The 272,732-nt window shown below is 51.3% G+C and overlaps 4 protein-coding genes and 3 long non-coding RNA genes across 24 annotated transcripts; 4 read left to right on the top strand and 3 right to left on the bottom strand.

Moving 5' to 3' along the window:
* Positions 1–16,599: 16,599 nt before the first annotated feature.
* LOC137225484 (uncharacterized) lies at positions 16,600–40,703 on the bottom strand. Its single transcript, XR_010943865.1, has 4 exons — positions 40,564–40,703; positions 25,193–25,411; positions 20,184–24,262; positions 16,600–19,309 (listed from the first exon to the last, which is right to left on the bottom strand). It is a non-coding gene; the product is annotated as an uncharacterized lncRNA (long non-coding RNA).
* ZBTB21 (zinc finger and BTB domain containing 21) lies at positions 39,631–58,592 on the top strand. 6 transcript variants are annotated; one of them, XM_067739553.1, is made up of 4 exons: positions 40,068–40,472; positions 41,191–41,280; positions 42,712–42,909; positions 51,278–58,592. In XM_067739553.1, exon 4 carries the CDS (start codon positions 51,290–51,292, stop codon positions 54,461–54,463), a length of 3,174 nt encoding a protein of 1,057 aa, XP_067595654.1. In that variant the 5' UTR covers positions 40,068–40,472; positions 41,191–41,280; positions 42,712–42,909; positions 51,278–51,289; the 3' UTR covers positions 54,464–58,592. The 6 variants fall into 6 exon arrangements, with proteins under 6 accessions (XP_067595650.1, XP_067595656.1, XP_067595654.1 ...); XM_067739550.1 differs by lacking the exon at positions 40,068–40,472 and adding an exon at positions 40,592–40,732; XM_067739549.1 differs by lacking the exons at positions 40,068–40,472; positions 41,191–41,280 and adding an exon at positions 39,631–39,777.
* Positions 58,593–97,359: 38,767 nt separating this feature from the next.
* On the bottom strand, positions 97,360–98,892 carry LOC137224598 (uncharacterized). Its single transcript, XR_010943397.1, has 2 exons — positions 98,552–98,892; positions 97,360–98,420 (listed from the first exon to the last, which is right to left on the bottom strand). It is a non-coding gene; the product is annotated as an uncharacterized lncRNA (long non-coding RNA).
* Positions 98,893–99,997: 1,105 nt separating this feature from the next.
* C2CD2 (C2 calcium dependent domain containing 2) lies at positions 99,998–164,151 on the top strand. Of its 7 annotated transcripts, none has more exons than XM_067739542.1 (14): positions 99,998–100,132; positions 119,962–120,060; positions 128,039–128,158; positions 131,181–131,285; positions 136,354–136,476; positions 139,567–139,687; positions 141,440–141,548; positions 143,618–143,682; positions 145,371–145,495; positions 145,982–146,156; positions 146,975–147,088; positions 149,512–149,639; positions 151,269–151,596; positions 159,861–164,151. In XM_067739542.1, exons 1-14 carry the CDS (start codon positions 100,121–100,123, stop codon positions 160,508–160,510), a joined length of 2,274 nt encoding a protein of 757 aa, XP_067595643.1. In that variant the 5' UTR covers positions 99,998–100,120; the 3' UTR covers positions 160,511–164,151. The 7 variants fall into 7 exon arrangements, with proteins under 7 accessions (XP_067595643.1, XP_067595642.1, XP_067595647.1 ...); XM_067739541.1 differs by lacking the exon at positions 99,998–100,132 and adding an exon at positions 103,916–104,570; XM_067739546.1 differs by lacking the exons at positions 99,998–100,132; positions 159,861–164,151 and adding exons at positions 103,916–104,570; positions 153,336–154,959.
* Positions 155,986–159,926, bottom strand: LOC137225482 (uncharacterized). 5 transcript variants are annotated; one of them, XR_010943863.1, is made up of 4 exons: positions 159,790–159,926; positions 158,523–159,155; positions 157,036–157,699; positions 155,986–156,778 (listed from the first exon to the last, which is right to left on the bottom strand). It is a non-coding gene; the product is annotated as an uncharacterized lncRNA (long non-coding RNA). The 5 variants fall into 5 exon arrangements; XR_010943861.1 differs by having other exon boundaries at positions 155,986–156,630; XR_010943862.1 differs by having other exon boundaries at positions 155,986–156,265.
* A 5,812-nt stretch (positions 164,152–169,963) lies between the features above and the next one.
* On the top strand, positions 169,964–229,374 carry PRDM15 (PR/SET domain 15). 3 transcript variants are annotated; one of them, XM_067739540.1, is made up of 24 exons: positions 169,964–170,060; positions 184,843–184,888; positions 185,420–185,513; positions 186,976–187,129; positions 189,392–189,644; positions 195,965–196,066; positions 197,342–197,566; positions 199,042–199,162; positions 200,559–200,743; positions 200,863–200,957; positions 201,267–201,354; positions 206,269–206,436; positions 208,583–208,680; positions 210,989–211,120; positions 211,714–211,848; positions 212,577–212,740; positions 213,631–213,710; positions 213,965–214,084; positions 216,475–216,606; positions 218,170–218,253; positions 218,626–218,801; positions 223,461–223,541; positions 225,312–225,521; positions 226,335–229,374. In XM_067739540.1, the coding sequence occupies exons 2-24, from the start codon at positions 184,852–184,854 to the stop codon at positions 226,803–226,805; spliced, it is 3,405 nt and encodes a 1,134-aa protein (XP_067595641.1). In that variant the 5' UTR covers positions 169,964–170,060; positions 184,843–184,851; the 3' UTR covers positions 226,806–229,374. The 3 variants fall into 3 exon arrangements, with proteins under 3 accessions (XP_067595641.1, XP_067595640.1, XP_067595639.1); XM_067739539.1 differs by having other exon boundaries at positions 169,993–170,056; XM_067739538.1 differs by having other exon boundaries at positions 170,021–170,060; positions 200,562–200,743.
* Positions 229,375–247,130: 17,756 nt separating this feature from the next.
* Positions 247,131–272,087, top strand: RIPK4 (receptor interacting serine/threonine kinase 4). Its single transcript, XM_067739537.1, has 8 exons — positions 247,131–247,361; positions 256,333–256,624; positions 262,160–262,308; positions 263,876–263,925; positions 265,423–265,581; positions 266,347–266,450; positions 267,668–267,929; positions 269,646–272,087. The coding sequence occupies exons 1-8, from the start codon at positions 247,180–247,182 to the stop codon at positions 270,803–270,805; spliced, it is 2,358 nt and encodes a 785-aa protein (XP_067595638.1). The 5' UTR covers positions 247,131–247,179; the 3' UTR covers positions 270,806–272,087.
* Positions 272,088–272,732: the final 645 nt, after the last annotated feature.

Genomic DNA, 272,732 nt, shown 5'->3' with positions numbered 1-272,732 from the left:
GAGCTCCCGCAGGATGGGGGCAGCCACCACCACCCTGTGTGCTTGTACAGCTCCGTCCCCTGGCCCTCACCTCCTCCCAGCCCAGCGCCTCATGTGCCAGAAAGTATCGGCTGGAACCAGTAAGAGCAGTAAAGCATCGGGGGTGGAGGGTCCTCCACTCGGTGGTCCGCAGCTGGGCTCTAAGTCTGCCGCAGCTGAAGCCAGTGAGCTCACACCTGGCTTCCCTCTGGGCATGGCGGTGATGACGTAACTCTGGAGCGAGGCGACTTCGTCTCCAAGACACAGGGCACGCTACTCAGAAAATAAAGTGCCGAGGTGATGACATCAGAATCTTAAATTCCTTTTGGCCACAATAAAATTCTGAAGGTCTAGAAGTTACAGCTCGCTATATGCTTTACTTAACACCTCCTAACTTCTGACATGCACAGTGGGTACCTTCCCTTATACATAAGAAATGGCGAGCATGTCTCCCCCAGTGCACAGCCCATCCTGCTGCAAGGGCACACTGGATTCAGCACAGTGAAGTCATCAGGTTCCCCAACAGACGTGGAAACCAACGGCTCCCCAGATGTTTGGACTAGAGACGCTGAAACTCAATTTTGGTTTCCCAAAATTCCTCCCCCCACTTCCCCCCAGCACAGCCTCTGTTAAACCAGACTCTTTGTTTCCACTGAGACAGTTTTTGAGTAAATACTGCATCAGAGATTCCATCCTGCTTCAACGAAACATGAAATAGTCAGTTTCCAATTTCTAAATCCTGCCTTATTGTTTTAAACACAAATTTCAAAAGCCGTGATCCCCTGGCCCTGTCCTGCACCAGAGTCTGCTGAAATGGCCCGGCTTTTTCTTCTGCACTTTGGGGCCCAGAGAGAGGACGAGTCACAGATGATGATCCTTGTCCTAAAATGAAGCTGAATGGAGGAAGCAGAGGTTTCTCCCTGAGTCACACGTCCCGTCTCTGGAGGGCAGATAGGGCTTGTGCTGAGTAGAGACCAGCCTTGGTTCAGCGGAACCAGCAGGAAACTCCCAAGGCTCCCAGACCCGCTGCGTGGCCGGTCTCTGCGCCGTTTAGGCAAAGGTGGACACGGAGACCGTCGTGGTCGTGTAGGAATAAAACAGTCCGCTCACCTACTAAAGTCACCTGACAGGTCTGGCGACTGCGATAACAAAGCCACGTCTGGACCCTCTGGGACGCTAGGGCAGGGATGGGCAGAATTCCCTAAATACAGTCAAGGTCTGCACAGAAAGCAAACACTTCCAACGCTACTTGCTGTCTTCCGGCTTATTTATCCATTACCTTCCCTCCCCCACTCGTGGAAAGGGCCACTTCTGATCCTCATGGAAACCAGGGGCTCCTGTATTCATTCACTCACAGCTGCTGGAGGTGACTCTCGCCCACCTGCTTACTCCGCCCTGAGTGTCCATGGCCACACGTTGAGCAGACAACCTCCCCCATGCGTGCCTCCCTTTGGCGGTGTTCCGGGAGAGATAGGGGCTATCTTAGCCCAGATCACATGCAGAAATGCAGAACCACAGGGGGAAAGTCTGCGTTCAAACAAATCGTTATTGTACTTGTGCTACCATTTCTGCCAGGGATTCCAGGAATAGAAGGAATTGTGTGTATTTGAATCCCATTTTCAGCACCGACAAAGCAGATTTGAATTCTCCGTCCTTCCACCTGTTCGGGTCTGTGCTCCTACGAGGTGCCCAAGGTTCATCCTGCACCCTGACAGACACCGGCACTCATCAGTGGACGCCAGGGACCACGGGGACTTTACCAAGGTAGGAGTAGGGGGCGGGCGAGGTTTGGGGAGGGGAAGGGTGGTGAAAACAAGGGCGCTTGGGATCTGTGGGTCTTGAAAGTCTTAAGGTGGGAAAATTCATAGCAATGCCACACACTCACACACACACGCAGACACACATCATTTAGGTGTTAATCTTCCTCGTGAGATTTAGCTTCAGGGTCTAAGTGCAGTTGGCATGTGACTGATTGGCCAGTCCCAGGGCCTAGAGGACTGAGGGGTCAAGGCTGAATTTCTACCTCCGGGGCATTACCTTCCCTCCTTCCACAGCCCCCTCCCACTGCCCCTGCCCACCCAGACCCCAGGGGGGCCTGTGCACCCACAAGCCATGAAACAGGCACGGTCAAGACCTCAGAGGGCCCAGGGAAGCCTGGAGATTGCCCTATGTGGAAAGGAGAGGGGTCTGTGCCCTCCTGCCCCGTGGTCACCAGCTGACGAGACAGAGACCAGAACTGAGCAGAGCAGAACCAGAGGCACCAGGTGGGGCTGAGGCTGGGGACAGTGGCTCACAAGGGCAATGAACAACAGAGGCTGAGCCAGAGAAAGGCTGGGCTCAGACGCCTTCACACAAATTCCAGGCCTCGTAACCAAGAGGAGCCCCGTAGAGTCAGAAAGAGGGAATGAGAAAATAGCACCATTTTATGCAACAGATTGTCAACTTGTGCAATCAGCGTCTTTCCTCTTCTTCCCACCAAGAAGGGGCCCAGGTTGCAAATATAAATAGGTACTGTCTTAGTCAGCTCAGGCTACTAAAACAAAACACCGGAGACCGGGCAGCTAATAAAAAACAGACGTTCATTTCTCACAGTTCTGGAGGCTGGAAGTCCAAGACCCAGGCACCAGAGGACTCTGTGTCTGGTGAGGTCTCTCTTCCTGGTTCATAGATGGTGGCTTCTTACTAGGGCCTCACATGGTAGAAGGAGCAGGGAGCTCTCTGGGGTCCATTTTATAAGGGCACCAATCCCATTCATGAGGGCTCCACCCTCATGACCTAATCAACTCGCAAAGGCCCCACCTCCTAACACCATCACATCAGGCATTAAGATGTTGACACATGAATTTGGGGGGTGGGGACACAAACATTCAGACCACAGCAGGTACCCAGAATCCGTGTGATGATGGAATTTGGGAGGTCCAGCTTCTTCATGGACACCTCCAATGCAGGGGACTGTCAGATCTTGGAAAAGCCTATTCTGGGGATCAAAGCCACAGCACAGGGGGTATCTGAGGTGAGCCGAAGCTGGAATCAGATGCCCAGAAGAACCTCCCCCCAAGATGAGGCAGGCTGGGTGGGGAGGGCAGTGGAACAGGATATGAGAGATGGGCCGGAGTACCTGCCTAGAGGAATGAGTTAAATGGGTCTTATATGTCTGAGCTTTTAACCAAATGGCAGTGGGGTCCCAAAGCTACACGTGGCCTTTGTCAGCCATCTGACAAATGATGCCCTTCGTTCTTAGGGACAGGACAAGAGCTCATAGATAAAACTATGGGGCCGCAGGGCACCTACACTCCCGTGCACGCACAACTGTCCCAAGAAGAGCCACTGTCACCAACAGAGCCTGAGCCGGGCCTTAAGGTCAAAGGTCTGATGGGGCCCAGCTTCACTGTCTACCACCCGGTTGGCTACAGCTAACTATTCTGAGTCTCTGCTTCCTTGTGGGTAAAATGAGGATGAGACTAAGGCCTGGCCCCCAAGTCCTCATCAGGATCAAGAGAGCACGTCCCTAACAAACGGGTAAACAGATGCTCTGAAATATTACGTCGCTTTTTAGAACCTGTCGTCCCCTGGCCCTACTGCCACCCCACGCAGGCCACCTGGGACTCCTTGTGGGGGGAGCTCCTGCCTCATCCTCAGGCAACACAGATGGCTGTGAGGGGCTGGCAGGGACCCACCTGCCACTGCCAGGGCCGGCCGGGCGAGGCTGCACCAGTGAACAACTACAGCAGCAGAACTGAACTAGCGCCATCCAGCTGCTACGCTTCCTTCTACGAGCATTAGAAGGAAGGTTGACGAGGACTAGAGTCTCTGCCCATCCTTGGCTCTGGTGTGGGTCACAGCAAAGCATCTACCTTCTTGATTCACCCTTGCTGTCAATTAAAAAACCTCTGAGGCCCATCACAATGGCTTCCCAGCCGCGGGCTCAAGAGTACGGGATGCTTGCAGGCACCTGCCACCTGACATTTGAAGCTCCCGCCGTGTTTTTTTTTTTTGCTGTCATATCATTTATCTAGTATTATATTTTTATATCAATCTTTGATTTTCTTTGTATGTTACATACTTTTTTCTCATTAAGATGAGAAAGCGGTTATAATTGTGATCTCATTATAAATTCTGTAGATGAGTTTTTTATTGGGTCTATCTTTTTTTTTTAACATCTTTATTGGGGTATAATTGCTTTACAATGGTGTGTTAATTTCTGCTTTATAACAAAGTGAATCAGTGTTTTTATCTGTTTCAGATCTCACCGTGCAGGAGAGACCAGCTGGGTGTAATTGAGGGAAAAGTTGTGTTTGCGACGGGAAGATCAGAGCTGACCTCCGGTTCAGGCCCAGTGCACCCGATGGTTCCTCCACGGTGTGATTCCAGACTGGTTAGGAAGGTCACCTCGCCCCAAATACACTCTGCTGGGCTGAACCCCTCCTTCCCCTCATGCTTAATCAGAGTAGGATGGCAGCTGGCAGCTACGCATCGATTTTGTAGGACAAATTAATTTAGAAGCAAGTTTCTAAATGTCAGAAAAACCTAACTCCAGGTGTTTTGTTATTATCCAAAGATCACGATGAATAAATTGGACTCGTTGCAACGGAATGAAACGTATCACAGAGCATTACTCTTAGAATAATATTTTCTCTTTCTAAAACATAAACGTGCCCTTATTTGTTTTTCAATTAAATGGACATAACACACCCTTATCAATGTTCCAAGTAAATGAACATAATTGACCATAGTACATAAGAACTTTCATTAACGCCTGAATTTCACTTCCCTCCTAACAAACCCCAGGACGAGGATCGGCGTGCAAATAGCTGTTTGGGTGGTGGCAGGAAGCACAGCGGGTGAGGGAGGTCGGGGACCTGAGAGAGCTGGTCCCTCTGGGGCTGCGCGGAGAAACCAGGCAGAACACACGGCAGAACTGTCCCAATGAGGAAAGCGAGAGCCGAGGCTTTTCTCCAACTTCCATCCCTGTTGCTTGGGGGTCGCTCCCGGACCTCGCCTCCCCGTCCTTCAGCCCGTCCCATGAGCAGGGCAGACTCGCACCTGAGGCCAGAGAACGTCACGGATGCTGTTCCCACGGAGCAGCTGGGGCTTTTTCTGGGGGAGGGGACCCTGCAAAGTGGCTGGGGTGCCGACAGCTTCCAGCTGGAGGGACAATCCTTGGTTCTGTCCTCTGCAAACTGTAGCACTCTCGTTTGTGTGGGAGCTTGAAGAATCTGGGCGCTTCCTCCTGCCGTCTTGTCGATCGCATCCCCCTCTTCCCACCCGCATGCCGGCTCTGCTGGCTGTACCTGTGTCCACGGCGGAGGCCCGGTCCCAGCCCCACAGCTCGTCTCTTTGCACCTGCTTCCTCCTTAAAGGATCCCACAACCCATGGTTGTTCATGCCGGAGACGGGGTCACCGTGACCCTCCCCCGCCCTCATCCCCCACTCTCCATCAGCCTCCGGTCCAGGGAAAATTGACCTCCTGAGTCCTCTTCTCGTCCGGCTCTGCTCCCCCTGTTGTCACTCTGACCCGGACTACTACCTTCCCTCCACTCCGGATGTGAGTGGCCACTTCCAACGTCCACTGCCCTGTGGTCCACGCCGCACACGGCCGCTCCAGGCACCAAACTCTCTGTCCTCCAGCCTGGGGTCCAGGTGCTCCAGAGTAAGTCCCCAAGTGAATAAGCGAATGACTAAAGGACTGCTGTCCCTTTCAAACATGTCTGGGATCCACCACCTGCCCCCCACACACGACCCTTCGGTGCCTCACAAGTTTCAACTCTTGGCCTAAACGTCACTTACAGATGCTTCGTCTGGCTCTGAGGCCAGAGGAGCTCCAGTTATAACAAGCTGGACTTTCTCATCATACCCCTTATCACAACGGAATTCAAGATTTGTAGAATTTCAGGCAATTCCCAGCAGTCCAGTGGTTAGGACTCCAGCTCTCACTGCCGAGGGCCGGTGCTTCACCCCTGGTCGGGGAACTAAGTTCCCACAAGCTGAGCGGCATGACCCCCCCCCCAAAAAAAAATTGTAACATTTCACATTTGGTAATCATCTGTCTTCTCCCCAAGACTGGAAACTCCCTGGAGGCCAAAATAACTGCAGACTCCCAGCCCTAGTGCCAAGGAGGTAGGCAACGCCATATCTGGTGAATGGTACAAGGGTGTCAAACTGGATTTCAGGTCGATGTGGCTAGTCCTCTGAGCCAGGGGCTGCGTCCAGCGCTCATGAGACTGGAGTGTTCAAATCAGCTGAGAACCCAGAGCTTCCATCAAGTGGAAACAAGAACCGAGATCGTCAGCTCCGAAGCAAGAAGGGACAGGAGTCCGCTGGGGGATGTGGGGGCTAGAGCTCTAAGGCAGCCGGACCTGAAAGCTTGGTTCCTGTTCTGTCACCCACGGGCCGGGGAGGGAGGCTTGGCCTAGACATCAGCTTAGGACAGGGATGGCAAAGCTGAGCCTTAGCTGAGGAAATGGGCTCCTTATCCAGCCCGCGAGCACACTCCCAGCCAGAAACGCAGGTAACAAATTCCAGAGGGCCAGGCGAGTCCCCAGCGACTAGAGCTGTGATGTCCCAGGAAGGCGTGGGGCAACCCAGAGTCTCAGGATGGGGCCCGGATCGTCATGCTCAGCACAGGTGAGGGCAAGTCTGAGAATCCCCTCCGAAGAGGTGGTGAGGCCACCCCAGTCCAAGCTGGACAGGGGTCAAGTTTGGGTCCCCTGGCCCAAGCTCCAATCTGGCCAGGGTTGGGCAAGAGTGACGTCCCTGCAAGAACTGGGAAACTCCTGGATGAGCTTTAACAGGAGAGTCAGAGAAGAAGCCGTGGAGAAACGGACCTGAGCCCGTTCCTACTGGGGAAGGCCTGCGTCCACCACAACCAGTAACTTGTAGGATCTCTGACAACTCCCTGTTTGGTTCAGCGTGCCTGTTTCCCTGCCTCGGCCGGTAGTAGAGCTCGTGTATCAGCTTCCTGTGGCTGCTATGACAACGACCACAAACGGTGTTTAGAACAGCACAGATGTATGACCTTCACGATCTGGAGGTCAGAAGTTTAAAAACAAGGTATCGGTGGGGCTGCATTCCTTCCAGAACTGGAGGAGAAACTTCATGTCCTTGCCCTTTCCAGCTTCTGGGGTCCACGTGCATCTTTGGCTTGACCCCTCCTCCCATCTGTGCCAGCCGCACAGCATCTTCTCTCCTCCCTGATCTCTGCTCGGTCACATCTTCTCTGACCGCCCCACCCCCCGCCTCCCTCTGTCCCTTGTTAAGGCCCTTGTGATCACACGTAGGACCCACCTGGATGATCCAGAATATTCTTCCCCTCTGAAGATTCTTAACTGAATCACACACGCCAAGTCCCCTTTGCCGTGTAAGGAATATATTCACGGGTTCTGAGGATTGGGACGCGGGCCCCCGTGCCCTTGTCCTCAAGAGAGCAGGAGAGAGAAAGCAACGGGAAGCTTGCACCCAGCTCCCATATTGGAGAATGAGAGGAGGCGTGGCGGGCAAACCCAAGGGGAACCGAGTCATCACAGCCAGCGCAGCGCCTCCAGGAGGGGGAAGCCCAGACCTGAGCGAAGGAAGGGGAAGGTAGGAGGGAGCCGTGCAGAACTGAGAAACGGCACTGCGGGTTAGCCAGCAGGCAGCCTGGGTTTTCCACCTTGGATAGAGGCAGGATTCCGGAGACACACTCTTCAAGGTCATCTCATCCTACTGGCCGTCATCTCTCCAAATGTTGCTGTGAAACGAGTAGTATCTCATTTGAGGAAGACTTCAGAATCCCACCAGCTTGTGGAGCTATCACGCCCGTTCCCATCCTCTGAGATCCAGACCACATGGCTCCAAATGGAAAGAATGAGACCCACGCCAAGAATCGCAGCGATTGACAAAGCTTCACGCCAGCTCAAGACGCAACTTGTTGGCATGTAGATTCGTGTTCCTAACCAACCTTGACGCCAAAATGTTGCATCTGCTTCTACTCCTGTCGTTCATTTATTCATTCGGTTGTGCAATACCCAAGTCCCTGGCGGCAGCTCTGCTCACAGACCTTTGATCTGCTCCCGGTGAGTCGGGCCTCTTTTCCCACCACTTGCACGAGGAAGAGCTGTTGTAATTGGGCATCGTGGCTGAATGTCTGGAGACCAAATGACAGCACGAGAATTTAACAGGTAAGGTCAACGTACTGTTCCGTTGGCAGATCCAAGAAGTAGGAGGGCTCCTGGCCAGTCCACAGCTGTCCACAGAAGTAGTAGGTGACACCCGGACAGTCCACAGCTGCTGACCCACTTTTGTTTCTTTTTTTCCTTTCTCTTGTAATAGCTTTATTGCGATACAATTCATATGCCATAGAATTCGCCCATTTAGAGTGTAAAATTCAAGCATTTTTAGTATATGCACAGGGTTGTGCAATCATCACCAAAGTCCTTTTTAGAATACTTTTCATCACCCTAAGAAGAAACCCATCAGCTATCACCTCCCCAATTCTCCCCCCTCCCCCCTCCCCCTCCAGCCCTAGGCAACAACTCATCTAATTTCTGTGCCTGTGGATTTGCTTATTCCGGACATTTCATATAAACAGGATAAGACAAAATGTGGCCTCTTGTGCCTGGCTTTTTTGACTTAGCAGAATGTTTTCAAGTTGCAGCCATGCTGTTGCAGGCATTGGTTCTTTGTTCTTTTTCATGGCTGAATAATACTCCACTGTATGGCTAGAGCACCCTTGTTTCCCGAGTCGTCTGTCGATGAGCACGTGGGTTGTTTCCACCTCTGGCTGTTGTGAAGAAGGCTGCAGCCCCCGCTTGTTGAGATCTACTTGCTCACAGAAGAATTGTGTTTGTTGGCAGCAGCAAGGGCACCTTTGTCCCACCAGCTCTAGGCTGGTGACTTTGGGGCCCCTTCTCTGTCTCCCTAGGCAGGAGCCATGAGGACCCCCCCCAGTTCCCTGTGAAGCACCCCAAGGCTTTCAGTCATCTCTTGGAATTCATGGCCGGCACTGCCTTGCTTTACTGTATGGCCTGAGGATGTGCAGAGCCCACGTTCTGCCGCTTGATGGTGTTACATCCTGTTTAAGGATTTTCAGCAGGTCCCCTCTTCCTGGGGGGCCTAACCGTGACCTCTGGGGCTCCTGGGGTGAGACCATTCGGCCCACTCGCTGTCACCTCCAGCCCAGCGGCCCACAGGAAGCTCGGGAGAGGACGGTGGCGTCCACAGGGCCATGGCCGTCTCACCTAAACCACAGTCGTTAGGCTCCGGTCGCCTCGTGCCCTGGACTTCGGCTATGCATGAGTGCTAGCAGCTGTAAATCAGGAATCGGTTTTCATTACCTTGATTAAGACATCATGACGTATGTTGCTGTCCACACCCAAACACTATCATTATAATATTCTTGGAGCAAAACCTGTCCCTGCAGAGTAATGTAAACTGCTCACTGCACTTTCTTCACCTGGATCAAATCCCACTGAAATCGACATATTACTTCCTCTGTTCTCACTGGGAAATTGGAGGGAATCTTACCGAAAGCCCTTGGCCCACTGGGAATAAAACACTGGCAGACGAAAGGGGAGAAGCAGCTCACTGTGTGCAAATTACCGACACACCCCCGTGCATTCATGCACGCACGTGCACACACATGCACACACACGTGCGGTGTTGACTCGTCTGTCTGGGCCCCCAAAGGTCCCCTCAGGTTACGAAGAAAGGAAGGGAAAGTGGGCAGTGGGTCCTGAGGACCATTCACTGAGCTGACCCGACCAGGGCACGGCTACATGGAGGGTGTTTCAGCCCCACGGACAGAACCATGCGGGGAGGACACCAAAGTCAAAGTAGCCAGAGGTTTGGAACTGGGGGAAGAGAGGTTCTGGTGATTAGAGAACACCCTGGAAGGAAAGAGTGGAAAAAACAGGGGTAATTGAAAGGAACCAGCAACTTCGCCTAAACAGGAGGACAGATTAGGGGGAAGGCCCTGAAAGTTCAGGAAATGTGAAATGTCCATGGGGAAAAAAAGGCCGTGGAGGGAGAAATCTGAAGACACCTGCTACAGCATCTCCAGTGGGTGAGAGGCAGGTGGGGAAATTAACGTGAAATGAAGAGACCCGGAGAGAGAAAATAGGGAGAATCCTTAGAAGAAAAAATTAAGTGCTGTGAGGAGCCTGGAGAATCTGTGAAAACACTGAGACCAGGGGAGGGAGTAGGAGGCGGGCTGGAGACCTCACTCTCCAGGGCCGTCTGCTTTCCACCCGGAAGCGGCATCTATGCTGCACTCCACGTGGCCACGCAGCTGCTCTCACACTTGGTCTTCACAGTAAACCTGTAGAGGGGGACTCCTGACATCCCCAGGTGGAGGTGAGAGGACCAAGCTTGCACGCAGAACCCAGATCAGCCCAGGTCTCCTGGCTGCACACCTCAGTCCACAGACGGGGCCCTGGAGGGGAAGGCTTGGTGAACTGACAGCAGGGAAGCTGCCTCAATGCCCACCTGCCCCCAACTGTGCCCTGTACCACTGCCCAGCCGGGTCCGCAGCCCGCAGTGAAGATCGGTCTGGTGTGTAGCCTAGCATCAGCCTTCCGGAAAGCTCCCAGGGTGAGTCTGATCACTGCCGAGATGAGGCTGGACGCTGCTGCTAGGGCAAGGGAGGTTCCATCCTCCTTCTAAAGGCGGCCCGGCAGGCCAGTCACCAGCTATTCACAATTGTAAAAATGTTTAAAGTCTGCAGACCGTGCCATCTGGTCATTCGCGGGACGCTACGTTTTAAAATGAGCTTCAAACCAAAGGCCAAGCAGGGAGGGTCCGCAGCCAGGAGCGAGGATGGGGCTGGGTGAGGGCGGCGGACCTCAAGCCACCCTCCTGGAGGGGCAGGTTCAAGGTGAGCCACTCCCACGAAGGCACAGCACCTGCCTATCAGGTTAGGCCAGTCCTGGGAAGCCCAGACAGCCAGAGAGCATCTCGCCTGGATCAGCTGGGACATGCTGCGGGAGCTAACTTATTATGGGGTGGATGGGACAGCCGGAGATGGAGTCAGCCCCCCAGGGCTGAGCCTCAACTGGGCAGAGACCCCCCGAAAGAAAGCCTGAGGCCAAGGACTACCTCCTAGGCCCTCACCTTTTAAACCCTTGCCCCTGGGGCGTGGCTAGATGAGAGCAGCCTCTGGATTAAGTCAGCCTCCAGGCGCTCACAGCATCTGGAAGAAATCTAACCCCTTAGACACGGGGAAGGAGAGTGTCTTCGCGTATGAAAAGCCCAGCTGCGCCTGGTCTGGTTGCTATTTTGAAATTAGTCATCCCATTCAACCACAGATACCTTCCATCAATCAGCTGCAGTTACTGAGTGCCCAGTGGGCTCTGGTCCTGCCCTTAATTGTGGCCTAGTAGCCACTCTACTTATAGCTGGGCCAGAGTCCCTTTGTTGCCCCGGGGTGAGCCCCTGCACCTTGGCCACAGGGAACTTGGCCCCCTGTGCTGACCTTCTGGGATGCCTTTGGGGTCTCTTCCACACCCCACACCACCACCCCAGCTTGCACCTGCCTAGGGGACAGGCAGTGGGCACCGAGGGCTCTGGAGCTGGGCCACTCCCAGGACTGGTCTGACCCAGGTCTCACCCTTCCTTCCTCCAACTTATTTTTCCAAACTGCAAAGCTCCAACCGACTTCCAAAGTCACTCATTTTACAGAGAAAACACATGGAAATGCTAACATGGATTCAGATCGAGTGAAAGCCAAGAAAAGAAAACAAAGGAAAGGAAAAAGCTCTTCACGGCTTCACCAGCGGCAGCTCTGCGTACTCCCTGCTTCATGGCGCATCTGCCCCGGTTCCAAAGGGCTTCCTCTGGGGGGCGAGTGGGGCTTCAGAGTTGCTGACGCACCAGTTTCCTGGGGCTTCCATCTCCATTGTGGACCGAAAGAAAAGTGGTAAATGTGGGAACCAGGAGGACACCCCACTTTCCTGAGTTTACCAGCCCTGTTTAACTCAAGGATTCTCAGGCCCCCGCGGGGTAGCAGAAAAGAAGGCGGAATTTCTAGTCACCAAATGTATGTTCACGTACTTTTTTAATGTCTTTGTACCCAGGAGTCTTCATTTGATCTCGGTCCATGGAAAATGTTAGGATTCAGTTCAGTTGAATATAGCAAAGACCTGACAACAGTGTCTTAAATGCACAAAGGTTTAATACTCTTCCGTAAAAGAAGTCTGAAAGCAAACATTCCAGGGCAGATACGGCAGCTTCATGAAGTCAACAGACCCCTGTGCTGCTTCTGTTTTTCTGTCCTGCCACACGTGGCTTCCCTTGCCAGAGCCAACTCATGGAACAAGATGGCTGCTGGACCTCCAGCCGTGGCATCCACGTTCCACGGAGTGGAAAGAAAGAAGCAGGGGGATGTGAGAGAAGTGCCTCTTCCCTTTGGAGGAGACTTACCAGAATTCCCACTTTTCTATGGACAGCTCTTTGGCAGAATATCACATGAGGGCCTGGAGGCTGGAAAAGGCTGGAAAAGGCAGTCCTTTAGCTAAGCACATTGCCACCTCAAATAACATCACTTAGAAGGAAGGGGAGGGAGGGTGGATGTGGGGGTGGGTACCAGCAATCTCTCACAGATGCCTGTTACCCTGCTGAAAAGATGTAAATGTGATGGTCACTGCCGGTCTCTCCTTTACGTCCATAGTAAACATGTGAAGAGGATCAAAGTTGCAGATGATGCTGGCATCATTTTCCTAGGTGTATAAGGAGGTTGATAAAAGCTAGAGCAGACGGAGAGAGGCGTGGCAAGATTTAACCTACATTTTTTTTTTTTTTGCATTGATGGAGTTTCTGCATCCATGGCCCCATCTGTTGACTAATCGGTAGTGACCAGGTGTTTATCAGCAGTTACTTTGTGCAGGTGACCCTGGGCTTGGAGCTTGCAGCATTGGTGGGAGTCTTAACTTAAGTCAGACACTTCAGACTGTCCTCCCCACCCCATCCATCAGCTGCGGCTGCCGCAGCAGAATACTGCAGACTGGGTGACTTCAACAGGAGGAGTTCATTCTCTCATGCTTCTGGAGGCTGGAAATCCCAGAACAAGGTACCAGCAGGGTTGGTTCCTCTGAGGCCTCTCTCCTCGGCTTGTAGATATCATCATCTCCCCGTATCCTCACACCGTTCTCCCTCTACATGTCTGTGTCCTAATCTCCTCTTCTTATAAGGACACGAGTCAGATTGGATTAGGGCCCACCCTGATGACCTCATTTCAACTTAATCACCTCTTTAAATACCTTATTTCCAGTAAGGTCACATTCTGAGATACTGGGGATAAAGACTTTCAACACATGAATTTTCAGGGGACGCAATTCAGCCCATAACACCCCTCAAAGCAGGACTCCAGTCACCATTCTCTATTTAAGACCCTGCTAATAATTTAGTGGACCTACACGTCAGTATTTCCTCAGGTTATTTCTCCTACTCATCTGTGTTTCACCAGAGCAGAGAGACATTAATATCTATTGCAGATGATTGGTTCCTGGAAGCTCTAAGGAGCAGAGCTTCAATGCCTCAAAAGGTGATTGTGTTCCACAACCAGGCTTTTGGCGTTTCTGGAAAAACAAATGGACTAATTTTAGGGACGCTGTCGTTTTCCTAGGTGAGTGCAGGAGCTCTCATTTTGGACCATTTATCCTGAAATAAGTACTAATCTTCCGTTCCTTGAGGCCTCTCAGATCATCCAGAGCCCTGGGTCTGCTGCATTTCTTTTTTTTTTTTTTTTTTTTTTTTTTTTTGCCGTACGCGGGCCTCTCACTGTTGTGGCCTCTCCCGTTGCAGAGCACAGGCTCCGGACGCGCAGGCTCAGCGGCCATGGCTCACGGGCCCAGCCGCTCCGCGGCATGTGGGATATTCCCGGACCGGGGCACGAACCCGCGTCCCCTGCATCGGCAGGCGGACTCTCTACCACTGCGCCACCAGGGAAGCCCAGGTCTGCTGCATTTTGACGGCATCTTGACCATTTGTTTGTTTGTTTGTTTGTTTGTTTGCTTTTAATGCAAAGCCAGTCCCGTAGGTGGACTCCAAGTTTACAGGGATAGGAACACAGCTCACCTGTGCAGGCCCAGGAGACCTGAAATCGAAGGTGGGCAACAGAATCACGCCACCGTTTATGCGTTGCAAATGCTGGGAAGGAAATGGATGGCAGCCGTATTGCAGGCTGAGGGAGAACATCCCACACTCCACGACTTTGGGGCCAGGTGGTACCACCACCGGTGTCTGCAAAGACAAGCAGAGCTGGGAAAGGGAAAGCCAAGAGCAGGAGCAGGTCGGCCCAGTCCTGGACCCCAGCACTGTGGCCTCCGCCACCAAGTTCACCTTCCCATGAGAGGCCCAGCTTTAACCTGACGCTGATGTTTCATCGCAGGATGGAAGAGGACTTTTCCCAGCAGTCTGGAGTCAGGCAGTGGCTCTCTGCAGCCTTTCCTACCCTTGGAGAGAGAGCCCTAGAGTCAAAAGTCTGAGTTCTGGTTCTGAAGCTGTCCCCGGGCTGGACTGCTTGACTCCCACCTAAAAGGTGAGCAGCTGGACCTAGAGACCCCCAGGCCCCTGTCCGTCTCCGGAGTCCTACGACTTTTTCTTGGGAACCAAGAGGAACTGATTTGAGAACCATCCTCGCGGATGCAACTGTGTCTTTCTAATCCAGGAGTCCAAAGCCGCCATGTTCCTCAGGGCCCTGTCCCTGCCCTGCCCACGGGGAAGGGCGAGACACGCAGGGCCCTGTCCCTGCCCTGCCCATGGGGAAGGGCGAGACACGCGCTCTACACAGGTTGAGCCAGACTCAGCTTACCTTCCGTCTTCCTCCGCCATCTGCAAACCGCTCTTTATTAAGTGTGAGCTATGATGGAAGTACAGCTGACCCTCTGCCTCTGCAGATGCGGAACCCACGGATTCCGACGGCCAACTGTAAGGGACTTGAGCAACCTCGGCTTTGGGTATCAAAGGGAAGTCCAGGACCGAATCCCCTGAGGATACCCAGGGATGCCTGTATTAGAAGCAAACTCATTTCTTTCCTCTTCTTAAAATAGATATACATTGATATATGCTTTTTAAAAAAAATCTTCCTTTGTCTCACCTAGAAAGAGACAAAGTCATATGTGTGTCCTGCACTTTCTGGTTGATTAAAGAACAGCTTGACCCGATAAATGGAAATTTTAAGGCGCTTACAGGGCCTGGAAAGAAATGCAGAAGCCAATTTGAGCACAGAATAAAAATACCATCTGGGTTCTGGTGACAATGAGTAACACTGTTGGCTCTTCTGAGCTCAGACAATTATTATATGAAAAAGAAATTTTTTAAGCCTGCACAGTTAAAATGGTAAAAGATGTTTCACGGTGAAAAAAAGAGACAAAATTAATGCCCGTAGTCGTGCATCGCACACCCTGGTACCCAGGGCGTTCATCACGTCTGGAAGCATGTGGAGGATGGAGAATGTCGTTAGGGACATCTTCAACCTGGATGAGTATGAGGTGATGTCACCGTGTGTTTGGAGTTCATGGTCGCTCCTGGATGAGTATGAGATGATGTCACCGTGTGTTTGGAGTTCATGGTCGCTCCGTACACCCAGGAACTGATGACACGAGGGTGGGGTGGAGACGGGGAGGAGGTTGATGAGCTAGGATCATGGGGACGCTTTCTCGAAATACTTGGACTCTTGACCGAAACCCACACGAGTCAATGGGGGATGGCCTCTTCTCCTAGTCTTGCCAGGAGACTGTTCCGTCCCTGAGTCAGGACCAGACATCACTCCCCCATTCGGCATCTCAGCCTGCCTGTCAGACACTCACCTGCCTCTGGTTCTGGGACTCTGGCCTCCCCTAGTCCCCATCCAGCCATGGAAAGACAAAGATTTCTCTCTTCAGGGCTAAAAGCCATCTCCGCGGCTGTGGGCGAAGGGGAGATGTCCCTCCTGCTGTTAGGGAGCAGAGACGGGTGTTGAAGGAGGGATGCTCAGGGCTCCGAGTTCCCCGATGCAACCAGGAAGCCGCCAACGTTTCTGCCGATGTGGTTACAACGATCACAGCTCACACTGATTGAACCTCTATATGTGCCAAGCACGGTCCTAAGTGCTTTCTCGGGTATTGTTTCATTTAAAACTAATCACCCAGCAGTTAGACTCTTTCCCATATGTCAAACCACAGAACCCTTGACCTTCACATGCTGTCTGGACACCACGCTGCTTCCTCTGTTCCCCAGCCCCGCTCAACACACACACACACACACACACACACACTCTTGCTGTCCTAATTCCTTGCCTGCATTCTTGAACCAACTTTAATCAGGCTGTCACCTCTACTACTCCCCCCAAGCAAATCTCAAGGTCGCCGGTGATGTCACTGTCGCTCAATGCAGAGCTCAATCCTCGATCGGCCTCTTTCTTTTTTTTTAATTAAAAGAATTTTATATACAATTTTTAAAGGTTACTTTCCACTTAGAGTTACTAAAAAACATTGGCTCTATTCCCCATGTTGTACGCTACATCCTTGATCCTGTCTTACACTCCAAATTTGTCCCTCCCCTCCCCCCATATTGCCCCTCCCCCTCCGCCCCACTCGTTTGTTCTCTACCTCTGTAAGTCTGCTTCTTTTTTGTTATATTCACCAGTTTGTTGAATTTTTTAGAGTCGACATGTAAGTGATAACATACAGTATTTGTCTTTCTCTTTCTGATTTATTTCACTTAGCATAATGCCCTCCAAGTCTATCCATGTTGCTACAAATGGCAAATTTTCATCCTTTTTTATGGCTGAGTAGTATTCCATCTTCTTTATCCACTCATCTGTCAATGGACATTTAGGTTGCTTCCATATCTTGGCAATTATAAATAATGTTATGAACGTCAAGGTGCATGTATTTTTCGAATTAGTGTTTTGGGGTTTTGGGGGTTTTTTTTTCGGATATATACTCAGGAGTGGAATTGCTGGGTCATATGATAGTTCTATTTTCAGTTTTTGAGGAACCTCCATACTGTTTTCCAGTTGGCCTCTTTCTTGACTCTGCAAGCAGCATTGGACACTGTGGATCACTCCCACCTTCTAGAACACTTCTGTTTACCTACCTCTCCTGGCCTATGTGATGCTTTTGTGTGGATTTTAAAAAGCCACTGCTCAGGGCAGATGCAACTCCATGGGCATCCAGCCCACGAGCAGAGTGAAGGTGGCCCCCTTCACCTGGAGCCTTTATGCAGTGCACAGACTGCACAACTGTACAGGGCACTTCTGCAGGACTACAGGCTGAGGGTGGGCCATCTGATAGCAAGACGTCAGAGGCACAGAACAGGGAACTCAAGCAGACCCCAGAAAAGGTAGGTGGGGGTAGGAAAAGGTTTCTGGAAGAAAGGCAGAATGGAGAAGGAGAGGGCATGTCTTCCGGTGGGAGAAGAGCTTCCCAGTGAACTCTCACTGAGCATCTGACCCGGTGCTTACGTGAGGGCATATTCTGGAGTAAGCCTCGTGATACATGTAACTTACTCTCACACGATTCAGCTCCATATCTATGTATGTATGTAAAGGGGGAGAGCAAAGGCTCAAGCAAACGGGGTCAAAGGTAGATGGACATTCTTTGTACTCTTCCCATACTTGCAATTTTCTGTCAATTTCAAGTGATTTCCAGCTAAGGTGCTCTTTTAAAAAGAGATCCGAAGTTGCCAGGGGCTGGGGAGGAGAGAGGGGTGAACAGGGAGAGCTCAGAGCATTTGCAGGGTGGTGACACTACTCAGTACAATACTGTTAGGGCGGATGCATGTCCTCCCACACGTGTCCTCACCCATGGAATGTACAACACTGAGGGACCCCTAACGTAAACCATGAACTTCGGATGATAATGATGTGTCAATACAGGCTCATCGGTGGTGACAAATGTACTATCTGGTGGAGGGTGGCAGGAATGGAGGAGGCTGTGCCTGTGTGGGGAAAGGGGGTATATGGGAAATCTCTCAATATCGCTGTGAGCTTAAAACCATTCCAGAAAAATCTCTTAGTTATTTATTTATTTTTAATTTATTTATTTATTTTTGGCCACGCCACGTGGCTCGTGGGACCTTAGTTCCCTGACCAGGGATTGAACCCGAGCCCTCATCAATGAAGGCGCGGAGCCCTAACCGCTGGGTCACCAGGGAATTCCCCAAATGTCTTTAAATTTTTTTTAAAAAGTAGCAGCGGCTGAACCCATAGGACACCCAGTTGACAACCTGGAGAGGCCACCTTCATGCAACCCCGGATGGACCGTGGCCCAGGACCGTGTGCTCTCAAGGGCCTGCAGCAGCAGATCAGCTTCTCAGAGGCCCAGGTCTCCCCTGCAAACTCTCCATCTCGGGCCTCCCCCAGCATGGGGCCCTCGGGGTGAGGCCGTGGGCTGTGGAGGGGCTGTGTGGACAGGAACCCAGGAACGCCCACGTAGGCGGGAACTGTGCGCAAGGAACAGTGGCCAGACGCCGCGTATCACTGTATTCACATCCAGGAAAGGCACCACTGCCTTGGGTCCCCACGTGCAGGCGTCTGGAGGAAGCTGGTCCAGAGGCCACAGCTGAGGTCTGGAGGCCGGGCTGAGACCTGCCACTTCTGCCCGGACTCGACTTGCTCAAGCCCTCAGACAGAGGCGGACGACCAGCCCCAGGACAGCATCTCCTGACCTGACCCAGGAGGACAGCCTGGCTGCACCTCCCAAGGAAAAATCCCAAAGGTGGCAGGAACGGGGTCTGGGCCAGTACAGGAGGGCAGGCCCACAACCTGAGCTCTACCGAGAACAGGCCCGAGGCTCCCAGGCTGACCTTCAGCGCCCGCTGCTTGGCCCGCTCGTAAGCCGTGCCGGGGAACCAAGGGATGGGCATCTCTTCCCACGTGCGGCCAGCCTGGGGCAGACAGAAGCCAGTGGACGAAGGCTTGGAGGAGGAAGACAGAACCCCGCCCAGCACAGTCACCACCATGTCTCTTTCCCCATTCTCAGGTTGAGGGTTGAACGTGGGCTCCCAACAGATGCAGTTTCCAGCTAATGTTTCCCTGCACGGTATATAAACATCGTAGCATTGGTTTTGACTCTTCGGTGCAAAAGTATTCGCCCAAACGAGTGATCTCACCGTTCACATTCCTGTGCATAGAAATATCCAAAGGAGACAAGCCTCCCGAAGCAACGCTTGCCAAAGACATCCTCTCCTAACATCCTTGTTGATGGAAAAATTAAGTGTCTGTACTGAAGGTTCAGCAGAGTCGGAGGAAGAATCCTTGTGTGACGGACGCCAGCACAGTCCCAGAAAACCTTCCTACGTCTTCTGTTTAAACAGATCGGGGGCTCATGCCCCAAACCTAAAACCCAGAAACGAAAAGAGTCAGGAAAGATTGCTCTGAAACTCTGTCTTCCTCTAGGCTTCTCAGGGGAGTAGAGTACAGGGCAAGAAAGTTTTCCCTTCTGCCCTTCTAGGTTCTTTGGCTGGTCTGATCATTAAATCCACATAAGAGAGATTCACGGGAGAAACAAGCAAAGAAAATGACTTACGTATGGGCAGCCAGGTAATTGAAGCTTGTATAACGTCTTGAGCTAAGGAAAGGGGTGGGGTCTGGGGACACGAAGGGGAGGAGGGGCCTCCACAAGGAAGGCAGAGGAGATGTTCGGAAAACAAAGGTTGCCCTGTTATGCAGGTAAGTTTCTCAGGTAAAAAGGCATCCCTGGTGAGCGCTCTCTTCCTGGTACCTTCCCCCTCTGCAACGTAAGCAGGCAGAGGGGGAGTATAGAAATTTTCCTGAATCTGCTGGGGGTTTGATTGCATTTAGCCCAAAATAATCACGAGAAAGTGGCATATTTTGGGGCGGCAAAACGTGCCCCCCTTCAACGGTACGATTTCAAAAGACGTCAGGACCCTGTGAACTTGAGTCTTCACACTTTTGAAGGAGAGCTTGTTTGGCATTCTCTGTTTTTCTCTTTAAGATGGATTTTATCGAGGTAAAATGTACAAATGATAAAATTTACTCACTTAGTGATATATATCTATATCAAACCATTATGTTGTACACCTGAAACTAATACAATGTTATATATCAATTATATCTCAATAAAAGCGTTCATCACTTGCAGGTGTACAGCTCTTCTCCGTCAACATATAGAGCTTTCCCATCACCCCAAGAAGTTCCCTCCTGTCCCTTCCCTGTCAATCACCTCCCCGCCTCAGCACTCCTGACTTACGTTCCTGTATTTTTGCCTTTTCCAGAATGTCGCATAAATAGAACCATACAGTACGTAGCTTTTAGTGTCTGGCTTCTTTCACGTAGCACAATGCTTTTGAGGTCGTCATGTTCCTGTCTCGGTAACCGTTTACTGCTGAGGAGGGAGTGTTCCGTTGTATGGAGGTGACACTACTGCTTTATCAAGTGCCAGGTGATGGCCATGTGGGTTGTTTCCAGTTTAGGTGATAAAGTTGCTAGATGTTTTCTCCTCTCGTGGGTAAACACCTGGGAGTGACACAGATGGCTCACGGGGGACAGCATATGTTTAACTGCAGAAGAAGCTGCCGACCTGTCTTCCAAAGGGGCTGGAACACTGCACATTCCCACCCGCTGTGTGTGAGTCCCACAGCCCCACAGCCTTGCTGACACCTGATACTGCGGGCCTTTAAAATGTTACCCATTCCAATAGGTGTGTAGGGCATCTCATTATGATGTTAAGGTTCGTTTCCCTAATGACTAATGATGTTGAGCAGCTCTTCACGTGTTCATTTGGGGTCTGTGTCTCTTGTCTGGAGTCCGCTCAGCCCATTTTTAGAAACGGAAGCTGCATTTTCTTATTCCGGCTGCTAATGAGTGGTGGGGTGGGAGGCATCTGAACCTGTCAGTTCTAATCATTTTCCTTCATGTCACCTTTAGGATGCCCTGAGCATCCCTGAGGTTCTGTAGGACACATGCAGCCAATCTGGGAAGGCTCCTCGGGGTAAAGATCCCAGTACCTGGGCACATGGGTCATTTGTGAGCACATGAAGTCCTCTCATGGACGCTGTAGGGATGGTTCAGTAAAGTGCCTCTCCAATTCTGTGTTCACATGCTCTCCTGAGTGGGAAAGAAAGTGTGGACCATGCAGCTGTTGCGTTTAGAATCCCCTGGACCTGTAGCCTGCCTGGTGCTGGGCCCTCAGGGGTGGCCGATTTCAGCTGGTCTGAACCAAGTTCTTCTGGCAGTGAAGGTCACAGGAGCCCTGTAGCAAGGCCACCTTAAGGCTCTAGACGGGAAGGGCGTGGCTGGACCTCTGGAACCGCATACACATATGCTAAGAAGGGGTTAGTCACCTGTCAATGGTGCTTTTGAAACCCATTCTGGAGGCACGAGCCCTACCATGGTCTGGGTGGGCAGCTTTCCAGAGCACGCAGAAGTCCAGGAGATGCACTTTGAACGCACGAATCAGCAGCTCATGGGAAATGTGACTTTTTTAAATGGAGAGCGACTGCGTGAAGTCGTGTGCATGCTGGGAACTCAAGGTAGGTTTCCTTGCGTGGTAGATACAGGCCTTCACCTGACAATGTCAGCGGATGCACCCACTTGGGTTTGAGGAAAGATGCAGTCGGAGGACCAGAGAACCAAGCCGGGGCCTGCAAAAGGGGTGCAGCGGAGCGGGCTGGCAACCAGGCAGGTGGATTTAGGGCTACTGACATCTCATGGGTGCGGGGCCAGGGATTCTGCTCAACCTTCTACAGTTCACAGGATGGCTCCCGCGCCCAGGAATGATTCAACAGCCCCCAGCACTTCCTGATTCACGTCCGTCAGGCATCCAGCCAGCCTGTGATAGATGTGTCCAGTGCACCGGCCCGTCATTGACACCTGTGGTACTCCAGGCCATTGCCATGCTTATGAATTGCCATGTTGTCATTAACTATCATTAATTCCATTGTATTTTCATCCTCATCAGAGAAAAAAGCAACAACGGAAAACGCAAAGGTAAGTGAAGAGGGCGTGAGTGGCATATATGCCTGATCGTTTGTACACAGGTGGGAATGAAGCGGAGTGTCTGTTGATGGCGCACAGTTACGGCCGCGCATCCGTCCTGCACAGACGTCGCGTCCAAGGTCTGAGAAACCCACGTGTCATTCTCTTCAATGGTGAGGCTTCTCTATTCGCATTCTCGCATTGTTCATTTTAACTGGGAGGTTTACAAGACCTTAACTCATTTTCAAAACATAAAACTAAATGAAAAACTAGATGAGTCATATGTGATGGTTAATTTTATGTGTTAACTTGCCTAGGCTGCTGTATCCAGATTTTGGTCAAACATGATTTTAGATGTTTCTGTGAAGGTAATTTTTTAGGCGAGATTCATATTGAATCGGTAGACTTTGACTAAAACAGGTTGCCCTCTGTATTGGGGGGGGTGGTCTCATCCAATCAGCTGAAGACAAAACAGGCCGGCGTCCCCCAAAGAAGAAGGAATTCTGCCAAAAACGGACTTTGCGCTCAAACTGCAACTCTTCCCTGAGTCCCCAGTCTGCCCGCCCACCCTACAGATTTTGGATTTACCAGCCCCCATAACTGTGTAAAATAATTCCTTAAAATAAATATTTCCCTCTCTCTCAATATACAACAGATATATAGATACGCAGACACACACACACACACCCTGTTACCCTGCTGATTATTGGTGACGCTTCTGTGGGGAACCCTAACACACTACATTTATTATTTTTCTTGTAAAACGGCACTTGTTTGAGATTTTTAAACGGCTGACACTTCATTATTCACATGACGTTGGCTATTCTTCCCTTCACAAAGGTTTTTTTTCCTTTTTTTCAGGATATCGAATATATTTCCCTGTGCTGTACAGTAGGTCCTTGTTGTTTATCTGTTTTTTATATAGTAGTTTGGGTCTGCTAATCCCAAACTCCTAATTTATCCCTCCTCCTACCCTTCCCCTTTGGCAACCATAACTTTGTTTTCTATGTCTGTTTCTGTTTCATAGGTAAGTTCACTTCTGTCATATTTTAGATTCCACGTATAAGTGGGGTATCATATGATATTTGTGTCTCTCTGACTTACTTGTATGATAATCTCTATGTCCATCCACGTTGCTGCAAATGGCATTATTTCATTCTTTTTTATGGCTAACATTTCATTGTGTGTTTGTGTGTGTGTGTGTGTGTATATATACACACACACACACACACACACACACATATATATATATATATATATATATATATATATATATATATACCACATCTTCTTTATCCATTCATCTGTCAATGGACATTTAGGTTGCTTCCATGTCTTGGCTACTGTAAATAGCTCTGCTATGAACACTGGGGTGCGTGTATCTTTTCAAATTAGAGTTTTCTGTGGATATACGCCCAGCGGTGAGATTGCTGGATCATATGGTGACTCTATTTTTAGTTTTTTGAGGAACCGCCATACTGTTCTCCACCGTGGCTGCACCACTTCACGTTCCCACCAACGGTGCACAAGGGCTCCCTTCTCTCCACGCCCTCTCTGGCATTTATTACTTGTAGACTTTTTGCTGATGGCCTTTCTGACCGGTGTGAGGTGGTACCTCATTGTACTTTTGATTTGCGTTTCTCTAACGATTAGTGATACTGAGCATCTTTTCATGTGCCTCTTGGCCGTCTGTATGACTCCTTTGGAGAAATGTCTATTTAGGTCTTCTGCCCATTTTTCAATTGGGTTTTGTTTTTTTTAAAATTATTGAGTTCTATGAGCTGTTTGTATGTTTTGGAAATTAAGCCCTTGATGGTCGCATCGTTTGCAAATATTTTCTCCCAGTCTGTAGGCTGTCGTTTCATTTTGTTTACAGTTTCCTTTGCTGTGCAAAACCTGTAAGTTTCCCTTCACGAAGATTCTGAATTCCACCAATACCTGGGTCACCGTGCGCATGCGTAGCTTGTATAATCACAGTGGTGAGTATGTCTGAAGAACAATGTTGAAAGTGGCTGTCCTGTCCGCCCATGGCAGGGGTCCATAGGCACGGAGACTGCCAGATCCAGCTGCCCGCAAGACACAGACAGAAGCTCAGATCACGTGTGTCTCCCTCCTGGGTACAGGGAGAAGGGAGTGGGAAACCAGCTCGGTTCGGAATGGAAAATGGGACGTTTAGAGGAGAAGGAAGCTCAGGACAAGTTGAAGCTGGAAAAAGCTGGACCAGAGTTAGAGGAACTGTGCAGTGAGACACAGGGGAAAGGGCTCCCCGCTGCTTGAAGCTGACCAGCAATTCCCAGCAGATGATGGTGCTGAGGACCAGGGCCTCCTATCCCGTGTTACGTTTCATAGACGCTAGAATGCAAAGGAATGCAATAAATATTCATTGAATGAACAAATGAATGAGTAAATCCCATAAAGTCAAAATATAAGACGTTTCTGTGCACACACGGGTGGGTTAATTCCTGTACTCTCCCCAGCTATTAACGAAACCTCACATAGGAGCAGCCAGCACCTGCTCTAACACATACTTCAGTGGTTGCCCAATGCTCATTTGTGAAATCCATTTTTAAAAATCTGCTATTTCAAGTGTCTGGAGTGAAAATAGTGTCCCCATCATTTTTAAAAGTTTCCACAAAAGGCAGTGTGGTGGGGTGAACCGTGTCCCCCTAAAGATATGCTGAAGTCCTGACCCCAATATCCGTGACTGTGGCCTTCTTTGGAAACAGGGTCTTTGCAGATGTCATCAAGTTAAAATGTGGTCGTTGTGGATGAGCTGGTCTGTAATCTAATGACTGGGGTCATAAGGAGAGAGAGAGATAAAGACACAGAGGACACACAGGGAGGCCATGTGACAACGGGGCAGAGATTGGAGTGCTGTGTCTACAAGCCAAGGAGGGCCATGGAGTGCGGCACCCACAGAAGCTGGGAGAGGCGGGAAGGACCCTCCCGTAGAGTCCGCAGAGGAAGCATGGCCCTGCTGACTCCTTGATTTGGGACTTGTGGCCCGCAGAACTGTGAGAGGACAAAGTTCTCTTGTTTAAGCCACACGGTCTGTGATGTATAGAATGAGTACACGTAAAATGGCACAGAACAAGGCTATGCCCTAAGAGCCAGTACTAGCAGTGAGCTGAACAGGAAACAAATTCTGAAACAAGTAACTCATACTCTTAGAGGTTTACATCATGCTGGGCACCTGTCCACTGTCTAACACTTGAGACTCACTAACTCAACCCTTCAACAACCTAGGGGGAGACCAAGGCACAGAGAGGTTAAGTAACTCACTCAAGGTCACACAGCTCATCCCTGGCAGGGTGGGGATGTGACTCAGTTTGGACCCAGAGCCTCCTTCTTCAGCACTAAGTGGTCCAGCATGTGGGCCTCTTCTGTCGCCGCAGCTGAGCCTCTGGATCTGGAAGCACGCTCTCTGCAGCACCGTGGTCTCCATACGAAGCTCCAGGGTTATTCCCAGTGAGACACTTTGCGGGCAGCACAACGCCTAGACTTGAAAGTGAGTCGGCCGTGTCAGGAGAGACGTGAGTGCCTTCACCGGGCAACTCTTCAGTGAAGAGCTACTAGGTGCCGTCACCACCAGAACCGTCAAAAACTCTGGGTCAGACCTGACCGCACACATTCAGCCCTTCCCCTCCGCCTCGCGCCCCAGCCCCGCCCTCCCACCTTCAGCTCCGCCTCCACCCAACAGCCCCCTACTCCGTCCCATCCCTGCTCCAGGCCTCCTGCTCTCAGCTGCCTTGTGCATGTTACCAGGCCCCACCCCTACATCTCTGACTGCGCGACCCAGCCCGACCTGGCCCTGCCCACCGCCATTAGAGCTTATGACTATCTCCCAAGTCCCATCTGCTCCCCCCACGTCAGTCCAATTGTGCCACCCCCAACCGCTGGCTGCATCTTCCTTTCCACCCTCATCCCCCACTCCTCCTCCTTGATCTTCATGCCTCATCTGGTCTCCAAGATCATGACGCTCCTCTCCGTGCCAGGCAGGATGCTAAACCCTGGGGCCGCAAGCAGAGAGAAAAGGTGCGGGGACAGGTGAGAAGGTATCTGCGAGTGCCTCTAAGTGATAAGTGCTGGGCCCCGAATGCACCTGAATCCCAATGGAACAGCGAGGAAAAACTACTTAGCCCTGTGCAGAGGTCAAGGAGGGCTCCCCAGAGGAGGTGACACCAGGTTGAGGCTGGGAGGATGGCAAGGAGCTGGCTAAGCATGAGGTGGGAGAAGGACATTGCAGCGAGGAGGAGGGAGAAGATGTGTGAGCTCCCTGAGCTGAAGTTAGCTCTACCTGATGGCATCTTGGCCCGCCTGCAAGCTTCAAAGGGCTGGAGAGACAGGCTGAGCTGCAACAGCCCAGCCTCGTGTGCCTTGCTAAGGTCCAGAGATGGCAGGACATCCCTAACTGCCACTGTTGAGTTGCACCCCGCTTTAGGTTCTATTCATACATAGAACATACGTTCCTGGTTCTCTTGCCAGATGCTTCCTCACCTCCTCTGGACCCAGAGAGACAAATAGCTTGGGGCCGCTCTGCTGGGGGCAGCCTCTCAGAGTTCTTGTGGGGTCACTGCCATTGGGACTGTGATCTTAGGCCCGCTGTGGACGTCCCACACAGTGCTGGGCATGTGTGAATGCGTGGGACCCAGCTTGGGGGTGGGGAGGCGGAGGACACAGGGACCCGTTGCCTGGCAACAACACCCCGCCCTCCCCCAGCCCAGCCAGACCTGGTGGTACCTACTGTGCCATAACTTTCCTCCCACCACCTGCAGGGTGACTGCACTTTGTCATCGTAATCCGTCCTGTGTATGATGCTGGTGTGGAGGCTTCACCCTGCCCTGTCCCTGGAGCCCCTTCCCCGCAATGGCTGATGACCCTGGAGGGACTTCTCCATCCCTGGATGAACCAGCTCCCAATCCCAGGGCGCTAGAGCCTGACTCCCGCCTGCTTATCCCCAAGGCCCTAAATCCACCTGCCTGGTTGCCAGCCCGCTCCGCTGCACCCCTTTTGCAGGCCCTGGCTTGGTTCTCTGGTCCTCCGACTGCATCTTTCCTCAAACCCAAGTGGGTGCATCCGCTGACATTGTCAGGTGAAGGCCTGTATCTACCACGCAAAGAAACCTACCTTGAGTTCCCAGCATGCACACGACTTCACGCAGTCGCTCTCCGTTTTAAAGTCACATTTCCCATGAGCTGCTGATTCGTGCGTTCAAAGTGCATCTCCTGGACTTCTGCGTGCTCTGGGAAGCTGCCCACCCAGACCATGGCAGGGCTCGTGCCTCCAGAATGGGTTTCAAAAGCACCATTGACAGGTGACTAACCCCTTCTTAGCATATGTGTAATACAGTTGAATCCCTTCCCATCCGAGACAAAAGCTACTTACTGGATACACTCTGCCACGTTTGGGAGTGTTAGTTAATTAATCTGGGATAGATTAATGCAGCCAGAGCAAAGATTTAACAGGCAGGGGTGCCAGGCTGTGGGGCAGTGGCCAGGGTAGAGCTAATAGCATGCACGAGGGCATGAGAAGGAAGTGGAAAAGGGGGAGCAGCGGTCTGGACTGGGCCCTGGGGAACACTTCCCTCCCTCTCCACCCGGCAAACCCAGGGAGTCACAGTGCCCTAGAATCACCCCGCTGGACGTTTTCATCAGTGACCATGCCTGCTGTCTTATTTCAGGCCCTTTCCATTTCCCATCGCAAACATTGCAGAAGACCCACAGCTCCCAGGCTCTTCCCTCTCCTCCCCTCCAGTCCTCTGCAGAACACCCAGGCTCACCAGCTGGACATGTCTCTCCCGATGGTAACATCTCTCACTCTGTCCTTGTCACCCAAGGGAAGGCATGGGCTCACAGAGCCCGCACCTGTCCATGCTCAGCCTCAGCCTCGTGGGCACCAGCTGGGCCCACGTTAGTGCAGTGTGGACTCCGTGAGGGCAGGAGCTTTGCTTTTCCTATTGATCTGTCCTAAGGGCTAGAAGAGTGCCCAGCATGAAGTAGGTGCAGAAGAAAGCAAGAGAGAAAGAAAGAAAGAAAGAAAGAAAGAAAGAAAGAAAGAAAGAAAGAAAGAAAGAAAGAAAGAAAGAAAGAAAGAAAGAAAGAAAGAAAGAAAGAAAGAAAGAAAGAAAGAAAGAAAGAAAGAAAGAAAGAAAGAAAGGAAAGAAAGAAAGGAAGGAAGGAAGAAAGAAAAAGAAAGAAAAGAAAGAAAAGAAAGAAAGAAAAGAAAGAAAAAGAAAAGAAAGAAAGAGAAAGAAAGAAAGATAAAGAAAGAAAGAAAGAAAAGAAAGAAAGAAAGAGAAAGAAAGAAAGAAAGAAAGAAAAAGACAGAAAGAAAGAAAGGGAGAGAGAGAGAGGGAGGGAGGGATGGAGGAAGAAAGAAGACAAGTAAGTGACCGTTGCGTTTGGTCCCGTGGAGGTCACCGCTGACCTTGGCAAGTCATGGAGACTCAGGAAGACTGGAGTGAACTGAGGAACACTCAGGGGGAGGGGTGTGAACAGAAATGGGGACACAGACACCTTCCAAGTGTCCTGATCATGCTGTATTTCATGTTGATGACCTCATGCACGCCATTGGCAAGTTGAGCTCCTTCAAGACGGGGCCTGAGCCTTGTGCATCTCTGCACCCCACCAGCAGCACAAGCACCCCCGCCCTTTGGCCCATGCTCAGTAAACTTACTCACTGAACACCTGGATAAAGCTGTTGGTGAGGGCTTCCCTGGTGGCACAGTGGTTCAGAATCCGCCTGCCAATGCAGGGGACACGGGTTCGAGCCCTGGTCTGGGAAGATCCCACATGCTGCAGAGCAACTAAGCCCGTGCACCACAACTCCTGAGCCTGTGCTCTAGAGCCCGCGAGCCACAACTCCTGAGCCCGTGCGCCACAACTACTGACGCCCGCGCACCTAGAACCTGTGCTCCGTAACAAGAGAAGCCACTGCAATGAGAAGCCTGCGCACCGCAAAGAAGAGTAGCCCCTGCTCGCTGCAACTAAAAAGAAAGCCCGCATGCAGCAATGAAGACCCAACGCAGCCAAAAATAAATAAATAAAAAATAAATAAAAGCTGTTGGTGAGAAACGTCACTTTTGCTCATAACCCATCAGCCATAACTGATGCCCCCTAATGGCAGGGGGCAGGACATGTAATTATCATGAGTGCCCTGGGGTGGTCGGAAGGAGACTCAGAGAGAAGCCCAGAAAGTCTCTGCTGCTCTGTAAAAGGGAACCCCATTCCATCCACTGTCAATGGAGCCCCCCTGGGGCCGGCGCCCACCTGCCTCGCGTCTTCACGCTGAGAGACAAGCGTGCTGAGGAAGACGTGGGCTCTGCCCTTGCAGAGCTCTGAACCTCAGCCTGGTGACAGGCATGTAAACCCACATTTCTTCACGAGAGGAGTGTCCCAGGCCCCCAGGTGTTGCTTGTTGGGAGGGCCAGAGAAGCAACACCCAAAGGTGGCCTTCGCCCTGAAAGTTAATTTAGAATTTCCTGATTGTCAATGAATGTTTATTTCCCCTGTCATTACAACTCCGTGGTCAAGTTTATAATTGCTATAATTCAGTAACAAATTTCACCACCAAAAATAATTTTGAGCTGGTGTGCATCAGGGTTACCTTGGGAAAGCATCAGAGGAGCAAAGCATCCCAGTGCCACGGATCAGACCCGCCCCACCTGCCATGGGTCGCTTCACACTCCAAGCTGTACCGCAGGAGCCAGGCACCGCCGCGGTGCTGACCTTCTCTTCAGATCCTGCACCCGGCGTCCCTAACAGGGCTTCGCTCAGAGCACATCCGGGAACTTCCCCCCTCGCCCAAACTTAATACGTCTTTACTTAGCAACATCTCCTAAGGTCCTACTTTTAAAATATTATAGATTTGTATGGAATTTCCTCGCATTTTTCTGTACGTGCCAATTTATAGGTTTCCCTGGCTTTTGTATTGCCATTATTATTTGCAAATGGGAATACGTGCAATTTTGAGCACATTACTTCTATCAATTTATTATGACACCTGTCGTATCACATGAGGGATTCTGTCTTTATTTCGTGACTTTTTTTTAATATGCGTCAGTGTTTTCTTTTTTTAATTTATTTTTTATGGAAGTATAGTTGATTTATAATGTGTAAGTTTCTGGTGTACAGCAAAGTGATTCAGTTATACATACATATATATATTCTTTTTCATATTCTTTTCCATTATGGTTTGTCCCAGGATATTGAATATAGCGCCCTGTGCTCTACAGTGGGACCTTGTTGTTTATCCATTCTGTGTATAATAGTTTGCATCTGCTAATCCCAAATTCCCACTCCACCCCTCCCTCACCCCACCTCCTCCTTGTCTGTTCTCTATGTCTGTGAGTCTGTTTCTGTTTCGTAGATAAGTTCATTTGTGTCGTATTTTGCGACACTGCAGTGGCTTCTCTTGTTGTGGAGCACGGGCTCTAGGCACGCGGGCTTCAGTAGTTGAGGCGCACGGGGCTTAGTTGCTCTGTGACATGTGGGATCTTCCTGGACCAGGGATCAAGCCCGTGTCCCCTGCCTTGGCAGGCGGATTCTTAACCACTGCACCACCAGGGAAGTCCCCGTGCATCATTGTTTTGTTGTTGTTTGTTTGTTTTTTGCGTTACGCGGGCTTCTCACTGCTGTGGCCTCTCCCATTGCGGAGCACAGGCTCCGGACACGCAGGCTCAGCAGCCACAGCTCACGGGCCCAGCCGCTCCACGGCATGTGGGATCTTCCCGGACCGGGGCACAAACCCGCGTCCCCTGCATCGGCAGGCGGCCTCTCAACCACTGCGCCACCAGGGAAGCCCCATCATTGTTTTTAAATCTTATATTCAGGATCACCCCAGGCTGATTCTGTTTCACCCCATGCATCTTGCTCGTCATTCTCACCATCTCCTCCAGGAACACTTTTATCTGCACTTATTCTAGATCTAGTTATTTTTCCCTGGAATAGCTTTAAGGAGTTCTTTAAGGAAGGAGTAGAAATGACAACAATAATACCTAATTCTCATTGAATGCTTACTGTATGCTAGGCAGCGCTAAGGGACCTTTATTGTCTCATTTAATCCTCACACGTGTCTCATTTAATCCTCATACATGACCCGCAGAGGTGTGGATTGCCAACGCTCCCGTCTGAAGGATGAGGACTGCAGGTTGCTGAGGTTACGTACTAATAACTTGCCCAGGGCCACCCAGTTATTCAGTGGAAGAGCTGGCATTTGAACCCAGGACTGATCAATGCCACCACCACACTCTCAGCACCGCCTACTCTGCCTCTTGGTGCCCTCCTTAATAAAAAGAAAAAACATCAACTCCCTGCATTTCTTGCAGTTGTGTCTGAGCCAGACCAGCCATGCCTATTAAAATCACCGCAGCTCAAGTTTTCTTTCACTGTGATCAGTGACAGTAGGTTCATCGTTCCTAATTGCAGAATTAAACCCTAGTTTCTCAGCGGCGGGAAGCTTCTTCATTTATTGTGCGGTTGACACCAAGTTGCAGACTTGCAGGCCTGTCAGTTTCAGTAACATCTCCACAACAGCTCAGCTATGCTTGGTGACATTTTGTTTTTATAATATGTCCAATGAGGCATCAATGGTATAATTTTTGCTTATTATCTCTTTACCGTTTTATACAGATTGGACCCTGCTAAAAACATTACCTGAGCAATTCTCTCCTGAAAGTTAGCTTAGACCTGCTAAAACAACTGATGGCTTATAGTATACTATAGTATGATTGTCTTGGTGGTCGCTTAGAGTTTTTGGTACCTGAGCTCAAAATAGGCCACTGACTCTAGCAGGCACTAAAAGGCAATGAAAACAGTGAGGTCCCCTTTCTTGCAGCACTGGGAGGGGATTTTAGTTTTAATTCAGAATTCTGATGAGCTAACTTCAAGCCCAGGAGAAAGATCAGAGCACTTAATTTTAGAATAATTATTACACTGCTGATGATAACAGTGGTGAGAGTATCTCAGTAAGCACGCCATCAGGACGAAATCAATCACTCCAGTCCATTGAGTGCAAGGGGAGGACTAAACTTGAAACGGAAATCAGATTTCAGAGGGATGCCCAAACGTTTTTTCACGCTTACCTCCCTATCACATACTCTGAATACTTTATTTTTTTAATTTAGTCGATTTTTATAAGTCAAAACTTCTTGGGAATGTTGCCAAGCATCCTCTGAGAATCCTAGACGTATCATAGCCAGCGATACATCAAGTGAATTAAATACGCAGGCTTGGTAAAACCTCAGATGACATCACTGTGGTTTTCGGTCATGGGTCAGCCTCAACTATCAACGTTCGAAGTGTTGAGACATTGGCAATGATTTGCCAACCTTGTTAAGAAAGCAAGCAAGCATAAAGGGACAGGGTATCTATTTTCAGAAGTAGTCATTTCACAGAGAACCAGACAGGGTACCAAATCAATAGAGTCACGTACTGAGGGCGGGATTCTGTCTAATGGAGGAAGCAGATCAAATCATTTGACCCAGTTTTTACGAGTGCTTCGTAAGCAAACTCCAAGTTCTATAATGTTTTATCAAGTCCAGCTCTATAGTTGCTATTTTAATATTAATTGGGGGGGAACTATTAAAGACGCTTAAATGTGTCAAATGTATAGCATAAAACATGACAAACATCAAAAGGCATTTGGAGGTGATTAAGTACAGTAAGTACTTTTAAAATCAAATTTAAATGCACGTTTGTATTTCTTTTTTCAGTAGGGTGACTCACGTTCTGGACCAGGGTCAATGACGCTGACTCTTACTAAAAGAAAAGGGGCAAAGCTTTAAAGTCTCCAAGATTTTTTTTAAAAAGGAAAAAAGAAAGAAACAAAAAACAGTGGCATCTCTGATCTTTTAAAAATGGCTTCAGGGTCAGGGCTTCCCTGGTGGCGCAGTGGTTGAGAGTCCGCCTGCCGATGCAGGGGACGTGGGTTCGTGCCCCAGTCCGGGAGGATCCCACATGCCGCGGAGCGGCTGGGCCCGCTAGCCATGGCCGCTGAGCCTGCGCGTCCGGAGCCTGTGCTCCGCAACGGGAGAGACCGCAACAGTGAGAGGCCCGCGTACCTTAAAAAAAAAAAAAAAAAAAAAAACATAAAAAAAAAATGGCTTCAGGGTCAGATCAATTTAGTCAGCGTTTTTAGCCCTCTGTTCACTCTGTGCACGGAAACACACAAAGCTGGAGGTCCAAATGGGACAAAGTTAGCCATTTGTGAATGTCCTGGTGAGAGACACCCCCATTCCGCTCGTAGGTACCCAGAACAAACTGCTGTTTGGGAAGGGCCGCCCCACCAATACCCTTTGCTGAGTTCGTTTTTCTCCCACAATCTGGTGTCTTGGTCTAGAGATCCAGAATGCCTGTCAGCTCCCTCGTGCCTGCCCTGGACCCGGCACAGCCTGTGTCAGGGATGAAGCTGGAACGCCTTGCTTCGTGGCCATTTACGGGAAGCGGGTGGCTGATTGATTCCAGAGCTCTCATTGTGGCACAGAGAGGACAGAGGCTGGCAGGGCCACCTCCTGCCTCAGGCCCGCCCTGCATCTGGGTCCCCGGGAGAGGCGGAACCGCCTGCCTCGGGCTCCACAGCTCTGAGCACACACGGGTCTCACAGCGTTTACACCTGGACTGACAGTTCACATCTATTTCCCCAGAGAGGATGCCAGCTCCTTGAGGGCAGGGACCACCTGGTATTCATCTTTGCAGCCCAAGAGCCTGGGGCACGGCGGGCACGTAAATCATAATACTGAAGGCGGGGAGGGTGAAAAGGAGAGATGGCCGAGGGGTGGATCTGATCCGCTTCCCCACACACCTCACGCTTCACAGAAAAAGTAGCTCATCAAGCACAGGCCGTGGGCTGCAGGTCCCTCAGCTTCCTGCTTCCTTCCAGGTCTCCCGGCTGCACACGCCTTTCTCCCTGCCCCGACCACCTAACCTCAGCTCTGGGCCCTGGGTTACCCCTCCCCGTTAGAAGAGAAAGAAGATAAGGGCCGACCAGTTAACCGTGCTTCCACAGATCTGAAATATTTTCGGAGCGGCTTATCTGCAGGTCTCAGCCTTTGCTGTCTGCCCTGGTCTGACCTCTATTGCTCCACGGCCTGGCTTTTACGAGCCTCGCCTTCCTGGGGCGTAGACGGCAGTGGTCATTCTAAAGCGCAGGGGAGCCGTGTGGGTCTGATCACGATTGAGGGAAGACATTTGTGCAGCAGCGGCCGCCATTTTTCACCCTGCTCCACGGCCTGGGGACATAGATCCATCTTCCTTTACCAAAGGAATCCCACGGTGCAGCTATTAAAAGAACTGCATTCCTCCCCATCTTTCATGAGAGCAGCTTATGGAAGGGCACACAAGAAAACCCATCTAAATCCATGTTCTTTTTTTTTTTTCTTGCGGTACGCGGGCCTCTCACTGCTGTGGCCTCTCCCGTTGCAGAGCACAGGCTCTGGACGCGCAGGCTCAGCGGTCATGGCTCACGGGCCCAGCCGCTCCGCGGCATGTGGGATCCTCCCGGACCGGGGCACGAACCCGTGTCCCCTGCATCGACAGGCGGACTCTCAACCACTGTGCCACCAGGGAAGCCCTAAATCCATGTTCTTGTTGCACGGTTCATAATCAAATACCCAGAATTACAACTGCTATTGAAAACACACACACACACACACACACACACACACACACAGAGTCCTCTCCCAATCTTGCCGAAGGCAAAAGGGCTGCTAGGAACTGGCGTTGAGGTGCTGACGTGATTCAGTTACTATCGGTGGCAACTGTCAGCCGAATTGGAGGACCTGGAGGTGTCTAGGTGTTTAAGGACCAGGGTGGTGGGAAGAGAGAGGAGGGGTGAGCAGGTCCTGCCTCTGAAGAAAAGAGCACGGCGGGCTGAAGCTTCTACTCGGGGGGTTCTTCAGTTCAGTACCCTCCCCTTTCTTACCATGATGTGCAAAGACCAGGCTTCTCAACAGTGAGGACACAGTGGAATTGACACTCAACCCAGCCCAGCCTCAACCATGCTCAGGAGAGAGCTGGGGCCCACCCAGTCCTGAGGCTCGCTGGCATCTCACATGGCAGACACCATGAGGGCGGTTGTCATGATCCATTCACAGAGAATCGAACGCTTCACCACTTCTCATTGCCTCCTTTTTCCTACATCATCATGTGCTTTTCAAAGACCTTCCCCCACGGCTGACATGGAAACAGGAACACTGTGTTCACGTGTCGTAGGTCAAATAGTAGCCTCCAAAAACATCTGGTCCCAATCTCTGGAACCTGTGATGTGACCTTATTATGGAAAAGGGGTCTTTGCAGATGTGATTAAGTTAAAGGTCTTGAGATTGGAAGATGATCCCTGATTACCTGGGTGAGGCCTAAATGCCGTCCCAAGTGTCCTTAGAAGAGAAAGGCCACAAGACAAGGAATGCCAGCAGCCACCCAAAGGTCAGAGGCCACCAAGAGATTCTCCCCTGTATCCTCCTGAGGGAGCGCGGTCCCGCTGGTACCTTGACTTCAGCCCAGTGATACTGACTTCAGATTTCTGACCTCCAGAACCATGAAAGAATAAATTTCTGCTGTTTTAAGTCATGCAGATTGGGATAATTTGTTAAAGAAACCACGGACAATGAATCCACCTCTCTCTACCTTAACCTGACTGTTTAAAGGGACAACCCCTCAGCTTAACAGGTTGGGCAAATTTGGACGTCTAGACACAAGTTCAAAATGAAACAGAGAATCACAGCCAGTTAAAACTTCGCACTTCCAGGGAATTCCCTGGCGGTCCAGTGGTTAGGACTCTGCGTTTCCACTGCCGAGGGTGCAGGTTCAATCCCTGGTCAGGGGTCTAGATCCCGTAAGCCACATGGCCCAAAATAATAATAATAAATAAATAAAAACTTCCCACTTCCAAATATGTAGAGGCTTATGTTTTTAAACCCCAATTTACAAAAGGGCTGTTTGGTACAAGATATACAAACAAGTCGAGTTATGGTATTACTGACACAGACTCAGACATCACTGTGATAGTCTCTGAGGGAAAACTGGCCATTGAGGGCAGATGGCCCAGGACACAGTGCTAGCGACAGGCCCAAAGCTCTGGGACTCACAGGTTCACAGGCACAGTCTCTGCACCAAGAGCCCACAAGTGAAGCAGCTGACCTGCTAGCAGCCGGTAACCGATGAATAATGTCACAGCAAAGCCACCGCAGCACAGGGGCAGGAGGCCTGGGGCTGAAGCTTGGAGGAGAAACGGGATCTGCCAGCAGGCTGAATAGGAAAAGGGCATCTGGGCAGTGCCGGTCCCAGCCATGCGTGGCTGGAGCAGTTGGTGCAGGGGGGACGCCCAGAGCCATCCCCACTCCACTTTGTAGGTCGTGCCAGCACTGAGGCCGCAGACAACATCCAATTTGCACTTAGAGAGATAAATCGGACTAAAAACGTTCTGGGTTGGCACGGAAAGGCGCAAACCCGAAGCAGGAACGTGGCTGAGTGGCTACAATGACTGGCCAGAGGCCCTGGAGCCAGGGAGCGGCAGCAGAAGGGCAGGTGAGGACAGATCAGGGGTGTTTAGAGGTAGATTGATAAGACTGAGTGACGGCTGAATGCAGACACTGAGAGAGAAGAGTCTAAAATTACCATCAGCCTTCTGGCTGGGGTGACAGGGCAGTCCCACTAAGTAGGACAGGGATAGGGGAGGAAGAAAAGGTTCAAGGGACGACAGAAAGAACTTAGGAAGTTGTGCTATGTGAGTGCAGAGCTGTAGGTTATCCAAACGGTGATATCTAACAAGGAGCTGTCCAGATAAATGATGTGAACCGTGTCTAAATAAATCTACATGTACATGGAGCTAGAAATCCTGCCGGGATGCATCCGTGTGTGGAGGACACACAATAAAAATATGAACTCAAGGTCAGGCACCACGCTGGGCACCGGGCAGGCAGAGGGGAACAGGAAGCCCACTGAGGGGGAGAGGCTGCTGTCAGGCAAATCCAATAACAAGTGCACACGTGTATAACAAGCTACACAAGCTGCTATGGGAGCACAGAGGGGGGCCCCAAATGCAATGAGGCTGAGTGATAACAGGGGAGGGGGCTGGGGGAGTCCTGGAGGAAGGAACGAGAACCAGCAAGATAAAATTATCAAGGGGAGACTGAGTGTGCACAGGGCAGGGGGAGGAAGAGCTCAGGGGAGAGGACAACGGACAAGGACACTCAGAGGTGAGAGGCAGAGTGTGACTTGTTCAGAGAGGACGTGTGTCCACGTGGGTGCCGGGGGACGCGGGATTAGAGGCGGGCTGTCACCAGTTTGGTCAGTCACATTACGAAATTTGAATGTCATCCTTAAAGCAATAGAGAGCCATCAGCAACTTAAGCAAGGGAGTGGCATGACACCTTTGGCTTTTTAAGAGGATCACTTGAACTGCAGCACGAGGGTGGATTGAACGGGAACATCCTGGAGGCTGGGGAGCAGTTAGGAAGTTGGGGACTGGCCCGTGGTTACATTATCAGAGGTACAGCCAGGAGGTGGATGGCCCCGATTTGGTGACGGGCCGAATACTGGTGATGAGGGAGGGGCTCTGGCTCAGGCAGCTGGGCTCACGTCCCAGGGATGGACAGGACTGCATGGGGTGAGTGAAACAGGAGGGCCACGGTCAGAACGTCAGGAGACCCAAACTGTGAGGACGGTCTGGGCAGAGGAGCTGACACAGGAGGCTGAGAACCAAAGGTCAGATAACGGGTAGAAAATCCAGGGGAGGGAATTCCCTGGAAGTCCAGTGGTTAGGACTCTGCGCTCTCACTGCCGAGGGTGCAGGTTCAATCCCTGGTCGGGGAACTAAGGTCCCGCAAGCCGTGTGCTGCGAGGCCAAAAAAGAAAAAAAGAAAAGAAAATCCAGGGGAACGAAGCATCACTGAAACAAGCAGGTTTGAAGGAGGAATTGGTAGGGTCACAAACCAAAGAGCCAACTGAACAAACTGCTGGATTTAGCAGTCAGGTCTCTTTTAGTGAAATGGCCTGATCACATGGCTTAAAGAGGAGACACCAGCGTGTATCTTCCTGAGGCAGCGGGAAGGGATGCAGGCAGAAGGCGATGGCTTTTGGCATACGGTACAGTACACTGAAAACTAGAAAACCCAGCTTCTAGCTCTGGTTACACAGCTGGTACGCGTTTTCTCACCCGTAACGTGGGGACAACTACGTGTGCTCGCCCAGCCTAACCACAGGGGACCCTAAAACTCAAGGCCCTTTGAAAGACTTATAATCACTGTTCTTTTAGTTCAAAGCCACTTTTTGCTCCACCACCATTCAGTTCAAAATACAAAGACACTTTTTCAAGCGTTTAAAGAGTTGCAGAAGAAAACTTTTAGGTGCAAGATTCTTCCTTTGAGACTGAGTCCTCTTAAAATTAGTGGAACGAAAACAACTGACAATAGAGCTGTTCATTTTGCAACACGTTTTTAATTTTAATCAACCTAATGCGAGATTATTTCTTGCACATGTTCCTCAGACGTTTCATAAATTTTTTTTTACCTAGGGTCGTATGTATAAACTCAACTTTAAAAAATTAAATTTATCTGAAAACTGACATTTGGAAAATATTAAACAACATGGATTTAAAAGCCAGCAATTTAAGCATTGGTCCTAAAAATGATCACTTTAAAAGGCAGTCTCGGGAATTCCCTAGCGGTCCAGTGGTTAGGACTCAGCGCTTCCACTGCAGGGGGCACCGGTTCCATCCCCGGTCGGGAGACTAAGATCCTGCATGCACCCCGGCCAAAAAACAAAACAACATGCGGTCTCCTCTCCATTCCAATCTGATGTGTTTTGTTTACCTTGCCTAACAGAACCTTTCTGTAGAGTTAGTGTGTACAGTTTGGCATTTCTGTTACACCAATTTTCTGGTTTTGAATGAGAGGGAAGTGAGTTTTCTAAATAATGGTCTTGTAATACTCATGCAAGAAAACGACAGTCTAGGAGACAGCAATTGAGAATTGATATTAGAGGAAGTAAGTTAGTTGCCCAGCGATCGCTTAAGCCAATGCCTATTAAAAATGAAGGTTTTGTCTGTGAACACGCAGCTGACAAGTGGATGCCACGCGAGGCTGAAGAGCAGAGCTGCCACCCCCATCTGCTCAGGCGGGGTGAACCTGGAGGCCCGTTCACCCCAAGTCAGCACCGAGCGGTCCCCAGCGATCAGAACGTCCAGCTGGGAGGAAGCGTTAGCGCCCAGGTTGGTTCTCAGCAGGTCGGACGCCCCGTCGAGAGGCGTCCGCGCCGCCGAGATGCACCTGGACCCGCGCACCAAGGGGCTGCCGTCGGAAAACAGTCCTCCGAGGGCCGAGCGGAGGCGCCGCCGCAGCGCACCGGGCCAGGAAGGGGCACCACCCGGGGAGCCCACCGGCGCGTGTCCCCGCGGCGCCAAACCCACCGGGACCGCCAGGCAGAGCGCGGTCCGCGCCTCCGCGATACGCGTCCCTCCAGCCGCCGCCGCCGCCTCCCATCAGGGCGGCCCACGGGGGAGGCGCGCCCCGCCTCAAGCGGGGGGAGGACGCCGGCGCGTGCGGCTCAGGAGGAGGAACACCGGGCGGAAGGCGCGCGCGGGAGGACGCGGCGGCGGTAGCACGCGGCGGCGGTAGCGGCCAGCCGCCTGCCATCGGGCCCGCCCCGCCCGGCCCCCCGCGCCGCGCACCTCCCTCGCCCCGCCCCCCGGCGCCTGGCGGCCAATCACAGGGCCGCGCACGTGACGAGCGCTGCCTGCGATGACCTCATCCCTGGTGTGGGATGACGTCAAATTCAAGATGGATGGAATCACAGCGGCAGCGGCGGCTGCGGCGCGCGCGAGCCGAGTGTGAGCGGGAAGGGGCCTGGCGTCTGCCTCGGGGCTGAAGACCGGTGAGTAACTGTCAGGCCCCTGGCCCTAGGAGAACTGCGGGGCCCGTGGGAGGCCACAGCCTCCCCGCAAAACGCGGCCTTTCCTGACGTAACTCTGAGGTGATTTCTCTCCTCCTTTTTCTCTCCGCCGGCGGGTTGCGGGCTCGGAGCGCTTCTGCGCGTGCGCCGGGCCCGGCTCTCACCGAGCATGCCCCGGGCTCCCACGTAGCCCGTTGTGCCTTCACACTGCGCATGCTCCTTGCCCGCACTTGGCCTCGCCCTCGCCACTGCGCACGCTCCGTCCCTCACTGGGCTTCCCTCGCCGGGCCCGGCGCCCTTGCGCCGGGCGGTTGGGGCGCCTTCCGGCCGCGGGCGCGTGCTCCATCCCGGGCAGGCGTGGAGGCCGGCTGGTGTCTGCCGGGGCGCGCGGGCGTACGCGGAAGCTGCGGGGCCGGGGGACCCCCGCACCTGCCGCGGCCCGCGCCCCCGCCCCACCGGCCCTCGAGCCCCGCCTAGCGGCCGCCGGCGCATCCAACCATTGACCCGAGTGGACTGCTTGCCCCGCCTCGCCTCGCCTCCTGGCCGGCCCCCCGCAGACCCCCGGGAGGACCGGTCTCCCCGACTCTCCAGCGCTGGCCCCGAGCGTCTCTGCTGGAATGCGGAGCGCCTCCCCCGCCTCTCGGGAAAGCCCCCGTCTGAAACCTGCGGCCGGAGGCGTAGGTTGCCGACCGGCCGCGCTGGAGACCCCCGCCCAGAGACCTCCGCGGGCCGGACTCCCCGAGATCTTTTCTCGCCCAGACCGCTTACCTGGCGCGCGTTCACTGGCCCCCGTACGGGAGAGCATGGCTGTGACCGCGGGAGCGCCCCTCGGTCCCGGCCCTCCACCCGGGTTGCTGCGCGCTCCGACCGCAGCGCCGCGCGGTTCTGGAGGACGCCGCTTCGGCAGCACCGTTCAGAGGGGTGACCGTAGAGACAGGTTCTCCAGCGGGGCGGCCTGGCAGTGGGAGGTGGGGGAAGCGGTGGCCGGAGCCCGCGCGGTGCACAGCGCCCTGGGGGTCTTGGGGCGGGAGCCACCAGCCCCGCTCACGCCCGGCATCTGAGGGCGCCAGGTATTACGCAGCATCCAGGGCTGCTGACAGCGGTGACCCTGCGCCATCCATGGGGAGCCTGCGTGGTGGTCTGATTCCTTGTTCGGAAGAAAGTGGGTTAATCCGTGTCAGAAAGGCTTCTCGTTGGCAGTTACTTTTGAAAACTTTTACCCGCTGGTGCTTGGAGTAAATCCTTCATCCACCTTAATGACTAATAGTCATGACGTTTAAATATGAGTACCAGTAAATATCAATGGTAAAAAGAAAGTAGACATGGGGGGCATTGGTTCACTTCAAAATAACGTTGCATCTAATTTATTCTTCCTTTTTACACTGTTCGGTGTAGAATGTGCTTCATTCTCCGGAAATAAAAGTTGCAAAGGATATGACCCCTGCCCTTGAGGAACCTGACCGTGTTCATGGCAGGGCGTGTTAGGTGTGTAACAGGAGAGGAGCCAGGGTATTGAGAGGGTCTCTGGGTGAGGGGAGACGACCAGAGGGACCAAAGCCAGCGGGGGTGAGGAGAGCAGACGCCAGAGCTGACCACGAGCAAGGCTTGACGGGCGGTGGGCACTGGCTAGAAAGGAAAGAGAAGAGGTTTCCAGTTTGGGAGACCTGCTGGCTGGCAGCACACCGAACTAAACAGGAAATACGTGGGGACCGGCAGATGTGGGAGGGTAGGGTCCTAGGTACCATTCCTGGACAAGAGGGCTGTCCTGTGATGGACGAGTCCCGAGAAGCCTCAGCAGGGATACAGAGTTGGAAGTCATAGGCCGGTAGCAATTAAGGCCACAGGCACTCACGCACAAAGCGAAGACCACGGCCATGCGCCGCTATCTGTGCCGGATGCTGGAGCAGCAGAGATGCGCCAGCCCAGGCCTCGAGCCTTGGTAATGGTTTCCCTCTTTAGGCACCTGCTGGGGCTGCACTAAGCATTAGGAACACACAGCTGACAACAGGGCTTCTTCCTTTTAAGGACTCTCATGAGAGGGTAGATATAAAGGCCGATCATTCAAAATAGATGTGTTATTGCAGAGGGGACGAAGTACTGTGGTAGCTTAGATGGCTGAGCTACTGGCCAGGAGCACATCACTAGAGCTTTGTAGAGATGGTGACGTTTGAGCTGGATCTTTCTGTAGAGGTTAGCCAAGTAAAGGAAAGGTAAGAAAGACAGTCGGTGGGAATTGGGTGTGCAAGTTTGTAGGGTAGATGCTCACCCTCATGCTGTCCAGTAAGGGTGGAGAGACGAACTGTGATCAGAATATGAAGACTCTTGCATGCCAGTCTGTAGAGTGTGCATTTTATCTAGGGAGGAATAGAGAAGTCAATATAGTATTCTAAAGGGCACCGGTGGGACCAGCTCTGCTTTAGGAAAACAAAAGGCACAGTCTCCACTCCTGCATCTAATCAGAGTGTCAGAGTACAGAAAAATCAACAGATATTTATTGTTGTGTGAGACACCACGTTGGGCATTGTGAAGAGTGTCAAAAGACATTAAATAGATTCCTAGTCCTTAAATAGCTTTTACATTTCTGCTGGGGAGACAGACAACTTACAGTATTCGGCACTGAATAAACACTGCGTAAATGGCGTCCCTCTGTAATGCTGCAGTTGAAAGGCGTTTGCTCGTTACAAACTGCAGTGGTCGAGGAAGGTGTGTATATTAGTTAGCTAGGGCTGCCGTAACAGAGCACCACAGACTGGGGGCCCTGAACACCAGCAATGTATTTCCCACAATTCTGGAGCCTAGAAGGCCAAGATGAAGGCTCTGGCAGGCTTGATTTCTCCCGAGCCCTCAGCTTGTGGACGGTCATCTTCTCTGTCTTCACATGGTTTCTCTCTGTGTCCTTCTCTCCACCTCTTACAGGAACACCAGTCACGTTGGATTAGGGCCCACCCTTAAGGCCTCATTACAACCTACGGTCTCTTAGAAGACCCTGTCTCCACATACGCTTACATTCTGAGGTGCTGGGGGTTAGGACTTCGACCTAGGAATCGCAGGGGACAGTCCAGCCCACGACCGAAGGCTTAATGGAGGAAATGGCCTTGAGCTGAGCTTTGAAGGGTGAGTAACGTTCAGCTGAGTGGGGGCGGGGGCGGGGGGTCTGGGACATTGCAGATTGGGTGACAGGAGAAGCAAGACCTGCGGGTGGTGTCTCAGAGACAAAGTATCTGAAGCAGGAAGTTATCACGAGGCGATAACTAAAGGAAAGAAAATTTAAAAAGTAGTTTGAAACCAGATTTACAGAGCCTTGAAGTCCATGTTTTTAAAGTTTTTCATTTTAACCTAATGGAGAACCATCGTTTTTATCATTTTATTTCTTTTTAGTCAGGTCTTAGGTCTCAGCTAAACTGTCACATCGAGGCATTTCCCGACCATCCCCTCCAAACTCTGGTTCCCCACCCCCTGTCATAGCTTCCTATTTATTTCCATTGTAGCTCTCAGCACAGTCAAAAGTTATCTTTTTTTACTTGTTTCCCTGTTCATTGTCTGATTTACCCACTGGAAAGCGGGGGCCCTGTCTGTTCTGGGCGACGTTGTATTTCCCCTGTGTCTAACCGTACCTTGCCTGTAATAGGAGCTCGGTAAAGAAGCTGAGTTCATAATGGTAATACCTAATGTGTGCGTCCAGCGGACGATCAGAGTTTTGCTTTCGGAAGCTCAGTCAAGGTGGATTTGGAGGCCATGATAGGAAGGACGAGTACCACTTGGAAATCTATTAGTCAGGGTCCTTTAGTGACAAGAGCAGAAACTGCCAGGTCAGCTTGAATAGAAGAAGAAATTGAAAGGTAGAGAGAGGGCTGCTCTTGACATTGAAGGAAAGACAAAGAATTCGCCGGGAAGGACGAAGACCAAGGTAACTGCAGGAGCCCGTGTAGCGGGCACTGCAGGCTGCACTCCCAGGCCAGGGCTGAGATAAATCAGCTCCGCTAGTTGCTGCCTTTGTTGTTCTCAGCCCATATTCCAAAGGAGAAAGTTTCTAATGGGCTGGGCATTGGTTGTGTGCCCAGTCCTGAGCGAGGGGAGCACAGCGCCTCAGACTCCTCGGGACGGGGGTGCTCCAGCGGGAGGGGCACAACAGGAGGCTGCTCTGTTAACCGGGGTGCGTTCTGCTGGGTGAGGCGGCGCGCACACCCTAAGACCAAATCAGACCTCCTCGGGGGACACAAAACCTGTGGTGAGATGGGGTCCAAGGGGGTGACATCGCTGCTCTTGAAGGGTCAGATCAGCGAGGCTGGCTTTGAAAGCCCAGGCGCTTTCGAGGATGTCTGGACATCTGCATTGTCTCCAAGTGAGCCACGATGAGATGGAAACTCAGAGCTGACTGCCTGCCACCATCTCATAGTAAAATCAAACGGACAGAGTCAGGCCAGACCCAGAGGTGAGGGTTTGGGAGTGAGCGGGGGTGTGTTTATATTCCGAAGCCAAATGCAGATGCTGTTTTTCTAACTACGGGTTTGCTTTGTGTTACATGCACTCCTTCTTTCTCCCAGTGTCATGGTTAGGGCTATATAAGTGATCTCCAGCATTCCAAAGGCTTGTGTGCCCGGAGTTCAGTTTCACGTTAATGTTTTGGATTAAAGAGAGATTTTCCTATAGAACTGGAGTAAGGGTTTTGTGGGCTGGTCTTGGAGCAAGTTTGATTTACAGTGTACCTTAGCTCTGATACCAGCCTGAGTGTTCGTCTCCAAAACTCGAAAGCTGCTGTGAGGTTATTTGGTCCCTTCTCATCTCCCCTTCTGCGCCCACTGTTCACCTCCTGATGTCCTTTTATCCGAGTGTCTAGCTCTGGTTTGCTTCTGTTTATATCCCTGGAATGTTCTATAGTCCAGAACTGCCTACTTTCCTCCATCTCCTTAAAAATTGTAACTTCCTACAGTTGGTATAAAGAGGGAATTATTTGCACTGAATTACGTTATATTAAGATATGAATCCCCTGCCCCTCTTAGCACTCAGTACCTGAGGACTTTGAGGCGGTGGTATGAAATAGTTTTCTGGAATCCAGTTGTGAAGTGCGCCATAGCCATTCTAGGGAATTGGAACCTCATTCAGGCCAGAGGCTTCTGGAGTTTTTAAGCCCTGGCACTATTAGATGCATGTTTCTGGAAAGTATTTACGGTAGAATGGTGAAGAGTGGAACCTGTAGTATTGATATCATTACAATTGTCTGGTAAGCAATGAGTCCCCCATCTTCCCGCAGGTCCCCACCGTTCACTCATCGACCCTCCCACCCCTCGGCCAAATTAACTGCTTCCTGTAAAGTCTTCTCGGCACTTTTTGTATGCTTCGTTATGTTTAGTCTCACATGTCTGTCCTACCGTGGAAACGTTCAGGAAAGGAGGAAGAGAAGTAGAGTGCCCGCGTGCAGACGGGAAACACCACGTGCACCAGGAGCTCGCACACATACGGCGCCTTTTGTTCTTCGTAAGAATCCTGCGCGGTGGGCAGTGTTAGCCCCATTGAACAGGTTGAGGAGACGTGTGCTCAGGTTGAGTGATCTTTACGAGGTTACATACTTAATAGGTGGCAAAGCCAGGATTTGAGACAAGTAGACTCATTTGACAGTCTTTCCCGTGGAGCTGCAGTGACGGCCATGAATTGTTAACTGTATAAAGATTCTCTCATTTGAAATATCAGGAAACAACATGAAATAGAAACAATTTAGGCAGAGTTTGGGGAGATACTTGTGTGCAGGGACCCAAGTGGAAGGCAAGCCCGGCCCGCTTCAGGAGCTGGTTTCCCCGGGGGTTTCCTCCCAGCCTCTTGTATGGTAGAGGGACCTTTTCGTCCATGTTTCACCCACTTTTCTTGTAAGAGCACCAAGGTTTCCACCGTGACTGAGTGGTGGCGGGAGCTTGGGCGCTGGAGGCTCATGCAGACGAGCAGTGGGCAGGAGGGGCCAGGGATGCAGCGACAGCGCACATGTCCACGTCAGAGCCTTCAGACCTGGGATGCTCTGTCCTCCGTGAGTCAGAGGTCCTGAGTGTCCACGAGAGATTGGAGTTTGATGACCCAGCAGATTTATGGAGGAGAAGGTACCTCCAGCACGAAAGCTGGCCTCCCCTGAGGCTGCAGAGCAGACAGGCACGCGGCTTTGAGTGTTCAGCCTGCACATCCACCAGCTACAAAGGGTTTTCTGGATTATGTCATGACACGCAGCAGTCATGATTCTCACCCCCGTTTTTGCCTCCGTTCTTAGTGTAGCATTTTATATTTTTAATGAAGTTGTGAAGCTCAATCAATATACCTACTGTGTCATTAAAACACAGAAGTCCAAAATGTTAATTGTTTGCAGCTAGACCAGGAAAGGGGCCATTGTTAAGCTTTGATGATTGAATTAAAAGGTAAAAGCAAGGGCCTCTGCGTGAAGGAGAGGAGTCTGCACTGTGTGCTCCTGTCACCCCAGACACCGAGAGCCCTTGTCCTGGGCTCCTGAAGAGGATGGGAGAGGACACTGTCCTCCGATGACCCTTGGGGGGCCTTAATTTTGCTCCGGGGGCCTCATGCCTCCACCCCCTCCCCAGCCTCATGACCCGCCCTCCCCTACGTGTGTCTTTTGCTCCAGCCAGGCACTTGGCCTTGGCGCTGTACTGAACACACTGCTCCTGTCCTTGAAGTGTCCTTCACCCTTCCTTCCTGACGCCCATATTTTCTGAGTCCTGCCTGTTCAGGACACTTCTTTTGTAGAATCCCTTCCCTGACCTTCCTCTCACCTGGACCCAGTGCCATCACCTGTACTCCACCTGTACCTCTGCGCCCTGCCGCCAGGTGCTTGGCACACCGGAGTGTGTGGTGGTTTGACTTCCCCGTTCCCACGCAAGGCCAGGAGCTGGAAGGCAGGACCATGCTTGTCAGGCTGCCACCCTCCCTGTCTGGCCAGTTCTAGCACATACTAGACCGGTGCCCAACCATGAGAAGTGTGTAACGTGATGACCAAGAGTCCAGGCTCTGGGGCCCGACTCCCAGCCCCACAATTAACTGACTGGGCGACCTTAGGCACACTACCTGATCTCTCGATGCCTCGGTTTCCTAATTTGTAAAACAGGGATGATGGCAGTACCTAGCTCAGATGTTTATGTGGGAATTAAAAGGTACGGTATGCAGGTGAAGAGCATGGCCTCCAGAGCCAGGTCACCTGGTGTGAATTCTGCTGTGCTCCTGACTGTCTGTGCAAACCTGAGCCTCAGGCACATAGCCTTTACCCTGTGTGCCTCAGTTTTCTCAACTGTAAAATGGGGATAATGATGGTACTACCTCCTAGGGTTGGTGTAAATATTGAGTTAAAGCCTGAAAACTGTTCACAGGGCTGCGTGGCAGAGCAAGCGCTCAGATGTCAGCTGCTGTTCGTGCCCGATCAGTGTCTCGGGAATGGTATGGAAAAATCAGTACCTGGAGCTGTTCTGCACTGTTATCAGGAATTTGGACATGCTTAGCCACTTCGCAAGCAGGCGCTCTCGATGATGACTATAAATTAAGGCTCGAGGCGAATGAATGGTTTTAAATTCCAAATACTTTTCAGGGACGGAGACCATTCCTCTTACAACTCAACTCTCAGTGACTTATTTTTCCCTAATTTCCTGTTTCATTCAAAAAGTATGGAAGCCTGTGGTTTAGGGATTAGAAGCAGTTACTTAGAACAAAAATAGAGGTCACGATAATTTGAAGGAAGAAAAAGAAGGAAACTTTTCCCAACAATGAACAGTGAGAAAATGCGGGTTTCTTGGCCTGTAGGAATAGGGAGCGGATGATATGTGCATTAGCGTTGCTTCGTGTCCAGGGATGTAGAAAATCTCACTTGGTTTAGTCCTCACACAGTCGCTTGGTTTCTTAGTTGGGGTTCCCCCAAAAGCAGACCCTGAGACAAGGATTCAAGTGTAGATGTTTATTTGGGAAGTGATCCCAGGAAGCATAAGAAAGGTTGCAGGGAGGGCTTCCCTGGTGGCGCACTGGTTGAGAGTCCGCGTGCCGATGCAGGGGACGTGGCTTCGTGACCCGGTCCGGGAGGATCCAACATGCCGTGGAGCGGCTGGGCCTGTGAGCCATGGCCGCTGAGCCTGCGCGTCCGGAGCCTGTGCTCCGCAACGGGAGAGGCCACAGCAGTGAGTGGCCCGCGTACCGCAAAAAAAAAAAAAAAAAAAAAAAAGGTTGCAGGGGAAGTGAAGCAGGAAAGGATGCCCGTGAAGGGTACATTAATTACCAGGTTCCTGCTCACATTTAGAATATCTAAACTGAATTCCTGAAAAAAGTCTGAACCAATTTTTCAAGCTTCATCTCAAGTAAGGACATCCTTCCAGTTCTGGCAGAAACCTTGGAGACACCCTTACCTCCTCACCTTTACCCTCTGCAGTCAGTCCGTTAGAAATCCTAATGACTGTCTTTACCTCCACCGCTGCCCCGCTGGTCCAGGCACTGTCCTGTCTCACCTGCATCAATGCGGTGGACTCCTAGCTGACTTCCCAGCTTACACCCTCTCCCATGGTCCATTCTTTGCAACAAAGCCAGAGGAATCTTTCTGAAACAAAATTCAGGTTGTTGTCATTCCTCTTCTCAGAATCTTCCAACAGCTGCCCTGGTAAAAAGTGCAGTCCCTCCGGTGGTCCCCCCAGCCCTGCACAGTGTCTCCCCAAGCTCCTTCAGTGTCATCATCCACGGCTGCTTCAGCTCTGCTCCAGCCCTGCTGTTACCTCATCTCTTCCCTATGCCTATATGCTCTTCCCTCAGTGATCCTTATGGCTCATCCTTGCGTCCTTCAAGCCTTCTGAAATGTCACTTTGTTGAGTGAGTGAATAGGTGAATGACGTGAAGTTCTGGTAAAATTTGTAGTATGTTATAGGTGCTGAATAAATGGTAGCGATTATGGTTTTCTTTCCTGATTCTCACAGTAACATCATTATCCCTGCTTTACAGTGGGGAAGACTGAGGCTCAGAGAGGTTGATTAGCTTAGAGCACTGACCTTCAAACTGTCTTAACTCTGACCCACAGGTAATCTAGAGATGATTTAAAGTATATGGGAGGATGTGCGTAGGTTATATGCAGATACTACACCATTTTATATAAGGGACTTGAGCATCTGTGGATTTTGGTATCCGCAGGCTTCCTGGAACCCATTCCCTGCAGATACTGAGGGACCACTGTACATCTCACCCCAGTGCCGGCTTACATGTGTGGAAATATATGCGTATAACTTGTGAAAGTTTCACGAGATCGTAGTCAGCCTTACTACATTTGAGACATTTGGACTTTTCTACTCTGCCCTAGTCATTTTTTTCAGTTGTTCACTTCAGACCACTAAATTGATTTTAAGAAACCCTTTTGAAAAGCACTTGTCCAAGCCTTTGATTCTGCATCTGCTGTTTTTCCCTGTGGCAGCATCTGAACTAGCTGTCTCAAAAATTAATTGCACTAAAAATAGTGTTCACAACACGGCTGAGTTATGAGGGTGGCATTATAAGCTTATTTTTTTCTCTGCTGACCTCTGTAAATGATGACAGGGGTTTCTTTGCACATAAATAGATGTGTGATTACAAAGACAGTATAGTAGGATTAAGGGAGAAATTTAAATGGCTAATCAAAAAAAAGGAAGGGACAATCTCCTTCTCAAGCACTCACCATGGAGGTGAAGCGATGCCAGGCAAGAATGAACCGCAGCTCGGTACAAGCTGACCAAGGCAGTTGTCTGTGGACGGGCTCCAGGCGTTGTCTCTGGAAGCAAAGTCACGTCTCCAGGTCAGTCAAATGGAGTCAGTACCTCAACAGGAGCCAGATCAGTGGTGGGAAGACCGGGGATCACGCTTGGTCACTCCAGGTGGTGGCCTGGGAAACTCTTCCCTGCAGATTCTCCTGAAGAGCGCAGAGGCTAGTTGACCAGCAAAGCCTGGTCCTGTGAAGCCCGAGGAGAACCTGCAAACGTGCGGGTACCTTGTTTGGTGTATCTCTAGCTCACCCTCTAGGGAATGATAAAACTGTCCAAATAGTCTTAGTTACTCTGAATCCATTTTATATTAAAAAATAAATGTCATAACTATTTTAAAGAACAAGATGGCATTATAAAACCGAGCCAGAGACGAGACATTACCGTAGCAGCAGCCTGAGGGAAGTGTCAGATTTGGAGAGTCAGGTGTCCTCTCTGTGTGAAATGGCTTCATCTTCGTCAGAGGTTAATCTGGACCCTTTTATGCTGAATTAAATATCTATTAACCCTGCAGTTTCTGAAAATTAATTGCACATTTGTCAAGTCCTTACTAGGTATGACATACAGGCTCATGTAATTTTCGCAGCAACCCTAAAGGAGGGCACAGTTGTTAACCGTCTCACGTGAGGGACCTGCTAATCTGAGATGCTAGTGGACCACAAGGGAGGATCTCAACCCCAGCCTCTTGGCAGACACCCACCCCCGCCACCAGCCCCCCACTAGGCCTTTAGATCTCACCTTTAGAGTTGAAGGGAGTTTCAGTGAAATCTCAAGTCAAAGCCCTTAGTTTAGAATTAGTATAATTAAGTCTAGATCCAGGCTAAAGCTTCTACTGTGCTGTTGTTGAAAGTGTAATTTGGTAAGGAAATAGTGTTCGGATTGCAAGGTGTTTAGCATAAGAAAGAAAACAAACTTCTTTATTCTTTAATATTTCTAACCTTTGCTAAACACTTTGATGCAATCGTAATTAGCAAATGATTTTCCTCTTTCCAAATTCTTACCTATTTTTTAAATTTTTTTTTTTTTTTTTGCGGTACGTGGGCCTCTCACTGCTGTGGCCTCTCCCGTTGCAGAGCACAGGCTCCGGACGCGCAGGCTCAGCGGCCATGGCTCACGGGCCCAGCCGCTCCGCGGCACGTGGGATCTTCCCGGACCGGGGCACGAACCCGTGTCCCCTGCATTGGCAGGCGGACTCCCAACCACTGCGCCACCAGGGAAGGCCTCTTACCTATTTTTGAGACCTCTACTTTACAGCCTATTGTTAATTCACATTGTGTTTAATCATATTCAGTAATAAAACTGCTTTCCTTTCAGAATTACGGACTTTATGGGGTTCGGTACTTCATACTTACTCTCTGAGCCAATGAAGAATAGAATTAAGCCTCAAACGGATGTGGGCCGTAAATATGGATAATAAACCTTGTTTTCAAATATTGCTTCTCTGCGCACCTGCCAAGTTCTCGCTGCCTCTTTGCTGGTGTGGAAATGCCCGTTACAGACCGTAGTGCTTAACATCCTTCAGTGTTAATGACTGATGACCTACCTAAGCCATGCCACTTGTTTCTGTATATTTTCCTTGTTACTTAAGTAAGGTTATTCATCCAGAAACCTCGTGTTGGGCCACAGTCTGCTAGGCACTGGCACCTGTGAGAAGACAGCTGGCGTTCCCGGCCCTCGAGCAGCCCTCGTCTGGGGAGCTTCTGCCACCCTGCTCACGCGACTGCACGTTTGTCTTTCAGGTGAGCCCGAGCATGGAGGGGCTGCTGCACTACATCAACCCAGCCCACGCCATCTCTCTCCTGAGCGCCCTCAACGAGGAGCGCCTCAGAGGGCAGCTGTGCGACGTGCTCCTGATCGTGGGGGACCAGAAGTTCCGCGCGCATAAGAACGTCCTGGCCGCCAGCAGCGAGTACTTCCAGAGCTTGTTCACGAGTCAGGAGAACGGGTCACAGACTGTGTTCCAGCTGGACTTTTGTGAGCCAGATGCTTTCGACAACGTGCTGAACTACATCTATTCTTCGTCTTTATTTGTGGAGAAAGGCAGCCTTGCTGCTGTGCAGGAGCTAGGCTACAGCCTGGGCATCTCTTTTCTGACCAACATCGCTTCTAAGACGCCCCAGGCCCCCTTTCCAACGTGTCCCAACAGAAAGAAGCCCTTCACGGAAGACGATGAGAACAGTTCTCAGAAGAGAAGCGTCATCGTTTGTCAAAGTAGAAACGAGGCCCAGGGGAAAACCGTGAGTCAGAATCCAGCCGACCTCAGCCACCCTCCTCGGCCCTCCCCCGGCATCGCCGTCCAGGCCAACGCCAGTAAGGCCCCCGGTCCCAAGCCCACGGAGCCAGCGCACCACGTGGCAGCAGCTGAGAAGAGTCGGCCGAAAGATGGCCCCGCGGGCCTCGCGAGGCCCCCCGAGCTCGCCGGGCCATCGGAGGAGCCGAGCCGAGGCGGCCTGGCCAAGCGGGGCGCGGCACCGCCTCCGAAGCCCCCGCAGGACCGGGGGGCCGCGGACGAGAGGCCGGGCGCCAGCACTCCGCTCCCCCGAGGCGTGGCCGTGGAGCTGGCACTGCGGAGCCCGCGGCCGCCCGTGCTGTCTCTGCGCGGCGCCCCGGAGACGCCCTTCCTGCTGAAGGAGGCGGGCCGGGGCGGCGGGCCGGGCGAGGACAGGAACCTGCTCTACTACTCCAGGCTGGGGCTGGTGATCCCGGCCGGGGGGCCGGTGCCCGGGGGCCAGGGCGTGGACAGGAGCGGCCCGCTCGTCAAGAGCCTCCTCCGCCGCTCGCTGTCAATGGACAGCCAGGTCCCCGTCTTCGCGCCCGCCGCCGACCTGCAGCCCCCGCAGGGCTCCTGCTCGGGCTCGGGCGACGCGGCGGGGAACTCGCTTGGCGCCTTCTCTCAGGGGCCATCCTCCAGGGACGCGAGCGAGGCGGCGGCCCCCGACGCCCGGTCCCCGGCCCCCCAGCCGCACCGCCTCCGGTCCTTCAGCGCGTCTCAGCCGGCGGAGCGGCCGGGGGCAGCCCCCGGGCCCGAGGTGCGGGTCAAGGCCGAGCCGCGCAGTCCCCCGGAGCCCGGCGACATCATCCGTGTCACAGTGGGGGACGGTGCGGCCACCACGAGGGACCTGGTCCCGCAGGCGGACGACGACCGGCAAGACGCAAGCCGACTCCCGGCCAAGAGGCGGTTCCAGGCGGACAGGAGGCTGCCGGCCAAGCAGCCGAAGGCCGAGGGCCGGGGCTCGCCGGGCGCGGGAGACCCCCGTGCGGAGCGTTCGAGCCCGCCTCTTCTCGAGGCCGACTTCCCGGGTTCTGACTTGAGCAAGGACGAATTCGGCGAGCTGGAGGGTGCGAGACCAAACAAAAAATTTAAATGCAAACACTGCCTTAAGATCTTTAGATCCACGGCCGGCCTTCACCGGCACGTGAACATGTACCACAACCCCGAGAAGCCCTACGCCTGCGACATCTGTCACAAGCGCTTTCACACCAACTTCAAAGTGTGGACGCACTGCCAGACGCAGCACGGCATCGTGAAGAACCCGTCCCCGGCCGCCAGCTCGCACGCCGTTTTGGACGAGAAATTCCAGAGGAAGCTGATCGACATCGTGAGGGAGCGGGAGATTAAGAAGGCCCTGATCCTGAAGCTGCGGCGCGGCCGGCCCGGCTTCCAGGGCCCCGGCGGCTCCCCCGTGCAAGCCATCAAGAGGAGCCTGCGGTCCCGGGCCAAGGGCGCGTACGTGTGCACGGCCTGCGGGAAGGCCTACCGCTTCCTCTCCCAGCTCAAGCAGCACGTGAAGATGCACCCGGGAGAGAAGGCCCTCGGGGCCGGCAGGGCCACCAGGCCCAGGGAGCGCGCGGCGCCCGGGGGCCCGGCGGGCGGCGGCTCAGAGCTCTACCTGTGCCGCCTCTGTAACGCCAAGCTCTCTTCTCTTCTAGAGCAGGGGAGCCACGAGCGCCTGTGCCGCACGGCCACCGTGTGCCCCTACTGCAGCCTCAGGTTCTTCTCGCCCGAGCTCAAGCGCGAACACGAGGGCAAGTGCGAGTACCGCAAGCTGACCTGCCTGGAGTGCATGCGCACCTTCAAGTCGGCCTTCAGTATCTGGCGGCACCAGGTGGAGGTGCACAACCAGAACAGCATGGCCCCGGCCGCAGGCGCCTCCCCGCCCCGGCCCGACCTCAACGGTGAGGCCAGCGGCCCGACCCGGCCACAGGCCCTGCCCGAACCCGGCCGGGCCGACGCCGCCACAGCTGCCGCCGCCGCCGCCGCCGCCACCGCCGCCGCCGAAGACGACCCCGCGGGCGGCCGCGGCCCCGAGCCCGTGAACTTCGACCCGGAAGACGCGCCCTGCCTCCCCGAAGACCTCAGTCTCTCCAGGCCGCTGAAGGTCCAGGTCAAAGAGGAGCCGGCGGAGGGGGCCGAGGAGGAGGCGCCCGAGCCCGGCGCGGCCCCCAAGGACCTGTGGCCATGCGAGAAGTGCGGCAAGACCTTCCCGGCGCCCAAGCAGCTGGAGCGGCACCAGGAGCTGCTGTGCTCCGTGAAGCCCTTCATCTGCCACGTCTGCAACAAGGCTTTCCGCACCAACTTCCGGCTCTGGAGTCACTTCCAGTCCCACATGGCTCAGGCCGCCGAGGACCCGGCGCACAGGGAGCCCGAGGTGGGCCCGGGCCCCACTGGCTCCCCATCGCCGCCCCCTCTGCCCCCGCCGCTGCCCAAGATCCAGCCCCTGGAGCCCGACAGCCCCACGGGCTTGCCCGAGAACCCGGCTCCCAGCGCCGACAAGCTCTTCGCGGCTCGGGAGTCAGACACGCTCTTCTACCACGCGCCACCCCTCTCGGCGATCACGTTTAAAAGACAGTTTATGTGCAAGCTCTGCCATAGGACATTCAAGACGGCGTTCAGTCTCTGGAGCCACGAGCAAACCCACAGCTAAAAGGCCGCCCGCCTCGCTCTTGGGAGACCGGAGCCCCTCGCCGGATTTCAGCCTGTGCCGTGAGCTGTGTCATAAGGAACAAAACATCTTTCCGAAAGGAGTAATAAAGGTTGCGAACTGTCATGCTTGAATATAAGTTTGAGGGAAACTGATGTTAATCAGCAATGTCCTTACTCAACCTAGAAAAACTCCAAAACACCTTGTGCTTCTGGACCTACGGTCATAGGATGGCTTGACTTCGTTACTGTTGAAATTTGTTTTTGGTCGTGTGCATGGTTCCTCATTCCATGGTATCAGTATAATCTTTTACTTGAGGTGGTTTGGGTTTTTTTTGTTTTTACTGATTTGCAATTAGTGAAACACTGTTCAAGTATTTCTTCTTTTGATTCTCTTAAGACGCCTAAGTTCTGGTTAAATCTCAGCCGTGTTTGTAAGTCCAAAACGTATCGGATCGAAGTGGAGTAGTTTGCAGTATTAAGATCTTAGAATACTTCAGCAATAAAAAATGATAAACCTCAACTTTAATAAGTTATCCTGACACTTGATAAAAATAAATATTTGGTATTTTGTGGTCATTGAGAACTTTTTTTGTATGAAAATTGTGAGATATAAATCAGCAATAGTAACACTTAGATTTTTATAAAATAACAAACACTTGCTCTTGGGTCATTTCATATAATTAGTGATGGAAGACTTGGGAAATGAAAACATTAAGATTTCTGGAAGCCCGCCACGCCGGTTTCCAAAGCTTCGGTAGTGGCGGGCGTGGTAATCAAACGCGCTCCGTCACGGCTCTGAATTCAGACCAGCATCGAGGGGCTGCGCGTGCTTGCTTTCCTCTGGTTTGCGCTGTCACAAATGGAAAGTCTCAGTGTATTGGGGACAGAGAACAAAGATAGCATATGGCACAAATTTCGAATTTAACAACATTAGTGTAACAAGGTCAGGACATATATTTACATAGATCCCAAGCCTCCGGAGTGAGTACAGCTGCTCTAAATCCCAAATTACCGTTTACTCTCAGACACTTGAAGCAGAGGGAGAAGCCACACTGCAGTCTCCACATGCTTTTCAAGAACAATATATACAATAATCAGCTTTCCTGCCTCTCTGTCTTGTGATTTCTGGTAGAATTTTTTGGAGTTGATGGTGGTAAGATGTCCACAGTGAGACCATTCTGCTTTAAGTCACTGCTTAATATTCCATAAATATATATTAAAGTACTATCAAGGGTCCAAACTTAGTGTTTGCTACTTATTTTGGCCCATAGGGCTTGGGCTTCTTTTCTTTTTTATTGTTTTGTGTAAGTTGTAATTCAAAGCCTTTCGGTGGGTGTAATCCAAAGTTCAGTGGGGCGTTTCAGAAGGAAAAGTTTCTTTCATTGGCAGGGGTGGGGAGGCGAGCTGTATAAAAGTAGAAATATTGTTGAAACCCCTAAGTTCTTTCAAGGTAATGATGGGTTAAGCCTCCAGGTTTATTAATTTTTTTGCAAGCTGTTCTTTCAGATAAGAAAGTCAACTACTGTGACTAAGGAGTAATCTGCTGAGTGCCTAAATTGGTGCTCTAGCAGCAGAGAAGTCTACTCACCAGTCTCGTAACCCTCATTCCATACCGACGGTAGGAAGGGGATTCTTATTTTTTATTGAAACACAAGCATTTTTATAAAATTTTAACTGACTTTGTACATTGTAGAAATTACATACGAAAGTTTGCCTTTTATTCTTTCATTTGGAAACTATCAAAAGTCCCCAACTATGGTTACTTCCTATTTTTGTTCTTAAATTTGATGGAGAAAGTAAAGTCAAATCAAGTTGCAGTTATTGATTATTGCCATCTTTGTGTTGTCTTGAAGAAATCTATGCATTTTAAAGACAAAACGAAAACGTGATTTTATGTGATGGATTACTGTTCTTTGAATTCACTGCCTGTATAATGTGGTATTTCTTACTCTGAACGTCCTGGTAGCTATCACTTCAAAACAAGCCGGTTTCCTTCAGAGTGATCGTTACTTATGGCTGTGGAAGGATGGGTTGGTAATTCCACGATACATGGGATCCTGGCGTTGTAAATTCAGGATCCCAGGACTTGAACCTTTATGCTACATTTTTGAAGATTTTTTAACAACGTTAATGAATAAAAAATATTTTTGATCTAAATATAGGCTCCGCATATCTGTTAGATTTTAAAAATTGCCAGTGTTTGGTCTTGTTCACATTTTTGTCTAGGCAAGGAGCATAAGATTTCAAAGAAAATTTTGAACCAAAAACATTTGTAATGCAGTTCTGGTTTTTCTATTACTTTTTATACTGTACCTTAAAAGCATCAGGCTGAAAGAGTTTATTTTGGTGGTCAAAAAATAGGCTTCCACTCGTTTAACTATTTTAAATGTTAAGATGTAAAATAATGAAAGACACATAAATTGCTTTATTCAGTAAAGTTTTGTTTAAGAATGTTTATCTCAGCCAGTAGGCAAATACTGGGTATAAGACAAGTTGGCCTTTTCTTGCTGAAACACGTTAGCTAGTAAAGATATTCTCGAAGATGTTTTTTTCTGATTGTAATTAATTTTTGAGAATGTAAAAAGCTCTTTATTCCTTGTAAGTATTCAGGATGCCTGCTTTTTTATGCAGTTGTGGAAAGAATGTCAGATGTTTTAATATATTCTTTGTTAATCGGAAAACTTGTTATTGAATCGTTTTCTTCATTTGGGGGAGGGAGGAACACCACAGAAAGAGTGTTTTTATCCAAGTAAGCAATGGAGGTAACAAATCGTGTGCATTTTTTACAGGTAAAATATCTAAAGAGTAATAGAATATTCACCTTTAAAACTAGTTGTGGTTAGTATGCGTTTATAATTTTGTCAAAATATACAGCTGACAGTTCTACAGTGATGTTGTCTGCATTCGTAAGGAGGTGGATGTGGCTCCTGGTTTTCTGTTTGGGAACAGATCATCATGGCCTTCTCTTTAAAAATATGCCCCAGCACTTAATCTCCGTGATAGTCTGATCCACACACAGCACCGATTGGTGCTGAGAGTAGAAACTGAGACAAGAATAAAATGTGCCCTTTGGTGGAGAAAAGAGGTGTAATCAGGCCAGCCGGACGGTCGGATGAGGGAGGGACAGGAATGGACTGATCCAAGTCGGCCTTTGTTCCCTCAAACTGTGTGTGTGTGTGTGTGTGTGTGTGTGTGTGTGTAGGGATGTGTGTGTGTGTAGGGATGTGTGTGTGTACAGCCAAAATCTGGAACTTTAGGAAGTAAAGTTATTTTCATTTTCTTACTGCAAAACTAATGTCATTCGTAACAGGTTTCTTTATAAGTTGCACTAATTAATATTGGAATGTTACGAGTCAGTTTATCAATTTCTGATGTGTCTGATTTTTTTTGCAATAATTGTGAAAAGCATTATTGATTTAAATAATGCTAGCACATATTCTTTAATAAGTTCTTTAACACTGGCTTTTTTTTTTAAGTTTTACAAGTAGGTTTTTCTCTTGTGGCTTTAGCACTTTAAGGAGCTTGACGTTCGCATAGTTTTTGGTGTGCCCACTCAGCGCTTCCCGGCTGTGTGCACTAGGGTGCCCCGTTGCCACGTGACCGGGGAGAAAACTCACTGTCCGTGTTTAGATTCTGGAAGAGAAAAAATGAGTCAATGTCAGGTTTTTAAAAAATTCCATTTAGAGACAGTCGTTTGGGAACCAAAGTATTTTACTGTAAGTCTTTAAAACAGTTGAGTTCAGTGCTCTTTAGTCATTTATTAGTGCTGTCCAGATTTTCCGCAAAGTTATACTTGGTTAATACTAATTCTCAAAAGGTGATAATTTCTTATCGACATTAATCCAAGGCAGTTTCAAAATTTTCGTTGGATGAATGCTTATTGCTAAAAGAAAAACACACGTGGCCGCTTTATAACTGTGCGTATTTCGTTGTCATTACGCCTCAGCAAAGAAATCATTGTTCAATTTTATTTAGGAATAAGCGTTTTTGGACTGAAAACTCATAGTAAAATAGGACTTCTACCTAATGTTAAGCCATTGCTTATTTGTATCCAATTATCTGTTTACTTTGCTTAAATCTTGACTAAGGTTGATTGGAGTCAATAAATTTGTACTGTATTTTGTTTTGAATCATGGTCTCATTGGGATGTTTTGGACTTGAATTATATAATGAATAGAGTTTAAATTTATGAACATTTAATTTATGAGATAAAGCCCTCCTCTTTGGGTGGTACGAATAGCCCCTTGAATCGTGAGAGAGATTTAATTCCCCTACCGCTCCAGGTGGCTTGTAGAATGAAATTTGCACTGAAGCTTAAATTACTTGGACACCACAAATACATGATAATTAAAACCCCATCAGGGACTTCCCTGGTGGTCCAGTGGTTAAGACTCCGCACTTCCCCTGCAGGGGGCGAGGCGTGGGTTCGATCCCTGGTGGGGAAACTAAGATCCCACATGCCATGTGGCGAGGCCAAATAAAAAAAAACCATAAGTGGCAATCTTTATCCACCTTTTTTTTTTTTTTTACTGTTCAGATGAGTAGTTTTTAAGCTGATTGTAGGGTAAATGCATGAAAGGAATGTGTTTAGCACCCTGCGTTGACATTTCAGCATAGCAATCAATAAACTAGTTTTGTTTCATGTTTTTAGGGTTTCCACGCAGCAGCATCTTTTATCATTCTAATCTAGCTCTTCCAAAACACCAAGACCTGTTCACTCCTTTGCTGTTAGCTTTCCCTGCAAGTGAAGAGCTGGGGTGACCAAAGCCGAGTCTGTCCATCTGGGCTTGCCCTCGCCTCTTCCCGTGGTTTTGTTTTTCCCGCCTGATATCCCAAACTAGCCTCTCCTGGGAGTCTCTGGTTAAAAGTTTCTTGAACACACTGCACCAGGAATAAGTGGTTTAATCTTTATTTTAATCTGCTTTAGCCCTGCTATTCAATTTGCCACCAAATTTTGTTTTGTTTAAAAAACTTAGGTTTGCCTTTTGTTCTTAGTAATCACGGCTTTTTGAGGTTGGGGTTGTGGCACTCCTGTTGCATCCTCGGTCTTAGGCACACACCCAAGACAGCAAACGCTTGTGGTGACAAAACCATGTCTCCAACATGGAATACTTCCCCAGCCAGAGGCCAGATCTTGGCTCTGTGAACCGTGGAAGTTGAGTGGCAGGTATTCCTCCTACACGGCATTTGTCTGGGGAAAATGTTCCCCATGTTGTCACAGAAGCACTTTAAAAATAAAGCCTGATGTAGCCCTGCTGTAGCGTGAACTTGGCTGTCGTGATCGGCCATCAGCCCCTACCCACTGCATTAGGGTGCCTGGGTCCGTTTGTTGACCTCACAGTAATGCAAACTGCTTTTCAGCCAGCTGTATCTCTTAGGTCCCACTTACTGCGGTTGGCATCATTTCTTCCAGAAAATACTTCCTTCCCCTATCCACCCACTCCTCACTCCAGCCCAAAGAACTCGTCCTCCTAAGTGTTCCCATAAGACCCTGACATGGTCCTGCCATTACCCTTGCCACCTCCGTCTAACCCTGTATGGTTTATGCCACGAGACTGGGAGGGGCCCGAGGGCAGGGGCTGTTATTATCCATCCTCATCTCCAGGGCCAGGCAAGGGAAGGGATCTATGAAGTATTTGATACATAAATGCAGCAACAAAATCCTGTCTGAGATGAAAGACAACCAGACTGATGATTTTCAGCTAATATTAGGAGACTTCCTGAATACTTCTGCATATATTTCCCAGAATATTTTGATTCAGCTACTTAATAAGAGACCCAGAGTGTATTTTAATTTTTCCATGGTTCTCAGTAAGCCCAAGGAGGAGTGGAAATGTTCAATTAGCAGGTCTTAGGTTAACGAGCCCCTTGAACTGTGCAGACGCATCACCCTTGTGCTGCTCTCGCAGTTCTGAGTGTGTGGCCCATCACGGCTAAAGTGCCCGTTAGGTCACGCCGGTGTGGCCAGTTGCCTGGTAAGTTCATCAGTAAACCTAGGAGTAGCAGTAGCTAATCGATAGCTCTTCCTGGTGATGTAGGAATAACTGATGCAGGTGCTCTCACTGCATGTGAAGCAGGCACACGTGTGTCTGAGAGTTTGTAAAATAGCAACAGGCTCGTTTTCCTCCCATATTATTTTTATTTTTTTTATTTATTTATTTATTTTGCGGTACGCGGGCCTCTCACTGCTGTGGCCTCTCCCGTTGCGGAGCACAGGCTCCGGACGCGCAGGCTCAGCGGCCATGGCTCACGGGCCCAGCCGCTCCGCAGCATGTGGGATCTTCCCGGACCGGGGCACGAACCCGTGTCCCCTGCATCGGCAGGCGGACTCCCGACCACTGCGCCACCAGGGAAGCCCTCCCATATTATTTTTGACTTTCCCTTCCTGTCCCCTGCTCCCCCGCCCCCTTCTCAGATACCCCAGTCCTCTCTGGTCTCCCTCACTCTGGAATATTCCTCAGTCTGTCTTTGACTTTTATGGCCTTGATCATTTTGAAGATTGTGGACCAGTCATCCTGTAGATTCCCTCAACTGGAGTTTGTCTGGTGTTTTCTCATGATGAGACCATGTCATGCATTTTTGTACCGGAATGTCACAGAGGCCGTGTTCTTTCCATGTCAGCCTATGGGTGGCGTGCGACGCCTGTTTGTCCTGTTACTGGTGGTGTTAATTTTAATCATTCGACTGAGATCTTTTCTACCAGGTTTCTTCATGTTTTTCCCCTTTGTTGTTAATATTTTTCAGGGAGACGTTCTGAGACTGTGTAACATCCCATTATTCATCTCAGTTTCACCCACTAACTTTAGCCATCTGTTGATGTTTCTGTGTCTTGCCTGAATTATTTTTAAAATTGTTTCCAAAGGGAGATTTTCTCAAACGTTCATTCTTTCTTCATTTATCTGTGGGCTTTCTACTGCAAGACATTAATTTGTTCATTTACTTGTTTATGTCTTGTGGATTCATGGATTCCTGTTCTATTCAATGGGTTATAATCAGTTGCCGCCATTTTTGTTTTCATTTTCATGCTCAGATTATCCTAGATTTAGCCAGTGGGAGCGTTACACTAGCTTCTCTGACCTTTGGCATGCCCCCTTCATTCCTTGAGTATCTTCTCACTTCCTGACACATCAAGGTGTTCCAGACCCATCTCATTCCTTCTCTGCCGGAGCCTGGGGAGTCTGATTCCTTTTAGTGGAGAATGGTGTTTGAAGACCGGGATCTGGGCGTTAAGCATGCTGATTCTAACTACCGTGTGGAGGCTCCCAGGCCCTTCTGCGGACAGGCTTAAAGGGGAGAAACACACACACACATCTGAATTTATCTGGGAATCCTGTAGACCTACTGACATATTCAGAAATCTATGAGTTCACATCCGTAGCTTCAATTCCAATCCAATACCACATGATGTATTCTTTGCTGCCTCTCTCCAGGTTTGCATCTCTCCTCTGTGACGGTGAGAAACTCAGCTCCCATTACCTCAGTTTCCCTGCCATGTAACCAATCTCCAGCCCCCCTTGGGCCTGCTTTCCACACTCAGGCTGACTGCCGTCCACGTGGGGATCTACCTTATGGCTTTTAACAGAGGAGAGAAGGATGGAGGGAAGGAAAGGAGGGAGGAAGGAGGGAGGGAGGGAGGGAGGACTATAATTGTTTCTTTTTCCTTTCAGTTCTATCAGTTTTTATATCATGTAGTTTAACACTATGATATTAGGTGCATAAATGTACAAGGTTGATTAATTGACCCCTTTAACATTTTTAAAATGACCTTCTTTATCTACTGTGAAACCTTCTTTATCTACTGTGAAACCTACTGTTTGTATTAATATAACTACTCCAGCTTTCTTTTGACTAATTTGAGCGTGGTATTCTTTTTTCCGTCCTTCTACTTGTAACCTATTTGTGTCATTATATTTAAAGCATATTTCCTGTAGGCATGTATTTGGGTACTGATTTTTTAAATCCAATCTGGCATCCGCTGTCTTTTAATCAGGGTATTTAGATCATTTACATTTAAGGTGATTACTGATCTGGTTGCATTTAAATCGACCATCTTATTATTCATTTTCTAATTATTTCACCTATTCTGTGTTCCCTGTTTTCTTTTTTTGGATTAACTGAGTTTTTATGATTTCGTTAATGATTTTTTAATTACCTTACCTTATGGGTGATATAAGAATTGACAGTATATGCTTCTCAGTCTTTGTGCTTGGTTGTCATACATTTCATGTCTGTGTATGTCATTAGCCCCACAATACATTGTCATTATTTTGCTTTAAATAGTCAATTAAATTTTTAAAGGAATTTAATTAGTAAGAAACAAAGTCTTTATATTTGCCCATATAAGTTTCCATGCCTTGAGCCCTTCATTTCACCTGCAGATCCAAGTTTCCATATGGTATCATTGTCCTTCTGCCTGAAGGACATTAACATTAATATTTCTTGTAGAAAAGGTCTACTGGTACTAAATTATTTCAGCTTGTCTAGAAAAATCTTTATTTTGCCAATTTTGTTTATTTTTTATTGAAATATATTTGATTTACAATATTGTGTTTCTTTCAGGTGTACAGCAAAGTGATTCTGTTATACATATATATGTATATATTCTTTTTTTAAAATTCTTTTCCATTATAGGTTTTATTTTGCCAATTTTGAAAGATTGTTTTGCTGGGTATAGAATTCTAGAATGGATAGGGTTTCTTTTCCCATTTTAAAGATATTGCTTCGCTGTTTCTACCTTGAATTATTTCCAGTGAGAAATCTGCTTTCCTTATCTTTGTTCTCATATACATAATATACCAATTTTGCTTTTAAGTTTTTCTCTGTTACCAAATTTTTTTGTGTGTGAGAAGAGTGGCATTGTTTTACATTAAGTTCTTTTTACATAAATTTACATCACATTTTTTTTATTCAAACAGAAAGTCACAAAAATTATAATCATCCTCATCAGTTCACTCAGTCCCATGTAATTAATTTTTTTTCATCTTGATCATTTGTTAGCAATTTTATGAATGCATCAGTTTTCCATTACAGTTCTGAAAAGGCTTATTCATTCAGTTCAGCAGTATAGTCAGTTACTAGAAACCTGTACTTGTCAGAGTCTTTTCCATGAATTCCTTGAAGATGAAACCCTTTTATAGAAACATTTTTGCAAAAGCATCAGAGTACACCCAGAACTGTCTGTAAATGACAAAAGACTTAAAAATGACCACGGTTAAAGATTTGAAGAAAGTTCATAATAATGCAATTGACAAGGAAATTTAGTTATTTCTGAGATATACATTTTAAAGTAATAACTAGAATTATGACTTATAACGTTATACCAGAACACATAAGATTTTTAGGAATTTCATGTAACGTCTGAAACATTTATATTAACATATTTCCATACAAATACCCCAAAGAAAGTTTAGTATTAGTTTTTCTAGTGTTTTTTCTAATTTTTGAATTTTATTTTATTTTTTTATACAGCAGGTTCTTATTAGTCATCAATTTTATGTATAAAACACATCATCATACATATCAGTGTATACATGTTAATCCCAATCACCAATTCAGCACACCACCATCCCCACCCCACCCCCCGCGGCTTTCCCCCCTTGGTGTCCATACGTTTGTTCTCATCTGTGTCTCAACTTCTGCCCTGCGAACCGGTTCATCTGTACCATTTTTCTAGGTTCCACATACATTCGTTAATAACGATATTTGTTTTTCACTTTCTGACTTACTTCACTCTGTATGACAGTCTCTAGATCCATCCACGTCTCAACAAGTGACTCAATTTCTTTCCTTTTTATGGCTAAGATTCCATTGTATATATGTACAACATCTTCTTTATCCATTCGTCTGTCGATGGGCATTTAGGTTGCTTCCATGACCTGGCTATTGTAAAGAGTGCTGCAATGAACATTGGGGTGCATGTGTCTTTTTGAATTATGGTTTTCTCTGGGTATATACCCAGTAGTGGGATTGCTGGATCATATGGTAATTCTATTTTTAGTTTTTTAAGGAACCTCCATACTGTTCTACATAGTGGCTGTATCAATTTACATTCCCACCAACACTGCAACAGGGTTCCCTTTTCTCCACACCCTCTCCAGCATTTGTTGTTTGTAGATATTCTGATGATGCCCATTCTAAGTGATGTGAGGTGATACCTCACTGTAGTTTTGATTTGCATTTCTCTAATAATTAGTGATGTTGAGCATCCTTTCATGTGCTTCTTGGCCATCTGTATGTCTTCTTTGGAGAAATGTCTATTTAGGTCTTCTGCCCATTTTTGCATTGGGTTGTTTCTTTCTTTAATATTGAGCTGCATGAGCTGTTTATATATTTTGGAGATTAATCCTTTGTCCGTTGATTCGTTTGCAAATATTTTCTCCCATTCTGAGGGTTGTCTTTTCGTCTTGTTTACAGTTTCTTTTGCTGTGCAAAAGCTTTGTAGTTTCGTTAGGTCCCATTTGTTTATTTTTTGGTTTTATTTCCATTTCTCTAGGAGGTGGGTCAAAAAGGATCTTGCTGTGATTTATGTCATAGAGTGTTCTGCCTATGTTTTCCTCTAAGAGTTTGATAGTTTCTGGTCTTACATTTAGGTCTTTAATCCATTTTGAGCTTATTTTTGTGTATGGTGTTAGGGAGTGTTCTAATCTCATACTTTTACATGTACCAGTTTTCCCAGCACCATTTATTGAAGAGGCTGTCCTTTCTCCACTGTACATTCCTGCCTCCTTTATCAAAGATAAGGTGACCATATGTGCGTGGGTTTATCCCTGGGCTTTCTATCCTGTTCCATTGATCTATCTTTCTGTTTTTGTGCCAGTACCATACTGTCTTGATTACTGTAGCTTTGTAGTGTAGTCTGAAGTCAGGGAGCCTGATTCCTCTAGCTCCGTTTTTCGTTCTCAAGATTGCTTCGGCTATTCAGGGTCTTTTGTGTTTCCATACAAATTGTGAAATTCTTTGCTCTAGTTCTGTGAAAAATGCCATTGGTAGTTTGATAGGGATTGCACTGAATCTGTAGATTGCTTTGGGTAGTAGAGTCATTTTCACAATGTTGATTCTTCCAATCCGATAATATGGTATATCTCTCCATCTATTTGTATCATCTTTAATTTCTTTCATCAGTGTCTTATAATTTTCTGCATACAGGTCTTTTGTCTCCTTAGGTAGGTTTATTCCTAGATATTTTACTCTTTTTGTTGCAGTGGTAAATGGGAGTGCTTTCTTGATTTCACTTTCAGATTTTTCATCATTAGTGTATAGGAATGCAAGAGATTTCTGTGCATTAATTTTGTATCCTGCTACTTTACCAAATTCATTCATTAGCTCTAATAGTTTTCTGGTAGCATCTTTAGGATTCTCTATGTATAATATCATGTCATCTGCAAACAGTGACAGCTTTACTTCTTCTTTTCCGATTTGGATTCCTTTTATTTCCTTTTCTTCTCTGATTGCTGTGGCTCAAACTTCCAAAACTATGTTGAATAAGAGTGGTGCGAGTGGGCAACCTTGTCTTGTTCCTGATCTTAGTGGAAATGCTTTCAGTTTTTCACCATGCTTTCAGTTTTTCACCCACACCATTGGCTGTGGGTTTGTCATATATGGCCTTTATTATGTTGAGGAAAGTTCCCTCTATGCCTACTTTCTGCAGGGTTTTTATCATAAATGGGTGTTGAATTTTGTCGAAAGCTTTCTCTGCATCTATTGAGATGATCATATGGTTTTTCTCCTTCAATTTGTTAATATGGTGTATCACGTTGATCGATTTGCATATATTGAATAATCCTTGCATTCCTGGAATAAACCCCACTTGATCATAATGTATGATCCTTTTAATGTGCTGTTGGATTCTGTTTGCTAGTATTTTGTTGGGGATTTTTGCATCTATGTTCATCAGTGATATTGGCCTGTAGTTTTCTTTCTTTGTGACATCCTTGTCTGGTTTTGGTATCAGGGTGATGGTGGCCTCGTAGAATGAGTTTGGGAGTGTTCCTCCCTCTGCTATATTTTGCAAGAGTTTGAGAAGGATAGGTGTTAGCTCTTCTCTAAATGTTTGATAGAATTTGCCTGTGAAGCCATCTGGTTCTGGGCTTTTGTTTGTTGGAAGATTTTTAATCACAGTTTCGATTTCAGTGCTTGTGATTGGTCTGTTAATATTTTCTGTTTCTTCCTGATTCAGTCTTGGCACGGTGTGCATTTCTAAGAATTTGTCCATTTCTTCCAGGTTGTCCATTTTATTGGCATAGAGTTGCTTGTAGTAATCTCTCATGATCTTTTATATTTCTGCAATGTCAGTTGTTACTTCTCCTTTTTCGTTTCTAATTCTGTTGGTCTGAGTCTTCTCCCTTTTTTTCTTGATGAGTCTGGCTAATGGTTTATCAATTTTATTTATCTTCTCAAAGAACCAGCTTTCAGTTTTATTGATCTTTGCTATTGTTTCCTTCATTTCTTTTTCATTTATTTCTGATCTGATCTTTATGATTTCTTCCCTTCTGCTAACTTTGGAGTTTTTTTGTTCTTCTTTCTCTAATTGCTTTAGGTGCAAGTTTAGGTTGTTTATTCGAGATGTTTCCTGTTTCTTAAGGTAGGATTGTATTGCTATAAACTTCCCTCTTAGAACTGCTTTTGCTGCATCCCATAGGTTTTGGGTCGTCGTGTCGTCATTGTCATTTGTTTCTAGGTATTTTTTGATTTCCTCTTTGACGTCTTCAGTGATCACTTCGTTATTAAGTAGTGTATTGTTTAGCCTCCATGTGTTTGTATTTTTACAGATCTTTTCCTGTAATTGGTATCTAGTCTCATAGCGTTGTGGTCAGAAAAGATACTTGGTACAATTTCAATTTTCTTAAATTTACCAAGCCTTGATTTGTGACCCAAGATATGATCTATCCTGGAGAATGTTCCATGAACACTTGAGAAAAATGTTTATTCTGTTGTTTTTGGATGGAATGTCCTATAAATATCAATTAAGTCCATCTTGTTTAATATATCATTTAAAGCTTGTGTTTCCTTACTTATTTTCATTTTGGATGATCTGTCCATTGGTGAAAGTGGGGTGTTAAAGTCCCCTACTATGTATGTGTTACTGTCGATTTCCCCTTTTATGGCTGTTACTATTTGCCTTATGTATTGAGGTGCTCCTATGTTGGGTACATAAATATTTACAATTGTTTTATCTTCTTCTTGGATCGATCCCTTGATCATTATGTAGTGTCCTTCTTTGTCTCCTCTAATAGTCTTTATTTTAAAGTCTATTTTGTCTGATATGAGAATTGCTACTCCAGCTTTCTTTTGGTTTCCATTTGCATGGAATATCTTTTTCCATCCCCTTACTTTCTGTCTGTATGTGTCTCTAGGTCTGAAGCGGTTCTCTTGTAGACAGCATATATACGGGTCTTGTTTTTGTATCCATTCAGCCAGTCTGTGTCTCTTGGTGGGAGCATTTAATCCATTTACATTTAAGGTAATTATCAATATTTATGTTCCTATTCCCATTTTCTTAATTGTTTTGGGTTTGTTATTGTAGGTCTTTTCCTTCTCTTGTGTTTCTTGCCTAGAGAAGTTCCTTTAGCATTTGTTGTAAAGCTGGTTTTGTGGTGCTGAACTCTCTCAGCTTTTGCTTGTCTGTAAAGGTTTTAATTTCTCCATCAAATCTGAATGAGATCCTTGATGGGTAGCGTAATCTTGGTTGTAGGTTTCTCTCCTTCATCACTTTAAATATGTCCTGCCAGTCCCTTCTGGCTTGCAGAGTTTCTGCTGAAAGATCAGCTGTTAACCTTATGGGGACTCCCTTGTGTGTTATTTTTCCCTTGCTGCTTTTAATATGTTTTCTTTGTATTTAATTTTTGACAGTTTGATTAATATGTGTCTTGGCGTGTTTCTCCTTGGATTTATCCTGTATGGGACTCTCTATTCTGGACTTGATTAAGCATTTCCTTTCCCATAGTAGGGAAGTTTTAAACTATAATCTCTTCAAATATTTTCTCAGTCCCTTTCGTTTTCTCTTCTTCTTCTGGTACCCCTATAAAATGAATGTTGGTGTGTTTAATGTTGTCCCAGAGGTCTCTGAGACTGTCCTCAGTTATTTTCATTCTTTTTTCTTTATTCTGCTCTGTAGTAGTTATTTACACTATTTTATCTTCCAGGTCACTTATCTGTTCTTCTGCCTCAGTTATTCTGCTATTGATCCCATCTAGAGTATTTTTCATTTCATTTATTGTGTTGTTCATCATTGCTTGTTTCATCTTTAGTTCTTCTAGGTCCTCGTTAACTGATTCTTGCATCTTCTCTATTGTATTTCCAAGATTTTGGATCATCTTTACTATCATTACTCTGAATTCTTTTTCAGGTAGGCTGCCTATTTCCTCTTCATTTGTTAGGTCTGGTGGGTTTTTATCTTGCTCCTTCATCTGCTGTGTGTTTTTCTGTCTTCTCATTTTGCTTATCTTACTGTGTTTGGGGTCTCCTTTTTGCAGGCTGCATGTTCGTAGTTCCCGTTGTTTTTGGTGTCTGTCCGCAGTGGCTAAAGGTGGTTCAGTGGGTTGTGTAGGCTTCCTGGTCGAGGGGACTAGTGCCTGTGTTCTGGTGGATGAGGCTGGATCTTGTCTTTCTGGTGGGCAGGTCCATGTCTGGTGGTGTGTTTTGGGGTGTCTGTGGACTTACTATGATTTTAGGCAGCCTCTCTGCTAATGGGTGGAGTTGTGTTCCTGTCTTGCTAGTTCTTTGGCATAGGGTGTCCAGCACTGTAGCTTGCTGGTTGTTGAGTGAAGCTGGGTGCTGGTGTTGAGATGGAGATCTCTGGGAGATTTTCGCCATTTGATATTATGTGCAGCTGGGAGGTCTCTTGTGGACCAGCGTCCTGAAGTTGGCTCTCCCACCTCAGAGGCACAGCACTGACTCCTGGCTGCAGCAGCAAGAGCCTTTCATCCACACGGCTCAGAATAAAAGGGAGAAAAGGAAGGAAGGAAGGAAGGAAGGAAGGAAGGAAGGGAGGGAGGGAGGGAGGGAGGAGATAAAAATAAAATAAAATTATTAAAATAAAAAATAATTATTAAGAAAGAAAATTTTTTTAAAGAAAAAAAACAAAAACGGACAGATAGAACCCTAGGACAAATGCTGGAAGCAAAGGTATACAGACAAAATCTCACACAGAAGTATACACATACACACTCACAAAAATAGGAAAAGGGGAAAAAATAATAAATCTTGCTCTCGAAGTCCACCTCCTCAATTTGGGATGATTCATTGTCTATTCAGGTATTCCACAGATGCAGGATACATCAGGTTGATTGTGGAGCTTTAATCCGCTGCTCCTGAGGCTGCTGGGAGAGATTTCCCTTTCTCTTCTTTGTTCGCACAGCTCCCAGGGGCTCAGCTTTGGATTTGGCCCTGCCTCTGCGGGTAGGTCGCCGGAGGGCGTCTGTTCTTCGCTCAGACAGGACGGGGTTAAAGGAGCAGCTGATTAGGGGACTCTGGCTCACTCAGGCCGAGGGGAGGGAGCGGCACGGAGTGCGGGGCGAGCCTGCGGCGGCAGAGGCCGGCATGACGTTGCAGCCTGAGGCGCACCGTGCGTTCTCCGGAGGAGTTGTCCCTGGATCCCGGGACCCTGGCGGTGGCGGGCTGCAAGGCTCCCGTAAGGGAGGTGTGGATAGTGACCTGTGCTCGCACACAGGCTTCTTGGGGGCGGCAGCAGCAGCCTTAGCAACTCATGCCCGGCTCTGGGGTCCGCGCTTTTAGCCGTGGCTCGCGCCCGTCTCTGGAGCTCCTTTAAGCAGCGCTCTTAATCCCCTCTCCTCGTGCACCAGGAAACAAAGAGGGAAAAAAAAGTCTCTTGCCTCTTCGGCAGGTCCAGATTTTTCCCAGACTCCATCCCGGCCAGCCATGGCTCACTAGCCCCCTACAGGCTGTGCTCACGCCGCCAACCCCAGTCCTCTCCCTGCGCTCTGACCAAAGCCCGAGCCTCAACTCCAGGCCCGCCCGCCCCGGCGGGTGAGCAGACAAGCCTCTCGGGCTGGTGAGTACTGGTCGGCACCGATCCTCTGTGCAGGAATCTCTCCGCTTTGCCCTCCGCACCCCTGTGGCTGCGCTCTCCTCCGCGGCTCCGAAGCTTCCCCCCTTCGCCACCCGCGGTTTCCGCCCACGAAGGGGCGCCTAGTGTGTGGAAACCTTTCCTCCTTCACGGCTCCCTCCCACTGGTGCAGGTCCCGTCCCTATTCTTTTGTCTCTGTTTATTCTTTTTTCTTTTGCCCTACCCAGGTACGTGGGGGGTTTCTTGCCTTTTGGGAGGTCTGAGGTCTTCTGCCAGCGTTCAGTAGGTGTTCTGTAGGAGTTGTTCCACGTGTAGATGTATTTCTGGTGTATCTGTGGGGAGGAAGGTGATCTCCGCGTCTTATTCTTCTGCCATCTTCCCCCCTCTGTCCTATCCAACTCTTAAGAAAACAAAGAGAAGACTAATTTCATTCTTTTACATGTAGCTGTCCAGTTTTCCCAGCACCACTTATTGAAGAGACTGTCTTTTCTCCATTATATATCCTTGCCTCCTTTGCCATAGATTAGTTGACCATAGGTGTGTGGGTTTATCTCTGGGCTTTCTATCCTGTTCCATTGATCTATGTCTCTGTTTTTGTGCCAGTACCATACTGTCTTGATTACTGTCGCTTTGTAGTATAGTCTGAAGTCAGGGAATCTGATTCCTCCACCTCTGTGTTTTTCCTTCAAGACCACTTTAGATATTCGGGGTCTTTTGTGTCTCCATACAAATTTTAAGATTTTTTTGCTCTAGTTCTGTAAAAAATGCCATTGGTAATTTGATATGGATTGCATTGAATCTGTAGATTGCTTTGGGTAGTATAGTCATTTTCACAATATTCATTCTTCCAATCCAAGAACATGGTATCTGTTGGTATCATCTTTAATTTCTTTCATCAGTGTCTTATAGTTTTTTGCATACAGGTCTTTTGTCTCCCCAGGTAGGTTTATTCCTAGGTATTTTATTCTTTTTGTTGCAGTGGTAAATGGGAGTGTTTCCTTAATTTCTCTTTCAGATTTTTCATCATTAGCATATAGGAATGCAAGAGATCCTATACGTATAGCGTATAGGAATGCAAGTGGTGAGAGCGGACATCCTTGTCTTGTTCCTGATCTTAGAAGAAACGCTTTCAGTTTTTCACCATTGATAATGATGTTTGCTGTGGGTTTGTTGTATATGGCCTTTATTATGTTGAGGTAGGCTCCCTCTGTGCCCACTTTCTGGAGAGTTTTTATCATAAATGGGTGTTGAATTTTGTCAAAAGCTTTTTCTGCATCTATTGAGATGATCACATGGTTTTTATTCTTCAGTTTGTTAATATGGTGTACCACATTGATTTGCATATATTGAAGAATCCTTGCATCCTGGGATAAATCCCACTTGATCGTGGTGTATGATCCTTTTAATGTGTTGTTGGATTCTGTTTGCTAGTATTTTGTTGAGGATTTTTGCATCTATATTCATCAGGATATTGGTCTGTAATTTTCTTTTTCTGTAGTATCTTTGTCTGGTTTTGGGATCAGGGTGATGGTGGCCTCATAGAATGAGTTTGGGAGTGTTCCTTCCTCTGCGATTTTTTGGAACAGTTTGAGAAGGATGGATGTTAACTCTTCTCTAAATGTTTGATAGAATTCAAAAGCCACCTGGTCCTGGACTTTTGTTTATTGGAAGATTTTTAATCACAGTTTCAATTTCATTGCTTGTGATTGGTCTGTTCATATTTTCTATTTCTTCCTGGTTCAGTCTTGGAAGGTTATACCTTTCTAATAATTTGTCCTTTTCTTCCAGGTTGTCCATTTTGTTGGCAGAGTTGCTTGTAGTAGTCTCTTAGGAGGCTTTGTATTTCTGCGGTGTCCATTCTAACTTCTCCTTTTTCATTTCTAATCCTATTGATTTGAGTCTTCTTCCTTTTTTTCTTGGTGAGTCTGGTTAATGGTTTATCATTTTTGTTTATCTTCTCAAAGAACCAGCTTTTGGTTTTGTTGATCTTTGCTATTGTTTTCTTTGTTTCTATTTCATTTATTTCTGCTCTGATCTTTATGATTTCATTCCTTCTGCTAACTTTGGGTTTTGTTTGTTCTTCCTTCTCTGGTTCCTTTAGGTGTCAGGTTAGATTGTTTACTGGAGATTTTTCTTGTTTCTTGAGGTAAGCTCGTATAGCTATAAACTTCCCTCTTACAACTGCTTTTGCTGCATCCCGTAGGTTTTGGATCGTCGTGTTTTCATTATCATTTGTCTCTAGGTATTTCTTGATTTCCTCTTTGATTTCTTCAGTGATCTCTTGGTTATTTAGTAACATTTTGTTTAGCTTCCATGTGTTTGTGAGGTTTTTTCCGGTTTCTTTTTCCCTGTAATTCATTTCTAATCTCATAGCGTTGTGGTCAGAAAAGATTCTTGATATGATTTCAATTTTCTTAAATTTACGGAGGCTTGATTTGTGACTGAAGATGTGATCTATCCTGGAGAATGTTCCGTGTGCACTTGAGAAGAAAGTGTAATCTGCTGTTTTTGGATGGAATGTCCTATAAATATCAATTAAATCTATGTGGTCTATTGTGTCATTTAAAGCATGTGTTTCCTTAGTAATTTTATGTTTGGCTGATCTGTCCATTGGTGTCAGTGAGGTGTTAAAGTCCCCCACTATTATTGTGTTACAGTCAATTTCCTCTTTTATAGCTGTTAACAGTTGCCTTTTGTATTGAGGTGCTCCTCTGTTGGGTGCATATATATTTATAATTGTTATATCTTCTTCTTGGATTCATCCCTTGATCATTATGTAGTGTCCTTCCTTGTGTCTTGTAACATTCTTTATTTTAAAGTCTATTTTATCTGATATGAGTATTGCTACTCCAGCTTTCTTTTGATTTCCATTTGCATGGAATATCTTTTTCCATCCCCTCACTTTCAGTCTGTATGTGTCCCTAGGTCTGAAGTGGGTCTCTTGTAGACAGCATATATATGGGTCTTGTTTTTGTATCCATTCAGCAAGCCTGTGTCTTTTGGTTGGAGCATTTAATCCATTCATGTTTAAGTTAATTATCGATATGTATGTTCCTATGACCATTTTCTTAATTGTTTTGGGTTTGTTTTTATAGGTCCTTTTCTTCTCTTGTGTTTCCCACTTAGAGAAGTTCCTTTAGCATTTGTTGTAGAGCTGGTTTGGTGGTGCTGAATTCTCTTAGCTTTTGCTTGTCTGTAAACTTTTGATTTCTCCATCGAATCTGAATGAGATCCTTGTCCGGCAGAGTAATCTTGGTTGTAGGTTCTTCCCTTTCATCACTTTAAGTATATCATGCCACTCCCTTCTGCCTTGTAGTGAGAAATCAGCTGTTAACCTTATGGGAGTTCTCTTGTATGTTATTTGTCATTTGTCATTTTTCCCTTGCTGCCTTCAATAATTTTTCTTTGTCTTTAATTTTTGTCAATTTGATTACTATGTGTTTCGGCATGTTTCTCCTTGGGTTTATCCTGTATGGGGCTCGTGGCGCTTCCTGGACTTGGGTGGCTATTTCCTTTCCCAGGTTAGGGAAGTTTTCGACTATAATCTCTTCAAATATTTTCTCTGGTCCTTTCTCTCTTTTCCTCCTGGGACCCCTATAATGCGAATGTTGTTGCATTTAATGCTGTCCCAGAGGTCTCTTAGGCTGTCTTCATTTCTTTGCATTCTTTTTTCTTTATTCTGTTCCGCAGCAGTGAATTCCACCATTCTGTCTTCCAGGTCACTTATCCATTCTTCTGCCTCAGTTATTCTGCTATTGATTCCTTCTAGTGTAGTTTTCATTTCAGTTATTGTATTGTTCATCTCTGTTTGTTTATTCTTTAATTCTTCTAGGTCTTTGTTAAACATTTCTTGCATCTTCTCGATCTTTGCCTCCATTCTTTTTCCAAGGTCCTGGATCATCTTCACTATCATTATTCTGAATTCTTTTTCTGGAGGTTGCCTATCTTCACTTCATTTAGTTGTTTTTCTGGGGTTTTATCTTGTTCCTTCATCTGGTACATAGCCCTCTGCCTTTTCATCTTGTCTGTGTTTCTGTGAATGTGGTTTTTGTTCCACAGGCTGCAGGATTGTAGTTCTTCTTGCTTCTGCTGTCTGCCCTCTGGTGGATGAGGCTATCTAAGAGGCTTGTGTAAGTTTCCTGATGGGAGGGACTGGTGGTGGGTAGAGCTGGCTGTTGCTATGGTGGGCAGAGCTCAGTAAAACTTTAATCTGCTTGACTGTTGATGGGTGGGGCTGTGTTCCCTCCCCAGTTGGTTGTTTGGCCTGAGGCAACCCAACACTGGAGCCTACCTGGGCTCTTTGGTGGGGCTAATGACAGACTCTGGGAGGGCTCACGCCAAGGAGTACTTCCCAGAACTTCTGCTGCCAGTGTCCTTGTCCCCACAGTGAGCCACAGCCACCCCCCGCCTCTGCAGGAGACCCTCCAACACTAGCAGGTAGGTCTGGTTTAATCTCCCCTGGGGTCACTGCTCCTTCCCCTGGGTCCCGATGCACACACTACTTTGTGTGTGCCCTCCAAGAGTGGAGTCTCTGTTTCTCCCAGTCCTGTCGAAGTCCTGCAATCAATTCCCACTAGGCTTCAAAGTCTGATTCTCTAGGAATTCCTCCTCCCGTTGCTGGCCCCCCCCAGGTTCGCAAGCCTGACGTGGGACTCAGAATCTTCACTCCAGTGGGTGGACTTCTGTGGTATAAGTGTTCGCCAGTCTGTGAGTCAGCCACCCAGCAGTTATGGGTTTTGATTTTACTGTGATTGCGCCCCTCCTACCGTCTCATTGTGGCTTCTCCTTTGTCTTTGGATGTGGGGTATCTTTTTCAGTGAGTTCCAGTGTCCTCCTGTCGATGGTTGTCCAGCAGCTAGTTGTGATTCTGGTGTTCTCACAAGAGGGAGTGAGAGCACGTCCTTCTACTCCACCATCTTGGTTCCTCTTCTCTTTGTTACCAATTTTATGCAATCTGATTATGACACACCATGGTGTACTTTTATCGTGTGTGTGTGTGTGTGTGTGTGTGTGTGTGTGTGTGTGTGTGTGTGTGTATGCCCATGCACACTTGGGCTTGTTTAATTTCTTAGGTGTTTGAGTTTATAGTTCTTATCAGATTTGGAAAATTTTCAGCCGTTATTTCTTTAAATATTTTTTCCTTTCCTGCCCTCTCTCCTCTCTCCTTCCACAGCTCCAATTACACATTTATTAGACCACTTGAAATTGTTCCAGAGTTCACTGTTGCTTTATTAAAATTTTCCTTTTTGTTCTTTCTGTTTCATTTTGGATGGTTTCTATTGCTGTGCTTCTAGTTTACTAATCTTTTTTTTCTGCAGTGTCTAATCTGCCATTAACCATCTGGTGTAGTTTTCATCTCTAGAAATTTGATTTGGATCTTATCTTGTACGTCTCTACTTAACATTTTCAATCTTTCCTCCAGCTTCTTGAACATATGGAATACAGTTATAACAACTTTTTAATGTCCTTGTGTACTAATTCTATCATCTGTTCCATTTCTGGTTTGGTTTCAATTTACTTCTTTTTCTTCTCATTCTGGGTAACAGTTTTCTGCCTCTTGGCATATCTGGTAATTTTTTGTTGGATGGAAGACATTGTGAATTTTACCTTGTTGGGTGCTGGGTATTTTTGTATTCCTATAAATATGCTAGAACTTTGTTTGGGGGACACAATTAGCTTACTTGGAAACAGCTCTATCCATTTAGGTTTTGTTTTTAAACCATGTTAGGTGGGATCCAAGTGGCATTTAATCTAGGGCTAATTTTGCTCCACTGCTGAGGCAGATACACCCCTTCTACCCAATGTCCCATGAATTATTTAAAGCAGCATGAGTTCTGGGATTGTCCCCTCTAATATGTTTGGGTGGCTCTTTTCTGGCATCAGAAGTTTCCTCACGTGTGTTGATCTGTATGCACTGAAGAGTCAAGTGGCCTCTCTGGGCAGCCTTCTCCTCTCTGGTCGTCTCCCCTTGAGCCCCAGCCACCATGTCTTCCCTGGACTCGTGGCCCCAGCTCCTCAGTCAGAGAGACGCTGCTTTGCCTCATGTTTTTCTCATCCCTCAGTGGTCACTGTTCTTCGTTGCCTGATGATCAATGTTTGGAAAATCGTTCTTTCATATATTTTGTCTGGAATTCAGTTGTTTCAAGCAGGATGGTAAATGCAGTCCTGTTACTCCATCTTGCTCAGAAGGGGAACTGAGACTAGTTATTTTATTATTAATAGCTTAGCTAACATGTCCTAAAGTGTCTAGCACTGTGTGTCTGAGAAATTCTTCCAAATTCTAAGCAGCTCATAAATGAAATTTTCTCCAACTTGACCGAAAAATCACATATACATCTCACTAAATCCAAACTAAACTTGTCCCCTCCTCAGCTTACCTTTCAGTCAGGTCTCAAAAAGCCTATGTTCACCTCAACACCAACTATTGCAAAAGAAATGATGGCGGAGGGGTTGTCAGGATGGAAACAGACCGACCTCTCTCTTGTGATCAGTATGTGCCTGGTCGCACTTTTATACAATTTGCCACAGTAAGGTAGTTTACGAGGTGGCCTGCACCAGTGAGGGGCCCTGGAGCCAAGCTTCATCAGCCGCACGGTAAATCTGCCTCTGTTTTGTTCATTTATAGTGAAAAACCGAGGTCACAACCCATTATGTGAATTTCCTAACCTGGTAATGGGTCACAGCCCACGGTTAGACGCTTTGTCCTGCCCAGGTCAGCAGATAACTGGGTGGCAAGGTGTCCTCTATAGGAGGAGGCCAGGGGACCTGGAACTTGCTGGCTGAGGGAAGAGCCGTCCCTTTTAATCCTCAGTGTTTCTGGTGGCAGAGGTGATAAGTAATTAAAATGGCAAGCACGCCAGACCTATTCTTCTCCCTCATGTGAAAAACACATCCGGATGACACCTTAATTTGTTCCCCTCGAAACAGAAATTTGGCGTGTAAGGAAGCAGAGATTTGGTTCTAATGGTCTCAGTGATGAAAAGTAGGTGTTCACAGGCATTCAAGTTGGGTCTCCAAGTTCAGTTCAAAGAGCTTATCAAGAAACCATTTCTGGGACCTCCCTGACGGTCCAGTGGTTAAATCACACGCTTCCACTGCAGGGGACGCAGGTTCGATCCCTGGTCGGGGAATGGAGAACTAAGATCCCACATGCCACGTGGTGTGCCCACCCCCCCTCAAAAAAAGAACCTGTTTCTGTTCACAAAATCAAAGACCAAAGATGGATTACTGAATAGTTTGTAACATTTGATGTTATTTTTGTCTGTTTTTTAGCAACGTAAAAGAACTTAAAGTACAAAATAGCCTTGAATAGCCCTCTCATTTAAAATAAAATCATTTTCATCAAGCGCTGTTGGGTCTCTAAGAAGAGTTGAGCTCTGTTTCTAGCCACCTACACACCCATAGAATGTTAGAAACACCCAGGGAACTTTTCCTGATTTGTTGCACTGAATAGTTGGAAATGGCTGTAGCTAGCCACTAAGGAAAGGTTTGCACAATTCACGAGCCGAAGCTCTTTCCCTGCAAACTTACTTTGATTGGTCCAAAGGGTTACAGTTGAAAGAGTTACCAGAGCTCTGGAACAGTCTTACAATGTATACAACTTGGAAATTTTTTTTTGAAATAACCATATTTCCAGTGTCAATACTAGGAATATAGTCTGTTCCCAATAAGTGATTTTTTTAATACATTGAAGACAGGGACACATTATAACTTTTGTTGACCCTAGACACTTCAGGAGAACCTTTCTTCCATAGAAACATATAGATTAAAAATTATATTTTATATTTGAAATATAATATTTTCATTAAAAAAGAAGAATATAACTGGCTGAAGTGAGTTAAAACATTTTCTTCAGCGCTAAAACCTCATTTTTTTCCTTCTGCTTTTCAAAGAAATTAAAAAATTTTTGTGGTCCCCATAAAAACACTTTTGTGGTCCCCTAAAAGTACCATGGACTCTAAACCCTGTGCCTAGTGGATAAATCGACCCCGATTACAGGAAGAGCAAGGCCAGCAACATGCGAGCTGCTGAGAGGCCGGATTCCCCAGAGAGAGACGGAACTTGGGCTTCCAGACTTTCTGTTAGAGAAGTTATGATGCAGTGGGTGATCACCTCCCAACTTTATGTTTACTTTTTAGCCTGATACCTGAGATCAGGAATTCTTACTGGGTTTTTTTTTTTTTAATTCTTTTAAAAAATAATTCTGAAACACTTTTATTTCTGATGCGTGATGAATTGGATGCTCTGAGATTTCCTGCCGGGAAGCACTTGGATTCTTGATAGTACGCACTTTCTGATGAATTACCAGACCCGTAAGAAATAGGGGGATTTTCCAAGCCCCCTCTCCAGCTCACCCCCAAGAAGGAAAAAATCTCGTGAGCTGGAGAGAGCTGGCTTGCCTGAGGGTGGGCGCCCCTGGCATCACTCTCGGGGATGCTGAGCCTTGGGCAGTGACAAGGTGGGGGAGCTGGGACTGTGGGGCGGGGCAGCCGGGCTGTGCCGAAAAGTGTGACCGCAGCCAGCCTGCCCTCCTTAGGAAGTGTGCAAGGGCCAGAGCGTCTCCCTGTGCCTCAGCTGTTTATACAAACAATACGGTTTATGCTGAATACCTGGTGTCCTTCGGAGAGTCTGGAATTTTGGTATGCCAGGCGGAAGGTGCCACATGACCAGCTCCCAGTAGAACAACTGGCACCAAGCCACTAATGAGCACCCCTGGTAGGTGTGACGTGTGCTGTGCTGTCACGCTCAGGGCTGAAGGAACATGGCTCCACCAGGAAGCTTGCTCCTGCTTCCGCTGGGTCTCACCTCATGCACGTTTCCCCTCTGCTGCATTTGCTTTGTATCCTTTCACTGCGGTGTATCATGTCCATGCGTCCTGTGAGTCCTAGCAAGCCACCCAACCTGGGGGTGGTCTTGGGGCCCCCAATACGCAGTTTCAAATCCATGTCACCCAAGGCTCACAATTGAATCAGACAATAGTCCCCTCTGTTTGGAAGCACCCCAAATATAGTTGCTTATGATTCCAGCAGATCAAGCCAAGGGCTCACAGTGAACACGGGAGGAGGCAGGCCCCCTGGGTGAGATTTGGCAGTGACAACCAGCAACAGAATTAGATCACCGGAAGCTGCCAGTGTTACACTGTCATAGGGCAGGTACACAATAGATACTTATGAAACATTTTAAAGTTATAAAGTGAAATAATAAAGATGACAAGTAACTGGACAGTATAGGGACTGATCAGGTATATTTGAGAAAGAAACAAATGGCACGTCTAGAGAAAAAATAATAATTTGAAATTAAAAAAAAAACACCTCAATGAATGGTGCTGTGGACTGAATATTTGTGTCCCCGATGCCTTACATAAGAATGTGTAATGATGTTTGGAGGTGGCGCCCCTAGAAGGTGACTAGGTCATGGGGGTGGAGCCCTCATGAATGGGATTAGTGCCCTTGTAAAAGGCCCTAGAGAGCTCTCTCAGCCCTTCTGCCGGGTGAGGACACAGTGAGAAGACGCCATCTGTGGACCAGGAAAAGAGCCCTCACCAGGCACCGAATCTGCTGGTGCCTTGATCTTGGACTTCCAGCCTAAGTAAATTTCTGTTGTTTGTAAGCCACCCAGTCTGTGGTTTTCTGTTATAGCAGATCAAATGGACTAAGGCAACTGGGTCAAAGAACAGATTTCATATGGCCAAAGAGAATTAATGAACTAGCAGATACATCAGAAGAAAATTACACAGAATCTACAGAATGGCCATTATCAAAATGTCTACAAATTATAAGTGCTGGAGAGAGTGTGGAGAAAAGGAAACCCTCCTACACTGTTGGTGGGAATGTAAATTGGTGCAGCCACTTTGGAAAACAGTATGGAAGTTTCTTAAAAACCTAAAAATAGAATTACCATATGACCCAGGAATCCCACTCCTGGGCATATATCTGGAAAAAATGAAAACTCTAATTCAAAAAAATACATACACCCCAGTGTTCAGAGCAGCACTATTTACAATAGCCAAGATGTGGAAGCACCTGAATGTCCATCGACAGATGAAAGAAGATGTCATATATGTATATGTGTATATATATAATGGAATATTACTCACCCATAAAAAAGAATGAAATAACGCCATTTGCTGCAACATGGATGGACCTAGAGATTATCATACTAAGTGAAGTAAGTCAGACAGACAAAGGCAAATATCATATGATATCACTTATGTGTGGAATCTAAAATATGACACAAATGAACTTATCTACAAAACAGAAATAGACTCACAGACATAGAGAACAAACTTATGGTTACCAAAGGGGAAAAGGGTGGGGGGATAAATTAGGAGTTTGGGATTAACAGATACACACTACTATATATTTATAAAATAGATAACCAGCGAGGACCTACTGTGTAGCACAGGGAACTATATTTGATATCTTATAATAACCTAAAGTGGAAATAATCTGAAAAAATATATATATGTATGTATATATATGTGTGTATGTGTTTGTATAACTGAATCACTTTGCTCTACAACTGAAAAGTTGTAAATCAACTATACTTCAATTAAAAAAAAAAACTAACAAAAGTTACACAGAATCAGCACAAAGAGACAAAAAGTTTGAAAATATGGAGGAAAACTTCAAAGTTATAGAGGATTTCCACTCTGGTCAAGATGGAATAATAGGGACTGGATTTGCCTCCCCACCTAAAACAACTAAAACACTGGATAAAATATAGCTACAGCCCTCAAGGCATTGGATTCCCAGCAACAGACAACTCTTAAATATTTTAATGGTACTAAAACGTTAAGTATTTAATGCTATTTAACATTAATACTTTATAATAATGATATTTAATGTTAATGAGAGCATTGCCATGCATAGTAATTTCTCTTGATCAAGTGACAATTTTAGATAATTTTTATATTATTAAAGTATTGATGTTTAATGTTATTTAATACCTAAAATAATATTTAATATTAATTTTAAATTATTTTAGATCATCACTTGGTCTAGATAGATTGTCAGACATAGCATTTACTGAATTAAAAATGAGATAAGCAAAGAAGTAGATTTTGAAAATACTATTGATGAGGTTTTTTTCCATTAAAACCAGGAAAGGAAACGTATAAATTCTGTTTATGGTGTTAGTAAAATACTTAAAATAATGTCATGCATTTCAGTATACGTACTTTCTATTCTTCAATATTTTTCAATTATCTTAATTTTCTGGAAAAAAACCAAGCCATTAAAAAAAAGTAAGACCTTTGATTTGCATTTCTCTAATGATTAGTGATGTTTCATGTGTTTGTTGGCAGTCTGTATATCTTCTTTGGAGAAATGTCTGTTTAGGTCTTCTGCCCATTTTTGGATTGGGTTGTGTGTTTTCTTGATATTGAGCTGCATGAGCTGCTTGTAAATCTTGGAGATTAATCCTTTGTCAGTTGCTTCGTTTGCAAATATTTTCTCCCATTCTGAGGGTTGTCTTTTGGTCTTGTTTATGGTTTCCTTTGCTGTGCAAAAGATTTGTTTCCTTAGGTCCCATTTGTTTATTTTTGTTTTTATTTGCATTTCTCTAGGAGGTGGGTCAAAAAGGATCTTGCTGAAAATCTACAAACAGTAAATGCTGGAGAGGGTGTGGAGAAAAGGGAACCCTCTTGCACTGTTGGTGGGAATGTAAATTGATACAGCCACTATGGAGAACAGTATGGAGGGCCTTAAAAAACTAAAAATAGAGCTACCATATGACCCAGCAATCCCACTACTGGGCATATACCCTGAGAAAACCATAATTCAAAAAGACACATGCACCCTAATGTTCATTGCAGCTCTATTTACAATAGCCAGGACATGGAAGCAACCTAAGTGTCCATCGACAGATGAATGGAGAAAGAAGATATGGCACGTATATACAATGGAATGTTACTCAGCCATAAAAAGAAAGGAAATTGAGTTATTTGTAGTGAGGTGGGTGGACCTAGAGTCTGTCATACAGAGTGAAGTAAGTCAGAAAGGGAAAAACAAATACCATATGCTAACACATATATATATGGAATCCAAAAAAAAAAAAAATGGTTCTGAAGAACTTAGGGTCAGGACAGGAATAAAGACACAGACCTAGAGAATGGACTTGAGGACACCGGGAGGGGGAAGGGTAACCTGGGACGAAGTGAGAGAGTGGCATGGACATATATACACTACCAAACATAAAATAGATAGCTAGTGGGAAGCAGCTGCATGGCACAGGGAGATCAGCTTGGTGCTTTGTGACCACCTAGAGGGTTGGGAGAGGGAGGGTGGGAGGGAGACGCAAGAGGGAGGAGATATGGGGATATATGTTTACGTATAGCTGATTCACTCTGTTATACAGCAGAAACTAACAAACCATTGTAAAGCAATTATACTCCAATGAAGACGTTAAAAAAAAAGAAAAAGTAAGACCATGTATGGTGCACATTTTTTTCTTTTGCCTGTGGTCCAATATGGCTCAGGTCAGCGATGGCCTTTGTTTAAATTGTCGATATTCTGTTCATCATGGACTTTTTGCATGAATTTTGATTTTTTTCTAAATATTGTATTAAAACTGTGTTTATACTTGATTACTAAGTGTTTGGCATCCTCTTAAATTTTGCACCCAGACAAGTGCCTTCCTCACCCTACCCTCGCCCTGGCGCTGGGACCCAACCTCCATCCTGAGCCGTCCACCTGCCAGGAGCAGGGAAAGTGGGCAGAGATGGCGCTGCAGCCTTTTGCCCCGGCCAGATGCTTGAAACCTTTTGGTTGAGGGTACAAGCTCACATCGTTCTTCGTCAGAGCTCTTGACTTAAAGAAAATGAGGTTGGACTTGAAAATGTATCACAGCTCCTGCTGTCCTGCAGGAACACAGAGGCTTCTGGAAATGGTCATTTGTTATCCTTGGGCAGCTGGATGCAAGACTAGAAGAAAGGGCTGCTGCCAGCGCCGCTCAGTGGGCTCCGAAGGCGGAGCGGATGGGAATGGGGTGGGGACGGCGTGCCAGGAGGGGACGAGGCGTCGGGCAGGCCAGCGGCTCTGACCTAGCTCTACGTTAAAATCAGCACAGGAACTGTTAAGAAACAGGTGCACACTCACAATAGTACAAACGGGAAGCGACCTGTCGTCCCCCGAGGGTAGCCTGATGTGTCCCTATGATGGACTTGTACACTGCGGTGTGGAAGGGGCAGCTCAGCCCCACTGTGTGGAAGGGGAAGCGCAGCAGCTTCTAGAAGAACCCAAGCCGCCGACCCTGGACTGTCAGCCGTCATCACCTGGTTATCTCTGGAGGAGGCGATGGGGTGTGACTGAGAGGGAGTCCATCTCTGGGCCCCAGGTGCTGGTCCTGTTTAGATTCCTGATCTGGGTTGCGTGGGGGCCGCCCACTGGTGACAGCTCGTGGAGCTGAACACAAGATGCGTACACCTTTTCGGGTACATTATACTGCAGCAAACGTTCACAACGTAACTATAAAGTACACAATGCTGGCCCACAGCAGGCCAGTCAGAGTTTGGGGGCCGAGCCCCAGGTCTGAGGCAGCTGTGCCAGCTCTCCGGGCGCCCCGATAGGTTCTGACGTGGGAACCGAGCGCAGTGCCTCTCTGACGTCAGAGTGGATCAACTCGCCTGGCATCTCGTTAACTGCAGCCCCTGTCTCCCAGGCCCAGGCGGGCCCAGGACTCTGCATTCCTGATTGCGTTTGAACGAGCCCAGTGGCACCGATGCTGCTGACACAGCACCACGTGGGGGCAGCCAGGCAGTGACCGTTCACTGTCTGTGCCCGGGGCGCCTGGGGACCTGCATTTTAAACAAGCACGTGGTTCTTAGGCAGGTTTGAAAGACACCGATCAAGTTCCCAACTGCTTCATCAGGTGGTGGAATTTCCTTAGAATTCACTTTTTCTTCAAATGAGAAAGTTGGCTAAAGGGGTTTTAGAAGCTACCTTTAAATTTTTATTTATTTATTATTTTTGGCTGTGTTGGGTCTTGGTTTCTGTGCGAGGGCTTTCTCTAGTTGCGGCGAGCGGGGGCCACTCTTCATCGCGGTGTGTGGGCCTCTCACTGTCGCAGCCTCTCTTGTTGTGGAGCACAGGCTCCAGACGCACAGGCTCAGTAGTTGTGGCTCATGGGCTCAGCCACTCCACGGCATGTGTGATCTTCCCAGACCAGGGCTCGAACCCATGTCCCCTGCATTGGCAGGCAGATTCTCAACCACTGCACCACCAGGGAAGCCCAGAAGCTACTTTTTTTTTTTTTTGCGGTACGCGGGCCTCTCACTGTTGTGGCGTCTCTCGTTGTGGAGCACAGGCTCTGGACGCGCAGTCTCAGCGGCCATGACTCACAGGCCCAGCTGCTCCGTGGCATGTGGGATCTTCCCGGACCGGGGCATGAACCCGTGTCCCCTGCATCGGCAGGTGGACTCTCAACCACTGCGCCGCCAGGGAAGCCCCAGAAGCTACTTTTAAAAATGATTTTTAAAGGAGGAGAAACCAGCCAAGGGCAGGAGGCACATTCCAAGCGGGGAGGCAGCTTGCAGTGGGCTGTCGGCACTGCGCAGGTGGGGACGGAAAACAGGGACCGTAGGGACACCCCTTCATCTCAAGGGAGGTTCCACAGAGCTCCCACGATGACGGCACCCTGGCCGGCCAGCTAGAAGCAGAGCTGGGCCCTCCTGGGCATCCCTGAGCGAGGCTGGCAGCCTGGGAGAGCGCCCGCCTCTCCACTCTAGGGACCCCGTTCTGTTCTGATCTGCTTCTCATCCCTCACCATCGACAGCGGTCCCCAAACTAAACGCATTCAGCCAGACTGGGTTGCAGCCGGAGCAGGAGACTATTCGGGTCAGGTCCTCAGGCCCAGGCGGGCCAACACAAAGATGCCGCCGAGCTGGCAGATGTGACAACAGGATCCCCGTCCTTGGAGCTGGGCGAGCAGAGACAGGTGTGTAGGGGGAGATCTCCCAACCCCAGGTGTCCTTCCTGTGAGCCCCGGCCTCCTGCGGCCCTTGGGCCCGCTGCCCCAGAGGAAGCAGGTCTGTCCCAGCCCCGCCTGTGCTCGGCCGCCTGGACCTACCTGATCTGGGGGCTCGGCTAAGAGACCCGGGCCAAGTGGTCCACTTGGCTCACCGGCACTAACGATGCCAGTCTGCCCCCTTGTTTACTGGTTACTTCACTCCCAGCTTATTCAGAACCGCGGTGAAGAAGGGGGGTGCTAATGTAGGGAGGGGACCCCACTCAGAGATTCTAATATAAGGTGCAATGAAAGGGGAAGCGGAAACGTCCTGATTGTCCGCAAGGTGGCTACCAGAAAGTTCGATCTGGCACTGACCGCTGACAGCACGTCAGACGGATCGTTACGCAGATGGTTTGCAAGGATTTAGAAAACAGCAGAGACTCAAAGCAGCCCGGGTCACCACCATCCACTCCCACTGCATGTGTCTGGTTTCCAAGTTCTCGAGCCATCACTACAGACACCTAAGATGTAGCGTCCGCCACATGGGGCCCACCATCCTCCAACATGCTCTCAGCCCTGCGGCTCGATGAAGGATCTCACCCCCCGCCGCGGAGGAGGCCTGGCGGTCGCCTTGTCCCCGCCTCCGCCCCCGCCTCCCCAGATTCCTCACCAAGTGCCCCTGACCCCTCGCCCACCTCCTCATCTCTGCCCGCAGAGCCCCAAGGACGCAGTGCCCACCCGGCCAGGAGCGTCCGCTTCAAAGTGTCCTGCGACGGGACTTCTCAAATTTTAATGTGCATTGAAATTCTCCGGGCTCTTCTTAAAGTGCAGGCTTGGCTTCCACAGGGCCTGAGAGTCTGCATTTCCTACAGGCTCCGAGGTGATGCTGCAGCTGCTGGTCCCAGGCCGCTCTCTGCCTAGCGAGGCTCTGGGTGACATACTGTACAAACTCTTCCTTGCTCAGCCCTTGGCCAGTTCCCCATCCCTTTAGGGCTAAGAGCCGACTCTCAGCAGGGCCACTGCCGGCCCGGCCCTGCCTGCATCTCCAGAACCCTCTCCATCGGGTCCCACCACGCCTGTTAAACGTGGGCTGCAGGAGCAAGAAGCCCAGCGCCTGCTCTCACTTCCTGGCCTTTGAACTCCCCGCTGTGCCCGCCCCTCTCTGTGCCCAGCCTTCCTGCCCCACTTCCTCTTCAGGATTGTTGACTTCTGCTGACACTCAAGACCCTGTTCAGACTTTCCCGGACGCACAGCCACCCCTAACAGTCGGGCTGTCCTTCCTCTGTGGCCCCCATGCACGCTGTTCCGTAACTAATGGTTCGGGGGTAACTTTGTCCATCCCTCTGGACCGGGAGCCCTCGTGCAGCTTCTTCAGGTCTCCCCAAGGGACAAGAGGCTGCCCTCTGGCGTTTCACTTTTGGAAGCTATACTAGGGAACAGGTGGAGGCTGGGAAGAAGGCCGCCCCCCCCCCCCGCCCCTGACCAGAAGGTACGGTATCAAGCTAGTTACGCTGAAGGCCCAGGGGCCCCTCCTGCTGGGACGCCTCTGAGGACAGGCAGACGGGGCCTCTGCGAAGGAAGACACGAAGAGGGGAGTGCTTACCCTGCATCTCCTGTCACCACCGGTCAGGGCTGGCCCGGAGCATATCGATGTTCTGTCATCTCAGGATTTACGTGTGTTCAGAATAGTTGTGCCGTCTGCAGGAGGTAACAGAGGGTGACTGTGCCCACCGGGAACAGTGGGCGCCAGGCAGGGCTGAGGCGAGAGGGAGGAGGGTGGGAGGATGAGGCCCAAAGCACCTGACACTGGGCGGGATTGCAGCTCCCCTCGGGCGCAGCTCAGTGCGCGGACCGCTGCACCAGGCTCGGGACCAGCTGCCGGCTGTGAGCGCAAGGATGCTGGACGGATTGGACGGATGATGGATGGACAGATGGATGAGAACAAATGGCTTCGTTTTCTTTGTGGATCTGGTTGTCAGGTTGACAACCAGGAACTAATCAAGACCGCTCCTGACGGGCTTGCAGGGAGGATGGAGAAGTGGATCCGAGGGTACAGCCCACACCCACCGCCATCCAGAGAACCAGCCTCAAAGCAGAGGCTGGGGACCAGGCCGTTCCTGGGGGATTCTCCATCTTTCTCAGGCCTCAGCCAGTGCTGGCCCCCATTTCTCTGTCCAAAGACATTGAAGTCAGACTGACGTTGATCAAATTCGCAGATAAAATAAAAGCTGGAAGAATACCAAGTAGATCACGGGCAAGGCCAAAATGAAAAAGAAAAAAAAAAAAACAAACAACTTCGTGGGAGCAGGAAAAAAACAAGGGCTCTGCAGAGCAACTTCATGCGCTGGAAGAATAAAAGCTGAAGGTCCGTCATTCATGTTAACTCAGGGAGATTCTTCTCATGCGGGGCTGAAGCGAGGTACCTTTTTTTCTCACCATTTAACTTAAAACAAGACGGAGCTTCAGAATCCCAGAGGAAAGACTGCTCGAGGTACAGGTAAGCGCCTGATTCTCTGTGAGTCGTCTTTCCAATCCTGGATGTCAAGGTGGGCCCCAGCGCCCCGCAGGTCTCCCTGCATCCCTGGTGGCTTTCATGGACCAGGGCCTGATGGACCAAGTTCTGTGTGACATTTGCTACCAATATTTTGCTGTGACAGTTCAAGGCCCTGACTTGTGTTGTCACACAGACAAAAGCCCATCTGTCCTCAAAGAGGGGGCCCGCGGGGGCGCTCTCAAGTGCATCTCTAATCTGGTCCACAATTATTTACAGCAAGTCCCCTACATACAAATCGTCAAGTTGCGAACTTTCAAAGATGTGAACGTGCGTTCGCGTGTCCCATCACCTAAGTTCGTTCACGTGTCCGGCGTACATTGTCACATGCGTGCATCCTCGAGTGGCTGTGCTTTCGTGTACTATACTGCACGGCACTCTTGCTGTGCAGCACAAGGAGCTCACTAATGAAGACCTGATGGAGTTGGAGGCCCAGAGAAAGGACGAAGACGGACAAGAGGAAGAAGAAGTAACGGAAGAACCGAAGAGATTCACAACGCAGGAAATGGCAGGGGTTTTTCTTTATGTGAGGAGGCGCTGTTAGTTTCTGAGGCAAAGGACCCAAACCTATAACAGTACATGAAGGTTGCAGCAGCCGTTCAGAATGCAATCCAGTGCTACCGTGTCATTTATGATGAGAAAAAAAGAGCTACTACCCAGACATCACTGGATTGTTCTTTCAAGAGGGTAGATAGAATTGAATCCAGCAAGGAACCAGAACCTGTGTCATCGGCGTCAGGTGTGAGTGAAATTGCAGCTCGCACTCCATCTTCTATTGCTGACGATCCTTCAGCTCTGCCATCTCCCACCTCCTCTCCCTCCTCCAGTCAGTAACTCTTCCTGCCTGTGCACTCGATACCAGCCCCTGGATGCCAGCTGTTGTACGGTACTACTGTACTTTTCAAGGGACTGTACTGTAAGATTGAAAATGTTTTCTTTATTTTCTTGTGTTTGTTTTTACATATTATTTGTGTGAAAAGTATCATAAACCTATTACATTAAAGTACTATATAGCTGATTGTGTTAATTGAGTACCTAGGCTAACTTTGTTGGACTTAACGAACAAATTGGACTTACGAACACACTCTTGGAACTGAACTCATTCGTATGTAGGGGACTGGCTGTATAGGCCTGTAATGGGGGCCCAGGCCCCCGTGATGGGTGATTGACAGCTCAGACACAGATGCTGCCTGGTGTGGCTCTCCCGCCACAGGAAAGACACCCGCACAAATTACAAGCGCGGAAAGGATTTCAAAGGGGACGGGCAGGGGACCGTGGAGTGAGCCCGACCAAAGGGCCAAAGGATCTCCCCAGGGGACCCAGCTAGGCCGGCGTGCCAGAAGGAGGCCTCTTGAGGGACCGATTTAGAAACCGTAATGTTGCCGGGAGAAGAGGGTGGGGAAGAGCATCTCAGGCCTGAGGATACCAACCCTGCGCGCACAGCAGGAAGAGAAAGCGGGAGGGGGTGCGGAGAGCATGGCGGGCTGCTGGCAGCACCACCCGGAGGAAACGGCCTGCTTTTCCAAAACAAATACACGAACCCTCACCTGCAAGGAGAAGCCGCGTTCCCAGGGGTCGTGGGTGAGCCGTGGGCCACGAGGGGGAGGCCGTGTGAGGCATGGGACCAGGTCTCCAGGCCTCCACAAAGGCACCTGTTGACACCCAGTGCACCTGATGTCCACGAGTGCCTAGAAGCTGAGGCGCCCAGCAGTGTCCCCGGGAGAAAGCCAGCAAGCCGTCCAGCCCCACCCTGTTTGTCTCGCAGCTTCACCTGTGGAACCCACCCAGCTCTCTCCCCTTGTACCCAGCGTGAAACAGTGCATAGCTTTTCTTTCCTTAAGATGAGAACACTCTCCCTGCCCCGAGGCTGCTAACAGACTGTGCAGCCTTAGTTTCTGAGAGTCTCTACCACCCAGGCCAGCGTGGCTGCCTTTGTGAGGCCCTGAGCCCCGTGCAGCCCAGGGAGACAGGGAGCAGGGGCTGCTGCCGGCCCACATGGACATTCTGTGTGTCTTAGAAAAAGATGCCCCTTCCTCCAGGCAGGCTGCCCGGCAGCCTCAGGCGCCTCTCCACCCGATGTCCTTGTGCAGTGAGCAGCCTGAGCAACTGAACAGGAAGTCAGGGGTAGTCATAGAAATCCACTAAGGGGTCTCAGCCTCCACGGCTGCTGCCAGGGTATCCTCTGTGCAGTGCAAAAAGGCACGAAGGGGGTGTCCAGTGGAGTGGACCTTGTGGCCCCTGGGGTACCGAGAACCCCCGGGAGTGAGAAAAAGGGCAGTTCCTACGGAGTGTGTGTCAGTCTGCGACAAATACCCAGACACAGCGGAGAAGCCACAGGCTGGCGCCTTCACTTAAAGTTTCCAGGCTTTATGGATGTAAAATAAATTTAGTGTGGAGATCTTTGATTTTTAAATGTTTATGGTCCGTGCTACATCAAGATGAATAACCTCAAACTTCCCCTGTTGAGGAGCCAGGATGACGGCACGACCCTCGATTTTGAGGCCAAAATCACACGTATCTTAAGCAGAAGCTTTCGAATCAGGGAAAGCATTGAAACACCCCAACTCAGGACTTGGGGCTGTAAACAGCTCAGTAAGGCTGCCGTGCACTTGAGTCCCTGTTCAGGAAGCCCCAAGAACGCTCGTAAGGAGAGGACAGGGACACGGAGTCACCTGTAGTGACCGGAAGCAACAAGTGACAACACTCGGCCTGTCACCATCCACCTCTGGGGAGCAAATCCTGGGTGCCCGTGGGCACTGGTGGGTATTCAGACTCTGGGATTTGGGCTTTGGTTCCGTTGGAACGTTCCGGCACCTGCTCTTCACCCGAGGCCCTGCAGGAGAGAGAGGACTCTCCTCCACCCACCCCTGCGGTGCCCTGCGCCCAGCGCGCCCTCCCCGAAGGAGACACAGGCGCCGTCCCTGTCCTGCACCAACAGGGTAACTTTATATTCTGGGCCAACGACCCCAATTTCCCTTGAAAGCTTGCTTGTTGATTTTTATCGCTTGCATTCATTCATTCACTCATTCATTCATTCATTTGTGAATGAAAACTATTGCCATATCAGTAAATAAAGATGTTGCAGCCACCGAGCCATCACATTACAGCCGCCCAGATGGGGAGCCCTGAGGGAACTCGGGATGGAGACAGGATGCCCGCCACCAAATTATCAGACGCTGCAGCCACCGCCCCCATCCCGGATGGCGCCCCCTGAGGAAACTCAGGGTGAGAAAGCACAGAGTACTGGCCCCAGGGAGCTGAGGTGCACATCAAAGGAATGATTTCAGTGAGCCCAGACTCTTGTATCTTCCCAGACAGAGAAAAGCACTAAATTCCTTAACTTGAGATGTCTGGTTTTCTTTCATTAACTGTAACCTTTTGATGTTCCGACTACCTGGTCTTTGCTGCAAAAACTCCTCTATATCGTGGCTCCCCCCTTGCCTCTTCAGAGTGGTCCCTCAGCGCCATTTGAGATGCTGTGTCCCGGGCTTAAGTCCTCAGTTTTCCCCACCGAATAAAATATAACTCTCAACTTGTAGGTCATGCATTTTTTTCAGTCGACACATTCAGTCATACAGCAAGCATCCCTTGAGCCTGCGCCCTCTGACCTGTGTCCTATTCCGTGCTGGGCTACGACGCTGCAGAGGACAGGAATTCTGTGTCCTTCCCGAGGGAAGGAGACACAGAAAATGAGATGCGCCCTTCTGCACATCACAAGAGAGGTGCTGAGAGGGCTGGACGGAGCCAGCAGTGAGGCTCTGGGAGCTGGGCTCCTGCCAGCACTGTGGTTTACATGCGTGTGTTAGCTTGTCCAGTCCTCTTGGAGATAAGAATAATAACCCCTTTGTACAGATGAGGAAACTGAGGCACGGAGAGATGAAATTACTTGCCTAAAATCACAGGGGCCCAAATTTGAACCCAGTTGGTCTGACCTGGAACTTGAGGTCTTAACCGCCATGCGACAGTTCCTGTTACGGGGCGACTTTGACCTGATCCTGGAAGAAAGAGAGATGATTGCAGGCGGAGAGGGGACGGGGGGAGCTGCAGGCAGAGAACGGCCTTGGTTATGCAGACCATCGGACGTGTCTAGGGTCTGTGGAGGCCTTGCAGGAGGCTGGACATGGCTGGGGAGGGCCCAGAGTGATCATGAGAAAGGGACAATTTGGCATTGCTTCCAGGCTAAGGGGAAGCAGCTCTGCCTGCCCGTCAGCATCACAGAAAGACAACCCTGGCCGCAGTGGGAAGGACCAAGCCCAAGAACGGGGGCAGAGCCTCTGGTCCCTGAAAGCGACCCAGCCCAGCCCTGGAGAACTCGGCTGGAGCAGGACCTGTGCACACCTGGGTTCAGGTGCAGACGGCAGCCCTAAATCCAACTTAACTCTGGGGCTCGAGCTACAAACCTCTAATCCAAATCAAGAGATGTTTCCAGAATACCTGCAGGTTCTTGCAGAGAGAATTCAGAGGACTCTGGTCTCAGTCCTAAAAGAACTCGAAGTGTAGCAGGGCCACACGTGCACACACATGCGTGCACACACACACACAGATACTTCTGTGAAGATCCCCATGACAGTCCAGCACGGTAGAGGAGGTGTGACAGTGGAGGGCATGCAGGCTCGGGTCCCAGGCAGGACACAGCACGTGGGAGGGACGCCGTGCGGGGAGCACAGGCCGAGGGCTATAACCTGGAGGAGGACCGGTCGGGGGAATCGGCAGTGGAGGGGGACTGAGCATGTGCCTGGAGGGAACAGGGTGCCCTCAGTGCAGAAGTAATCCTGGGGGCACTGGGAAGTCATGGACAACACCTGACTCTCTGTACAGCACTGTACAGGAGCTCTACCCCTGCTGGGGTCTCCAGGCCCCCCAGCGGCCCGGTGAGCTAGGCATCCACGTGTCCGCTTTGCGAGGGGAGGTGAGCTCAAGGAAGGTCAGGAAAAGTGTCAAGTCACCCAGCCTGGAAGGTGCATGAGGTAGGGAGCAGGTAGCTACAGCAGGCGGTCAGATGGCAGGAGCAGGGTGGCATGGAGGAGAAAGCGACACAGCCGCGGGAGGACCGGCTAGAGAGCCCTGAAGACGGGTTCCAGGAGGAGGGAAGCAAGAAGCTGCATTTAGACCGAAAACGATGGGATTTTGGTTCTGACCCACCGGATGGGATGGGATCAGGGTTGGAGAAGCGAGGCTGGTAAGGATGATTCTGGTGTATTTGTGAGAGAAAATGATGCCACTGGAGCACAGATAGAGAAGTCGGAGGGTGGGAATATTTCTGTCGTTGCATAAACATTTTTTTTTTTTTTTTTTTTTTTTGTGATACGCTGGCCTCTCACTGCTGTGGGCTCTCCTGTTGCGGAGCACAGGCTCCGGACGCACAGGCTCAGCGGCCATGGCTCACGGGCCCAGCCGCTCCGCGGCATGTGGGATCTTCCCGGACCGGGGCACAAACCCACATTCCCTGCATCGGCAGACGGACTCTCAACCACTGCGCCACCAGGGAAGCCCTGCATAAACATTTTAAATCATGTTTGTATGTTACCTCTCCAACAAAATAAGTGCTCGGTAAGCATGAGTTGCCTGAATGAATGAGCGACTCTTCCCTTTGCGCTTTCTTCGATCGTGTTTAACAAAGAGAACCATCACTGACCATGGATAGGTTACTATGTTCTCCTTTTAATTCATTCACTATGATTTTTCTTTACTAAAGGTAAAATTCCCATAACATCAAAGTCACCAGTTTACAGTGGACAGTTTGGTGGCGTTTAACACCTTCCCAATGTTATGCAACCATCACCCTAATTTCAGGACGTCTTCATCATTCCAGGAGGGAACGCATAACCATTAGGAGTCAGCCTGCGTTCCTCCCCACGCCCAGCCCCTGGCATCCACTGAAATCTGTTTTCCGTCTCTATGCATTTGCCTGTTCTGGACATTTCATATCAAGGCAGTCACACTCCAGGTGGCCTTTCGTGTCTGGCTTCCTCCACTTCGCATCACGAGTTAAGGTTCATCCACGTGGTAGCATGTGTCACTACTTCATTCCTTTGCGTGGCTGAATGCTATTCCGTGGTATGGGTAGACCCCTTTGTTGATCCGTTCATCTATCAATGGACATTTGAGTCTCCCCTGTCGTTTCAGCTGATTGGAGTCCTTGCCTTCTTGTGGCTGGTCCTAGAGTTACAGGATGAAGGAGAGGTTCCCTCCAGGCTCACCTGGCATCATCTCTCCCACCTGCTCCCTCTTTCCTTGGCCTTCTCGGGACAGAGCTCATTAAAAACGATGGGTGGACCAGCTCTGCCACTTGGCCTCATGCACGAGGACAATTCCGTTAATGGCCTCCTTGGTTGTCCCCCTGGTCCAGGACTCTCACTTACCACATTCAGAGATGACCGGTCTAGCTCTCCCCAACAAAAAAGGATGTTCTTTTTGTCACCACCTCTAACCAGAATCTTTCAATCTCATAAACCCAGCGTCAGGAAGCATCTCCCATGGTGTACTACTCCCTACCTCGTCCCGGGAGGGAGGGGAAACTTCGGTGAGGAGACAGCATCTGGGTCACTCTCATCCATCATTTCTGGACCTCAGAGCAGGACACAGAGCAGGACAGTTCCCCATCGGTCTGCCCCTCAGAGGGGCACATTTCCACACTAGACCTGCCACTGGCAGCGACAGAACTTCACATAGACCACATCTCTTTTCTGTTCTTTCAAGTTTGCATAAATTCTTAGATCAACTTTACAAATAAAAAGGCAAAATAATCCCCGGGCGAGGTGGATACTGCATTTGAACAGCGATGCATAAACAACTCCGCCATCTGGAGCCCGCCCAGTGAAGCCTGTGCACTTTTTCACTTGAGAGCAGCTTTGATGATATTTTTTGAATGAATATGCGGAGCAATTCATTATCATTGGAGCAAATAACGTCAACCAGCCCCTTACAACAGCTCGGGCTAAAGACCGAGGGGTCCCGAGGGTGCACATCCGGGGGAGGCCGGTGTGTAGGGGTCCCAAGGGTGCATCCAGGGGGGCCGATGTGTGAGGTTCTCTGCTCCTGGTCACGTCTCTTCCCCAAGGCTGTTCTCAGTGAGCAGGGGGCAGTGTGGGAGCAGCAGGGCCCTGGACACACCCACGACTGCTCAGCTGTGTCCGTAGTAAACGCAGGGCCCTCTGGACTGGAGGCCCCTACCCCAAAATGCGGGTAATCGTGTGTACCTCATAGCATCGTGAGGGCTAAAATCAAAACGCGTCTTCTTCCTTCTTCATGGTCTCGATTCCCTTTAAGGAGCCTCCGGTCATTTTTACCCTGGATTAGTCTATGCTCCATCGTATTGGCTAAGATTCTGGGTGGTTTCAGCTGACAACTTTCTCAAAGATTCTGTTCACTATGAATCTATGTTCCGTGAAGCAGTGTAGCCGAGGGTCTTCGGGATAATGATGAATGACGTCACCGTGTGAGAGGTCTCTGCAACTGCCCTGGGCGTCACAGGTGACAACCCTCTTATAGAAATGTCTGCGTGGATTTGTGAGATCACGCACTTAATATAAATGTAGACTAGCTTCCTTGTCATCATCCTTTCCCCCCAGAACATTCTTTTTCTGCTTCTCCTTCAAAGGGGGGAGGGGCCTCATTTCTACCTACTCTTATTCACCTGCTCCCCTGTGGCCTTAAACCCCCAGCTCCTTGGTGACAAAGACCTCAGAGCCTGCCCTGCCCTGTCCCGGTGCCTGCATGGGAAATCACCCTGGGCTTCTTCCTATTCCTCTGGGGAAGCCTCGGACTCGCCGAGCGTTTGAAAGGCAGCAGGTGTCACTCCCCGCGGCATTCTTCCATGTGTGGAGGCAGGACGGTTCTCCGTGTATTTTTCCCCCCATCGTACTGGACACAGAAGCATGGCGTTAAAACGATATATGTATGAAGATGGCCGACAGGCACATGAAAAGATGCTCAACATTGCTAATTATTAGAGAAATGCAAATCAAAACTATAATAAGGTATCACCTGACGCCGGTCAGAATGGCCATCATCAAAAGTCTACAAACAATAAATGCTGGAGAGGGTGTGGAGAAAAGGGAACCCTCCTGCACTGTTGGTGGGAATGTAAATGGAGACAGACACTATGGAGAACAGTATGGAGGTTCCTTAAAAAACTAAAAATAGAGTCACCCTATGATCCAACCATCCCACTCCTGGCCATATATCTGGAAATGATAACTCTAATTTGAAAAGAGATGGGCACCCCAATGTTCATAGCAACACTACTTACAATAGCCAAGATGTGGAAGCAACCTATATGCCAATTGACAGATGACTGGATAAAGATGTGATATAGATATAGATATAGATATAGATATAGATATAGATATATGTAAAATGGAATATTAGCCATAAAAAAGAATGAAATAATGCCATTTGCAGCAACATGGATGGACCTAGAGATGATCATACTAAGCGAAATAAGTCAGGGAAAGACAAATATCATATATCACTTATATGTGGAATCTAAAAAAAGGATACAAATGAACTCATCTGCAAAACAGATACAGACTCACAGACATAGAAAACAAACTTATGGTCACCAAAGGGGAAAGGGGGGAGGCGTACAGTAGGAGTTTGGGATTAACAGATACACACTACAGTACTATATATAAAATAGATAAACAACAAGGATCTACTGTATGGCACAGGGAACTATATTCAATATCTTGTAATAATCCGTAATGAAAAAGAATCCGAAAGAGAATATATATATATATATATACATATATATATATATATACACATATATATAACTGAATCACTTGCTGTACACCTGAAACACTGTAAATCAACAATACTTCAATAAAGAAAAAATATTAAAAAACAGTATATGTATGAATAATCAGGAGTTGCAGTGCCGCAAACACCCTCGAGGCAGGATTATTGTGTGTTTGCACAAACAGAAAGGGTGGGGCTGAGGCGGGACTGTTTCTCCTGCTGGGACCCATCAGCTGCCTTCTTCCCGTCACCTGGGGAAGAGCCTGAAGGGTAAGGGTTCAGTTGCTTCCCTCCATAGAGTTCCTGCTTCATCCTTGTGACCCCCGCCCCCCCCCACCTTAACTCAAGGAGAGTCAAGCCGATTGGAGTGGACATGGAGGGAAGCTGGAATCGCAGGGTTGTCTCCCTCCCCACCCCAGCTCTGCTGGCTGCCCGGTCCCTGGGCTCAGCGGGGCCCCCGGAGAGGCAGCTGGCAGAGCTTCTGGAAGGTGACTCTGCAGGAAATGATGCAACAGGAGATGCATGTGACGATCTCAGGTGTTCACAGGTACAGTTAGTTACACCTTCCACCCCGAGTGGCAAGGGAAGACGACGACTCCATCAGAATCGGTGAAAAATGAGACACTGCAATAAATCTGTGTGAAGAATCGCTCTTTAATTGCACAGGGATGGCCCACAGGTGTAGCAGGAAGGACCACACAGAGAACACCTGGATTCCAGGTCTAGCTTTGCTCAAGCCAAGCGGTCCTTGCCGAGTTACTTGCTATAGGAATCATCGCAGAGAGCTAGGCAAACAGAAGGCATTTGTGTTTTCCTCTTTTAATCCCTAGATCAATTGTTTCCAGACTCCAGTATTTTCCAGACCAGCAAAATTGTTCACTTTGTCTTATTGGACTGCTCGGTGAGCCGCTGGAATAGATAATAATCATTTGTAATTAGAACATCAATTTTTTGTAGGTAAGTAGGTGTCTTTCGGTTGTTTTAAAAAGCCGTTTAATAGTGGTTTCCTTTAACTCCCAAAGAGACTAAATATTCCTCCTGTTATTTTCTTGCCTCTATCCTTGTGCCAGTAAGGCTTTTTCAAAAAAATACATAGCACAAAGGAAAATTTGGGGCCAGAATGAAGGCAAAATATTAATTATAGGCACGTGCCTTGATGGGGGATGGGAGAAGCTTTCCGAGGTCTCACATGGGCTGGCTGAGCCCCGGCCCTCCCTCCAGCTTGCTGGGCTTGGGAGCAGCCGTGAGAGCGCCCTCGCGCGGCTGCACCATCCCGTACATCAAGTCCGCGTTTTTCTGAAGTCAGCGCCAGGAATGCCAGGTCAGGGGGACCTAGAAGCAGATCCCAAGGGTTCTGAGAAGGACGGAGCAGTGCCCCTTGGTGCCCAGGAGCCTGTACCCAGCAAGAAGACCGCACGGTGGCCGCCTCCAGTTGGAGTCTCAGATGCGGCCACGGCAAAGTCCCAGCGAGGTTGGGGGAGGGGGCGATGCCTGTCTTCAGTGAGTTCGTCTCTCTCTTCCTTGGCACGCCCTCCCGCCAGGCCGCCCCCCCCCCCAACCCCCCATGAACTTGACCTCTACACTGCGGATACATCTGACTCTCCGACAGCGTGACTTCAGACTTCAGTGGACAGGTGCAGGGCAGCATTCTTTCGAGTCATGGAAAACATACCCTGTAGGTCCTCCTCCGAAGGACTTTTTCAGTGTATAAAAAAATACGAGGTCAAATATTTTCATTCATAATGTAGGTCCCCGCCTCGGGTGCAAGTAAACTTGCCAGATCCCCTTGCCGTTGGGTAGTTACACAGGAGGCTTAACTGAGCCACCTGGCTGCGATGGAGCTGCCATCTGCATCACATTCCTCCATCCACCCGGTGTGGACACAGAGTCACCCGGACTGCGTCATCAGGGTGGCCCAGGGCAGGCTCTAGGCTCAGAGGCCCTGCCTCTGCCCCCGCCCCCCAGGCCGCCCCGCCTGAATCACCGATGACTCAGGCTCCTCAGTGGCCATCACCGGGGGAACGAGGGCACATCCTGTGACTGCTCGCCTCCGGGTGGGAGGTGGACGGCCTGGCAGGCCCTGCGGGGCTGGGGGCAGGGGCTCGGGCCCTCCTTGATGGGCAGCGCAGGATGGCTGGCTGACTTCCCTGCCATCTTCCCCAGAAAGGGCTTGGGACACAGCAGAAGCGCCACAAGTCCCTCTTGTATGAATGACCCCTGAATGAACTTCCTTCCCCTCCGGGTTTGAAAGAATCCATGTCTCCTGGACTTCAAAACACAAAAGGCAATTCATCTTCTTTAGACAGATCTTCGCCGGAGCACATGAGAAATGGGACGCCTTCATGTCCAGCTTTTAACATGTTTCTGTTTTTAGCAGAATTTGTTTGCTTTATAATAGTTGATGGAAAGAACACGGGCTTTGGGGTCAACAGCACCTGGGGGCCGCCTCTGGCGCTGCCATTTTCTCGCTGTGTGGCCCTGAGCAAGTGACTCAGCCTCTCTGAACTCAGCTTCCTCACCTTTGACACGGGATGATGCCATCCTTCACATGGCCATGAAAATTAAGTGAGCCCCTCAAGTGGAGCGGCTCCCCAGTGTGCCTGCTGTGAGTGCCTGCAGCCACCCAGCCACACCAGCTGCATGTGGGGAGACCCACTCCCAGGCGCAGTTATGACCTCGTGGAGGGGGCATGCAGGACAGACCATATCTCCATCTCACGCAGCCGGGGCGACTTGCGTGTGGTCTGAACTTCAGACTCAGAAAACTTTCTCACAGCCCTCGTGATGCTGTGATTTGGGGTTAAGACAGTTATGCAGAGGTGCTGCCTTTCTCCCAGGGAAAGCATCACAAAACCTTGAAAATAACCAGCAAGAGGATCCAAGGCCTCTAATGCCTGGAGCAGGCTCCCTGCATTCCCCCACCCCCACCCCCACCCCCGCCCTGTCCACCCACCCCCCTCGACCCTTAGGCACAACAGGAAATGGCCCCCAGCCCCCAAGCCTCCGACTGTGGAAATGACTAAGTCCTGCCAATGCAGCCTAGGAGATTGGGTCAAATGTCCCCACGGACCCCACTGCTGAGGGCGTGGGCGCAGATCCAAATCTCAAAAGCGTTTTGCTAAGAAGGAATTCTCGGAATGTCTTCCATCAAGCACTGCCAGAGGAAGCTGCGTGTTTGTCTTCCCAGGTCACCCATCACAGCCCCGCTGGGGCCCAGGCTCCGGTCCATCGGTCCATTGGGGCAGTGCGGGCACAAGGTGATGGTTCAGGCAATCATCTTCCTCGCAGTCACGCAGATGGCTGCAGCGTGAGGGAGAAGCATCTCTACCACGTCAGAGACAAACTAGATCTGCCCTTTTCCTCTTCTCGAAATGTAAGATTGGAACTGGAAACTCAATGACACTGTTGGTAAGTGTTTAAGTATCTATCCCAATTTTTTGTTAAGTATTTTTAAAAGCCCATATGAATATCTGGTTCAATGATAATGGATATTTTCTAGTATTGACAAGTATAACTTTGTTTGTAGTTATGAAACATATATGACACTAGACATATTTATTAATTTAAAAAAATGTAACATCATCATAGAACCTCCTGGGCTTGGTAGAGGGAAATATTAAAATACTTCCACAGAATATTACTCAGCCATAAAAAGGAAAGAAATTGTGCCAGTGGCAGAGACGTAGATAGACCTAGAGACTGTCATACAGAGTGAAGTAAGTCAGAAAGAGAAAAACAAATATCGTATATTAAATGCCTATATGTGGAATCTAGAAAAATGGTACAGGTGAGCCTGTCGGCAAAGCAGAAATAGAGACACAGATGTAGAGAACAAACATGTGGATACCAAGGGGGAAGGGGGTGGGTGGGAGGAATTGGGAGATGGGGATTGACACCATGTATAAAACAGATAACTAGTGAGAACCTACTGTATAGCACAGGGAACTCTACTCAGTGCTCTGAGGTGACCTAAATGGGAAGGAAATCCATAAAAGAGGGGATATATGTATACGTATAGATGACTCACTTTGCTGTACAGCAGAAACTAACACCATATTGTAAAGCAACTGAACTCCAATAAAAAAAATAATAATAATAAAAAAGAAGAAGATTAAAAAAAAATCTTTCCACGGAAGACACAGAGATGAACCACCAAAGGGAACAAGGAGCCTTTACTCCTGTTTCGTGTGTGCAGGCTCACAACCAGTTACTGTGGAACATTCCAGAGCGGAATTTGGAAACATAGTTTCTGCTGTCTCCTCATGCAGTAATGGGACCCACCTGGTCTCAGGTTCAGAGTCATGCCTTCCAGAGAATTCCAGGCAGGTGGCTGCCTCTGGGCGATCCAGTAGGTTGATGTGAAGACGGTTTCCCTTGGGCCACAGTATGAGTGACTGGCACCCGTGGGCCCCTCCCCTGCACCCAGACCCCTAGACCCCAGCCCCACCTGCTCACAGAAGCTCAGTGCGAGTGCTTGGAGGATTCAAAGCATGGTAGTTTCCTCTGAGGACTGGTTAAAAGCAGCAGACCTCTGGTGTAGAGTGTGATGGACCCCAATCCATTGGAAGGTCTGGTGGGTGAGAGCGAGTGTCCTTCCTGGGCAGAGCTGCAGTCTGGCTCCTTGGGTTGAAGGGACACGGGGTGGAGGAGAGGGCAACATACTAGGAGCAGGGACTGTCACCATGTGTGACAGTGGTGAAATGCTACTCTTCCTGGAGACTGAGCTGTCCAGTATCCACTCCAGGCAGTGGATGAATGGGATTGGGCACCGGAGCAGAAGTAGAGGGAGTCTGTTCTCTTCCGTAGGTTTACAAGGTGTTTTAGTTCCTTCCTATTGCACGTTCTGGCCAACTGCATTTTCCTGTAAGCCCACGACGTTCCTCATTTCCCCTCACTTGGCTTCTACACAGAAGTCGTTCAATAGTTATATGTTTACCTTCCCTTTGGAAAAACTTACAGCAGTGTGACAAATTCTAAACCCTGGGTGGTTGTTAGTTTACAGTGTGTGACAAAGCCCCTAAATGTGCCAGTGGGGTGAGCATGCGTCGGGGACACTGCCGCAGAGGAATGAAACTGGTTCCACCAGTCACACGGGATGGGGACGGCCGTCTCCTACCTGCCACACAGCCATGCTAGGCATCGCACATGCGCACACCTGCACTCACCGTCGAACAGGGAGACGAGGAGCCCTGGGTATCCAGTTATCCAGGTTATTCTGGCAACGGGGCCAGCATGACTGGGATTATTCAACTGCATAGATCTGGCTACAGGTCAGAAAATATTAAGATGTTTCTTCCAAGTAAGAAGAGATTTCTGAGAAAAGCAGAGCAACTCCTCCCAAATCCTTTACAGCCTGGGGGTTGAAGGACGACTTACAGTTTAAAGGATAGATAACTCGCAGGAAGTTGATAGGATCATTCTATTTCCACTTTCTAATATCAGACCTGCCTAGTAAGGGCTGGTTCTCCCCGGCCCCAGCTCGCCTGGGCAACCTGATGAATTCCCCTCCCTGCCAGCCCTGGTCCTGTTCCCCACTAGGGCTGTCAGTCCACCTACCTCCCAATCCCTTCCTCCTTCTCAAAGAAAATCAGGTCCTCGGGTGTCAACTCCTTCACCCTCCTACTGCTGTAGACTCGCCCACCCCATAAACAACAAGGTCCTGCTGTAGAGCACAGGAAACTATAGTCAACCTCCTGGGACAAAACGTAATGGGGAAGAATGTGAAAAAGAAGGTATATATGTATAACAGAATCACCCTGTTGTACAGCAGAAATTAACACAACATTGTAAATCAACTATGCTTCAATAAAATAAATTAAAAAAAAACAAACCCTCACTCACCTTCATCTCCTGGCCTCCAGTCTCTAAGCCAGAAATACCCTCTCCTGGGAGGGCCCACACTCTAGGGCTTAGGGTACCGAGCTACATGCAGGCCTCAGGGACTTTGCACACACACACTTCTTCAAATGCCATCACATCCAACCTCCCCCTTTCCAGCCCAGCACCTCACCCTCCTCTTCAGTACTTGGTATCCAGGGCAGATTCGTCACAGCATCTGTGGTTCTCTTTGTTCTACTGCTCCCAGGGTTTTCACGAAATAGCTGTCAATAAATGCCATTAGCCTCTGAACCAGATCCAGACCCTAACCTCCATCGGCCCAACTAGTCCGTCTTCTTAGCAATCTCCCCTCTGAGCCAGGTTGGAAGGCTTCTCTTTACCCACTGCCGTGGCAGAGGGAGGGGCTGGGGAGGAGCCAGTGAGGACCCTCTGCTGCAGCGTCGGGGCCAGAATCCTCACTGATGTTACCAACCAGACAGGCAGACCCTGGCTAGGTAAGAGAAGGCTAAGTGCTCAGGTCTAACCAACCCAATTCAAGGTCAAATTCCCTTCATACAGCCGCAGAACTACAAGCAAATCACTATTTTATGATTCAGGCTTTGCATTAGGCCTTGGAGAATCTCAGGCTAGTGTTTTGAGGCGTTGCCTAATGACGGGGGCGGACTGCAAGGTGAGGGGCGCAGGGAGCGCGCCACACACATGCGCACACACAAACTTCTTAATGGGCATTTTCCTGAGACCCTCCCAGGAGTGATCATGGCAGCTCTTAAAGCGAGGTTCCAGACTTAGGGTGCGAGTGCTGGATTTCCAGGGGCTTTCCAAGTATGTTAAAACCGGACAACTGTCTTTTGCTGGTGGGCAGATGGCGATCCTAGAAATCACCCTTTCACACGCACAGGCGCGCGCACACACATGCACGCACACGCGTGCACACACGCGCACACAGGCTCACGGAAGCCCCGCCAGCCCGCCCCACTGTAGCCCTGGGGTTGGGCTGACTAATTGGAAAGTCCCGCGCTTTCGCGTCTCCACGCCGGAGACAGGTCCGCGCAGGAGGATGCAGCGCCGGGCGCACACGCGGCCACCGCGCAGCCATGGTCCGGGCGAAGGCGCCGGAGGTGGCAGGCGGCGCGCGCACACGGCCGGCGGGGGCCGAGGCCGCAGCGGGCGCGGGGTCGGCAGGGGAGCTGGGCGCTGGGCCTTTCAAGGGGCGGGCGGGGCGGGCTGCGGGGAGCGGGGAGCGGGGAGCGGCGGGGACGACCTGGGCTCAGGAAAGGCCCAGGCCCCGCCCCGCCCCCGCCCCGCCCCGCAGGCCGCGCCCCTTCCCCCGCCCCGCGGCCCCGCCCCTCCTCCGGCCGCCGCTGGGCCGCGGGCGGGACGCCTGGGGCGGCGCGCTGGAGGAAAGACGCCCGGCCACGGCCCCGGGAACTACCAGACGCCCGAGTCGGGAACGCGGGACACCGCGTCCCCGTTTGCTAGGGGAGGCGCAGTCCCGGGCCGTGGCCGTCGTGAGGCGGCTGGGCTTTTCCTCCCGCTCACCCCGCCCGCCGGCCTCTCGGCGCCCGGGGCCCGCGTCGCCAGCCGCCTGGATCCGCCCGCCGCGCCCCCTCCCCGCCCCCCGCGAGCCCCGGCCGGCCGCGAGCTGATGTCCTGAGCTCGCCGCCCGCGGGCTGTGCGCCCGGCCAGGGGCTGCCTGGGAAGTTGGGGCGAGGCGCGCCGGGTATGCGCCATCACCATGTCCCGCCTGGGCTCGTGGCTCGGTGAGGTCCAGTGGCTGGGCTTGGTGGCGCTCTTCGTCGTGGCCTTGGGCACTGTGGGCCTGTACCTGGCGCAGTGGGCGCTGGCCAGGGCGCGACCCCGCTCCCCGAGGCGGGCGGCGGAGCCCGGCGAGGGCCAGCGCCCCGAGCCGGATGCGCTGCTCGCCTGGATCGTGACGCTGAGCATCTGGAGGAAGCAGTGGCAGGCCGCCTGGGTGGCCGCCCTGAACGATGAGGCCAAACGGAGAGCGGTGAGTTTCCGTGAGGGCCGGTCGTGCTGCGGGGTCGGGCGCGGTGATCTCGGGGCGCGGGTTCAGAGCAGAGCTCTTCTTCCCTGGAGGCTCGCCACAGCCCTTGACTGATTCGAGGGGCAGAGCATCCTTGAAAGTTAGGAGAAAGACCCTGAAGACTGGAGGACCCTTGATGGGGAATCAAGACAAAATGATTCGATTTTATTAACCAGACATGAGGTGTGCCAGGCCCTAGGCTCCACTGGAGGGACAGACTGGTTGTTGGAGAGACTTTTCGGGGTGCCCCTTCCCCTTCAGGCTCATACTTGCCCTTCCTGGCGTCCCAGGTGGATTCCCGTATTCAGGTGGACCCCGAACTGCGTTTGCACCTGAATAACTGTGAACCAAATATGCTTCCACGTACAGAGCTGAATTTCGCCCAGCGTGTTATTTCCAGAAGGTTTGCATTCCTTGGCATTTAAAATTAGTGACCGTTGAGGGCTAGCCGCTCGCCAGACATGTACTGGGGGCTTCAGGTACGTCTGTCATCTCTGAATCCTCGCAACTCCTGCGACAGAGGCATTGTCAACATTTCACAGGTGGGGAAACTGAGGCCTGGAAAGGTTAAGTAATCCGCCCAAGGTCACACAGCCTGTGGGTGGCAGAGCTGGGATCTGAACCCACCTATCTCCTACCTCAAAGCTCAGGGGCTTATGACGGAGCTCTGCTACCTCATGCTCCTGTGGTTATGTTTCTTGTCTGGTTAATGACTGGGTGACTTATTTTTGCTTCTAAGACGTCTTGGTTTAATGACAAGCTCCTGGCGTCTGCTATTTCTTGGTGTTCCATAGGAGGAATGGGGGCCTGGGGGGTTTGGGGTACCTCCCAGTCTTCGCCTGTCCTCATGGCTCCCAGGTGTACTGCATTCCGCCACCTGCTTGGGAACTCAGTGGAGAAGCCTGTGGCGCTTCGCTTTGGAAATAGTGAATGCTGTGTGTCTGGACCATCAACCTTCAAAATATTCCACGGTGGGCCCTCTGTGTGGTCTTTGCGCATGGCCTTGACTGACTCACATAGCCACGGGTTTAAAAAACAAAATAGCTTTGAGTGTGAATGAGCATAAATCCAACAAAAGACCGTGTTCTGAACCCTGGGGAGAAAAAAAATAACCGTAACCTTTGGATGAAAAAAGCCTTCAAGGTCATTTGACAGCCATCTGCCTCGGTGCCTGGATTCCGTGCCGCGGCCGCCAGAACCGGACAGCTCTTCGGGGGGGCCACCCCACCTCTTGTGGGAGCCCCTAAAGCCACGTGACCTCACCTATGTGAGCAAACACAGCTCTGTTTCCCCACGAAGCTGCTGTCATTGATCCCTGGTTGACCTGGTGTCCAGGGCCTGCGTTCCGGGGCTGAGTACACTGCAGGCTGGAGTTGTGAGCGGGTGAAAGTCTTGTCCCAGCTGGATGAGACAGGGCGCGTGACGTGGGCCACTGATTCTGCTTCTCAGCCTTTCGTGAGCTGTAACATGCGTGTTGGTGTGGGGCGAATGATCTGTAGGGTCCTGGTCGTCCCCCTGGGACTCCTGAGAGGGTCAGGCAGAGGCACGAGCCTCCCTCCTGTAAGTCTGGGACAGTCCTGCTTAAACCATTCTGCCGTGTTCCCTGACATTTCCTGATTGGCTTAGAAACTATGATTGCCTTCGATATAATGCTTCCAGATTACCCTCTTGCCTGGAGCCCTCAGAGAGAAAGGAGGATATCCCTGCTCTGGAATTTTTCTGCAGCCGGTCGGGTAAGGCTGAGAACTGAAGCAAATACCTGAAGGTTTCGGAGGCAAACCTTTCTCCCTACTCACTTGAATCCGTGTGGGAGGAGAGAGGGCCCTTGGCTCAGGGGGCGGGGAGAGATCTGGCTCCTTTGCACCTTCTCCGTTCTCTGCTATTCGCCATGCACTGCAGAGTCTTAGACACCAGTTTTTCCAGAGCTCCTGCCCGGAAGGGGCAATAATGTACTGGGTTTAAGCTCAAGGCAGCCCTGAGTCTCCTCTGACAGTAGACTGGGTCTGACTGTGGTGTCAGGTGCGTGTGTGTGTGTGTGTGTATGCGCGCGCGCGTGTGTGTGCATGTGTGTGCGTGTGTGTGCGTGCGTGTGTACGTGTGTGTGCGTGTGTGTGATGGGGGGAGGGAATTGCTGGCGTCACTTTGCTCTCCCTGGTGCCTGGAAATGTTGCTCGATTTGAATTCAGATGGAACGTTCTGCAGGCTGATAGGATCTGGGTAACTCCTGCCCTGGCCTTGGCATACCTCTCCCCTGTCCTGGGCCATCCCGACCGCGACACTCATGACAGCGTGGGTGAGCAGTCCCTGGTGTTCCGTTAGCGGCTGTCCTGACCTGGCAGCCAGCCCTGCGGAGTCTCCCTCTGCCCTGCCTCCAACACGATTTCCACTAATCCCCGATTAGGGTTGACCCTCCAAGCCCGCACTCAGCCCGGCGAGCCACAGCTTAGCGTCCCCCTTCTGCCCCGACCCTGTCCCGTTATCTGTCTGCCCTGGCCCGGGAGGAGACCACTTCTCTGCCTATCGCGCTGGGGGATTGGCGGTAACTCAGGCATCTCCAGCGTCTTCCGTGCGAGGTGGGATTCTCTCCTGAATGGAGCGACTCCTCCCATTCTGTTTTACTCCAGCTTGTGTTTTAGGACTGCAAGGAACCCTAAACCCTTCTCGCAGCACCTCTTGCTTCTCCGAAAGGCGAGACTGAGGCCCACGGGCTAGAGAGACTTGCCAGGGTTGACCTAGACCCTGGGCTGGGGGGTTTTCCTGGTCCATCCACATCTGCAGTCATGGTCCCCTGTGGGCAGCAGACTTGACTTTGAGACCCAAATGTTTCCTTTAGTTGCGGTCCAGCAAGAAAGGATAAAAGGGTGCGATTGTTTAATGCATCATCCCTAACAAAGGGGCTCCTATCTCCTAGGAGCTGAGGGTGGGTCAGTAGCTTGTGGAGTCTCCTTTGGCCCCGGATGACCAGGGACTGTGGCACTGCAGGTTCCCTGTGTCAGAGGGCCCCTGGGATTGTAACCCTCACTCTGAGTAATTAGAATGGTGAATTGGAGAGACAGGTGAGGAGACCGCGGCTGCTCTGCCAGCTGGTCGGGCTGATGCCAGGTGTTTGGGGAACACTGGCGAATTGCCTAGAGAGCTTTGAAAAAATACACATGCCTGCTCCCTCCCCCGCTTCAGACTCAGGAAGTTGTTGGGGGCGCAGGGAGCTTCCTATATTTTTCACAAGTTCCCCGAGCTAGCCCCTCACTAGTGAGAAGCTGCTGGGTACACACAGTGTCCGTAAGCCAGCCACCAGTCAGTCAGTCAGGTCCCCCTCACCCCACGTCTCTCCACTCTGCCATCGCAAACACCTAATTCCAGCTGATCTGATGGCGGTTCGGTCCCAGAGAACAGAAAGTTCCCGGAACTGGCTCAGTCACCAGACTGGGAACTAATGCTGTATTATTTAAAGGCAACAGCTGAGGTTTTCCCTTTGGTTCCCCTGCATTTATTTACATGAACATTTACAAAGTGGTTTGGGGCGACAGTCACCCCAGCAGTGGTCCACACCTGGTGGCTCCAGTGTTGCCGTTTCCACAGCAGGTCACCAGCTATGGAAGCCAGTGTGCCCATGGTCCCCTGCCCCCTCCGGGTGGGCTGGACAGCGCCTTCCTCCCAAGGCTGCGGCTGTTGGGACCACGTGCGGGGAACAGCATTCTGAGAGTGAGGGCCACGTTCTGGACTTGTCCAGCAGGCCCAGGCCCCGGGTGGGGAGGGTTAACAGAGCTGTTTGTCTCTTTAGTCTTTTGCCCCAGGATTTTTTTCAGAGGAATGTTCTAAATGCAAATGACCGAGACTGTAGGACAATTTGTGGTCTTTGTGGGAAGAAAAAAAAAAAAAGTGTCCTGTGAACTTAGAACATGTTATTAATAGCTCTGACTCGTATAGGAGGTGTGGCAACTTGAAAAGTAAACAAAGTGACAAGACTTGGGAGTTTCCTTATTCTATAATGAGCTTCCTTCGTGCGCTGCTCCCAAAAATTCAAGCTCCTTGACCACCCACGGTGGCCACAGTCTAAGTCAGCTGGTAAGAATGGGAAGGCACTCTCTGCCTGACCCCCAAACCGGTCTCCTTTCCATTGCTCAAACATTCAGTGTTCTCTCCTCTGTGGGATCTTCCCACAAGGCATTTATTGTGTCTCCAACATTATTTAACCTTTCTCCTTATTTAACTCCTGTCAGTATTTCAGGTCTCAGCACAGGGGTCCCTGACCTTCTGCTGCCCCACCCTCTCCCCAGCAGGACCCTGTGGTCACTGGTGCCCTCATCAGCTCCCGGGATTGTGAGGGAGGCCAGAGCCCTGTCCGTCCAGGCACAGCGCACCCGGTGCCCAGCGCACGGCTGGCTTGGGCCAGGTGGCGATTGGAGCATGAATAACAGGCCCTGTTAGAAACTTGTCGCTGGAAGGGGACAAACGGTGGAGATGCGCATCACCCCGTCTGGACACAGGCCTCCCCTGCTTGGGAGCTGGCCAGGCCTGGGCCGAACAAGCTGTTTAATGTGCTTTGTTTTTCACTTCTAAAGAATCAACATTAAAGGAGGCTCACTGATGACTTTGCAAACTGTCAATAGAAACGAGGAGTAGATGCCAGTTCAGGTTGTTCTTTGCATTCACCCATTCTCTCAGCAAGACGGGAATTCAGGGGAAGGAAGAGTGGGTGTAGTGTTAGTGTCAACTAAAACGCAGCATCCACTCCTGTCAGCCCCTCGTGGGTTGCTGAGGAGGGAAGGGACCTCTTGAGCCACTCGGAAGAGCTGTGTGGCCACTGCTTAGGCTGGAAGGCAGCTCTGGGGCTGTGTGACCTTGGGCAAGCCCTGACCTCTCTGTGCTTCATCCGTGGAAGAGGATAAGTTTGGGTTCAGTCTGGAAAGCAGCATCCACTCCAGATGCGATGAGATCTGTGCGAGGCCTTTAGTCAACAGAGTCAACAAAGATGGGCTGCTTTCTTGTAACATCTTCCTTAAAAAAAAAAAGCTTTAAATTTTTTACTGCTTTTAGATTTAGAGAGAAGTTTCAAAAATAATTCAGTTTCCATACTTTCCTCAGCCAGCCTTACATAACCATAGCACAAGAGCAGAACCAAGAAATTAACATTGGTACGATGTCACTATAATATAGTATAATGATACTAACACTGTAAAAATATGAGAAATTAACATTGGTATAATGTTACTATGTTTCATAGTACAATCATATTATCATTGTAGCCTATAAGAAATTAATATTGGCACAATGTTACTATATTTTATAATGAAATGATATTAACATTGTAACAGTACAAGAAATTAACAGAAGTTTTTAACTAAACTGAAGACGCTACTTTTTTTTTTCTTTTTTAACATCTTTGTTGGAATATAATTGCTTTACAATGTTGTGTTAGTTTCTGCTGTATAACAGAGTGAATCAGCTATATGTACACATATATCCCCATATCTCCTCCCTCTTGCGTCTCCCTCCCACCCTCTCTATCCCACCCCTCTAGGTGGTCACAAAGCACCGAGCTGATCTCCCTGTGCGATGCAGCTGCTTCCCAATAGCTATGTATTTTACATTTGGGAGTGTATATATGTCCATGCCTCTCTCTCACTTCGTCCCAGCTTACCCTTCCCCCTCCCCGTGTCCTCAAGTCCATTCTCTACTTCTGTGTCTTTATTCCTGTCCTGCCCCTAGGTTCATCAGAACCATTTTTTTTTTTTTTTTTTTAGATTCCATATATATGTGTTAGCATATGGTATTTGCTTTTCTCTTTCTGACTTACTTCACTCTGTTTGACACACTCTAGGTCCATCCACCTCATTACAAATAACTCAATTTCCTTTCTTTTTATGGCTGAGTAACATTCCATTGTATATATGTGCCACATCTTCTTTCTCCATTCGTCTGTCGACGGATACTTCTGTTGCTTCCATGTCCTGGCCATTGTAAATAGTGCTGCAATGAACATTGTGGTACATGACTCTTTTTGAATTATGGTTTTCTCTGGGTGTAGGCCGAGTAGTGGGATTGCTGGGTCATATGGTAGTTCTATTTTTAGTTTTTTAAGGACCTTCATACTGTTCTCCATAGTGGCTGTATCAATTTACATTCCCACCAACAGTGCAAGAGGGTTCCCCTTTCTCCACACCCTCTCCAGCATTTATTTGTAGATTTTTTGATGATGGCCATTCTGACAGGTGTGGGATGATATCTCATTGTAGTTTTGATTTGCATTTCTCTAATGATTAGTGATGTTTCATGTGTTTGTTGGCAGTCTGTATATCTTCTTTGGAGAAATGTCTGTTCAGGTCTTCTGCCCATTTTTGGATTGGGTTGTCTGTTTTCTTGATATTGAGCTGTGTGAGCTGCTTGTAAATTTTGGAGATTAATCCTTTGTCAGTTGTTTGGTTGGAAATATTTTCTCCCATTCTGAGGGTTGTCTTTTCATCTTGTTTATGGTTTCCTTTGCTCTGCAAAAGCTTTTAAGTTTCATTAGGTCCCATTTGTTTATTTTTGTTTTTATTTCCATTTCTCTAGGAGGTGGGTCAAAAAGGATCTTGCTGTGATTTATGTCAAAGATTGTTCTTCCTATGTTTTCCTCTAAGAGTTGTATAGTGTCTGGTCTTACATTTAGGTCTTTAGTCCATTTTGAGTTTATTTATGTGTATGGTGTTAGGCAGTGTTCTAATTTCATTCTTTTACATGTAGCTGTCCAGTTTTCCTAGCACCACTTATTGAAGAGACTGTCTTTTCTCCATTGTATATTCTTGCCTCCTTTATCAAAAATAAGGTGACCATAGGGCTTCCCTGGTGGCGCAGTGGTTGAGAGTCCACCTGCCAGTGCAGGGGGCATGGGTTCATGCCCCGGTCCGGGAAGATCCCACATGCCGTGGAGTGGCTGGGCCCGTGAGCCATGGCCGCTGAGCCTGTGCGTCCGGAGCCTGTGCTCTGCAACGGGAGAGGCCACAACAATGAGAGGCCCGCGTACCACAAAAAAAAAAAAAAAAGGTGACCGTATGTGCGTGGGTTTATCTCTGGGCTTTCTATCCTGTTCCATTGATCTATATTTCTGTTTTTGTGCTAGTACCATACTGTCTTGATTACTGTAGCTTTGTAGTATGATCTGAAGTCAGGGAGCCTGATTCCTCCAGCTCTGTTTTTCTTTCTCAAGATTGCTTTGGCTATTCGGGGTCTTTTATGTTTCCATACAAATTGTGACATTTTTTGCTCTAGTTCTGTGAAAAATGCCATTGGTAGTTTGATAGGGATTGCAATGATACTACCCAAAGATTGCTTTGGGTAGTATAGTCATTTTCACAATGTTGATTCTTCCAATCCAAGGACATGGTATATCTCTCCATCTGTTTGTATCATTTTTAATTTCTTTCATCAGTGTCTTATAGTTTTCTGCATACAGGTCTTTTGTCTCTTTAGGTAGGTTTATTCCTAGGTATTTTATTCTTTTTGTTGCAGTGGTAAATGGGAGTGTTTCCTTAATTTCTCTTTGAGATTTTTCATTATTAGCGTATAAGAATGCAAGAGATTTCTGTGCATTAATTTTGTATCCTGCTACTTTACCAAATTCTTTGATTAGCACTAGTAGTTTTCTGGTAGCATCTTTAGGATTCTCTATGTATAGTATCATGTCATCTGCAAACAGTGACAGCTTTACTCCTTCTTTTCTGATTTGGATTCCTTTTATTTCTCTTTCTTCTCTGATTGCTGTGGCTCAGACTTCCAAAACTGTGTTGAATAATAGTGGTGAGAGTGGGCATCCTTGTCTTGTTCCTGATTTTAGGGAGAATGGTTTCTGTTTTTTACCATTGAGAATGATGTTGGCTGTGGGTTTGTCATATATGGCCTTTATTATGTTGAGGTAAGTTCCCTCTATGCCTACTCTCTGGAGAGTTTTTATCATAAATGGGTGTTGAATTTTGTCAAAAGCTTTTTCTGCATCTATTAAGATTATCATATGGTTTTTATCCTTCAGTTTGTTCATATGGTTTATCACATTGATTGATTTGCATATATTGAAGAATCCTTGCATTCCTGGAATAACCCCCACTTGATCATAATGTATGATCCTTTTAATGTGCTGTTGGATTCTGTTTGCTAGTATTTTGTTGAGGATTTTTGCATCTACGTTCATCAGTGATATTGGCCTGTAGTTTTCTTTCTTTGTGACATCTTTGTCTGGTTTTGGTATCAGGGTGATGGTGGCCTTGTAGAATGAGTTTGGGAATGTTCCTCCCTCTGCTATATTTTGGAAGAGTTTGAGAAGGATAGGTGTTAGCTCTTCTCTAAAGGTTTGATAAAATTCACCTGTGAAGCCATCTGGTGCTGGGCTTTTGTTTGTTGGAAGATTTTCAATCACAGTTTCAATTTCAGTGCCTGTGATTGGTCTGTTTATATTTTCTATTTCTTCCTGGTTCAGTCTCGGAAGGTTGTGCTTTTCTAAGAATTTGTCCATTTCTTCCAGGTTGTCCATTTTACTGGCATATAGTTGCTTGTAGTAATCTCTCATGATCCTTTGTATTTCTGCAGTGTCAGTTGTTGCTTCTCCTTTTTCTTGTCTAATTCTGTTGACTTGAGTCTTCTCCCTTTTTTTCTTGTTGAGTCTGGCTAGTGGTTTATCAATTTTGTTTATCTTCTCAAAGAACCAGCTTTTAGTTTTATTGGTCTCTGCTGTCGTTTCCTTCATTTCTTTTTCATTTATTTCTCATCTGATCTTTATGATTTCTTTCCTTCTGGTAACTTTTGGGTTTTTTTGTTCTTCTTCCTCTAATTGCTTTAGGTGTAAGGTTAGGTTGTTTATTTGAGGTGTTTCTTGTTTTTTTGAGGTAGGATTGTATTGCTGTAAACTTCCCTCTTAGAACTGCTTTTGCTGCATCCCATAGATTTTGGGTTGTCGTGTTTTCATTGTCATTTGTCTGTAGGTATTTTTTGATTTCCTCTTTGGTTTCTTCAGTGATCTCTTGGTTATTTAGTAACGTATTGTTTAGCCTCCATGTGTTTGTATTTTTTACACTTTTTTTTCCCTGTAATTGATATCTAGTCTCATAGCATTGTGGTCAGAAAAGATACTTGATACAATTTCAATTTTCTTAAATTTACGAAGGCTTGGTTTGTGACCCAAGATATAATCTATCCTGGAAAATGTTCCATGGGCACTTGAGAAGAAAATGTATCCTGTTGTTTTTTGGATGGAATGTCCTATAAATATCAATTAAGTCCATCTTGTCTAATGGGTCATTTAAAGCTTGAATTCCCTTGTTTATTTTCTGTTTGGATGATCTGTCCATTGGTGAAAGTGAGGTGTTAAAGTCCCCTACAATTATTGTGTTACTGTCGATTTCCGCTTTTATGGCTGTTAGCATTTGCCTTATGTATTGAGGTGCTCCTGTGTTGGGTGCATAAATATTTACAATTGTTATATCTTCTTCTTGGATCGATCCCTTGATCGATTATGTAGTGTCCTTCTTTGTCTCTTGTAATAGTCTTTATTTTAAAGTCTATTTTGTCTGATATGAGAATTGCTACTCCAGCTTTCTTTTGGTTTCCATTTGCATGGAATATCTTTTTCCATCCCTTCACTTTCAGTCTGTATGTGTCCCTAGGTCTGAAGAGGGTCTCTTGTAGACAGCATATATACGGGTCTTGTTTTTGTATCCATTCAGCCAGTCTGTGTCTTTTGGTTGGAGCATTTAATCCATTTACATTTAAGGTAGTTATCAATATGTATGTCCCTATTACCATTTTCTCAATTGTTTTGGGATTGTTTTTGTAGATCTTTTCCTTCTCCTGTGTTTCCTGCCTAGAGAAGTTCCTTTAGCGTTTGTTGTAAAGCTGGTTTGGTGATGCTGAATTCTCTTAACTTTTGCTTGTCTGTAAAGATTTAAATTTCTCTGTCGAATCTGAAAGAGATTCTTGCTGGGTAGAGAAATCTTGGTTGTAGGTTTTTCCCTTTCATCACTTTAAATATGTCCTGCCACTCCCTTCTGGCTTGCAGAGTTTCTGCTGAAAGATCAGCTGTTAACCTTATGGGGATTCCCTTGTATGTTATTTGTTGCTTTTCCCCTGCTGCTTTTAATATTTTTTCTTTGTATTTAATTTTTGATAGTTTCATTAGTATGTGTCTTGGTGTGTTTCTCGTTGGATTTATCCTGTATGGTACTCCCTGTGCTTCCTGGACTGGATTGACTATTTCCTTTCCCATGTTAAGGAAGTTTTCAACTATAATCTCTTCAAATATTTTCTCAGACATTTCTTTTTGTTGTCTTCTTCTGGGACACCTGTAATTCAAATGTTGGTGTGATTAATATTGTCCCAGAGGTCTCTGAGACTGTCCTCAATTCTTTTCATTCTTTTTTCTTTATTCTGCTCTGGGGTAGTTATTTCCACTGTTTTATCTTCCAGGTCACTTATCCATTCTTCTGCATCAGTTGTTCTGCTATTGATTCCTTCCAGAGAATTTTTAATTTCATTTATTGTGCTGTTCATCATTATTTGTTAGCTTTTTAGTTCTTCGAGGTCCTTGTTAAACGTTTCTTGTATTTTCTCCAATCTGTTTCCAAGATTTTGGATTATCTTTACTGTCATTACTCTGAATTCTTTTTCAGGTAGACTGCCTATTTCCTCTTCATTTGTTTGGTCTGGTGGGTTTTTACCTTGCTCCTTCATCTGCTGTGTGTTTCTCTGTCTTCTTATTTTGCTTAATTTACTGTGTTTGGGGTCTCCTTTTCTCAGGCTGCAGGTTTGTAGTTCCCATTGTTTATTGGTGGGTAAGGTTGGTTCAGTGGCTTGTGTAGGCTTCCTGGTGGAGGGGACTGGTGCCTGTGTTCTGGTGGATGAGTCTGGATCTTGTCTTTCTGGTGGGCAGGGCTGCGGCCGGTGGTGTGTTTTGGGGTGTCTGTGAACTTAGTATGATTTTAGGCAGCCTCTCTGCTATTGGGTGGGGTTGTGTTCCTGTCTTGCTGGTTGTTTGGCATGGGGCGTCCAGCACTGGAGTTTGCTGGCCGTTGGGTGGAGCTGGGTCTTAGTGTTGAGATGGAGATCTCTGGAGAGCTCTTGCTGATTGATATGACATGGGGCTGGGAGGTCTCTGGTGGTCCAATGTCCTGAACTCGGCTCTCCCACCTCAGAGTCTCAGGCCTGACACCGGACCAGAGCACCAGACCCTGTCAGCCACATGGCTCAGAAGAAAAGAGAGAAAAAAAGAAAGAAAAATAATAATAAAATAAAATAATTAAAATTTAAAAATTATTAAAATAAAAAAATTATAAAGTAATTTAAAAAAAAGAAGACAGTAACGAAACCAATAAACAAATCTGCCAATGATAACAAGAGCTAAAAACTATACTAAGATAAACATAAAAATCAGAAACAAGTCGGTCGCAGACAGCAAACCCCAAGTCTACAGTTGCTCCCAAAGTCCACTGCCTCAATTTTGGGTTGATTTGTTGTCTAGTCAGGTATTCCACAGATGGAGGTACCTCAGGTCACTTGTGGGGATTTAATCCGCTGCTCCTGAGGCTGCACAGAGATTTGCCTCCTGTTCTTTGTTTGCACAGCTCCCGGGGCTCAGCTTTGGATTTGGCCCCGCCTCTGCGTGTAGGTTGCCCTCAGGCATCTGTTCCCACCCAGACAGGACAGGGTTCAAGCAGTGGCAGATTAGGGGACTCTGGCTCACTCAGGCCGGGGGCGGCGGGGCAGGGGGGGTGGGTGGCGGGGAGGGAGGGGTACGGTAGTTATAATTGGAATGCGGGGCAAGCCTGCAACAGCAGAGGCCGTGGTGACTTTGCAACTGCCTGAATTTCACCGGCTTTCCGCCAGTATTCTTTTATTGTTCCAGGGTCCCGTTCGGGTCCTACATGGATTGAGTTGCTGCTTTGCGTTTGTCTCCTGCAGGCTGTAACAGTTTCCCAGTGTTCCCTTGTTTCTTTGTGACCTTGACAACTCTGAGGACTCTTGATTGTTATCTTGCCAAATATCCCTCAGTTTGGTGTTTTCACACAAGTGGACTGCAGTTATACAAACCACGGAAGCGATGCACCCCTTTCAGCGTGCTGCGTCACGGGGTGCGTGATGTCAGTGTGGCGTACCACTGGGGAGAAGCAGTGGCCTTCATTCCTTGGTTAAGGTGATTTCCGCCTGTTTCTCTTCTTACATCTTAGGTCTCCTCTTATCCTTTCGTGCTATAGTTACCACATAACTTGGGGAGATACTTTGAGGTTGTACAAATCCTGTCACCCCTCATACTTTCACTCACTGATGTTGGCATCCATCTGTGTATCTAGTCTGCAGCCCTTGGCTTCCGTGGAGTTTGCCTAATGATGATTTTCTGTTTCCCTCTCTCCTTCTGCATTTATTCATTGGAATCCTACTGCAGGAAAGAGCTGCCACTTCTCCTCCATCTATATATGTAATTGATTATTTACATCAGCATGGACTCACGGGTATTTATTTTATTCCATGGATTATAATTCAGTACCATCACTATTTATTTTGTTGCTTAAACTGTCCTTGTTTTGGCCATTAGAAGCTCTTTTGTGTTCTTCCATCTATATATATATATACACACACACACATAGCTTTTTTCTTTTCTTAGCATCTCATTTCTTGACGGTTCCACAAGGTGTCTGCTCTGAGCTCGTCTTGTATTTTCCTCTTCTCTGGCCCTGGATTCAGCCACTTTTCTAAGCAGCTCTGATTCCTTTTCCTGGAGAAGTGTTTAGAAAACAAGATCTGGGCATCAGGTGTGCTCATTACTGCTGGGGTCTCATTGCTTCTAGACCCTCTTAGTGGACAGACCTAGGAAATGTATATGTGGATGCTAACACATTCATGTGCACACAGCTCTCTGTCTGCATCTTCAAAACCACGACTATACCTACATCCTGGATTCCAGGTCAACGGCACAGAGTTCATTTTCATCTTCCCCTTTCCTTATCTCGAACTTCTTCCTCCAGAAGTGAGGTATCTGGGACTTACTCTCTGTAGCATATTTATTTGGCCAATTCTAGTTTACACATAACTTACTTTCTGAATTGCTGACCTGTACCCCCATGAGAAACACATTTACTGACTAGATTCTAGCATTTATGTGCAGCCAGGATACTGTTTTCTTCAGTTTCTCAGGTTAGATCTGTTCCCCACCCCTTCGCGTGGTCGTGTTCTTTACTTGTGGTGGAGTGAGGTTTGCCTTCTATCTGGGTTTCCTCCCATATCCAGATTTTTCAAAAATCCATCTTTCGCCAGTGATTTGGGATGCCACCTTTGTCACATACCGTGTCCACACGTGTTGTGGTCTATTCTGGACATCCTGTTCCAGCCCTACTAGTCGTCTGTATGTTCACGCTTTGAATCACAGAGGTTCTAGAGTGCGTCTTAACGTCAAGGAGAGCTAGTCTCTTGTTTTTGCTTTCTCAGTGTTTTCCTGGCAATTCCTGCCTGTTGCTTTTCCTGTGGATGTAAAATCTTGCTCTAGTCTGAGTGGGGTTGAGTCCGGAACAGGGCTGCCTTCCCAAGGACAGGGTGCAGAGATGTGGGAGTTTGTGGTTATGCCGCATGCACGCCGGGCTTCCTGAAACTCAAGGATCAAGCAGAAAGGGAAGGGGAACCTCTGGGTCCTTATTTTAATTTCATAATGTATTTCCTTCGTGAGACTGCCCCTTGACATTAACTTCCCTAGCAAAATATTTCCAGGGTTTTCATTCAGAAGCTGTCATACCTAAGAGGGCATAGATGGCATCTCCTGACGGGCAGGGGCAGGAGGTGGCATCGGGGCTGCTTAAGGCAACGCGGTGTCTTCAGGCTGGTGCAGAAGGTGCGTTGTCTCACACGCAGTCCCGGCGGCTGTAACGACTCCCGCAAGGGGTCAGCTCCCTGCCTGGTGCCAGGCTCTGTGCTGGGCGCTGCGCTTTCAGCCACGCAGCTTGGCACACAGGGCGATGTCATCCCCAAGCCCCTGGCCAGCAGGTCACACCAAAACAAGCTCCAGCCGTGGAGAATGTCAGCAGAGCAGCCCCCAAAGCACGACTTTATCACGCTTGAGAAGATTTAATAGATTTAATTCTTCCCTGATGATTTTTAGGGGGTGAGATCAGTGTTGCTAAGACAGGGTGAGGTTAGAAGCATGTCAGTGACAATGTTCTGTGCCCTGTAGGTTTACCCTGGATCACTGGGAACTCTTAAGACACAGCCCCGTGATGACTTCATTCTTGTTCCTCTGCACTGCACTTGCCAGCAGAGCTTCGGTGCCTTTTTGTACCATTTTAATTCCCTACCCTTGATCTGACCTTGTAGTTGGAACCAGCACGTCACAGCTGAGAGTCTCAGAAATCGATGAGATACGGAGGGAAGTTGTGGGTCTGAATCTCTTTTTTAACCAGTCGATCGGAGCTCACTTGACGATGATGTACTTTCTGGAACATGTCAGGAAAAGAGTTTAAGAAGAGTTTCGTTCCGGGGTCGTATTGTAGGCGTAAGTGTTCAGCTTCTCAAGAGAACTTATTTTTAAAAGGCCAAGACTTGCTTGGCAATCCAAGCCTGGTTTGTTCTTTTATAAAACATCAATCTTGTTGCCTTGTGGTCATATTCATTACTTGCACGTCTTGCACTTGGAGATTTTAATTGCAAGAACCAAAATGGACATAGGGCGACAAGCCACAGAGGACTTTTCTGGAAGCTTACGGGGATGCACAGAGCCGAGGGTGGGGTTGAACCAGGAGACCCTGGAGGGCAGGAGCCTGGCAGCTCTGGAGGAACCCGATCCTTGGGCATGGCCACCGGCCCAAGTTCATTTCCAGCCAAGGAATCCCAAACTCCAGGGAGAAGCAGCCACAGCCTCCCACTGCGCTCCCCCCACCCCGGGTTCCCCCTCACGTGCTGTTTGGGCAGTGGGAGAGGAGAAGGGGGCCGCCCTCAGTAGAGTGCCAGCGCCCACGTGGAACAGGGAGAGGTGATTCTCTGAAACCGGAGAGAGTGCTTTCCCAGAAGAAGGGCAGCACAGCCCTTGAACCTGCTGTGCCTGGCCAGGTGCTGTGCTTGTACTCCAGACCCACCGTCCACCCCAGGAGCCTGGGCTTCTCCCCTTACACCATAAACACGAACTCTCAAAATATCCTTTGCCGACTTTATTGCAACATCTTTGGGTTCGTCCCTGCGCTCCTTACTGATTTCGGCCCGTTGCTGCTACTTAGAGGCATGGATTGAACCAAAGGAAGTCAGACCACATGTTCTGAGGTCTGCCGAGCTTTGCGGCAAGTACGTCATTGCCTTTAGAAAGTAGCCACCCTGCCTGGCACTGCACCCATCTCCTCACTGTGCTTTTCTGTTCCAGGGCCCGCCACTCCTCTGCTTCCAGGAGGACCCGCTGCAGCAGCCCCTGGAGCTGGCCATGGGACAAGTGTCCAGCGTGACCCAGTCAGCCCAGGAGAAGGTGAGCCGGGCACCGTCACCTGCCTTGGGCCTTTCCTCACCGAGGAAGCGAATTTAAAGTGGGGTTGGAGGGCTTCCCTGGTGGTGCAGTGGTTGAGGGTCCGCCTGCTGATGCAGGGGACGCGGGTTCGAGCCCCGGTCCGGGAAGATCCCACATGCCACGGAGCGGCTGGGCCCGTGAGCCATGGCCGCTGAGCCTGCGCGTCCGGAGCCTGTGCTCTGCAACGGGAGAGGCCACAGCAGTGAGAGGCCCGCGTACCGCAAAAAGATAAATAAATAAAAATAAAGTGGGGTTGGATAACTGAGTCACGTTGCTGTGCAGCAGAGATTGACACAGCATTGTAAATCAGCTAGACTTCAACTTAAAAAAGAAAAAAAGCTGGCGTGGGGGAATTTATTCTGTCTTAGAATTATTGAAAACGCCAGACACCTCACATCAAAAAAATAAATCTGACCCATCAACTGGATGACTAGGATAAATAAAATACGGCCTCTCCACGTGATGGAGTGTTATTTGGCCTCCTAAAGGAACGCAGCTCTGACACGTGTTCCCACGTGGAGGAGCCTCGAAGACACTCCACTAAGTGAGAGAAGCCAGACATGAAAGGACACATAAGATTCCACTTATATGAAATATTCAGAATAGATAAATCAGTAGAGACAGAAAGTAGATTAGTGGTGTCCAGGGGCTGGGGCCGGGTAATGCTTGTGGGGACGTGAACATTGACTGCTCAGGTGAACGGGGACAGGGTTTTGGGGGTGACGAAAATGTTCTAAACTGGTGATATTTGTACAATGCTGTGAAATATATTTAAAAACCATTTAATTGTATAGTTTAAATGGGTGAATTATCTCTCTCTTTCTCTATATATATAGTTATATAAATAATATGTGAATAATTTCCGTAACACGATCTATAGATTTGAGTCATTTAGATATTATATAGAGTTTATTTTATAGCTGCTAAGAGCTCACATGCTGAAGTTACTTATTAGACTGGTCAAATACCATAAATAATTGTAAGTTCTTTTTTTAACAAAAAGTATCTGTAGAAGTGCTGAGAAACTCTTAGGTACAAGGCTTACCCTTGTATCTCTGTATATTTTATTATCAACTTAAATGCATATCATTTAGCAGACAGCAAGGAGGGGACACCTGGGTGGCCCCCGGGCCCAGAAGGAGCTCCCATCCAGCCCCCTGGAACCCCACCTCTTGTGTATGTCCCCCCTGGCTCAGCTACAGCGTTGTTGGGGCATTTCAAACGTTTATTGTTCTGTGCGCACAATTTCAGAAGAACTTTCTCCTTATAGAACGTGACAGTTGGGAGGTTCATCCAGGTTGATTTGTGTCGCTCTAGTTCATTAGCTGGAACTACAGTTCAGGATTCTGGGTGGACCAGGGCTGCTTTTTCCACCTTCCACTGATGGATAATTAGGTAGTTTTCTCTTTTTCTCAAGTACAGCAGAGCTGCCGTGGACTGTCTCCTGAGTCTTCAGGCACAAGAACGGGAGTATCTCCAGGGCGGGAGTGGCATTCCTAGGTTGTAGGTACGCACGCTTCAGCTCCACCATGGATTCCAGAATTGGTCGCCCAGGGGCTGGCCCAGCTACCTCTGCCGAGGCAGCGCAGGGAAGCTCTCTTTCCCCACCCTTGGCCGATACGGGGTCACGGAGCTCCATAACCCCTGCAACAAGCGTGGAGAAGTCTCTGGAAGATATTGGGAGGAAACTGGTGGCCACAAGGCAGGATGCTGACACCGGCACAGCCCGTAACAGCTGGAAGGGGCCTTGCGAGCAGATGCTCCAGTGCCTAAGTTTCAAAGGCTGGGGGACTGAGGGAAAGATTGCTGCTGGCCTCACCTACCCAAGGCCCCTGCTTGGGAAGTGCCCCTGTGCAGTGAGTGCCCTGTTATTACAAATAGACCCCAGGTCCCTTTGTGGTGCACAGTTTCTGTTTGCTGATTTCTGACACTGTCAGCGTTAAGAGAGGGACAGATCTCAGGGGCTGGCCTGGAGGTGCCAGGAGGGAGCAGAGATTGGAAATGGCAATAGACTATTTTTAAAGGTCTTGATATATAGTGCCGGAAAAGCATCCTTTGGAAAGTGGACAGTTAAACTGTGTTTGTTTTAACACCATTACAGAAATTGCGCATACCCGTCAAAAAGTTAAAAACAATATATAGAAGTGCGTAAGCTTTGTTTTAAGTCTGCCCCCTTCCTCTCTGCTCTCAGCCTTCCTTCCTCTGCTCCCTCCGGATAGGACCATGGACGGCTGTCCACGCTATCTTCTAGGAAGCTTTTTACCCAGTAAACTACTGGGAAAGTGCACACGATCTTGTGTTCTTTTACAAGTTTCTTCGTAGTTCTTGACTCCTGTGTTTTTTTGACCAGGGACCGATTTTGTGGAAGACAACTTTTCCACGGATGGGGGTGGGAAGCAGTGGAGGGGAGATGGTTCAGGCAGGAATGTGAGCGATGGGGAATGGCAGATGAAGCTTCGCTCGCTCGCCCACCACTCATCTCCTGCTGTGGGTTCCTGTTAGGCCACAGACCGGCCCCGGGGTTGGGGACCCCTGCGTTAAGCGAAGGACAGGCGTTGTCCCAGGAGCTCGTGCTCTAGGACTGCCTGTCGGGCAGGACACTGATGACGGTGTCTTCCTCCTTTTAGGATCTAAACACCCGCCATGGGTTCCAAACTTAGGTTGAATCCTGTGCCAGCAACGTCATGTGCTCTCTCTGCTCTGTGTAATTCTTGAGAAGGGAAGAACCGTAGCAGAGTCTGAGGACTCCGAAGGTGTCCAAGGAATGCAGACAGGAGATTCAATGACATCCCCCTCCCCTTTCCACGCTCCCTCCGGAGTGTCAGGGTCTGTGTTTCTCATCCCTCTGACTCAGTCCTGACAAGGGACGTGTGGATGACGTTTGAGGTAACGAAAGGGATGACTCTGGGGTCTGGTGTCTAGTCACGTCTTCGATCAAGTCGATGAGGATGGGCTTCTGGTCTCCCTCTGTGAGCATCTTCCCAGCTTGGGTTTGCTCTTGAGTCTCCCGGCACGACCCTCGCAGAACAGAACCGGGTCTCCCCTGCCTTCCAGTTGCCATATGCTCAGACTTTTTCCTGCAGCCCCCGAAGACCCCCGTGTGCCAGAGCAGCTCCCTTTGCAAGTACCTGGCTCCTCGGCAAGCCCCCCGCCCCCCATCCTGCACAGAGAGTGGGGTCTTGCATAGCTTAGAGCATCTGAGTCACCCTGCAGGACCCGTGGGAGATGCACAGTCCACACCCTGCAGCTGTGGCTGAACTGGGGGCTTCTGAGCAGTTTACTCATGACTCTTCTGACACCAACTGTGTGCAATTTTTCTTGCACGCAACAAGCAGTCCTCCAGTTCTCAGGACGCCAACAGGGTGTCCTACAATTCAACTCGATTCTGGCACTAAGTACCCACACAGCACAGACCCTACAGGTTAAGGGCTCAGCCCAAGACTGCCCCTCCCTTGAGACGCCAACCCCAAGTCTGGGCCTCCTGTACCCACCAACTGGCTATAAAGCGGCAGGTTCCCACAACCCCTTCCAAATGCTTGATCGTTTGCTAGAACAGCTCACAGAACTCGGGAAAGCACTTTACTTACTATTATCAGTGTCTAATAAAGGACGTGGCTCAGGAACGGCCAAATGGCAGGTACCTGGGACAGGGAAGGGAGAAGGGGTGGGGAGCTTCCACACTCTCCACGTGTGCCACCCTCCCAGGACCAGAAGCTCTCCGAACCCCATTGTTTAGGGGTTTTCTGGAGGTTCCATTACGGAGGCATGGCTGATTAAATCACAGGCATGGGTGTGTTCCCTCTCTAGTTGCCATCCCCTCCCCTGAAGTCCAGGTGGCAAAGCTGCTACCCTCTAACCACGCATTGGTCTTTCTGGCCCCCAGTCTCCATCCTGATGTTATCTAGCTCCCCCCCACCCCGCCCCGCAACCACCAGTCATCTCCTTAGTATACAAAAGACATTCGAGATTCCTCGGGCTTTAGGAGCTGTGTGCCAGGAACTGAGGACAAAGACGAGATATTTATCCCAAGAGGCAAGCCGTGCCGGGGCAGGGGCATTTTTCCGAAGGAGTTCTCCCCGTGCAGGGCAGGACGCCCGTGCTCGTGTGGACGGGCATCCTTTCAGGTGGCGACTGGAGGCACCCCTGGGTCTCCAGGGCTCATGGTCTGCAGACACACGCTCAGCTTAGCCGGGTGGCAGACCCAGCAAGGGCTCGGTACCAAGAGGCATTCTCGGTGGGACACTTCTTGCGGAGGAGAGCATTGCCCTTCACCTTCTCTCCGGGGCTCTCTGTGTCCTCCCTTCCAGTCTCAACACGCCCCCAGTCCATTTCTCTCTCCCAGACTGTAATTGCGCTCTTACATGAGAGTGTAAGCTATGTTCTCTTTCCTCATGTCCTAGGAGAGGTTTGCTCCAGAACGTTTGACCCAGAAGGAGCAGACTCAATTTTTCAAGTGGCCTGAGAGCAGCTCTTCCTTCTTGGGTGCAGCCGTAACCCCTCTAGGGCAAATGCATGGATTCGGAAGCTTTGTGAAGGCGTGAGGTCTACAAGGGCAGCGTGGGAGCTCTCCAAACGTGAATCAGGGTTAGGAGTGTTGTGCTGGGACAGGCACTCACTGCAAAGGCCACACATGTACTTAGCAAGTGTGGCGAGTGTCCCTGTGAACAGGATGTATATGTGGACGGCTTGCCAGGCAAAGCAGGGGTCGCCTGCTGCTGGGGGACGGCAGTGACGCTGGCCTTCTCGGTGTGAGGCCCTCACTGAGCCACAGGCTTTGTGTCTGTAGAGGATGAATCCCTCCCTGGCCCCGGCCTGTGCAGCACCTGCAGGGCCCCTGCCACGTGGTAGCTCTGATGCCGTCGGGCAATGAGGGCCGTGTCCGTCCTCATTAGTGCCCACAGCTCTTCTCTGCCCAAGGAAGCATTGTGCCCATTGTACGGAGGAGGAAACTGAGGCCAAGAGAGGCTGGGGCCCTCGGGCAAGGGAACTAAGAGCTGCTGAATAACAGAGGCTGGAACTGAACCCTAGTCGGCCTCCAGAAACCAGCCCCAGCCGCCATACACCATAAACAGCCCTGTTACTATTATTCTTTACGTTTTTATCATTATCATTTCACTTAAGCTCCCACCCACCCCCACCAGGAAAGAGATGGCGAAAATGGGAAAAAAGGAACTGAAAGGCACTAACCAACCCCTGCTTCCGTAAAACCATGGCAACAAACAGACCTCGGGCAACTGCATGGAATTTCCCCCGGAATCTCATTCCACAGTGTATGTCGGGGAACCCCACAGCCGTCACTGGGATGAATTGTATATTGTGAGCACATGGGTTTTTTCTACCTAAGGCTGTTACACATTCATATACTAAAATATACCCTGGGAGATTCTGGGCACCCCTGTGCTCTTTGCAGACCTTGGTGGACCCCTTACTTTGCAAGGGTAGAGCACGCAAAGTTGTAGTTGCAAATAGGAAATTTGGTTGACTCTTTTTTGACTTTGCATGTCTTGAAATTCCAGGTACCCCATTAGCCTGGTATTTATGCCAAAATACTAACCGGTTGTGAAATTGTTTTGAAGCCAGGTCTTTCCAAGGGCAGGTGCAAAGTTTCTCATTGGAGGCCCCGCCCTTTGAGATGTGAATGGGAGCAGTGTCTCTGGGAGGGCCACCTGTTTGTTTGGTTAAAGGCATGTGGAATTCCGGGCTGAGTCAGCCCTCAGGTACTTGGCCTGGTGAAGACCAGGTAAAAGGACCCTCGGGTAAGCTGGGCTTTTGTTTGCGAGTTGGAACACATCAAGCAGCAGCGGCATTACGTGGAGGTGTGACCAAGTGCCTTCCTTTTAAAGGAAGTGTCCCGTATATGTCTTTTAATGCATAGAGTCCACGGAGGAGCACAGCACATTCTTGGATTCTTAGGCCAAGGAATGCTCCCATTAAACCACATGATGTAGTAACAATACCTTCTGGTCGCGTACTATTACTGAGATGTAGTAACAATACCTTCTGGTCGCGTACTATTACAGAAAAGCCTCGTTGTTCTGTTTAAAGTATCCCAACAAGAGAAGGGATGGAGGGTGTAGTTGGGGGTGGGGTATCAGAGCCCGTGTGGTCCAAGGCACACCCCTCGAGGGGACGAAATAGAGCATCTACCCAGCATTCCTTGGGGTTGGCTGCCATCTTGTTTCCAGCATTTTTCACCTGGGTCCACTGGGAGAGTCCTTCTAGAAATACACCTTCACTCAGGTATTGTGAACAAGCGGGCAAGTAGGGTTAACTTTATAGATGTTCTGAGAATAGTCAGCTCTGATGCAGTTTACTTTTTAAATTGAGTCTGTTCCAGAGTAGAAGTAATATTTTCTATCAGGCTCGTGCCATCGTAAAGAATACTTACAGGGCCAAGACTGGGTTGCAGAGTTGGGGAAGAAATCTGACTGGGAACTCTGAAGGGTTAGCGAAGCGTCTTTACTTCCATTTTTATTTTGGAGTTCTTTCCCACACGATGTCATAGAGCGTGATTGAAGTGAAATATATTGGGTGACATAAACCTTTTAGGTCCTTTTTCTCAGCTGTATTCCTGATTCTTTTGGAGACAAAAGTAATTAAACTATTTCCAGTTCTCTAGAGTGTTCTCAGAGGAGGAGCTGAGGCAATCGTACAAGAGACTTAATTGAAAAGGAAAGTGGAAAAGTGTGGTGACATTGACAGATATCTGAGGACTTTCTTGTTGGCAGGCAATAGCAAAACCTGGGACTACCTAGGCCTGGAATTCTTTAGGCCCCTGTCTAAACAAAGGAATATAGTTTGAAGATAAGACCGATTTGCATAGGTATGTGACTGAGTTTAAGGTCTGGCAGCTAGAGAGAAAAAAAAAAACCTTGACTGATGGCCTCCCTGCCGTTATAACGAAACGTGCCCACTTTCACCGGCTGCCTCCCCTCTTGACCCTTGGGGGTGTACCAGGGACCCTGACCCTTCACCTGTCAGTGCAGCTGCTCCTTGGGCTAAAGACTTGCACCTTTGAAACCCTCCCCATGTGGAGCCCACCCCCCATGAAAGGCTCTTGTATGTAGAGAGGAGGGAGGAAGGGGGTTTATCTGAATACACGGTTCAGCCTTCTGTTGTGTGATTTTTTTTTTTTTTTTTTTTTGCGGTACGCGGGCCTCTCACTGTTGTGGCCCCTCCCGTTGCGGAGCACAGGCTCCGGACGCGCAGGCTCAGCGGCCATGGCTCACGGGCCCAGCCGCTCCGCGGCATGTGGGATCTTCCCGGACCGGGGCACAAACCCGCGTCCCCTGCATCGGCAGGCGGACTCTCAACCACTGCGCCACCAGGGAAGCCCTGAGCTCATTTTATAATTCTATTTTTGTTAAGGCTATATCATTTTGTAACTGTTTAATATTTCATTCGTTCTTTGAATTATCCCTGCATCTTTGAAAACCACAATAGGTTAAAATTTATTAACATAGAAACAATTTCTTGCGTTCTGGGTACGTTTTTAATTTTTTCCTTGTAACATCCATAAGAAGTTTTCTTTTTAAGGCCCATTTTTAGTGAGAGACGGTGGCTAATGGCGTTCACTCCATGTGAATGTGGAACTGTCTGGGCAAGTTAAAATCGGCTGCGTGGAGAAATAGAGCGAAGCCATGTTTAAAGAAAAAGATCTTTATGAGTGGAAAGATCCTAACTAGCTTTGGGCAAGCCAGAGTTAGCTCCCAGGAATCCACCAGGAAGAAGAGATCTGAAATATTGTTTCTAGTTTTCAAATGACTGCATAGTAGAAAAGGTGTGAATCTGGGTATTCATCCATATTTGAAACTCTGAATTCTTGTCCTTGCTGATTTATAGAGTCCAGATTATTTTGTACAGTGAAATGAAGATGGGTAAGGTGCAAGCTCTCCTCTCTCTTGCGTAAAGTTCCGTTGTTTTATGGCCCCTTCTCTAGGTGGTGTTTTGTCATGTCGTGGGCGAGACCATCCAGTTCCTGGTCAGCGTGGGGCTACCCTCGTCCGAGGACACGGGGCGCCCGCTCTACAGTGTGCGGCTCTCCCCGCTTCATCTACAGGTAAAGTTGGGGAGACTGAGCGAGTCCTAGGAAAACAGTTCTCATAAACCTGCAGGGTGAGAGGGTGCAATCAGACGTGCATGCTCCTGTTTTCATTAATTACTGTTCATTTCATAAGTTTCGAACTGTCACCTTCCATATTGTCTCTGTAGGAAATAAAGTGTGTGTGAAATAGGTGTATGTATACACACACACACACACATATATACACACATAGATATATACACACACACATATATATACACACACACATATGTACACGTATATATAACGAATTCAGAGTCTCCCAACCATCAAGTACGGGAGATATGATATTTTTCAAGGCACTAAAGCATATCAAGGGTGTGTCGACTGTTAGATTAAGGAAAATGTCATCTGAGAGAAGGCAGGTGGTTCTATTTCAGGATCAAGTACTAGACCTCAGAAGTCTCCTGCAGCTTGGAAAACAGCTTGGGGCTGGACTTGGCATTCCTCCTTTTAGTGTTCGAAAAAGTCAGCTTTAAAAGACCCCTTATTATTTTTATATGTTAAAGGATGAGTACTACCATTGTTTTTTGGATAATAGACATTATTATAATAATTATATTAGACTTACATAATTATAACTTTTATGATTGATACATTTATATATTGTATCTGTAACATTAATAATTATATATAAAGCAATTATAAATAGAGACATATGTAATAATTATAATAGACCTATTAGTGAAACTTATGGATGCCTAAACCATCAGATAGCTGTGCATGTCACACACACAGAAGCAGGAGTTCACTGAAGCTCTTGTGTAGCCGGTGTGTAAAAATTGTGAATTTCTGAGTCTGCGTCGGGGGTCTCTGCTGATGCAGGCCGTTCCCTCTCCTCTGTCCTTGTGCTTGACTGCTAATTTGGGGGACAAGCGCAAATCATTCAGGGTTCTCAACCACAGGGGAAGATTATATTCCATTTGCTTTGCTTAAAAGACATGGTTTGAAACAACCAGAGCAAGCACAAAAATTTCTAGCTCCCTAAATGGCTTTTCTCTGAAACCCAGCCTCCCCAGCCCTACCCTGGTAACATGCCCTTTCCGAGAGTCGAAGAGGTTAAGTTGACCTCGTGGACTTGTCAGATGTTAAAGCCCTGCTGCTCCCCCCACTTAGTTTTTTGGACAATGCGATCAGAAGATTATTTTAAAGTCTGGGACACACGTACCCAGCATGACACACGTTTCAGGATGGGGTGAGTCCAGCAAGGACCACAAACATTCACTGAGGAAACATAGTTTCTGAGATACTGTTTATGTGCCCTTTTCGGCAGCTCAGATACAGGTAACACAATTGTATCTTTGATCTCTTACCATAGTTTAAAAGCAGCCTGTGGATTACCTCTCAGAGCAGGGGCAGCTGCTAGAGGTTGGTGAATTATTAATGCTCATGGCAGGAGGCATCCCGTCCTCCGCTGTTCTTCAGATAAAAGATGCATAGAGACGAGCGGCTAACCCCTCTCCCCGACCTGGTGGGAGCGACTCGGGGACTGTGGCAATGAAATTAAAGTGCACTTTTTTTTTTTTTTTTTTTTTTTTGCGGTACGCGGGCCTCTCACTGTTGTGGCCTCTCCCGTTGGGGAGCGCAGGCTCAGCGGCCATGGCTCACGGGCCCAGCCGCTCCGCGGCATGTGGTATCTTCCCGGACCGGGGCACGAACCCGTGTCCCCTGCATCGGCAGGCGGACTCCCAACCACTGCGCCACCAGGGAAGCCCTAAAGTGCACTTTTGCGAGAGTCACCCAGAATTATAGGGCAAGGGAAGCATCATTTCTCTTACCTCATGCTAGTTGCTAGTGTGAGGGAGAGTTCTGAGTACTAAGAAAACAAGTCTAAAGCCATTCTCTCCTTCCCTTTCCCTGGGTGGTGGGGCAGAGGCGTGGAGGTGGGAAGGGTCAAATTTTGGCTTTCGAATGAGTCTCCAGCTGAAGGAGGAGGATGGCGTATTAGTTTGCTCTAGCTGCTCAAACAAGTCACCATAATCTTAGCTGAAAACAGCACACGTTTATCATGTCACCATTCTGGAGGTCTGATGTCCAACACAGGCTAAAATCCTGGTGTTGGTGGGCTGCCTTCCTTTCTGGAAGCTCTTGGGGGAGAATCTGTCTCCTTGCTCACCCGTCATCAGCAGGATTCCGCTGCTTATGGTTGCAGGACTGCGGGTCGAATTCCTTGCTGGCTGTCAGCTAAGGGCAAGGTCCCAGGTTCGAGAGGCAACCTCATTCCTGGGTTCCTGGCATCCTTCTCTGTCTTCCAGTCACGTCTCCCTGGCATGCTCGTGTGTCTTCCTCTTCCACTTTTAAGGGCCCCTATGCTTCCCCAGGGATCACTGGGTTAATGCAGGGTTGTCACCACACCCCAAGGTCCTTACCCTAATCACACCTGTAGAGTCCCTTTTGCCATGTGAGGTAATATATCCAGAGGTTCCGAGGATTGGGGTGAGGACATCTTTGGGGGGGCAGGCGTTATTCTCCCACAACAGATGGGTAGGGCCGGAAGGGGCATCGGGAGAGATCAGAGTCCAAGTGGAGGTTGTGTAGTGGCCCCGGCAAGAGAGGATAAGAATGCTGACGGCTCAGTACACAAGCCTCGGGGGCTGTGTCAGCATGTGGGGCTGGACAAGGCGTCCGGCTCCCTTCTCTTTGTCCCCCCGGCTCCATTATGCCTTGGTGGTGCTCTCAGAAGAGAGCTGTAAGCAGAGGGTTAGTCATCGAGAGGCTGCAGGGTTTCCATGGCACCTGGCCTTTAGCCCCGACGCTGACGTTCCTCTCCAAGTGACAGGGTGAGGCAGAGGAAGGCGCCGGGCAGGGCGGGGTGGGCTACGCAACGGGGACAGGGAGGTCAGGGGATTTGGGACCCTCCTTTCCATTTTGAAAGCACACCGTCTGCCAAGGAGGTGATAAATAACAGTCTAAGAAAACAAATGAACACACAGACACATTTTGAGGCTCCAGTGAAGAGAGCAGTCCTCCAATGATCTTTTTTTTTCTTCTTTAATAGCTGGAGCTCCACATGAAGGAGAAGAGAGAAGACATTCAGGTCAAGTGGTCCTTCATCAGCGCGCCAGAGATGGCCATTACGGTCCAGCCCAAAGCGCCGGGGGAGGTCAGTCCGTGAGTGTTTGTGATTCCTGCCTCGTGTACGCGCAAACATCGCACGTTATGACCACCTGCCCTGGGAGGCGGGGCCTCTGATTAATGCGTGTCTGATGTGTGACCCCGGGGAATGCACAGGGCAGTGATGGGGCAGCGTTGGTGGGCGGGGTGGGGGGTAGGGGAGGTGGGGAGGGCCATCCGTGGATTTAATGCCAGCTCTCACCTGGGCTGCACCTGCAATCACCTGGCAGCTTTTAAAAATCCTGAAGCCTGCCCTGTCCCCCAGGCTTTTAAAAATCCTGAAGCCTGCCCTGTCCCCCAGGCAGGTTTAATTGGACTGGGGATTTTTTAAAGCACTTGTGTGCAGTGGTTGAAAACCATGGCAGTGATGGAACCTAGGTTTTCCTCACCGCTCTATCACACCTGACCCTCAGATGCTTTCCTTCACTGTGAGGGCGCTCGACTCACCTACAGCTCAGCCTGAGTCCAAAGCCTGGCTTCCAAGGCCACCACCTCCTTTCTCCCCACAGCTTTTGCATAGCTGTGTCTCAAGTCTGAAGGTGATCTCCCCGCTTCCTGTGGTCCTGGGGGTGTGAGGAAGTGAATTTGGGAGAAGGAGGGGCCTGCCGAGTCACATGGGTGCTGTCACTTTCAGTTGCTGGAAAGATCGTGGAAAATTTAATAATTTGTCCATAAATAGTATAACTGTTTGAGCCTTGATATAGGTGTAGGCAGTTTGTTTTTAAGACTAAGAAGTTTGACTTGTAATTCTTTTCCCTTGCATACGTCAGAAGTGGAATTGTTGGCCTGACCGTTTAGTTGTACAAAGTTCGCGTGTTAAGTGTTTCCCTAGTCACTGCTTTATTTTCTTTTTCTCCTTCCCGCCCACGTTTGCATCTGCTTTCCCCCACCTGGCACTGCTTTTTCAGGCCTACAGTGCACACAGAACGGTTCTGTGAACGGCTCCCCTGCCACCTCTGACATCAGACTTCCTAAGTTCAAGATTGCTCTGCTGGTCTTCATAGCAGAGTATATCCTGCCGAGGGGGTACTGAGTTCTGTGTTCAAAAACTACTCACATTAAGTGTTTTCCTCTGTGTGGTTATGTTACCAACCGGATGTGAGTTCATGTAAGCAGATGTCAGCATTTGCTTCTGTTAGTACCGTTTCAGGTTTTGTCCCCCATCTTTGTTGATTTACATAGTTTTTGAACGTGCAGAATATTAACATAGTTCAAAAGTCAAAATTACATGAACTGTTGTTCATGAACTCCACCCCATCCATGCCCTGCTCTCTGCTCGCTTGTTTCTTTCATTTTCGTTTACCCATCCTAGGTTTCTTTTTGCAAAACGGACCTTATTCCCCCATTCTCACCCACTCAGTGGCATGCTGTGCGCACTCTTCACACCTTGCTCCCCACAAGGCCTTGTACGTTTCTCTGCCAACCATGGGCTCCCCATATTAACGAGAAGCGTGACTTTCCCAATGAAGTAATCCTGTGGGATTAAACAGCCCCTTGGAGCTGGGTCCTGTGGGCTTAGTAACCCCTTGGAGCTGGGTCCTGTGGACTTAGTAACCCCTTGGACCCCTGGTGGTTGAGATGGCGTGGGGGCAGGGGGACAGCTATAAAGGAAGGTCGCCAAGTCAGCTGCTCTGTGGATCTAAAATGTGATGGTCTCTGAGCACCCCAGAACCCATCTTTCCCCCTTGGTTTCCTCCTCTGTCAAGTGAGGAGAAATGTGCGGGTTAAAAAAGATAGAAATAGATAAACCAAGTGCAGTACATCCATAAATGGACTATTATTCAGTCGTTAAAAAGATTGGAGTACTCATATGTGCTAGATTAGGAATGAACCTTGAAAACATTGTGCTCAGTAACAGAAGCCAGACATAAATGACCACGTCACATGATCCCATTTCTATGAAATACCCAGAATACACAAATCCATGAAGATGCAAAGCAGATTAGTGGCTGTCAGGGGCTGTCGTGGGGAGGATTGGGGAGTGACTGCTAATGAGTAAAGGGTTTACTTTGGAGGTGATGGAAATATTTTGGAACTAGATAGAGGTGATAGTTTTACAACACCGTGTATGTATGTACTAAACACCACTGAAATGCATACCTTAAAATGGTTACATTTATGTTATGTGAATTCACCTCAGTTTAAAAATAAGGGTATCAAGAACCTATTGCAATAAGAGAAAGATGGCGGAGCGGTTCTCAGTGCAGACCCTGGAGCTTAACTCTCAGCTCTGCCACTTATGAGCTGCGAGACCCCACACACGCTAATTAATTTCTCTGTGCCTCAGTTTCCTCATCTGTAAAATGGGGACGATGATTTGCAACGTGGTTGTGGGGATTAAACTAGTTAATATGTGTAAGTGTGTAGCATCGGGCCTGACACATCCTAAGAGTGACATAAGTGTGAGCCATTTTGATTATTAGTAGTTTAGAGTTCCTGGCAGAGAGTAGATTTTCAGTAAATGGCAGATTTGGCCTAAGTTTGCTGTAACAAGGCCTGGCCAGCTGGTTGTCCTTGGGACACCACAGACCAATTTCTGAAATCCCTTCCAGCCCCGCAAGTTGGAAGATTTTTCAATAGGTCTGTGGTCCTGGTGGAAATCAAGTCCTGCCAGCGTCCATCCCCCTGCGCAGGGGGGACTGGAGCCCCACAGTGGGGACATTTACACCAGAAGTGACGAGGGACACAGAGGGCCCTGGAGCCGTCAATGGCAGAGCCAGAATCGTGGCCAGGGTGGCCGAGCACCGGCACTCACCACACTGCAGCTGCTCTCCCGAAACCACGAACGATGGCGTGGATGGCAGCAGGGCTGGCAGGGCTCGACGTTTTCTTTTAGCAAGTGTCCAGCCAGATCCAGCTTTTAAGAGTTCAAAACAAAAGCTATTATATTTAAATAAGGCTTTTAACTGAGATTTTAAAAAATAGATCCTCCTTGCTTAAAAATTGAGAGATAAGATATGCAGAAAAGTGCATATATTGTAAGCACGCAGCTGATTGAAGCTTTCACACACTGACCATTCATGAGTGCCCAGCGCCACAAACAGAGCAGGGTCAGCTCCCCAGAAAACCCCCTCTACCCGCTTCCACTCACTACCTGCAGCCCCTACAAAGGGTAACCATGCTCCTGACTTCTAACATGTATGACTTATCTATGCTTGCAACTAATAATTACCTCAAACCCAGCAGCGTGAAACAACACACATTTACCTCATAGTATCTGTCAGTCAGTCCAGGCTTAACTGGGTCCCCTGCTCGGGGTCTCATGGGCTGTCATCATGGTCTGGGCTGACTGTCCTTCCTAGAGCTCGGGATCCTCTTCCAGTCTCCTATGGTTGTTGGCAAAACTCGGTTCCTTGTGGTTGTAGGACTGAGGTCCTCAGTTCCTTGATGGCTGTGGGCTGGGGCTGCTCTCAGCTCCTTGAAGCCCTGCAGTTCTGTGCCATGTGGCCCCCCTCACACGTGGAAGCTGACTTCTTCAAGGTTAGGAGGAGAATCTCTTGCTCTGGTTTGCTAAGAGGGAGCTGTATATAACATAACCTTTGGCCATCACATCCCTTTGCCGTATTCCGTTGGCTGGAAGCAAGTCACGGGCGCCACCTGCCCTCAAGGCGAGGGGATGATGCAGAACATGACTCGTTGAGGGTCATCTTAGGATTCTGCCCACAAACAGCATTAGCTTAGTTTTGCTTGTTTTGGTACTTTAAATAAAGGAGTCATGCAGTACTGTGTATGTGTTTTTCCGTGTTTGGTTTCTTTCACTTAACATTATGTCTGTGAGATTCATCTGTGTCTTTGTGTGTGCCTGTAACATTGTTTGTGCTCATCGCCCTGTGGTATTCCATTGTGTGACTGCACAGAACTTGTGTATCTGTTCAGGTATTGATGGATACTTAGGTAGTTTCCATTTTGGGGTCATTATGCATAGTGGTGCTCTGAACATTCTAGGACACATGAGCGCGTTTCTGTTGGGTATTAATTATTGTAGCCTTATAGAGCTTGACACCTGGTGATGCAAGTCATCCTGCTGTGTTATTCTTCTACAAGCTTGTCTTCATTTTTATTGAGCCTTTCCATTTACTTGAATACCATTTATTTTTTTTCTTCTTATTTATTTTGATGTGGGCCATTTTTAAAGTCTTTATTGAATTTGTTACATGATTGCTTCTGCTTTTACGTTTTGGTGTTTTGTTTTGGTTTTTTGGCCACAAAGCACGTGGGATCTTAGCTCCCCAACCAAGGATTGAACCCGCAACCCCTGCATTGGAAGGTGACGTTGTAACCAGCGGACCACCAGGGAAGTCCCTTGACTACCTTTTAATAAAAAATTTAAAAAAAAATCAAACATCAGGCAAGAAAGAAAAAATATGTGCCTGTATGTTTACAGGAAAGGAATGAAAAGATATACACAGAAATGTTAACACATGTCTATGTTGCACATGTCTTATCTTTAACTTTTAAAAACAAGGAGGATGGGGCTTCCCTGGTGGCGCAGTGGTTGAGAGTCCGCCTGCCGATGCGGGGGACACGGGTTCACCCCCCGGTCCGGGAAGATCCCACGTGCCGCGGAGCGGCTGGGCCCGTGAGCCATGGCCGCTGAGCCTGCATGTGGGAGAGGCCACAGCAGTGAGAGGCCCGCGTACCGCAAACAAAACAAAACAAAACAAAACAAAAAAAAAAACAAGGAGGATGAATGACTTCTGAGATCAGCAAAGATAAGAGTGAGTGAGTGTCTCACTGTCCTAGTCTGGTCTCCTGGAGCCCTGGTGGCCCCCATCCTAGTCTGGTCTCCTGGAGCCCTGGTGGCCCCCATCCTAGTCTGGTCTCCTGGAGCCCTGGTGGCCCCCATCCTAGTCTGGTCTCCTGGAGCCCTGGTGGCCCTCATCCTAGTCTGGTCTCCTGGAGCCCTGGTGGCCCCCATCCTAGTCTGGTCTCCTGGAGCCCTGGTGGCCCCCAAGTCTGTTTGGTCCCAGGGACATCTGGAGAGCCATCATTTGCTTGCCCGCTTGTACATGTGCCCGGTTACGAGGTGGTTTGGTGACTCCCTCCTCTTTCGGCAGGACCAGGCGGTTGGGGCAGATGCAGTCTCTGAAAGTCTCAAGGATATTGTGAAGCACCTGGTTAGCTCTGCGTCCCCATCAGCGGTTCTGAGCACGAAGCCTACGGATGTGAGGGGAGTTCAGGTAAACCAGTTCACCGGGTTGTGGGTGCTTCATGACCCCCTGAAGGACCGTGGTCCACCCGCCTGGAGAATTTGTGTGCATTTCCCACGCTCGCCCCCCATCCCTGCACCTTGCCTCTGCCCCCCCCCCCCCCCCCCCCCCGCGGTAGAGCGAGATTGCACGGTTGCTTGCTGGGGGGTGATGACCACGGTCTGGGGCAAAGCTCTGAGTTCAGGGCACAGGGTTCTGAAGCCCCATGGGAGGAAAGGAAGAGGAGTCTGGCCCGCTCAGCAGCGTCCAAGCCGAAGTAGCCCAGATCCTCTCCTTTTAGGAACCAGAACTTGACTTTTTGCTGTGCCCCCAGAGACTGTTGTCTGGGATCGCACCCTTCCAGAACTAAGGTACCTGGGAACTGCCCCGAGGCAGGCAGAGTGAGCGCACTGGACCCACAGACTTTTAGCCCAGGACGGGGACAGCCTCCGTCCACACTGCCTCTCAGGGGTCTGTCGCCCTCAGGCAGTGCGGACACATGAGGCCATCTCCTCTGTGGGGTCCTTTCCCCGCTGGCGACCCCCCTCCCCATGCTGGGGCCCTCCCCACCGCCCAATTAGGTGCCAATTCTCTGGCTAAATTCACGTCCAGGGCATTCGCCCAGGACAGCCTCCCTGGGCTTGGTCCCGCACATCTCTTTTGGCGACACATCTAAAAACCTTGGCTTGAGGTCAATTAATTCTCCTAGTCATGAGCAGATCTTTTCGTGATGACTATGCAAAACATACACTTACAGTCCCTAAAGTTATTTTTCCTATGTCTTTCCAGTATTTTTATGTGGCATGTAGAATAGCCACTGTTATTATGTAGTGGGGGGTGAAGTCAGTGTGAAAGGGTAACTTTTTGTTTTTTTAAGTCTTTATTGAATTTATTACAGTATAGCTTCTGTTTTTTATGTTTTGGGTTTTTGGCCACGAGGCATGTAGGATCTTAGCTCCCTGACCAGGGATCGAACCCTCACCCTCTGCCTTGGAAGGCGAAGCCTTAACCACTGGAGAGCCAGGGAAGTCCCTAAAGTATAACTTTTCATATGATTTTTTGATGCAGGCTCTCGGTCTCTGGTTCCTGTTAGGGCATCACCACTGTGAGTGTGTAGAGCCTGGAGACAAAATTTCTTTGATTCACTGCACAGATATCAGGGGATCACAGTGCTTTGTGGTTCGCTCTGGGTTGAAGGTTATCAGAACAGGAGAAACCTGATGCGGCAGAGGAGCAGCTGAGTAAGCAGCCGAGCAGAGGGAGGGGCTCGTGGGTGTGCGCGCAGGGTTCCCAGGGCTGTGCCGCCAGGTGGGGCTCGGCCCAGAGACGGGGGGTCAGGCCAGGCTTCCCAGAGGCGAGAGCACAGAGGCTTGGCTGTTCTCTCTTTCAGTAATTCTATCCTGGTGGCTTAGTTCAGATCAGAGCTGCCTGTTTTGAATGTGACTATACATTTTTAATGTCAACGTTTGAGAAACTTCACAAAATAGTAGTGCATTTTTAGAATACACTGATTCAGAAAATAAAGGGACCAGGACTACCATAAATTCAATAATGCTTTTAAATAAATTTGTAGACTGTATGTATCAAAATAACATGCATATTATATTAGGGTTCTCTAGAGAAACAGAACCAATGGATGTGTGTGTGTGTGTGTATAAAATAGCGTCCATAACTGCATGAGCTGACTATGTATTCATGTATAAAATATATATATTTATATATATAAGGGGACTTAGTCTAGGGAGTTGGCTCATGCTAGAGGCTGACAAGCCCCAAGAGTTGCAGGAGAAGCCAGCAGGCTGGGACCCAGGAGAGCTGATGTTTCCGCTCAAGTCCAAAGACAGGGAAAAATGGATATCCCAGCTCTAAGGCAGTCAGGCATGAGGAATTCCCTCTTATCTGAGGGAGAGTCAGCCCTTTGTTCTATTCAGGCCTTCACCTGATTGGACGAGGCCCACCGCAGTGGGGAAGGCAATCTGCTTTCCACGGTCTGTTGATCTAACTGTAAATCTCAGGCAGAAACCTCCTCGCAGACACACCCAGAATCACGTCTGACCACGTGCTGGGCACCCCACGGTCCAGTCACGTCAACACATAAGATTAGCCATCACGCATACGCAATTGAGAAAACATTGCATCTCCACCCCAGACATGTGGGCTGCTCTGTCCCCAGTGCACAGGGACCTGGGTCTTGAGGACTTCTGTGATTACTTCTTGGCCTCCCAGCACCTGCAGCTCACAGTGGGCAAGGCCCTGCCCTGGCTCAGAATCATGTTTTCTAGGTGGTGACCTGAAGAACACTACAGTTGCTTGAGATGTTAGTAAGCATCCCCCCCCAAAAGCACTCTGAGGTCAGATCAGCTCTTAGGATCCCTCCCTGGGAGGCGCTTGCTGTGCAGAGGCCTGTGATGTCTCTGAGAAGCTTTCCCAGGATTCCCAAATGTTTGTACCTAAGGAGCCCCTTGTAACTAACACTCGTAGCCATGAGTGGGAGGTGGAAGCTAGCTTGAGAAAGGCTGGTCTGAAGGTGAGGGCCCACAAGCTTGGGGAGGCTCTCTGTTGGAAACACCTTGATGCCCATTTGAGGATATGGGGATGAAGCAGGCTCAAGGGGTACCTGCCTCTGCTTTGTCCCTAGCGTGGCACCTGGATGACACTTAGATCCTCCCCACGTGGATGGCAGGTCTGCCAGGAGGTGGGAAGTAGCCAGTGTCCTGGCTGGTGTCACACTTAGTGCTAGTGGGCAGTGGGCCCCTGCATCCCAGGGAGGGCGCCCCACTCTGTCTCAAGCTCCTGCCCTGGGTCACGCGTGGCCCCATCTCCACCCACAGTGAGATTCAGGGGAGTCCTCTCTGGGGGAATGCTTAACTCCCTCGCTCGCTTTCTGTGGGATGTACAAGGCTTCCGAGGAGGGGAAGCAGCTGTGGGTGACTGGTACCCTCCCTCCCCAGTTGTTACAGAGCAGGCCTGGGAGCCAGGCTCCCTCTGGAGGTTTTCTTGAAGATTCCTTCCGTGGAGCAGGTGTCCAGCGGCCACTGCCTCTGTGCCACGGCTCACCGTTCTTTGTCTTCCTTTTTGCAGCATCTGCAGCGCACTTCATCTACTCAGGAATCCTGCCCCCCCAAACCTCCAAGGGCTCATGAGCTCAAGCTATTGGTGAAGAATATTCGAGCCTCGCTGCTGAGCCATCCTGGTGCTTCAGGTGGGTGGTGGCGCGGCAGGGGCACCCAGCTGAGGGCGGGGCACCCGGCTGGCTGTGGATGTGACCGTCTGCGGTGTGAGCAGAGGGGAGGAGGTGCCTTGTGGGTTGCCCGTGGCCTTTGCTTCCTCCTGTGGAAGGGGGGTGCCACAGGGGGGGATTATGGGTGTCCGGAAGGCTTTGGGCCCACCGGGAACCCTGTGTTGCCCGGAGAGGCTCCTATGGAGACAAGACAGAAACACTGCAGAATGGGTGATTCCTTTTCGGTGATTCTGAGTCAGTGCTGAGACCCCAGATGCCTAGTAGCCTGGGACCGGACACATCTTTGCACTGTGTTGTGGTTTTTGCTGAGAGTAGCGATGAGTTCTTTGTATTGTCTGAGAACATCGGGGTTACTTATATTTATTTGTGGGGAGTTTCCTCCTGTTCCAGAAGTGCAGGTAGGACACACTGAACTACCTAGAAACTCTGTGAATGAAGCTGGGTATGGGTGGTGTTTTGGTAACTCACACCTCGCCCCCTGAGGCCATGCCGCTTAGCAGCCGGGAGGGGCTCCCGGGACCCAGTCGGCCAAGGTCGGGGTCCCAATTTCTAACCTCTGCCAGCAGGTCCCCATCTGAGTCAGAATCTCTCCTTGAAAGTGACTGTGGTGATTGGTAAGATGATGTGTGTAGAACACCGAACACCACCTGGTACACGGTAAAGGGCCAGCATATTCCAGTCCTTTACCGTTGAATTTTTTTTTTTTTTTTTTTTTTTGCGGTACGCGGGCCTGTCACTGCTGTGGCCTCTCCCGCTGTGGAGCACAGGCTCCAGACGCGCAGGCTCAGCGGCCATGGCTCATGGGCCTAGCTGCTCCGCCGCATGTGGGATCTTCCCGGACCGGGACACGAACCCGTGTCCCCTGCATCGGCAGGCGGACTCTCAACCACTGCGCCACCAGGGAAGCCCTACTGTTGATTATTGATTACACAGTATATTCACGGCTTTCTGCCATGGGGCAAGCATTGCCTCGAAGCAGACACAACTGTTCACTAGTGAAATGTCCTGTTATCTGGATCAAATACCTCCAAAAGTTTTGACTGAGCTGTTAGGTATAAAAACCTACATCTGGGCTTCCCTGGTGGCGCAGTGGTTGAGAGTCCGCCTGCCGATGCAGGGGACGTGGGTTCATGCCCCGGTCCGGGAAGATCCCACATGCCGCGGAGCGGCTGGGCCCGTGAGCCGTGGCCGCTGAGCCTGCGCGTCCGGAGCCTGTTGCTCCGCAATGGAAGAGGCCACAACAGTGAGAGGCCCGCGTACCACAAAAAAAACAAAACCAAAAAAAACAAACCTACATCTTTGTAAGAGGGAAATGGGTTCTCTGGGAGGTATCCCCAGATTTAGCAGTTACCCCAGATGCCCTTCCTTTTCCAAGCTGTTAGTTTTGTCCAAAGTGAGACCCACATCTCTGCTGGAGTAATGTTGCCCCCAGGGAGGGCCCTCACCAGAGAGCTGTGCCCGCAGTCAGAACCGAGGGGGGAGCAGGGGCACTTGGGGCAGCCTGGGGCTGTGGACGTCCAGTGAGTATCCCCAGATGAGGTGTTTTGGGAGTTTGTAAATGGCAAATGAAAGGAGCACTGGACCCTCTGAGCCACAGGTCCAGGGAGCCAAGACCAGACGTTTAACTCGGCCTTTCTTTTAGATGCAAAATGTCTTAATGCAACTAGAAAACAAAAATAAAAGCCAATGTGGTGCCCCTCTGTTTGACTACAGGCAACATTAACCCAGTATGTGTAGTTCAGCTGAATGATCCCATCCAGAAGTTCTCCAGCACCCTCTCGAAAAACACTACCACCCTCACCTGGGAAGAAGAATTCACCTTGTGCGTAAGGGGCCCGGTTTCCATGGCCACACCTACTCAAGACTGCCAAATTCTAAAACCATTCTGCAGCACTGTTCATACAAAAGAAGGGAGGGAGGGAGGAAGGAAGGGAGGGAGGGAGGAAAAAAGAAAATATAAAAAATTAAAAAGAAGTATGTTAAGCATCTGAGGAAGCTGTAAGTCAGACATGGATTTCTTTTGAAGGCAGCTCTTAGTATTGATTCACTCCTCACCGACATACCCACGCCCTGCTGTGACGAGAGATCTGTTGTTGGGCCTTCCACACTTGCTTTAGAAACACACACCTTCCAGAGCAGAATGGAAGGAAACTTCCGATTGATACCAAAATCTGACAAAGAGAATAGAAAAAAGGAAAATTATAGACCACTTACAAATTATGATGTAGGAATTCTGACTAATGTATTATCAAATAGAATCCAGTAGCACATTAAAAATAATACACCAAGACCGACCGAGTTCATACCAGAAATGCAAGGATGGTTTAATGTGACGAGATCTATTAATGAAATCACTGTGTCACTAGATCCAGGGAGAAAACAAACTTATTATTTTTCTGTATGCCCAAAAGATATTCAGTGACATTTAATAACCATTTCTAATTTTTAAAACTTAATTAGAACAAGATTTATGGTCACTTTTTTCATATGATTAAAAACAAAAAATCACTGTAAGTGATAAGTAGTAGGAACAGTCCCACTAAAGTCAAGAGAAGGATACCAACTGTTTTGTTCTAGAAGTACTAGTTAATGCAATTAGATAAGAAAAAGAAATAGTACACAAGTAAGAGGCAAAACAATCATTACTTGGAGATAATACTATTGCATATTTAGACTACTGCAGAAAATCAATTGAAACTATTAGAAATGATGAATATAGGGTAGAAATAATAATATTATAAAAACTAATGTAAATAATATTTCAGTAAAGTAGCTGAGTACAAAAATACAGAAATCAATCCCTTTCTGGTGCGTAAACCATAATTAGAAAAAGTAATGGAAGAAGGTGTCCCTTGTATAATATAAAGAGCCTTTATAAATTATTAATGAAAATATGAGCACTCTCTTAGAAAACTGGGCAAAACTTCTGTACTAGAAAAGCAAAAGTAAGAGCCGTAGATAGCCAGAAACATCTGAAGAGATGTTCAATCTCAGTAATAGCTAAAGTAATGCAAACTTAAACAAAAGAGATTGTTTTTCGCCTTATAGATTGGTAAAGAAAAAGTGAGAAAAGCCAGTGGAAACACTGTATATATTAGAATAATCATTCTGGAGGCCATCAATATGTATAAAAAAAGAAAATCTCTTACATGCACGTACCTTTTGATTGACAGTTGCTCTTTTCCTAAGGAAATAATCACACAGTGTGTGCAAAGATATATGTATGAGGATATTTATCTCAGCTTGTTTATAATTACAAAATATTGGAAACAACCCATTATTAAGGGTTGGTTATTAAGGAACTGGCTGAATAAAATCTCTTAAGGCCAGAGCGTGGAATACTAGACACCTATGAAAAAGGATGTTGCTCTGTAGTTATTGACATGGAAAGATGTCCATGATATCTTAAGTGAAAAAAATAGGTTACAAAGGAAGAGAGAGGTATGTTATGTTCTATATTTGTTTTCAGACAATTATATGGCTATATCTTTCAATACAGTACCTACTAGCCACATGTAGCTTAAATTTCAATTAATTAAAAGCAGACAAAATTAAACCCAGTTCCTCAGTTTGCACTGGCCTCATTTCAAGTTCTGCATAGCTGTCTGTGGCTAGTGGCCACCGAATTTGATAGCAGCTCTACAGAACATCTCCACCATCATTCAGAAAGTCCCACTGGATTACCCTAGGAGACCAGTCACCAAATATTAACAGTAACTATTTCTGGATGGTGAAGTTGCAGATAATCTTTGTATTTTGGTTATATATCTCTTTGTTTCTTAAATATTGACGGTGATTTGCATTCCTTTCTATCATCAGGAAAAAAAAATACTATTTCAAGAAAATAGTAAAGCATTTTTAAGGATTCATGGCCCTTCTTCCTTTCCACAGTGAGCTGAATGCCAAGTCGAGGGAGTTGCACCTGCAGATTTCAGAGGATGGGCAATCCTCAGAAGGTGGGTGGTCAGCAGGCAGACGGAGACCCTGCTCTCTGGGAGGGTCATCCAGCGGCCCTGACCAGGGCCTTGGGGTGGGGAGGGTGGGAGACCCAGCAGAGCCTCGGCCCCTCCCCCTAAGCCACTCCAGGTCTTCCCAAGGGAATGTTTGGTTGGAAGTCCATTCTGTTATTAGCAAGGTCAAACGTTTTGGGAAAGAGTATATTCAACTGGTTCTTTTCTTTTTTTTTTTTTAAACAAATATCAAAAATCTTTTATTCAACAGTTCTTGGCTTAGAGAAGTTCTCAACCCTCTCGGCCTTAACAGACCTTTGACTTTTTTTTTTCTTCAGTTTTTAATTGTGTTGATACATATAACTTAAAAGTTACCATCTTAGCAACTTCTGAGTGTAGAATTCAGTGGTATTAAGTGAATTCACATGGTCGTGCAACCATCACCGCCGTGCATCTCCAGAATTCACCTTACAAAACCAAAACTGTCCCCATTAGACACTCGCTCCCCAGGCCCCTCCCCCAGCCCCTGGCCCCCACCCTTCTGCTCTCTGTCTCCATGAATGACAGCTGACTTTTCCTTGTAGAATAAGCCATAGCAGCTTAACTTGGACAGATGCTTTAGGTACAAGTCAGCAACAGATAGAGGTAAAAATCACGAGTGAGCGTGGACCTGGTGTGTATGTGTGTAAATCAGTAGTTTCAGTATTTATTAGGTTTTTAGGAATCCCTATGAACACACCAAAATTGAGAAAGGTGACCCTTCCCTGGCTTATTCAGCTGTGAAACCTAGCCATCTGGTTACCTCCTAAAGTCACAAAGGCATAGGAAAAACAATTCGAGCTCTTGGGTAGTAGCAAGGATTTTTGAGGCAGTTTCCCTGGTTCTGTAGTCTAGAGATAACTCCTGAGATAAGAACTGACATTCCAAGAGAGGGCGTGTGGTCTGAACACGGGGCGGAACCACTGTTTTCCTAATCCATTCCTGGGGCACCACCCCTGTTGGCTCCATTGCAGTTTCATTCCAGTCCAGCCTGATGGGATCTATGAAATTTCAAACTTAAAAAAAAAAAACAAAACCCAGAACAAACAACAACCATATAACCTTTCCTCAGGCTCATATATTTTTAACATTTTGCCCCATTTCCTTTATTATTTGTACTCACAATTGCTGGTTGCTCTCACTTTGCTCTCTCTGTCTGTCCACACACACACACACACACACACACACACCCGAGGGTAAATGTGTGAACCATGTGAGTGTAAGTTTCGGGCATCCTGGCCCTTTACCCTCAATTCTTTAGTGCGTATTTCCTAAGAGTAGGGATATTATTTGTCCACAGCAAGTTATCAGCTTCCTGAGTTACACTGGTCCACTTCTTTACTGCCCAGATTCCACTTTCCGTCAGCCAAGCCCCTGAGGTCCTTCCTAGCAGTATTTCCCAGTCCTGTGTAGGATCAGATACTACCTCTTGATGGTCACATCTGTAGCCTCCCTTGGTCTGGAACAGTTCCACAGCCTTCCTTTGTCTTTTATGACCTTGACTTTTCTAAAACTTTCTGAAACGGGAGCATCTCCCAGTGAGCGGGGCGTGTGTCCAGAGTTGGTTCTGGTTGCAGCCGCTCGGGGGCATCCTGTTCCTGTGGAACCCCATGGAGACGCCCCCGATGTTCCCCGTTTGTCCCCTGTCTCTTTAGCTCTGTTGGCGATGACGACCGTCCCCTTGGATTTGTTCAAGAAGCAGCCTTCTGGGCCACAGAGCTTTACGCTGACCAGCGGGTCCTCCTCAGGCAGCTCAGCATTGGGTTCGGTCACTGCAGAGGTATGACGTCATTCTCTACGATGCCCAGGCCCAGCTCAACCCACTCGAGAAAAGGGACATCTTCATTTATGTCTGTCAGGGTCTTGCTCTCGCTTCAACGTAAAGCAAGGAGCTTGTCCAAGACCTGATGTTTCCTCCCAGGCATTTCTAGACGTGAATGGGTTGCTTCCTGCCCAGGGTTGCGTTGCACTGTCTACCTGACGTAACTTTCCGTGATGCCCTTTCACGCAGGCCTAACCCAGAAAGGGCTCTTTTATTTCGTTTGGTTCTCCAGCTTTTGTTCCCATCATTGTGTGCTGAGTGGCTGGGTTTGAGCCTGGGTCTCATCATCCTGTGTCAGTTCCGGGGAAATCGGTTAATTATAAGTTACTTATGATACTAAGCGACAGCTAAAGAAATCAGAGGTTATCGCAAAGGCAGGCAGCGCGCCATGGCGGGGTGTCCGTCTGCGCTGACTACGAAGCATGTAACCAGCCCTCTCTGCAGTTTTCCTACATAGAACCCGGTGAGGCGAAATCCTGGCAACTGCCTCCATCTGTTCCTGCTGCAAAGATAGAAAAAGACCGCACGGTGATGCCGTGCGGGACCGTGGTCACTACTGTCACTGCCGTGAAAACCAAGCCTCGCTTCGATGCAGGGAGGGCGTCCCCGCTGAGCTCCGGTGAGTTTCCTCCCCACAGAAACTCTGAAGCCACGCCTCCCCTGTAAATGTCTTGCCTCTATAAACTGCAGAGCGCTGTAGGCTGCAGGATTATCTGTAAGAAAATGTCCTGGTACGGGAAGAATGGGAATTGGCAAGGCTTCTGCATAGCTTTTTTTTTTTTCAGACAATTATCTTTCTATCTTGTCAGACACATGACAAGCCAAAGCAAGGTTCAAACCTGTAGTGAATTCTGAAGGTAAGATCTAGACACTAGATGAAATATCCCGTTACATTAAGTACTCCATGAGGTTTACGTGGGGACAGCACACTATCCTGAAACATTAGATGTGAGCGGCCAGCATAGAGTTTCTTATGGTAAAAGCATTCATTCGAAGGCTTGACGTGCAGTCATTTTAGATCTAGCCGAATTCTGTACCTGTCCCCATGGCCACCGCCCTGGAGACAACTTCTGTATAAGTGTATGATTTATTATTTTTTTTAATTTATAATGTGTTCCTGCCTGTACAAGAGTATTATCATCCCAGAATAAATCACCTGGCACTGTTCTTGAATGCAAAACAGAAAGTGAGATTCCAATTTAATCAAAAGGTTTCTGAAATTTTATTTAAACCTGGGCTTCCAATGCCCCTTTTGGGCATTCCTCCCCTCCCCAAAAAAAGAATCAGAGAGGTTGTTAAAAATATCTTAGGGTTTGCCTCTTACCTTTTCCAACTGCATGAAGTAGAGTTGAAGTGAGGTGTGATTTCACTTCCCGGTAACTGTAAGAGTCAGACAGCTTTCGGAGGGCTGTTGTAATCAGGATGTCTCCCGGGCAGAATCTCCCCTGAGAACACCTGTGAAGGTGAAGGTCATCGAGAAGGACATCTCCATCCAGGCCATCTCCTGCCACGGCGCCCCCGTCAGCAAGATGTTCTCTTCCTCAGATACAGGTAACTCAAGGCCACTCGAGATGGTCCCCGCTCAGCTCCTTCAGGCTCTGCCCTCGAGCCCCGCATCTGGTGAGAAGGACGCTTTTCCTTTGTAGAGTTTGGGGAGAGGTGTTTTAATAAAGTAAGTGAGGAACTAACTGGAAGGAGAGAAGGGAAATGGAAGTCGACGGAAGACCAGGTGTGGCGTGGGCATCCCTGCCTTAAGTCTTAGGGAACACTTGAACAAAGGAAGCGCAAAAAGCCAGCTGTGCCTCACTGTGTCAAATTTCTGAATGTTATTTTTTCTCTTATTCAACCTACTAGTTCCACGGATGTCATAAAATAAGCAGGACTCGGGGGCCATAATCATAAAGGCAACTTTGTTTTGTCCCCCACTGTCCCCTGAAACCTGTTTAATAGGATTAGTCTCCCCTGGAACTCTGAATGCAGATTTCCCACTTTTATGGTCGCCTGTGACACTGTCTCTTGGAATCAGAGCATCATCTAAATTTGGGGGTTAAATTTTCTCCCTTCGCTCACGTGTGACCTGCAGTCTGAGAAGGGCTGGGTGGGGCAGCTTCTCCCCACCGCCGTCCACTGAGTCCCGTTTCTGACCCTGCCAATGTCAAGGACAGGACAGGGAGGGATAGGCAGTGGGCAGGCAGCTCTCATGTGATGCCTGCTGTCTTGGGATGGCCGTGTGTTCTCCGAACCTGGCGGAAGTGGAAAACTGCCTCTTTCCCTGTGGGAGCTTCCCTGGTGGTTTGGAAGCTGCAGGGTCCCCCCAGCTGCAAAATCCTAGACAGAAGCAGTGCCCCTCATTGGCCGCTCCTGGGGGCCCTGTCTCAGCTCTGCTTTGTACCACGGGGGCACCTTCACCGCGGGCTGACATCCCTGCTGTGGCTCCCCCTCTGGTCTGTGGGTGCTGGCAGCCCGCACTGTGCAGCCAGGAGCCCTGCAAGCTTCCTCAGGCACAGCTGGCACCTGGACGGGCTCGCCGAGGAGGGACAGAAGCTCTGGGCTCCGCGCCCCCCCGACTGGTGTCCCACGGCCTGGGACTCACAGCGCAGCCCTCTCCCCAGGCGTCCTCACCACATCTCGCTCTTCCCCCCGGGGTCGGCAGCCACAGAGTTCTCAGCCGCTTGGTCCCTCGCCACTGCCTTGGGAAATGTAGCGTCTGTGTTTTTAGAGAGATTTTAATAGTATCTTACATCCAGTGATTCCTAAAGGATTTCTTCCATTTTATCACTTCCAACAGGCCTAGTTTCTTGAAACCAAATCCACCTCTACTTCCGAGAAAGATGCTGGGCTGGCCTTCTCTTAAGGGCCTTTCTAAACCCTCCTAGCATTGACCTAGACATTTTCTAGGAAGTTCTAAGTTGAGAAATCTTTTTCTGTAAAAAACATTCTCAGGAATTAAAATTCCTTTACTACTTTGAGTTGATATCATAAATTTTTTTGTTGTTTAACTGAAAGTTATCATAAAGTTTTATGTGTATATGTTGACCAAAAAAAGTTGATCTTCCTTTTGTGGGATATCAATGTGTGTTTTAAGTCGTTAAAATACACACACACACACACACACACACACACACACACACACACACAAAGTGTAGCATCTGTTGTCAGTGGGTCGAGGCCAGACTGAGAAAAAGTTCCTGGTAACATCCTGCCCCTTAATCCCATTGTCCTTTCCATCTTCCTGCCGCAGCAGACACCTTAGTGTGAGTTCCAGCAGCAGCTCTGCGTGGGAGAGACCTGGCGGGGCATCTCAGCTCCGCCGCCCACCTGGCTGTTTCCTACCTGCCCCATTTCTCAAATGGAAACTGAAAGGCACCTCCCTCAGAGGGCTTGCGGTTAATTACCTGAAATGATGTGCACGGAGCTCCTTGCAGGGCACAGGTCCGTGTAAGCCCTCCCCGGATGTTGGCCCGGGTGTGGAATTAACCCTGGGAAGAAGCAGCTTCTGTGAACCAGCCCTCGGTCACCCTGAACACTAGTTTTTGTGTTCAACCACTCCTGGGAGGGCCAGGGAGTAGCTGCGTTGCCTTTCAAAGTTCACAGTCTCCCCAAAGCTCAGGTTTCTGTTTTTCACCTCAATCGAGGCATATTTACATTCATTAAGGTGCATGATTTGAAGCGTACACCTCGATGAGTGTGTGTAACCACAGAGCATCAGCTCCAGACCCAGGGGCGTCACCTGTCCTGCTCATGAAGTTTCCCCAGAACCCAGCCGTGGACACTTTGACATCCGGCCTCTGCTTCCTAGCTTCCAAGTCAGCTTGCAGTACTTGTGACGGGCCGGCTGCCCACGAAGTCACTGTCTGGCCCTTTACAGAAAATATTTGCCACCCCTGCTTAAGGACCAAATCTGTCGCTGCAGAAGTTCCTGCCAAAGCTTCAGATTTCGTTAACGTGCTTCACGCCCGCTTTTCCTCCGGCAGAGCTACTGGTGCTGAGCGGTGCCGACCCGGTGGCCGAAGTCGCCATCCGACAGCTCAGCGAGTCCTCGAAGCTGAAGCTCAAATCCCCGCGGAAGAAGAGCACGATCGTCATATCTGGGGTCTCCAAGGTGAGCCTCTGCCACTCGCCCCGCGTCAGCCCGGCCCCAGCCCGAGATCAGCTCCGGCGAGCTCCACCCCCAAATGTCAGCTTACATTCCCTCACCCACGAGGGGTCATTCGTGACGCAGCTTATCCTGCTGAGGAAGGAAACTTGAAAGTTTCTGACCGGGGATGCCTTGGTTGTCGAGAGGTTGGTGAATCGTGTGAAGAAAACTTATTGAAAGAGAAAAGACCAGCGTGATGTCAACTCCCCTTTGGGGCAGAACCTCCACCCTCGTGGCTGCCCCATCCTGGGGAGCTTTCACTTCACACATTACACGTTTCCAAACCGTTTCCATTCTGCAGTGAATGTGTATGCCTTTCGCGATCAGAGAAACGAAGCTTGTTTTAAAACTTATCCTGAGCCCCATTGCTTCCTTCTCCTGCTCTGTGACCTTTGTCCAGAGCAGCTGGCGGGTGCGAGGCGTCCCTGGCGGATGCCGGGCAGGCAAGGGCCCACATTACAGTCCCTTCCCCTTTTTAACGTTTCAGAACAAGCAAGAAGAATGTGAGCAGTGGAGGGGTGGGTGGGACATTGGGTAGCTGGGAGAGGATGAGGAAGATGAATTTTTGGACACGGAGGGTGGGTTGATACTTTGAGGGCATGAGAGGGTGGGGCGGGAGGGCATGATGACAGTTGACCCCTTGGCTACTGGGAGAGGGGCCAGAACAGGTCCTGGGAGGCGCCAGAGGTGAGTCACCAATGTGGCCTTAGTTTCCAGGGGCCGGGTGAGTCTCTGGGCTTACCTGCGTGCGCTTCCAGAGGCAGCCAGCAGGGGGCGATGGCGTCCCTGGAAGCGCCTGGCCCAATGTCTGGGTTTTCTTTAGGATGAATAAATGAGTGAAATAAGGGCAAGGCTCGTGACCGTCTCCTCCTCTGTGCCTTCTCTGAGATTTTATTCTAGATCATTTAGTCCATCCAACCAACTGCAGTTAATATCTTTGCTGATGACAAAATTCTCCCAAACTGAGTCAGTGGGCACTTCTGACTTGGCTCAGAAAAGGGCAGTTGTCACCTGTCACTTAGCAGACTCTCCTGTGCAACTGCCACACAGATCAGGAACAGCAGACTGGCCCCCAGGTACCCGCCCCCCCCCCCCCCCCCCCGCCACCGCCATGTCCCTGCAGTCACTTTCCTGCCCTCCAGCGAACCACTTTCCCACCCCCAAGCACCTACATCTCTTTTACATATAAATATAACTCTTAGGATACAAAGTGCATAGCGGTCAGTTCCTCCTTGCAGGAAACACAAAAATGCTGTAGGAACAAAGGTTAAAGATAAATCGAATCTGGCACCCCGGAGCTCACATCCTCTGTCACCCTGTCTGCCATCCCATACGTAGGAAGGATGCTCTTCCCCCAGACCCCCCCAGCCTGCGACCTCAGGCCAACCCTCTGCCACAGGAGACCTTCGTCCACTGCGTTTCAGCCCATGCTTCCCTTACCTGCCTCCTTGGAGGGCCGGGGTGCCTTCTGACGCTGAAACCGCCAGCCAGGACGTTTGGACAGGGCTGCTGAGGATTCTCCTCGCCCGCTGCTGCTTCCAAGTATCCTTGGCATCTTCCTCACCCTGACTTTGTCTCTCACCCCCCGGGTAGACCTCACTATCTCAGGACAACGACGCCTCCCTGATGCTGGACTACGCAGCCTCCATGGACAGCACCTGCCAGAAGGGTGCCCCGGACCAGCCAGGGGCGGCCGTGGCCCCTGCCCCACCCGAGGAGGGGAAGGAGACCCCCACAGGGGCCCGGCTGGCCCTGGAGCCCCAGGAGACTGAGCTGGATTCCTGGGACTTGGAAGAGGAGCCACCGGCCGGGGCCGGCGCGTGGGGTGGCCCGGCCCCGCGGGACCCCGCTGGGGATGAGCTGTCGGAGCACTCCCTGAGTGTGTCTGAGCTGGAGCCGGGCACTTCCCAGAAGCGTAAAGGTACCAGCCCCTCCCGTGCCCGCCCTGCCCACCCCTCCTCACTCCCCACCGCTCCCCCCCGCCCCACGGCTTTGCTCTCCTACTAGTTCCAAGCTAAGCAAGTTCTCACCCGCTGCTTTCCTTCCCTTCTCCTCTACAAGGGCACCCCACGCTCAGCGCCCCTACACCTGCAGAGACACCTGCGCTGAACATCCGAGCCCATTTAGAGCCCGTGGGCAGGGGCAGGGGGTGCGGGCTGCATTCAGAATCCTTCCCAGTGTGAGCGGCCGGGTCGTCTCGCTTCATTTGTGGAGGCAACTCGTGTTCATGGCTAGAAGCGCCCCTTCCTCTGTCTGGGCACTCCTCCCCGCAGGAGTAGAAGTATCCAGAGCATTGAGAGGGGTCACCAAGAGCCAGGTACCACGATTGAGCCAAAGAGACCAGCCGGGCAGAGACTGGGCTTCCCTCAGCTGCGGAGATGGGCACCCCTCCCCTTGTGTGCCTCTCAGACTCCCCCCGCCCAGCGGAAAGCAAACCAGACTTCCCCACTCGACCCTGACAGGGTCCACGGGGAGAGGAGCTCCCTAGAAAATTAGCCATTAACTTAGTATGTGTGCAGTGGTGAGCGAATCACTGCATTGGAATAAGCAACCGTTTCCCGTTAGCGCTAATCAGTGCTGTAAATCTGTAAGCGTCTTCAACGCGTGCAGTTTCCCCAGACGGCGCTGTGGCACGATGGTGACCTGAAGATACTTGCCGAGGGAATGTAGTCCAGAGGCTCGGGCCAGTTCTGGATATGAGGCTTCAAGACTCACTGAGTCTCAGCTCCCTCCTCTGTAAATGGGGATGTGCCCACCACGTGCGCCCACCTCCCCGAGAACCCCACCGGCCAGGCGGTAATAGGAGAGCCCCGTGCGGAGGCCAGGCCGGGAGAGCCCAGGCAGGGGCCGGAGCCCAACCAGCCGTCCTGGGTGCAGCTCTGCACCAGGTCCCGGCTCCCCCGCGAGTGTGGACATTAGGAGTCTCGGCCACTCGGGTCGGGAGCCTTGGGGAGCTGCTCTGTTCTTGGTGCCACGGACCAGGGGTTCCTACGTGGGGTGATCGTGCCCCCTCCCCGGGGGACACCGGCCATGGCTGGAGACCGTTTCAGTTGGCACAGCTGGGGGCAGAGGGTGCTGGGGGTTCCGGTGGGTGGAGGCCAGGGGTGGCGCTCAGCACCCCACCACAGCATCCCGTGGCCCCAGCGTCCCCAGGGCCGAGCCGAGAGCCCCGCCGGGGAAGGTCGGCAGCCTGCCTGGCCCTCCTCTTTCCCGTTCGCTTCTTGGGCTCCCCCATGACCCACCCCTCGCCGGAGCAGAGCGGGACAGGCGGGGTGGAGGCCAAGGAAGAGGCGGAGAGAGAGGAAGAAGCAGGTTCCTGGGTGTGATTTCCAGACCCTGCGATGGAGATCGGGCTCTATCTGCCTGCCTCCCGGGCTTGGCCCCTCATCCCGAGGACCCTGTCGGGGGGCCGGGAGCAGCACGGCAGTGAGCACCGCCCTCTGTGGTGGCTCCCTGGCTTCTGTTCTGGAAAAGGTGGCCCGGCCGCTGGTACACAGCCCGGCACGTGCCCCCGGCCTGGGCTTTGTCTTAGGGCCAGAGCAGCCCAAGGGGGCTCCCCTGGACCTGAGGAAGGCAGGTGGGCGCTGGGCAGGGTGGAGTGCAGGTGGGGTGCCCTGTCTGTGACCTGATGGACCAGCAGGCCACCTCCTCTTCTCACAGAACCCGCCCCCCCTCCCGCCCGCCGTCCGTTCATCCTGGAAGGCCGAGCCTCACCACCCCGGGCCCGTTCGGAGACCGCTGCTCCTTCATCCCATCCCTCCTGCCCTGCCCCCCTCCCTCCCTCTGCCGTCCCTTCCGGGGAGCTCTTTCCCTTGGGTTTCCGTCCTTGCTGTGTCCTGGCCACCCCGCTCCTCTCCCGTCACCGGCCAGGTGGATGACACCCTCACTCTTGGGGACCTGGTGCCGGCAGGTGTGCCTTGTGCTCCACCCTGAGGCCTGGCAGCTGGGGCCGGGCACGGACGCTGAGCCAGCGGTCATGCACCTCACTCTTAGCGCTGCACAGACCCGGGAGCTTTTAAAGGGACACACTGGGCAGCGTTTTAAAAATTGCTTTTCATTCCATTGTTTCCTGAGAGATTTGCACTCGGCATCTCTACGAGATACTGTCAGAACCTTAGATGATTACGCTTTATGGGTACCAAATAGTTTTCCTTTTCCACCAGAATTTCTTCCAAACTGGTGATCTAGGGGGCAGCTCTGTGGAGTTTTCTCTCCTTTGTAAACTGAAGCCTATTTTTCAGTTCAAGAACCACCTGCATCCCCTGTCATAGGAAGGAGTTGGCCCTAGCTTTCCAAGACTGCCAATTTAGCATTCCCCTGGAACCCTGCTGATTGGAAATGTACGTGTGGTCATGATGCAGCGGGGACAGGAAATGCATTCCTCAAATTTGGTTTCATTTTTAGCTTCACAAAGCATTGATGTGCTAGTACAAATACGTGAATGTACTTAATACAACCGAACTCTACACTTAGAACCGGCTACGATGGTGCATTTTATGTTATGTGTATTTTACCACAAGTAAGAACAGAAGCATTGGTGGAGACTCTGAAAAATATTAAAAAGGAAAAAACAAACCTCTCCAAGCAAACTGCGCAGTAACGTCCCATGTTGTGTATAACGCAAATGCTTCAAACTCTTACGTCTCTCGTTCTGATTTTGCTGTTGCAAACTTTTCTTTTCACCTCTTCCTTCTCTCCATCCCTGCTCATGCCCTTTAACTTAAGAGGATCGCTATGCCAACCAGAATTAATTGCCTACACAGTAAGTTATTTTTGTTTTATATATATATTTTTAATTAAGTATAGCCTTGCTATGAGAAGAGCACATATCGTAACTAAGCCGGAAGTTCACCCCTCCCCCTCTTCCTTTTCCCTCCCATCGCTTTCCACTTGGACCGTCCCCGGGTGCCAGTTTTCCCATCTTCCTCCTTCAAAGTGCCCTGGTCTGGTAGTAGAGGGTCATCATCTCAGGGGAAGGCATCCCTGTGTTAGCTGACGTGACAAAACCACCTCGCCAAGAAATTCAGACAGACCGACTCCCTTAATCGTCCTTGGTGCTAAAAAGTCGTCACTTCTGTAACTGGGCCTTCCGTGGTTCCCCTTGTAATCTAAAGCTGTTCTTTGGGCAGCAAACTATAATTTATAAGGTTGCTTTTGGTCACTGTTTTCCTACCTATAAGATGTTAAGATGCATTCTTCAATGAGCAATTTACGTCTGTTGAACTGGGATGAGTGGGAATAAATTTGGGAATGTTTGCAACATTAAAGCTATAATTTAGAATAATTATTTTTAATTCCTTCATATATCTGTTTATACCTTAGCCTTATGATGTCTTTGTATTAACCTTTAGTCTTATGATTGTTTTTAGAACCCGGGAAAGATTTGTTTTCTTCCCTGTCCCATCTAAGATTTTGGTTCTTTGCCTGAAATTTCACATAACCTGTTTCCAGATCTTACCTTCAGGCATCTTTAAGATTGGGAGTGAGGCCTGCGTCTTGCTTCTTGTTGTGCGGATGAGGTAGCCCAGAGTGAAGGAGGTGGGCTTATTAAACCCAAACGGCCCCAGCGGCCTTGCCCCATTGATGTGAATTTCCCTTTCAGCAAAGGGTGACAGATTCTGTGGGCCCAGAGTCAACTGTGACATACCAAACTGGAGTTCTTCTCTCGGCCAGGGTTCTCCAGGGAAGCAGAACCAATAGGCTCTGTATTTCAAGGAACCGGTTCGTGTTGATGAGTCTGGAATCGCAGGGCAGGCAGGCGCTGGCGCCGCAGTCTTGGGGCAGAATCTCTGGCCCGGGAACCTTCCTTCTTGTTCTCAGGCATTCGGTGATGGGATGAAGCCCACCCACCTCACTCCGGGTTATCTCCTAGAGCTCAGGCACTGAGGGAGATCTGGACCACATCGACCAGGAGCCTTGCCCTGCGGCACTCAGCTCAGTACTGGGATGGAGTCACTGGGCGTTCTGGGACAAACTGGCACAGAAAACCGAGCTCCGATGTCCATTGGTCACAGCGGCGCCTTACGGCGCCACCTGCCAGCAGCCGAGGGGGCCCTGGCCCGTCTGAGCTACGACCTCACACCCACCTGTGGTGCGGCCACATCAGCGTCCGCTGGGCCCACCTGTGGCCACGTCCTTCCGGCGTTACTTACCCCAAAGGTCGTGTGCTTTACTGGCCAAGTTTAAACGGACGATAACATTTTTATTTAGTCATGAAAATGGAATAACCTCTGTTTGTGCTGGTTATATTTCATGTTTGCTGAGTTAGTCTGTGCACCCTGGAGATGGGCTCACGTTGCTAGAATGTTCTGTCCTACCCAGGCCGCCAGCATGCCTCTCGGGAGATTCACATCATTCTGGAAAGCCTGTCAGAGTCGTTCCCAGAGAGCAGGGCTGTGCTCTGCGATCCCTCTGGGAGCGGCATCCGTCTCGCCCTCCAGAGGCTTCGCCAGCGGCCACCCGCAGACCGGCGCTCCAGACGCCTACTGGCCACTTCCAGCTCAGATGCCATCCTTAGCGGCACAGAAGAGCCAGGCTCGAGAGCACGGCTTTGTAGGGCGAGCACGTCACCCCTCCGAGTCTCTGCTTCCCTATTTGTAAGCAAGAGATAAGAGCACCCTCAGGTGGCTGGGAGACGTAACCGGGGCCCCACCCTCACATGACTGTCCTCTGTCCAAGAAGCCAACGCCCCCACAGAAGCCATGACAAGTGGTGTCAAGTTAGGGGAAACGCGGACCTGGTGAGCCGTGCGCGTGACCTCAGGACGAAGCACACCAGGGTACACATCACATGACAGCATCCGGTTCAGGCGGTGACGCTGAACAGGCAAAGTTAACAGCACAGCACACCTGCTCCAGAGGGTGGGCGTAAGGACCAAGAACAGAAACACCACGTGGCAGGCCTGTGGGGGCAGCACAGGTCCGTAGCCGACATGGCGCTGGCTGGGGCGGGGACGCTGTTGAAACAAAGCACAGCCAGCAGGGCCGTTTAAACAGTTACGGCCAACACATCTCTACCAGCTCTGCTCCCAGGACGCAAGTCCTTGCTGTTTTATGTTAATGTGACGAGAATTTGAAGTTTAGGCGTTTCAGGTGCAATGTCATCTAAACGAGAGAAAGCGACCGCTCAGAAGTGTGCAGACTCCCTTTTTAAGGAGTTTTGAGCACAGCTGCCCCTTGCCTGTTCCTGTGTTCTGGTTTCTCGCTCAATCCAGGGTGCAAAGCCAGACCTTCAGAACCGGGTGCTGTGCCCTGCAGGCTAGGCTGCCATGTCCCCATCCCCCGTCCCGCATGGCCCTGAGATATTAAAACGTGAAGGGGCATCAGGAAACTATGTAGAAGAAAGTGAACGCCCTGCTTACCTTCTGCCCTCTGGTCTGGTCCCCAGTGCTGACGTCTGTGTCCTTAGTCTGTGTCCAAGTACTGATGGCGGTTTGACCAGACCTTGGTGGATGGTTTCCAGCCCCAGCTGCATGTTAGAAAGACCCGGGATTTTTTAAAAGATGCTGATGTCCAGATGTCTCCCAAGAACCCCTCACATCAGATTCCCCAGGGCTGGGACCTGGACGTCTGGAGTTTTTCCAGGTTGCTGCCGGACTCCAGCGTGTCTTGGGGCTGAGAAGACGGCTGTAGCATCTGCCCTCTGCCCTGATCTAACACGGGGCGTCCAGGGTCCGAGGATAAACAGGAGGACGTGGCCGCTGCTTCAGGACGCTCATCTCCCCTGCCCTTTCTTGTCTGTGTTAGATTCCTGGGGCTGCTGTAACAAAGTACCGCAGATGGGGTGGTTTAAACAACAGAGATTTCTTCTCTCTGAGCTCTGGAGGCTGGGAGTCCACGATAAAGGTGTGGCAGGGCTGGTTCCTCCTGAGGCTACGAGGGAGAATCTGTCCCAGGCTCTCCCCCAGCTTCTGAGGGTTTGTTAACCATCGTTGTCACTCCGAGGCTTGCAGACGCATCACCTTGAGCTCTGCCCTCATCGTCACATGGCGTCTCCCTGTGTGTCTCTGTCCAAATTTCCCGTTTCTATAAGGACAGTAGTCATACTGGATTAGCACCTGTCCTAATGACCTCACTATAACTTCATTGCCTCTTTAGTGACCGTATCTCCAAACAAGGTCACGTTCTGAGGTGCTGGGGTTCGGACCCCAACATAAGAATTCTGGAGGGACACGATCCAGCCCATGACACCACCCCCGCTCACACCTCAGACCTTGGCTCCAGACCCCAGACTGAATTTCAGCACAGGGACGTGTATGACATGGGCTTTGCAGATGGAGCCTTCCAGGGGAGATCCTCTTTCTGCCGGGCTTCCACATCCCTAGATCTGCAGCTGGCCTGGGGGACGGACTGGTCTGTTCCCCTCTCCACACTTCCATCCCCTGCCCCCTGCCCCGGGGAGATGGGGGTGGGGTGTGGCATTAGGGTCCAGGTTAACGGAGTAGGTCCATCAGACCTTCCTTCCTCTCCTCTGTTCCAATGTGACAGCCCCCCATTCACGTGCTATTTGGGGGCTCCAAGCTTAACCCAAAGCAGGTACCTAGAGGTCAGAAATACCTCCTGGGTCCCCCCCCCCCAATCTGAGGTAACCTGGTCAGGCTGGGAGGCCCCGGGACTTGCAATATGCTGGGTAACTGACCGGTGGGCATCACTGCATCTGCCCCCGGGACTGGCCAGAGTCCAGAGTCAAGCCCTGTCGGTGGTGGTGACCCCTGCCGTAACACACCCTACCCGGTGGTTTTTTGAGATACGCTGCATCCTACAGGGATTGGAACGGCTCCCGGAACAGACCTTTCTGGCCCAAGGAGAAGCCCGTTGAGCCTAAAGCCACTGACACTTGTATACTCACCCTTCTGCTTCATCCCTTTGCAGCCTTCCTCAGCCCCCCGTACACCGCCTCCAGCTTTAGACAATGGTAGAAAATGTCCGAGTGAGTCTTCGCAGTAGGTTGATTGGACCCAAAGAGCAAATGAAAAACAAATCTCTTGGACAGCTTTGACCAAGTTAAACTCGGCGCATTCCTGGAGCTTTGAGCTGTGTTCTGCTGCTTAACCCAGGCAGAGCAAGTAGGACACGCATCCTTTTTTTTTTTCTTCATTGTTAATTGGAAAATTTCTTTTTAAAAATTTTTTTTATGGAAGTACAGTTGCTTTGCAATGTTGTGTTAGTTTCTACTGTACAGCAAAGTGAACCAGCTCTACATATATATATATATATATATATATATATATATATATATATATATCCCCTGGGACATGCATCCTTAAGTTCAGGTCCAGTAAATGGCCTCTTAAAGTCACGGGCGTGCTGGTTTTCCCGAGGTAAGTGCTGATTATGCAAGGGTCTGTGCATAAGGCTGAGTCAGATTCCACAACTGTCCATACATTTCACGTAGAAAAGCAAGTGATGCCTTCCAGCCTCCCGTCTGGATAAACCAGGATGGTGTCTGCGTATGTCACAGGTGTTGAAGTATTCTTTGTATCTGTCGTGAAAAGAATGGATTTTGCCAAATTAGCTGTAAAGCTCCTGATTGAGATGGTCAGGCCATTCTTTCAAAGTCACTAACACCTACATGCACGCGGTCATGGGTTTCCCAGCCTGGCTGGAAGGGCCCCCTGATCCCCCTGAGCCTTGTTCATAGGATGTGAAACTAGTTTGTGAAAATGGAAGCAGGTTAGTGGGCTCTGGCCATCGATATGTTAGCTGGCATTTAACCTTTAAGGAACCATTGCCGTGGAAATCATTGCCGCTGCTAATTTTTTTTCTATTTCATATTGCACCACTTGACGTCATATAGAGATAGGTCGAAGCAAACAAAATTGAGGGGTTTAGGTCTAAAGTGGTCAAGTAACAGACATCTCATGTGACTTAGCCTGATACACACGTGCTGGATCTGAAGTTGTAAAAGATCTTCCTCCCCAAAAGAATAAATGTTACTTAAATTTCCTAAGAGAGTGAATACCATTGTTCTCAGAGTCCTTAATTTGGTTTTAATAGCATGAGCGTCCTTTCTGGGGCACAAAGCACTCTGCTGTTTATACCCCTCCTCGTGATGGGGAGTCTCTGAAAGTCAGGGATCTAGACGCCTGCCTGGGAATGGACTCCAAGTGACCTACCTGCTCACTGCGCCTTGGAAGCACCTGTGCTGTGCTCAGGCCAGACCCAGCTGCCTTTCTTGTGCCAACAGGGAGGCGCGCTGCAGTCACAGGCTGCCTTCTATTAGAGTCGCTGGAGGGAGCCGCCTGCCTTCCTTTCCTCCTGGACGCGTCGCCCACCGGGCTTTTCACCCGCAGCCCCGCTGACCCCGTGCCTTGCTCTTGCAGGAGGGATTTTAAGGAAGGGCGCGAAGCTGTTCTTCCGCCGGCGGCACCAGCAGAAAGACCCCGGCCTGAGCCAGTCCCACAACGACCTGGTGTTCCTGCAGCAGCCGGCGGGGCTGCGGAGGAAGGGGTCGACGCTTGCCCGGTTCCTGAACAAGAAGCTGCTCTCCAGACACCGGGGCCAGAGCACTGCAAACGGCGCCCCCCTGGACCCCTGCCCGTAGGCCGGCGCGCGCCTCCTTCCCCGCGATGCTGCAGACGTGGACCCTCCGTAGCCACCCGCCAGGACACAGCCAGAGGGCCCGTAAGTTGTGGACGGCCTCCCTGTCCCCAGTCTAGCTGGGGTTTTTTCCAACAATTTCATCTTTTAAAGGGGAAAAAAAAACCAACAGAAAACATTCTGAGTCTCCAGCCAGGAGGTTTCCCCCGGAGAGAACCTACAAAGCCCAGTTTGCCACCGGAAGCCACGAGACCGGACGGCTCTGCAGCGTGGGCGGTGCTCACGTCTAAGAGTTGAAGTTAAATGGGAGAAGGCTATTTACCACTGTGTGAACTATGGAACTTACCATAAGGGGCTGTGGACGGGCAGGGGAGGGGGACAAGCTTTGCCCTCCATGCTCTAACTTTGGTCCGTGCCTGGACCACATCACAAAGAGGAGGCCGCCTCTGTGCTGTCACTGTGAACGGAATGGATGGGTCACCTCTCCTAATTGGCTGCTCAGAATAAAAAGTGCAGGCGGCCCTGAGTACTGAGGGGTGGGACACAGGCAAGAGAAATTACCATGGGAATGGAAACACTGACAAACGTAGGAAGACATTTGCCTTTGATATTAGCCATATAACTTGAAAAATTATGCAAATACTAAATATATCCTATGCATATTATGCTGAACACTTTTCTAAGTTTGCTTTGAGCCTATCTACGAGTGGGAGATATATAAATCCTTATGTGGTTTTTATATTTTTCTCTATAGCATCAGAGCTGTAATAATACGAACAGAGCAGCCAACACAGGGAATGTTTCTCTCCCGTCCGGCCTCCTTGTTCACAGAAGCGCCAAAAGATGAAGTTAGGAGCAATAGGCCACAGCTAGAGGGACACGGGCACCACACACATATGGTTTTTCTGCAGTCCGAGGTTGGTTTGCCAAATATTGCCCATAGCCGAAACAAAGTACTTTTAGGGCAAAAGAGGAAATTATTTTATGTCTCAGATGTGAGTCTTAGGAATGGAAGTTTAATAACAAATGAGCCAAACGTGCGTCACGCTTCTTCTGTGAGCTCTTCAGAATTCTACTGTGTTTAGCAACTCTTGGGATGCCCTTGTTTTGATTTCCAGTGGAAAAAAACAGTCAGTTCAGCACACGATGTTAATATCCCTACGTGTCTTCCAAACCACTTTCCTCATCTGTACGCCGTTACCCTGGGGTTCATTCACAATTTTCACATCGTCCACTCCTTCTCAATGAAACACTTTTAGGAGACATGCTTATTAAAAAGCACCTGTTGGGCTTCCCTGGTGGCGCAGTGGTTGAGAGTCCGCCTGCCGATGCAGGGGACGCGGGTTCGTGTCCCGGTCCGGGAAGATCCCACATGCCGCGGAATGGCTGGGCCCGTGAGCCATGGCCGCTGAGCCTGCGCGTCCGGAGCCTGTGCTCCGCAACGGGAGAGGCCACAGCAGTGAGAGGCCCGCGTACCGAAAAAAAAAAAAAAAAAAAAAAAAAAAGCACTTGTTATCAGGGTGAAAGGTTTTGAGTAAGATTCATTTTCCTCCAATAAGATTTAAAGGCTACAATGAAAACTTGGCTCCTGTCACAGATGTGAAATTGGGTGAGTTCCTTCCTATAGCTGCTTTTGTGAATCCTTAAACATATATTTCAGGAGTAAGAGAGCCATGGATGAGCAAAACCTTTATAAAAATCGAAATTATAGAATTTTTTCCTTTCCTTTTTTTTGAGGGAGAGATTAGAAAACTACATTAAGAATTTTGTAAAATGCACATTTAAAATTCTTAGGTGTCCCCAGAATTATCGAGTAACTGTAAAATGACTTTTTCAGCATAGTTTGCTTTCAAAGATTATACTCCAATTATAATCGCTGTAAGTTAGCACCTGGTATTCCAAAATATAGTATATTCATACCAAGTTAGTCCCCATAGGCTAGTAATCGCTACTAGTCTTTTGGAACCGATGGTCTCATTAATGTTCTCTTCTACTTGAAGGATTACTGTTCTCTCTCATGTGGTCGACAGAACCTGTGCCATTCCAGAATTAATTCTAAGAGGATATTGTGTGTCGAATTTCAGGCACTGATCAGAAGTAGTCAGTACAATTTGTTTTTGATTTGGAAATTCAGATGGACTTGATTTATTCAAGCGTGAAGGTGTCAAGAGTTTTAGATTCAAGTTTCTCGCTCTGAAAAGAAGTCTTAGCTGTTCCCATTCCTGAATGACCCCATGAGCATTCTGTTCTCTGCTTCATCCCTTTATCCGGGGCTCTGCTCTCTCAGCTTCCTCGTGACTTGAAACCTCTTCAGGGTCCCGGGCATGGGTCAGGTGGGCTGCGTCCACCCCGTGTGTGAGAAGCGTGTGGATTAACACGAGGGGGACAGTGTTGCTGGGAGATGCGTATTTCTTGGTGTCTGTTGGATGTACATCAAGAACCCTGTACATTTGAGTCAATCCCAGAGCTTACCCTCCAGACACACACACACACACAGTCACCATCAAATGGCTTTTTCTGAAGTTGCGGAGGACACTAACGTAGCAGGGAATAGGATGAGAGAAAAGAAGCGTAGGGTCAGGGTCGCACCATGAGAACAGGGGCTGTATCGATACTGTGAATGTTTCCTTTCCAAGCTGTTTATCCAGATCTGGTTTTTAATGATGTAGGATATTTATGTCAAAGTAAATGTCATAACATCAATCTAGATTATACACCAAATGCAAAACCTACTCATTTGTAAGCCACCTTATTCCCTTACCTTTTCCACATGCTGGAGTGTTCTGAGGGCTTTTGGTTTGGTTTCTGTTTTGTCTCGATGAAATCTTTGCAGAGTGGTGTTCTGAAAGCAGTTTCTCGCGAGCACTCATGTTAATGTGCGTCTGTATGTCCGGAACCAGCTGGTCACGTTGGTTTTAATGAGCTGTCAACAATTCTCCTGGATTTGTTTAAGGACGAGCCTGTGTTCTTTGTGGAGGAATGAAATGGACCTTTAGGGGTGCGTGTATGTTTTCATGTAGCGTCAACAGAAGTACCCATCTCATCGCTCCAGTTGAAAACCTGCCGTGAGGAAGAAGGTTTAGACCGAGCAGTTTATTTAAATCAGGTCTCAAGTTTAAGTTCACAAGCGGCCCTGGATTCCTAGAGAGGGCTACCCGGCCTGCCGCTGCCGACCCGTCACAAGCTGGGTGCCTGTCCAGGTGTTTGACTGTTTCGCTGGCCACACCTATAGAAGAACAGTGCAGATTTTCTTCTCGAACAGAAAGGGAAAGATTCATTTACGCTGCTGCCACTCAATTCAAGTGTTTTCTGAGTAACCATCTCGGCTCTCTTGAAACCTGACGGTGTAAGTTGGTGGATGTTCGAAGTCAGAACATTTAACTCCATCAGATGAAAAACAGATCTCAGCACCGGCCTAGACCTGACGCCAGACCCTGCCTCTGCTGCCCCATACCTGCGAAGGCGTGATGACCAAAGCAGGCGGCACGGGGACGCCAGCACTGCTAATCCTGCGAAGCAAACTCAGGTTACACCTCTCTGGTTCCTTTTTTGGGGGGGACATTCCTACTTTCTGGATGAGGAAGCATTTGAAATACAACAAACTGCCCCATTCACCCAGCTGCCAACTGGTCAGTGACGTGCCGTTTATAATTTAGGCTTGTAGGGTTTTTCCCCCCGATATCGTATTAAAGCTACTTTTTTTTTTTTTTTTTTTTTTTAAAGAAGAAAATAAGAGGTTTTCCAGGTATGTGGAGAGGTTTGGCTTGATGACCAAGTGTGGCGATGACTTTACCCGACGATGATTGTATCCCTGGGAAGCACTTTAAAAACAGACTGCAGTCCTGCGCCAGCCCTGTGCAGCTGGGTTCATGCGGGGAAGGTGTGGCTGGAACACGAACGGTCTTTGAAGGAAATAAACGTGCCCACGCAACACTAAACATTGAGTCGTTTTTGCCGAGTCCTGCGCTGTCCCCGAAGTCCAGCGGCTTCTCTGAGGCGCCGGAATCCTGGTCTTGCCTTTGTCAGGCGCCACCCTGGTCAGCTGGCTAACCCGGGAGCTGTCCTCCTAACATTCTCCTTAGGTGATTCATAAGTCACTTAGCACCTGCTTTAGGCCTGGGGCGAAAATCATTTACTAGACCGTCCATGTCTCCCATGAACTTTGGGGTTCTGGTGAATTGTAGGTGCTGCCAGTCAGGGTCTGCTTGGCTTGGGTCCCCCAGTGGCCACGTGACCCTGTATGATCCCCAGGGACCTTATGAGGAGTGCTGTCCCCTCGGGGCGTGAAGCCTTTATCCATCCATCGCCCTCGTCATCGCCCCATCCCAGCAGTCGCCTGAGGGTGGGTGCACAGTGGACACCTGCACGGGGTCAGAGGGGCATATGCCAGGTGGGGCTCTGTGGTGGCTGGCATCCAGGCTGGCCTGGGCTCCTCCACGGTTACTGGGTGGGGACGGGTCGGCCGGGAGGGGTGCACAGACAGCGTCCTGCACCAGCCCTGCAGGCCTCACGTCTCTCCTGGTCATCAGCTTCCCTGTTTCAGCAGTTTCATCCCACTCATCTACCCAAGCACCTGGCACTTAGAAAACTGGTACCCACCCCAGCCCCTCGCCCATCCCCCCACCCTTCCTCTCCGCTGTCCTGACCCTGCCTGTCCTCTCGGGTGTGGAGTGGTCACTTGAGGGCCGAGACTGACGCACAGCTCTGCATTTCAGAGGAAGAGTCTGCCCACGCAAAGCCCCAGTGTTAGCGGGGCTCAGACCCTGGATTCTCTGCTCTGGACGTGGCAGGTGGCGATGGTGCTGCGACTGGTTTGGGATTAAGGTATCCTGGGGCCTGGGACTGAACTGCTGCTTCCCGTGTGGCCGGTGGTCCACTCTGCACTGACACTCTAGGAATCTGGAGGGACTTGCTGGATGGCCAGCTTTCCCAGCCTGATCTCCTGCGGTCACCTGCAGGTGCACACTGTTCTTGCCAATCCCCTCTGTACAGCCCAAACGTATCCACTTCAACCACCTTTGGGCATTCTGGAATGCACACCCCTCGGCCCCAGGATGCACTTCTCCCTGTTCTTACGATCTAACCAAACACAAGCCCTGCTTTCTGCATGAAGTGCTCGGCACCTCGGATGCCCCAGGGCACTTCCGTTGGCATCCTTCAGTCCCTGTCACTTGGCCTCACCTCACTCTCTCCTAGACTTGCACCCCAGCAAGAATGTAGGTGCCCGTATCCCCTGGGTCTAGGATGGTGCCCACTTAAGCAACGATGGACATCAGCAGACAGCTTTATATAAGCTCAAATAGGAAGTCTGCTTCCTCCCATCCTACCCCACTCACCAGGGCCCAGGGTCAGGGGACAGAGCCAGACATGGAGGGGCGGCACGTGACAAAAAACGTGCTGCTCTTGATCTCGGTCACTTCCTACAAATATAGGGTGCTGTGAGTATATGTCAATAAATCGTTTATTGAAAGAAAATGCAACTCGCTCACCACAGAGGGCTGGCCACCAGGACGAAGGACCTTGCACGGTGCCCGCCCTCAAGAGAACGCTGCCAAGGCCACACCCCCTGAAGCACCAACTTTCACCATTGTCCACTGCTCACCTTGGCTCTGTAACCATGACTGTCCATAATGCAAATCGCCAAGCTGTGCCCTGCATGTGCCAGGCACTCAAAACTATTCATTATTGGGGCTTCCCTGGTGGAGCAGTGGTTGAGGGTCCGCCTGCCGATGCAGGGGACACGGGTTCGTGCCCCGGTCAGGGAAGATCCCACATGCCGCGGAGCGGCTGGGCCCGTGAGCCATGGCCGCTGAGCCTGCGCGTCCGGAGCCTGTGCTCCACAACGGGAGAGGCCACAGCAGTGAGAGGCCTGCGTACTGCAAAAAACAAAACAAACAAAAAACAAAAAAACTATTCATTATATTGATGTCATCAATATTTATAAAGTTGGATGCTTGCCTAGATGCCTTGGGTTACTTGGTATTTTAGAGAAATACCAGGAGAGAAAGACTCGAGATCACAGTGATTATAGCCAGTACTAACTGAGCACTTACTATGTGCCAGGAATTTTGCAAAGTGTTTAACAGATACTGACTCCTTATACTCTTTGAAGCAACCCCATGAGTTATGATCTATCTCTGCTTTACAGATTAGGAAACTGAGGTACAGGGAGGTTAGATGACTTGCCCAAGATCACACAGCTGATGAGTGGCAGAACCAGTATTTGAAGCCAGGTTGTCCAGCTGGAGACTCCATGTTTGCGACCACAAGTCTCTACTGCCTTGTGTCAACTGGAGAGACCAAGGACTTGTGGCCTTATGCAGTCTCTCCTGAACTTTAATGCTCCCTGTTGTGGGTGAGAATGATGGAAAGTGAGATGCACTGCTTTGCACACAGTAGGAATGAGATTATTCGCTGATTACTTCTCTCTTTATCTGGATGGGAAGAATTAGCCAGAATGAAAGTAGAAGCTAAAGGTGGTGTAAAGAAGTGAAGCTTAGGATATGTGCATCCATAATGTCCCCTAGCAAAGGAGTTTTATATCTAAATTAACAAAAAAACAGAGCTGATGAGACAAGTTAGTTGGAAAGTACACGTCAGGCAAGCCAATGTCAGGACTGAGAGCATGACACCCAATCTGGGGCCACGTGGTAAACTGATGACATCTTAACGTCACAGCTAGTCTCTGTTCAGGAAGGAAAATCCACTGACTATAAGGGAGGCTCTTCCCTGTTTATGTTTTTTTTTTAATTCTCCCAATTTATTTTTAAAAATTCCAAACCCACAGAATGACCTACATACCCTTCACCTAGATTCCCCAGTTTTGCGGCATTTGCTCTGTCCAGCATCTATCGGTCAATCGATCGATTATTGTTTGAGGACATCATGTTTCACCGTAAATTCTTCAGAAGCCTTTTTCTAAGAACACAGGCATCTTCATGTCATAGTTCAATGCAATGATCACGTCTGGGGAATTTAACATTAATGTTTAAAAATTTCAATTTAACGTCAATGCAATACTATTATCTAGTATCACAGTCTATATTCACATTTCCCCGACTGCCTCCACGACATCCTTTATAGGTGGTTTTCCTTTTTTTCTGCCTGGAATTCAGTGAAGGCCTGTTGCATTAGTTGTTAACAATGAGAATTTGACACTTTCAGCAACAAACCTTTTTTTTTTTTTTAACTTTAGAATTTTGGCTACAAACCTGCCTTAAAAGGAATTATTTCCAGCCCTCACAGACAGAATATAATGAACAGGCTGAGATTTCTTTTGAAGATGCAATGACCTTGGGGAATGTGGACCCAGCCCTGGGCTGCATGCATTGCTATGAGAAATGGCTTTAGGGGGGTTGAGGTCTTGTCTGCTTTTCCACTCTGGCTCTGACCTGACACTTTTTTCTATAAACGACCTGCTTTTGTGCCTATATGACAGTAGATACTTAGTGTGCAGAGACCAGAGAACCAGCCATCTGGGATGAGAATTGTGAGTGATGTCACCAGAGGGGTGGGCGTGTAGGTGGGGGGAGCACATTAGCTGTCGTGGTCAGTTTGGGGCTCTTGGGAGTTGGGGCACATTTGGGCAAAGACCTGAATGACGGGGAGATGGTGGTGGAGAACCCGGGAGCGTGTTCCAAGGTAGTGGGAATGAGTGCAGATCTTGGGAGTGTGTTGCAGGAGCAGAAGCCTGGCGGCGGGCTGGGATTTCACCGCTGGAGGCGGAGTGGGGGCCACTAGCAGGGTGGAGGTGAGGGGACACAGGTGAGGTGATCTAGGTGTAGGAGGCTGTGGTGCAGACCTACCGTGCCACTGGGAAGCCACTGCAGAACATCAAACATGGGGGGCGGCGAAATGAGCCCCGGCAGCACTGCACACTCTGCAGGCTCCCTCCCCACGCCCTGAGGATGTGCCCTGCTGATGGGTACTTCCCTGGCGGTCCAGTGGTTAGGACCCTGCGCCTTCACTGCCGAGGGCGCAGGTTCAATCCCTGGTCAGGGAACTAAGGTCCCACAAGCCAAAAAGATCAACCTCAAACACATACCAATACAAGTGAGTCTGGCTGAAGGATAAATTCCTGCAGGCGGGACTGCTGGGCTAAAGGCTACGTGCATCTAGAATTTCTGTGGATATCAACAAATGGCCTGGATGGAGGCTGTACCCGTTAAATCTCCCACCCGGAAAGGATGAGAACACTTGTTTTTCCACAGTCTCTCCAAAATCATGCTATTCAACTTCGAAAATTCTTTGCTAATGTAATTGATAAAAATGATCTCACTGTGATTTTGCTTTACATACATGGCTGCAACAATACAGTTGACTAGCACCTCCTACGCTTATAGGAGCCATTGCATTTTCTGTGCACTGTCCATAGCCTGTTCATTTTTCTCTTGGGTTCTTTATCGTTTTCTTAATGGTTCTTAAGAGCTTACATATATGAGGGGAACGAGCCCTTTCTAATATCAATTTCAAATCATTTCCCTCTGTTTGGCCCCTCTCTTTGACTTTGTTAACGAAGGCTTTTTGCCAGGCATAAATGAACAAGACAGCTTACATCTCTGAATATGAGAGGCCAGGACTAGATAAGCCATCCCTTTGGTCCCTTCTATTTCTAATACTTTGTGACTGGTGGGGGTCAGGAGGCCACACCAGCCCCCAAGCTTGGGGTGGAGGGAGGGGCAGAAACACTCAGTGCCAGGGAGCTCTCTGGCCTCAATTTCGCAGCCTGGGTCTGTGTGCAAACTTTGCACGGAGCAGTGTGGGGTAGTGGTTACGGCGGGGACTTCGGGGACTCACTGGGCCTGGATTGAAATGCTCCGCTGTCCGCTCACCAGCGAGCTGCTCTGATTCATGAAATTGGGGGGCAGAGCAAGGGCTTCCAAGCGTTCACTGTGTGGACAGAAAGATGACCAAGAATGGCAGCAGTCCATGGGCTAGATTCAGAAATCATTATGCTTGGGCAGCAAATCTTAGAACTGTTTTAAAGAAAAGTTCGCCCCCTGCTCGCACCTAACCCTCCCAGCCCCCTGCAGGGAATTCAGGCTCGACGGAGCCATCAGAAGAAAGGTACTGGGTGTGGGTAGGGGGCCTGCGCGAGCTGCCAGCGCAAAGTTGCCGGGGATGGCGGGACCCGGCTGCGCCACCGGGTAAGGGGCCGCGCGTGGCCGCACGACGCTCCCTCCAGTCTCGGGGAGAGGGCAGCCGGAACTCGCCCCGCTTCTACTTGCCGATCCGGATCCACGCCACTCGCTCACCGCGCGCCCCGTCCACGCCTCGCCGCTGCCCTGTGCACGCCGCCCAAGCCCCGCCACAGTCCTGTCTACACCGCTCCGGCTCCCCCTCGTCCACGCGGTCCGCAACCCCGCTGCCGCGTCCACCGCAGCCGCTGCCGCTCCACTGGTTTGTGCCACCTTCTCCTCCGTCCACACGACCCGCGCCCTGGTGCTCGCTGGTCCATGCCGCCCGCTCCACCGTTCCCCGTCCACACTGCCCGCCTCCGCGCCCAGGCCGTCCGCTCCGCGTTCACGCCGCCCGCTTCCCGTCCACACCGCCCGCTCCTCCGCCTCCCCGTCCACGCCGTCCACACTGCCCGCTCGCCTGCTCCCTGGCCAGGCCGCCTGCTCCGCGACCACACCGCCCACCCCTGGTCCCGGCCGCCAGCTCCCCAGCTCTCCCGTCCGGGCCGTCCGCTCCCACGCTCTCGCGTCCACGCCGCCCGCGCCCCGGGAGAACTACAACTCCCACAATGCCCCGCCACCGCCCCCCGGCTTCCGGTGCTGCGTAGTTTCCGGAGCGGATCGCAACCCGGAGTCCGGATCCGATCCCGCTCTGCACATTCCAAAGGCAGGTAAAGCCCGGGCCCCGCGCCCTCCGCCCGCCCCCGCACGCGCCGCCCCGGCCCGGCCCGGCCCGCCGCCCCCGCGCGCCCCCGCCTGGCCCGCCGCCCCCGGCCCCGCCCGGCCCGCCGCCCGCCCCGGTCCAGCCGCCATGCCGCCTGTTCTTTGTTACATTCGCCGGCTGCGGGCACCGTGGGCGATCGGAGTCAAAACCCGGCTGGATTTCCCGGAGCCGCTCCGGGATCGCCCTGCGCGCCGCCAGCCCGCCCGCCGCCGGCCCCGCCGCGGGCCCCGCCGCCCGCTCCCCCAGGCCCGCCCGCTCGGGGCGCGGGGCCGGGGCCGCGCTCGCCCGTGGGCGCGGCGCTGGGGGTCCTCCGCCCCCGGCCCCCGGCCCGCGGTCCCGCCCCCGGGCGCCCTCGTCGCCGACGGTTCCTCGTGATGTCACTCTCCCCCGTCCTGGGCCCAGCCCCCGGGGGCGAATGGGGAGGGTCCCTGGACCCCCCGCTCCTGCGGTTAGCAAGGCAGACCCCAGGATTCGGGCGACGGGGCTGCCCAGCCTCCCCCCACCGCCGCCCCGCCCCGAGCACCCTGCATCCTGTTTGTGTAAACCCTTGGGTGGCAGAGGCAAGGTAGTGAAATCCGTGGACAGGTGACATGTGCCCGCCCTCGGGGTGGGTGGCTGTGCTGGAAAACGGCGCGCTGGCCCCGCCCTGACGCGGACAGGTGGACCAGCCGGCCATGTGGCCTCTGGCGAGGGGACGGGTATTCGCGATGAAGGTCAGCTTTGAGAAGACAAGTGAAAACGCATTATGGAAATATCCACCGTGCTGATAGCTATAGTTGTTATGTGTTAATCTCTATTAAGGTAGTAGATGAGATTTCCTTTTTTTCCACAAAAGCTCAGAAATTGCCATCCTGCCCCACCAAGGGTAGATTAAAATGGTAGAAACAAGTGTGTGATCAGAGACACGTGGGCCCGTGTACATATTTAAGCGGCCAACCCACAAAAACCACGTTTGCTTAAGCCACTCATAGAATCTGGACTCACCAGATAAATTTGGAGAAACCCAGCTTGGTTCCTGGACGTATTTTTAAGGACGAAAAGTAAATGAGCAAGTGGTTTTATGACAGATCTTCAAAGGCAACAGTGAGAACTCTCCCTGGAGAGTGTAATGATGTAGACACTTTGTTTTTATAAGTTAGCCTCCCCCGCCACCCAGTACACACAAAACACCACCGTATTTTGTTTCAAACCTGGACATTTTCACGTTTTCCACATTTTCATGACTCCACTCTGCTTCTCTGGATTTCCTTGACATCACTGCCTTATGGTGAATGGTTAAGAAATAGGACTATAGTTTGAATTTTGAAAGGGAAAGATAGTAAGATTTATCCTGTATAAAGTTTTTTTCTCCTATATCTTTGATTCATATTTTTGCAAAAAAGCTACCAACAAAGAATACAATATGTTCGCTTTTGCAAGCAGAAGGAATAGTTATTTTTTCCAGAAGACCAATAAATACATTTAAAAATCACCCCCAATTACAAGGCTAATAGCTTTTCTGGGAACAATTATATTTGAGAAAGAACTCCATTAGCTTGGGATATACCTCTCATGTATCATTCTTTTGATATCGTCGTCTGTGTAGAAGGCCAGGGGAGGAACACTTCTCCCATTTTGCAGATTCAAGGGAGACTGAAGGCAGCTGTTTCTTGCGCGTGTGATTTGAGAGGCTGAGATTGTGGGCAAGGACTCCAATGCTTTCTCAGCCTCCTTTCCACAGTTGTGACGTATGACAATACCTGGCTTTCATCTCACGTGGTTCACGCGTGCGCATGTTCATTGGCCGTCCACCCAGCAGCTTTCACGTGCCGGGCGCTGCAGAGGGTGAGAGAGAAGGCCCTGCCTGGTAGCCCGAATGCTCTGGAGGGAGGGAGGTGGACAGTGGTTAGAGCGTGTAGAAGAAGGCAGGAAGGGTGACAGGTGGAGGCGGGGGATGGGCAGGGGTAGGCACACTTGGGCAGTGGGGACCAGGAAGGTCTGTCTGAGAAGGTGACATTGCAGTGGAAACCAGTGCTGCGAGGCCCTCAGTGGAGATCTGGGGTGAGGGTGTCTGTCACAGGCAGACGTGGCAAGTGCAAAGGCCCTGGGGTGGCAGCAAGCTCTGTGTGGCTGAGGTGGGGTAGCACAGGAGGGTGGCACAGGCTGTACTCTACTCAGAGTTTACCCTGAGAGCCAAGCGGACACCACTGGGCTTTGGGGCAGGGGTCCAAAGGATCTGTGTCTTTTTAGAGAGGACCCTGTGGCTGCCCAACAAGGTTCCCCTAGAAACAGGGTGGGGGCAGAGGGGAAATGAGGTGACAGGACAAAGCGTATTTCTAGAGCGAGGCAGGCCTTGCTGCTGGTTTGGGTGGGGAATGTGCAGGGGGTGACAGGAGGGGCCATTCACTGAGGTGCAGGTGACAGGTGTGCAGGTTGAGGGGTGGTCAGGGAATCAGGACCTGGTAGACCAGCAGCATCTTCAAACTGCCCCTCGGGTGGGAGAAACCCTTGCCCAGGGCCCATGGTCCTGGTCATCACCTTCCTTAAGTGCTCCCTTACTAAGGAAGGGTCCCTCCCACTGTCCAGAAGATGGCGACCCCCCAGCCCCAGTCTTGGTGTGGGCCGTGGTCAGCTCACAAGTACGTGGCTCTCACGGTACATGGGAGACCTCGGCAGGTGGTCATTGCTAAGTGGCGACTATAACGAAGTTCTTCCGTCCCAACTACTTGTCTGTGGGAGCAGGGTTTCCTGCACTCACATCTGTAAAAACGAAGGGTAGGAACAGAGTTGAATCGAATTCCATGATACGTGACTGGATTGGCGAGAAAGTCCTATTTATCTCATTAAACCCAGCTTCTGTGCTAGGTGACTGTTGACCAGTGTGGGCAGTATTTCCATTTTCATCAGTGGTGTCCCAGTTACTGGAACGATAGCGTAGTCCAGGAGAAATTAGCACAAACTCACGGTCATAGGAAATCAAGACTAATTTGATCTGTATGCGTAAACGGCGATCGATAGTCATTTCAAGCACAAACATAACACATTGGGTTTAACATCTGTGGTGATGGAAACAGACGATGGTACAGACAGAAGCGCCGTGAGCCCCCTGACAGATGAAGAGCTTGTCCACATGCCTTGTGATCGGACGGCAGTGGGTGTCACGCTGTGGTGTTTCGATTCCAATAGATGTGTTTAGAAGAGACACATGGCAGTTTTATTTTAAGAAGTTAATATTCATAATATGCTGGATATTACGTCCCTTGCAGCTGTTTAAAGTAAGGCTGAGCAGCTTACACTGTCAGCTGAAGAGCAGGAAATAGCATTTTGTAAAACACTTTTGTGGGACTGTCGGCAAAGAGGTCGGTCATGGAACCATGTGTCAGGTGGGCTCAGGGGCCTGGGTGGACTCGGGCATGGGAGGTGATGGCGGGTAAATGCCGGATCCGGATGGAGAAAGGACGGAAGGGCCGGACTGGGCTGCCCCACCGTGGCGGCTTGAGATGGGAGCACAGAGGGGCCTCGGGAGGAGCAGGGGTTGGGATGGAAAGACCAGGAGACCTCGCCGGAAAGGGTTTCCAGGGGGAGGGGGTGAATGCTGCCTAGGGGATGAAGGGGAGGCAGTCCACAATGGAGGGCTTTGGTGGAGCCAGGAGGGCAGTTCTTCCCATTCAAGAGAGAAGCCGCCAGAGTCCTTCCCAGGACTTCTGCAATGAAAGGAGACAGAAGTGCGGCATTAGAGCCACAGGTAAAACTTCTTGGTTTTCACGAGTGAGCTCTGTTGAAGGCTGGTGTGAATAATCCAGGGGCGTAACTCTGCAGCAGAGACAGGTGTGTAATAAGGGAGGTGCAGGTGGGGCGGGGCCTCCCGGGGAGACGTGGCTGCAGTGTGCCTGTGTGGTGAGTGACAGGTGTGGCCAAGAGGGCTTTGGAGAGGAGGGGCCATTTGGATGAGGTTTTAAAGGTTAGGTAGGAGTTTGGCAGGTGGAGGGAGCTTCTGGAGGAGGAGACAAGAGGAAGGCGTCGTGGAAGCTTGGAGGCTGGTCATGGATGGTTTGGGGTGGTGAGGAACCTGTCGCTGTCACGGGGCAGGGGACAGCTCAGGGTCACAGTGGGGGCCCAGTTGAAGCCTCTCATCCTAATAGCATCTGAGGAAGCCCAACTCTGGATGCTCCCCTGGAGTCTCCCAGAGCCTGTGGGGTCATGTTTCCGCAGACTTGCAGCAAATTGAAGCGTGGGCTTCCCAGAGATGACGGCTTTCTTTACCTGAGAGCTGCTGGGTGTTAGGGCTCCGTTTGACTTGTTTTCAATGTTCAGCACCATCTGCTTCTCCAGCTTAAGCGCTGAAATATCGCAGGTACCATCAGAAAACCCTCGATAAATGGCCTTCCACCATGATGAGGCCAGAGGTAGATGTTCTCATTCGAGTGTCCCTAGATCGTGATTCGTGTGTAGGGCCTGCTGGGGATGATGTGCCGGAACTGTCACTCCCTGCTCGCTGTCGGGGGGAAGGGACCCTACCTGCTGGACAGAGAGTCTGTCTTGGGGAAGGAGTGTGCCCAGTGCTTTGTAACTCAAGGCCTTTGGCCTTTTGTAAGCTTAAAAATATATATGCTAATTAGTTATAGTAAGTTTGCCTTTTATTGTGACCAAAAACATAAGTGCAATTTGGTCATATTAGTCGAGAGGTTTACAAAGTCTGTTCTGACCAAGCCGCTGCAATTCTGTTCATTGATCCATTGCTTCCATGCCACCCGCCCCCTCTGCCCCATCCCTCTGGGCCCCTTTGTCCCGCACATCTGACTTCTCTGGACTTCGTTCTCTGTGGTTTCTCTTTCCACTGTGCTCTCGCCCTTATGCTGAGAACGGGTGAGGATCTTTTCACCACCAAAGCTCCCAGGGTGCCTAGTTTTAAAATATCTTGTCTGTCTCCCAAGGCCTGTTAAGTAAGAATCAGGCCTCACATTCCCCTCTTTTCTTTTTTTTTCTGTTAAGCAAAAGATGATTGCCCGTTGGAGCTCTCATCAGCCTGAGAAGGCCAATTAGCTCAGTTTCCATTTCTGAGACGGCAGAATGCAAACCTCTCTTGCCCCCTTTGCTCAGAAATCCCTCCTAAAGAACCAGATGTGAGAGTCAGAAAAACAGGTGTCATCTTGGGTGAAACTAAGAGGTTCAGAAAGAGGAACCAGAAGAAATTATAAAAGAAATAACACAAGAAAATCTGAGGACTGCAGGACAGGAGAGCCGGGGTGAAAGGGCCACAGCCCGAGCTCGGCACCAAGGCAGACTGTGAGCCTTCAGGGCCCTGGAGCTAAAACAGTCTAAGAGATCTGGGGGGAGGGAGTCACATACAGAGGGTTTGCCTCCTGGAAAGTCATCAGACTCCTCAGCTGGAGCATTGGAAGCTGAGGACGATGGAGTCTCACTTTCAACCTTCCTCAGGAAAACCACCGCGTACCGGGCAAAGCAGCTGGCCTGTGAGATCGGAGTAAAGACATTCGCAGACAGGCAAGTCCTCTCAGGAGATTTACTGCCCAGGCACCATTCTAAGGAAACTACTGGAAAATGTGCTCCCCAGATCAAAGGAGTAAACCAAGAAAATGGAAGCAACGAGGGCTCAGGAAACAAGAGCTCCACACCCAAGAGGACAAACGAATCCCAGGTGACAGTGGAAGGAAGGCCCACGCAGCCAGTGTCAGACCTGAAGGGCAGCAGGACAGGAAGGGGCCAACTAGAAAATGAACAAAAGACGCGAAGAGACATTTACTGAAGAGGATTTACGAGTGGCAAATAAGCACAGGAAAAGATGTGCAGTGTCATTAGCCATGAGGGAAATGCAAACTAAAGCCACAATGAGGTACCACTGCACACGTGTGAGAATGGCTAAAATAAAACACGGTGACACCAAATGCTGCCAGGGACGCCAAGAAACTGGATCTTTCAGACGTTGGCGGTGGGGCACTTTCTTTAAAAACTGAACATCCACCTCACGTAGGACCCAGTCATTACACTCTTGGGCGTTTATCCCAGAGAAATGTCAACTTATGTCCAGACATACCCGTGCACAATTGTTCATGGCAGCTTTATTTGTAATAGCCAAAAGTGGGGACAAAACCAAGGCTCCTTCAGTAAGTGAGTGGTTAAGCGCACATCATGGAGTGAGAGGCAGTAAAAGGGCTGAACTACTGAGACATGTGACAACCCAGGGACGTTATGCTGAGGGAAGAAAAAAGCCAGTCTCACAAGGCCACATACCGTGTGGTCCCATTTATATGACACTCTTGAAATGATAACATTTGTAGAGTTGGAGAACAGATTAGTGGTTGCTAGGGGTTAGGGATGGTCAGGGGACAGGGTGTGACTATAGAGGGGCACATGAGGGAAGTCTTTTCAGTGATAGAACATTCCTGAATCTGGATTGTGGAGGTCGTCCCATGAGCCTTCACCTGTGATGAGAAGACACTGAATTACGTGCACACGCACAGTGCCAAGGTCAATATCCTGGTTTTGAGAGTGTGCTGTAGTTACGCTCTCAAACTGTGTATGTGATATACATAGTTATGTAAGATATAACCCTTGGAGAAAACTGAGTGAAGGGTTCAGGGGACCTTCCTGTGCTATTTTTGAAACTTCCTGTAATTATTGCAAAACTCAAGATCTAGGAAGTATTCCATGTGTGGCTTACCTTACATTTCTGTTGAGACCACTGCTTTGGCCACTGACAAGGAGGGACTTCTAAGTCATCTGGGCCAAGAGCAAACTTGCAGGCCCTCAGCCTCCATCACCTCTGTCCTTTATCCGTCCCCTTCCATCACATAGGCAGGCCAGGGACGGCCTGAGAAGGCCCAGTCTGATCAACAAACAAGCGATAACCTTCGTTTCATACTTATATCAACAACCTTCTTGAAAGCGCCTTTTTCTTTGAGTTATTTTAAGCTACGTGTCTTTTAAAATTGTGAAGTTTTCACTTTCCAGTGTTTCAAAACGGATTGTTTTTTCTAAACCCCAGCTTCTGCAGATCACACTTAAAAATAATCCTTATCGGCACTTCCCTGGTGGTCCAGTGGTTAAGACTCCTCGCTTCCACTGCAGGGGGCACTGCAGGGTTCAATCCTGGTTGGGGAACTAAGACCCCACGTGCCACGCGGCCAGGCGGAAAAAAAATTCCTTTTCACCTTGCATGCACCAGGACAGCTGCTGTCAAAAGACCCAGAAAATAACAAGCGTTGGCGAAGGTGTGGAGGGAATGGAAGATGGTGCAGCTGCCATGAAAAGCAGTATGGTGGTTCCTCAGAAATTAAATGTAGAATTACTGTATGATCCAGTAAGTCCACTTCTGCGTACAGACCCAAAAGAGTCGAAGGCAGAGACCCGAAGAGGTATTTGCCCCTTGTTCATAGCGGCTTCATTCACCGTAGTTAAAACGTGGAAATGACCCAAGCGTCTATTGACAGGTGAATAACGATAGGGTGTTATTCAGCCTTTAATAAGAGGGCCATTCTGACACACAGTCCAACGTAGATGAACCTTGAGGACGTGATGCTGAGTGAGACAAGCCTGTCTCAGAAGGAGGAACACTGTCCGACCACCTACAGGAGGTACTTTGAGGACTTGGAATCTGAGCGATCGTTGTGGTAAAGAGTGTTCTGTCCCACGTTTGGTGTATGGTTCCCCTTCCAGGACCTGTTTCCCGGGGAATCTGGATCGAGCTGGTCTGTGCTGGGACGTGGGGGAGGCTCGTCTTACCCTCTCTTTCCTCTCCAGGTGGTGTTTGACCAGCGGCAGGCTAGGGAACACTCCCAGCGGCAGGCGATCTGTGGAACTGCACTGTTTTTATAGAAAATTTGTGTGAAACTGACAACAGACCAATGAGGTTTCTGGGCCGTCTGAGCTGAGGGTGGCGGCAGGGTGTCTGCCTGCATCCAAGTTCTGGGTGATGAATGTTCGCAGCCGTAGGAGGTCCCTGACCACCTGCCTGAGAACCAGACTCGGCCTCCCGTGGCCCTCGGAGCACTAGGCAGGGAAGCTGGGAGTGGCCCGGAGTTCGTTTTTGGCGTGTGAGCTGCCGCCGGCTTCCAGGCGGAGGTGCGGCCGGGGAGCTGGGTGTACATGTGGGACCCCGAGTAGGGTCACCAGTGTCCACGTGGTATTAGCAGCAGCCACAGAAGCAGGTGTGACTGCCTGGGAAGAGGGTGCAGCACGAGGAGGGATGAGAAGGGGCCGGTGCGGAGCCCATGGGAGCTAAGACAGCGACCGGGTGGCAGAGGAGGATACCCCAGGGGCCGGAGCACCGCGAGAGAGCAGCTCGGTGCGGTTGGCTGGGAGAGGAGTGGCTGTGGAGGAGAGGAGAGCAGTCAGCCACATCCGGTGTGACCCAGAGGTCAAGTGAGGTGAAGAAAAAGCTGTTTAGTGGACTTGGCATGCGTCCAAGGCCAGCTTTGAGGGCAGGACGCAGAGTCAGCGGAAGAGGAGGACCTGGGAAGAGTGTGTCGGCACCATTTACAAATAGCTTTAGTATGAACACACAAAACAGTGGACCCGCAGGCAACGGCCGACCGCACGAGTCCATCACCAGCTCAGCTGCTGTCGCCCAGGTCTGACTGCCCCCTCCACCCCGTCCAGGACTCCCCACCGGTAGGACCTCGAGGCAAACCCTGGTCACATCATTGCGTTTGTAAATATTTCAGTCTGTGTCTCTACAGGAGAAGGACTCTAAAAATAACCACAATACTGTTACCCACCTAAAACATTTAACACTGGTTCCTTAACATGGTCAAAATCTGGTCAGATATCCAGTCGGTGTTCAGATATCCAGTGGTCCGATAAAAGTCATGTGTGCTTTATTCCACCAGGATCCGGACCATTCCCATGCATTGCACCGGAAGTTGCTTTTGAACTCCAGTGATTTGATTTCACTGATTTTGATGAGATCACTGTAGGTTCCCTGGTGGTTATAAGAAAGAACACAGAGAGATCCGTGTATGCTTCATCCAGTTTCCCCCAGTGGTACCGTCTTGCACAACTCCAGTACCGGGTGGCAGCAGGGATGGTCACCTTGATGCAGTCCAGATACAGAATGTTCCAGCCCCTCAAGGAGCCCCCTGGTGCCCCCTTATAGCCTCCCCCTCTTTCCTCCAACCCCTTTCCCTCCTTTACCCCCACCAACCAGTGCTCTAGTCCCCTCCTCAATAATTTTGTCATTTCAAGAATGTTATGTGAATGGGGTCATACGGCACGTAACCTCTGAGGACTGGCGTTTTTCACCCAGCAGCACTCTGGGGATTCAAGATCGGTTGTGTGTGTGTCAGTAGTTTCGTGTCTTTAGTTGCTGATTAGTATTCCAGGCTGTGGATGGACCACAGATTAGATTGTTTAACCAGTCACCCAGTGAGGGACTCTGGGTGGTTTCCAGTTTAGGCTCTTAGGAATAAAGCTACCCTCAGTAGTCATGTACAGGTTTTTTGTGGATGTAAGTTTCCATTTCTCTGGGATAACCACCCACCCGTGCCATTGCTGGGTCATAGGCCATGTTGGTTTTATCAGAAACCGTCAAATGGATTTCTACCCCCACCAGCGAACACAGATGCCCCAGTCCCCTCATCCCCACCGGCATCCCGCCGTTCTGAAAGGTGTGGAGTGGTGTCCTTGCGGTTTCTACTTGCGTTTCCATGGCAGCTAATGACATTGGACATCTTTTCATGTGCTTGTTTGCCATTCCAGTGTTTTTGTTGATGAAATGTCTATTCATGTCTTTTGCCCATTTTCTAATTGGCTTGTTTGCATTTTTACTATTGGGTTTTGAGAGTTCTTTGCATATTCTGCATATGGTTACGTGGTTTGCAAAAATGTCTCCTGGTCTTTACATTGTCTGTTCATCCTCTTAATAACATCTTCTGTAGAGCAAAAATGTTAAATTTTGGTGAAGTCCCATTTATCAATTTTCCTTTAGTAAACCGTGATTTTGGTGACAAGTCTGAAAACTGGCTAGTTCTAGATCTCAAAGATTTTCTCCTGTTTTTCTAAAAAAAATTTACTGTTTTATGTCTTAAGTCTCTGATCCATTATGAATTAATCTTTGTGTGAGATGTGAGGTCACAGTTCTTTTTTTTTTTTTTTCTGCCTCTGCATGTCCAGTTGCCCCAGCACCGTTTGTTGAAAAGACCATCCTTCCTCCACTGAGCTGCTTTTCCCCTTTGTCCAAAATCAGTCGAGCATATTTCTGTGAGTCTGTTCTCCATTTCCATTGATCTGTGTGTCTATCCCTCTACCAATACCAAAGTCCTTATTGCTGTCCTTTATAATTAAGCTTGAACCAGGTAAACTGATTTCTCTCACTTTAGTCTTCTTTTTCAGAATTGTTTTTAACAGTTGTAATCATGGGGGCTGCCGAGTAAACCTCAAGTGTCACAGAGAGCATCTGCCCCAGATCTCCCCTTGCTCCCCATTTCCCACCAAGTTACACACAGATACTCCTGGTCTAAGCCTAACTGACCCTCATGACACATCTCGTTTCCTGACATGATTGCTGTGGTCCCCCAGTGCTTTTTGCAGGAGTAATCATGTAAGTGTTAAAAAGATTGAAGGTTAAGCAGCGGTTCTCAGACTTGAGCCGCATCAGGATAACCTGGAGGTTTGCAAATACACGGAGTGCAGGGCCCCAGCCCAGCAGGTCTGGGGAGGGGCCCAAGAATTCACATTTCTGAGAAATTCCCAGGTGCTGCTGGTGCTACTGTTTGATGGTCCAGGGACCACACTGAGAACCACTGATATAAGTAAGTTTCCCCAGGATCGGTGGTTAAAATGGCTGAATATCACACTTTGAATATTTTTCTGTCATTTTCCCTACAACAGTACTATTTACAATCCCTTGGTCTGAGATTTCTTACATGCTGCAGAAGTCTGGAGACTGGACTTCCCTTCTGCAAAGGAGCATTCTGCACACCAGAGGGATTTTGCCAGCACAGCACAGACTTCAGGAGGCTCCTTTATAAAAGTTATTTATGACAAAAACCCACAACCAACATAATACTCAACAGTGAAAAGCTGAAAGACTTCCTGCTAAAATCTGCAACAAGACAAGGGTGCCCACTCTCACCACTTCTGTTCAACATAGTATTGGAAGCCCTAGCCATAGCACTCAGACAAGAAAAAGAAATAAAAGATATCCATACTGGAAGGGAAGAGGTAAAGTTGTCATTATATGCAAATGACATGATACTATATAGAAGACCCTAAAGGTGCCACACAAAACCTACTAGAACTGATAAACGAATTCATCAGAGTAGCAGGACACAAGATTAACAAACAGAAATCTGTTGCATTGCTTCACACTAACAGTGAAATATTAGAAAGGGAAAGTGAAAAATGAACAATCTCTTTTAAAATCGCATTCCCCCCCCCAAAAAAAATACGTAGGAATAAACCTGATCAGGGAGGTGGAAGACTTATATGCTGAGAACTATAAAACATTGATAAAGGAAATTAAAGATTATTTAAAGAAATGGAAAGATATCCCATGCTCTTGGATTAGAAGAATTAATATTGTTAAAATGGCCATACTACCCAAAGCAATCTACAGATTAATTGTCCCTACCAAATTATCTGTGACATTTTTCACAGAACTAGAACAAATAATCCTAAAATTTATATGGAACCATAAAAGATGCAGAATTACCAAAGCAATCCGGAGGAAAAAGAACAAAGCTGGGGGCATAACTCTCAGACTTCAGATAATACTACAAAGCTACAGTAATCAAAACATCATGGTATTGGCACAAAAACAGACATATGGATCAATGGAACAGAATAGAGAGCCCAGAAATAAACCCATACACCTATAGTCAATTAATCTCAACAAAAGAGGCAAGAATATACAATGGAGAAAAGACAGTGTCTTCAGCTGGTGATGTTGGGAAAGTTGGGCAGCTACATGTAAATCAGTGAAGTTAGAACATACCCTCACACCATTCACAAAAATAAACTCAGAATGGCTTAAAGACTTAAATATAAGACATGACACCATAAAACTCCTAGAAGAGAACATAGGCAAAACATTCTCTGACAGAAACCATAGCAGTGTTTTCTTAGTCTCCCAAGGCAGTAGAAATAAAAGCAAAAATAAACAGATGGGACCAATCAAACTCATAAGCTTTTGCACAGCAAAGGAAACCATAAACACAATGAAAAGACAACCTATGAAGTGGGAGAAAATATTTGAAAACGATGCGACTTGATTTCCAAAATACACAAACAGTTCATACAAGTCAGTAACAAAAAAACAAACAAACCAATCCAAAACTGGGCAGAAGACTTAAATAGACATTTCTCCAAAGAAGACATACGGATGGCCAACAGGCACATGAAAGGATGCTCAACATCGCTAATTATTAGAGAAATGCAAATCAAAACTACAGTGAGGTACCACCTCACACCAGTCAGAATGGCCATGATTAAAAAGTCTACAAATAACAGATACTGGAGAGGGTGTGGAGAAAAGGGAACCCTCTTGCACTGTTGGTGGGAATGTAAATTGGTACAGCCACTATGGAGAACAGTATGGAGGTTCCTTAAAAAACTAAAAATAGAGCTACCATATGACCCAGCAATCCCGCCCCTGGACATATATCCGGAGAAAACTCTAATTTGAAAAGATACATGCACCCCAGTGTCCACAGCAGCACTATTTACAGTAGCCAAGACATGGAAGCCTTGAGAGGCCCGACCAGAGGCAGGCACAGGGGAGGCGGCCACACTGGGCCATGGGGAAGGCCAGAACGGTTCCCTTTGTCCGCACCCTCTGATGCTGCCACCTTTGTAAGCAGTTTGAGGGCTCCCTTAAGAGCCCACTGTTCTTGTAGAACTTCCTTGACCCTGAGCTGGTGTTGGTGGGTAGAGTGGGTTCCTGCTGATGGGCGGACGGCTCTCAAGCTCCTGGGGGCACCTCAGCAGCTCACGAAAGCGGGTTTTCACGTGTTTCCTCTGCCTCTTTGTCCCTCTTCTCCTTTTGCTCCGTGACCAGCCATTGCCCCTGTTCCAGACTGGCCCCTGGCCCCTGACCCCACCTGTGGAGCCCATCAACCAGGAAACACAAAGTTAAACGTGCTGAGGCCACATGAGGCATCTTGTAATGTAAAGGGGTGTCCCCAGGAACAGAAAAAACTGTGCTGTGTTTGGGGAAAACATATGCCCTGGTTGTCGATCCTTGGCATTTTAGGGGTAAATTGGAAACGCCATCTCTCTGCCTTGTTTCCTTATAACTAATTCACTCTTCTGTGGTGGACCTTTCAACTAATCACGTGTTCAGCAAATCAGTTTTCATTGGGACTTTGCATTTGTCTGCTATTCATTCTTCGCAAGCTCCCGGGGTGGAAATGGGGCAGAGGGCGTGTGGAATTGGCATTCATGGAGCGCCGGCCTGTGTACTTCCCCAGAAAGGTACCTAGTGATACACTCGGGCTTGGCTAGGAGTGGGATGCAGGAAGGATGTGTTGAGTTAGCTTAATTGGGGATGGAGGGGTGGGAGGGAAGAGGAACGATTATTGAGTGGCACATACGGGGTGTGTCTCACTTTATGCTCCCCCCAAAACTACATGAGGTGGGCATTTTCATTTCCATTTTATAGATCAGGAATCTGAGGCCCCATCTGAACATGTCCAGATCGCCCACGAATAGGCAGGGGGCCTGAGCACAGCTGCTCGCTGTGGAGGTGAACCTCAAGGTTGAATAGGAGATAGAAGTGACCAGTTGTGATAAAGGTTTTGTGGAGAGCAGGCGGGCTCTCCTCCATGATGTCAGGCAGTGCTTAGTCCCCCCAAGAGAAATTTGGTGTCACGCACAGGTTAGCAGGTGGAAGAAAATGGAGGTCACGTGTGATGTGATTGCCCCAGAGGAAGTCATAGTCCCATGAGGGAGGAAAAAATAGAAGTGGCAGTGAGAAAACGGGCTTTTTAAAATAGTGGTGTATTTATTTTACAACTGGAAATGGATGGCTGATATGAAAGATGAAAGCCTGAGTTCACGAAGACGTCCTAATTCAGAGCCATTCACATCAATGGCTTATGAAAAAGCATCATTCTCGGTTAGAAAACATTTCAAGGCCCCCACCCGAACCCACGATAAAGGGGACCCTGCTGCCTGTTGCCTTTAAAGCACAAAGTCAGGGACTTCCCTGGCGGTCCAGTGGTTAGGACTCCACGCTTCCACCGCCAGGGGCCCAGGTTCAATCTCTGGTCGGGGAACTAAGATCCCGCAAACCACACGGCAGGACCAATAAAATAAAATAAAAAATTTCTTAAAAAGCACAAAGTGGGCTTCCCTGGTGGCGCAGTGGTTGAGAGTCCGCCTGCCGATGCAGGGGACACGGGTTCGTGCCCCGGTCCGGGAAGATCCCACATGCCGCGGAGCGGCTGGGCCGGTGAGCCATGGCCGCTGAGCCTGCACGTCCGGAGCCTGTGCTCCGCAACGGGGGAGGCCACAACAGTGAGAGGCCCGCGTACCACCAAAAAAACAAAAAAAAAAACAAACAACAACAACAAAAAAAAGCACAAAGTAAGTCAGTCCCTACACAGGCTCGAGGGGGCCATTAGCAGGGACTGTCTTTAAAAACGCCAATGGAAAAGAATCTGAAAAAGAATGTAACTGAATCACTTTGCGGTACAGCAGAAATTAACACAACACTGTAAATCAACTGTACTTCAATTCTAAAAACGCCTTTGGCCAAAGCTGATCACTAACACGGCGCTCTGTCCTGACAGGTGGTGGTGATGGCTGAAGATGGGAACGAGGAGATCATGTTCATCTGTAAGTGGCCCGTGGCCCGTCCTCACGATGGAAGGCAGAGCCACGTCCACACTTGGTTTCTGTAGTAGAGAAGAGCTCTCTCCTTTAGACGTGGTCTTACTTGTTTTAAGAACCGCGATTTATTACACGAGAAATGTGCTGCCGGGTACCGTTTTAAAAGGATCGTCTTTCTGAGAACTCCCGGCAAAGGGCACTCGGAGGGGTGGCAGTTGACTCAGATGAGTAACCCCGGGTTTTAGAAAGAGGCTCACAACATGGTAGATTTATGATAAACGGGTTAAGTTGGTGAATTTTCATTTACGCTCGTTCCCTGGGGACACCCCTGTCCTCCGTCCCCATAGAGGTGGCTTGGCCTACTTTGCAGCATGTCGTGGAGCAGGGTTTCCTCCTGGGGGCGCACGTCCTGCGTTGCGCTCTTTTTGCGTCCCGTCCGTGGGGAGCACTGTCGCTTACCCCCAGGCCACGCGATGCTCTGTGGGCGTCTCCCTCCCCACTCAGCGCCCCCTCTGACGCTGGGATGTTTGTTTGCAGGGTGTGAAGACTGCAGCCAGTACCACGACTCTGAATGTCCCGAGCTGGGCCCAGTGGTCATGGTCAAAGACTCCTTTGTGTTAAGCAGGGCAAGGTAAGTGACCGTCTTGAGCTGCTTTTATCGTCCTGCCTGTCAAACAGGGTTTTCGGCATGTCACCTGCCGCAAGAGCCTGGTGGCCTGGGTGTCTACGAAGGGGGGGGGGGGAACAGCAAAAGAAGAAGTGGGAGAGACTTCGGTGAGAAGGGCTGTCCTCACGTTTGAGGCCGTCCGAAATCTCCGTCCCACCGTGAGCTGAGTCTCCTGCCGCCAGGATGAGCGGAGGCTGGTTGCAGACACTTCAGGGTCAATGCCTTTTATCTAGTTCCTGGTTCAGCTGATGGGCTGGGTCGGTTTATGCGTTGACTGCCATGGCCAAGCTTGTTCAGTCTCCCCTGTGGTCCGAGCCCAGGCCTGCCGTCTAACTTGCCGTCTAACTTGCCCACTGTGGGCGAGGGGCGGGGATGCGGGCAGCCAGGCAAAGGTGTGGCAGCTTCTGGACGAGCACCTAGATCTGGTGAGGGGGCTCCGTGGCTCTGCCAGTGCACGTTTCCCTGGGGGAGAGGGGCACAGCCCCACCTACCACGTAGTAGCTGTTTGAACCCGGATGAGACGTGCTCCTGTCTGCACCTCAGTTGCCTCATCTGTGAAGTGGAGAGAATAACTACCCCTTGGAAAGTTGCTGTGATCGTTACACCTGATTTAGGGCCCGGCATGTAGTGGCACTAAAATTGTCATCTAATCAACGCAGTTCCTAGAAGCCGCCCAACTGGTTTTCCCAGCCTCTTTATTTCCTTGTCTTACTGTTGCTTCCCTGCACAAAGCAGAGATTACTAATTTCGCCTGAAGTACAGATCTGATGAGCTCTCTTCCAAAAACCTTCAGTTGTTGCCTGTCGCCCACGAAGTTCCCGTGGGAGCCATCGGTCCCTCTATGATAGGTTCCTCGTCTCAGCCCCCCTGCTCGCTCCTGGGAGGGGTGTATGCTCCAGGCGCCCTGGGGGTCCGCCCCACTCCCGACGTGGGCCAGGCTGGCCCTGGCCTTCACGCAGGGCCCCAGCCCACATGCCTTCCCGCTGGCACGCGTGCCCCATCCTTGATATTCTGAGTTTACTTAGAAAGGCCACATCCTCGATGAAAGCGGCCCAGTGCGGCCTGGCTGGAAGCGCTTTGCTGGTCTTTGGAATGCGGTGGCAGTTCTTGTCTCCCCCGTGGTACTCTACACGCGGCCCCTCTTTGTGGTCTCTCTGTGGTCCTCCTCTCTCTGGTGGCCGATTGAAGCCCACACTTAGGATGTGTGTGTGTGTGTGCGTGTGTGCGTGCACACACACGCATCAGCTCTGTCTCCTGGGCAGGGATTTTAAACGCATCCTTGAGTCAACGCCCCTCTATCGCCCACTCTGGGGGCCAGTGAGAGCGACCTTTTCCGTCACCCTAACGCTCTTATCCCCTGGTGTGGGTGGCACCTCGGTCAGTGGATGCCCGGGGCCGAGAGTCTCTTGCTTTGTTCTATTTCTAGGTCGTCCCTTCCCTCCAACCTGGAGATCAGACGCCTGGAAGATGGAGCTGAGGGGGTGTTTGCTGTGACCCAGCTCGTCAAGCGCACGCAGTTTGGCCCATTTGAGTCGAGGAGAGTCGCCAAATGGGAGAAGGAGTCTGCGTTTCCATTGAAGGTAAAAGCTGGGGCCAGTGGGGGAGGCAGAACCCCTGCTTTGTGGCCTTCCTCGTGCAGATGGGGCAATGCCCGCTGAGCCCCAGTGATTCATAAATGTCTTAGAAACAGCTCTAGGTACTATAATTCTGCTGAATTTCCAAGACAATGTTCAGGTGTTTTTTTAGTTTGTTTTTATATCACAAGAGCCTCAGAGTTAAGTTAGTATTTTGCAAGACATTAAAGAGAGTCTATTTAAAACATCTGCAAGAGTAGACCCCCAGCGCAGGCTTTGGGGGGGGCTTTCTGTGGATTTTTGCAGGGGTGCGTTAGTGTTTTTGCAGGGGTGCGTTAGTGTTTTTGCAGGGGTGCGTTAGTGTTTTTGCAGGGGTGCGTTAGCATTTTCACACCGGTGCAGAGCGTAGGATACGTTGCGAGGCTCTTTCGAAAGGAAGGTGTCTTGTCGAGGCCTTGATGAGAGGCCAGTGCAAAATTTGGCAGCTCTGAAAAGCACATCAGGCTGGAAAATGACAGTTTTTATATGACACTGAGAAAAACAAAACGGAAGGAAATCGGTGGGAGGGCTTGGATCACTTGAAGTGAGACCCACGGAGGCGCCGTGAGGCGAGGGACGTGGGTGTCAGTCACAGCTCTGTCCCTGCACCCAGTACGCGCCCAGCCTCAGCCAGCCTTCAAAAACATCTGTGACATAAACAGAGGAACAGGTGCTGGTTGGGCAATGGTTACCCCGAGAGGTGAGCTCTCCTGGAGACCCTTAGCAGACACCCACGTGTTTCAGGACAGAGGTGATCTAGGTGACCGCGGAGTTCCGCCAGTCCTTGGAGAACTGAGTTTACAGACAGATTTCAGCACAGCAGAACGGAAGGAAAGGCACTTGATTTGTTTACAAAGAAAGAAAAGAAAGAGACGTTATTTTACGTGAAGGAGTGCGGTAAAGAGGCCTGGGGCTGATGCACGTAATCACTATGGGCCCGAGGTCGGCCGAGGCCCCTTTGAAAAAGTCCTCTGTGCCTGTTTTGGTTTCTTTCAGCGACTCAGATTCTGAAGGTCTGTGTCTCGTATTGAGTTGTTTCCAGCACAGGCTCAGCGTTGGTTACCTGGGTGCTGGGGGCAGCTTTATGCCCGTGGAGGGAGGGCAAGGGAGCAGTTCCCACACCGGCTCAGGGTCATTAGGCACCTGGTGGACCCCTCTGCCCCCTCCTCTTGCTTCCGAGGGCTCCATCCTCAAAGGGGGCCTCTAGCTCTTAGCAGTGGGGAGCCCCTACAGGAAAAGCCCAGGAGAGGGGAGAGATTTCTTCCTACAACAAGGAAGCAATGATTGCATCAGAAAATGGAGGACAGGAACTCCCTAATCCATGTGGTTACTTTGAACTTCAAAATATTCAAGCTTCTCCCCCTGGTCCCTGCCTGCAGTTAATGGATAAAGCAGTGGTGCTGCTTTGCAGAGGAGGGCGCACCATATAGAGATTGAGGAACTTTGCAACAGAGCCGGGAGAAGAACTTGGGTGTCCTGATGCCCAGATGGGCCATGAGTAGAACTCAGGTGTCCCGATGACACCTGGGCCAGGTATAGAGTTCAGGTGTCCCGATGACGTCTGGAACTGGAGTAGAGCTCAGGTGTCCTGATTCCCACGTCTGGAACTGGAGTAGAGCTCAGGTGTCCTGATTCCCACCTGGGCCATGCCTAGAGTTGAGGTGTCCTGATGACACCTGGGCCGGGAGTAGAACTCAAGAAGCACCTTCATGCCCACTTGAAAACTGATTAGAACTTGAGTGTCCAGGTTGTACACCTGGACCACAAGTAGACCTCAGATGTCCTAGTTCCCACCCGGGCCATGCATAGAGCTCAGGTCTCCTGGTAACTCCTGGCCTAGGAGCAGAACTCAGGTTTCCCCGTGCAGCAGAATGCACGTGTCCGGGTGCCCACCTGGACCACAGGTGGGATTAGGCGTCCCAGTTCCCACCTGAGCCATGCGGAGAACTAGGGTCTCCCGGTGACACCTGACCTTTTGCTGTGTCTCCTGCTTCCCTTCTGCTTGTGATCAGCCTACCTGACCCCTGTTCAGGGGTCTACCTCTGCCCTCCCACCACTGTAAATGCCCAAACAGGTCCGTATGGAGCACGGTTTGGCCTCTGATGTGGTACCGTCCAGACTGGTCACTCAGCAGCCCCCCTTCTCTCACACACACACACACGCTGACACGCACACCGGTGGATAACCAGCCCCCGCCCCGGCCCCTCGGCGGGCCACGCTCACCCCCAGGTGTTCCAGAAGGACGGGCACCCCGTGTGCTTCGACACCTCCAATGAGGATGACTGCAACTGGATGATGCTGGTGCGGCCGGCAGCGGAGCCCGGGCACCAGAACCTGACGGCCTTCCAGCACGGCAGCGACGTGTACTTCACCACCTCGCGTGACATCCCCCCAGGCACCGAGCTGCGCGTGTGGTACGCGGCCTTCTACGCCAAGAGGATGGACAAGCCCATGCTGAGGCAGGCCTGCCCTGGGCTCCATGGTACGTGGGGGCCCCTGTCCCCAGCGCGCCTGCTGTCCTGCCACCCCACGGGGACCCACGGCCCCTTGGCCGCATGCAGCAGCCCGGTGTTAGTGAGAAGAGTTGGGCCGGGCAGGCCCGCGGGCGTGGGGAGCACCGAGGGCTCGGTCCTGACACCACGTGGTGGGTCTGTAGGTCTGCTGGTTGAACATCTGGGCCGAGAAACCGTTAGAAGAGTTTGCCCCAAGCCAGGCGCTTGCTGGCGGGCAGCTCTGCCCCCAGCTCTGCGGCTTCACACGCGTCACTCACCCACCTGGTCCCTGGGGGTCAGGTTGTGGCCCCTGGGTTTGGGCAGAGGGAACGGAGCACAGAGAGGTTAAGGAAGCTTCCCTGAATCAGTGCAAAGAGTGACGGAATCAGGGTTTGCACCCGGATTCTGGCTCCAGTGCTGGTGCTAGCCACCTTCCAGCAGCCTTTTCCTGGAGGTCGGGGTGTGCGTGTGCATGTGTATACGCATGTGTGTGCCTGTGTAGCATGTGTCGTCAAAGAAAGGCCTAGTGGAGTCACGTGTGATTCACCCACATCCCTTTGGAAAAGCAAATCAGAATGCGTGTCCTGCTGACCTGGAGTCGGGGGATCACCTCGTGAAGGGGGCCTTTTCTACCCGCGCTCTGGGTCCTCGGGTGTTCATCCTCACCACCTGACCTTGAGGGACCACGTGAGGTGGCTCACACGTGGCACTACAACCTGGGAGAGCAGGGCTTTCATACGGCTCCACCTGGCCCTGCCCGGGGCAGCTTGTTGCTGCCAGGAAGATTACTTCCTGTGGCAGGACTTTCCTTCCGACCGCCGAACAACAGGGTTCTGACAAGGAGGTGATCCCTCTTATTATGAGCACTGTGGGGTACAGACAGCTCCGTACAGGCTTGGGAGGTTCTGGTCTGTCCCACGTGGGCATCGTGGCGGAGGTTTGGGAGCTGCTTCCGGTGGGCTCACGTGGCAGTGTGAGAGAGGGAGGGAGGTATCCGTGAGGCATCCCAGACGAAGCACCACAAACCGGGGCTAAAACAAAGGAAACGTGTTGTCTCACAGTCTGGAAGCCTGGAGTCCAAGAAGCGGATTTCCCAGCTCTGGCGTTGCCGACAGCCCTCGGCGGTCCTGGAGTGTAGCTGCAGCTCCCCGTCCCTGCCTGGGTCTCTCCCTGTGCCTCTGGGTTCTCTCCTTATGAGGACACCAGTCACTGGATTCAGGACCACCCTCAACCAGTCTGACCCATCTTATCTTGGTTACCTCTGCAGAGACCCTACCCAAAGGTTCCAGGCGGACGTGAATTTCCAGGACCCCTCTTCGGTCACTGCAGGCTGGCTGGGTGGTGGTGGCCCGTGGAGCCTCTGGGGGGTGCTCTGGGGGTGACAGATGGCTGCACGTGGGGTCTGGTGGCAGGAGAGGGTTTGCATCTTCGCAGGGATATTTGCAGGGAGACTGGGCTTGATGCCCTTTTCTTTATTTTGATAGTAAAGGGGGCAGGAAGAATTTGAAGAGACCCTGCGTTTTTCACCAGACTGCTCTAGCCCCTAGGATTTGCTAAAACTGGGTACCTGGCCCTGGCCCTGCCCCTGCCCCTGGAGGCACCTGCAGTGGCACTCCACGGGGTCAGGAGTCATTTTCAAGCACCGAGGTGAGGCCACCTCCCTGGGTGCTGTCCAGGGTCACCAGGATCTTCCTGACCTGGCTTTCTCGTGGCGTGGATTCCTGACCCTGTGCGTGTCCCGGGACCAGCCCAGACTGCACGTCAGGGTTTGGCTTGTAGAGCCTGACCTTGTCAGTTGTGTGCTGGAGGTGGCATGCATGCCCGTCATGGCTCTCAACGTCAAAGTCAACACAGAGGTCACCTCCCCTTATCAGAGTTCCAGCTGTTGTTGGCCTTTTGCCTCCGGATCCCGTTCTGACCGTTCTCAAGCAGGACACTGGGGTAGCTGGGGCCCTCCTCTGGGCTTCTGAGAATGTAGGGCGCTGTTCATAACCAGGCAAGCAGCGTGGCCACCCTAAACTAGCTTCTGAATTGGGGAAATAAATAAGCAACTTAGGTACTCGAACAGTTTAGAAATAGCTTCTATGATCTTTTTCACTTTCTGTTTCGGGACAAATGTCAAGCGCATATTTCTTGGCGACGTGATGAAAGTTCCTGACTACTGTTAACTAGCTGCTTAGTTGGGTTCCTTGTTTCTTTTCTTCCTGGGGGAGCCCCCTGCTGAGTGCCCGCTTGGCCCCGGCAGTGCTGCTGGCGCCAGTACCATTGCTGCACCTAGGGGCGTGGCAGCCGCCCTAGGACCCCCGCGTTGTCTCCTACCACCCTGGCCTCCTGCCCAGCCCCTTCCCCAAGCCCCTCTCCCCTCCCAGAGAGGCTTCTGGAACGCTGCTCCAGCCCCACCCATCCGGGTGCCCAGGGCCCAGGCGGTCTCAGGTGTGTGTTTTGAACACCTCACCCATCGGCAGCCGTGCGTTGGGAGTACTGGGTCACTGAGTGCCCACTTCTCAGTAACGGGAGCAGATGAGACCTGTGAGGAAAGGCCTGGAAACCCGTGGAAAGCTGGCTTTCTGCAGGATTCCGATTATCCAGATCTGACAGGTAGGGAGGTGGCTTCCCCTCTGCCCCTCCTGAGATGAGGCCGCTCCCCATCCCGCCTCTGGTCTGGACGCACCCGTGAGATCACACGGGGCCTTTGTGGCCAGCGCTGCACCCTTAGCCCGATGCGGGTGGGTCAGAGCAAGGTGAAGGGGCCTTAGGAACCAGCAGTTTGTTCCAGAAGCGTCCTGAGGGGGCCCGTGGGCAAGGAGCAGTCTGCCTCTACGTTATTCATAAACTTTCTAGGTGAGCGTCGGAACTGCTAAGACTCATTGGTTCTCTCTCTCTATGAATTTGCCTCAGACGTCCTTGTCATAGATGTTTGCCATAGAGATCGGCCAGTTTGTAGACTGGCAGAGGAGACTTTTAGATACAGAGGGAAGTGGGTTTCCTTCTCCCTGGCACACTCCTTTCAAAAATTAACCTTTTTTTTTTTTTCTGGTAGTGGATTTACTTTTCTAATCACATGTTCTCCTTGAGCTCCCATTAAGGCTGGTTTCTCTTCTTTACACACACCTGGGCCCATTGGCAGGTGAAGGAGTAGGCCCAGAAGCCCAGTGGTCTCAGCGGGCGGGTGCATGGGGTTCAGGGTCGGCTGTCAGCATCAGAGTTTCAAAATCACCTTTCTAGTGAAAAAAATGAAATATAAGTACATTTCATAACATTTGGGGAACTTTTAAATCACATATAACATCACCATCTTAACGACTCTTAATCTTTTTGATTAGCATTTTCTAATTGTTTTAAAAAACCAGCACTGTGGGCGTGTAGTTAACAAACAATAAAATAGCGATTTTAGGTGGACAGTTCAGAGTTTGGACAAATGTCTACAGTTGTGTGAGCTCCACCACAATCAAGATGTAGAACGTTCTCAGCACCCCAGACGGTTCCCTCGTACAGCTCTGTACTCCATCCCCTGGCGGCCAGCATCTACCCTCTGTCCCTGTAGTTCTGCCATTTCTTTTCCATCGTTTAAAAAGCCGTGCACTTCTGCGTGGTTGAGGTCTTGCTGTACATGCTGATGTACCACGTCATTGATCTTCATCACACGTTTTGCCGACTGTCCTACTGTGGGCCTTCTCCCTGTCTCTCCACTGCCAGCTCCTGTTTCATTTTGCATAGACACCTCTTTTGCTGGGCGTGTGAGTGGTTGGGATGAAGAATTGCCTTCTGACTGCTGGCTAATTTTTTCTTAAGTCTTTTTTTTTTTTTTTTTTTTTTTGCGGTACACGGGCCTCTCACTGCTGTGGCCTCTCCCGTTGCGGAGCACAGGCTCCAGACGCACAGGCTCAGCGGCCATGGCTCACGGGCCCAGCCGCTCCACGGCATGTGGGATCTTCCCGGACCGGGGCACGAACCCGTGTCCCCTGCATCAGCAGGCTGACTCCCAACCACTGTGCCACCAGGGAAGCCCAAGTCTTATCTTTGAAAGCTAATTTTTGGAAAATAGAGTACTGCCCTCGGTGGGAGGACAGCAGCCATGACTGCTTCTTCTAGTTAGTCCCGTTGACCTAGCGTTCAGGACACCAGGCTGAAGAGATGGGTTTCCTGCCGAAGGTCAGGTCACAGGTCAGGCCTATGTGAATTCCATTCCTGGGCAGGGACCTCGTGGTGGAGAGATGAAAAGAAACTGCATTTATTCCCGAGTGTCCACTGCCAGCTACCCCCTGCTCAGCCTCCTTCTCTGAAACTCTCCTGTGCAAGAGTGTTTTGCCCTCTTTAGAACCGTGTGTGTTTGGGAAGGTGAGTGAGATGCAGGAATTTGGCCCTGATCTCCTGCTGATTCTCTTCTGTGGATTCCCAGAGATGCGTGCAGAGGAGAGCGGAGGCTGGGCCGCAGGGCACACCCCACAACGGCGCCCTGCTTCTGGGCTGCACAATCTCCACTCTTTCTGCTCTGGCTTTGGTATAACCAAAAATTTCATACTGCAGTTACATTTCTCTCTTCTTGTTATCTTACGGAGACTCAGAAAATGCCTGCAAACGGTTGTAGCAGTGGTCTCCGTCTGTTTCTTCTATCCTTTGCAACCTTATCGCTGTGTTTTTTTTTTTTTTTTTTTTTTGCGGTACATGGTCCTCTCACTGTTGCGGCCTCTCCCGTTGTGGAGCCCAGGCTCCGGACGCGCAGGCTCAGCGGCCATGGCTCACGGGCCCAGCCGCTCCGCGGCATGTGGGATCTTCCCAGACCGGGGCACAAACCCGCGTCCCCTGCATCGGCAGGCGGACTCTCAACCACTGTGCCACCAGGGAAGCCCTTATCGCTGTTTTCTGACACAGACAGAGGCGTGCTTTTTCCTGGTTCTGAACGCGTGTGCAGTCGCTCTTCTGGATGGTTTTGCTTTGCGAGTGGCCCCGGAGGGTTGCGATGGGTCATGCGTGTCAACACAAGCTGCACAGAGACGGGAGTGGAGGTGGTGGTGAGGGCTGGTGGCCCCCGTCCAGCCCTGACAGGCTGCCACGTGGGGTTTAGCGACTCAGCTTCCTGGGCCAGGACATCACGAACATACATTCACTTTGAACGTCCCCGTTACCAAGTCAGCTCGCACTGCTCACCGCACAAGCAGCCCGTAAATCGAGAGACCGGCTGGGGCAAGAAATAGCGACTTTATTGGAAAGCCAGCAGACCGAGGAGCTGGTGGACCCGTGTCCCAAAGAACCAGCTGAGTTAGCATTCAGGCTGCTTTCATGCTAAAAGGGGAGGGAATAAAATCAGGCATCTCCTGGTTCCGGTCAGGGGATGTTAATTTCCTCCTTCCTGCAGCCATTCACACGTGAGCCTGGTCCGGATGTTTCCTGTGAGCCAAGCAAAGGTGTTTTAGCTTTACCGTCTTTACCTGGGAGGCAGGGTGCCCAGTGAGGGGCCATTAGGTATCATTTAAGCTTATAGGCAACATCCCTTTAGTGATTAACTTGTAACAGAATACAAAGGTTCTTCTCCATTACATCCCCAACTTTGAGGTCTCACAAGAGCATCGGTAGTTTTTTTTGAAAAGGACCCTGAGCAACCAGGGTCTCTCTCTGTGTTCCATGGACCCTGGTCATCTCCCGCCACCCCCAGACTCCCACGGGGGTGCCGGGAGGGCTAGGGGCACTGCCTCCGCAGTAAGCACCTGCCCCAGGCGGCTGTTTCAACCTAAATTCAATAAAAGTGAAAGTCCAGCTCCCCAGGGGCACTCGGCGCACGTGGCTGCCCCCCTGGCCGGCAGTTACAGAACATTTCTGTCACTGCAGAAAGCTCTGCTGGCCAGCGCTGGGCAGGAGCCGTGGCCACACCAGGGCACGTGGCCTGGCTGTTTGGGGTTCCGCCCTTTCTTGTCACATGAGCCAGTGAGAGGTTGGGGAATTCGATGTGGGCCGTAGCATGCATTTTTTCTTTTCTTGAAGTCGTATGGGGGAGATGGTGTCTGGTCCCACCAGACTGGCTTCTGGGAGGAGGCCACGTTTCCGTGACTGGTGACAGCCCTGCGTCAGGCCCTGGTTCTAGTGCTCTGTGCCCGGCTTCCTCATCTGTGAAATGGGGACATTCACGGGCACGAGCGAGTCCGTGTAGGTAAAACGCCGAGAATGGCGCCTGGAGCATTGGACCTGCGCCCAAGCGGTGACAGTTGTTACCGCTGTCATTGTCACCTCCTGCGAGGGCAGGTGTGCCCTGCACTGGGCTGGGCTGCACAGAGAGAGCAGCTGCTGGACCACCTCCCCCTCTTGTCTTTTGAAGCTGCAGGCACCCCAGAGAGCAGCACGCCAGTGGAGGCGGAACCCAGCCGGTGGGTGTGCAAGGTGTGTTCGGCCGCCTTCCTTGAGCTGCAGCTGCTGAATGGTAAGGGGCAGGTGCCTGCCCAGCCAGACGCCGGCGAGTCCCGCGCTGCGCTCCCCCTGACGTGCTCTGTCACGTCCACGCCATCCCTCTGGGATGGTGGCAGAACACACGGGAGTTCCCTGGCTTTGCGGGAGCAGCTCAGCTCCCAGCCTGTGTCTTCCAGGCCTCCTCCCGGGGTCTGTGCTTTGGCTTGAAGTTCTCTGCGTGTCTGGCAGCGAGGGGTCTTGTTTCCTTTCTCTGAAGCTCAGCAGAGCATTAGTTTGGTGTGGGAGGACAGTCTCTCTTTTTGTAGCCTTCCCAAGCATTTGCAGCCGGGTGGCCTCATCGTTAGCTTGTTCTGCTACGTGGCCAAACTTCCAGACGCTTCCCGTGACACTCAGCACGTAACGTTGTTTGCTTTAAAACTTTCCTTCCCTCATCCCTCACCCCTCTCCTTCCCTGGCCCCTCGAGGGCACTCGCCCTGCACAGTGGCCCTGAGCGTGGAACAAGTGGGGAGACAGCCGCCACTTCACACCGAGGCCTGTGTGAGCCAGTCGAGGTTGTCGATGGGAAGAATGGCTCCTTGGCCGAATGTGCAGGCGGGCGCCAGTGGTCACTGGAGGGCGCTGGTCCCCATCTGTCTCGTGGGTCACTCCTCCGTCCTCTTGCTGGTGCCCCGCCCTCCAGCCAGCCTGAGCCCAGCTCACCTTCATTCAGGGAGCATGGCCATCTCTGTCTGTTTCCCGTGTGTGGCCCAGTTATCTTTCCCTGGGAGGTCTTTGAGGTTTCTTCTGTTGAAAATAAAGGTTTTTGGCCTTCATGCAGTGTTTTGAAAGACAATTTTGTTCATTATGAATTGAATGTTTATCACTATGCCTCTTCAAAGGCTACGTTTTAAAATAACTGTATTATATATTCATCGTAGAAAAATTAGAAAGCTTAAATGAGCTTTGAGAAGAATATAAAAGTTGCCTGTAAGGTCACCGTAGAGACCCACGTTACCCTTTTCCTGTGTTCTTCCAGTTTCTCTTTGCTCACACACGCGCACCCAGGCTTTTAGTTTTTACAAAACTGTACGCGAGTTTACAAAACTGCCCGGCTTCTGTCGCCTGACTGACTTTTTAAAATGGTGGTTGTGTTTGGTGCAGTGGAAATGCTGTCATTTTCAAGGCAGAAGAAATAACGTTTATTTGCCTCTGCAGAGGGCACCCTGTTAGCAAATAAAATTGAAAACAAGCAAAATGGAGGTTGGGAGTGGACGCCCTGCCTTATGCCTTTGCTCCCCTGTCCTGCAGAGCACCTGTTGGGCCATTTGGAACAATCCAGGAGCGTCCCCCCAGCCGGCCAGCAGGATTCGGCGGCGGAGAAGGAAGCAGACGTGCCCCGGGGGGAGCCTCCCGCAGTTCCCAAGAGTGTCAGTGCCGCCAAAGAGCAGAAGAAAAAGCCTCGAAGGGGGAGAAAACCCAAAGCATCCAAGCCAGAGCAGCCTCTAGTTATCGTGGAAGGCGAGGAGCCCGCAGGTGAGGGGGAGGGGCCCGCAGGTGAGGCTGGTCCCGCTCCTGGGGTAGCAGTGAAGGGAATGGGGAGGGACCTGAGGCCATGTTGCCTCCATGCCGGGTAGCAAAACTCGGCACAGAGCCCTTCTCTTTCGCTGAAGCAGCTCTTCGCGCACGGCGACTCGCAGTGCGGTTGGCAGGCTGTGCTGGCTGTGACCTTTGACAAGCGCGTCCACCTGTGTAGCCGGATGTCAGGACAGAGAGCATGTCCGTTCCCCCCAGCCGCTTCCCGGCTTGTCTCCACGTGGACTGGCGTTCCCGTCCTGGGCACCGTCTCTGTGCCCGGCATCTCCCGCACGGCGTGTAGGGGAGGCTCGTCCACAGCCGGGTCCCCGCTGCCTCTTCTCCTTTGCTGCCGAGCCGTGTTGGTCCACCATGTGGATGCCCCACCGTCTGCCCCCGTGTCCCCTGTGGACGGTCGTGCAGCTGGCTTCCAGGCCGTGGCTAAAGCCGTTCTCCGACTGTACAGTAGCCTCAGTTGAGCTTGGAGTGACCTTGGGCCCTCATTCTCAGGTGTGGGATTCCCAAAATGCCATGTCCCCTCGGCCCTCACGTGGCCTCTGCCAGAAGTGCCTGGTGCCAGAGGATTCCTGGCGGGTCTCGCACGTAAGGACCAGACATGATGCTCAGACACTAGCGAGTCCCCTCACTACCTTCCTTACTGATCACTGGGCAGTTTTTCTTTTCGCCGTCTGCCGTAGCCCAGGATGTCTTTTGCGAGAGTGAGAAGAAATTTTTATCCTTTCTTGGAATTAAAGAGAATTCAGAGGAGCAGCCCTCACATAATGTTCTCAGGAGAAGTGGTTTAAACTTCCCCTGGACGGTTTCCCTGCTTCTCTATAAACAAGTAGAGAAGGAGGTGAAAAGCTTATTAAATGATTATTTCACTAATTCTAAGTTGCATTAGGAAGGCGCCACAGTAGGTGAAGTGGCTACATCTTTTCTCGTAACCTCCCCGTATTTCACTTGTCCAGAGGTTCAGGCCTGGGTCCCTGTCACTGTGGTTATTTGATATTTGACTCTTGTACAAAATGATGATCTGCTTTCGAACATACTCAAGATGGCTTGTGTGATTACAAAAATTAATATTTCCAAATCTGTCAGGACAGAATTAGCTAGGTTATAAGGTCCCACCGTATGTCAAAGTGTTTCGGTTTTAGGTGGCACGAAAGGGATTGAGATAGTGTCGTGACTTAACCACAGATTATAACTCCAGTTTTGAGTTAAGAATAATATTTTGCTTTTCTAAATCTGCAGGTAAATGTGTGGATTCTAAACTATCGCTAGTTTTTTTGTGTTTTTTTCCCCCCGTGTCAATCTTGTGATCTGTGTCTGCCCCGTTGGCCTGGCTGTGGCCCCTCGGGCCTGTCATCTTGGTTCGGGTGCGTTCCATCCCCGGCCCTGGTGATGACACGGCTTGTCCTGTCCCCTCCACACAGAACAAGTGGCAGAGATCATGAGCGAGGTCGAGCCTGTGGCTGCGTCGCCGGACGAACGGATCATGGAGCTGGTTCTGGGGAAGCTGGCCGCCACCCCCAGCGACGCGAGCTCAGTGCCAAAGTATGTCCCAGAGCAGCGCGTGGGCCCGGCTTCACAGGCAAAGGCGCCGTGGCGGCTAATCCATTCCAGAGGGAAGGCCGGATGAGAGGGGATGGTTTACTTCTTGTAGGAAACGTATGTGCTTGGGAAGCAGCAGGAGCTCTGGAGCCCAGGGGGTTAATAGCGCATCCACTGTGAAATAGCTTAAAATTTTAAAAACTATTTTTTACGGTAGTAAAATACACATAGTACACAATTTACCATCTTAATCGTTTTTAAGTGTACGATTCGGTGGTTTTAAATACATTCACCTTGCAGTGCAGCCTTCCACCCATCTCTGGAACTTTTTCATCTTCCCCAAACTGAAACTCCATACTTACGAAAAACACTGACTTCCTATCAGCCCCTCCCCAGCCCCTGGCACCCACCATTCTGCCTTCTGTCTCTGTGAAGAGCTCAGAGGAGGTACCTGTGTCTCCAGGGGCTTCATATAAGTGTTCTCACACGGTGTTTGTCTTTTTGTGATTGGCTTATTTCACTTAACGTGACGCCCTCGAGGTTCATCTGTGTTGTAGCAGGTGTCGGAATGTCCTTCCATTTTAAGGCAGAATAATATTCCATCATGTGGGATGGACCACATTTTGTTTATTCATTCTTCCATCAAGGACACTTGTGTTGCTTCTGCCTTGGCTGCTGTGAACAAATGCTGCTATGATAGGACAGTTTGTATTTAAATTTCTGTAAATTTAACACCTTGCTCTGTGTGTTTCCACTTTTTATGAACGAGGAAAACGTTTGTATTTTAGTTATTATTCTTAGGCAGTTTTTCGCCCTGGAGTTGAATAAGCTGGTGGCAGTATTTTTTTCCAGCCCTTTTCCCACGAGGCCAAAACGCGCCTGGTCCTTTAGGGTTCGGGAAGCCGTGGAAAAACTGAAAACAGAGCAGAGCAATGTCAGAAATGGTGAACCTGACCTACTTATTTATACTCCATCTTATTGCCCAGAGGGTTTCGGTAACTTACCGTCAGAAACACATTTCATAGGGAGAAGAAGTTTGAAAAATCAGGTTCGGGAAAAATATGAAACAGCGTAGAGGCAAGTGAAAAAAAAGAGAACAGTTATGGTTACTCCGGTCGGCACACAAACTGAGCTCCAGGCTTCCCGGTGGCCGGAGTTAACGCCCAGGGAGCTGAGTGGCCGGTACGGGAAAAGCTAACAGGTGGCACTGCGCGTTCAGCGTGTCTGTCCCTTCCAGGTGCCCCAAAGCTGCAGGGGTGCGCCTGAGCACGGCCCCCCGCTCTCGTGTCCGGCTAGGAGGATTTGCCAGGGCCTCTCTCCAAGGTGACTGTGACCTTGAACTTTTTTCTCCGACCGCCCTGTCTCCCACCGGTCTCACCGGCTGGTGTGTCTAACCCAGCAGGTTCCCGCACCATCAGAGCGGCAGCATCACCCTCAAGAGGAGCCTGATTCTCTCGAGCCGCCACGGTATCCGGCGGAAGCTGGTGCGGCAGCTGGGGGAGCACAGGCGGGTCTACCAGTGCAGCATCTGCAGCAAGGTCTTCCAGAACAGCAGCAACCTCAGCAGGCACGTGCGCTCCCACGGTGAGTCCCCGCGACGTCGGCGCCGGGCGGCTGGGAGCCGGGCGGCGCGCCCCAGGCGGGCGTGTGGCCTCAGGGCGCCTGGAGCAGTGGCGCGCGGCTTGTCCCTGCTCGTCCCTTAGGCGACAAGCTGTTTAAATGCGAGGAGTGCACCAAGCTGTTCAGCCGCAAGGAGAGCCTAAAGCAGCACGTCTCCTACAAGCACAGCAGGAACGAGGTGGGTGAAGGAGCGCTGCCGTCCAGTGACGGAGGAGAGCAGCCCGTTGGCGCTGATGAAGGAGTCACGGGGTGGGGGCAGCGGGAGCCGGAGCGGCCCAGGTGGGTAGGTGGGCGCCACCAGGGCTCGGGCCAAGCGAGAGGCCCGCGTGGGCAGCGAGCTCACCCGGGCGCGGGGCTCCCTTTCAGGGCAGGGGCACGGCCAGACAGGGCTCACGCTCTACGCTGGGCAGGAGGGTAGCGGGGGGAAGGGCCCGCTCCCTGAGGGGGCGCGTCCCAGCTGCCCCCGCTTCCCGCCCCGCCCCACCAGGTCGACAGCGAGTACAGGTACCGGTGCGGCACCTGCGAGAAGACCTTCCGCATCCAGAGCGCGCTGGAGTTTCACAACTGCCGGACAGGTGAGGGGCCCCGCCCGGCGCTGAGGCGCGGGTACCTGGCGGGGTGGGGACCAGGTGTTCCGGCAGAGGGTGAAGGTGGATTTAACAGGTGTCCTCACCTGTAACCTTCCCCTCCGTTCGGGGTGCTTCAAGCAGCTGTTACTTACTCTCAAGAGACCGAAACTTTCCCTTTAAAAGGGGATTTATTTCACATCCTGTTATTCCTCCGAAGCAGCCACATATGGCCCACAGTTGAGCCTGTGGTGAAGCAGGGGGGTTTCGTCGTCGCCGAGGATGGTGAGTGGTAGGGTTGCTCTGGGACCCGGTGAGAAGTCCTTGAAGAGATGGGGTCGCGGCTGGAGGGCTGGGCTTCCGCCTCGCTCTCGGCAGGAGCTTCCTCAGCCATCCGCTCCCCTCCCTCCGAGGACCCCGCCTGGGTCCAGGTGAGGGCCTTGCTGCTCCCTCGCACACACCGGCCTCCGCTGAGCCTGCCGCTGTCCCCAGTCCCCACTCGTGACACGGACCCTCGTCTGCTTGCGTGCAGCTGAAGCCGGCGTGCTTGGGCCAGCCGGCGGCCGGGACGGGTCTCTGGGCCTGGCCGAGGGTCTCAGGCCCCGTGTCTGGCCGAGCGCGCAGCTGGCTAGTGTACGCGATGTGTAAATCCCCGTGGACGGCCAGGGGACGGCTGTGCAGGAGCCCAGCCGGCAGGGGAGGCCCGTGTCCTGTCCCCGCGGCTCTTTGCCCTGTGCCCCGTGGGGGAAGGCGGGCGGCTGCGTTCCCACCCAGGGAGGATGGGGTTGGCGGAGGGTCGCTGTCGTCTTTTCGGCCCCCTCTTCTAGGCATCGTCGCACACCTGGGGGGTGGGTACCAGTGGCAGTCGGCTTAGAGACCTGCCAGGTTAACCTTTGATTCCGAACCCCCTTCCTGTCGAGCCCTCTGTGTGTGTCACCGGTCACTCTGTATCTCTGTGCTGGTTCTCGTTAGGGTGCCGGGGGGCCGGCCCGCATCTCAGGGCACCCTTACCCCGTCACCTAAATCGCCACTGCCCCTCCCTGCCGGTGGCCAGCACCCGCTCCTGCAGCCTCTGCAGTGTCCCTTCATTTGGTTCATCTGCTTGTTCCGCTTTGAGGGCTCCTGTTGGAAACTGCGGCTGGTTTCCTCCGTCCACAGAGCCTCGCTCCCAGGGCGGGGCTTTTCTGAGTGGCAGGTGAGTCTTGTCTCACCTGAGCTCCAGCTGCCCCGCATCAGTCACAGCATGAAGTGGCCTTGGAAGCTTCCGGGTGCGCTTCCAGGGGCTACACCACCTGCATTCCGCAGCCCAGGTGTTCCCAAAACCCGGGGAAAATCCACCAGTCTTGATGCCGTATCAGTCAGAGGACCCTCGAGCTGTGCTTATCGCCGGGCAGGATGGCGCTCCACGAGGCCACGCTCGGTTCTGCACGAGCTCAGTGGGTGGGCATCAGAGCGGAGCGTGATGCCCCTGTCCCAGCCCGGGTGTTTGCTGAGGCCCGCTGGAGGCTGAGGCAGAGAAGTTCTCTTCTTTTTATCTTTATTTCTCTGGACACAAATGAAACAGAAGGTACTAAGTCAAAGCAGCAGTTGCTACATGTCAGCAAAAAGTTCTGTTAAACCAGACGTTTGTCTGTCTTCGTTATATAGAAGTTAACAGAGCAGCAATGAATTGAAATGCAGTTTCTCCACAATTTCAAAGGTCAGAAGTTTTGGATGGAAGACAAAGGATAAACCTGGGAGCTGAGGTCATTTGTGTAATATATTATTTGCAGGCTGTTGTACTTTCTTATAATAGTGTTCACGTTAGGAGAATGTGTCTTCCGTAGACCATTGAAGTCAGGGATTTGTGTGAGGTTTGAAATGATGGGTCTGCTGGGCTTTTTCTCAAGCTTTCAGTCAGCAGGGCCTGTCCTGGGTGTGAGGTGGCCCTCGTCTGCCCTCGACCTTCCTGAGGGAGCTGGAGGAGAGCAGAGGCTCATGTCTAGGCCCTCAGGCAAGACAGGGTCTCCCTGGAAATCCCCTGTCCCGCCTCCGGGTGACCCTGTGCCCCCTCCTCCACCGGAGCCCACGTGTTGGGCTGCACCCCCAGGCCTGCAAGCCTTGGAGCTGCCCAACCTCGAGACCAAAGAAAGAGCCCAGAGACAGCGACAGAGACATCAATGGTTTATTGGACGGGGGAACCTTACACGTCCGAAACAAAGGTCCTGAAGCCGCACCCCGCCACGTGCAGAGGGCAGGCAGCACGTCAGGCAGAGATCTTCCCCCCTCAGGGGAGAAGGAGGCTGCCCTTATAGGGGCAACTGACATCAGGTTGGCTCATCAGTTACCAGGGAAACCAGCGGCTGGGGCACACCCCTCCCCTCCCCTCAGGTCAAGGACCACCAGCAGGGCAGGTGTCTCCCTTTAATGAACTAGCAGAAAGGCAGAGCCTTCTGGCCTGAGGATTAGACAGTCACCAGCTGGGGCAGGGGGCGAGCAGTACAGGGGAGCGTGTAGAGGTGAGGCGGGCACTGGCTGGGCAGGGGGCAGACAGAGCGGGGCACAGCCATGCTGAGAGGCCTGACCATCCACCACATAACAGGTGTTTGTTCTCAGTTACTGCATTTTGCTAAAACATGAGTGTAGGCCTCGAGGGCAGCAGGGATTATGGGGGGGAGGGGCGAGAAGGTTGTCGTCCAGCACCTGCCTGGATTCCTGAACTGGTGACATGTGGACGCCATGGCAGGAAAAGCCACCGTGGTGACAGCCTGGCCCAGACAGCTGCTCCAGCTCTGCTGTCACCCGGCGAAGGCCACACCGGAGCTGTTGGGGATGGTTAGAGGTGGGTCCTCTCCATACGCTGGGAGGGACTCGACCCGTTAGAGAGAAGAAGCGAAAGTCCAAGGGCCGCGCTGCACCTTCCACGGCTGTCGGGTTCCTGGGCGTGTGGGCCACCTGCCCAGGAGGGAGGCTTACCTGTGTGGTTTAGCAGGCCCAGAGTGGGCGGGGTGTCCAGTGATCCCATGGAACGGCCCTGTAAGGCGCGGCCCTTCATCTCTGATGAGCAGAGCAGGATGGCAGATGCCCTCATCTCTGGTGGTCTCATTCCTAAGGATCCATGCCGAGGACATCTAGTAGGAAGAGCATCATTACATTACCTACAATATCAGAAATGATGAAGTAGGGCTTCCCTGGTGGCGCAGTCGTTGAGAGTCCGCCTGCCGATGCAGGGGACGCGGGTTCGTGCCCCGGTCCGGGAAGATCCCACATGCCGCGGAGCGGCTGGGCCCGTGAGCCATGGCCGCTGAGCCTGCGCGTCCGGAGCCTGTGCTCCGCAGCGGGAGAGGCCACAACAGTGAGAGGCCCGCGTACTGCAAAAAAAAAAAAAGATGGAGTAAATTACGATGTATGAACTGGGTGGAAAATTATGTAACCACTAAAATCAGCATGGAAATGTCTGCATGATAAGCACAGGTGCCACACACACACACACGTGTGTACAGGGGAGTGTGGATACCCCGGGGCCTCCACCTGGGGCTGCACATCGGGGTCCACCTGGCAGAAGTTAAACTGCTGAGGCCTGAGTCCCCGGGGACGCTGGGCAGAGTCTGGAGCCGGTTTGGTTGGAACAGCTGCCCGGGGGATGCTGCCCAACGTACAGGGCACAGGACAGCCTCCCGCAGCGATCCGGCCAGAGTGTCAGCAGCGCCCAGGCTGCGATTCCCGGACATGGGAGTCCGCTGTGCAGCAGAGTGAGGACCGCGATCAGTCACTGTAGAAAACGAAACTTGGCTCCGGCCTCCGGGATTGGCGCATTCAGCAAACATTTGCTGACTATGGGAAGTCAGTGGGCTTTAGCCAAAAGCCCAGAAATGAGGGTGACACGGTGTGACCTCAGGCCCTCGCTCTGGAGGGGGACGCACGCTGTCATGCCCACCCGCTCAGGTGACACGGGACGGTGTTCCCGGTGCTGCAGGACGGCCGTGGGCAGTGAGGGCTGACTTTCGGGGCTGGCGTAGGTGACGGACCCGTGGGCAGTTAACGTGTCCTGGCAGGAGCAGGGTGGGCGTGGTGGGGTTGAGGGCAGAGGACAAGTCTGAGTGGAGAGCGCTAACCAAGGCCCCGAGACCCCCTAAACCAGGGGCGGAGGCCGGGTGGCTGGGGCCAAGGCAGACAGCTGGAGAGGTGCCGGGGCGGGGCAGATGCCCTGATGGCCCCTGTGCTTGTGCTCATGGGGGGCAGACCCCCCGGGCCTGGGGGGAGGGGACAGGACACCCCAGGGTCTGCCTTGGGCACCTGGAGGGAGAGAGCAGGTGGGGCCTGTCCGAGGCCCTGGTGGGGCAGTCTGGCCACCTTTGGGGAGGGACTGGGGAGGGACACCGGGCTGTGGGTATCTCTGAAGGCTTCAGTGTGGGGAGGGGGTGTTTGCTGGGGGTGGGTGCACTTCTCCCAAAGGTGACCTAGGGACCAGACGGTTTTGTTTACAGGTGGGAGACATTGGGGATGTCTTTGTGCGATGGGGGAGGAGCCTGTGGAGGGCACGTGGGAGGGGAGGGGCAGGCGATGGGTGGACTTCGGAGGAGCGGTGGGGCGGGGCAGGAGGCCGCTTATCTGACGCTGCGGGAAGGAGGGGCCGGCGCCGCGGTCAGGTTGGGTGAGGGGGTGAGGGCCAAGGACAGCTGTGGTCCAGCCGCTTTCCTTGCCACGAGTCCCCAGATGCTGTGGGAGGCTTGTGGCGCCAGGGAGGAAGGAGGTGAGCTACCTGTTTGCTCTGCACGCTGCTCAGGCCTGGCTTGGCAGGGGGCTTCGTCGGCTCAGGTGGTGCTGTTTCCTGGCCCCACCCTCCTCCTGTGCCTCGTTGCCGGTCCCACGGCCATGATGTTGAGCCTGTAGTCGGTGTCATGTACCTAAAAGTTGCTGTGTGTTTCCCTGCTTCCTCGACAGATGATAAGACGTTCCAATGTGAGATGTGTTTCAGATTCTTCTCCACCAACAGCAACCTTTCCAAGCACAAGAAGAAGCATGGGGACAAGAAGTTTGCCTGTGAAGTCTGCAACAAAATGTTCTACCGCAAGGACGTCATGCTGGACCACCAGAGGAGGCACCTGGAAGGTGAATGCGCCTGCCGGGGAGGGGGCGGGGCTCACGCTGGCCCCGTCTCTGTGGGCGCCTGTTGGCGAGGCACCACCTGACGGGAATTGGCTCAGGCATCCAGAGGTCCTGATGGGGGATTAGAGCATCACGTGCGAGTGGGAACGGTTGGAAACGCCCCAAACGCTCCGCAGCGGGAAAGTTAGGAAAACCAGACTCTTTGTAGGACTGAATTTTATCAGTCACCAAAATCTTTTTGTTTTCAGAGAGCTTAATATTGTGAGAAAATGCTTTCCATACGAAAGTAGGAGGAAAGCAGTGTATGAAATGTCACACGGGGTGTGGTGCACTCTCAGCCGTGTGCGTGGGACGGAACGTTTCAGGCGGAGGCTGTTTGGGGCCGTGAGTGATTCTGCCCTTGTTCCTGTTTCCCCAGGGACCCCCGATGACCCTCGCCATTTGCGGTGGGCTTGGGGTGCCTGAGGGCTGCCTGTCGTGTGGTGGGTTTACGAGAGGCCAGCGCAGGAGAAAGGTGGACTTCAGTGGGGTCGCTAATGGGGGGGAAGGTGGGAGGCAGCACAGTGAGGGATGAGGTGGGGTTGCGGGCGACCCCACAGGGCAGACCCTGAGCTGTGCAGGGGAAGGCAGGGGCCCTGAGAGAAGAGAGAGACCGGGACCTTGGGCCACAGGTGTGTCCTGAGCACCTACCCTACCTGGGAGGCTTTCTCAAAGACCCTCTGCTCAGACAGACCCTCTTTCAAAATAGCATTTTAGTTTTAGTGATCTTGACATTTTAGTTTTTTACCCTAAAACCCACTGCCCTCTTGCTGACCAGCCTCTGTAAGAAGCACGCACTGACCAGAGCACCTTGTTATAAAAGTTTGAAAACAAAATCGTTTGACAAAGAATTGAAAATGAAGTATACGCTTGTCGGGGGGAAAAGGTCAGAAAACGAAGTTGTACGCGAAGTCTGACCATTGCATGCAGCTGTGCGTGTACACGTGTCTTCGTGGCTTTTAAAACAAGCCTGGAGTCAGGTCACGTCCTGCGTCACCTTTGCACTCTGCCTTTTTACCTGGCCCTTCTTCACGTGGGTTCATAAGCTCCACCCCCTTCCCTCTGTGATCCAGTGCTGCACTTAGCGCCTGGTGTCCACTTAGTGGCCGGGTGGCCTTGGTCATGCTGCTGGGCCTCAGTGTCCTCACCTGTGTTGTGGGGATGGCCATTGTGCCGACCTGCTGGGCTGGTTGAACTGGACCCTGATGATAAAGCCCCAGGCGGGCCCGTAAGTGCCGCCATTACTGCCGGAAGTCAGGTGTTTCCTGATTGACAGATACGTGGGTTGCATCTTACAACTTTATCTTACAACATTTTACAGCTGACGCACTCAGATCATTTTCCTCGGGAATGAGCGAATGCTGTGTGGCCGTTCCATGGTTTTTCCCTCTACACTGAAGCGTAATCCACGCCCAGTACAGACCTGTGTGCTTTACGCCGCTGGGGGCTTTCTGGGGAGTCACGTACTTGTCTCCAGGCCAGCGAGCTGGCCGTTCTTGAGCCCAGCTGTGCAGGAATGTCCCAGAAGGACGGGTCAGTGGTGTAGAGAGAGACCGTGGGAAGGAACTTCTCTCTTTCTTTTATTCAGAGATTCCCTGTTTCCTGAGAACTTCTAAGTCTGTTTTGATCCCAATTATGATCACTTTTGCCTTAAAACCATAGAAATTTATTATTTTCTGACTTTTTACCTTGATCCTTACTGGGCTGATTTAATCTGAAGGATGAATATTAGTATCTTTTTAATAAAAATGCCCTCCTACGCACAGACGCCTCTGAGAACCCCACCTGTCCCTTGAGCTTCAGATTGAGCACAGATACCTCCCTTACCAGTAGCTCATTCTGACTCCTGCGTGGAAAGCTCAGGACACTTGCTGCCCTTGGATTTCCAAGTTTCAGGTGCGGCCCGGGTTCCGGAGTCGGTGGTGCGGGCCGCCTGCCCTCCCTCCCGGGTCGCGTGTCGGAGCGCCGGTGCGTCATGGACGAGTGACCCGCTCGCTCCTTTGTCCCACCCGTGGGCAGCCCTGTCCTCCATCAGCTGGAGGTGACCCTGGCTGATGCGGGAAGGTCTCCTGTGTACTGACTCTCTCGGCCGGGGGGCGGGGCGTTTCAGGAGTGCGGCGGGTGAAGAGGGAAGACGCGGAGGCCGGCGGTGCCGAGAACCTGGTGCGCTACAGGAAGGAGCCTTCGGGGTGCCCGGTGTGCGGCAAGGTAACGCAGGCTGGGGCCGGGGCCCGGACACAGCTCACCTTTTCTTATGGGAAGGCTCAGAGCTCTATGCACTGCGTGTGGCGGGGGCGGGGGAAGGTTAAGGTCGAGTGGGTACTTGGTGTCCCGAGCCGCGGCGTCCCCTCACTTGGTGCTCTGGTCATCTGCTCTCCTGCTGTGGAGGAAGGAGCTCAGCCTTGTCTCCCTTCGGCCACGATTTTCCACTAGTGCCACCCCGGCACGAACACTCCACCTCCAGCGCCCCGAGCCACATGCCTCTGGCGGAGACGGGACGTCCGGGTTTATTTTCCTGGCCAGCACTGGTCCCCCCGCAGCATTTCCCGGTGAGAGACTGACGGAGCCACAGCCGCATACTCTGTGCCCAGTCCACGGATGCCAGTGCCCCGAGCGAGCAGATCTGTCCGGGGTGTCGGGCTGGCCGTCAGAGGGCATTGACTCCTCAGCAGGCCCTAAACGTCCGGAGTACACTCCCCATCCGAGCAGCCCCGGGCCGCGTCAGCCCTGCACAGGGAACCCTGTCCGGGCGCGGCCATCCAGGCCACGTCAGCTCACCACGTGAGATGGCGGTGGTCTTTGCGCACAAACGCCTGGTCTCGGCTGGAGGGGCGGTTGCTCGTTCCCTTAGGCTCACCTCCCGTGACTCGGCTCTCCCAGGTTCTCAGCCACGCGCAGCCCACGTGAGCCACGTGGTCCTGGAGTGACAGCAGCCACCGGAAGTGAAGGCCCGGTGCACGGCCAGCTGTGACTCGGCCCAGCCAGCTGGCACGTGGCAGCATTGCCGGATCTTTTGACCTTTTCAAGAGAACACAGAAACCCGTGTTTTTATGGGAAATTTCCTGATTTTTTTCAAACCACAAAGCAACAGGTCTGCAGGGTAGCGTGGCCTGTGGGCTCCACGCTGGGGCTCTGACTTAGTGTGGGTTTGGGGGCTGGAGGCGGGAGTGGAGCTGGGGTAACGGAACACACGCCTGAGCCCGGGTGGCCAGGCCGGGCCGCTCCCAGGCAGGGGTGGGTGGAGGCTGCCCCGTGTTCACGTGTCCCACTCATTCTGCCCACTGACCACCGGCTCTGAGGAGTGGTGGCACCGTGTCCCTTCCATGTCCCTGGGAGATGGTGTACGTGAAACCAGCCAGCCGTGTGACTGACGTTCAGACACCTTTTATTCTGTGAAATGTTCACTGAACACTCACGGAGGGGCCAGGCAAGAGGCGAAAGGTCTCTCAGTGGCACATGGCTCGGGGTGCTGGAGATGGAGTGTTCGTGCCGGGGTGGCACTAGTGGAAAATCCTGGCCGATGGGAGACAAGGCTGAGCTCCTTCCTCCACAGCAAAAGAGCAGATGACCAGAGCCTGAATGTCTCTAGAACTGAATTCTTCATTGCTTCCAAGTATCCCGTCTCCAGCCCCATCTGCCTGGAGAACACAGATGCCGGGGGACACCTGCAACCTCCATCCCTCCCTGGAGGCCCATCTTCCTGCCCTGCTGACTCCTTTTCCCGCCCAGCCTCCCTGGGCTGTGGTCTCAGGGCTGTTGGCCGCAAGTCACCTGCAGATCTTGAAAAGCAGTGTCCGTGAAGGCATTAGCCTCTGTTCCCCGTGAACCGTGTCCCTTTCGTTCATGGCGTGTTCTCTTCCTGAGACCACGCGTGGTCGGGCTGAGCTCTAAGGAGGCCTGCTCTCCAGGTCACTCGGCCACTGGGGCGCAGGCCGTTCTCTCAGATCAGTGCGGGCCCTGGGGGTCATCTCTGCTGCTGGTTTTGTCCACTGAGCTCTGCTGGTGGACGCACAGCTGCACCTGGCCTGTGGGCAGCAGAGGGGACACCCAGTGGATGAGTACTAGGTGAATGACCGAGTCTCCACACTCATCACTTTAGACAGGAAGCGCTGAGAAACTGGGGGAGGCGGTGTGAGTTGTGCATGAAATACGGAACACCCACTGAGGACATAACTCTTGACATCCGCTTTCGGAAAACTGCAGCTGTTTCTGTGACAGCCTTCTTGGTAGGCCCCATCCTAGTGAAATATTTAAGTGAGCTGAATGAAATTGAGCAGAATACTGTTTATGGTGAAGACTAGACAACGGTTAATTCTGTACTATAATGTAAGCACCAATTTAAACGGTCAGACGGTCAGGTTTCTAGCACCACGTGACTATTTGTGTCTCCAACACTGAGGAGTTGCTGCAGCTCAAACCCTGGAGGGAAGCTGGGTTTTTGTGCCCACTTACGGCCTCCCCGTGGGCCGGGCACGCACGGCCCCAGGCTTCTCCGAGCCGGCTCTCCTCCCCACAGGTGTTCTCCTGCAGGAGCAACATGAACAAACACCTGCTGACGCACGGCGACAAGAAGTACACCTGTGAGATCTGCGGGCGCAGGTTCTTCCGCGTGGACGTGCTCCGGGATCACATCCACGTCCACTTCAAGGTGGGCTAGCGTCCCCCTTCCCGGGCTGCACGGGGGGGCGGGGCCGGCCCTCGTGGTCAGCGTGGCCACCTTGCCGCTCTTCCGGTGAGCGCTCTGGAGTCTTCTTGCCGCGTCTCCTGAAGCCCGCCTGCTGGGCTCGCGTTAAAACCCCTCCGTGCTAGGCACCTCCCGGGAGAAGAATGAGGGTCGAGGGGACGGGGGCATTTGCTTCCCTCCCTGCCTTTGAGGAACGTGAGACGGGAGCTTGTGGGTGTGGTGGGGAGAGGAGTGAGGATTCGGGGTCACGGCTGCGGGGTTGGGCGGGGGAAGAAGTGCCGATCCAGGGAAAAGGAGGGAGGGGTCGGTGGTGACGAGGCCCACGTGAGGACGCAGAGCACGCCCTCCAGGCGCGTCCCAGCTCGGTGACTGTTCCCAGCAGCTCCAGCCCTGGCGTTCACAGTCGCCTGGACGTGAGCAAAGCCTGATGGCCCCACCGTCAGGGGGTGGGGTGTCCCAGGTGACCCGAGGGCACGGTTTCTGCATCCGGCCTACAAATCCCCGGTTAAAGCTCGCGCCAAGCGTGTCAGAAATTGGACGCGGTGACTGTTTGCCAGGACATCGCGCTGATGGACGACCAGCAGAGGGAGGAGTTCATCGGCAAGATCGGGATCTCCTCGGAAGAAAACGATGGTACTTCCGACGAGAGCGCAGACTCGGAGCCTCACAAGTACAGCTGCAAAAGGTGTCAGGTAACTGGACCTGCAGCCTTCCGGCCCTGGGGCTGCAGGGCTCTGGCATTGGGGGGGCACCTCACAGATGTCCCGGAAGGCGCCCCAGGTCTTGTCGCATCTCAGGGATGTTGGATACGGGTCTCACCACCATCAGGGGACCACTGTCTCAGAATCAGTGTGGTCCACACGTGCCTGTGTGGCTGACCGGTGGGGATCCGTGTCCACGAAGGTGGGTGCAGGCCAGGGCTCCTCTGTCCTCCGCCTGCCCCCCACACGGCAGGGACCCTTGCTTAGAGGCTGGGGGTGCGGTGAGTTTTCAGCAGTTTTGCTGTACGGCTTCACTGCTCTGGGAGCTGTGGTTCACCACGGCCGAGCAGGTCCCTGCGTTCTCCCTGGGCGTTCACACCCGTGGGCTCGGCACAGCACCTGAACGTGCACCTGTCAGGGCCTTCAGGCTTGGGGGAGAGATGGGGTCAGGTGGGCGGAGAGGAGGGGCGTTCTGGAAGCTGGCTGGGGGGGGTGGGGGGCGCGGGACCTGCCGGCAGGTCCAGGAGGACCGGAATCTGCTTCCTGTGCTCCCCCCGCTTCATGATTTTGCCCACCGCTGGCCCTGCTCTCGGGAGTCCCCCCTCTCCTGCTGGGAAGCGGGCTCTCTCCGGCGTCCAGGGCGCCTGGGTGGCGGCAGCGCAGCGTTGGCCGCGGGGATCCGGGCTGCGTGCGCACGAGAGCAGTGTGCGTGTCCACAGCTCACCTTCGGCCGCGGGAAGGAGTACCTGAAGCACATCATGGAGGTGCACAAGGAGAAGGGCTACGGCTGCAGCACCTGCCATCGGCGCTTCGCCCTGAAGGCCACCTACCACGCCCACATGGTCATCCACCGCGAGAACCTGCCTGACCCCAACGTGCAGAAGTGAGGCCCCCCCCGGGCAGGGGCTCCCTGGTCTAGGGTGGTGCGGAGGGAGGGCTGGCTTCCTTGCAGAGAGGCAGGTGCCCAAATCAGCCGTCTGGAGCGTAGAGCAAGTTCTCCCTCCTTCGGGGGCCCTGGGCGGGTCTGGGGGAGGCACTGGCCTCGCTCCTTCGTGGGTCCTCAGGCGTCTCCCAGGTTGCACGCCTTCCCAGACCCCCGGCACAGTGGGCCACGTTGCAGCCCTGCCTCCATACGACCAGAGCCCCTTTGCCCCGCAGTAATTAGGTTTCGTGAATGTCAGTCCCGCTTCTGGCTACAGCCCGTAATTAGCGCTGTGTGTCCAAGCAAGTCAGGCAACAGCCCTGCTTAGAGCCGAGTAGTCTGCTCGGGCTGCCGACTGGGCCGCTCGAACAGCAGAAATGTATTATCTCAGTGCTGAAGGCCGGACGTTCTAGATGCAGCAGATCTGCTTCCTCCTGTGACCGTGAGGGAGCATCTGTCCCAGGCTCTCTCCTTGGCGTGTGGATGCCATCTTCTCCCTGTGTCCTCGTGGTCTTCCCTCAGTGCGTGTCTCTGTGTCCCTGTTTATAAGGGCACCAGTCATGCTGGATTCGGGCCTGTCGTGAGGACCTCAGTTTTAACTTAGCCCCTCTGTGACGACCCCCATCTCCAAGCACCGTCGCGTTCTGCAGTGCTGGGAATCAGGACACCAACGTGTGAATTTTGGGGGGGACGATTCAGCCCAGATGGAGGCTGAAGTCTCTGGGTCCCTTGTCCCCCGCCCAGCACCTTTTATGCCCCACCTGCCGATAGAGGCGCTCAGGCAGGTGCACTCGGCCGCTGACGGCCCCGGGAGGCTGTGCGGGGCGTCCTGAGCCTGTGCCTGGTTTCAGGTACATCCACCCATGTGAGATCTGCGGGCGTATCTTCAACAGCATCGGAAACTTGGAGCGGCACAAACTTATCCACACAGGTAGCCGTGCCTGGGAGGACACAGGGGCCCGGGCTGCATCCTGCCCAGCGGTCATCTTGCCTCCCTGCCGGCGCTTCTCTGTCCGTCTTTGCCACCGCTCCCCCCTCTGGGTCCCCGCGGAGACCGGGGAAGGAGGGCTCAGCGGGCACTGCTCCAACTGCAGGCGTGGGGCCGCACTTCTCCCGTCACTGCCGTCACGCGGTGACCGTGGGTGCGGATCTCCTGCTGTGAAAGTCTGACCTGTTTGTCTGTAGGTGTGAAAAGCCACGCCTGCGAGCAGTGTGGGAAGTCCTTTGCCAGGAAGGACATGCTGAAGGAGCACATGCGCGTGCATGACAACATACGAGAGTACCTGTGCGCAGAGTGTGGGAAAGGTGAGGGCAGGTGGGGGGGACCCGGGCTGTGTGCTCAGTGTGGGGGGAGGGGGAGGGAGGGGCGAAGGCGAGAGCGGGTGCATGGAGGTGGGGGGGACATGGCCGTCAGGCAGGAGGGGCGGCCAGGCCACACGGCGGGGGGGGGGGGGGTCGCCCAGACCCGAGTCATTTACTCAAGAAAGGTAAGACCCGAAGAGATCAGCGAGAAAAATAAAGCCGTCCAAAGGCAGGGAGATGGGGTGAAATCAAAGCACAAGCAAATCGTTTTAAAAGTAGGGAAAGAGTGCAACCCAGAACCCTGTGAAGTACAGAATAATCTGAGGGCCCTCACGTGCCTGAGCGCAGGTGCAAAGCCCTCACTGCCGACTGGGGCCGCCAAGTAGGGCCAGCTGTGCACAGTGAGCACCGCCATCAGTGATGACTGTGACCCTTCCTTGACTCAGGTGAGACGGGCTAAATGATACTAAGTCCATTAATAAAATCTCTCCCATCAGTAAGCAGGATGAGGGAAAAAAGGTCATCGCGGTCCATGGTAAAATTTTAACTCATTTCTGTTTGAAAACAAACCAGAACTGTCAGGAAGACTTGGGGCAGCAGATCTTTGGTGCTTTCAAGTGGCCGCCAGTGTTCTGTGTGGTGGAGAGCGGCAGTGCCGCCCTCCTTCAGATATGGGACTGGTCAAGTTCATCTGCCTTGCTGTGAGGGTCTGTGTGCAGCGTGTAGATTGTTTTATTGAAAAAGTAACCCAGGCCAAAAACCAAAAAAAAAATTTTTTTGACACAAATGGATATGCAAAGTAAAGTTATTCCCACCTCGGACCTCAGTTATACCCTTCAAAAGCAGCATTTGATTGTTGTGCACCGACATTTCTAGAAGTTTCCACGCATGTCAGCACTGGCCCTGCTGGCTGGAGCTCCAGCTGCAGCCCCCGTCTTTGCTGCAGCAAGTCCAGCCCCTTTCCCACAGAGCTAGAGCCAGTTAGAGGTGGGAAGGGTTGTAGGTAGACAGGTGTGGTGGGCCGTCCACCCAGCTGGGCAGGGGGCAACCACCCCTGAGACCTGAGTGTTGTTCAGTGAGCCCTGGCAGGTCAGGGAGGGGCGCCCAGGGTGGGCGCTGAGGTCCGTGGCACATCTTGTGTTATATACATTTTTATATCTGAAGTGTATTTAATGTTTAGTTTCATGATTTCTTTCATGACTTCTGAATACTTTAAATATAATGCAGGTGTTAACACTTGGGTTACCGTATTTATTTTCCATAATCCTAAACTATCAGTGGTCATTTTACTTTCATATTATGATCACTGGCACATACAAGCAGATGCTTGTGCTTACCTGTTCTTTCCATCCCTTACTTTTTATTTACTTCCATATCCATTGTGGTGACCTTTTCATATCAGGCAAATATGGCCCTAATTTTCCCCTCAAAACCTTGACAGGATTCCATCCTGTGGATTCCTACAACCAGACCCTTTCATTTATATCTTCAGGGGTTTTTGCTGTGCAGTCTTTTATCATTCCAAGTGATGTTGCAGGAAATGCCCTTCTTATTGTCAGTACTTTACATTTTCCCCCCAAATTCTGGACCTGACCGGGTCCTATTCAAATGGGAAGCTGTAGAAGTAATGAGAGTCCCATCACCTGGCAGCAGAGACCCCTGTGCCGTGCCTGGTGGGTTTCCACGTATAGCACTAGTAGCCGAGGGTACACAGGAAGATTTGTTCAAAACACTTCACGCACCATGAGATGCTAAGGCCGCCCCCCAGGCGCCCTTTGCCCACAGACCCTGCAGCCCCCCTTCCTGTCCAGCACTGCCCACCTGGTGGGTCTCCTGGCCTAAGACCCTCCACCACTGATTCAAACCCTAAACCAGGGTCTTTCCTTCTTCAGCGCCTGAGTTAGGGAGGTTTTAGCATATTTCACTCCTTTCCGCCAGTGTTGACTTTGTTACATTAACCTGAAGGTAGATGGAAAGTCTGTGTTTGGACCTTTAAGTATCTAATCTTAATTAACACTTACATCACCAAGATCAACATTGGACTTCAGGAGACTTGGAGCCGCCTACCAGCTGAGTCAGTTGGGTCACAGTGGTTAGATGGGCACGGCTACCCGCAGCTCCTGTTGCTGGGAGCGCTGACCGTGCAGGCTGGGCGGGCGCCCGCCGAGACGGGCTGTCTGGAAGTGGCCTCCGAGGACACGTGGCCCGCCTCACGGCGGGTGGAGGGGGCCCTCTCGGAGACGAGCCCCCGCGCCCTGTCCCTCCTTGCTCTCACCCCGACCTGTGTGTGCCGGGGCGAGGGGGCGGGGCACGTGCGCCGCTGGGGTCCGTGGCAGGGCTGGGGTCCGTGGCAGGGCTGGGGCCCTCGAAGAGCCGCCGCGCTCCGTCCGCAGGCATGAAGACCAAGCACGCGCTGCGCCACCACATGAAACTGCACAAGGGCATCAAGGAGTACGAGTGCAGGGAGTGCCACCGCAAGTTCGCGCAGAAGGTCAACATGCTCAAGCACTACAAGCGGCACACGGGTGAGTCAGCCCCGGCCGCGGCGCCCTCGCGGAGGGACCAGGCCAGCGGTGCAGGCGCAGCTCGGGGAAGCGCCGCCGCTGCCCCTCGCGGCCTTTAGCCCCCAGCACGCCCCGGGCTTCCTGACTGAGCTCTCGGAGGTGGGTTGCTTAGGTGGCCGGTTTCTCAGAAGCTCCCGGTCCCTGCAAGCGCCCTCCATCCTTGTGCGGCCTCACGGAGCTCGGGTTACCGCCCAGCTAGCTGTCCTCAACGCCTTCCCACCCACTCAGCCGTCGCCCTGCAGGAGCGTGTGAGGGAGAAACCATCAGACGAGGGCCCGGGGCGTGTGTACACGCCGGTCATCCTGTCGTCTGGGTGTGTCCATCAGTAGGGCAGTGGCTAAATTATGGTGTGTTCACCATGAGGGACAGTGCACCCCTGCAAGTGATGGAATCGTATGTTAAGTTACGCAGACGTTCGTGGTCCAGTGGGAGAGAAACCAGCCTCTACAACAAATGAGTTCATTGTCTTATAAAACATTTGTGTGTGGATGAACGTGTGTGTATAAGTGGATTAAGATCGACAGCGGAGTGAGAGACGGTTATCCCTGGGTGATGGAGTTGTGTCTCAAGTTTCTGGTAGGAGCCTCTGGTTGGTTCCGTGTTCTCCCTAAAACGCACCTGAGTCCTGCCACTGCCTGGCCCAGCTCACCTGTGCGCCCACCTCTCTCACTGCCCCCAGGGCTGTCCAGGCCACCACGCAGGTCTGCTTTGGGTCCCCCTGGAGTGCCAGCCCCCAGGGCACTGGGCTTTCACAAAAGTGTGCTGCCCTTCTCTTCCTGGGGAAACTCATCCGTTTCACTTCCCCTTTTCTGGGAAGCATTCTCCCCCGGGACTGAGTCCTGCACCACCTCTCGGGTCTCACAACACTGCACCTGCTGGGCTGTAGTGGCCTCTGGCCTCCAAAAGCCACAGTGAGCATACGAGGGGTTCGCCGAATACAGGGCCAAGATAAGTCCAAGATGAGTGGACCCTGAAAATCACTTACCTAGTTTTCCACTTGGGGGGAAACCTTTATTTAAAAGGCGTTCTAAGGACCACTTTCTTGTCAGTTTGGGGAGAGAAACAGTGCGATCGATGCCTGGATGCTTCCTGGGCGGGTTGCAGGCAGGCAAGGTGGTCACCCCAGACCGAGCGACTGATCTGAACACTCAGGACTGGAGTGAAGCGGGCGGAAGCCTTAAACGTGTCATAAACGTGGCCCTGCCTTCCCTGGTCGCGAGCTGTGCAGAGTAAGCTCATTGAATCGGATTCTGCTGAGACTGTGGCAGTCTGAGGGCCTCGGGCTGAAACTGTCCTTGTCACCCCTTCTGCGGAAGGAGCTCGCCTGGGTGCCAGCCATAGGGTAGCTTTCAAGCCACAGTGTGCCGGTCGCGTGTGGGAATGAACACTTACTGTCTGCTCTCTCCTGGTAATTTACCTCCCGTGCAGCTTCTGCAAAAGCAGAAATGTGTCAGGGACGAGACAGCTTCTGTGTGTAGTTAAAACCCTCGTGAAACGTGAAATTAAGTGTGCCTTTTTCTGCAGGGATTAAAGATTTCATGTGCGAACTGTGCGGAAAAACCTTCAGTGAGAGAAACACGATGGAGACACACAAGCTCATCCACACGGGTAAGCGGGGCACCTGGGGACCAGCCGGCCGCCCGCCGCGGGCTCCGCTGAGGCCATCGGAGCGTGCGCGGTGGGGATGGCATGGCTGTGATGCTGTTGGTAGGCCTTTTCAGATGTTGTGGTGCTGTTCTGCCTTAACGATGGCCCTTTGCCCCCAAAATGTCAGCCCATCATAATTTTCGGACATTGTCCGAAACTTGAATTTTCGGATATTGGAATAGCTACTGGGCTCCAGGAGGGGAGGAGGCCGCGCTGCCTGTCCCGCGGCCTGACCACCGGGTGGGTGACCCGGCCGGCGACCCTGGCCGCACGTGCAGAGGCTGACCCCGCTCACCACCCGTGCTTTCTCTTCTGCCCCGTGCGTGTGGGAAGTGGGCAAGCAGTGGACGTGCTCCGTGTGCGACAAGAAGTACGTCACCGAGTACATGCTGCAGAAGCACGTGCAGCTCACCCACGACAAGGTAGAGGCCCAGAGCTGCCAGCTGTGCGGGACCAAGGTGTCCACCAGGGCTTCCATGAGCAGACACATGCGGCGCAAGCACCCCGAGGTGAGCCTGGGCGGGCGACCCTCTGCCTGCCTCCCCCCGCCTCCCCGCGCAGGCCCGGCCCCTCTGCCTTCTGCCCGGTGGCGGCTCCTGCCCAGAGACCCCGCCACGCTGGCTCACCATCCCTGCCCCCGCGCAGGCCCGTGGTTCCTCCAGGCGGGGCCCGGGCCTGGCAACTCCCCTCCGCCTGCGCGCCGACGGCGCTGAACGAGTGAGCGAACAGAAGAGCCTGGAACGTGTTTTTTGCTGAGGTTATAAATTACGTTCTCGCTGGAATTACAACGAGACGGGAGTATGACCCTGACCCCTCCCCCTTTCCTCCCTTTGGGCAACTAAAAAAGATTCAGGACGGGAGCCTCCGTGTGGTGTTAGGGGCTGATTAGAAGGTGGCCCTGGGGACCAACAGGGAGAAGCTGTATTGAGGCAGATAGACCCTGGCTCACCCGTGGGCTGGCTCTAAAGGCAGGTCCAGCGCACTGAAGAATTTAATGCTTTTTAAAAAGAAGTAAACTGAAAAACAAAGCTAGAAGAAAGTACGGGAAGATAGCTATATCACTGAAGGGTGGAAACTTTCTAAGCGCAAAAGCGGTGAGAGGAGTCTCGAACAAACGATTTGACTAAGCGGCATAACGTTTAGAACTTCTGTAGGTCAAAGGGAAAACGGAAAAAATGTGGTAAGATATTACTACCGTTAACAGATAGAAACTGTTAACGTTAAAGGTAATATGCATTCCATGAGTAGAACACAAAGAACCCAGTGTGTCCACGGAGATTCATGAAAGCGAACACCTGTGGTTAAGACACAGGAGAAAGCCTTTAAGAGTAGAGGTGCGATCCTTCCTCCGTTGAATTAGAGGAGGTTCTTAGATTCAAAATGCCTGTGCGGCGGGCGTGAGCCGGGCGCCCGGCCGTGGCGTGTCCTCCTGGGGGGTAGCGTGACCATCCCTCCAGTGTTTTATATAAATGACTACTTGGACCCCTCAGCGTCCTGCAAGAGGAATGTGATTAAGTTAGTGGTAGTTCAGTGACGTGCCTGAATGTGACGTGTTTGCAGAGAACCCTGAGTGAAAGCGGGAGTGTTTGCTGTAAGAAAGCCGTACACGCCGTGCGTGTACCGCGTGTGTATACACTATGTCATTCACGTTGTGTGTGTTTATGGGATACTCACGTATGTAATATAAGTGGGGTGGGCGAAACGAGAAAGGACGACAACATTACACGGTGGTCTTCCCCTGGCGTTGAAGTTTTGGTTATTTCTTCGCTTGTTCTCCGTTTTAAGTTATTTACTCTAGTGAACGTGGGTTACTTTCGCAATTGTACAAGCCCCTCTGCCTCGTTTGGGTGGCAAGTGCGTCTTTTTCTGCGTCACCTTGACCCTGAGCTCTGGGGACCCCGAGGAGCTGGGGCTCCACCTGCTTCGCTGTCCTCTCTCCTGGCCTTTTCCACCTAGTGGCCAGCTAGCGTTTCCACCTAGAAAAACAAAGTTGGGAGAGCAGGAGCCCAAAGAGTCAGCATCCACCCGCTGCCCAGTGTCGGCAGACGGCGGCCTCCAGGCCTCGGGGCCCAGGGCCGGCGCTGCAGGCTCCCCCGGGGGCTCGTGACGTGTGGGAGTGATTTCTTGGTGACGTGTGGGTGTTTGTAGCTACACGTGCTAACCGCGCACAGCAGTTTTTGCAGACGGGTTGTGTGATGCACGTTGCTGGGTGCGGGAGTCCTTGTGGGCGCGGAGCAGCTCGGCAGACGCTTCCGTCTGGTTGACGGTCGCTTCCTAGCCAGCCCCTCTGTGCGGCCACCTCTTCCTCTCACGCCCACCATGCCGGCGGCACAGCGCTCTAGAGGGGACGCCAGCTCACGGAGGGCTCCCCTGTCGGGCTCTGTTCTCAGTCCCTTTTGTCTCTGAAGCCTTCAGCCTCTTCCCCCGTTGATCCTCTGATGTTTCTCTGTCATTTCCTCCTGTGTTTCTCAAACAGATGCAGTTAAGTGCCTGCAGGGATGAGCGCTGGTGACCGGCCGGACAGGGTGCGCCCCGTCCTCCTGGACCGACCGTCTAGGGTGGGAGACGGGGGGTGGGTAGGACGCAGACAAGTCAGACAGAGAGGAAGAGATGGAGTGAGGCCGAGGGAGGGCTCTGCTGCCGTGTGGGTGCCACCCTGGGGCCCGGCTGTGCAGGGGTGCGGGGCAGGGGGCCACGCAGTGCTGGGCACAGACTCGGGGGCAGGGGTCCCGTGGAGGCCGGCTAAGATGTTAAGCGTAAACCGCTTTCGCACATTGGAGACCTTTCAGAATTGATGCGATTTTATCATTTCAAGGTATGGTCTTTCCCTCTGCTTTGAGTGAACGTTACATTCAAAAAAATTCAAACACACACAGTGCTTTGCATGCGTGGTCTTCTCTCCGAATAAGAGCGAAGCCAGCAGATGCTTCCGTGGTTGTTCTTCGTGGCATGAGCTTCCAGACCGTGTGACTAGGACGCTGATGATGTCGTCGTTGATGATGGCGGTGGTGGTGACAGTGACGGTGATGGAGGTGATGGTGGTGATGACAGTGATGGAGGTGGGGGTGACGGTGACGGTGGTGGAGGTGATGGTGGTGGTGACAGTGATGGAGGTGGTGGTGACGGTGACGGTGGTGGAGGTGATGGTGGTGGTGACAGTGATGGAGGTGGTGGTGACGGTGATGGTGGTGGAGGTGATGGTGGTGGTGACAGTGATGGAGGTGGTGGTGACGGTGACGGTGGTGGAGGTGATGGTGGTGACAGTGATGGAGGTGGGGGTGACGGTGACGGTGGTGGAGATGATGGTGGTGGTGACAGTGATGGAGGTGGGGGTGACAGTGACGGTGGTGGAGGTGATGGTGGTGACAGTGATGGAGGTGGGGGTGACAGTGACGGTGGTGGAGGTGATGGTGGTGGTGACAGTGATGGAGGTGGGGGTGACGGTGACGGTGGTGGAGGTGATGGTGGTGGTGACAGTGATGGAGGTGGTGGTGACGGTGACGGTGGTGGAGGTGATGGTGGTGGTGACAGTGATGGAGGTGGTGGTGACGGTGACGGTGGTGGAGGTGATGGTGGTGGTGACAGTGATGGAGGTGGTGGTGACGGTGACGGTGGTGGAGGTGATGGTGGTGGTGACAGTGATGGAGGTGGTGGTGACGGTGACGGTGGTGGAGGTGGTGGTGGTGACAGTGATGGAGGTGGGGGTGACAGTGACGGTGGTGGAGGTGATGGTGACAGTGATGGAGGTGGGGGTGACAGTGACGGTGGTGGAGGTGATGGTGGTGGTGACAGTGATGGAGGTGGGGGTGACGGTGACGGTGGTGGAGGTGATGGTGGTGGTGACAGTGATGGAGGTGGGGGTGACAGTGACGGTGGTGGAGGTGATGGTGGTGGTGACAGTGATGGAGGTGGGGGTGACAGTGACGGTGGTGGAGGTGATGGTGGTGGTGACAGTGATGGAGGTGGGGTGACAGTGATGGTGGTGGAGGTGATGGTGGTGGTGACAGTGATGGAGGTGGGGGTGACAGTGATGGTGGTGACAGCGGTGGAGGCACTGATGGTGAGGGTGGGAGAGGACGGTGGCATCTGGCCGCTGTGACTAAGCTTTGCGGCATCACAGTCACACTTGGGTCCTCAGCGCCACGTCAGCATTTACGTTGCAACACATGTGACCACGACCTCCTTGCTGCCCGTCCTTTCAGAGAACGCCCAGCCCTGGTGTTGGAACCTAAGTCCAGAAATGCAGCTCCCCGTCATTCTGCTTAAATGAGCCACACCCGCTATGTATAGCCTATAATTTGGTTCTTAATTTTTTTTGACCAAGAATGTAGAGATGCTTGCAGAGCCATTGGGCTGAAGAGCCCGTGCAGACACTTTCCTGGTCTCCCTGCTCTCGTATAGTCTTTGCACAGCACTTCCCTTCTTCAGCAACTGCCCGTTTCCACACCTCCCTCCCAGGGATTCCGTTCTCTCTGCGCTCAGGGTCCGTCGCCCCACCTGTGATTTGTTCACTTAAGTGATCGCAGTCACGGTACAGCCGGCGTCGGCAGGTGTGCGGGTCAGGTTCAGGGAAGACCGGGTGGACCCCGGGCGTGTGTCGTGGCGTAAGGGTCTGCGTGCTGGGGACCGGCCGGTGCGGCTCACAGGTGCACTTCATCAGAAATGACCAATGAAACTACCCGGACTTCTCTACTTTTCAGGTAGAAAAGTCACGTGTGTACAGTGTAAATGTCTCATTCTCGATGGTTCCTTGTAGAACAGGTTTCCTGTATCTTATCCCGCTCCGCTCTCGGTTTGAAAGAACAAGATTGAGTGAGAATGCACTATGCACTATGCACTGTGCATGTTAGTGTTTTCACTAAACTAAAAGGGAAGGAATAGTCTCCACCCTCGAGCGGTGGACAGTGCGGTGACACACGGACAGGGGCGAGGTAACACCCCTGTGTGTGAGAGCACAGCAGAAACTTGAAGAGAGGGGGCCTGGGAGGAGGGAAGGAGAGCCCGGACGGGACTGTGGAATCCAGGTTTTCAAGACCCGAGCAGGGCCCGTGAGGGCGTGGGCGCCTTTGAGGGTGGCTGCCTGTCAGCGCGTGTCTGGGTCCCGCCTGACCTGAGCCTCGGCCTTTGGGCGTGGTGTCCCGGGCTCACCGCCCTGTGGTCACTCCTAGGTCCTGGCCGTGAGGATCGACGACCTGGACCACCTCCCCGAGACCACCACCATCGACGCCTCCTCCATCGGTATCGTCCAGGTGAGCCCGGCGCACGCGGGGCCCGGGACGTCTCACCCAAGGGGCCCCGGCAGGTGTCCTGAGCAGCCTTTGGGGAAAAACCCCACGTTTCACGCTCGTTTGCCTCTGTTTTATTGGTTGGTCGTCACCCCAGGAGCCTTTTAGTTTCTGTAAAAGTTTCTAGAATTTCAGTTTTCTGAATCCTGACATATCTCCTTTTAGAGAATAGATGGTTTCTTAAGTCACAGTCAGTAGAGAGCGTGTGTACACGTGCGTACGTGTGTGTACAGAGAGAATTAGGTTTATTTTAAGGACTTGGTGCCCACGAGTGTGGAGCTGGCAAGTCCAGAGCTTTCAGGACGGGCCAGAGGCTGGAGACCCAGGAGGAGTTGATGCTGTGCCCGGGGTCCATCTGGAGACAGAGTTCCCACTTCCCCTGGGAGCTTCAGGCTTTCCTCTCGAGGCCTTCGCCCGATGGGACGAGGCCCACCCGCATTGCAGAGGGCGCTCTGCATGACTCAGTACCCACCGATGTCAGCGTTAATCACATCTGAAAGATCCCTTCACGGCAGCCTCTAGACTGGTGTTCAGCCACCCAGCCGGGCGCCCGAGCCCAGCCACGCTGACACTTAAACTTAAGCATCACAGGTGTTTCCAGAAAAGCTTATTAGCACAATTAGATTATTAGAAGCAAAATAACTTTCAACGTATTAGGTGAACTTACTTTTAAAAGGAATTTTTAGTCAGTAGCTTTATATAAAGAGTTTCTCTTATTTTATTTTATTTTTTTGTGGTACGCGGGCCTCTCACCGTTGCGGCCTCTCCCGTTGCGGAGCACAGGCTCCGGACGCGCAGGCTCAGCGGCCATGGCTCACGCGCCCAGCCGCTCCGCGGCACGTGGGATCCTCCCGGACCGGGGCACAAACCCGCGTCCCCCGCATCGGCAGGCGGACTCTCAACCACTGCGCCAGCAGGGAAGCCCAGCTTCTTTTCTTTTAAAGGAAACGTGTCATGCTCTCGGTTATTTTAAAATCACGTTTCTACCTCTGTGTTTTGCAACGGAGCTTTGGGCGCGGCGCTCAGCGGCCGGGTTGTACAGAACCGCTGTGCCCCACGCCTCAGCAGCCCCGGAGGGCCAGGACCACGCCCACCCTGGCCGGGGCAACCCCTCCTCAGGGTCTGCCTGCCGCTGGGTGGGAGCAAGTCTCATGGATGGCACCAAGGACCAGGAGGGAGGAGAGCCTTGCTGGCCACCGTGACTCAGCGGCCTCCGTGATGCTGGGCCAGCCCAGCTGTAGGTCGGAAAACAGGCCATACTTAGCAGCTCAAGAAGACGTGTGCAGGGCACCCGTCTGGGGTCACCATTACCGCCGGGCCCTGTTTGCTGTCCCCAGAAAAGGTGACTGCACAGTTCTGCGGTCAGCCTCATTTTGATCCAAGATTGTGTCTGCAGTGAATCTGTTTCAGCCAGGGGACGAGAGTCCTGATGTGAAAGCATTTTTCAGTCTCAGACTGAGCTCAACAGGGCTGAAACAGTGGCTCAAAAAATCTGCTTTTAGAGATGTTTCTATTTCAGCACAAAATGTGGTTTTTAAAAATATGACTGGTATCTAAAATCCTTCACCTGAAAGAAAAGCAACTGAAACCAACAGGAACTTGCCCCCGTCCTTAGAAGTGCAAGTTAGCAGACAAGCCTGATCACCTGGTGTCCAGGAACAGGGCCGGGCCGCGCTGGCCGCTTCGGGGCCACGGCCCGTTGACCCGCTGTTGTCACGCCTTCTCTTCCTGCAGCCTGAGCTGAGCCTGGGGCAGGAGGATCTGGCGGAAGGGAAGCACGTGAAAGCCGCCAGGAGGACTCACAAGAGGAAGCAGAAGCCAGAGGACGAGGCCGGGGCCACGGGGCCCGAGGAGGCCACCTTCAGCGAGTTCTCGGAGAAGGAGGCCACGTTCTCGGGCGGCGTCGGGGACGAGACCAGCTCCGCCGTGCAGAGCATCCAGCAGGTCGCCGCTCCCCGTGCAGGGCTGGGGGCCCCGGGCGTGGGGGGCCTGGACTCTGGCCGTGGCCAGCACGTGCCCCGTTTCCCAGCTTAGACCCAGAAGTCACCGCCATCCTCCCGGGTTGGGAACGGGGCTGCGTCTAGTTTGGGGAGGTTCTCAATGGCCTGAGCATGCCGGCCAGTCAGGCAGGGCCCGACTCTGCATGCCAGGGCGTGTGGCCGGCCAGCCTGCTGCTTTTAACCAAGGCTTCCCCGCTGGGGTTTCGAGGCCCCCAGCTCCTGGTCGGCGTGTGTCGGGCGCCACTCCCCTCCCCTGACTGGCGCTGGTCGCCCTGGTTGCAGACGTTCCTGCGTTGCAGCCCTGTCTGTGGGGAGGAGCATGGCTTGCTTTTTCATTTATTAGCTCCGGCACTGCACATTGGTTCACTGCCCTTTTGACCTTTACAGTTGGGATTTCCATTTACCATCATCACTTCACAGAAGTTAAGAGACAGTGAAGAATGTGCTCTGTTTTTCTCGTTACTTTCTTCTGTTTTTTTTCCTAGCTACGGAAACCCTTTGATTTTCAGTTCCAGCTGATGGCCTCGGTGACGGTGTCTGTATCTTGTTTCTCTCTTTCACTAGAATTCTTTTTCCAGGAAAAATGAACTTGGTTTAATCTCTCAGCAGCAGGTGTTTTAACTCCTTCCTTTGGGCCAGGGGTGTGATGATTCCAGCGTCACGAGATGGCCTCCGTGACAAAGTACAGCACAGGAAGCTGCTCATGTTCTCAATTCTGCAGGAACTGACGGTCCCATGTTGTGCGTGACTCTTCCAGGTGGTGGTGACGCTGGGCGACCCCAATGTGACCACCCCGTCGAGCTCCGTCGGCCTGACCAACATCACCGTGACCCCCATCACCACCGCGGCCGGGACTCAGTTTACCAACCTCCAGCCGGTGGCCGTCGGGCACCTGACCACCCCGGAGCGCCAGCTGCAGCTGGACAACTCCATCCTGACCGTGACCTTTGACACTGTCAGCGGCTCTGCCATGCTGCACAACCGCCAGAACGACCTCCAGATCCACCCCCAGCCGGAAGCCTCGAATCCGCAGTCGGTGGCCCACTTCATCAACCTGACCACCCTGGTCAACTCCATCACGCCCCTGGGGAGCCAGCTCGGCGAGCAGCCTCCGCTCACCTGGCGGGCGGTGCCCCAGACAGACGTGCTGCCGGCCCCGGCCCCCGCCCCGCAGGCCGCCCAGCCCCCGGTGCCGGCCGAGCAGCAGCCGCAGATGTACAGCTACTGAGTCACCCTGCGGGGACCTGGGGGAGAACCACGGGCAGGCGGTCCGGTTCTGTTTTTATTTGAGATTTGTTTGCTGGATACCAAACAAGAAAACAAAACACCGCACGTTGCAGCATCAGGACGGTTGACGCAGCTTTTGCAGCGTCAGCTCCAAATTCACCAACAGCCGTCGCACTCTGTCAGCTGAGCTCACAAGTGACCCCGAGCAGGTCCCCCTGAGGCCCCGTGTGCTCTGCGCGGCAAGGCCAGGCCCCCAGGCTTCCCCCCCGGAAGGCGGATGGGCGCAGGGTTTGGGAAAAGGAAACCCAGGGAGGAGCAGCGTGGTAAGACCCGTATGTCACCAGGGATGTAAGTGGCGTGTTTCATGTTTCCCTTTAGGGCTCCGCTACTGTGTGGAAACGTAGCCGGTTTTCTCCTGTGGCTCCTGCACGTTTTTGCTAATGAGCAGATAGGAGTTCAAGTCACGTTGACTCTCTTTGAAATTTGAGTTGAGTCGAATTCGTTCTGCACCTTTGGGCTGAAACCATGTGGGAGGATGCCCTGTGGGAGCGAACGCCCCTCCTCTGGCCTTCACGAGTTGCTCTCGGGCAAGGGGTCGCGTGAGACTGCCGACCAAGGCACCTTAGTGATAGAATTCGTGAATCGATTCTCAGTATGCCTCTTTCCTTTTTTTTTTTTTTAAACTTTACCTCGAGCACGCCTTGTGTGATCGAGACTGCGGAGGCCACGTCGTTCTCTATTTTCCTCTAACACACAGAAGTCGTTTGCACTGTGGGACTGCGGGTCCACGTCCAGCTCTACGCGGCTGCCCCGATGCAGGGGCCGTGAGCCTCATGCCGGCCCCTCTGGGGGCACCTCGGGGTTGTGTCTCAGGATTCCCTGCCACCAAACGTATTTATTAGGGCTGAGGCGTAGCCAGAATCCCCCGCACTAGAGAACAGGAGAAATTCATGTCTTTTTTCTGTTTAAACTTTAAGTCCAAAGGTTGGTGTGTTTCAAGACCAGTTTTCTATAAAATGTTGAATGAACTTGGCTCTTTCCCCAAGAAAGGTATAGGTTTTTTTGAAATGTGAAGACAGTGCTATTTCCTGCCAAGTAGTATGAAAGCAGAAAGGCTATCAGCTGAGCAGTAGAAGCGTCAGTGCCCCTAATGAACGAGTGAATAAATGTGCTGAGCGACGGGAGCTCTGCCCCTCCGGGGGACGCGCTTTCACACGTGTGCGCCCGTTTCAGAAGTGGCAGGTGAGGCTCTGGACCACCAAGGTGGCAGCCAGCAGCCAGCCCTCCCACGGCGCAGCCAGGGAAACAAAGAGGCGGGCAAAGAGGCTAGATTTCTACCCTCCTGATGCTTTAACGCTGTCCAGAATGAAATGATACGTTTGTTTGCCTTACTTTGTCCTGATCAGTATTTGTCCCCGATCCTGCATTGTTTGGGAGACCATCAGTAGCAGATAAATGAGGCAGAATAACCTTACGCTGCTAGTGAGGCTACAGACGACCTGTTATGCAAAATGCAACGTTCTCAGCACTTCGCTTCATTCCAAATCGCACGATTTTGAGGAGGGGGCTAGGCTTTGGTTTGTGCAATACATGCTTTCGTGAACTAAGTTCATCACCCACGCGGCATGTGAAAGGGGCTTCAGGATTCGCCCTCCACACCCAGCTCACCGGTAACTCCCGACGACTCGCACCTCTGAATTGGTAGTGGGGGATTGTTTGACTTTTAATTTATGATAATTATTTTTTATGTTATTTATGTATATAATTAACTGCTTTATACCTAATAGTTTCATCAAATGAACTTGGGCTGGGGGTGATATACTTTCTAAGTATCGTCTCTGTTCTCCAAATGTAAGTGGTCCAGGTATCCGTGGCATCATCAAAAGCGCCGAGGTTCCTAAGGTATTTTCTTAAAAATCGCTGACCGTCCTTTTGCATTTGCAGAATGTAAGGGATGAAATGACCAAGTAAAAAATCCAAACATGATTGAACACCCGCTAGCATTTATCTTTTATTCCTCTCCCCTATGAAACAAAGGCCTTTTAAATCACAATTTTATTTTTTTAAGAGAAGTTGTTTTTATGCTTAGAGTAAGAACGCATCAGATGTCTTTAAAGAACCTGATTTAGGTTGTGTGGCCCCAGTGTACCTCCCGCCGTTTATTTAACGACACAGATGCTTAATCATACTTCCTGTTATAATAAGAACTCTAAATAAAAATCAGATTGACTCCTGAGTTTTCTGTAGAAATATTTGGTCTAATAGGGTGACTGTCTGAGGCAAAATAGGTTCGTGTTGTCTTAAAACGGTTGCTATGAATTTGCATAAAAGACACTGGGAAGCAAAAAATAAAAAGTACTACTCAGCCCAAAGAGTTACCAGCTGTAGACTGTTCCGCACCTCTGTCGCTGTTTCCTGATGGAAAAGATTTACTTTTTTTAACTGATCCCAGTGCACAGCTGTATCCATAGGAGGAAATTGGATGGAGCCGTTGTGACCACTGAGCTCTGTGAATCCCTCGAGGTTATTCTAAATTAATAAACAGAAGATGCTTGGTTTTGGCCGGTGAATTTGTGAAGTTGTGTCGTTCTGTGCCATCTGACGGTGTAAGCCTTGCAGAGCAGGCCCCCGGGATTGCGTGTCCCTGAGGCAAGGAGGGGACGGGGGCCCCGAGTGGGATGTGTTCCTTGTGCCGGGTGCCGCTCCACTGTGACCGACAGGGACCTGCCTTGGAGGATTCGGGGCCCGGGAGGCAGATGCACGGACTTCACAGTCACAGTGGCCAGAGCTCGAGGCTCCCAGCTCAGGGCCGTGTCAGTGACTTTCCCGTTGGATTTTGAAATGCATCAAGGCTGAGAGGTCACGTGTATTTCGTGTCCCATTAGTTTGTATAACAACAAATAAAAGTTGCCATGAGCTGTGTTTTTCCATTGCTGGCCCTCTGCTCAGACTGCCCGTTCCAAGTAGTGGACACACGGTATATTTTGAGAACGGTTGTAATTCCCGTGTAGTTCAGACCCTGTGAAATGTTTGGATTATTTTAAATGACCCAAACATTGAAAATAAACAAGATACTGAGATATCAGAAGCTTTCACAAGGATTTGTTTGTTTGTTTAAAAGCAACAAAGCAGGGCTTCCCTGGTGGCGCAGTGGTTGAGAGTCTGCCTGCTGATGCAGGGGACATGGGTTCGTGCCCCGCTCCGGGAGGATCCCCCATGCCGCGGAGCGGCTGGGCCCGTGAGCCATGGCCGCTGAGCCTCTGCGTCTGGAGCCTGTGCTCCGCAACGCGAGAGGCCACAGCAGTGAGAGGCCCGCGTACCGCAAAAAAAAAAAAAAAAAAAAAAAGCAACAAAGCAGTGGTTGTAGCATTTTTTTGTAAAGCTTAGATGGAGGGAACGGACACAAAAAAAGATGAGCAGCCAGAGAGAGGGGAGAACTTAGTAAGCAAGGCGTTCCTTAGGGCACGTGGTCTGGAAGAATCCCTCATTTTATTGATCAAATAATGATATGTTCCTATTTGTTAGGAAGAGTCATCTTAAAGTTATGAAACACCTGGAGTGTCATCCGATCTTCTAAGGATTTGAATTATGAGAACCTTGTTTTAGGTACTTCAGTTGTATCTTAGAGAACAGCTGGTAGCAGCTAATTCTTCTGCCAGTGAATAGGGTTCACCCCCTCAATGTCCAACCAATTGTGAGCATGTTCTTGTATGTGCAGCAAATTCCAATAGAAAGGGGGAGACCGCTGGGCCACTGGCTGCTTCCCCTTGTGGGTGTTTGCACCTGGCTTGAGCGACCCCACATCAGGAGGTCCTAGTCCTGGAATGACAGCCAATGATCTGACCTGCGTGCGCTGCAGGCAGCAGAATTACCTGGGTGACCCGCACAACGAGCTGGCTGGGACCACCCCTCCCCCGCCAAGCCCTGGTACCCATGGACCTGAGGCTTCTCCTCCCTGAGCCGGGACCTGTGGCTCCCCGGGGTCCTGCAGTCCCAGGTGCAGGCTGCTGGCATCCAGACAACACTTGAGGGCAGGCGCCCCACATCCAGACTGCCTTGGCACCAAGCCTCCAGCTCTTCCTCGATGACCGGTCTGTCTGCCCACATTTGCTCCATAAGGAGGGAGACGGACGCCCCTCTCCATGGGAAGGTGTCCCTTCAATGGGACACAGACCCACCCTGAGTGTCTGCAGAGAGCCCGGCCCAGCATACTTCCCGGGGAGAGTGAGGGTGCAGGACCTGGGGCTTGGGGCCCGCTGTTCACTGTCTGTTCCACTTGGGCCTTTCAGCTCCTCCTGGGCACAGTGCATCACCCCCTCGCGTGACCATCTGCAGCTTGCCCTCAACCCCAGGAATTCTGTCTTCCTAGTTTTAGCTACAAAACAGAGTAGCAAGGTCACAAAGGAAAGAGAAGGCATGGCCGCAGTGTTGCGGGAAATGCTCTAGAAATCCAAAAGCTGCCCTGCCGGAGTCTCCAGAGTGATCCGGGGCTGGGGGTGAGGCTGCAGCCGTCAGGAGCAGCCGCCGTTTCGTCTGTGCGTTGCCATCCTCTGTTCCGGGAAGGCACACGGACTCATCCCCTGGATGTCGCCAAGGACCATCAAGCTCTCACGTCTGACCCCGGAGTTCATGACCCCTGGCCCCGAACCTGGCGCTCCCCGACTGTCCCCACTCACGGCCCACAGCCCTGCCCTCCACCTAGTCGCACGGGCAGGAGCCCAGAGCCATCCCACGCTTACACCCCCTGTGCCTTTGGGTCTGTCCGGGTGTCACCATCCCCATGACCACCTTCCCAGCTGACAGCCCCTAAGGGGCCACACGGCCCCCGCTCGTCCCCAGGAGCCCGTCCTCCACACGGTGGCCTCGTTGGCCCTTGTAAAGGTGTCATTCTGTGTGTCACCCATGCACCAAGGTCCGCGTCCTCCAACGGATCCGAAGTGCTCCCTGGACACGCCGATCCCTTCTGCGGCCTCGAGCCTGCAGGAGCTGCCCCGCCTCCTTCTTCCCCGTTCTCTCCCAGGGTCTCCGCACGCCCAGCGCCCTGACCCCCCGCTTGGTTAATGCTGCTTGGCCCTCAGATCGCGGCTCAAACGTCACTTCCTCAGAGAAGCCTCCTGGAATCCCCCGGAAGCCCTCATTTCCCACTCTGATAGCAAAGCAAGCACCGTGCGCTCCAGTCGGCAATTACGCTGGCTGTTTACTCATTCCATGAATTTGTTCCTGTCTGTGCCTCCCTGCTGTTCAGTAAGTTCCGGAAGGGCGGGGACTGTGCTTCTTCTCATCATTTCGTCATTTCCCCTGAGGCCCCCCACCCCCCGACAGTAAGCCCGAGCCACAGAGATTAATAGGCAAGTGTTTTTCCCAAGGGTGGCCACCAACGCTTTGAAGCGCTCCCCCCCAAAACCCAACTTTGCTATATCCAGTTGGAATTATCACCTGAAATTTCTGTCTTCATGAGACTCTTGGAAATCCTCATCTCCAATGACTCGATTTTATTGATAAGATTATTAATTACTTCTTCAACTTTGTTCATTAAGTTATGATTTTTGCCCCTTGTTAGCAAATAGTAAAACATAATCAAGCCTTTCGATTCTTCCTGCTTCGTGATTAATGGCAGGGGACCATTTAGCAGAAAATGGTTCCTTCTTTACAACAAGTGCTCTTCGTTATGTTAAATGATCACATAATGGAAATGGCAGTAAAGAAGACACTCATTCGACACAATCATATAGGTTTCAGGTCCAACATTGTAGTACATTTTTGCAGACCCTGAAGTACATGTCAGCAGGCACCCTATGGTTTTCAAACATCATATTCCCTGGACTGCCCCCATGCATGCCAATCATCCCTACATCACTTCCTAGCATCCTCGCTGTAACAGTCTATGGGACACACGTGATGAATGGAATAGAACAATGGAAGTTTTTGTTTTTTTGGAGTATAGTTGCTCTACAATGTTGTGTTAGTTTCTGCTGTACGACAAAGTGAATCAGCTCTATGTATACGTATATCCCCTCCCTCTTGGACCTCCCTCCCATCCCCTGCCATCCCGCTGGAAATTTCTAATAAATGCTATAGTGAAAAAAAAAAAAAAAACCCGTGCCCCGTGTTCTTAGCATCTCAGGATCCTGAGCAAAGGTCTTTTCACGCGGTTGGTTATCTTTTTGGTGGGTTGGACATTGATTTTTCGAGTTCTTTAGAAACGGAGCTGAAGTGCGTGCCCCTAGATTTTCAGCTTGCATACATCTCGTAAGCATCAGCAAAAACATAACTGAAAGGAGTCGTATTTAAACACCCTGCATGTCCATTTCAGATAAGAAGAGTGACAGCCCGAACTCCTGCTTGCTCGGGGCTCCACCAACGTCAGCTCAGCCAGTCCCTCCAACGGCCCCCTGAGATGGCTGTCGTCTCATTGTGACATGACGCGGGGTTTCTCAAGCAAAGGGTAGACTTCACTGCCAGTGAAATAGCGTTAGAAAACGTTGTCTTAATGGATCTGTGACGTCATGTGTGTGGAATTGGGTTTCTTCGCTTATATTTAGAACCGTGTCCGTACTTTTGGAGACATCGTGAATTTTTGCCTGAAGGGCCAAACAGTTCCTCTTAAGAAAAGAAGACGCCAGTGTAGCTGGCCCACACCAAGCCAGCATTCTGAGGCTTCTAAGAGCATCCCCCAGGGATTCGTCAGAACGTTCCCAAAATAACCAGCGTCTGAATTGTGGCACCAAATAGTAGAGACTTTTTTTAAACAGAGGCCTATTTTTTTCCTTTTTATTTTTTACAAAATTGTATTGAAGTATAGTTGATTTACAATGTTGTGTTTAATTTCTGCGGCACAGCAAAGTGACTCAGTTATACCTATATATATTCTTTTTCATATTCTTTTCCATTATGGTTTCTCACAGGATATAGTTCCCTGTGCTCTACAGTAGGACCTTGTTGTGTATCCATTCTATATAGAATAGTTGGCATCTGCTGACCCCAAACTCCCAGTGCTTCCCTCCCCCACCCCTCCTCCCCCTTGGCAACCACAAATCCGTTCTCTATGTCTGTGAATCTGTTGCTGTTTCGTAGATACGTTCACTTGTGTAGTATTTTAGATTCCACATATAAGTGATGTCATATGGTATTTGTCTTTCTCTGTCTGACTCACTTCACTCAGTATGATCATCTCTACGTCCATCCATGTTGCAGCAAATGGCATTATTTCGTTTCTTTTTATGGCTGAGCCGTATTCCATCGCATATATGTACCACGTCTTCTTTAGCCATTCATCTGTCCGTGGACAGTCAGGTTGTTTCCATGTCTCGCCTATTGTGAATAGTGCTGCTATGAACATTGGGGTACATGCATCTTTTCAAATTACAGTTTTGTCCAGATACATGCCCAGGAGTGGGATTGCTGGATCATACGGCAACTCTATTTTTAGCTTCTTGAGGAACCTCCATGCTGTTTTTTTCATCTTTTTAATTGCAAATGCAACAAAACATTATGACTTTACTGGCTCCCGTCTGACTGTCTGTCAGCCGTGGCTCAGCTTTCCCGCTCTGGCTGTAATTACGCTCACCCCACCCCCCATCTGCCTTCAAGGGGGTCAAAGCCTAAACAGTCTAACCGACTAGTCACCAGCTGCAGTCAGACTTCTGACTCTCCAGGGCTCACCGTCGCCTCTAGCTTGCTGTGCAAATCTACGACCACTACTACCATCAAAGCTCCTACTGGGAACCAGCTCATCCCAGGCTCATCCCTGGCTCCGGTGACTCACAGCCCAGAAGAGCGTCTTTTCCTCAACTTGGGAACAACGAAAGTTTTACAGCCCTGAGCTGCCATTCAGCAACTGATTTCACACCAAGAACAGAAACATGGCTAAACTCCCCCAGACATGATGTATTTTATTGTTAATGGGGCAAGTGGAAGAGGTTTCATAATGTCATTGTTTCTGTCTAAAAACATCTTCGTGTTGGATAATTGAGGGTATTCATCCGTGTTCTGTTTGTGGTAAACATCAAGAAGAGGGGATTATAGCCTTTTGTCTAATAGCCTTTCACTTCTTAAACCCACCAACTCACTTCTTAACCTGCCCTAGTCCTTCAGCCTTTTCTCTTCATGTTTTCTCCTCTCGGACTTCCCCCTGAACCTTCAAGGGTTTCAATTTTCTTTTTTAATTGAAGTGTAGTTTATTTACAATGTTGTCTTAGTTACTGTTGTACAGCAAAATGACTCAGTTATACACATATACACATTCTTTTTTTTTTTTTTTGGCTGCGTGGGGTCTTCGTTGCTGCTGCCCGCGGGCTTTCTCTAGTTGCGGCGAGCGGGGCTACTCTCCGTTGCAGTGAGCGGGCTTCTCATTGCGGTGGCTTCTCTTGTTGCGGAGCACAGGCTCTAGAGCACGGGCTCAGTAGTTGTGGCTCACGGGCTCTAGAGCTCTGGCTCAGTAGTTGTGGCACACGGGCTTAGTTGCTCCATGGCATGTGGGATCTTCCCGGACCAGGGATCAAACCCGTGTCCCCTGCATTAGCTGACGGATTCTTAACCACTGCACCATCAGGGAAAACCTAGAATAAGTTTTTGCTCTTCATATTCATTTAGCGTGTTTTTGCAAATGAGTGTTTAACAGTACATCGGAGTGTAGGTAGAAATGTCTTCTGAAATACTTATACTTGCTGATCCATTATCACAATTTATATTTAAAATGTTGTAACTGCAATTTTATTTTGTTTTAATTATTTCTATCTGTGTTCAACTCTGCTTTCTGTGTGGACCTCACTGGTATGTACTTTTACCTCATGTAGATTTTCAGGAAAAATATGATTTATAGTTTTAAAGAATCTTTTATTAAACCATACTTTACTGACAAGTTTATGTTTCAGTTTTTGGTGCATTTATGTTTAGTTTTAGAGCATGTATTTATCAGTATTGTAGCAAATACTTTGTCAATAAGAGAATTCTATGGAGCCAGATTAGAACTCCTGGTGAGCTAGAATGCTTTGTACTTTTCCCATAATGCACAGATCACTTTATGGAAATTTTTTAACTTACATTCAAAAAGATATGTCACTCTATAACTATGTGCTAGTCTATTCTGAAAAGGGTAAAGAATAAGTCAAGTTTCTGAATTTGATTAATTAGAGGCTACCAAAGCTGAGGAAAGAAAGACCGAGATGAATCCCTAGAGAAAATGACAAATTCATCTTAAAAAAAAAAAAAAAAAGGACTCTTTATATTCTGAATTTCCTGGTAATTAGGTGTTTTTTTAAATGGTGGTTTTCATTTTTTTTGGCACCTGGCCCATGATTTGATGCTGAATCGTTTAGCATAGAAAAATGTATGGTTTCCATAGCAACTACGATTTCTTTCTCTCAATTCCTGCCTCTGACCAAGGCAATCTGCAGTTGCTTGCAGTGTTGGGGGCGCTTCGTTCTCCCTGCAGCTTTGAGTGGCCAGGGGAGAGCCCCTGGCAGTCAGTAGGGACCACCCAGTCTGACCTTCCCTTGTCAATGCACCGAAGGGAATAGGAAGCCAGCATGGGGGTGGGGCGGGCTGAGGAGGAAGGGGCCCCGCAGAGCCCACCCCCCATCATCGTTGAAGTAGAGACCGTCCTGGAAGTGTGGGCCCACTGGGGCTGTAGGTTAAAATATTTTAAACCACTGCTTTAACACATGCCACGGCGCCCTACAAATAGCTGGGGCTTGTTGGAAACAATGTATATTTATTCAAGACAGTTGACATTCCTTTAAATATCTTTGCTACTAAATTACCTTTTAATAAGTAATGCCAATATTACGGCGGTGGCTTGCAAAGCCTTTTGTTTGGTTTTGCACATTGAAGAGGTAAAACCTTGCCTCAGATAAACCGGATTGTTTTCGCGTTTCTACCGATTTCCTTTTCGGTAGCTACGCAAGCCGTCTGTTGCGCCCTGCGGTTTGTGTAAATGTCTCCTCTCTGAGACAAATGTCTCTGGGACTGTGGTTGCTGTGACAACTGGACAAAATCAAGAAGACAGCTGGACGAAAGTAACTGAGGTTGGTTGTCCGCAGGGAACATTGGTAGCAAGCCAGGAAACGTACACCTGGGAGGTGTCATATGCTTAACTATGGCACGAATCTTCTTACCAGCTTGAAGAAAAGTAAATGGGATAGTTGCTTTTTTTTTTAATTAAATAAGACTTTATTGAATGAATGAAAGAATGATCTTCAGCACTTCAAGTATCAGATATGATGGAGAGATTGAAAAGCATTTCTGATTTATGTTATGCGATCTTAAAATACGAAAATGATCATATGAATTTGAGTTAATAAAATATCAAATTTTTGCTTAACATCTTACACCAATATGGAACAAAGCCAACAGAAAAGAGAAAGACAAAAGGCTATATAATTTAATATTTTCTCCATTGAATTCATAATGGTGATTTATTTTAAATGCCATACCTTTCTTAAATTTAATTTTTATTTTATATTGGAGTATAGTTGATTTACAATGTTGTGTTAGTTTCAGGTGTCCAGCTAAATGATTCAGTTATACATATATCCATTCTTTTCCAGATTCTTTCCCCATATAAGTTATTATAGAATATTGAGTAGAGTTCCCTGTGCTCTACAGTAGGTCCTTGTTGATTATCTATTTGATAGATAGTAGTATGTATATGTTAATCCCAGACTCCTAAAAAAAAAATGGGTAGTTTTTTATGTAATAGATACAAAGGCATCTCCAGGAGAGCTTATAGAAGGCTTTGGCGTGAAAGGCAGGGATCTCTCCTTGAACTCTAACCCTAGGTTCTATCGTGGCTCTCAGGGAACTGACAGCCCAATCTTGCTTTCTCCTCCGGGCTCCAGCCTGTCAATATTTACCTGGCTAAGGTGCACCTGGCTCCCAGCCCACGTACGCACTTCTGCCCCTTCTGCTCGCTATTGACTTGTACGCAGATATTAGCTGGTTGCAGAAGAAATTATTTCCACAGAAAGTGAAAGTATTTAAAATTGATCCAAAAATGGGACACTTAAAAAAAATCATTCACCTATTTTTAATGTGTAGCTAATTTAAATGTTAACATTAGTTTAATTTAACTGTTAATTTTTAATTATTAGTTAAGACTAATTTACCGATATTGGTTCATAAATTATAACAACGCAGGACACAAATAATGATGTTGATAATGGGGGAAACTGTAGGGGTGCAGGGGGACAGGAGTATATGAGAATTCTGTACTTTCTGTGTAATTTTTCTGTAAACCCAAAACTGCTCTAAATAAATGAAGTCTTAATTTTGTTAAAAGACGTATATATATGTATGTACATATAAAATAAGATAGGTATGTATATATATGTATGTGTGTATATATGTATGTAAGTACATACGTCTACATGTGTGTATGTATGTGTGCATTTGTGTGTGTGTGTGTGTGTGTGTCCTTGGCATTGGTGGGAGATCAAAATGGTTCAGCTGCCTTGGAGGACTGTCTGTCAGTATCTTTTAAAGTTAAGCGTACATCTCCCCCTCAGTCTGGCAATCCCACTCCTAGGTATTTACCCAAGAGAAATAAAATCATATGACGGGGGTGTCTCAAGGTGAGTGCCCCAACCGGGGCTGGGAGAGGAGGTGTGAGAAGGGGAGGGTGCTCTACTGCCTTGTCCTCCCTGGTTTCGTTCTCTTCCGAATTTTTACTTTGTGGACCTGGAGTACCTACTGCAGGCCAGTCCTGGAAGGTCCCGGTGTTCTTTCTTTGATAACTTTCCGATCTCTCCATTTCTCTCTCCTCCTTGTTTTGGAATTCCTGTGAGTTGGACGTTGGCCCTTTCCTGCTGATCTACTCTAATTTTTCCTTCCATCTCTTTGCCTTTTGTTGACATCTCTGGTAGACCTCCTCGGCTTTTCAAGTTTTTGGTTTTACGATTGTGTGTTAATTTCTAAGAGTTCTTTCTGGTTCTCTAGTAATCTTTCTCCCCACCGCCCCATCTTGTTCTAACTTCACAGGTGCAAATATCTTGTTCCCCTGAGATTATGTGCGGGCCTCTTGTTTTAAGTTTCCCGCGGTTTTCTCTGGACTGGCTCTGTTTCTTCTGAGTTCCCCTTTTCTGATTATTTTCTGCCTCTCACACTGGAGACGTTCCTCAAATCTCTGCCGGTCCTGCTAGTTCTTTGGGTGTGGGTAGGGCTACCTTCACCAGTCCCTTGCCCAGAGGCCCCCAAATGCCATGTGTAGAATGTGGGGTCATCTATGTGATGGGCAGTGGGTGTGGCGGGATGTCTGGGTGACGGTGCCCTGGGGAGGGGGTCTGGTGCAGCTGAGTGGGGAGACCCTGGTTCAGGTTCACACACGTGCACACACACAGGGTAAAGAAAGGTGCTTTAGACCTTAGGAGGGAATGCAGTTTCAGAATCAAGTTTTATAAAAGTTAATTAATTTTGCCATGTATTCTGCAGTCAGGCCTTTGATCTTTTCTCTGCTTCCCTCTAGACAGTTCTTGTATTTCAGCCACATTCTTTAATAATAAACATTGACTTTTCTCTCTGCAAATTAAAAAGGAGCATTTAAAAATGCACCGTTTGTTTAAGTTTTAAATTACAAATGAAATGAGTAGCCATAAAGCAGAGGTGTGTTTGAGAATAATGGAAGGATGACATTGATGGAAGTCACCTTCATCTGAGTTCTCTCCAGCTTTACAACTGCCAATGCCTCTCCAGGTAAACTCGTGGGAACCTCGCGTGACCACTCTCCCAGGATCAGCAGGTGGGATTTCACTCCAATCACCTTCCAGAATTTCGGATCAGGAGTCCGAACAGGAGTCGGTTACCGAAAGCATGAAAACCCGGATTTCTGCAGAATGATTTTATTCGTTGCGTGTATAACTTGGACCTACTGTTGTCTGATAACTTTCAAGCGCGATGTTATTCCAGAAAGCGAATATGTTTTGTTGACCTTTAGAATGAATAGTGAAAAATACAAAATTTTGATAATCTCATCACTGATCACGAACGGAAGCAATTGATCAGGCGGGGAGGGCTTTGGCATTTTAAGAGACTGTAAGTAAACTCTGAATAATCTATTTCACCTTTTATTCTCAGGATGGCCTAAAGGTTCACTGCAATAAATACAATGCCTTTCATTTTGGTAGAAATGGGAATTTTGTGTCTATATAAAAATAGTCGACGGAAGGTGCAGCGGAGGAGAGACCTTTGCTGTTTGGAGGAACAATCTCCCCAAATACGCACTTAGATAGTGATGGATAACCAGCCCAAGTTACAGCACGTTATCCCCGCAGATACGCACTTAGATAATGATGGATAACCAGCCCAATTTACAGCACGTTTACATTGTCTAATTTTATCAGTTTTGCTGACGACTCTGAGCTAATATTCCCTTTAAGTTCAGAGCTCCTTAACTTCCACTCTCTCAAAACGAAAAAACTCCACAACACAGGTAATAACAGACTCTGAATATCTCATTTGCTTTATTCCTCAACATACACCAGTCCCAGAATAATAATACCCACAGCATGAATATCCGGAAAGGTCTAAGAGTTTTCTCTCTTTCTCATCGTTCTTTTGGTCCTCGGGTATTTTCCCCAGGAGTGACTTTCAAAGTCACTTGAGATAGCTCCCCTCTGGTCGGTCAGGCCTCCACAAGGATATACACATGGTTTGTCCTGTTTTATTTTTGACCTTTAGGGATTGCTTTTTAAAAGTTAATTTGTTTTGTAAGTGAGTGAAATATTTGCATGGTTCCAAAGTGAAACCTTTAAAACAAGGCATGTCCAAAGATGGTGGGTTTCCACCTCAGGTCTTCCTGCCCCCCCACCATAGGTATCCTTCAACGATACTTATAGATTATTATCCTATTGCTTATTTTTAAAATATAGATAGATAGATAGAAGATAGATGATAGTTGACAGTTGATAGATTATGATAGATAGATGATAAATAGTTGAATGGTGGCTGATTGATAGCTGGATTATGCTAGGTAGGTACATAGTTGATAAATGGTTAGCTGATAGATTATGATGGGTAGATGACAGATAAATAATTGAACAGCTGTTGATTGACAGATGGGTTATGATGATAGATGGGTGGCTGGCTGCCTTCCTATTCCCCACCTGTCCTGGACAAGCTGTAACGCATGCTTCGCGCTTCCCTCCCCCTTGCTCTGTCCACAGAGATCTGTGTGACCGCCCGGCGCCACCCCTAGGGACCGACCTCCTGCCTCTTCCCGACTGCCAGCTACTCCTCCATGTGGATGAGTGACAGTAATTCACCCAGGGCCCCATCCCTGGGGATTTGGGTTGCTTTCACTGTTTTGCTTTCACAAATTGTATAATATTTTAACAGAAATGTATTTTCAATGGGAAAGTACACCAGATGGAATTAACAGCAGAAGTTTTCAGTGCATCACTGAAAGCCCATGAAAACAGCCCAGACAGGAAGAAAAAACACAGTCGTGCTGACGCTGGCACAGGCCAGGCAGACACGGTCCTGGGGACACGTTTGTCTGTTTAAGTCCCACAATCCTGAGAAGTCGGGACCCTCAGTTCCACCTTCCTCCTTCTACAGAGGGAGAAACTGAGGCAAGAGAGCTCATTCACCCGCTGGGAGGTGGCGAGGCAGGACTGGCCGCCACGGGCAGCCCGAGCACCACCATGCTGCCCGCTGTAGGCCAGTCTGATGGACCCTGGGGGCCAGAGCCAGGCCACGGCCACCCTTGCCTACACGGTGCCCGGCGCAAAGCTGTGCACCATGAGGTTCTGCCGAGTGACCGGCAGACCGTTTGGCTGGGAACCTGATTCCCCAGCGGCCGCCGTTGCAATTCCCACGCTCGGCCCGCAGGTGGCAGAGGTCCACCTTGCCGAGACGCCCCCTTGAGAACTTGGTAAAGCCACCTGGGTGTGTGTGAGAAGTACCCAAGGACGATTCCTTTCCAAATAGACGTCCTGGGGAGGAAGGTCTTGGCTGGTGAGGGCTGATCTGGAGCAGCGATAGGAGAGACCCTGCAAGCGACGTGCATGCAGGACCCAGGCCCTGGGGTGGGCGTGGCTCAGGGGCGAGGGGCGAGGGGCGGGGGGGGGGGGGAGGTGGGAGGCAGGGGTTAGCCTCCTCCTGGCTGTGTGAACATCTGTGTACAAGTTTTGTTCGAATTCCCGTTTTAAGTTCTTTGGGGGGATACTCCTAGGAGGGAAATTGCTAGATTATTTGGTAATTCTTTGCTTAACTCTCTGAGGACCTTCCAGACCGTTTTCCCATAAATACTTTTCAAGTTGTTTGATTCTAACTTAACAAACAAAACTTCCGGGCACTTCTTTGGGCCTAGGCACACTGAGATACTAAAGGTACGTGTGGGGAGGACGTCTGGGGACTTCCTGACCTAGGGAGCCCGTGCTGTACCACCCAGGCCCTGGGGGCTCTGGAGGCCAGCCAAGCAGATCCTGAGTCACCGAAATCACCAAGGGTGAGTGTCAGCAGAGAGATGGCAAAGCCCCCAGCCTCCCGCATGACTCTGAGGGGCTGCCGTCCGGGTAGAGTGGGTCAGTGCTGTTGTAGACAGGAAGGGGAGGTGGTGACACTGAACAGAAAGAGGTGAAGGCAGGTGAGGCCCACCGAGGATTAGGGCCAGAGTGTCCCAGGACCAGGAGCCACACAGAGGGGCTGGGGAAGAAAGGCCAGTGGCTGGGACAGACAGGGGGTGGTGATCAGTGATGAGCCAGGACAGGTGGGCGGGGCAGCGTCAGACATGGGCCTCTGCCTGGGGAGGCAGAGAGGCTGCCCTGTCCCCTCGGGGCCCAGAGTGGAGGAACCAGGTATTAATCAGCAGCCCCTGGTAAACACGATGATACACCCAGCCACGTGCCTCATGAGCTTGTAACAGAAGTATGTGACCGGGAAAACAGAGAGATGCGCTGAGTGGGAATAAACCAGGCTTCAGCTGAACTTCCCAGACAGAGAGGACAGCTTGTGCAAAGGCCCTGGGGAGCCTGAGTCGGAGGACCTGGGAGAAGCAGGGTGGGGGAGGGCCACCCTCCAAGGACAAGAGCAGCGGAGACCAGAAGATGAAGCTAGAAAGGTAGGCCCATTTCCAAACTAAAACAGTGAGGTGGGTTTTGTGTTTTCAGAACATCAGCTGCAGTGTGAAGACTGGAGAGGGGCTGTAATGACCCCGCTGGGAAATGACCAAATGGCCCCGGGGCTGGCATGGGAAAAGAAGTTCCCTCAGGAGGTTGTCCTTAGGGAAGAGCTAGTGTCTTGGTGATCAGACCGTGCAGACATTTCTCCCGGGGATGGGTACAGACTGAAATCTACATGCTAATTGTCAAAATTGGTGAAAATTATAAATCAAGCTAACAAAATGTTAAATAAAATGTAATAAAATGTATTCAGAATTAATGGAGGCAGAATTGCAGCAGTGAACAAGTTATGTTCTTTCAGCAAATAGCGTTCAAATCATGCAGAGAATTCTCAAAAGCAGCCATGCAGGCTGCTGCAGGAGTTGCAGCTCCAGGAGAGCAAGGCCACCTTCCTAGGGAGGAGCCTGCCGGGCAGAAAGGGGGCAGGGCTGGGAGGAGCCGCCGGGAGGATGAGGGAGGGGAGAGGGGCCAGGAGGGGGAGGGGAGAGGGCGGGGAGGAGGAGGGAAGGGGGAGGAGAAAGAGGGGCAGGGTGGGGAGGAGGCGGGGAGGGGGTGGGGAGGGAGGGGAGGGGCGGGGCCGGGAGGCCGCCGCCGAGTGGCCTGGGCTCCGCTGGCCCCTCCCTGTGGGCCGCTCCAGCGGGAGGACATTAAAGGCGCTGGCTTCGTTCTGGACCCCGGGAACACGGTCAGCTTGGCTCCGGAACCTAGGTGAGCCGTTCACCTACGAAGGCTGTGTGAGGGGGCGCACTGCTCCCAAGGAGGGGACCCCCAAGGAGGACAAAGATAGGTTTAAACCCACGGAGCAGACACACGTCCCAGAAGCAATAAACCACCGACACTGTTTATCCATATCCTGGTGTCTGCCATGCGCAGTCCTTGGAGCCCGACGCCATCCTGAGGCAGGGACCCCCACCCCCACCCCCCGCCCTCAGGGACCGGCAAACTCATCCAGAGTCAAGGCGCCGGGACCCTGCCCCATGAGAGTCCTCGCACCTGCCTGTCCTTGGCCTGCAGGGTCGTCCTGACCGCACGGTGGGACGGAGAAGCAGTTCCCGGCCCCTCGTCGGCTCACGGGGTCAGCGCGCCGTGCTAAATGGCCACGTGGAGGGGGGGCATCCCATCGCAGCCGGGCACAGCCGGAGGGACCGCCTATGAGATGCGCAGGCCGAGGACCCGAGGGAGGAGGAAGCGGACCTAGGAATTCTTAGGGAGAAGGGCCAGCAGCATCCCCGGGGTCGCGGTCCTCTCTGCCCCTTCCCTGCTCACCAGCGCTCCCGGGCGCCACAACTACTGAGCCGGGGCTCTAGAGCCCGCGAACCACAGCTGCTGAAGCCCGTGCGCCTAGGGCCCGTGCTCCGCAGCAAGAGAAGCCGCCGCAGTGAGAAGCTCGCGCACCGCAACGGAGAGTAGCCCCCGCTCGCCGCAACTAGAGAAAGCCCGCGCGCAGCAACGAGGACCCAACGCAGCCAAAAATAAATAAATAAAGCAAATTTTTAAAAAGAAGTTTTCAGTGATATAAAAATTCTTGACACTGGAGTGGGTTCAGTCATTTCAGCGAATATGAATGTTTACAAAATTATAGATAAGATTTCTCTGTTTACTAAGAAACTTGCTATAGCTCATTAAGATGCAAAATTCAATCCAGTATGCATTTTCTTATGTAATAGTCTAATAAGATTTATTGTATTTGAAAGCTAACGTTAAAAGTTTTGAAATTCAATTGTATATGCTTGATCTCATATATAAAACGGTATGTTAGGAATTTTTTTTAAAGCTTACAAGTGCTAAAACATCTACAGTTTAAAAATGATGCATCTTTATATTTTGTGCCTTTTAAATGACTTGCTGTGTTGATTTTAAATCTTTTCACCTAGTTCATCGCTGTTACTTGCCATGTATTTAGGTTAAATATTTGCACAAGAAAATGACTATAAAAAATTTCCTTTGGAGTTTCTTAGATGGCCATGCAGTAACCATGAAGGTTTATCTCCTCACACAGTAAAATAAACAATGCTAAAATAACCATTAAAATATTGAAACTATAACTTCTTAAATCAGTGATTTGTTTTATTTTATTGAAGTATAGTTGATGTAAGTTACAGGTGTACAACATAGTGATTGACAATTTTTAAAGGTTATACTCCATTTATAGTTATTCTAAAATATTGGCTGTATTCCCTGTGTTGTACAAAATATCCTTGTAGCTTATTTTATACATTACAGTTTGTACCTCTTAACCACCTACCCCTATATTGCCCATCTCCCTACTGGTAACTACTAGTTTGTTCTCTATATCTATGAGTCTCTTTCTCATTGGAAGTTACTTTTATACTTGGAAACGTCAACCTTACCCCCCAACGACCAATGACCATTAACATAAATAACGATTACTGTCCTATAACCCCACAGGGTCTGGAACCCACCTGTCTTCACGATTCCTGCAAGGGACTTTGTTTTCCTTGTACAGATTAAAAACCTGACCCTCAGAGTGGGCTGAGTGGCCGGTATGAGGACGCTAGTGAAGTTGGAGGCCAGTCCGCCCCGCTGTGGCCTGGATCTTTGGACCCATCCTCCTGCAGCTGGGGGCTGGCCCAGGAGCCCAACGCTGAGCCTGCTGCAGACACTCCGTAAATATGTGTCGAGTGGAGCAAGCAGGTGATTAAAGAAATGAAACTGGTGTGTTTTATTACTAGACTGGTGTGGACTGTTAGTCACCGATGCCGCCGAACTTCCTGTAGATGAGACTCTGGATGTGAAAGCAAGTCTAGAGAAAGGTGCCACAAACAGCACCGATGACTCATTTTCTACTCAGTTTGCTTTTTTCCCACCAAAATAATGACCATGCTTATATATTTCAAGGTATCTTTATATATTTTAAATCCGATTATTTTTAAAATGTTAGTTTAAATGTTAGTTACATTTGCCACAAACAAGCTTGAAATAACCATTTGCCACTCCAGTCTCAAGGAGACCAACTGTGATTTCAAGATTATATGGAAAAGGACGCGGCTGCCTGATCTTCCCGAGGCCCTGGAACAAGCACTGTCCTGTTCCAATGTGTGAGCACCCGCGGAAGAGAAGCCCCGGGAGAGAATGGGTTCAGTTACTGGCTGTAAAATTCGATTACGTGCCCAGGGGAAGGTAAGGTCTGTGGAAGCTGAGTCTGAGGCTTCTGTGTGCTGGCTAAGATCAACCTCTCCTTTTCCGTGACTAACATAAAAATACAGATGACGTCATTAGAATGCTCCCGCATCCTGCCCCCATTATTCATCTCATGTGGCCAAAAATAAATCTTCCTTCACTGCACAGTCTACACCGATGAGTGTTTTTTTAGGCGTAGAAATTCGCAATTACACTTCCCGACCTCTGACCCAGATATCTTTCCAAGAGCAGGTTGCATTCAGGCTGGGAATTTTTTTTTTCCTCCCAAAGGTGGAAAAACATCTTCTCAAATGGTCTGTTCTACAAGTGAAAAGAAGCCCTACTCTAGGAAAGAACGGGAACTCCTGCTGTCTTTGGAATGCACTTTAGATTTGCTGTCGGGGTAACTGGAAAAAAAAAATGTTACTCTCAAAGTGGAAACTTCGATGTAAAAAAGCGAAAGGTGGATCTCCAGGAAATTACGCTGAGTGCAAAATGCCAATTCCAAAGTCTCCCACGCTATGCGATTCCTGTGTGCAAACATAATGTATTTTGAAATAACACAATTTTAGAAATAGAAGGAAGATTAGTGGCGGACGGGGCTTGGGAGTTCGGTTATCAAAGGGCCACGGGAGGGGTTCTCACGTGATGTAATGTCCCATAAACTGACTGTAGTGACAGATACACGAACCTACACAGGTGATCGCATTGTATAGAACTTCTTACTCACTGACAACGACAAATAACATTGGGGAAGTCTGAATAAGACCGGTGGATTGTATCAAAGTATCTACTTTTTTCTTTTTTGGCAAAGTTTTGCAAAGTGATAGCACTGGGGAAGCATTTGGCGGAGTGAATTATTTTTTATAACTGCATATGACTCTACAATCATCTAAACACCCGCGCGCACGCAGGTCAACAGCCGCCCGCGGCGCCCGGGCGCCTTCTCACGCAGAGCACACGGGGAGACAGCGCCGGGTCCTCACCGGTCTTTGGGTCCTTTTGCTGCGACCTGGCCCGGGGGGCGGGGCGCGTTGCGGACGTGACGTCAGTGGGCGGGGCGTGCACCTGGGCACCTGGGCTGCCGCGGCGGCGCGGAGCTGCGGCTAGACGCGCGCCATGGAGGGCGAGAGCCGGAGCCCGTGGGCCCTGGGGCTGCTGCGCACGTTCGACGCGGACGAGTTCGCGGGCTGGGAGAAGGTCGGCTCGGGCGGCTTCGGGCAGGTGTACAAGGTGCGCCACGTCCACTGGAAGACGTGGCTCGCCATCAAGTGCTCGCCGAGCCTGCACGTCGACGACAGGTCAGCGGCCCGGGCGGGGGCGGCGGCGCTGGGGCAGGCGGCGGGGCCCGGCCTCACAGCGGCGCGCGGCGGCGGGCCGGGGCCGGGGTGCTTGGATTCCGGGCGTTCCCGTTCTCTCCACCTGAGTCGCCTCGGGAGCAGCCTCGGAAGGAGAACCAAGCGCCGGGCGAGGCCGTGAGCCCCCGGCGGGGTCTGCGCCTTTTGCTCGGCCGGAGGGACGTTGGGGGTGGTTTGGCGAGCTCTGGGTCTAACTGCTCACGCCGGTGCCCCGGGCTGCGGCTCCTACGGGGAGCCTCGGGAAGCCGCGTTTGCCTAAGACGGTGTTCAGCGCCCGGCATTGTTACCTGGCTTCCGGTGAGCCCCGGATTTTCAGGGTCGCGGGCTCACCTTGCGCCTTGGACCCGCGCCCCTCGGAGGCTCGTCCGGCCCGCCCAGGACCCACCCGGGCGCTGCGGTTTGCGCCCGGCTTAGAAAAAGTGCCGTGTGGGATCTGGGCTTTGTGAGTGAGTTAGACTCCGTTCGACTTACTTAGTAATTTACTTTGGAGCACAAATTGGTGTAAGACGGTAATTATTTCGGTCGGAAGCCCTGGCTTGGCTTGGCCAGGCCTCCTCGGCGCCCGGGCACTTGAGCGTCGGCGTTACCCGGCTTGGGCCTGGCCGTGGGGTCCGGCAGGCGGCCCGGGGTGCCAGGTTCCAACATTCAGCGCTCTCTGGCCGTACCGTCTCGTTTTAGCTGACTTAATTTAGAGGCCGAGCCTCTGCGGAGCGGCCTTGCACTTATGGTTGGACCATAGTGCCCTCCTGGACCCCAGTTTCCCCATCCCCAAACTGGGAGGCCACCTGCCTGTCCCTCGGTAACAGAGGTGCTCAAGTTAAAGAAGACGGTTGGAAAGGACCGGAGCTGCCCCAGTTAAATTCGGTCGGTGGATTGTGGTCTGTGTATATCATTTTAGGGGTGGGGTGGGAGGAGGGTCTTGAGAAGTAGCTCTTTTGGGGTGAGGGGTGTTCACTCTTTACGGTTGCGTTTTAATAATTTATAAGCTTCGGTTGAGCGCGTTTAAATTGCCTATCCTTTGGTGACGTTTGCGTTCTACATGGAAGGTGTGTGGTGTTTTGTGTTCTGTGTGGAGAGCCCCCTGTACAGTCAGCCCCGAACAGACACAGCCTCAGAAAAGCAGCTCCTTTGCTGTCTCAGAGACCTGGTTTCCAATCCGCGGCTTCTTGAATGCGGGGGCCTCTGAACTCCAGCTTTTCACCCCCAGAATGGTGGTGTGCGCGTCCCTGGACTGAGGTGCACAGAGGATTGCAGCGTGTGCCCCCTCAGGTCCCGGAGGGGAGGAAGCCCCCGCGCACTTAGTGGCTTTGTGTTTTCCTCCTGGCCTGGGAGTTTATACAGCAGAACTGTTGGTGGCTTTTTGCTCTAAGCCTCGAGCACAGTGTCTCTTGGAAACTTCAGCAGGGTGGTGGCGAGTGTCGCGCAAATATCACTAACGCGCAGGGGAGCTGCTTGTGAAGCTGTGCTTCCCTCGGATCCCAGGAACTTCTCAGGCCGGGAGGGGCGCCCTGGCTATTTTGATGAAATCCAAACCTCTTTGAACGCCGGTCCCTAGTTAGAGCCTGCAAGGCGCTACTCTTGCCAGTGTGTGGGTATTTTTACGCTCTCGGGGACGTTTATTTGCCTGCTGGAGTCTTCTGGCCCAGTTTTCTTCATCAGCCGCAGGTTTTAGCACCAGCGTCTTGTATCGGAGGAGCCTAGTAAACAAGCACGTCCCCAGGCTGACTCAGCAGCCCGCACCCTCAGGGTCTGTTATTTCCAGCGACCAGGCCCTTGTTTCTTGGGTGGCCCAGGTGGAGGTGGGGTTTCTCCACGTGAGGCGGGCCACTTAGGATCTTGCATTGCCTCGTTGCAAAGCTTTTTGTCCTTTACCTGGAAGGCTTTCCTGCCCTGCCCCAAATAGGCAGGTGGTGGCATGTACTGGACAGCTGGGTAGAGGTCAGCATTGCCCAACAGGAAGAGATTCACCTCTTGCACTTTGCCAGGCTGGGCGGGGCCGGCTGGCGTTCTGCGTTAGTGGCAGGAGCTGGGCTCTCTGACTGAGACGGTGGTCACACCCCTGCTCCCTGTGAAGAAGAGTCTTCTAGGTTCATTACTGACTCTCTCTGGCTTGAGACGCCCATTAGGCGCTTGTGTCAAGCCCGCTGTGGTGCAGAAGCAGCTGCCTGCCCTGCGGCATTGCCTCTAGGCCTGGAAATGGCTGCTGGGCTCCCCATCCTCCCAGGTTTTGGCAGGTGGCCTCGGTGCTCTTTTGATGAGCTGCCTCCCACCTTGACCCTTCTGTTTGCGAGATGCTCCCTGGAGTGGGGAATAAGATTCTACTGGGGGTCCTAGGTGCAGCCCTCAGCCCCAAACCCCTCCCGGCTAAGCCTCGTCTCACCTGTTTGAAGGGTGGCGCCTCTCACCCCTGCCGTGAGGGCCTGACCTTTTCTTTCCCGGGGCCTCCTGCGCTGGTTACATAGGGACCCACCGCCAGTACAGGTGTGGGTCCTTTTCATCGCCTGCTTCTCCCTCCGGGCAGGCCCCAGTCTTCATGCCACCCCTTGACCACAGCAGGGCCTGATCCCCAGCGTGCACCCCGGGCCCTCAGAGCAGCAGGCTGCCCCAGGCCACGTGAGCAGGTACTTCTGGGTGGGGAAGGTCAGGGGCTGCCCGGTCCCAGACACCCCTTGAAGTTCCCAGAGAGCAGAGAGACACCTGCCCAGGGGCTTCCAAGGGGCACCCCCGGGGAGTTCCCAAGTGACACCCCATTGATCTGCACTCGCTCTCCTTACGGGCACATCTGGGAGCTTTGGGGGAAGTGTAGCCACCCTGGCTGACCCTCATTGGGGATCACGAGGGTTTGGCCGGAGTCTAGCTGGGGGGGGCGGGCATTCCCATTTAGGTGGGAACTAAGCCTTGGAGGCCTGTTCCTACGGCCCCCAGCCCCTGGCTCAGAGGAAGCCCAGGATAACTGAGCGCCTGCAGCTGCTGGAGCTTGGCCGCGGCTAGTCAGGGCAAGCCCGAGCAAACCCCGGGTGTGTAAGCACAGAGCTGACAATTGGACAAGCCCGGTTCTTGTCAGTTTAAAAATAGCAGTGTGGGAACCCCTCGCAGGCTCCCTGGGGACATAAGTGGATTGGTGCGCAGCGAGAAGGCCTGGCTGGGAGGCATCAGTAACAAATGATTAAACCGTTTTCCTGCTGCCTTTTCCCACAAGTGGTTCCCAGGTTTCTCCCTCTGAGGAGCACTTTGTTACAGGGTACCCTTCCCTATAGCCCGACCCTTTTCCCCCTTCCCGTAGTTTCCTGCTACTCCTCTTTCAGCAGGCCTGTCCCAGGGCCCGTGTTCTCCCCCTTCCAAGGTACATGCCTCCGGAAAGCTTCCCTCGCCCGCTGGATGTCTTTGGAATTTGTGGCTGGGCCTGGAGGAGAACCCCATTGCTTCTCCAGAAAGTGTCCTTTAGAAATAATCAGTCTGGTGAGATTCCTCACATCTCTCCCCACCCCATGCCCTCCCCGGGGTGGGGGAGGTGCGCTTTAGCCAGCCTCAGTTGGGAAGAAACATTGAATGGATGTAAGTGCTGTGGATAAAGTGTCTTTAACAAATTTTACCCCGACTTGGTCCTGTTAATGCCTAGATTTTCCATCTCCGACCAAGAGGGGTGGGGCAGGGGTGCTGCCCCCATTCCTGCTGGGAAGCGGAATTAGCAACCCTTCCCCGAATGGGAGAAAGGAGGTGTGATGGGAATGATTACAGAGGAGAAATACGACGCCAGCCCCACTGAATCGTGCCTAATCGTAGACACGCTCTTAGCACGTCACCATTCTTAGGTTGTATGAATGAAACTGATGTCCGTGGACTCGGGTGGCCTGGAAGGTCACTCGTCACCGGGTGGCGAGGGATTTGATGCCGATGGTGTGGCTGTGAGGAGGCTGGGCTCCTGAAGCCCCCCGGCCCCCCTCCTGCGCCTGGGCTCTGGGACTGGCTTGAAAATCGCTCAGGTGCTAAAGGGATAATAGTCATCACAGGCAATCCACCTCCAGTTCCCTTGTGCTGTTGTGGGCAGAAACCGGGAACACCGCGTCGAGGAAAATATATTAAAAAAATAATAATTGACACAGTGGTGGTTTCATTCTGGGTGAGAAGCACCTTCCCGTCTCCTCCAGCAGTGCCCGGAGAGGGCCCAGTCCAGGCTTATGGAATGGCTGATGCTGCCAGCTGCGGAGCTGGGGGGAGTGGGTACTGGAGGGTATCCTAGGGGCAGCTGAAGAAAGGCCCCGAGGATGGGGTGGCTTGGATTTCGGCTCAGTGGTTACTAGAATGTAAACGGGATGAACATTTTTTGTGCCGACCCTTCTGAACGCTACCAAAGAGGGTGGTTAGGGGGCCCGGCCAACCCATTCCCCAGGCCTGAGTGAGGGGCTCCCTGGGGGGGGGGGGTCCCCTGGAACCCCCTGCTGGGTGATCCCGGGACCTCCTTCCTCGCCCCAGGGATGCAGCCATGGCGGGGTCCTCGGCTCTTAGGCATTTCTGACTGAGCTGTCACGGAGAGGTGATTTGTCCTGGAAACGAGGCCTTATCTTCCAGGATAGCTGGCCGTCCTCCACGAGCTGTCCTGGGATGCGTGGTCCGCGGGACCGAGCTGCCTGGTGTTGCTTCCGGAAAGGGTGCGGGCTGTCTGAGAACATCCCGGCTGTGGCCAGCTTTCTGGAGCAGACAGCTGCAGTGGCTCGCCCCCCCCCCCTTTTTTTAAACTAAGGTAAATGGGCTCTCAGTGCGGTGGGGAGGGCCCGGGGCGGGGGAGAGAGCCGCAAACCTGCTGACCTGGGTGCACTGGGGTGGGGCTCTCCCGCCAGCTGCTCTCCTCAGTCTAGTGAGCTCAGCCGTCAGAAGTCACCTGGCTCTGACGTATGCAGCCCTTTGGGCGAATGGAGCCTCACTTAACGACACCTTCAGCTTCAGCGGCATCGACATCCTTCTCAGCTGTCGGTCCGGCTGCCTCTCAGAACGTCTGCTGAAAGCGGAAAAAAGCCATCCTTGTGAGTGGCCGGTCTGTAACTCCGGAACCTGTAGTGCCTGGAAGCCTGCGGGCCTGGAGGGATCCTCCCGTGGTCTCCCGGCGGAAGCGGGTCTCTGTCTATCCTGTGGCCGGACCCGTGCCAGGGCCACGTGGGCGCAGAGTGCTGGACTCACGCTGGTGGGGAGCGGCGGCCCAGCGGCCACTTTAACAGAGAATAAAGGCAGTGGGACCAGACAGGTCGCAAAACTGCTTCTTAAAATAGGAAACAGAGCGGCAGCGGTACTGATCCCCGCCATGACAGCTCGGGAGAGAGTGTTAGGAGTGTAGTTGAACTGGTTAGTGTAGGCGACGTGAGGTCTTCCCCGGGGAGGAGAAAGGAGATGGGCCCGAGGGCGCCGTTTTCTCTCCTTAACTGACAACCCTTATTTGAAATGTTGCTTGATGCAGCCCTTTCCTCTTTCAGATGTCCCTCGGGACCGGGCACGGCGCTGGGGTCTGCCTGCATGTCACCCTGGAACCCAGCAAGCACTGTGGCTGCAGCCGGCGCTGGCCGGCCTGGGCCAGGCACCTGAACCCACTCTTCAGCCCGGCCCGGGGACTTCCACGGGGGCTCTTGTGGACATCGTGTTTTCCATTCATTGGATCTTTGACCAGAGTGCTAAGAGAGCACGTCCTGCTGAGCTCAGTTTTGTCCTAGAGTCATGTCATGATTCACTCCTGATACCTGTCGCACTCTTTCCTGACGCCAGGGGAATTCTTTTGCTCCTTGAGCCTGTTCAGAGCCAAAGTCTTGATCCCCTTGCCCCCTGCCTGCCCCGCTCCTGCTGATTCCATAAATGGGGAGCCACCCAGTGATTCCCAGTAGACGTCTAGGGTCATCCTTGCTACCTCCCTCTTCTCCACGTCCAGTCGGTCACCAGGACTTAATGGTTCTCCCTCGAAAATGGGCCCTGCATCCACCAGCTTCCTCTCTCTGCACTCCTGGCAGCCGGGGCCCCGGTGACCACCCTGAGTGCCTCGTGGCCGCTCTGCCCCTGCTGCTTCCAGCCTGGGGCTCTGGTGTAGGAATGGGACAGACCTTACGAGCCCTCGCTGCTGCCCTCTGCCCACCTGAGTCAGGGACCCCCTTTATTAAACGTCCCCAGGTCCCTGTACTTCCCCTTCAAAGAACTTGGATTTTCAACTACACTTCTTTTTTTAGGGATGATTTCCACCTTCTCCCCTAGAAGGTAAATACCCTGAAGGCGCAAGGAAGGGGTCTCTTTCGTCCTCGGTTCTAACACGTAGAGGATGCTCAGTAAATACTTACTAATAAATGAATTTTAATTGGATGCAGATTAAAATTAAAGTAATTGCTGGGAGTACTTAGGTGGGTGATTCCAGACTGTAGGGGTTTATTTAAAAAAAATTTTTTTTGGCCGCACGGCATGGGCATGAGGGATCCTAGCTCCTCAAGCAGGAATCGAACCGGCACCCCCTGCAGTGGAAGTGCAGAGTCTTAACCACTGGACTGCCAGGGAAATCCCTTTAGTGGTTTATTTTAAATTTGGCTGAAAATGCGTGAGCTGTGTTCCAGTGGTTGTCAGGCTTAACTCTTGGCCTTTGGGGCTGGGTAAGTCTTTGCCTGGGGGGCTGTCCTGTGTGCTGCAAGGTGCAGGGTGGCGCTCCTGGCCTCTACCCACTGGATGTACCCAGCGGCGGTGCCCGATGTCCCCCGGAGGCAAAGTCCCCCCAGGGGAGAACCACTGGTCTGCACCCAGGGATCCTCTCCCTGAGACACCCGCCTTGGCCAGCGCTCACCTTGGGGAGGGCGGAGGGGCGGGAACTCCCCTCCCATATGCAGGGGCCGGAAGCGCGGGCAGGGGTGCTGTGGTCCTGTCCAGCTGAGCCCACCGCAGGCAGAGCTGGGTGCTGCAGACCTTGGTAAACAGTGCGGCGTGGTTCCTCCTTGCAGGTGGCCTCCTCCCTGGGAAGTGTTTTCATACCTGTAAAGGAGGCCTGGGAGTGAGCTGCGGTCTCAGAGAGGAGGTCAGATCAGTAAGAAGCAGCCTCATTTCCGTGGTAGTTTCTGACTCTCCAGCAGTCTGGGAAGCAGGCGCAGGCGCGGTGGGGTGGGCAGTGCACCCAAGCTCCGGAAGAGCCCCCGTGGTGGGGACGGAGCCGTCCTGGGTCGTGGGCCGGGGGGCTTGTGTGGGAATCTGCATTCTCGGGCGGGGGCTTGGGGGTCCCTGAGGCCGCCCCGGCTGCTTCCTGCCTCAGTTCCCAGCTCCCATAGGCTGTGTGGTTCTAGACTCTTCCTTTAGGAGCTTCCTAGAAAGCGGGTTCCTGGCACCCACCTAGAGCCTGTTCTCCGGGAGCGGAGCCCGGGAGTCTGCGTTTCAGCCGTCTCCCCGGGTGCTTTCTACGGTGGCCGTGGTTGAGAACAGGCCAGGCCTTGGCCTTGTGGGATGTGGCCTCTTCTCCTGAATGTACTCTGAGACTTTGACCCATCACGCTGACACCGACCAAGGCCCTGGATACCAGTCTGTAACGGCTGCACCAGGAAGTGGCCTTAGACCAGGGGTTGGCAGACTTTCCGTGAAGGGCAGAGAGTAGACCTTCGGGGCTCTGCAGGCCACGGGGTCTGCGTCGCAGCTACGCACCTCTGCCGCGAGTGCGGAGACGGCCTCCGCCCCGCTGGACGTGGACGGGCGAGACTGCCATGCAGTCAGTTTCTTTACAGAACAGGGGCTGGCTGTGGACAGCAGCTTGGTAGTCGCCCAAAAGTTAAACACTGAAGCACTACGTGACCAGGCAACTCTCCGCCTCGGCACGTATCCAAAGGAGTCGAGAGCAGGGACTTGAACACCTGTGTGTATAAATGTACAGCATTAGTCACAGTAACCGGAAGGTGGGAGCGACCCAAGGTCGTGTCCATCAGCAGAGGAGCGGTAAACAGTGTGTGTGTTCGTACAATGGAATCATGCTCAGCCATAGAGGAGTGACGTCTCGGTTTGTGCTACAGCGTGGATGGACCTGGACGACATATGATGAGTGAAATAAGCCAGTTACTAAAGGACGGATCCTACACGATTCCACGTATGTGAGATCCCTAGAGCAGGCAGGTTCGTAGACGGCAAGGGGAAGAGAGGGTGGGAGCGGGGCCTGGAAGGAGGGGTTCCTGTTGAGTGGGCACAGAGTTCTTGTTGGGACGAAGACGAAGTTTTGGGTGGAGTGCGTGGTGTTGGTTGCACGATGTCGTGAACGGATATGATGCCCGTGAACTGCGCACTTGGGAATGGTCACGGCGACAGATAGTATGTTACGCACATTTCACTACAGTTTAAATAATGGTCTTAAAAAGAAGGTGGCTCTTGGGCAGCGGTCTGCAGACCCTGCTTTAGACCAGGCTCCGTTGATTGCAGTGTGGGGTTAGGGTTTAGGAATGATGGGGCCAGCCAGAGTGATGGGCTTCACAGAGAAGGGGGCTGGGCTCTCTGGATGGATAATTCGTTAAAGCTTTTGGTCAAACCTAAACGTCCCTTCCGTCATCCCAAGGGAAGGGATTGTCAGTGTGGCCTCGTCATCTGCAGCTCGGAGCCTGCATTGGCTCAGTGCTACCGGAGGGTTTTCAGATAATGATTGCAGGCTCTCTGCTCCCTGCTTACAACAACCCCACGACGCGTAGATGCGTTTGAATAACCACGGACTGAAGACATGGGAAGGCCTAGAATTTAATTATGTGACATTAAAGTGAGCTCTGTGTGTGTGTGTGTGCGCGCGCACGCACACATACGTGCCCTTGTACACGTGTACATGCATTTTAGTAATTTTCTCAGCCGTGTGGAGCTGCTGATCTCCTGGCCACAGTGCCTGTGCCTGTGGCCAGGTGACCACTACGCACACATTCCTCACGTCTTTGAACTTTTCCAGGGAGCGCATGGAACTTTTGGAGGAAGCCAAGAAGATGGAGATGGCCAAGTTCCGTTACATCCTGCCCGTGTACGGCATCTGCCAGGAGCCCGTGGGCCTGGTCATGGAGTACATGGAGACGGGCTCCCTGGAGAAGCTGCTGGCCTCCGAGCCGCTGCCCTGGGACCTGCGCTTCCGCATCGTCCACGAGACGGCCGTGGGCATGAACTTCCTGCACTGCATGGCCCCGCCTCTCCTCCACCTGGACCTCAAGCCCGCCAACATCCTGCTGGACGCCCACTACCACGTCAAGGTAAGGACGTGAGGGGACCGGGTGGCCGGAGCGATGGATGCCCCGGGTGGGGGGCCGCGGGACTGGAACCTCAGGGCCAGCGAGGGGGCCGAAGAGGAGGTGGTTCCCTTGCGGGAAAGAACTCAAAGCAGAGGCCTCTCTCAGCATCAGGATCCCCAGTCTTGCCGTGTGTGGCTGGTAAAAACGCCACAGATGTGTAACTGGAAAATGGACTCTTATGAACAAAGGTCACGCCCCCAAGTCCTGGATCAGGACTCTAGGTTCTGGGCACCCCGGAAAAAGAGGCTGTGGGTTTGTGGATTCCGGTCTTACTGGCCATCTTACACAATCAGATTGAAGCGGACCTCGGCTCGGCCGTCTCCGTGTGGGCTGGGTCAGCCTGTTTCCCCTTGGTGGTTCCCGGGCTCAGGGTGATGGGAGTCTCGGGGTGCTCGGAAATGGGGGCTGCGGAGTGCTGTGGAGAGGGGCCCTGGAGGGACTCATTCTGTTCTCTTCCTTCAAGGCCTGTGAGTTCTGATTTTTTTTTTTTTTTTTTTGCGCTACGCGGGCCTCTCACTGTTGTGGCCTCTCCCGTTGCGGAGCACAGGCTCCGGACGCGCAGGCTCAGCGGCCATGGCTCACGGGCCCAGCCGCTCCGCGGCATGTGGGATCTTCCTGGACCGGGGCACGAACCCGCGTCCCCTGCATCGGCAGGCGGACTCTCTACCACTGCGCCACCAGGGAAGCCCTGATCTTTTTTCTTTGATAAGTTTATAAAGCAGCAAAGCACGAGGGATAATATAACTAAAATCGGGTGCCGTCCCCTTGGAACTGGCCCTTGTTAGTGTGGTAGGTTTGTGTTTCTTTGAAGATGTCTCTCCCTTGGAAGGCCATCGTGTCACACCGTGGGGGGCACTAGCCGTGGCTTTCCCACTCAGTGACATGGGTTCTAGGCTCGCCCACCTGCTGAGGTCACCCTGTCCCTCAGGAGGGCGGGTCAGGAAGGGCCACACGCCGTGGCCGGGGTCCCGTCCGGCTCCTCGGCGCCGTGGAAGGAGGGCTGGGCCCGGGGTCGCACACAGCCAGCCCCCCTGCACCCCGACTCTGCAGCAGGCACAGCACTCCGGCTGAGCCAGCCTGTGGCCAGTGGGGGAATCAGTTTCCACGTCGTACACTTAGCGACAAGGTGTCCTTAAGGCGGTGTCCTTCAAGAATAAGATTTTATCAGAAGCTGGAAGCACCCTTCCGCTAAAGTGAAGCGGGGAATTGAGGGAACAAACAAGTGGGTGGTTCCCAGCCTTCCTGAGTTCTAGCAGCCCTGCAGTCCTGTTTCCTTCTGGTTGGGGTGCTGGCTTCACACGTGGACTCTGTCCCCGACGAGCATTGCAGAGCTGTGATGACCAGCGTGGGGTCCGTGGGCACCAAGTCAGAGTGAAACCTTTGATCTCAAACTTGAATGAGCACAAGCAAGGGGAGGTGAGGATGGGTCCCCACTGTGCGCAAGGCCCTGTCTCTGGGAGCTGCCCCGTCTGCCAAGGGAGGTTCCGAGGGGACGGTGGCTCCTGCTAAGCCGGGGCTCCGAGGGGTTAAATCGAGGCCAGTGTTGTCCAGCTGTGTGTGGTTGAGCAGAGGTTCGAACCGGGTTCTGCGGCCCTGGAGCCCTTGGTCTCCCACCCGCCCCACTGCCGTACATGAGATGCTCACAGACATCACGGGTGGCACGCAGTGGCGCACGAGGGCAGACGGGGTAGCGGGCAGTAGGTGTCCAGACAGCCCCTGGGGGTGCAGTGGGAGAGGGGTCACTGGAACTCCAGCTCGGGTGAGGGTGTCACTGGATGGGACTGGTCTTCGGAGAGGACCAGTCAGGAGTGGGGGCACCTGCAGAAGGGCCTTTCGGAGGAGGAAGCAACCCAAGAAAAGTCACGGCAAGTTCTGGGTTTTTAGGGGCAGGAGAAGCAGGAGGCATAGTTGGATTAGGGTACAGGGTGTGGGGAGGCCTTCCACTCGTCTTTAAGGATGCTGAGATGCCACTGTAATAGAACGTGCCTTTCTTAGGGAGACCCCACTGATTGCACCTCATCCCTTTGAACGGTCTTTTCAGAGTCACGGAGTGCAGTTGGCCCAGCGGGGCCTGTATCTCAGCTCACTCCCTTCCCACCGTCCGGGCCGCTCTCCTAACAGCCATGTGGGATGTCTGGGGCAGGAGTCCCGCCCTTTGAGGACCATGGTGACATCCTCCTGGGCAGCACAGCCCTCGCGCGCTCTGTCCCCGGCAGGGGGGGGTGGTGGCCCTGTCGCTGGGGGACGCCTCGCCTGGCTGTGGGCGTGTCGGCGAGGGCGTGTCGGCGAGGGCTGGTGCTCTGGGTGCTGGGAGTGGCCGGCACATAGTCTCCTCCTGTCCTGTCCACGCCGCGATGCTGACCTGCGTCCAGGGGTGGTCGCCGGTGCTGCGTACACAGTAGGACCGAACGCCCGCCCCGCAGGGCGCTGAGTGCCGCTCGCTGGCGCCCGGGGCTGATGTCCTTGTGGTCGTTTCTGCGCTGGCTCCCGGGGCTCCTTGCTTTGAGCGCTTTCTTCCTCCTCCGCTTGTCCACCCCGGGCTTGGCAGGCCTGGCACTCGTGGCAGTTTTAGGAAGTGGGTGAACGTTCCTTAAAGGACCAAGGGGCTTGTTAATAAGGACCTGGGGTGGCTGGGAGCAGTGTCCACTGAAGGAAGGGAGGGGACACTGCAGCTCTGAGGAGGTGGCCAGGCCACCAGCCCCTCTTTCCCAAAGGTCGGGAATGCACTTCTGTGACTCCTTTTTTTTTTAAAATAAATAAATTTATTGATTGATTGATTTATGGCTGCATTGGGTCTTCGTTGCTGCTGCACACGGGCTTTCTCTAGTTGTGGCGAGTGGGGGCTACTCTGCGTTGCGGTGTGTGGGCTTCTCATTGTGGTGGCTTCTTTTGATGCAGCGCACGGGCTCTAGGCACGTGAGCATCAGTAGTTGTGGCTCGCGGGCTCTAGAGTGCAGGCTCAGTGGCTGTGGTGCACGGGCTTAGCTGTTCCGCGGCATGTGGGATCTTCCCGGACCAGGGCTCAAACCCGTGTCCCCTGCGTTGCCAGGCAGATTCCTAACCACTGCGCCACCAGGGAAGCCCTGTGACTCCTTAACCAGGTGGGCAGTCACCCTGCACAGCCCCAAACAAGCAGAAACTATATTCACAGGACGCGTTTTTTTCATCCTCAGGAACAGCTCAGCGGGAGCCTCATCTGAGGTTCTAAGTCGGCCGCTCGATTTCTGGGCAGTTTTTAGTTGATGGTTATTTTTAGCAATACAACTTTAATCTGGAATCTTGAAATAAGATCCTAGGTTGTCACTCCATCCCCTTCCCTTGGTCCCTGGAGGCTACATTTTTTGTCCATAGGTAGGATGACTGGAACTGAAAATTTCACAGCAACCACCTGTTTTTGGAAAGTGTATTCAAGACACTTTAATATTAAATTAATATGTGAGGTTAATATTAAGTATGCTAAGTATCACTACTAAAATATTAATTCTAGTGACAGGAGTGAACGCATTTCAAGTTGATAACGGAATAACTCGATTTAAAATCTCAAGCTATACTTGGGGCCCACTTTGCCCAGACCAGGCTGTATTCAGAGGGCTGGATACCCAGGGTCCTGTTCTCTGTGGTGCAGAATGGCCTTTCACTCCAAGGTGGCACGGCCCTGACCCGGCCCTTCGTTAGTCTCTGTTAGTCTCATCCAGCTGGGCCCGGCAGGGGAAGGGCCGTGTCCTGGGGGCCCCTGTGAGCACTGGCTCTGGGCAGTACCGAGGCGGACGCTGAGTGCGGGTTCGTTTGTAAATTATAGGGCGCTTGCTGTCCTCAGGGATTGCCACACTGTCCTGCTGTCTGGGAACCCGGGGACAGACGAGGCAGGCCCTCCTTGGGCGGGACAGGTGAGAAGGAGCAGGTGGAGAAATCCTGTGGGCCGGAGGGTCGGTGGCCATCAGAGAATTCTCATTTCTGAGTTTGCCTTTTGGTGCCGGAGGTTTCACGTAGAATTTAGGCTTATTTTCTTTGCGTCAAGTGTGTATCTTGAAGCAGCAGAAATAAGAAGAAAAGGCTGCCAACGTGGGGGTGGGGCACCAGGTGCCAGGATCCCTGCATGCCCGTCTGTCCTCAGTCCTGAATCTGACACGTCCACACTGCTGGGAGTTCGGTACTGAAACTTCCCCGCTCGTCCACCTGCTACCTTGCGTGGCTCTGTCCCCGGTCCCGAGCTGCAGGGTTGGGGTGATGGGTTCGTTCTGGGGAGCTAGCACTTCCCTTTCCCGAGTGGAAAGTTTCTTGGAGGTCGGAGAATGGACCGCTGCTGGGGACCCCGAAATGGCCAGGCCGGCCTCACTCGTGTGGACCCACACCCCCCCACCGGGCAGAGCCTGACTGCAGAAGTGGGGGCCGGGTCCAGTGTCACAGGCTTTCTTCCCATCCCCCACGCCCCCCCCCCCCCGCAGATGTGGTCAGAGACCCCTTGGAGGAGCGAGTCCCCAGTCCTAAACCCGCCCTGCTCAGCGGTGATGACGCCAGGCCCCTGGCTCACCTTGTGGGCAGGCGAGCCCAGAACCAAAGGCCTGACTCGGCCGCATTTCCCATCACCCCAGAGGCGTGTTTGAGGGGAGCCCGGAGTTAACTAGAAGGCTTAGAAAAACCCACGCGCCTCGGAGGAGAATTTACGAAGGGGCCGTTTTCCACGTGGATCCTGAGTCCCTTAATGCCAGAGAGTGTGGCCTAATCCCACACAGCGTTTCACCGCCTCTGAGGGCTCTGATTCACACCCCGGGTTGCAGGAGGGGAGGGCGGGCGCCCCGCAGTGACTTCCCCCTTGTGGGTTCCCCTGAGCCTTCAGGACGCCTTGACCTTAGGATACGCGGAGGTAGAGGTGTATGGGGCCCGAGCTGCTGCGTCCAGGTGCCCCTTGGGCCGGTGGGCCCTGCGGCGGAGGGGATGTGTGTCACACCTGTCGTTTGGGTATTGTGTTTGGAGCCAGCAGGTGTCTGTTCCTAGAACGCTCCAGGTGGAGGACAGAGGGCCGCCGAGGTTGGCAGTTGTGTTTTGCTCGCTTTAAAGGGCTTCTGAAGGCGCGTTTCCCTTTGAAGAAGCAGCTGCTGCTTGCCCGCCGGCCCAGCTGTGCGATTGCATAACTGCTTTGCCTCTGAGGGTGCCCCCTCCCTTGCCTTCCTTCTGCCAGTGAATTCCTTCCTTCAAGTGTAATCTTTTCCCCTGTCCATCAAGCTCCTAATGGTTTCAGGCATGGTTCTTCCCAGGCTGGCTGGGCCTTCCCGCCTGCGCCGGGGAGCGCAGGTGATGTGAGAGCCATGGTGCCGATTCCTGAACGCAGCTGCTCAGCCGGGGGTGGGGTGTGGGGGTACCGCCCCTGCCCCCGATGTTGCCAGGGTCCTGGGGGAGGGCATGCTGATAAAACGTCCTGAAGCAGCAGCCCCGGCTGCCTCACTCAGCAAGCTGCCAGCCAAGCCTGATGAGCTCCTTCCCGCCACTGCATTGCAGATCTCCGACTTCGGGCTAGCCAAGTGCAACGGGCTGTCCCACTCGCAGGACCTCAGCATGGACGGCCTTTTCGGCACCATCGCCTACCTTCCTCCTGAGCGTATCCGGGAGAAGAGCCGGCTCTTCGACACCAAGCACGACGTGTACAGGTGTGTGTCAGGCGCGCAGCCCCAGGCCGCCAGGGGCTCTGCGCCTGGATTCCTTGTGCTCTGCAGGGGGACTTGGCCAGGGGCTCCTCCGTGCCGCCAGATAAGAGGTTCAGTCCAAAGGAAAGGGCTTTTAGGCGGAGGGTCCGGGCTACCCCAGGACTGGCTTACAAGAGGGAGTTCTCTGCTGTGAGCACTGCTGGCCCAGGATGGAGAACGTTAGTGGTTGGTGTCAGTTAGAGCCGGTTATGCAACCGGACGGGCAGCTCCCACACCGTGAAAGCTTTGGTGTTTGTAGGATATAGGGAACATGGGCTCTATTGCTTGTCTGCTGAGAGAACCTGCTACTTCAAGTGGTCTCTGTGTCTGTCTGCGTGTGGATTCTGGCTCCAGAATCCAGTCCCCTGTGGCCCGGAACTCACACTTCCTAACGTCACTTACGCGTGACAGGAGCACAGACACCCTAGAGGCTGTTCACAGACTGGCACCGGGGATGTCTGTGCTGGAGAGCAAGCGTGAATCATTTGGCGCCTTCCTTTCCCACATGGTGAAGGTCTTAATCACTCAGACTTCTCGGAGAAGGAAAGCAGGAGGCGGGTGCCGGCAGGCACGTAAGCCCCTCATTGTGGTTCTTGTCTCACGCGGTGACTGTCACCCTGAGCCCCGCCTTCGGGTCACGGCCACCGCCTGGAGTCCTGGCCGACTGGTTTGACCGTAGCCGCCCGTGCACGTGCTTTGCTGGACTTTGAGCAGGACGTCTGTCGGGGACTGGTGCACAGGGCGCTGGGCACCCGCCTGTAGGGTTTGGGGAGAATAAGGTTCTCTGTTTATTTCTGAGTTGAGAGTTTCAACTTTTGAATTTGTAGATTTCAGTTACTTTTCAATGGGGACTTCTTGCCTTTCGGTAAACAGCTGCCCTTAACCCAGTGCAGGCTGGTAGCTCAGTGCTTGGACTTCTGATTCTGTTGTTATTTTTTTTTAATTTTACCAGATTGAGCTCTTTCGGGGTATATCCAGAGTAATCATATATATATAATTAATATATAAATGACATAAAGGTAACACACACACACACACACACACATATATATATTACACACAAGTATATATAATTTCTAACAACCAAAAAGGGCTCTGGGAGGTTCAGCCGGTGCCCCCTCATCTTTTCCACGCCCTCAGATGACGTCAGTGGGCTCGAGCCGCCCAGAGCTGTCGTCGGTATTTTGAGGCCCAGTGTTTGCAGGAAGATGGTGTGAGAGAAGCAGACTCCGCCGTTCTCCCCTCGAGCTGACGGTCCAGGGACCGGGTGGCGGTCCCTTCGGGAACCCCTCCTGCTGTTGGGACTGACGGTTCAGTTGATGGAGTTTTGTCTGTTGTCTGACATTTGAGCTTTCCACATGCCTTGTTCCACAGTAAGAGTATTTGCCCATTTAAAAAACTGCATGAAAGATACCTTGGTGTCCCCTCTCTGTCTCGGAGTCTCTCGAAGGCGCTGGGGTGGACTTCCTCAAGCTCGTCGCTGTGTTTGAGGCTCCGGCACGCAGACACTGACGTGCCTCTTCCCTTCCAGCTTCGCCATCGTGATCTGGGGCGTGCTCACGCAGAAGAAGCCGTTTGCGGGTGAGTGGACATGTCTAGGGGTGATGCAGCCGCCTCTCCCCGAGCAGTGGAGGGCGTGCTCTGTGGTCCTTTCTCTGTGTCAGAAGTGCCTGCGGATCACAGTCGGGGCCGCTCTGGGCCGTGGTGCTGGCGGGCCGTCTGGTGGGGAGCAGGGCTGCCTTGTCCTGCCCAGCAGGTCCGCACAGAGACCCACGGCCCACCTCATTGCAGGCTTTCATATATGCCGACGAGGCGCTCTGCCGTGCAGCTCACATACGGGGAAAGGCACCGATCTGATGGGGTCTGTTCAGTGACTCTTGTTAGGTACTAGCTCATTGTTTTGTGTGTGTGCTATAATACACGTAACATAAAATGTCTCATTTTAACCATTTAAACTGTACATTGTGGCATTAAGTGCATTCACGGTGCTGTATAGTCGTCACCACTGTCTGGTTCTAGAACATTCCGTCACCCCAAAAGGAAACCCCGGGCTGCTTAGGCAGTCACTCCCTTCCCCGCACCCCAGCCCCTGTTGACCACTGATCTACTTTCTGTCTGTGTAGGTTTGTCCGTTGTAGTGATTTCCAGATACATATTTTTTTAATTTTCTAATTTTTGATTGTAAAACACACATCACTTAAAAATGGCCATCTGAACCGTTTTGAAGTGTACAGTTTGGTCACGTGAAGTGTCTTCCCATTGTGGGGCAACCAGCCTCCAGAATCATTGGGTGGATGCTCCCCGGGTCAGCACACCCGGCCCGAGGGCTGTGGGTTTCCTCCCCCTGCCACGCACCCACCATGCTGATTTCCGGCCCCAAGGTCTCAGTACCTTGACTCGGTTTATTGGAAAAGTCAAGTACCTGGGCTACGCACTCTCTTCTGGTCTGACCAAAAAGATCTAAGAACGCAGATCAGAGTCAGCACGTGGCCCCCAGGTCTTTTGCAGGGTTTTGTCTGTACGTCGTTACCCTGTCTCCCTGCCATCTCCTGCTCAGTGGAGGTCCGTGGTCTGGATTCTTTTCAGCGTGGCCAGGTGGCACTGTCGCTCGGGCCGCCGGGGGCCTGCGCTTTGGGGTAGAAATTCAGGAGGACGTTTTCGTCACTGCAGGGCAGTTTGGGCCACTTGGGGCCGGGCGATGTGACTCGTGACTTTCAGCGTTCTTCCCTTTGGTGGGCGTGGGCCCCTTTGGAACCCATCTCGTTCCCTATTTTTCTCCTTTGAACTTGGTTTTCCTTTGAGTTCGATGCCCAGAAAGACCTGCTCTGTGATACAAGGCAGTGATTCCATTTGGTAGATCACAGATAGTTTCTAAAACCTGGAAAACAGAGGACAGATGTGCCCTGCAAGGTGAAGGATTAAAGAATGCTCTGTGCTTTGAAAAGGAAATACCGTGTCTCCTGGGCGCTTGGTGGTGACGTGCCCCAAACTTTCCCACGGTTGTCACTCCTCCCGAAGATAAGAAATCCTGCCTCGGCCCCACGGAGCTGCCCTGACCTGTGCACCTGCCCTTTGCAGATGAGAAGAACATCCTGCACATCATGGTGAAAGTGGTGAAGGGCCACCGCCCCGAGCTGCCGCCTGTCTGCAGACCCAGGCCCCGCGCCTGCGAGAGTCTCCTGCGCCTCATGCAGAGGTGCTGGCACGGGGACCCCCGGGAGCGGCCCAGCTTCCAAGGTGAGTGCCCCCAGAGGGCGCCCGGAGTATTGCTGCTTGAGGGTCATGCCGCTGTCCCAGGTGACGGAGTCGACGGCCGGAACAGGGGAGGCTGTCCGGAGACAGGAGCGCCAGGGCGAGCCCGGCACCCGCAGGCTGTGCCCGCCGGTGGCCCCTGCCTGTGACGGGGGCGAGGAGGCTGGAGCCACGTGGTCAGCTCCAGCTGTCCACCCCCGGCTGTGGCCCGCTGCCCTCAGCAGCCTCCTCTTGGTGTTGCAGGTTCAGGTGCAGCAATGCATCTTTTAGGGACGATGCGACCGCTGGCCTGCGGCTTTCTTTGCATTTCTCATGGCGCCTTGTCCCTGGGGAACGGCTGTGTCCTTTGGTTAGGAGAGTGATCCTGACGCACTTGAAATTGATCACGACGTTTAAAACGTATGGGGAAACCAGCGTGAATGCGGTGGGAGCCTCTCGCCAGGAGCCGGCAGCCGGGCTGTCGGGGTACGCGCTCCGGTGGGTCTGGCTTCTTGGGGAAACGGGGCCTCCGTGGCTCCTGCTTGGAGTCTGGCCAGACCCTGCATGTGGTTGCCGATGGGGACCCGTGCGGGGTTGCCATGAGCTTGGCCGGGGGCCAGCAGCCTGGGAGGCCACAGTGCTGACCGGTCAAGAGGCTGGACCCTGCAGGTGCTGCCTCTTCTGTCCCGGCCTGAGGTCACACGTTTAACTGGAGCGTTTGTGTGAGTCAGTGTCGAGGCGCTATACCCTTTTGTGTTTTGTCCCCCAAAGAAATCACTTCTGAAACCGAGGACCTGTGTGAAAAACCTGATGATGAAGTGAAAGAGACAACTCCAGACCCGGATGTGAGAAACCCACCGGAGGCCGAGGCCGAGGTAATGGGGACCCTCCCGGGGGCCTGGTTCCCCCTAACCTGGCTTCGGGGGTTGAGTCTCTCTTTTCTGCAAATGCCCTGCCAGCCTGGACCACTCGCCCCCTGTTCTGAGGCTTGGGCCGTCCCCCGCCCCGCCCCTGCCTGCTCGGCCTTGGTGAGCTGGACTCGGAAGCCTGCAGGCCAGATGGGGGAGGGGGTCTGGGCTCTGGGGGTCTGGGGGTCTTTTTGCACCTGGAGGCTGGGGATCTGTCCACTTTCTAACTGCCTATACACGTTTTGTTTTATGAGTGCCACGCAGGTTAGGTGAGATGTGATCAATTCTAACTGCTAACTAAATAAATACCTTTCGGGTAGTAAGACTCGTGAAGTGGCGCCTGCTAAACTAACTTTGTTGGGTGATATCTGGTGTTATCACCCCAGGCTGTGCTGTAGGGCCGGGAGATAAGTAAGCATTGATGGTGTGTCTGCTGTCTGAGCAGGAAGGGGCGTGTGCGTGAGGGCAGAGGGCAGAGGGGCAGGGAAGGGGACCCGGTCCCCACCACCCCCACAAGGGAAGAAAGGCCCAGGCGTGGTGTGACTCGGTGCGCCAGGCCACCAGTTCCCGAGGAGAGGGAAGATTGGGGACAGCTGGGCGGGAACCGGGAGGAATCACGAGCCACCTGCAGATTCTAACCCCTCGGCACAACCTGCGTTTCTCGCGGCCGGGCAGGAGGGGGCCCTCGGAAGGGCCCGTTAGGATGGGTTGGGGTGGAGTGCCGTGCTGTCCCTGTAGCTCGGCCCCTGCCCCCCACCCTTGTACACACGCGGCCCCCCAGCTAGACTCGCACAGCTCCGGGGAGGGTGGCGGGTTGTTAGGACCCCAGCCCATCTCCTTCCTCCGTTTCGTATCAGCGCTGACCTGTCCCGGGTGGACACGGCCAGCACACAGGCTTCACCTCCTGCAGCTTATTCACGTCTTGTCCGGATAACTCAGGGCCACGTCACTGCGCAGATGGGGCCCAGCATGGTGACGGGCATTCCGTCCCCATCGTCGTCTTTTCTTACCATGTCCTCCCGCCGGGTGGACCCAGCGCAGGGTCTCTGGGCCCCCTAGAACCATGGTAACGGGAGTTAAATTCCCTGCATGGCTCACGGGGGACCCACGTGTTCCCCACCTCCTCCGCCCGCCCCGTCAGGTCACGGATGGAGCCTCATCCCCTCCGTGTGCTGTCTCTGCAGGCGCCCGCGGCCACCCCACTCAAGCGAGCCTCTGCCCCGACCTTTGACAACGACTACAGCCTCTCCGAGCTGCTGTCCCAGCTAGACTCGGGCATCTCCCAGACCCTCGAGGGCCCGGAAGAGCTCGGCCGCAGCTCCTCCGCGTGCAAACTCCCGTCGGCGAGCAGCGGCAAGAGGCTGTCGGGGGTGTCCTCGGTGGATTCTGCCTTCTCCTCCAGAGGGTCGCTGTCCTTGTCCTTCGAGCGGGAGTCTTCAGCGGGCGGTGAGTGGAGGGCCCATCCCTGGGAAATAATGTGCTTAACTGGGGGCCCGGGGGGCCGAGCAGAGAGTGAGCAACTGAACGGGCTTCCTGACCTCACGGTAGCTGTCCTGTGTTTTCTGCAGCCCTTCACTGATTGGGTTTGGGCGTCAGTGCAAATGCAGAGATGCACGTGGGCTGAGCAGGTGTCACTTAGATGTAAGAGGGGTGAGTCACACCCCTGGCTGTGCGGGTGGGTCTCACCCGTGCCAGCCCGGCACGCAGGGACTGACCTCCGGTTTGCAGGTTGAAGAACTCGAGCTGCATCAGGGAGCCCAGTGGATGTATGGAACCCCTCCCCCTGGAGACCTCTCTCTCTTGTAATGTCAGCCCTGTACCCCCTTTCCCAGACGGTGAGGGGAAAACACCCGCATTCCTTCTTATTCGTGCGCTCCCATCTACCACAGCCGTGCATGTTGATGGGCAAGCTGGCCTTGGAGGTTGTGAGTCCCTGGTCCTGTTTATATACCTTGGGTTTTCTGTCTAGAAGGTGCTTTCCCCTGCCCCTGCCCTGTCCCAGGTGCTGGCCCTCGGGTGGGGGCCTGCTGCTAACTACAGCCCCCTCGTTGCTGCCTGTGAGGATGACGTATGAGGTGTCCTTTCCGTGAGGAAAATATGCCTGCTCACGCTTAGGGCTACAGTGCAGGGGTGGCCAGAGGGGCGCGGGAAGGGTACAGACCCCAGGAGGAAGGGGAACTTGTTTTTCCTGGGGAATCGGGGAGTTCCTCCTGGAATGAGGACTCTTCTTAGATGCCGTGGACCTCCTGGAATTTTTAGAGTGGAATACTTGGGATGAGAGGGGGCACTTAGGGTTGAGGAAACTCCTTACAGAGGCGCAGAGGTGGGGAAGGCCTGGCTGGACTGGAGGTTAGCAGCCAGCGATGAGGCTGAAGAGAAAGAAGCACCCGTCTCCCACGGAGAAAGATGTGGAACTTTCTCTCGGGGCCTGCTACCCTCAAGTGACGTCTTCATGCTTGGAGAGGACCAGTCACTGGCCCATCTCAGAAGCAGTGTTAAAACACTAAGTCCCCATTGGGCTGATTCCATTTTCTTAATACACCCCATGCCCCCTCCTCCAACGCAGGGCCCCTTGAAAATGTTTCACGTGAGGGCGTCTCGTTTCATTTAAATCGGAACCCGACAATGTAATAGGATTTTTATGTTAAATTTAACCTTTACATCATGAATAACAGTCCTTCTAAAATGGGAGACTCAGTCCTTTAAGGAGTATTCTAGAAAGCGTCCTTCATGATATTGCTGAGACAAGAGGCATCATTTGGAGGTTGGGCTGGGAGCAGGTGGTGGGCCCTGGAGGAGTGGCCTGGGCTAGGAGCTGCCAGCTCTCCGGTGGGTTGGGGGCTGCTGCCTGGTCTGTGCTGCCATTTCTGAGTACCAGCTGGGGCCTGAGCTTTACATCCCTTATCTAATCGCGACCCTACCGGATGGGTAGAATGATTTTTACTTTGTACCTCGACAGAAGAGCACTTTGGAGACATTCGTTGCCCTGCCCGAGGTCTCCCCACTCGATCTTAAATTAAACCAGCATGGACAGCACAGCACTTAAGCGATTTCAGATAAAAAGCGGCCTGGAGGCCACGGGGAGTTGGGGGCCATGTAGAAAACACTGGCCGGGCCCGGGGAGGCAGCCCCACGTGACCCCTGCACCTGCTCTCCCCACAGATCTCGGTGCCACCGACATCCAGAAGAAGAAGCTCGTGGATGCCATCGTGAACGGGGACACCAGCAGGCTGATGAAGATCCTGCAGCCCCAGGACGTCGACCTGGTCCTGGACGGCGGCGCCAGCCTGCTGCACCTGGCCGTGCAGGCTGGGCAGGAAGACTGCGTCAAGTGGCTGCTGCTTAACAACGCCAACCCCAATCTCACCAACAGGAAGGGCTCCACCCCCCTCCACGTGGCCGTGGAGAAGAGGGTGCGGGGCGTCGTGGAGCTCCTGCTGACCCGGAAGATCAGCGTCAATGCCGCGGACGAGGACCAGTGGACGGCCCTGCACTTCGCGGCCCAGAATGGGGACGAGGGCAGCACGCGGCTGCTGCTGGAGAAGAACGCCTCCATGCACGAGGCAGACTGCGAGGGCCGGACGCCCATGCACGTGGCCTGCCAGCACGGCCAGGAGAGCATTGTGCGTATCCTGCTGCGCCACGGCGTGGACGCCGGCCTGCCGGGGAAGGACGCCTGGGTGCCGCTGCACTACGCCGCCTGGCAGGGCCACCTGCCCATCGTCAAGCTGCTGGCCAAGCAGCCGGGGGTGAGCGTGGACGCCCAGACGCTGGATGGGAGGACGCCCCTGCACCTGGCCGCCCAGCGCGGGCACTACCGCGTGGCCCGCGTCCTCATCGACCTGCACTCCGACGTCAACGTCTGCGGCCTCCTGGCGCAGACGCCCCTGCACGTGGCCGCGGAGACGGGGCACACGAGCACCGCCAGGTTGCTCCTGCACCGGGGCGCCCGCAGGGAGGCCGTGACGGCTGAGGGCTGCACCGCACTGCACCTGGCCGCCCGCGGTGGGCACCTGGCGACCGTCAGGCTGCTGGTGGAGGAGCGGGCCGACGTGCTGGCCCGGGGGCCCCGCCGCCAGACGGCGCTGCACCTGGCCGCCGCCGGCGGGCACTCGGAGGTGGTGGCGGAGCTAGTCAGCGCCGACGTGCGTGACCTGTCTGACGAGCAGGGGCTCAGCGCACTGCACCTGGCCGCCCGGGGCCGGCACGCCAAGACGGTGGAGACGCTGCTCAGACACGGGGCCCACGTCAACCTGCAGAGCCTCAAGTTCCAGGGCGGCCCCGGCCCCTCCGCCGCGCTCCTCCGGCGAAGCAAGACCTAGCCTGCCGCCCCCGGAGACGGGGCCCCCGCGGGGTTCCTGTCCCCGCGCCGTGCTCCGCTCGCCCCGTCTGCGGCCTGCGGGATGCCTTCGAGAGGCGGGTGGCCGCCGACTTGGGATTCGCGCCGGCATCTGCTTGGGCATCGCCTGCGCACCCCCCCGACGAGGCTGGTCAGGGTGTGCGTGACCACTGCCCACGGGTGCGCCCGGCGTCGGAGGGACGGGGGGTCGGAGGCATTTGGCTGCACCCCCCGCTCCTGCCGTCGGTCCCTCGGTGACAGGGCCGTGAGCCCCCCCACCCCGTCGTGAGCGGAGCCACCTGTGGCTGGGAAGGTGGTGTGCAGGAAGAGCTGCGTCTTTTCTCTCCATTTGCAGCGGCAGGCAAAGAAGCCTGTTCCAGAAGGCTTTCGTGGAATTCTTGTTCTCCGGAAGAATACCTTTCATAGACGAACAGTGTCAGCTGTCGCTTTAGATCCGTGAAAAACTTCCATCTCATTGGATCGTCTGCCTTCTGCGCAACGAGTGTGAACTGGTGGTTGGTTTTTAAAGCAAAAACGGTCATCTCACCGGCCCTTTCATACCCAGATTTGTCCGTCACTCAGTCCTCGTGGGTGGCCACACGCGTGTGCCGTGAGTGCTACCTGCCCTAATTCATGTCTCGTTGCAGAAAATGTTTGAACTTTAGAGTCAAGTGTCTAAAAGTCAAGAAAAATTCACTGACGGCCTCAGTTTCGGACTCAACAGTGTTAGCGAGTTAGATGCACCACCTTCCTCACCGTTTTCAGCCGTCAGTCTTGGCCGGGTAGCGGTTTGTGCCGAGTGATGCTGTTTTAGGGTCTCCAAGGGGGTTTCTGACCTGCCTTACAAACGGCTACTCTTTGCAGGGGCCTCAGCTTTTGGGGTGTGACCCCCCAAGTCAGCTCCAGGAGACAGCCTCACGGTCTTGGATGTAAAAACCCCGTTCTTTAGTTGTCACCTGTGTCCCACATGCACCCGCCCCCCAATACCATGATTAGAGTCAGTTTGCTGCAGGCCCCGACCCTGTGTGCAAACATGCCCTTGGGACTGGTGTGTGAAACAGAGACTGATGTTAACGTACCGTGTACGTTAATGTGAATCTGTGGGCAGGATACTTCTTTTCTGTGACAGGAAATATCCGGGCTGCTTAGAACTGGCTATGTTTTAATATGCCTTGTGCTTTGAATGTGTTGTGTTACTGTTGTATGTAGAACACGTGGAAGAAGAAGCTTCCGTTTGATGTCAATAAAGCTAAGTTCTCTTCCGACCTTTTTGAAACCGATGAGCCTACATTTTCATATACATGAGCTCGAAGAATCTGATTTCTGAAAACCAGATGTGAGGCAGTCCCATGTGGGGTGGAGATGCCCTTTGGAAGGGCAATCTGTGTGCCCTGAATTTACCCGTGATCTGGGGGGGATGGAAGAGGTGGAAGGGTGGACCCGGGCTTCCTGCCTCCTTAGCCCGGGACCTTCCTCCTGCATGTGTGAACCGTTAGGGAAGAAGCTCCCAACACCAGAGTTTTTATTTCTTCGTAAGTTTTTTTTTTTTTGGCCATGCCCTATGGCATGCGGGGTCTTAGTTCCCCGGCCAGGGATTGAACCCACGCTTCCTGCGGTGGAAGCATGGAATCCTATAACCACTGGACCGTCAGGGAATTCCCCTTAACTTTACATTTTGAAAGAATTTTAAAATACAGAAAAGTTGTAAGAATAGCACATAGAACCCCGGTGTCCCCTTCGTAGATTTTCCCTTTGTTTCCATTTAATTCTTTTGCCTCGTCATTCCCTTTTCTTTCGGATCTACCCACCCATCCATCCCCCAACCCCCTCATCCGTTCATCTCTTCGTCCCCCGTGCACTTATCCATCCATCCATTCGCCCCATCCATCTCCCCATCCACCTGTCCATCT

The sequence above is a fragment of the Pseudorca crassidens genome, chromosome 5, assembly GCF_039906515.1.
Source record: "Pseudorca crassidens isolate mPseCra1 chromosome 5, mPseCra1.hap1, whole genome shotgun sequence".
Lineage (NCBI taxonomy): Eukaryota > Metazoa > Chordata > Mammalia > Artiodactyla > Delphinidae > Pseudorca > Pseudorca crassidens.
This window is presented reverse-complemented; position numbering and strand designations above follow the sequence as displayed.

Coding starts and splice junctions, on each gene's coding strand:
- PRDM15 (XM_067739540.1), top strand. CDS start 184,852: ATGGCTGAAGATGGGAACGAGGAGATCATGTTCATCT. Junction 187,130..189,391: donor AGTCTGCGTTTCCATTGAAG/GTAAAAGCTGGG, acceptor GCTCACCCCCAG/GTGTTCCAGAAGGACGGGCA. Junction 200,744..200,862: donor CAGGCACGTGCGCTCCCACG/GTGAGTCCCCGC, acceptor CTCGTCCCTTAG/GCGACAAGCTGTTTAAATGC.
- RIPK4 (XM_067739537.1), top strand. CDS start 247,180: ATGGAGGGCGAGAGCCGGAGCCCGTGGGCCCTGGGGCTGCTGCGCACG. Junction 247,362..256,332: donor AGCCTGCACGTCGACGACAG/GTCAGCGGCCCG, acceptor GAACTTTTCCAG/GGAGCGCATGGAACTTTTGG. Junction 267,930..269,645: donor GCGGGAGTCTTCAGCGGGCG/GTGAGTGGAGGG, acceptor CTCTCCCCACAG/ATCTCGGTGCCACCGACATC.
- ZBTB21 (XM_067739549.1), top strand. CDS start 51,290: ATGGAGGGGCTGCTGCACTACATCAACCCAGCCCACGCCATCTCTCTC.
- C2CD2 (XM_067739541.1), top strand. CDS start 104,298: ATGTCCCGCCTGGGCTCGTGGCTCGGTGAGGTCCAGTGGCTGGGCTTG. Junction 120,061..128,038: donor CCCAGTCAGCCCAGGAGAAG/GTGAGCCGGGCA, acceptor CCCCTTCTCTAG/GTGGTGTTTTGTCATGTCGT. Junction 141,549..143,617: donor TGGGAAGAAGAATTCACCTT/GTGCGTAAGGGG, acceptor TCCTTTCCACAG/TGAGCTGAATGCCAAGTCGA.